Source organism: Sceloporus occidentalis, unplaced genomic scaffold (assembly GCF_023333645.1).
Source record: "Sceloporus occidentalis isolate IW3139 unplaced genomic scaffold, rSceOcc1.0.p SCAF_18, whole genome shotgun sequence".
Classification (NCBI taxonomy): Eukaryota; Metazoa; Chordata; class Lepidosauria; order Squamata; family Phrynosomatidae; genus Sceloporus; species Sceloporus occidentalis.
In genome coordinates, this window is record NW_028316998.1 from 123,022 (window position 1) to 411,379 (window position 288,358).

The 288,358-nt window shown below is 38.9% G+C and overlaps 5 protein-coding genes across 7 annotated transcripts; 2 read left to right on the forward strand and 3 right to left on the reverse strand.

The window, feature by feature from the left end:
- The first annotated feature begins 7,263 nt into the window (after positions 1 to 7,263).
- LOC149302513 (ankyrin repeat and SAM domain-containing protein 6-like) lies at positions 7,264 to 34,012 on the forward strand. Its single transcript, XM_089482338.1, has 16 exons — positions 7,264 to 7,661; positions 10,435 to 10,937; positions 12,953 to 12,997; positions 13,808 to 14,012; positions 15,731 to 15,837; positions 17,150 to 17,298; positions 17,512 to 17,722; positions 17,802 to 17,851; positions 24,164 to 24,367; positions 25,080 to 25,206; positions 25,845 to 26,014; positions 28,665 to 28,854; positions 29,920 to 29,987; positions 32,220 to 32,336; positions 33,665 to 33,761; positions 33,963 to 34,012. Exons 1-16 carry the CDS (start codon positions 7,264 to 7,266, stop codon positions 34,010 to 34,012), a joined length of 2,691 nt encoding a protein of 896 aa, XP_089338464.1.
- A 2,456-nt stretch (positions 34,013 to 36,468) lies between these two features.
- On the reverse strand, positions 36,469 to 59,620 carry PDCD6 (programmed cell death 6). Of its 3 annotated transcripts, none has more exons than XM_089482261.1 (6): positions 59,535 to 59,620; positions 43,843 to 43,904; positions 40,716 to 40,760; positions 39,253 to 39,405; positions 38,097 to 38,206; positions 36,469 to 36,567 (listed from the first exon to the last, which is right to left on the reverse strand). In XM_089482261.1, the coding sequence occupies exons 1-6, from the start codon at positions 59,618 to 59,620 to the stop codon at positions 36,469 to 36,471; spliced, it is 555 nt and encodes a 184-aa protein (XP_089338387.1). The 3 variants fall into 3 exon arrangements, with proteins under 3 accessions (XP_089338387.1, XP_089338386.1, XP_089338388.1); XM_089482260.1 differs by having other exon boundaries at positions 39,247 to 39,405; XM_089482262.1 differs by lacking the exons at positions 40,716 to 40,760; positions 59,535 to 59,620 and having other exon boundaries at positions 39,247 to 39,405; positions 43,843 to 43,900.
- Positions 59,621 to 60,809: 1,189 nt separating this feature from the next.
- On the forward strand, positions 60,810 to 65,219 carry LOC149302515 (GPI alpha-1,4-mannosyltransferase I, catalytic subunit-like). Its single transcript, XM_089482215.1, has 5 exons — positions 60,810 to 60,875; positions 62,684 to 63,237; positions 63,781 to 64,039; positions 64,459 to 64,560; positions 65,049 to 65,219. Exons 1-5 carry the CDS (start codon positions 60,810 to 60,812, stop codon positions 65,217 to 65,219), a joined length of 1,152 nt encoding a protein of 383 aa, XP_089338341.1.
- A 4,442-nt stretch (positions 65,220 to 69,661) lies between these two features.
- Positions 69,662 to 83,748, reverse strand: LOC149302516 (exocyst complex component 3-like). The gene is made up of 12 exons (XM_089482342.1): positions 83,605 to 83,748; positions 81,053 to 81,272; positions 80,186 to 80,867; positions 79,000 to 79,117; positions 78,501 to 78,626; positions 74,655 to 74,755; positions 73,953 to 74,063; positions 73,184 to 73,331; positions 71,780 to 71,902; positions 71,172 to 71,333; positions 70,222 to 70,349; positions 69,662 to 69,836 (listed from the first exon to the last, which is right to left on the reverse strand). The coding sequence occupies exons 1-12, from the start codon at positions 83,746 to 83,748 to the stop codon at positions 69,662 to 69,664; spliced, it is 2,238 nt and encodes a 745-aa protein (XP_089338468.1).
- Positions 83,749 to 94,216: 10,468 nt separating this feature from the next.
- AHRR (aryl hydrocarbon receptor repressor) lies at positions 94,217 to 216,112 on the reverse strand. The gene is made up of 10 exons (XM_089482269.1): positions 216,051 to 216,112; positions 199,219 to 199,400; positions 146,675 to 146,787; positions 136,138 to 136,227; positions 117,863 to 117,992; positions 106,230 to 106,363; positions 100,867 to 101,066; positions 99,771 to 99,877; positions 96,139 to 96,280; positions 94,217 to 95,342 (listed from the first exon to the last, which is right to left on the reverse strand). Exons 1-10 carry the CDS (start codon positions 216,110 to 216,112, stop codon positions 94,217 to 94,219), a joined length of 2,286 nt encoding a protein of 761 aa, XP_089338395.1.
- Between the last annotated feature and the right edge of the window lie 72,246 nt (positions 216,113 to 288,358).

The window sequence follows — 288,358 nt, forward strand, 5'->3', positions numbered from 1 at the left end:
ATGTGCTCGACAAGGTCATGTGACCCAGTCCTACAGCTATAGGCACTTCCAATGCACGGATTTAGTAATTCAAAAGGTTCCTACATAAATCAATTCAAGCATTCGAAGTGTAAATGATTGCGTAGATCTACATACAGTCCCCATTCTATAATGAGATTTGAAGGCACTGTGTCTTATTTTACATGGCCAGCTTTATATCTGAAACATATTCCTTTCTCTAGGAAAAATCATTATTCTGCACCTTAAGGCCAAAGGTAACCCCACAATATATAATCATTCATGTTTTAGCCACACATTTGATAAAAAAGAACAATGTAAGCTGAACTAGTACTTACAACTATCTTTAAATAAATTCACTGCTTGTTGTGTATTGATATCAACAGCAAAAAAACAGTAAAAGCAGATTTACCGCATTTTTACCTAGAATTAAAAAAAAAAATTACCTGAGATGCACGAGTATATTCACAATTCATTACATCTCTTTTCCTGAGATATCCACTAATATATATGTATGTATATATGTCCCCTTTATCTATATGTGCAATATCATAATTTATTTATCCTTCACATTTTTCCTCACACCTAGGCCTCGACACTATGATACCATGTAAGCTAGTAATGTGTAATAATTGGGTATTACAGGCTGGCGCCATTTCCATTAGTTTCTTTACTATTACTTATTGAGATTCATTGACCACGCATTGACGTTAATGCACGAACATAAGCCACGCCTGACATCTCGAGCAAACATTTCTCAGCTGCTCTCATGATCCTCAGTCATCCAGTTTCACCTCAGCAACAATGCGTGCTCTGCCTTTAATCATCCCTGCTTTACGTAGCAACATAACTGCGCCATGGCAACCAGCCGAGGGCCGTTTATAAGGCCGCGAACCGGGCACACGAAAGCTTTTGTGTTTGGTCGTTTGTTTTTTTCTCTCTCTCCATTGCACAAAAATCGACAACGAAAAGTCATACCTCAAACCGCAGGTTCCAGAATTATAATCCTCGGGGCGACGCATTTAGACGTCATTTCCAGTCACCGGTAGGAAGAGGGGGGGGGGGTCGCAGTTGAATAGCACCCATCATTGATGAGGGAAAATACCTCCCCTTTGCCATTACGGGATTGCACATCCGTCCACAGCATTCACTGGATGCTGGCAGAAGTTAGAATGGCGCTTGTGGTATTACAGAGGATTACAATTCACACAATCCTAGGCAGTACTTTATAAGAGCCGGGCCCCCCAAATTGCTAGGGCACCAATTCCCCTTCCTCCACCCCTCTTTCTTCCCCCTATGTCCCTCTTTATGTTGTCTCAAAATATCTGGTGGGTGTGAAAGTATTCCGTATATAGCTCGTGTATAGAATCAGCAGAGGTTTGTATGGCCAGTCCGGGTCTGAGTTTGTCATTTAGTATGAATAATATTAACCATTTGTGTTCAGCAACATCCCCTAAATAGAATATTAAAACACCTGCTCTCCCTTACATACTATGTATTGTTACTTTTGGGTTGAGGGGCAGGGAAGGTTTTTTTTAAAAAAATGTATGCTCCTAATGGTATGGGATACATGTGGGTTCCTATTTGTATATTTTTATTATTTTATATAGTTGTTTTTTTTATAAACTTTTTACACTTTGGGTGGAGTATGACGAGGCTAATTGCCGCTGTGGTTCCCTGGAGACATAAGCAGACCAGCAAAAGCCAATAGGAAGTATTTCCATGCATGCCATTGGTCAAGGAGCTAATCACATACATGTAACCAGGGGTCGGGTCAGTAAACATTGTAGGGCAATGGAGCCCATTAAAAAAAATAAAATAAAAAAAATATATATATATATTAAACATGTAAAAATAGATAACAAATAAAAATGTAATTACACTTAAAAATAATAGACTCCCCTGATGTCACCATGAAATGTTATCATAAGAAGCAGCAACTTTGTACGCTGTTAATTTTAGATGGTGTATTTTCGACTCATCGGAGGACCGTAGGTAGAGAATTTAGGTTTTTGTCTCTCAGTTTTCCTAATGATTGTTTAGAAGTGAGTCTTCTTTTATTTACTGTAACCAGGGGATATGTGGACTCTGCTTTTTGTCTTTATATACCGTATTTGCTCGATTATAAGACCCCCCAAAATCTTAATATTAACTTAGGAAAAAAAGAAAAAGCCTGAATATAAGATGACCCTAAAGGAAAAAAGTTTTACCAGTAAATGTTAATTCATGTAAACTATTTTTTTTAATAAAAGCTATGATTGAGAAAAATATTTTTTTTGTTTTTATTTCCTTGTATTTTCCAACCTGTCCCCCAGTTACGCACATCAGCCCCCAGGCTTGCCACACCAATATGGCACTGTGGCCCATGATATGCCTTTTAACCCTCTATATGCCACTGTACCCCATGGTATGCCTTTTGACCCCCTATGTGCCACTCTGCCTCCAGAAATGCCTTATACCCCTATATCCCATTCTGGCATATAGGGGGTTAAAATGCATTTTATGGGGCAGAGTGGCATATAGGGAGGTATAAGGCATTCCAGGAGGCAGAGTGGCATTAAGGGAGTTAAAAGGCATTGTATAGAGCACTCTGCCTCCAGAAATGCCTTATACCCCTATATGCCACTCTGGCATTTAGGGGGTTAAAAGGCATATTATGGGGCAGAGTGGCATATAGGGAGGTATAAGGCATTTCAGGATGCAGAGTGCTCTATTAAATGCCCCCTTAACGCCACTCTGCCTCCTGAAATGCCTTATACCTCCCTATTTGCCACTCTGCCCCATAATATGCCTTTTAACCCCCTAAGTGCCAGAGTGGCATATAGGGGTATAAGGCATTCCAGAAATGCCCTATGCCCCCATTTAACACACACACACACACCTACCGGTGCTTGCAATTTCCTGCTGTATTGCCGGGGCAGCGGGTTGACATCTCCTTCCGCTGCAGCCGGAAGGAGGTGGAGTTGGCAGTGGGGGTTTGTCTGCGTCCGTCGCGCATACCTTCCCCGGCTGTCAGAGATCAGAGTTCCCCGACAGTTCTCTGACAGTTGGGAAAGGTATGCGCGACGGATGCAGACAACCCCCGCTGCTAGCCACACCTCCTTCCGGCTGCAGCGGACGTTGTGTACGCGGATCGCGTAGACGTCAACCCGCTGCCCCGGCAATACAGCAGGAAGCACCGGTAAGTGTGTGGGGGGAGGGTGTTAAATGGGGGGGAGACAGGAGGATCCAGGTCCCCTGCAGCGGTGCGGGGGATCTGGATCTTAGTCTCATAATCAGACCTCTATTTGAGGTCTGATTAGAAGACGACCCCGATTAGAAGACGAGGGGTATTTTTCAGAGCATTTGCTCTGAAAAAAACCTCGTCTTATAATCGAGCAAATACAGTACTATCCAATCTTTCTTGGACTTTCTATTCTTGCCTTAGTATCTCTGTTTTTTAATGTTTGCATTTTTTTTTTCGTTAAAGCTTTTGTATCATTGCAGAATGCAATAAATGAATAAAGTTCTTCTTTATAAAGGCCTAATGAGATAACAGGTAGTTTTGATTGTTCAATAGTTTTTTCCTTAAAATACTTTTGAACATTAGCTGCAAATAGGTCTTTTGTAGTTAGTCTTGCTAGATCAAATTCATCCAGCCTCCTACTCTTTTACCTATAATTAATTTCTTTCATGTTTTTGGGTTGGTGTGTCATGAGAGGATTTTTCATGTTTATACATCTATTTAGGAGGGGAACTGTGTACTATTTTTACCCCCCCCCCAAACTCTTTAGAGTTTGATCACTACTACATTGCATGAAGCCTGCGATGTTGGATTTTGCTCACTAGAGAGATCAGGCTGTTGTCAAATAGCCTTCTCCAAATACAGTTCTTAGAAAGAAAGCATGCAATTCCCCACCCAACCACCTTCAAAGAAAGAGCTCTACAGAATGCAGCCATAGTCTTGAGCTGTCCACTTATTATTTACGAACCATAAACCACACAAAAGGGGATATAAAAGTTGGCGGGAGTTCCCGTGTAAACCCATACATCCAGACCATCATCCATCCTCCTCAGTGTTCACAAATAAAATAGACGATTGCTTACTAAGCAACAGTACAGATACTATATATATATATATATATATATATATATATATATATATATATATATATATATATACACATATACATCTATGCATGCATTTACACACAGATCAGTCATAACATTATGACCACCTGCCCAATATCGTGTAGGTCTCCCTTTTGCCGCCAAAATAGCCCTGACTTGTTGAGGCATGGACTCCACTACATCTCTGAAGACATTAGCAGCAGATCCCTTAAGAACTGTAAGTTGCGAGGTGGGGCCTCCATGGATGCATCCTGGTGCCATGTGTTATACAGGTAAGCGGTGCACACGGCCATCTACGTGATGTCAAAAGAACACGTGATTAATCAGACCAGGCCACCTTCTTCCATTACTCTGTGGTCCAATTCTTATGCTCACGTGCCCATTGTAGGTCTTTTCAGGAGTGGACAGAGGTCAGCAAGGGCATCCTGACAGGTCTGCGGCTACACAGCCCCATACACAACAAACTGCGATGCACTGTGTTCTGACCTCTATATCAGAACCAGAATTAACTTTTTTAAGCAATATGAGCTACAGCTCATCTGTTGGATTTGACCACGCAGGCCAGCCTTCACCCCCCTTGTGCATCAATGAGCCTTGGCCTCCCATGACCCTGTCGCCAGTTTATGGCTTTTGCTCCCTTGGACCACTTTGATAGGTACTGACCACTGTCGCTCAGATCCTTACTCTTGCTCGTTTTTTCCATCAACTTTGTGGATGAAATGTTCACTTGCTGCCTAATACCGTATTTGCTCGATTATAAGACGAGGTTTTTTTCAGAGCAAATGCTCTGAAAAATACCCCTCGTCTTCTAATCGGGGTCGTCTTCTAATCAGACCTCAAATAGAGTCTGATTAGGAGACTAAGATCCAGATCCCCCGCACCGCTGCAGGGGACCTGGATCCTCCTGTCTCACCCCCCCCCCCATCATACACACACTTACCGGTGCTTCCTGCTGTATTGCCGGGGCAGCGGGTTGACGTCTACGCGATCCGCGTAGACAACGTCCGCTGCAGCCGGAAGGAGGTGTGGCTAGCAGCGGGGGTTGTCTGCGTCCGTCGCGCAAACCTTCCCCGACTGTCAGAGATCAGAGTTCCCCGCACCGGTGCGGGGAACTCTGATCTCTGACAGCCGGGGAAAGTATACGCGACGGACGCAGACAAACCCCCGCTGCCAACTCCACCTCCTTCCGGCTGCAGCAGAAGGCGACGTCAACCCGCTGCCCCGGCTGGAAGCACCGGTAAGAGAGGGCTGAGAGGGGAGGGGAGGGGAGAGTGTGTGTGTGTGTGTGTGTTAGTTAAATGGGGGTATAGGGTGTGTGTGTGTGTGTGTGTGTGTGTTAAATGGGGGCATAGGGCATTTCTGGAGTGGCGTTAAGGGGGCATTTAATAGAGCACTCTGCCTCCTGAAATGCCTTATACACCTATATGCCACTCTGCCCCATAATATGCATTTTAACCCCCTAAATGCCAGAGTGGCATATAGGGGTATAAGGCATTTCTGGAGGCAGAGTGCTCTATACAATGCCTTTTAACTCCCTTAATGCCACTCTGCCTCCTGAAATGCCTTATACCTCCCTATATGCCACTCTGCCCCATAATATGCATTTTAACCCCCTAAATGCCAGAATGGGATATAGGGGTATAAGGCATTTCTGGAGGCAGAGTGGCATATAGGGGTATAAGGCATTTCTGGAGGCAGAGTGGCACATAGGGGGTCAAAAGGCATACCATGGGGCACAGTGGCATATAGAGGGTTAAAAGGCATATCATGGGCCACAGTGCCATATTGGAGTGGCAAGCCTGGGGGCAGATGTGCGTAACTGGGGGACAGGTTGGAAAATACAAGAAATAAAAACAAAAAAAATATTTTTCTCAATCATAGCTTTTATTAAAAAAAATAGTTTACATGAATTAACATTTACTGGTAAAACTTTTTTCCTTTAGGGTCGTCTTATATTCAGGCTTTTTCTTTTTTTCCTAAGTTAATATTCAGATTTTGGGGGGTCGTCTTATAATCAGGGTCGTCTTATAATCGAGCAAATACGGTATATCCCACCCACTGACAGGTGCCATGATAACAAGATTATCAGTGTTATTCACTTCACCTGTCATAATGTTAATGTTGATCGGTGTATATATATATATATATATATATATATATATATATATATATGTCGTGAGAACACACAATGCTTTTTTTTTGTCTCTCACTGTGCTTTTTTCCATCTGGCATATGTCAAATGGTTTTATGGCCCCTCTAACCAGGGAGTAAACTGACCAAGGATGCTTTGATTGAACCATATCTGTCCATTGGATCTCTGCTAGTTCAGCTAATTTACTGCTGAACAAATTCCCCAATTCCTCTGTGTTTATCTAAAGTCTTTGTTATTGTGTGAATTGTGCTTTTGTATTTAGAAAAGTCTGTGTTAGCTTCATTAATGCCTGAAGAAGAGACCTAACAACTTGGTCTCGAAAGCTCGCAATTAAACTCTCAATTAGCCAATAAATGGTATCATTTTAACTATAATTTTCTCCTGTTTTCTCAACGGCTAACACGGTACAAAAACTTTTTATCATTTTTTTTCTTTTGTTACACAAATAAGAATAGCCATTCTTTGGATTTACACCTACATTTCTACCCTGGCCAACGTGTCCACTACTCAAAGTTCAGTAGTCTGGTCCCCGGCTGAGCAGCACCACGAGCTGCGCTGATGTCAAAAGGTTCCCTGCGAGTCCCGTTTACGTCACGCACTTTACTGGAATGCCATGAAGCAGCTGACAATAACACCATCCAAACCAACTGCCCGGAATCCACGCACAGCTGGCTGACACATTCCACACTGGTGAAGAGAACTCTCGGGGGGCGGGGCTGGAAACACGAGCTCGCCAGTCCCCCAATCCCTTGCGTTTACCCGTACCGCGTCTGCTTAGTGCGCATGCCCCGGAGTAGCGGCACACTGACTGCAGCCAAAGTTCAGTATGTGGACTGTGGGGGTCTGTGCGGAATCGGTACAGGTCAGCGTGATCCCTGGGGACCGTTCCCTTATAGATTGGGCCCGTTCCCATCCGTGGAGATAACAAGGAATGTTTAGTGCGGACCTACTGCATAGTCATTCCGGCGGCGTTTGTCATCCCCTCCTGCATGCCTCCCGTCTCCATGGAGTGCACGATCCCTGCCCAGTGCCAGCTCCTGTTCCGAGCTTGCGAGGATGGCGATCACGAGAGCGCACGTCGGCTGCTGGAGCCGGGATCGGACGGCTCGGGGGTTTCAGGGTCGGTGTCCGGGGTCCGCAGCGGTGCCTCCTGTATTGGATCTCGCCAGGTGGACGTGTCTGGGCCATCAGACGCACTGCTCCCCGGAGCCTCGGGAGTGGGCTCTGCGCTACCCGAGTCGCCCCTTGTTCCTGTGGACTGTACTGATGAGGACGGCAATACAGCCCTACAGCTGGCGGCTGGTGGAGGCCACGAACCCCTTGTCAGGTTCCTGCTTAGGAAAGGGGCCTCGGTGGACAGCAGGAATCACTACGGCTGGACTCCCCTCATGCAGGCGGCCAGGTATACACACTGCGAATTATACCTTCCAAGGGCAGCAGGATCAGTGATGTGTAACACGGCTGTTGTGCAAAATACCACCCCCTGGAGAAAGAGATGCAAAACATAAAAGTGATCTCTATACATGTGTGTGTTTGGCATGTGTGCTTTGGGCTCTGTCCAAAAGAAAACTTGTGTACCCACGATCTTTCACAATTTACACAAATTATCTTTTTTCAAGAGGGTAACCCAACCAGCTGGTGCCTCCTGAAGCCCCCAAACAGCAGTGTTGGGTACCCCCCTTATGTACTTGCACGATTTCGTGTTCTAAAAGTGCATAATAATAATAATTATGATAAGAGAGGAATTAAGTTTTTCACGCTTACCTATACTGGCCAATTTGCTAGTGCAATGTATTGGTGAAACGTCCCCATCTACAGAGGGACATCTTGCCATTTTTCAGTGATAGGTGAACATTAGTAGGGTCTGTGTTGTGTTTTTATGTCATCAAACCTTAAGAGGAAATAAATGGCATCTTTGCTAAAGATAGTAGAGAGTGCAATGCGTGAAAGTGTAAGATTTATAGTTTTGAAACAATTCTTGGACGGAAGTCAGACCTTAATTACGCCACTGTGCTGATAGACCCCACTTTCTGCTATGTAATCTAACAGTGGTCCATAGTTTTCTCGTCTTGGACCATGTCTAACGCCAGTACCGTTTAGTCTAGAAACACATCTACTTGTGTGGTCCCACATGATATATAAACCAATGGTGATGGTCTGGAGACCAAGCCAAGGGCAGAGATGCTTTAATACATTAACTTATACCCTTCTGCAGTGTATGTTAGAGGTCGTTAAACTGACTTTTGGGAAATTAGAATAATCTGCCCCAGTTTTTGTCTAAGAGTGAAGAAACGTCTACTCTTGTGGATACCCCCATAAACACCTTCTTGTGTTGTATGTATAGTCTAATACCTTATGCCCACAAGAGCCGGGACCTTTTCGCCTTCTGTACCAGTATGTCTCGCTCATGCTGCTGTATATTGGCAGTTTTAATATTCTTGTTAATTTTGTATCCCTCTTAGATTATAAAATAGTGTAATATTACATCATGGCGCTAGCTGGATTGTTTATAAATGTAAAATTAAATGTATAAACAGTGCCATGCATTTTTTGAAAGCCACTAGCTCAGGATGTACGTTGCTATACGGTTTACTGCAACTACTTTATTTATTTGAACATTTGTTTTACCTCTACAATGATTATCGGCAGAATAAAACACTTTAGATACCCGCAGGCAACCATTTTCTTGTGCAATAGTAGGGGCTGAATACCTGATTTTCCGCATTTAAATTACCACACACTTGCATATTTGGTGTTTTTATGTGTAAAATTGATGCTACATTTACGGTTTTGGTTAAAAGGCTTCTGTATGTACTGATAATTTTAATATTTTTATTAAAAGGTTCTATAAGCCCTACTCTGTTCATCTCTAGTGTTTAGAACATAATCATGCACCTGAACGGCGACTCCTGGTTGGCTAATCATCTCCTCACTGTAAGAATGTGACTGCATCTTAGAAGTCGCTATTAGTAATGAAACTAAGATGGAATTAGAGATGCACATTTTTGGCTATTTACGTAATAACTTCTAGGTTTGGCTGAAATCCAAGTTAGAAAATATTTTGAAGTTACAGAGTAGATTCACAAATGAACACAAGACAGACACTTTTATATTTGATTTAATGTAAAAGTTGGTTTAAAGGGAGACGCTCATCATTATACACACTTCAATGCTGTGTACCCTTCTTAGATGAATTTTGTCCCCTTGCAAATGTTGGAGGGATTCGGTGTAATCACCCTGATTGAATTGGCCATCTTTAAACATATTAAGATTAAAGTATTTTGGCAAAGACGGATTAGCATGGTAACGATAGGCACTTAATTGTGTTTGTTACGGTCTCATGGTTCTAACAGGCAACTGTTAGATGTGTGTTAATTGGGCTGGTATTTCTCGAAGGCATTCAATGGCTTTTGTTTATTTGTTAATTATCAACTCTAATGTAGCAGCCGTTTTTTGGAGGGAAAATGCAGCTGTTCTCGTAAGGAGAGCTTAATGTTTTACAAGGTGATTGGAGGTAGTAGGCAAACTTTGGGTGAATTTCCATTAATGAAGTCCTATTACCTTTTGTTAAATATAAATACATTTTAGTAAAAATAACAAAACAAACTACTTTTAACCCTTCAAGTGTCAGGGGTCTGCACGCATTTTCCTTATGGGAGGCTAGGCAACTTTCTTAGTTTTACTATAGTTAGATATAAGGGGGAAAATTATAAACGGCTTACGTTTTTCTTTTTTTGAGGGAAAATTAAGCTATTCATCGATGCCTAGTCTGTCATAATATGATATAGTATGTGAGCAGGGCAGCTTGTAACTTATAAATTACACCTTTCTTTCTTAAAATATTGGGAGCGTGATAAAAATAACTGGCGAATTGAAACAAAAAACAACGTTATGTAAAAGAAATGTTTGTTTATGCCAGTGTCCCACAATACTATTGTTTCATCATTGGCAAAAGTGATGTCCACACTTGACTTCTTTGTTAGAAGAAACCTCCTAAGGTGCTTCCCAATTTTGGAGAAGTAAAGTAATATATTTTGGGATTCTTTTTTTTTTTTTTTTTAAATATCAGTAGTATACAATTTATTATCATACTAAATAGTGATTGTGTGTGCACCCTGAGAAAATAAGGGAGAAAATGAATAAGTAGTAACATCATTCTCTTCCTATACTTTCAGGTCAGGACAGCTAAATGTTGCTGCAATTCTACTGGAAAATGGAGCGGATGTCAATGCTCAGAATAGGCTGGGAGCCAGTGTTCTTACAGTGGCATCTAGAGGAGGCCATGTTAGTGTGGTCAAACTACTTCTGGAGAGTGGAGCGTTTGTGGATAATTACGATCACTTTGATTTCAATGTTGTGAGCAACAATAGTCAGAAGGAAGACATGCCAGACATAACGGCTTTAATGACAGCAGCCCAGCATGCGCACGAGGCAGTTGTGCGTCTCCTACTGGATTGGGGAGCTGACGTTAACTTTCGCGTGAAAACAGGCTGGAATCCTTTGATGCTGGCAGCTCTCCATGGGCGTGTGAGTGTAGCCCAGCAGCTAGTGGATAGGGGCGCTCACCCAGACCAAGTAAACATTTTGGAGAAGACCCCTTTTGAGATCGCACTCCACTTCAAGCATAAAGATATGAAGGATTATTTGGATTCCATAACAACAATTAGGCCTAAAACAGGTAGAAAATAATATATCTGCTTTTTATTATTTACCTCTACTTTTGTATAGTATAGGTAGTTATCGATCAATCTAAGTGTTTTCATCAGGCAATACAGGCAAATTTAACTAACATTTTGAAACAAAGATAAAAAAAACCCAGCAACAGTGAAATATGTAGGAGGTTCACATAGTGTTTCCTTTAAAGTGAACTTGCTCACTCGAAACGTTTTGCCTGCCATCTGGTCGAATGCAAACATGTGGGTTCAAATCGAAAATGTGGCACGTAAGTTTCCCTATTTAAAAAGAAATGATGATTGGGTATAAAATGATTTTTCCTAAAACTGTAATTGGTTAAGACAGGGCTTGACAAATTTGTTGTGAATCTAGGCGCCAGCTAAAAAAGTTAGGAGCCAGGATTTTTTTTTAAAACTAACAGTTGGTCAGGAGTGATCTGATCATCATCAGCCCACTTACTAAAATCACAGCATTTGAACTGGAAGCACCCTGGACTTTCAGGTCAGTGCTGTTTTTTTTTTTTTATTATTTTTTTGATTTTTTTTCTTTAACTCTTTCAATGCTGATGTTCCATTGGAGCACAGCATTGACTGATATTTAGTCCCCACAAGCTTGTGGGGACAAATGTTAACCCCTGCAATGCCACGAATGTGTCATACACAATTGTGGCATTGAAGGGGTTAACGCTGCACTGTCGCTCTCATGTGGAGACCAAAGAACCCTCTCCCCTGTCCCTGAAGCTGCCTCTGGCAGCTGGGACGCAATGGCTGGTCTATAGACCAGCCATTGCAGGGGGAGTCTCTTTGATGACTGCTGTAGGCTTCCAAGCCAACAGGAGTCATCAAAGGGCTTGTGGGGGCTCGTTTTTGCTGTTGCTGGTCTGCCTGGGCTTCCAAGCAGACCACCAGCAGCAGAGCCCCTTACAAAACGGGAATTAACCCCTTAATGCCGCGGCATTGAAGGGGTTAACGCTGCACTGTCGCTCTCATGGAGCGATCAGGCAGCAGGGGGGGTGTTGTGTCAGGTCCCCACACTTATGTGGGGACCCAATCAACACATCACCCCCTTCCCTGAAGCTCCCTGTGGCAGCTGAAAACGCGATTGCTGGTTTTCCCGCAACCGCGTTTTCAGCCTACAGGATCACTCTGTGGGAGTGATCTCAGGCTCGGAGTGGCTGTGCTGTTTGTCCCAGACTCCTGGGCAGACAGCAGCAGCGCCCCCGCGTGGTGACGCGGGGGCAATTTTTTTGTGGATGTAACAGGCTGACAAACACCTAGGCGCAGGGGAGGGCTGGCAGCCTAAGGCCTGGGGGGCAAGTCAAGTGAAGTGGCTCCGCCCCCTCGCACTCACCTTTCACCCCTCACGCTGCTCCCATCACTATGCGGCCATCAGACTGCTGGAAAACTTATCTAAACGGCTGCTGGGTGCTGATGCCACCGGCCGGAGCTACTTTTTTTTATTTATTTAATATGCCGGATCGGCTTGCCATATTAAAAATAAAGTATTAAAGTAGCGCCGGCCGGCAGCATCAGCACCCAGCGGCCGTTAAGATTCGATTTCCAACAATCTGATGGCCGCATAGTGATGGGAGCAGCGTGAGGGGTGAAAGGTGAGTGCGAGGTGGCGGAGCTTTCACCCCTCACGCTGCTCCCATCACTTGGCGGCCATCGCATACGGCCGCTGGGTGCTGATGCCGCCGGCCGGCGCTGCTTTAATACTATTTTTTTTTTCATTTAATAGCCGATCCGGCTTGCCATATTACATTTTAAAAAAAAAAGTATTAAAGTTGCGCCGGCCGGCGGCATCAGCACCCAGCGGCCGTTTAGATTATAGGCCTAGGCGCCAGGACAAAATTCTCTGTCGACCTGGCGCCTGGGATTTGTCGAGCCCTGGGTTAAGATGATTGAGGCCATACAGGCTGCGCACTGCCAGGTTATCCAGCACAATCCATGCATGGGACCTCAAAAATAAAGTTTAGGTATTCAGTTTCTAACAGTTATGCATACATGTCTTTTGCAGATGAAGAAAAGAGAAGACCTGATATATTTCATGCTGTGAAAATAGGTAAGTGCCTACCACGCATAGTTGCCGAGAGGATGGAAAATAGTATTATCTGTGTATTTAGATACGATGACAATATTTTGTTTTCAGACAATTCATTTTGTTTCCTTGCGGTTTGGACAAAATTGTGAGGGCTTTTTCCATTTTGAAATTAAACTCTGTCATGCTCTCTCTCAATGCCTCCTTTTTGGCCTACCACTTTGTCCTGTCTCATTTCCCACTTCTTCGCCTTTTTCACTTGCCTCTTCTTGTGAAGACAGTCCCTTGTAACCTTAGATTTATTTGGCCCATTTCAACTTCTGTAGAAATAAAAATGGAACTCTCTAGAAAAAATATCTTCAGTTTAAGGCAACGTGATGATTCAGCCACAAGTTAAAGCTGACATTTTAGTATTTCTCTACTGCAATGGCCAGTAAATATTGGCAATTCACCAAGTACAAATGGGGCGAAGGTTATGCTGTAGTACAACGTATAGTTGACGTATGGTCCCAGTAGTAACTGCACGCGTCCATGAATCTGTAATTTGGGGTTTGGGGATGCATTTATGTTTAAAAGTGATTGTAGTACAAAGTGGTCTAGCACTGTAGCAGCTATTTGAATGTTTCTGCTGACTGGGCCATTAAATTGGTTGCTTCACAAACGTCAGAATTACATTTTATATAAATTTGCCAGGTTTAATAGGTTCTCAGAGAGATTTACATTGAACATATGTTGCAAGTACCTGCTTCATCATAAACTGATCAATGTGACTGATAAACGCGTCTCTAATATAGAAATACATTTATGTAGACATTCGTTTTCATTTGTTCTTAGCGAATGTGCAGCTTGTTAAAGAGATTTTGGAAGAGGATCCAAATCAGGTGAATGCTGTCAATGCAGAAGGTGCATCTCCTCTGATGATAGCTGCAGTCACTGGAAAACTAGAATTGGTGCAACTATTGGTTGATAAGAATGCTGACATCAATAAACAAGACAGTGTCCATGCCTGGACGGCCTTAATGCAAGCCACCTACCACGGGTGAGTGGAAATGTGCATGTCTCGTTACCAACTGGAAACACACCGGAGAACCTGTACATGAACAAAAAAAAAATAGTAACGGGAAATAAGTTAAGGAAAGAGGTTAGGAAGTCCGCTCTAATTATAATATAAGGTTACGTGGTGGAGGAATGGGGGTTAATATAAGAAGACGAGGAAGGTCTACATATGGAAGTGGTCAAGGGAAGGGTAACGTTTTAGAGAAAAATGTTAAATGAAGACAAGATGGCTAACTTAGAATAAAATTACCAACTCTTGTCTGATCTCCCCCCAGATTATTGCCATGCTTTAAATCAATATATAACATTATTGTTTCTGGTTTTATATAGCATCGTCATATTTCATAACTTTGTACAATGGGAAGACAGGACAAAACAAGTAGTATATAACATAATTTGACTTAGGAGGGCCCTGCTCAAACGAGCTTACCATCTAGAGATAAAACATATACCGTATATTCCGGCGTATAAGACAACTTTTTAACCCCAGAAAATCTTCTTAAAAGTCGGGGGTCGTCTTATAGGCCGGGTACTAACCGGGTCCCGAATACTTACCCAGCCGGAGAGTCCCACGAAGCCACAAATCTCTAGGGGAGGGGCGAGTGGAGAAGCTGCCTCCCCTGGGCCGGTTTTCAGGGCCACGCCGGGGTAGGTGCAAGATCGTGATCTCCCCAACTAGCCCTGATCAGCAGGGCTGGTTGGGGAGATCACGACCTCCCTCTAACTAGCCCGACATTAGGGAGCTCGAGGTCTGGCACTTCAGACCTCGGCTTCCCTGCTCCCTAATCACTACACGCCGGCTATTGATGCCGAGCGCGGGGATGACGTCATGTCCCGACGCTCGGCATCAATTGCCGGTGCGTAGCGATGAGGGAGCAGTAAACAGAGGTCTGACATGGCAGACCTCGCGCTCCCACAACTGGATGGAAGAAAGAAGATAGAAGATGAGAAAGGTAAGAGATGGGGAGAAAGGGGTATGAGTGCAGTGTATGTATGTTGGTGTGAGATGGTCAGTGTGTTTGTGTGTTTGTAAGCTGGTGTGTATGTATGTGTATGTGTGTGTGTATATATATATATATATATATATATATATATATATATATATATATATATATATATATATATATACGTGTGTGTGTGTATATGTATATAATATATACGTGTGTGTGTGTGTAAAGGCAGGGGTGTGTGGTGAGGGCAGTGTATAAATGTGTATGTATTGACAGGCGTATGTTAGTATGTGTAGATATATATATATATGTGTGTGTGTGTGTGTAAGGGCAGTGTATGTATGTATATGTCTGTATAACAACCAGCCAATCACCGGTAAGGTACATCGCTTGCCGTGATTGGCTGGTTGTTGTACGCTGGGTAGAGGGGTAGTCTTATACGGCGAGTATAGTCCAAACTCTATATTTGAACTGGAAAAGTTGGGGGTCGTCTTATACGTCGGAATATACGTTATTTCTGAAGACTTTACAAAACGTTTTCTTTACTTCTCCAAGTTTGGTTTTACGTTCTGAAAAACAGTACCTGAAATGTCAGAATAGTTGAATCTGAAAATACTGTAGCTTAGTAGTAAAGTGTTTGAAGTGGAATAAAACGGTTCTCTGTTTTGGTGATGGTCACATGTTTATTTACCTACACACTCATGTTAAGGCCTCCACATTTTTAATGTGATTTAATTTTCTTTTGTAATAGAAACAAAGATATTGTCCTCTACCTTTTAAATCAAGGAGCTGATGTAAACCTCCGTGCCAAAAATGGCTACACTGCATTTGACCTTGTGATGCTTTTAAATGATCCAGGTTTGTATTTTTTAATACAAAAGCTTAAGTACTACTATTGTATTAAGAGATTATGTAGTTTATCCTGTACTGTGTACCGTGATTTGTAACATCCTAAGGACTCAGACTATTTGAAAGCACAACATTTCTTAATTGTTCTTTCTTGTATAGCACAAATTATATATATATATATATATATATATATATATATATATATATATTAATATATGTTTGTTTTTTTAAAGAGCTTTGTTTCAAAACCATACACACGTGTGTCATTAAAAATTATACATAGTGCGAATAATAAAACCCAGTATTGATTAGCCTACCGGTCCTGAGTTGGGAAATGCATCTTGCGTCGAGATTTTCCTGCTCTGTTTTCAGACAGATGTGTTTTTTTGCAAGCTGTGCCCCCCCCCCCCCCCAATCTGTAGTGCTGGAACTGTAGCCTTAACAGTCATCACACATTCTAAAATCACAAAAGCATATCTTTCTGAAAATCTGACAAGCCTAGGCCATTTCACAAGGGTCACTCTGGCGAACACCATCATTCTTTTCGCACCATCCTCAAAGCTGTTATTTTTTTGTGCACACTTTGGAGTTTCTTCTACAGGTTAAGAGCTGCTACTTAAATGAATGACTTTGAGCAACAGCCATGAGAACAATATCACCACGCATAGTCAGTTATGTTTTGCAATAGTTTACAAGGCCAAATTATATACTATACTATGAAGGAGTCGGTGGTGATTTCTGCTGACAGCAGAAATCAAGCTGTCATCCAACATCACTAAGGGACAGTGGGACATTTTTGGGGATGTGCACTTCCTTTGGTTCATTTCCACTTTACTCAATGAGGACAAACAGGGGAATTGTTCTCATGTTTGATTCCTATTTATGTTCTTTTGGCATGGAACTTACTGCAAACTGTGAGGGGCAAAAGTGAGGGGCAAAAGCACAAAATATTCTAATTTCACTTTGTCGTAAGAATAGATTGCTTAGATATATATAGATATAGATATTAAATAAGCACTACATACAGAGACCCTGGGGCCTTTTATAATCCTCATAGAGCTGGTCATACTGTTTGCACCTGATCATTGTGTGATTAACAGACAAGGTGGTCAAAACAAGACTGTAGAGCACTGTAGAGCACAACTTCACACTGTAGAGCACTACTTATCTCTCTTTGAATATACTTTATATAGTATGTCTGTAATCTATGTATTCCCATTGGTAGTCTGTCATCTACTCCATTTTGTATTGGAGTAGATGTATATTGTATATGATACATTTGCCATGCTTTCTTAAAGCGTCTCTTTTATTATCCTTGCAGACACCGAGCTCGTCCGGTTATTGGCATCTGTATGTTTGCAGGTGGACAAGGATAAGTCAAAACAGAAAAGCAAAAGCTCGTTGCTTAGTTCAAAAAGCAAACTATCTTTAAATATCCCAGTGCCACCTGATGATAAGGCAGGATTAAAGGTATAGTGCACCACTTACTCTCAAGACCTTTATCAAGTCAGTGTTTTGTATGTGTGTGTTTGCAGTTGGCCACAATTAAAGCTGTAAATCCTTCATTTCAACTCCCTTGATGGTTTTAAAACACAGGGAGAAAGGTGGCACATATAATCTAGAGCTCTCTAACAGTTCATGACTATTTCTGAATTTTCTTATTCTCCCACTGCTTTTTTCTAGTCGTGGTGGAACAGGATGTCTAACCGTTTCCGCAAGCTGAAATTGACTCAGACTCTGAGACACGGATTCTCCACCAACCGTCTAGTACCGTTCTCAGAAAATCCTAGTGTATCCCTTGATTCTGCGTTAAAATGTTCCTCGCATACAGAGACCCCCAGCCCACGCAGGCCAGACTCTATTACCGCCTGGACTACATCTAGCAAAGACAGCGGTAAACAGATCATGATGCAACTACTTAACAGCAGTGGCATTATGCGCATTTTTGCTCAATCGATTTGTCTTCCTTTCAGGAATAGGGACTACAAAGACTGAAAATGAGGATTTGCTTTTAACGACCATGGTAAGTTTTTATGAAATGCAAGATTCCCAAAATGGAAAGACGACAAGGAAACTAAACATTTTATGTAGTTTATTCTAGCATATTTTCTACTGTGTGTATGAATAATAGGTAATGTTTAACCCCTTAACGTCCATTGCCGGGTCAGGCACGTCATGCAAAACGGTCACTTAACGACCTATGACGTGCCTGACACGTCATCAGACTTTAACAAGCTTAGAAAGTGATCAACGATCACCTCCTAAACTTCAATGGTGTTGCTGGAATGCCTCGATCAGGAGGCATCCAGCAACACCAAATACTTACCCCAGGGTGGGCCGTGACCGCTCCGGAGAGCGGTCACAGCCGCAGCTGCACGCAGTCTTCACCATCCGCAAGATGGCGGCGGCCCGGGAAAAAAAATAATAAAGTTGAAAAAGTTCGCTAGACGGTCTCCAGACCCTCTAGAGAACTCTGGCTCCACTTGCAGGTTGAATACAGGTACTGCATTCAACCATACAAGTCAATGGAGCCCAGCTTTCTAATCACTGTGATTAAGCTTAAAAAAAACATGGTAACATTTAAAAATTATTATGCTTTAGAGGAACTATCCAGTTCCAGCAAAATGTAAAAAAAAAAAGTCCAAAAAGAGGAAAATAAATAAAAAAAAAAAATAAAGTTTATTATTATGAGCAAGTGCTAAAATTAGCGCTGTATCTTCCCAAAAATCCTGACGTGGAAAAATTTAAATAAAAGCATTTTCAAATACCCAAGGGGTGTCTAATTTAAAAAAATGAATGGTTTGATGGGGTAAATTGGAGTGGCCAGGCTCAAAGATAGGGCATAGGCACAGACTGACCGAAATGGGGGGAAAAAAAGCGCACTTCCAAAATGTGGCATTTTAACCCCAAACACCAGACAAACCCATACATGTGGGGTATGACTGAACTCGGGAGATGTTCCTGAACACATATTAGGGTGTTGTTTGATAGTGACGTATACCTGGAGCTATAAATTTATGCCCAAAGTACAATTTGTGTGAGAAAAAAAAAAAATACTACCACAAAGTGTGGCAAAGGCTGGTGGTAGAATCTCATGCATGGAAAGGGTTAAATACTACCATTTTAAGTACCTTGGGGTGTCTAGTTTTCAAAAATATATGGTTTTATGAGGTAAATTGTAGTGGCCAGGCTCAAAGATAGGGCATAGGCACAGACTGACCAAAATAGGGAAAAAAAAGCGCACTTCCCAAATGTGGCCTTTTAACCCCAAACAGCAGTCAAACCCATGCATGGGTGGTATCACTGTACTCGAGAGATGTTGTTGAACACATATTAGGGTGTTGTTTGATAGTGACGTATGCCTGGAGCTATAAATGTATACCCAAAGTACAATTTGTGTAAAAAAAAAAAATACCAAAAAAATACTAACACAAAGTGTGGCAAAGGCTGGTGGTAGAATCTCATGCATGGAAAGGGTTAAAATACTAGCATTTGAAATACCTTGGGGTGTCTAGTTTTCAAAAATATATGATTTGATGGGGTCAATTGCATTGGCCGGCTTCAAAGATACCCGAAATGGCACATGGGGGGAAGAATTACCAGATTTGGAAAAAATGGTTTTGAAATAGCAAAACGCTACTTGTACTTAACCCCTTAATGACAATTGCCGGTTCTGGCACGGCACTGAAGAACAAGTCGATTACGACAAATGACGTGTCCGAACCGGCACGTCTTTAAACGGGTGCAGAAAGCGATCTACGTTCGCTTTCTGCACCCAAACGGCGTTGCTGTAATGCCTCGACCTCCCCGGGGCGTCAACAACCGCCATACATTGTATAGCGGCGGACGCCCGTTTTAAAAGCGTTTAGGAGGCGATCAACGATCACCTCCTAAACTTAAATAGTGTCGCTGGAATGCCTCGATCAGGAGGCATCCAGCGACACCAAACACTTACCTCTGGATGGGCTGTGACCGCTCCGGAGAGACATCAGCAAGATGGCGGCGGCCCGGGAAAAAAAATAATAAAGATGAAAAAGTTCGCTAGACGGTCTCCAGACCCTCTAGAGAACTCTGGCTCCACTTGCAGGTTGAATACAGGTACTGCATTCAACCATGCAAGTCAATGGAGCCCAGCTTTCTAATCACAGTGTGATTAGTAAAAATAAATTAAAAAATTAAATAAATAATAATTAGAATTTTTTTTTAAAAAAAACAGTAAAATGTAAAAATAATTTCCCACTGATGTCACTATCAGGGGAACCGTCAAGTTGAAAAAAATTTGTAAATTTTTTTTTAAAAAAAGGCAAAAAAAATAAAATATATATATAAAAAATATATTTTTGTGAGCAAGTCCTAAAATTAGCGCATTAGCTTAAAACAATTCTTGCATGGAAAGAGTTAAAATACTGGCATATTAAATGCCCATGGGGTGTCTACTTTTAAAAAATGTATGATTTGGGGTAAATTGAATTGGCCGGGTTCAACAATGTCCCAATTAACATGGGGGGAAGGATGGCCACACATCTAATTTCCAATTAGAAAAATGCACACGTACCAAATGTGGCCTTTTAGTTCCCCCCAAAAATGACAAACCCATGCATGTGGGGTATCACTGTACTCAGGAGATGTTGGTGAACACATATTGGGGTGTCGTGTGACAACGGCATATACCAGGAGCTGTAAATTCATACATAACATAGGTGTGTGGGGGAAAAATACACACAAAAGAATACTACTGCAAACTTTGAAAAAATTCTGGTGGTAAAATGTGTGCATGCAAAGAGTTAAAATACCAGCATTTAAAATACCCTGGTGTGTCTAGTTTTCAAAAATATATGGTTTTGTTGGGCACATTGAAATGGCCCGGCTCAAAGATGTACCAAATAGGGCATGGGCAGTGGATCCCCAAATGCCAAAGTTCAACATTGAAAAATGCGCATGTCCCAAATGAGGCCCTTTTGCCCCCAAACAGCCGGGCAAAATCATTCATGTGAGGTATCGCTGTACTCAGATGTTGCCGAACACATATTGGGGTGTTTTGTGATAGTGACATATACCAGAACCTTTTAATTCATACCTGAAGTAAAGTGTGTGTGACAAAACAAATGCAAAAAAATGACTACCACAAAGTTTGACAAAGAATGGTGGTAGATATGGTGCATGGAAAGAGTTAAAATACTAGCATTTGAAATACCCTGGGGTGTCTAGTTTTCAAAAATATATGACTTGATGGGGTAAATTGCATTGCTCGGCTTCAAAGATACTCCGAAATGGCACATGGGGGGAAGAATTACCAGATTTGGAAAAAATGGCTTTGAAATAGCAAAACGCTACCTGTACTTATTGCCCCATAATGTGTAGAAAAAAGCAAAAAAACATAAAAACATTGGGTATTTCTAAACTCAGGACAAATAGTAGAATCTATTTAGCAGGTTTTTTCATTACCTTTTATAGATGAGTAAAAGATTTTTAAACTTAAAGTTAGAAAGTAATTTTTTTCTAAATTTTTTACCATATTTTATACTTTTTTTTAATAGTAAATAATATGATACAATCAAAACAATGTCATCTAAAGAAAGCCCTTCTTGTCCTGAAAAAAACAATATATAATGTGTAGGGCTGCAACTAACGATTATTTTAATAATCGATTAGTTGGCCGATTATTTTTTAGATTAATCGGATAAAAAAATTCTATTTTTTTTCAATTTAAAATAATGTAATAAAAAACGTACAATTTACACTTTCATCTCTTTATTTCAATGGCCTCTCTCTATTCACCTTCTTATTTTACTGACATAATAATAAAAGCTACAAGAACCCAAACAGTGTTTCTGAAACTAGGTTTTAATACAAAGTTATTAGTAAATATTAATTCATATGTTAACTATTTTTCATATTTAATAAAAACTATGAGAAAAAAGCCTTGTTTAAATTTTTTTTTATTTACCAAACTGCCCCCGGTTATGCACATCTGCCCCCCAGCTTGCCACTCTGCCCCCATATATGCCTTATACCTCTTATATACCAGTGATATGCCACTGAGCCCCCTGATATACCTTTTACCCCCAGATATGTTTTATGCCCCCCTGATATGCCTAATATCAATATGCCTTATACCCCCTATATTCCCTGGAATTCATAATACCCCCCATACACCACTCTGGCTCCTCCCCCCTCCCATACATCACTTTGCCTCCCCCCTCCCATACTCCACTCTGGCTCCTCCCCCTCCCATACACCACTCTGGCTCCTCCCCCTCCAATACATCACTTTGCCTCCTCCCCCTCCCATACATCACTTTGCCTCCTCCCCCTCCCACATACCACTTTGCCTCCTCCCCCATACCACTCTGCCTCCTCCCCCCTCCCATACTCCACTCTGCCTCCTGTCAGCAACGGAGGTTCACAAGACACCAGGGAGCCGGGCAGAGAGGCAGAGTGCCGTATGGGAGGGGGGAGGAGCCAGAGTTGTGTATGGGAGGGTGGCTCCCATACACCCCTCTGACTCCTCCCCCCTCCCATACACCGCTCTGCCTCTCTACCCGGCTCCGTTACTGACAGGCACTTTCACTGCAGCTTCATAGAAGGCTCAGCATAAGTGAAGGTGAGTAACGGAGGCTGTCTGTGCGATGCAGACCCCCACCGGCTGACAGAGAGGATGATCCTCTGTCAGCCGGTGGGGGTCTAAACGATGCGCACAGACAGCCTCCGATACTGCCCTTCACTTACGCTGAGGCTTCTATGAAGTCAGTAACGGAGCCGGGTAGAGATGCAGAGTGATGTATGGAAGGGGGGAGGAGTCAGAGGGGTGTATGGGAGGGGGGAGAGAGACAGAAGTGAGAGACCGGCCGACAGTGAGGGGAATCCAGGTCCCCTGCAGCATTGCGGCGATCAGGATTCTAGTGTTATAATCCGATCTCTGTTTGAGGTCGGATTATAATTTTTATAATCGATAAAAATCGATTCGATTAATCGATAATGAAAATCGTTGACAATGATTTTTATTATCGATTTTATCGATTAGTTGTTTCAGCCCTAATAATGTGTGTGGGTTCAGTAAACGGGAAAGAAGAAAATTACAGCTAAACACGAGCAGCGCAGAAATGTTAAAACGGCCATTGTCACGAAGGGTACAAAAAGTAAAATCAGCCTTTGTGACGTAGGGGTTAATGCTCCATAACGTGCAGAAAAAAGCAAAAAAACATAAAAACATTGGGTATTTCTAAACTCACGACAAATAGTAGAATATATTTAGTAGGTTTTTTCATTAGCTTTTTTGGATGAGTAAAAGATTTTTGGGGTAAAAGTCAGAAAATGTGGGTTTTTTTTACATTTTTCATCATATATATTTTTTTATTTTTTTTTTATGGGAAATTAGATATGATTAAAACAATGGTATCTGAAGAAAGCCCTTCTTGTCCTGAAAAAAACAACATATAATTTGTGTGGGTTCACTAAATGAGTGAAGAGAAAATTACATCTAAACACGAACACCGCAAAAGTATTAAAACAGCCTCGGTCCCAATGGTACAAAAGGTAAAACACAGCCTGGTCCTTAAGGGGTTAAATGAAGTGTGCTTCTAGCACCATCACAGTTTTTAAATGTTTCTGTCTTTGGTAAGTCTTTGTGAAATTCTGTGACATTCTTGACATCTTTGTGCTGGCTGTAGCTGGTGGCCCAGAGATAACAGGTGTAATTATGATCTCAGCTATTAAGTTTCTGGCAAAGATGCTAGCATGATGTATAAGGAAACCTTCCCCCTATAAAGTAGCTTCTGACTATTTGGTTACTATATTCAGGGCCGGCCCAAGGCAAAATGCCGCCTGGGGCGAATTTTAAAATGCCGCCCCTTCCTCTCCCTCCGTCCCTGCCCCCCCCATTATCTACCCTTCCTCTCTCTCCGTCCCCCCCCCCCCCTTTGTACTTACCTTTCAGCAGTCCTGCGGCGAGTCTCCCTGTTCGGTCTCGGTGCCGGCTTGTAATGCTGAGCGCCGGAAATCTTCCGGCACTCAGCATTACAAGCCGGCACCGAGACCGAACAGGGAGACTCACCGCAGAGGAGAGAGAAAGGTCGCCGAGCGGGTACTGACAGCTTGGTAAACGAAAACCACTCGGTGCCCCTTTCTCTCTCTTTCGCTTTTAAAAAAAAAAAAAAAAAAAAAAAAAAAGGTCAAAGTGCCGCCCCTTCAAAAGTGCCGCCTGGAGCGGTTGCCCCATTCGGCTCCATTGTCGGGCCGGCCCTGACTATATTAGTAAATCACTACAAGCTGTTTTTCACTGTTACAAGTGGGGGTAATACTTTTTTTTTTTTTTTTTTTTTTTTAAATCTCTGCAGTTAAGGAATGGTGCTCCGTGTACAAAACTTCCTAATGAAAAACTTAAAGCTGTGATCCCGCCATTCCTGCCTCCATCCAATTTTGAGCTTTGGAACTCTGATCGGTCCAGAATCAGCAGAGATGGAAAAATGGAACAGAGCAGAGTATCCATGCCGACGAGGCTATCAAAGCCAAGTTTTAACAGCAGTGGGAATTCTGATATTGTAAGTTCATGAGTAAATATATAGTTCCTTTAGGGAAAAAAAAAAACCGTTTGTGCATGTGGACCACTGCTGGTAAATCCACACTGTTGGTTTTACAAATGGTCCTTTTCAATACTTGCCTGTTTGGTCCAAAAGTGCTGGTTCCTAGATTGCAGTCGTGTAACATTAAAAATGGATGCATCCGCTTAGGCAATAACCTATCCTTTTGTCACATGACAAGCATCCCCTGAACGAAATATGTAGGATGCAATATTTTCCGTGATCATCCAGCAGTACCAGGAACAATGTTTCTAATGCTATGCTTAGTTATAAAAGGGCTTGGATTCAGCAAAACAGGTGGAACAGCAGCTTTAAGCCTGGGAGCATACCTTGCCAGGACATGCCATACACATGTATTTCATACAATTTTTGTTGTAATATTTATACATGTTCTTGCCTGTTCACAGGTTTGTTTGCTGCATTTGAAGACTTATACTAAACCTAATGAGAATCGATGCAGTTACATTTTGTATGTCCAGTCTGTTTTGTGAATATGTAGTGTTATTGGTGTTTTTCATGGTGCTTTGTATGTGGTTGGGGTGTAATGTTTTGTTTGTCTTTTTTTTTTTTTTTTCTTCTTCTGCTATTGGTTATGTATATTGTCTGTGAATCAAGGTTTTTGTTCTTAGGTCTGATATATCCTGTCATAATGATTTCTTTCTCAATATGTTAGACCTCTGTCAGTCGAGTACAGAGAACATCTAAGTTTCCAAGCTTGCCAAGAAGTCCAACATCGCCTTCGAATTCAGGAAACTTTAACCATTCGCCTCATTCCTCTGGTGGTGGAAACAGTATGGCAGGTACTCCTAAATATTTAAAGGGAATATTTTTCTCTAGAACTATGCATATTTCTAGTGGTAGTATGTATGTTTATCTTTTCATGCCAGATACCCTTAAAATGTGCTGGGTAAGACACTTATGGGTTTGTGACTTAGTGAAGGGAGACAGCCAGCAATTAGTCAATAAGACAAAGGATCAATGGGAATGAACAGCTGCATTACGAACCCTCAGTTACTTTAAAGGTTATTAACTATTTTCTGAAAGAAAAAACCTACGAGCTAGGATTAGTGTATTGAGCATCTTACTGCAAAAGAGAGATACAAACTGTTCAACCCAGTGAGATCTTATTTAGCAGGCAATGTGATAAGTGCCAGAACACCGGTAGCTGGTCCTAGGAAGAATAAAATATGGAATTGAGAGAACCTACATGTGCTTTTTTAGATTGAAACCTGAATAGAGATAAGGAAATCTTCTTTATCAACCAGTGGACATTATCTATGCAAGTACATTCTAGTTCTCTTAGTTAAAGATATAGCACCTTGATAGGTCTGTATTGCTTTCTGCTTAGAACTTTGGCAATTAAGTAAAGGCATAATAATATATTGTGATTGCTACCAATTGTCACTTTTTTCCCTCTCTTTTCTATCGCTTTTCATAGGTGGCAGTGCAGACAACGTCTTGTCTCAAATAGCAGCCCATAGGAAAAAAGCCGCCAGCTTGTCTGAGCAGAAAAAAACTCAGTCGCACAGCCCAAACAACACCACTTGTAAATCCGTCGTGTCAGAGCAGCAGAATGGCACTTCCACATGTAATTTGCATTTGCCAAAGGTAACGATTCTTTCCATGATCAAGTATTAATTGATTTTCAAATGGTTTAATTTTGCTGTAGATTCATTACAAGAGAATAAAATATGGGTCGTAGGCCATAGACTATTTAGCCTTATGCTTAGACTTGGCCAGCAAGAAACCTGAAAGTCTCTGTATCAGACAGAGCATCTACACTCAGGGAAAATCAATAACTAAAGAAGATGGACTTGTAACCTTTATTAATATGTATGATCTACAGCCGTCTAAATAGTTAGTGGCAGTTCCACCACACAAAGCTGATGAAACCAGCCACAGACTACTTGTTCATAGCTTTGAGTAAAGGTATATCTATAACAAAATGATGCCTAACTACAGATAACATTTGTACTTGGCATCTAATTAAATCACAGCGTCTGATGGCTCTTCTCGATGTATTGTGTATCTGGGTTTGCTAGGGACTAAGTGATAATAGATCAGAATCTAAACCCTTAGTCATTTTGATTTTCAGTCTACATCTTAGTATTAGGAAATGTATAATATTAAGGGTGTTCTGCTGGATAAGGGTATAATGCACAGAGGCAGTAGCACCACTAGATGGCGCACATGCTTGCAAATTAAATATAAATCCCAAAGTGATCAATGCAATATTAGATCACGCTAATTTAGTGGAATACACCACTATTCACAGCTAAGTCAACATCCAAAGTACATGAACAAAAATAACTTTAAAAACATACACTTTAGCAAGCTTGCTTTATTGTATATTCAAACCGCAAATTATTAGGTATGGTATATCCTCTTGTATACAAGACACCAAAAAAATCTAGAAAAGCAGGGCAAATGTGGTAAACCCATAACTACAGTTGTAAAACTATAGTTTTTACATATGTATTAATCTGTCTTTATTGATATATTGCTGCAAAAGAGCCATAAACTTAATTTCAAATGTATAGAAAAAAAGGGAATATATATAACGTATATATGTATATTTGTATGTATGTAGATGATCAGCCATAACATTATGACCACTGACAGGTGACGTGAATAACACTGATAATCTTGTTTTTATGGCACCTGTCACTGGGTGGGATATATTCGGCAGCAAGTGAACATTTCGTCCCCAGTTGATGGGTTAGAAGCAGGAAAAATGGGCAAGCGTAAGGTTCTGAGCGACTTAACAAGGGCCAAACTGTGATGACTAGACAACTGCCTACGAGCATCTCCAAAACTGCAGCTGTTGTGGGGTGTTCCCGCTCTGCAGTGGTCAGTACCTATCTAGAGTTGTCCAAAGAAGGAATATCGGTGAACTGGCGACAGGGTCATGGGCGGCCAAGGCTCATTGATGCACGTGGGGGTGAAGGCTGACCCATGTGGTCAAATCCAACAGATGAGCTGTAGCTCAAATTGCTGAATAAGTTAATGCTGGTTCGGATCAGAACACACAGTGCATCGCAGTTTGTTGCGTGTAGGGCTGCGTAGCTGCAGACCTGTCAGGGTGCACTTGCTGAAAAGCGCCAACAATGGGCATGTGAGCATAAGAACTGGACCGTGGAGCAATTGACAAATGTTGCCTAGTCTGATGAATTACGTTTTCATTTATATCACGTGGATTGCCAGGTACCTGTGCGTCGCGTGTACGTGGCACCAGGATGCACTACGGGAAGAAGGCAGAGGCAGTGTGATGCTTTGTGCAATGTTCTACTGGGAAATGTGGGTCCTGTCATTCATGTGGATGTTACTTTGACACATAATACCTACCTGAGCATTGTTGCAGACCATGTACATCCTTTCATGGACACAGTACTCTCTGATGGCATTGGCCCCTTTCAGCAGGATAATGGGCCCTGCCACAAAGCAAAAATGGTTCAGGAATGAACCAAGGTTTTGACTTGGCCTCCAAATCCCCCAGATCTCAATCCAATCCAGATACTGTGGGATGTGCTGGACAAACTAGTCCGATCCATGGAGGCCCCACCTCGCAACTCACAGGACTTAAAGGATCTGCTGCTAACGTCCAGATACCACAGCACACCTTCAGAGGTCTAACGGAGTCCCTGCCTCGACGGGTCAGACCTGTTTTGGCGGCAAAAGCGGGACTTTACACAATATTGTCATAATGTCGGTGTATACGTGTATGTGTAATATATATATATATATATATATATATATATATATATATATATATATATATATATATATATATATAATTACACACACATACAATATGGCGTGGACGTACACTAATAATATAAGTCTAACTAATATCCCAAAGAAGCGCAAATATGTAATTGGTCATTACAATTGTGACGGTGTTCCTGAAGGGAGACAACCATTTATTATATGTGATTTATCAACCCTGATTTTGTAAGTGGTGAAGTATTCTCCCCTAAATATAATGGCTTATGAAGAAAATGGGGCAAGACTGGTACTTTTTAGGGGCTGTTGCATTGTATGAAGAACAAATAAACATAGACAACATATTACAATGCAAGTAGACCTAATCAAACATCTGTTTTTTGGGGATTGTACTCACAAAGATGTTGGCTTATTCTCCTAAAAAGCCTTGAGGTTAACCATTGGTCTGTTAATACATTTCTGCTTCTTATTCTGAATGTTCACATCAGTATGACAAGACTAAATATAATATAACATTTCTTTCTCTTCTCAATAGAAAGTTGAAATTTTAAAACGACCTCCTTCTGGGACTTCTTCTAACTCTAAGAGTACCTCTCCTACACTGACACCGTCTCCCTCGCCCACACCAAAGGGGCGTCTTGCGGAGTCATCTGTATCCTCATCTTCGTCTCTCAAGCATTCCAAGAGCAGTGGTGGGTCTAGTAGTGGAACGATTACAGATGAAGGTAGGATGCACAAATAGGCAATAAAGTGTTCTCCTCTGCGCCATCACGGCATGGCGAACAGAGTTAAATTTGTCTTAAGTACATCAACAGGGCCTGAAATGTGCTCTCGTTTACAGGGAAGAACTCATACCTTTTGGGTTATAAATGGACAGTTCATTAAAGGCAGGCGGGGAAAGGTGGAGGGGTTTGTTGTAAGACTAACTCACAACAGCATCTGGAAATATCGCTTTCAAAATATGAAAATCAAAAATTCTGATCTGCTTGCAATTATGACCTTTTTAGATACATTAATATAACTGTTTTTAGTGCATCATCTCCTTGCACTATTAGAATTGCATGGTTGGTGCTGTTTTTGCTTGTCTTTCTTGATTAATCAGCTATGTTTAGAATGCCTCTTCTCAGAAATGTCACTAAAAAATTAATTCATCTCACACCAATCATACTCCTCCCAATGCGAAGAGCTGAGAAGTACATTTAACAATTTATATGTGCACAAATATATGTCTGAAGCTGGAACTGACTGTCACATAGAATAGAAATGTTACAGAGGCAGTGCCGTATGCACAGAGATAACATTATTAGCAGAGCTTTCCTGTACCTTTATATAAAAAGGTATCATTGAAGTAGAGTTGGCTTGTGCAAAGTATCTTACGGGAGGGTGGGGAGCGAAGGGGTAGCTGAATAATGTGTGATATTCCAAAAACTATTTCAAACACATCATTGGTCTCTGCAGAGCATTGGCAAACCACTGTTTTTGGTATTTTATTTTTAATGAACCCTTTCCTTGATCGAGCAAATGATATAAAAGCCCAAAGTACATTTTCTTTGGCACTTTTATAGTGAAACACCAGCCACCATAGGTTAACCTTTAGCTTGCGTAAGAAACGGAGGATGCTCTTTAATGGCTTGTATGGGTCTATTGGAATTGGTAGCTCAGAGTTGGTGAGCACAAATATACAAAAAAATGTATCTCAGTGCCGGGCAGGGATATATCCTAATGTGTTCTAGACTGTATTATCTTATGGGTAACACTGCAATTTTTGTTTTAATCTATGTGTCTTGTAGATGAGCTCTCTGCGATCCTCAAGAAATTGTCTTTAGAGAAATACCAGCCCATATTTGAGGAGCAAGAGGTAATGTGTACAATATTTTCCATTTCATTCTCTATGCTGATTTGGAGTAATGAATACATTTGGAGATGGAACATGTCATTCAATTAAATACAGATGTAGATGTAAAGGCATGAAGAAGAAAAAAAACACGTAGTTGTGAAAGGTAACTCACATGCTTAATTTACTTACAGCTAATTAATCCCCAAATAGACCAATGGTATCAAGGTGTTGTATAAAACCAGACTCTGGTCTCCATGTCTGGTCATTCTGTTTTTAACTGAACTATAAGGATAAAATAAAAGTTTTATGAAATTTTAAATGTAGGTAATAAGTAGCTGAAGGGGGTAGTACTTTATGGAGGTCTGACCAGTGTCTGTCTGACCCTTCTCATGATAGTTTTCTCTGGCCACAGGAAGCTTGCAATAGCTGCAAGCTACTATATGTATGCTTGTATACTTGTTCCTTGCCTCCTACAGCCCAGTTTTATTTACAGAGAAGGCAGAAGCTGTAACTAGAACGCTTAGTCACTGGGGCATAGTCTGTGGTCCTGCCGCACACTGACTTTACATCGACTCCTAGAAGTGGAAATGGGTACAGGGGCATAACCCCTCACCTTGCTGCCCCTCTTGCCCTGTAGAGGTTGTGACCCTACCAGAGGGACGCCCTGACTATAAAACGTTTATCAGGGAGCACACTTCATCGGCATTACCATAAAAGATCCACTCAATTACAAATGACTGACAACGATTACAGCCTGCAGGAATGTGGATTTTTGGAACCAAAGAAAATAAAACCAGGGTTTCTTTAATTGTTAAACTACAATAATGAATACTTTTGTATTTAATGTGCCGTTAAATTAATATGATCTTTATGGTCTCAGACTATTTTCCTCCTACCCATCTGTTGGTCAAAAGACAGAGATGCTGATGTTTCTGTAGAGGAACAATACAAGGGGAAACATAATTTGTGTATCCCCCATATGTTAATTAAACAACACATCTGATGCATGGAAATGTCTTGCTAATAGATCTATTCTATGCAGTAGCTGTCGGCGAACTCACACAAAGAGTAGTTTGTTTTTTTTACAGTCAGACGAATAGCAAAGCAGAATACTGTACAGAAATATTGATGTTATTGATTCCTAACACAGATAGTTTTGATTTAATATTTTGGCTATTTTCAGAGATGATGGCAGGGTTAGATAAGCTAAAAGGAGATACAAATGAAGACACAAGTAATATACACATTTCTCTTGACCTGCCGTGTCAGCTGGCATCCTTTAGAACCACTTAATCAAGCATGTCTCATTATACATTATCATGTATGTTACTGCTCATTAGCACAAGTATAGTGGATACCGCTGTATGAGCCAGGAACTCCATGTGTTGTACACAATTGTACATTTTTATGTTTTGAGTGCTCTAGCAGAATTATTACTTGTCCTATGTACTGCGTGTATAGTTCATTTCACACCTGGTAATGTCCATGCTGCCTGTAGTTGGGACCAAGCTGCTCAGCCGATCCCTGAGTACTATTAACTATTCACATATTGTCCCCACGACTTAATTTTTTTTTCTTTTTTAATAAAACAAATATTCCAAGCATTACTCCCAAGACATATCTATTGGCACTTAAGTATAATTCATGTTCTTATAATAGGAAAATAATTAGTCAGCAATGGTGTGATGGCCTTCCGCAGCAAATATAGGGTTAATGTGTGCAAAACATCTGTTTCTCTGTTACTACATTTTTCCTTTTCTTTTCCTGTTCTTTCTTGCCTTGGCTTGTATTTGCTGTCCTCCCTACAGTTCTGTCTCTGCCCTGTTCTACCTACTTTGGTCAAGACCCGGTAAGGATTTTCTTTACGTGGATAACCTTGTGTTAAAAGTGTGTTTCAAAAACTACATCAGACTTAAAATATGACCCTGGCTTCTAGGCAATACGCTCTTGAATAATAATTTTCTTTAAGTTACATAGGCAGTGAAATATATGCGCTTGGTGGTTCTCTCATATATTACTTTTGAGTTTGCAGGTTCTTACCTATTTCATATAAGCTGATGTATGAAAATGTCTGTTTGCTGGTAGGCATAATTAAAATGCTGGTAATGACACATCCAAACCATCGCATTAGAGCATAATGGCCATTTTATACTGCTAGGTCTCTTATTTGATTACCGTGGCACAACCATAGTCTGTGCGTCCAAAGAATATTGGGAACTGCACCTTTTAATAGGATGTTCTGCCTTCTTACAGGTTGACATGGAAGCCTTCCTCACGCTCACTGATGGTGATTTGAAGGAGTTGGGTATTAAGACAGATGGGTCTAGACAGCAGATCTTGGCTGCTATTTCTGAACTCAATGCTGGAAAGGTATGTCCTGAATAAACTGCAAGTCCAAATTCTCACTATAACTGAGTTGTGTGGATTTCCCTCAATCATCAATGTCCAGGTGAAAATGAATACTATGTCTATATTACAAATGGCACATTGTGTTTTTAAAATAAAATATCAAAAAAATTTCAAACTAAATTATTAAAAGGTAATACTGGTTTTAGTATGATAAAAATATTAAGAAAAAAAGAAATGCATTCCTTGCATCAGCATTCAACTCCTGTAACCTGGGAGCTCTGCATTTACACAGATGAAAGAGAATTAACTAACAAGGACACGGTTTTCTCCCCATTGGTCTCAGTCTCTTAACCATTAAGGTTACTGCCATATTTTAGGAGTAAAACACCATATGATCATGTGCCAGCTACAGGTACATGCTTAAGAGGTAATATCACAATGAGCTCAGTAGGATCAGTAATCAGGAAGTGGAAGCTGTTTTGCCCTCAAACCTCAGCAAAGGAGGCTTTTCAGAGTAGTAATAGCAGCTTTTCAGCTGAAAAATGACATATGGTCAAGGAGCCAGAGATAAAATTGTAATGCCAAAGTAAGGCTTAAACCTAAGCGCTGTGTAGATTGTTGGTGCTATATAAATAAGATAACACTGCCCATGCCATAATGGCAACATCGTGTTGTGGGGATGCTTTCCATTAGCAGCATCTGGACATTTTGAGAATCGTGGTCCACAACATCCAACCTGAATAATCTGATGAAAATCTACCAAGCAGAATTTGTCAAAATAACTCTGCCACTATATGCAGATATGGTACATATTTCCCCCCAAAGACTTTGGTTCTCCAAAATATTAATATGCAAACTTTTTTTTGCAAAAAGAAAACCAGTGTCACTATACTATCATACAGAATAACATTTCAGTGTTTTATGGATCAAGGTGCTGTGTGTGTGTGTGTGTGTGTGTGATATATATATATATTTATTTTTTTTTCCTCTTGAAATTATAAACTGTTCTACACAAAAGGCATAACTTGTCCTGAATATAGAACAATAGAGGAAAATTAGGGTTACACAAAGGCATAACCAAAATGCTTTTGTCCACAAAAAACCCGTTTTGTTAAAAGTAGGGTTGTTTGTGTGGGACTTGTAGGTGTACAGAGAATGTTAAGGGTGCGAAGCATGACTGATCTGGCTTAAGTATTATGTACTGTTAATGTATTACGACAGCAATATGTTCAGCACAGAACGAATTTATTGATCTGCTAACGAGACAAACACGAATTCTTAAGACACTGACAAAATGAGGGTAGTTTTGGGGGATTTGTTAAATCACCATTTTTCGCTTTATTCTGTAGGGCCGCGAGAGACAAATTTTACAGGAAACCATACACAACTTCCATTCCTCATTTGAGAGCAGTGCTAGCAACACCCAGCCTGCTGGAGCTCAGCAATGTAAGTATCACACCACAGGCTGTAAAGGGCTGAAGGAATCATTAACATAAAAATGCTTTCTGTCAAACCATTGGTGAAAAAGAGTTCACGTAAGTAAGAGCCATTAGCTCCGATTTCATTGAACATTAGATGTGCTGCGTTCTCAGGTACATTTGTCTCAATATAACTTCTGATTTTTTTTTATTTTTTATATACACATAGCCCCTTCTGTCTCCACCAAACCCAAAGTTCCGGTTTGTAACAAAAGGTAGTTCTGCAAAGAGGCGGTGAGTCAGACGTTACCAGAGACGGAACCCATAAAACTACAAGAGGGTTTCTTAACCGGCAGTGGACGCCAGAGTCTTGTTCCAAATGGCTGCTGTATAAAACATCTGTCACTGTTAGGCTGAGGTGGCTTAATTAGAGAGTCGTACGCAAGAGACGAAGAGGTATTACAAGAGAACCTGCGCTTTGGTAAGTCGCTTTGAGGTGACGCGCAGTAGAGTTGGTGGAGCCCTACAACGGACTTGTATTATACAACACAAAGCAAAGATATATAAGTGAACTTATGTATTATTGTAATTTAAGTAGATTGTCATGATATTTTTAGAATTTACAAAACGTGATTTAAGCACCTTTCAAGAATTTAAAGCCCAATAAAGGGAATATATTGGTTGGCTTTTAAAATTTTGTTTAGTGATTTACACAAAAAAACCAAAAAACTGTCTATATACATTTTCAAGCAGAAAATATTTCCTACAGTCAAAAACAGCATCAGCCTAGACGCTCTTACATTTAACACGTTTTTTAACAGGTTGCTTTTTTTTTTTTTTGTGAAACAGGAATATTTAAAGATCTGCAGACACTATAGGCTGCCTATAAAATTTTTATCCAAGACACTAATTGTCATGGGAAAAAAAAACCTTAACTCTACAGCAATAAATGCTGAAATACCGAGGGAATTTTGCCAATAACTGGCTTTAAAGTAGTTTCCTAGATATTCAGATAGCAAAGTAAACTCTAGTGACAGGAATGATGCAGGTGGTTGGTGAAGGTCAATTAAGGACCCAACACCTAACTAACAATTACATGTACATAAAGGGGCACACAACATATTGTAAAGCCTTCGTATATGAAGTAACACTAGCAAATGTCTCTTTATGTTCTTTGGTGTTTAGAGTTGACAAAGTCTTGTTTCATCTTCACTATACAATAGGAAGTGATCCCTTAATAATGAATAGTAAAGCGAGCAAGTTAAAAGTACAACTTCTACCAACTGCTTAGTGAAAAGCCCTTTCTTGGTTAAGTATTGGTGACTCTTAGCAATCAAGCAATAGGAACAAAGCTCCAGTTTTCAAACTCTACCAACAGGTCATACACAAAGTTTTAGTCACACCAAATACTCAAATGCACATTATTTAGTAAACTGGTTTTATTGAGCATGTATCTGATAATTTTTTTTACAATTTCCATGACATTTATAAAGTTTGGTTTACTCAGATCACGGCTTGCACACAGACAGAATTGTATACACAAAACATGCAACCATGCTGTTCTGTCCCTGAACAGTGACTGTAGTGTCGATCATTCCGTATAAAAAGCCATCTTAACACCATTTCACTTTTGTTGTGGGGTTGTTAAGACAATTTAAGAGAAGTGCCTTATAGCATTAAGGATGACATCCTGTAAACCAGGTTACTCCTCCGACACAGAGCAATGGCTATTCTTGAAGGCTGGAATGCATTGTTTGCCTGCTATGCAAGACAAGAATATTTTTTCCAGCAAGTCTTCATGGGCTTGTGTGCAGCTATGGGATGACTATCCAATTCCCTAACTAAAATAACCCCAATTAACAAGCCATATAATGGGGGAATGGGTCTCCACAGACAACTGACCAGGCTGCAATGTGATTTTTAAAGACAGGACATAGCGCATTTGGCTAGTAAATGCAACATTTAAAAGAGAAACATGCACCGCAAATGCCCCGTTGGCACTTAAGACCATGCAAAGTATGACTGATGTATCTGTGCTTTTCCTTATCAGGACAATTCTGTGCTAGTATTACCGTCCACAGAACACAGAGATTGTGTGGTGTTCCAGTGTGCATGGAATCCATCTATTTGCTTACGGCCATAACTTTATATTAAATACAGTTATGTCAGGAACCAAGAATGACTATGGCTTATATGTCATCAGAAAGTAAACCTCTATAGTGTGGAGAACACCAGACTAATGAAACAAGGAAATTATGTTGGCACTACTTAAACAGAATGATCACGAAGAACAACTTAAAGGTAGACATAACTAAATTTGAAGCAAGAGAGCGTGTTAGTACTAGCTTTTGGGTTATATTTAAATTATAAATGTATGAACAGCTATTATACCATGCATTAGATTTCCATTTGGAAAAGTGTATCAGCTGTCCTCTAGGGCAAAGAAAGCAAAATATTTATATTACATGGCACAGAGTACTTAAGTTAAACAAAAATGCCTATAAAAAACCTTTTCCTGGCACGTCTTAGCACTACTAATAAAAATATGGCTAGATATGTTATTAATATAAGGTAAAAAAGAAGTTCTTCCTAATATACAATAACAAAACTTGCTGGATAATGGATTCTTTAAAAAAGCCAGTTGGTACTATAACGGTAGTTTAATGGTATATTAACAAAAGGAGGGGATTTGGCAAGTCCATTCTCCACAGGCATTGGTCTGAATGCCTCTTGCATCATACTACACTGAAGACCATGGAAAGATACTGTTCATAAGAAATCTGAATCCAGCCATCATGGTCTGTATCATATCTTCGGAAAACATCTGTCAGCCTCTAAAATATGATGAATACAAGAAAAACTGTCAAAACAGAGGCAACAAAATAGTACATTATTAATGTCTAATCTACCTATGGGAAGCTTTAATACAATAGCTACATTAATGAAATATTGAGAAAATGTACAATGTGACCACGATGCACATGTTTACATACATGAAAGAAAAGGAGGGGGGGGACAAACAAACATGCACAACATGAAAATAACCTTACAAAAATAAAGGCACATGGCAACTAGTCTACCATATTTATTTCTTGTAAGGATGTTTTATATACGGCAGTCTTTCGCCATTAACCCCTTCAGGACCGGCATTCTTGTACCGTGTCTTCCCTTGGAAGACCGCAGTTTAAAAAAAAAAATAAATTTTTAATTCTGTGCTCGTGGTTCGCTTCAAAGCGATCACGTGCATGGAATTGAGGGGGAGTGGCTGCCACGGATCGCTGGGGACACCCAGCGGTCAGTAGCAGCCGCCCCTCGCAATCCCAGCGTTCATAGCGGCGCTGGATCGTGCATCATCGATGACATACCTGGTACGTCCCGGTCTGGCGGTAACCTTTGACCAGGAAGTACCAGGTACGTCCCAGTCTTGAGGGGGTTCAAAAGCAGAAACTAGGAGTGTCCGTGTGTAAACAGTATTCACTATCCCTGCCACACTTGTATCTTCCCTCAGGATAATAAGCTTGCGAGCAGGGCTCTCTCCCCCTAATGTATCGGTTTGTCTTAGTCTGTCAATTCTTGTCATATCCCTTGAATATATGTATTGTATTGTATTAAGCAATGCGTAAATTGTTGGTGTTCTATAAATAAAAGATGATAACAATAAGCCCTGATCAAAGCAAAAGTTTATAATTAAAAGGGTCGTACAAGTCTGGCTCTTTCAAACTATGAAAACAACTGTCAGTTGCTTATGGGAGGCATGAATCCTACCAATAGTTAAAAAACCAACAATGTACCTGGTGACAGGAGCGGTCAACCTATGGCAGACACCCTGCACTTCAATGCATGTGATCACTACTACAGCCAATCGCATACATGCCTGTAAGCACTGCCTTTGTCTATGTTCTCCATTTCTCTCTGTGATAGTGAGCTGGAGAGAGACAGAACAGTGATTTTCCCTGGGACTTTTTTAAATTTCCACCTGGCTTTTAGGGGTTAATTTTTTTTATATTTTTTTTTATTTATATTGAGTAGCTAGTGTGGAATTAGAAAGGGCTAGGAAGGGGTTAAAAAATATTTAAATAAATGAAAACTATATATGAACATAGGCTGGGTTTCAAATTGGAGAAAGTTACATAGATTTGGGGGATTCCTAATTTATAAAGCTGTGGATAATTGATATACTATAAATCTTCTTATGGGAGGAAAAAAAGTTAGAAAAGGGAAACTGTTGAAGACAGACACAGCGAAAACACAAAAATTGCGCTGATCCTATAGTGTAAGAAAAGGTCTGGTCCTTAAGAGGTTAAAGCCTTAATTGTGTTCTAATTGTGCACAGTTATTTGGAAATGTGGGTGATTTATGTTACCTGTAAGACAATGCAGCACTGAATGAAGTCATCAAAAGCAACTTGTCCTCTCCTTTGCCTGTCGAATTTACGGATGAGGATATCATAGAACTGATCAGTAAGACGGTAACCTTAAAAAGTGAAACAAGGAGAAATTGGCGCTTACTATGCGGATTGGCATGCTTTCGAAAGAAAAAAAACAAAACATATCGAGGACACCTAAAGCAGCGCAAAGTAGATTGTTCGCGTAGGCTGATGTCTGAAGTGATGGCGCAAGGTAGGATTCTGTGCTTAGCAATCTGACTTAACGTGGGCCTTCCCAGGGCCGGCCCAAGGCAAAATGCCGCCTGGGGCGAATTTTAAAATGCCGCCCCCACTTATCTACCCTTCCTCTCCCTCCGTCCCTGCCGCCCCCCCCCCTTATCTACCCTTCCTCTCCCTCCGTCCTTGCCCGCCCCCCCTTCTTGTACTTGCCTTTCAGCAGTCTTGCGGCGAGTCTCCATCTTCCGGCACTCAGCATTACAAGCCAGCACCGAGACCGAACAGGGAGACTCGCCGCAGAGGAGAGAGCGAGGGGCGCCGAGCGGGTACTGACAGCTTGGTAAACGAAAACCACTCGGAGCCCCTTTCTCGCTCTTTCGCTTTAAAAAAAAAAAAAAAAATAAAAAAAAAAAGGGCTTGGGGCGGCGAAGTGCCGCCCCTTCAAAAGTGCCGCCTGGAGCGGTTGCCCCACTCGGCTCCATTGTCGGGCCGGCCCTGGGCCTTCCATACCTTTAGAACGAGATGACTCATTTCTGAGCAACCAGGATGGCCCACAATGTGTTCGTCACCAGCCACAACTTGCTGTGCCCTTTAAAAAGCAGCCACATGACTGTGTTGATGCAGACGAGCATCATACAAAAAGGGCCAACTATACTAAATTACTATCACTACACAATGTAAGCAAGCATGTAGTGAAAGTCTTTGGTTAACCTTTTTTTACACCGTGATATATTTTGCAACACGCTGTGTGCAATTAACATAAGTATTATAGTATTTGCTTAAAGTGAAACCTGAACAGAACTTTCAACACAGAGTCTGTATAAAACTCCTCCTTTGGGTTCTTTCTGCAATCACCGATAACTTGCTCCTGGGGCTCAACTAAGGGCATACAGATAAGTAAACAAATTACCAAAACCTGTTAAAGCCTGCTTTAGTTCGTTCTTGTCGATCATCCCAGAATTGTCCCGGTCATAGGTTCGAAAGATGTTCTGCCAGTCTGTGATGTATTTCCATACTCCGGAAAACTCTTGGAAGTTCACCCCGCCTTTCTGCTCCCTGTCAAACATGGCTGAAAACAGGATACTTGCATTCAGGTTTCAGAAAATCTCACAGGTAATTCATTTGCAGCAATACATTCAGAGAAAATTACATAAAGGCTCATACTATGGAGGTTTATTTACTAAACCAGTGCGTATAGCCATCATTCTAGATTCACTTTAGTATATGATGCAATAATGCTTTAGGACAAAGTGGGTCGAAGTTCTAATGAATAGAGGTCACTCTTAACTGCCGTTAAACACAGGCTAAACCACCTGGTAAGAGCTTGAAAAACAAGACTGAAGCCTCACTGTCCCTGCGTATCCAGGGAGAACACCTCGGGCCGGCGGGAATTTCTTGGCTGTTTAAATATTACTGGTTTCCCAGCAACTGCAAAGTTCATGGCCCATTTCCTCATCGTAAGCCTACTTAATTTTATATGGAGATAGATCAATTGATCAACATTTTAAAGAAAGCAATAAGTAGTGTAAATTTCTTATTTACATGTAAATCAAGACTTCCACTTCCAACAACCCTGCTAGTCACTATGGGGCATGGAGTTTTGGGAAACTATCAAATATGTCAGAATTCAGACAATCATGTTTTATTGGTCAAAAAATATCCCTAATTAGGATTCCTCTAGTTACAGAGTAGTGATGTATCACATATATTAGATAGACTTGATGGCATATTTGGCAACCACTCCCCCGGCTATGATCTGTAAAGCAATTAGAACTCAATATAATCTGAATTCAGCATCTGGCATTTTTAAAAAAAAACTCTCCATCACATTAAAATTGTGTTTTCAAAAATAGCCCTATTTTCTTGTTTAATATAGAGTTCTAATTTTACATAATGCTCTGTCATCTTAGCCCAATTTACTAGACAAAACACCCTGACTCCTTATCTGTGGTAAATAATGGAATTGCTCTGTATTAACCACATGAAGTGACTGACGTATTAGTCTATGGAGAAAACCATTTCATTGACAAAGCAGGACTACGTTAGCATTGCCATAAAGAACGAGCTCGTGTGGTGTTTGAGAAGGCAAAGATTTAATTGCAAGAAAATAAACCCCGTTTTTCTTAACGCTAAACTAAGTTTCAGTATTAAATACCCCACTTCATGGTAAAGCAAAAAAAAAAACCCACTAGTTTTTCCCCTTCAATGATGTTCAGAATACAAACAGCCAAGATCAGCTAATGAAGAACATGATTTAGAGATCAGGTTGTGTGTCTATGTATTCTTCTCTGTTATACATGAAAAACATATCATTTCAGAGACCACACAACATGCTTCTCATCACAGCCACGAACACCATGAATGTTGCACAGAACGTACAGATTATCGCAGACACAGTCGCTGGGTTGAAAGGAGTCCATGTACCTGAAAGATAAGCCATTAGTTAGTAAACATCGTATAGAGAAAAACATACTACTGTATACAAAACAGTGAAAATCCTTAGTCAAAAAACATTGAAAAACAGTACATTTTTTTGCAGGCCTGAACATCATTCCAGCAAGAGCATACATGTAAACATGCCATATCACCAAATATTTGAAACGGCATCAGTGTTCTGCCATTTTGCTTTGGTTATTTTTTTATCAATATATGCAAAACTACAAAAATATTATTTACCAGAGAACAGACTTAATAGGCCAAGTGAAGCATGTCATGTCCGCTCAGAGCATCAAAGGAATCCTGAAGCTTAAGGGCCCAATCTAACTCCCTCGTTGTCTCCATTGGGCAATCTGTGTGAGGACTTGCACCCTTCCATAAGACTTGCACAATACATGAGAGGCTGATGGTCAATGGCGCGGCCCATTCTAGGTAGGTGGCAAGGGACCATAGTAATCAACCTCACTCTTTTCAGTGGTTGACATTTTTGGCTCTTGTACATCATTTTGGTCTACCATGACACAAGAAATTGTTTATAAAGATGTTGACCCCCATTGTACTGCTCCCCACACCCACTATACACTAAATGTGTCTGGGCACAATGCATGTTGGAGGTGCAGCAATGGCAGGGAAGCCATCTACTCAAATGGTAGACACAACCTGTAATAAGAATTCTGGCAATGACTTCACAATTACCAATATGTGTATAGGTACATGTATATGAAATATCCTGAAGTGAAACGCAGAGCAAGGACAAAATACTAGGTGCATTGAGAAGTCCTCGTTTTTCCAACTCAGAAGAGGGTGTAGTCTACAGACTTGTTTCCATCATTACCCAAGAGAGGCAACTGTGTGCTTACATAAGCAAGAAAGTTTCCAACAAGGTGTGTATAAAATGAAATGCTTTCAGTTTTGAATACAACTAAGATTTGTAAAATGACTTTACCTAAACCCATGCCAAATGCCTCTTCATGTTACATGTGAATGAACAAGTATAGTGTGCAAAATCAGGTTATGCTAATTGGCTGTGTCCTCACCAAAAGCCATTGTGAAACTGTATACAAAGTAAAAAAAATACTAGTTTTAGGGGTTCTGGGGAGAGAGATCCTGGCTCTTTACTGTTTAATAAAGCAGATTGTTTGATAGTATGAATATAAATGACCTTGTAGGAATCTGGAAGAGGGAGGGTGGGAGTAATGATACTTGTTATGTTATTGTATATTTAAAAAAAACAAAAACCCTGAAGAGATATATATATATATATATATATATATATATATATATATATATATATATATGATCCTATATATATTACATTAAAGGAAAATATTCAAGAGCCCTTATGCATGTCCCCATTCTATGAAATGAGCAGTGTGTCATTTGAAAACATACTGTATTACTGGAACGTATGTACTGTATCAGTAGCTACATCAATGCAATGGCACGCAGGCTACCATCCTCTCGAGCCTAAGTATGTGGGGCAAAGCAGCTCTGTTAGTTATATTAAGTAAAAGGGAGAGTTAAGTTTCACCCTCTTGACTTCACTATACGTTACAAAGTGCCAGATCCAGTAAGGTTCTGATACAGGAGGAGCTTGCCTGGCCCTATGTAATGAATTGTTAAATCAGAAAATTATCCATTAGACAAGGCCAGCACTTCCTGCTGGGAAAAAGAAATACTAGTCCTGGCCCTCTATAAATAGTAAAGTGAGCTCTCTCTTTGGTGAATAGACCCCTTGAGCGTGTGGATAGGTCATACCAAACTCCTGAGTCATTTCTTCGCATTCATAAAAAGGCATACACATTCAGATTCACAGGTTGCTGCTAAAATAATGATCATAATGTGCACTAAACAGAGCAAGAAATCAGTGAATAACATTCAAAAACACCACTAAGGCATAAATATTGGGGATTCTTGGAGACTTTTGTATACAAAAGTGAGATTACAGTATTTTGGGAAAAGAAGAGATCTGCTTTAAGTTTAGGAACTTTTTATTAGCTTGTATTCCTTTTATCTTTCATCTGTAAAATGGTTTAAAAAAACAAAACAAAAAAAAAACCCTACCCTTATGAGCAGTCCAGGGACCACCGCTATGTAATTTACTATAACGGGACAGAAATATTTGAGAAGCCAGAGTAACATTAGTTCTAAACAGGACAAGTCTAAAAATCTGCTGCTTTCAGCTTATTCTCACCAGCAGACTGGCAACAGCATGTCCCGGACAAGTGGCCACTGTTCAGCCATGTGGGTGGATTTGGGTTATCCGAGCCAGGGACCAGTTGTGGTTGAGAGGAGCTCTGGCAGTGTCTAAATAGGTGTTTACCTAAGTCGTGCCGTATTAAGCGCATACAGTGCTAAGATAAACCATGTGGGTGGTCGATCATTTTGAAATTAACCATTAATATGTTAAACATTTAAATTAGGCTTTCATTAATCAAAATACCTAAAGCCAGTGTAATTGTTTCCGGAGAATTTAGAGGAACATGCCATAGCTAGTACGTCTAACGAAGTATAACGCTCATTGTATTCTGCACATACCAGGTGTATGAGTTGAGCCAAGTCCCACCAAAAGATTTTACCACTAGAAAAAATACTTGCCATTTTAAAATAAATATAGTATTCAATGCTATGCTACATTACAGTACACATCGGTGTATTTAATGTTCAGAGGAAAAGGCTTTTCATGGAATACTTGCCCCTTAAGACCATTGGAACGTAATAGTTCACACCAAAGGGGAATGGTCATCACTTTAGCGTATTCCTACATTAAGACTACTGAGAGCTTGTGCTCCATTTGTCACATGTCCTGCAGGTTATTTATTTGTATTGTAAACCGGACAAAACAAATGTTTAAAGGGAAGACACAGCTCTCATATGCATTAAAGTGCATACAGTGGCTGGAGTGTGCCTTTAAATATAGCATCATACTTTAAATGTGTGTGCTTGTGAGGTGTCATTACATTAGTTCCACTGTCATGGAGACTCATCTTCACAAAGCTGAACACACTAACATACAGAATGGTGGATATTTGTTCAGCAAAAGAAGAAGTATAAAGTGTAGTTCTCTCACCGTTTGACAAGGCTTGCTGAAGTTCAGAGTCAGATATAACCCCACTTCTGTCCCTGTCCACTCTGTAGGAGGAGAGAAAAAAAAAAGAAATTAGAAAAACTGACAACTGCCTTCCATCAATCAACTTGACACAAACACCGACACTAGGCTACAACCTGTACAGTATAAATCAAGAGCTCTACCAGCCACTCCTGAAGTGTCAATGGGCCTAGGTGTCAACTGCTACCTCCCCCGTCCTCTACTAAAGCAGTCCACTTACTTATGTAAGAGCCGAGTTCCCGCCAAAATAATTCATTTTAATATGATCTTTGCTCAACTTTCACGTATGCCAGTTATCACGCATCACTGTGTATGTGGCATACTCAAGTATGCTTCTTGCTTCAATGGAAGGCACTGATTTGTATGTGGTAAAATACACATGCAACATGGACATAAAAACATTTTGTGCAAGGGAGCAGTCCCTGTGTAATTAAGCTCTTTACATATCATCAAGTGTATTTGTAAAGGCAGAGCCAATGTTCTATACAAAGAATGGCTCATTTGTTTTCTGCATAGTGAAGCTTTGCAAGGTAAAGAATTGGTTACATCAGGCTTGACAAATTTTTTTTTAAACTAACAGTTGGTTAGGAGTGATCTTATCATCAGCCCACTTACTAAACTCACAGCATTTGACCTGGAAGCACCCTGGACTCTCAGGTCATTTTTTTTTTTTTAATATATATATATATATATATATATTTTTTTTTTTAACGCTTTCAATGCTGATGTTCCATTGGAGCACAGCATTGACTGATATTTAGTCCCCACAAGCTTGTGGGGAACAAATGTTAACCCCTGCAATGCCACGAATGTGTTATATACAATTGTGGAATTCAAGGGGTTAACGCTGCACTGTCGCTCTCATGGAGCGATCAGGCAGCAGAAGGGTGTTGGGGCTGGTCTCCACACTCATGTGGAGACCAAAGAACCATAGACCAGTCATTGCAGGGGGGAGTCTCTGATGACTGCTGTAGGCTTCCATGCCTACAGGAGTCATCACAGGGCTTGTGGGGGCTCTTTTTGCTGTTGCTGGCAGAGCCCCGTCCAAAACGGGAACTAACCCCTAAAATGCCACGATCACGGCATTGAAGGGGTTAATGCTGCACTTTCGCTCTCATGGAGCGATCAGGCAGCAGGGGGGTGTTGTGTCAGGACCCAATCAACACTCAACCCCCTTTCCTGAAGCTGCCTGTGGCAGCTGAAAACGCGATTGCAGCTTTTCCTGCATTCGCGGTTTCAGCCTACAGAATCACTCCATGGGAGTGATCTCAGGCTCGAGGGCGGGCTCTGAGTGGCTGAGAGTCTGGGCAGATAGCAGCAGCGCCCCCGCGATTACAGGCTGACAAACACCTAGGCGCCAGGACAAAATGGCGACCTGGGATTTGTCGAGCCCTGAGTTACATGAATAGCATCCAAATGATTGCAATCTTTGTGCCATATAAAAAGAACTGAACAATGACCATTATAACCTGGGCAGCCATCATGGGGGGGGGGGGGTTACGGCTAGGAAGTGAGGCCCTCATGGTCTCCCGGATATACCGCATATGACATCACTTCCCAGCGCTCAGACATAGCATGCCAGGACCTTAAGGGAACATAACAGCTGGCGCCCGCGTACCCCCTCCTGAGCCAACAAAGGCTGTGTGTTTGTAAATGTAAATAAATGTTACTTTCAAAGCCCTTCACAGCGGTTCCCCTTCCTACCTCTCCTCGCTCACCTCTAAACGCACTGAACTAGTCTCTCCTCTTACCCAACGATCTCCATCTGTTCTAGTTGTCATACACGCTTGCAAGATTTCTCAAGGGCTGCCCCTATCCTCTGGAATGCCCTGTGATACAACTCATGCATGGGTTTTTCAGGTTATTTGAGGCCTGGGAGGCCACTTTTATGACGCATGCAATTCACTCTTTCAGCTTGTCACTTCTGTTCTCGTGTACTTGGAACATTTTTGAAGCTGGCCAGTTCAGTTAACCCCATATACGTTTAAAATACCCTGGTGTGTTTAGTTTTCAAACACTTTCCATTAGGGCTGCAACTAACGATTATTTTAATAATAGATTAGTTGGCCGATTATTTTTTCGATTAATCGGATAAACAAATTAAATTTTTTTTCAATTTAAAATAATGTAATAAAAAACTTACAATTTACACTTTCATCTCTTTATTGCAATGGCCTCTCTCTCTCTATTCACCTTCTTATTTTACTGACATAATAAAAGCTACAAGAACCCAAACACAGTGTTTCTCAAACTAGGTTTTAATACAAAGTTATTAGTAAATATTAATTCATATGTTAACTATTTTTCATATTTAAAATTGTTTACATTTTTTTTATTTACCAAACTGCCCCCGGTTATGCACATCTGACCCCCAGCTTGCCACTCTGCCCCCATATATGCCTTATACCTCTTATATGGCAGTCATATGCAACTGAGCCCCCTGATATACCTTTTACCCCCAGATATGTTTTATGCCACCCTGATATGCCTAATATCGATATGCCTTATACCCCCTATATGCCCTGAAATTCATAGTACCCCCCATACACCACTATAACTCACCCATACTCCACTCTGCCTCCTCCCCCCTCCCATACTCCACTCTGCCTCCTCCCCCCTCCCATACTCCACTCTGCCTCCTGTCAGCCACGGAGGTTCACAAGACACCAGGGAGCCGGGTAGAGAGCCAGAGTGCCGTATGGGAGGGGGAGGAGCCAGAGTGGTGCATGGGAGGGTGGCTCCCATACACCCCTCTGACTCCTCCCCCCTCCCATGCACCGCTCTGCCTCTCTACCCGGCTCCGTTACTGACAGGAACTTTCACTGCAGCTTCATAGAAGCCTCAGCGTAAGTGAAGGTGAGTAACGGAGGCTGTCTGTGCGATGCAGTCCCCCACCGGCTGACAGAGGATGATCCTCTGTCAGCCGGTGGGGGTCTGCACGATGCGCACAGACAGCCTCCGTTACTGCCCTTCACTTACGCTGAGGCTTCTATGAAGTCAGTAAGGGAGCCGGGGTAGCGAGGCAGAGGGGTGTATGGGAGGGGGAGAGAGACGGAAGTGAGAGACCGGCCGACAGTGAGGGGAATCCAGGTCCCCTGCAGCGTTGCGGCGATCAGGATTCTAGTGTTATAATCCGATCTCTGTTTGAGGTCGGATTATAATTTTTATAATCGATAAAAATCTATTCGATTAATCGATAATGAAAATCGTTGACAACGATTTTCATTATCGATTAGTTGTTTCAGCCCTACTTTCCATGCACAAATTATTTGCCAAAGTATTTTTTTTTTTCCCTCTTTCAGGTATACATTTACAGCTTCTGGTATGTGTCACTGCCCCAATATGTGTTAAGAAACATGCATGGGTTTGCCAGGTTGTGTGGGGACTAAAAGGCCACATTTGGGAGGTGTGCTTTAGAGCCCTGCGCGGGACTGCTTTTTCAATCCTGCTGATTTTTTGTCCGCTCCCGCCACATGTGTTCTGCTCCCATCCCGCAAGTTTTTTGGCGGGTCCCGCAGGACCCACCTCCCAATGTAGTCCTCAAGTGTGATTTTCTTTTTTTTCCCCATTTTGACATCTGGTCAGACTGCGTCCATGTCCCATTTGGGACATCTTTGCGCCCAGCCAATTCAATTTACACCATCAAACCATGGGGGTTTTTTTTAAGCTAGACACCTCATTTTAAAATGTTGCACTTGTGATGTTTAAGCAGAAACACAAGCTTAGAAAGTGTATGTACCTGGCGTATATAGTGCACTTGGGAAGGTTACATAGTGTTTGTACACAGGGGAGTAAGTGTAGATGATTACGTTGTGGTATGGGCTCAAGCCACAGATCCTGAATAAGCCTAGCAACACAACACTCACTGTGTGGTAATATTTTTAAAATGGTCCAGTAAAATTTGCTATTAAAAAAACAAAACCCAAAGATAGCTCCTCTAACATCTGAGGTCTACTAGCATACAAGAGCAGGGAGCAACTTAGAACGAATGCCAGTGTCACTCAGCACAACTGCATCTACTTGATTACATATCAGCATAATCTCATCTGCTCTCACACCAGAAATCCAGTCCCCATTACTACCAAAAGACAATATCACAAATCTATGTAGTGTTTTCCCACATTACAGAGATCATGTGAAGAATTGTTTCACACATCATTACTATGCAATGTAACCAGCAGGACCGTATACTACGTCTGCAAAGGCAGTCAAAGCATTTATTAACACTGGGGTCTGTGCTTTCTGGCCTGGCTGGACGTACTGAAAAGAGCATCGAACATGATGCAGTCAGCAGAAATGGATATAGATTCTGTGGCAGAATGCCTGACAGCCTTGCTCCAACATCACTGAGGAGCATATCACTTGTGGTTTAGTTTCATGTTAACTATTTGTTTCCCCCAGCTGTTCGCCCTTACACCGTGATGATCAGCTGATCAGACTCTTTACAGGTCCCGGCGAGCACGGCAAAAGACAATAAAGGTTAAGCCTGGCTGGTTGGCCCCTCTCCCGGTACCAGACAGCAGCAGGTAGGCGCACCGCCTATTGGTCGCTCCTCGTGCCGGCACGGGTGTCCTTACATGGTGCGGCTCGTCAGCATTTCTCTCATTGGCTGCTGAGTTAAAGGGATTAGTGTCCGCACGCTTGTGAGCTGGCCAGCCGGGATTGGTCGCTTGTTTAAAGGGACGTCAGGGATTGGTTGGCAGGCCCCCTGGCACCAGACTCAAACTAGTTGAAGAGCCCAGTAAAGGGATTAAAGAACTAATCCTTCTCATGCCCCATTGTTCCCCTGTTTATCTTCTGTTAAAAGATGTGATAATATGTATAAATATGGTAACTTCTGTACAATAAAGTGTTCTTCTTGCCTAATCTAACGTTTGAGGGGATATTAGCACAAAAGTGTTTTTTTTGTTTGCCCTACATATGGTCCTTAAGGCATAATCCAGGACTCAACAACCCTCCATGGTCGACTAGAAACAACTTCCTGGTTCCCAGGATTTTGCATGACAAGGAGGTGAAAGCTTTCCAGGACTGACATCATGAATGCAGCACCTTATGCTTTCCTGTGGGGTGCCGCGAGGCGCCCAGCTGGGTCACGTAATACACGTTACGCGACAATGCTGGGCGCCGCACCGCATCTCCTGCAGAAAGGTATAGGGTTCACACACCCCACTCCTGCCAACATCCACAGGCCCCCACCCCTGCTCACAACCACTGGCTACCAGAGAGGGGGATCCTGGCCCCCTGCAGCACTGCGGGGCATCTGGATCTTAGTCTTATAGTCAGAAGTTTTCAGCTAATCGATAGGTTTTAGTTTATTTTATTCCATGTATACCACTGTGCTTAAAATATAGGATGACTGCAGATAAGCCATGAGCACGTGAAGCCAATATCTCTGGGGACTAGCAGCGGTAATGTTTGTTACCACAGCTATCTTCAACAACTTCCCACAAGGCCACTCTTACTCCAATGTTGTCATTGGCCTAACAAGCAACCCGGAGTCAACACTTATTTCATGTTTAAATTGCTAACAGACCTCTGGAAAGATAGCGACAACAGCAATAAGACAGAACCACACATTTGGTAAGGTCAAGTTATTATATTATCTTATATTGCAGCGCAACTTAACAGTGACTTTGTAGAGCATATTCTACACATTGGAAACAGGCTAATACAACCACATGTGCACAAAGATCTTAGCAAACCTGCATACAGAGAGCAGATGTGAGATTGCATTCTGCCTCCGTACCAAGCGCAGTATGGCAACAAGGACTGTACACAGCCCACGCAATGCCATGACGTGAAACCTTAAGTATAGTTTTATCTATGGTTTTTATTCATTAAAGGTGATGGACGGCTGGAGGCTCGGACGTGACATCACCTTGGAGGCGAGGTTTCTGATTGGCACCGGCTTTAAAAAGCCGGAAATCCGTTTCTCCTGCACCCTGTTGTGGTCCTTTACTTCGTTTGCGGCTGTGTTCCTGATCTTCGTTACTATTGACTCTTTGCCTGCCTGACTACTCTTTGGATTTTGATTCTGTACCTCTCCCCAGTGATCCGTGTACCAGTTTGGCTTGTCTGACTACCTGCTCCGTGTCTCGACCCTCATATTTGTACTTCTACCTGTTCTGTGTTTACCTTCGGCACCATTCTACCTGTGGGGTCCGTCTGGAGATTCCTTCACCTTATCTACTCAGTACCTATATCTACCTGCCTGCACTTGGCCTCCTTACTGTTGGGATCCTCTAAGTCCTGGTCCTCTGTTGTTAAGGGCCCCTCTCTTGGTATCAGGGGATCGGGCAGAATAACTCCTGCGGTGAGTGCCATTGTGTGGGTGGTCGTGACAGTTATCAAAAAGAGTCCTCGTAATCAACACTTTTGGGACAGTCCCTCATTAGTTAATTCTAGTTTTTTGGTTTTTTTTTTACATAATTCCACGGCTACAAAACTGAAAGCAATGCCCCAGTCCAACAAACACATCTAATTCACAGGACCATATTAACTTAGCACTGTCCTATACGCATATATATATTTTTGAAAGGACTAAGAATGAAAACCCATTATTTCAATTAAACATAGTGCAAGAACACCGATAAATAAACCGCACTTTATATATACTTACATATATAGCTTACAAACAAAAAGCCTTGAGAAGGAAACAATTGCCCGATTGCACTATTAGCTATGTAAGGTTTGGTGGAATTACCCCGTGACTAATGAAATAAAATGTAATTCATGCTACTCTGTTTCATCAATTTGTGACCCTTCTTCAAAGTCCAGGGTGAAATGTCCTCAAAACAGACAATTACCAAAGTTCTGATTATGATGGGCCATACGAGTATTTGCTTCCTACACTATTAGTGTGAAATCCACCAAGTTGATTTGGGGAGGAAAATAAAAGGTACATAAGGGAAATATTTTTGGATGTCTGCATTTTTATTGTTTTTAACCACACAAAATAATGAAGGGGAAACAACATGGTCCATTTCCATGTAGCTAAGTGCTACAGCATACCTTGTTGGGAGGGGCAGTGAAAAGCATTCACAAATCATATAGGGCGAGAGAACATGGCAAAACGTGGAGACTCCGCTCCACTTACAGAATAGGCGTTTCATTTGTGCATTAATTATTATTATTTATTGAAGCCCAAGCAAACCTGCATACTTTGCTACAAGGTATACAGAGTGGACCAAGAGATCTCCTTTATTATCTGTTATTGTTTTCTGTATTGTTATTATCATTTTCCTGTTTCTGTGCCTGAATTGTCTATTACCCTTTTCTCTGTCTATCTATGCTTTATGGCCTAGGAATGCCCTTACTGGGAGTTGCAGCATTTTTCCACTGATTGTTTCATTTGTTTTTATTTGGTAAAATTTGTCATGCCTGTCACTACTTAGGTGTGTTATATTTTACTTTCTATCTTTCTGCTCCACTAACCCCTTATCTCCTATATCTGCCCTCTTACTGCCCCCGTCCACTTTAACACTATTTAACACTCTCTATTACAGCCCTCACAACCTGCAATACCCACCTTCATGTTCCCCACAATCAACTGGGGTTATTCGCCCGCCCTCCCTGCCCCTCTCCCACCCGCCCCAGTGGTGTTCTAATATATAGACAGTTAAGTACCAGCTCTATTGGAACACGCCAGTAGAGGGCACCAAACTGTAGATCCCTTTACTACCCACTACTCCCCATTAAAGCATTCCAGATCCTATCCCTCCCCATCTCTCTGCCGTCAAAGCTATCCCAGTACCTCTACACTGTCAGATATTTTATCGCGGAGAACATGTATTTCTATATTCTGTGATTTTACACAAAATGGAATTAGAGCCATTTTATTTTATTTAATCATATAGTGATTATTTCTTTTTGTCCTTGTTCCCTCTATAATTGAGAACAAAGGAGTATTCATGTATAATGATGTTTCAGCGTATATATGATACAATTAATGTTATCTTCCATGAGAAAGTTAAGGAGTAGACGCTGCATATCTTTAGAAATGTAACTTGGAATGGGGGATACATGGTAAGACTACCAAGGCCTGAGTTACTATCTAGGAGGTAACACCTGGCGATTAGGGTGACCAAGGATAAATTCCAAACACATATGTAATGGTTTTAAGTTAATTCTTAGACCAGAGCGTCTCTCACAGGTAAATTAAGAAATTACAACGGTGTAAATATGAGTAGAAATCCTAATTTTAATGGGTAAAACCCACCGTTATGATTGGAGAATTCCAATCAAGAGGTGGAGGCTATGATAATAAGCTCTGTTTTTAAGCTTATGTCTTGGATAATTAAAAAAAAAAAAAAAAAAAAAAAAAAAAGGAAAAGGACGGACTGATTCACCAAATTTACCGCAGAGAATTGGAATCTAAAGATCCTGGCACCATATTTCACTCTTAGAGTTACTTGGAGTTCTAACCAATATAACTTTTAGAAAGTTATATTCTTTCCCACTTAATTTCTTGCCACTGAACCTGGATTAATTTCTACAAGGACCAGTTGGACAACAGCAAAAAAGTGGTGGTAAATATAATTGTTTTATTATTCTGAATAGAGGTGAATTTTGTCTTCTTCGTATAGAATTCCCTGTTTCTGGGAAATAATATATTGCATTATTGTATATGGCGGCTTGTGAGACTGCAGCTTATAACCCGTGATAATAACAATAATGAAAAGGTATTTTTACCTGTAGATGAAGTTTGACATCATTTGCATCTATTAGGAATTTCACTAATACTCGTAGACATTATTAAATTACTTTTTAATTTGTCATATTAGTTAAACTAATATGAGAGATAGTGATATCTTTATTACTGCCCTGATTATTATCAATTTTTGGTTGCTGAGTGGACTGGAAATTGTGTGTTAGACTCATAAAGTACTAATTCATATTGATAACTATCGATAATATATTGTATTTGAATTGATTCAATTTTGACATGTTTTAAGAATTTTGTGTTTTATATTATGTGACTCATATATAGATTTTATAAATTGTATTCACAATAAATAAATATTTTTGACTGACTATCGTGGCGATATCTATCTAATTTGAGGCGATCTGAAAGAATTTAGGATCGGAGATAATATATAGGGTATCTCCTTAAATTAATATTGTGGATGTGGTACTACAATATTTGGTAGCGTCGTTATTTTGTGTGTGTGACGAAATATTGGTTTTGCCTATTTTGTCTCATTAATATCCCTAACAACACTAAACCTTTATATGTGAAACCTACCTATACTTGCTCTACTACTCCTGTCCCCCACATAGTCTTCCCTATTCCTATCACTCTAAACCAGCCAACTCAATCAACATGCGCAACCTAACCAATCTTATTCCTATCATCTCCAACCTTAAGCTACCTCCCGTCTTTAACTGTGCCCTATGGAATGCCCGCTCGGCATGCAACAAACTTGCTTGTATACATGACCTTTTTCTATCCCATGCTTTTAACCTCCTAGCTCTTACTGAAACCTGGATCCCCTCCCATGACACTACTGCTTCTGCTGCACTCTCCTTCGGAGGACTACACTTCAGCCACACTCCTAGGCCTGATGGCAGAAAGGGTGGTGGTGTAGGCATCCTTCTCTCACCTCACTGCACCTTCCAGAATATACCAAGCCCTCCCTCCCTCTCATTCTGTTCCTTTGAAGCTCACGCAATCCGTCTTTTCTCTCCACTCTCTCTTCAAATTGCTGTCATATATCGCCCTCCAGGTCCTACCTCGCAGTTCTTTGACCACCTTTCTGCCTGGCTCCCTTTCTTCCTCTCTCCTAATATCCCCAGTCTTATTCTGGGTGACTTAAACATTCCTTTAGATATATCTAACAACTCTGCTAGCTCCAAACTCCTCTCCCTGACATCCTCCTCTGGTCTCTCTCAATGGACTAATTCCCCTACGCACACCGAGGGACACTCACTTGACCTGGTTTTCTCCAGATCATGCTCCCTTTCAGACTTCTCCATCTACCCGTTCCCTCTGTCTGACCACCACCTTCTATCCTTTTCTCCAGTGCTAACCCCTAACAAGACATACTTACAGCACTCACCTCATACTTGTAGGCCATTACCAGACAATACCATTACCCAACTGTCAGCCTCACTTGAACCTCTCTTACCTTCCATGTTAACCCTTTCCTGCCCAGACACTGCAGCCTCTTTTTATAACAACACACTTGCTTCATCCCTCGACACCATAGCTCCAATTACTACAAGTTACCCCCGACAATTTAAACGCCAACCATGGCATACCAAAACCACACGGTTTCTTCAGAAGTGCTGCCGCACGGCTGAGCGTTACTTCAGAAAATCCAAATCCAGCGAAGACTTTAATCACTATAAATTCATGCTCCACACCTACAACTCTGCCCTCTCTCTCACCAAACAGCTCTACTTCTCCACTCTCATATCCTCTCTTTCTTCCAACCCACGACGCCTTTTTTCTACTTTCAACTCCCTTCTCTGTCCCTCCACACCCACACCACAAACCTCTCTCATTGCCCAAGATCTTGCTACCCACTTCAAAGAGAAGATCGAGACTATTAGAAAAGACCTCTCTTCCTTACAACTCCCTCCTACACCACTCAACACCACTCTCTCCACTCCTACTATACTAACTGCCTTTTCCCCTACAACCGAAGAAGAGATAGCCACTCTTCTTTCTTCCTCTCACCCAACAACCTGTCCCCTCGACCCCATCCCTTCACACCTCACAAAGTCTCTATATCCATCCCTTGGTCCATCACTTACCCACCTATTTAATCTTTCTCTATCATCTGGAACTGTACCATCTGCCTTCCAGCATGCGCTAATCACACCAATTCTAAAGAATCCTTCCTCAGATCCCATCTGTTTGACTAACTACCGCCCTATCTCTCTGCTTCCTTTTATCTCTAAGCTGCTTGAACGGATTGTGTACAACCGCCTCATTAACTTCCTCTCCTCTAACTCCCTCCTTGACCCTCTACAGTCTGGTTTCAAACCCCTTCACTCTACTGAAACAGCTCTAACAAAAGTCTCCAATGACTTGCTCTCTGCTGGATCTACTGGATCTCTCCGCTGCTTTCGATACTGTTGATCACCACCTTCTTCTAGACTTGCTTGCTTCTATAGGCATTCGAGATACAGCTCTCTCCTGGATCTCCTCATATCTGTCTAACCGTTCCTTCTCTGTCAACTTCTCTGGAAAGACATCATCACCCCTTCCACTTTCGGTTGGTGTCCCCCAAGGTTCAGTCCTTGGCCCTCTGCTGTTCTCTCTTTATACTTCCTCTCTTGGCAAACTAATCAACTCATTTGGCCTCCAGTATCACCTATATGCAGATGATACCCAAATCTACCTGTCTTCTCCTGATCTCTCTCCATCTCTCCTGTCCCGTATTACCAATTGCTTGTCTGCTATTTCTTCATGGATGTCACAACACTACCTGAAACTTAATCTTTCTAAAACTGAACTCATTATCTTCCCTCCCTCCATCTCCACTCCACTACCTGAATTCTCTATCACCATTAACAACACGACTATCTCTCCTACTAACCAGGCCCGATGCCTTGGGGTCATCCTTGACTCAAACCTCTCCTTCATCCCTCACATTCAGTCCCTCGCCAAATCCTGCCGCTTGCACCTAAAAAACATCTCTCGTATCCGCCCATTCCTCACCCAAGAATCCACAAAAACCCTGGTTTATTCCCTTATCATTTCCCGTCTTGACTACTGCAACATTCTTCTGGTTGGCACTCCACTGTCTCAACTCTCTCCTCTACAGTCTATCCTAAATGCCGCTGCTAGGCTCATCTTCCTTGCACGTCGCTCCTCTTCTGCTTCCCCCCCCTCTGTGAAACCCTCCACTGGCTCCCAATTACCTTTAGAATTAAATTTAAGATCCTGGTACTGACATATAAGGCCATCCATAATACTGCTCCTCCGTACATTTCTGACCTCATTAGAAAATACTCTCCTACTCGATCCCTACGTTCCTCCCATGGGCTAAGGCTCTCCTCCTCACTCATCACCTCTTCCTTTTCCCGTCTACAAGATTTCACTCGAGCTGCCCCATATCTCTGGAATCTACTCCCAAGGAACCTTCAGCATTCTCCCTCCCTCCCAACTTTCAAGAAACATCTAAAAACCCACTTCTTCAGAGAAGCATACCATCTTAGCTGCTAGAACTTCCTTGTCATCGATACAACCCCCACAATACCTCTCACCCTTCTCTATGCCTTATGTTTGTCACCCTATTTCCCTCTAGATTGTAAGCTTGCGAGCAGGGCTCTCTCCACCAAATGTATCGGTTTGTCTTTGTCTGTCAATTCTTGTCTTGTCATTTCCCTTGAATTTATGTATTGTATTAAGCGCTCGGTAAACTGTTGGTGCTATATAAATAAAGGATAATAATAATAATAATAATATTGTTTTTTATAGCGCCTTCATATTGGGCAGTGCTGTACAATGCGTCAATGTATCCGTTCAGCAGATGACAGACATTTATGTATACGTACAGCTACAACCGCAAACAAACCTAGGCTTTCCGTTAGGTAACCATTTCAACGAACACCACATAGCATTCTTCTTAGATCACAGCTACAGTACATGTAACATGTTACTCATCGGAAAGTATTGTGAAAGTAATGATGGCACGTTAAGCCTTGTGATTAGCTAAACACTGGAGATTCTTATACCCTGTATCTGATGACCTCATTCTTACAACTTCCGGTTATCACATGATATCTGTGAGCTATGACCTGCTACAGCTTCTTATCGCAGCAATGCACAGCAATTCCTTGTTAAATCATTTACCTGCGGACTTCACGAAAAGATAAGTATCAAGGTATAACCGCTCACAATTTTACCCCTTTTAAAGTCCAGACCTTTTCATTAATACCCACGCATCCCATCATGGATGAAATGGAAATCAAGCATTTCCTTATCAAAGCAAAACCAAGCAATAAAACAAAGAAACGGCTTACCATGTGGGTGGTCTTAGTTTATTCAACAACTCACAGGGGTTTCAAGTATAAAAAGTACATATTTGAGCAGGTACGATATCTGTGTATGCACGCTTGGCCTATCTAATCTTCGCAAGAGAAGCCTCCTCTCCAGTGAGATGGGCTCCTAGTTTACTCTAAGACTTAAAAGTACTCCCTAATTTGATATACAGAATATCGTGTAACTTAAAACAAAAGCCGTACCGGAATTCAAACAACCCAACGTATCCTCACGCCATGTGCTCCCTTAGCTCATCATGTTTTGGGAAATGGGTCTAATAATGAAATAATTTAATCTTATTAAACACATGTAGCTGATATATAATGTATTTTATTAATATTCTGGGGGTATTAGTGGAAGCCTCCATCACTCAAATGACTGCATTCAGTAGTCCACGATAGGAGGAGCAGCTCTCCTTTCCACACGGGGCATTAATATATAAGGTTAGATTAAGTGCTCCTGCCCCTCATTACCAAAGGATTTTGCCTTCCAAAATACTTTCCTAGGTAAAAATATATCTGTTAGGTAAAAGTGTGAATATCACTCATAACTAAAACCAAACAACCCATGTAACAAAGATCCTTAAAAGTAATATGGTTCCAGGACAATGTCCCCAATTACTAGCAGATGATTTTGGAATCTAAAAGTGCCCCTGCTAGTGAAGTCACATGTAGTGCTGTCTGTACAATTTGGCATCCCAGATTACAGCATGAATGGGTTAATCATTCAGAACCGTTAACATTAGTATCAGCTCTGGAAAAGACTGCAGAGGTTGGAAATATAAAGAGTCCATCCCATGCAGATCACAGATTATACATATTTCATGTAAATTCCATATTCTAGGAGTAAACGCATAAAAAGACTACCTTTATTAAACACATATAGTGCAGAATAAAGCATTTGTACACTGACTTAACCCTTAAGTGACAGTGTAAAGTGGGGAAACAGAAATTTCGTTTTCTATGCTACTTTAAGTTGAGCTGATGAATAAGTACTTTTTCGGTTGCTAAAACAGTTTGGGTTTTTTTGCTACATATTGTGCACACGCACGGTAATAGTGTATTAAGTGACGTGGGCATTCCTCATAATTGTCAAAGAACACTGGCAGAAGTACATTAAACTGTCATTACTACAAACTGAATGACTAATCAGCGAGTCACACTGATAGCCATGATCGTTGATCGATAACCAAGCGCAGGAGGCCAGTTTGGTTTGTATAAGGAAGCAAGAAAGAAAACACCTGTGTGAGAAGATTCTAAAAGCACCCCACACCTGGTAACCAGACACGCGTTTCAGGAATTTCCCCGCTACGCCTGCTAGCCTCTTCTTTGCTTCACTACGCTGGCATTGACAGGTAAACAAACAGGTAAAAGCAGCTCTGTTATGACGCTCCAGCCATGATATACACCCCGAATAGAGAGTAATGTTCCTGACAACCCCCGGTAACAAAGTACTCAACCCCCCCGAATCAAAGTACTCTGAGCACATTAATATACGTTCTTCCAAATCAAACAAAGTAAAATCTCTTAGCCGACACATTAGAGGCTGCCCTGCTGCAGCAGCTGGCATCTTCCTCCATGGTCCAATTATTCTTGTCACCGATAGGCTGCTTGCCTCACTGAAGCCAACGGCAGCCCTTTCCATGCATGTGCACTGGGGTCTTCAGAGACCCTCGTCGCCAGCTTTCCCGGAGCTGACTGGATGTAAGTATATCATGCAAAGAGAAGTGTTTGATCAAACAGATCTCCTGCATGGCATTTAGTTGAAGGTTGTAGAAAGGGGCAAAAGCATACAGGGGATTCTGCAGAGTCCCCAACGCACATTATGGCTGGAGTGACCTTTTCATGTGTATGATAAATAGGTGTCCTATATAAATGACCAGTTTCTTCCCCTTGGAAATGCATGAGGGATGCCCCCTATACATCGGCCACTTTCCCCACCCCAGATCCTAGCCTTCCAGTGGATGTGTTTAGCCGGACTCACGTCCTACTTTTCTAGATTTATTGGCGTCACGTCTCACTGATTTCTTCCTTTATTACAGGACAACTGATTTGGCTTCTCAGAGTACATGATGAAGCTTGTGAGCTAAAGCTATAGCAAATGTTTAATATCTTGCCTACCAAGGAATTTCTCGGCCTCGCTGACACCTATGCTACACTCCAACAACCCACGTACACTTATAAACCCATTCTCTTGGGATTGACAGCGGAGTCTTGCCTTTCCGTATGTCAATGAACCGCCAGCGCAGCGGGTGATCCGTTAAACCTATTGGGAATCAGCTTTTACTGTAGTTTTATTTGGCTGAAATCTGGGCTGTCGATTAAGTAACACAACAACTAAACCAATGAACCGCTATGGGGCACAATGTATATCCATGCCATTCCATCTTACTTAAAGGAGAGTCTATAGCGCTGCTATAATAGGACATGAAGGAAGTGTGGGACCTGTTCTAATGAGCTTACAATCTATGGAGACGGGGGGGGGCTGTGTGCGAGCCTGCCCGCATTGGGGCCCTTATGGCCGGGTTGTAGCGGGGCGGGTGGGAATACAGAGGCGCGTGGTGATGCTTACGGGGTAGATATGAGTGCAGCGCAGGGTATTAATAGGCACGGGACACGAGGGAGGTAAAAGCACCCCCACCCAGGCTGTTAACTCTCACCTCTGGAAGACGTTCCACAGGAACGACTGGTCCTGCATGTTGTTACCCGGCGGCCGGTTGTGGGTCTGCTGCTGGTAGTAAGCCATATCACTGGGCAGGATAACAGTAAATAGTCCAGGAAGCCTTCTCGCCGTCCGCCTCTTCGCTCGCAGCCTCCCTTGTGACACACGCAGGCAGAGTCGACCCGGTTGCAACTAGTCCTCTCAACCCGGAAGGTGTCACCGTCCCGCCCATGCAAACCCTGTGAGCAGTACGTACCTGCCCGACTGCACCCCGTGACTACCCTGTTACCCCACTCCCCCCGTGACGCCGCCTTCACCAATCGCTCGGCCTCGGCTCGTCGTTTCTTGGCACTCGCTTCCCGTATATGTTGGTTCATTTTTTATTTCTTCTTCTCCTCCGCTCGTGAGGTCAGAGGCCGCTTTGGCTCCTTAGGGCCGGCTCGGTTTCTAAGCCTGGAATGGGAGCCGGATAGGCTCTGTGCTCGTGTCTGGTAATGTCTGGAATCTTACAGCACGTTTAATTAAAGGTTCATTTCGGGCCATTTCTCCCACGTCCCCCTTCTTCAAAATGAACAGCATAAATGTGTTAATAAAGTTGCGCGCGCAGAATCTCCCAAACTCATTTACAGAAATTGCCCCTAAACATTGGGGAGTATGCTGATGCCATTGCTACTGCTTAGGTTATATATAGGGGTCGCCTCCTTTTCTGGGACAAAGTGCTGGCAGACCGCCTAAAACTGTGTTCACTAGGGGGGAGGGTGTTTTAATTCTCTCAATTTACTTTTAATTATGAAGGGCTGAGCTGGCCTGTATAATGCCTAATTTAATGGTGAGAAGACCTGTCACTGATCTAACCACACATAGTAGTGGTCAGCCAAACTCTTCCCTTCGGAATTATCAGTCATTACAAATCTCCTGTCAGGCTATTTAATTTATTTAGTTATTTGTCTTGAGGGAAGTAAATTAGCCATTTTTTTTTTTACTTCGCCATACCACCGTATGTACCCCAGAAATGCTCTAACCTCATGTATGTTCTGCCTTTCAGAATCCGTGTTTGCTCCAGGCACCGCGTCGGGTCCGATAGAACTATGACAGGTTTGCGTGAAATCACTCGTGGATACCCGACATGACACATAAGGAGACGAAGATGCAGGGAACCGTCGTATTTGGGGTCGGCCCTCACAAGGTTTTAATGAACGCTCGGACTATATTTGCCGCTGCATTCCTTATGAGAGTTGTCCTTTTGCTGTATGGAGCCTACCAAGACCAGACGATGTTGGTAAAATATACAGACATCGATTATCATGTGTTTACAGATGCTGCTCGATACATCACTCAGGTACCCGCTGATCTATTATTACAAGCTATTATCCATCCCTGCAATAGTATATCGGTCTCAGTTCTAACCGCCACATTCTACCTCACTTCAAATTGTAATTATCATATACTTTTTCTACATATAATTACGGTTTCCACTAGACTTGTGCAAATGGACTAAAAAACTATTCTGCAGTTTCGTTTTTGGTCCTTTAGTTTTCAGACAACAAATGTTGTTTCCTGCCGTTTTGGTTTCAGACGAAATTTGTTTCGTCTTACTCATCCTCACTCAAGCTCTCTCATACTCTTGTTCTCTCTGTCACAATGTCTCCCTATCCTCTACACCGGCCTCTTTTGTATCCCTGTCTCCTTTTCCACAGCTCCACTTCTTGTCTTTGTCTGCTTCTTCCCAGTGTAATCTCTGTTAACTATACTTCCCAGAGCGCTTCCACAAAAGTATGGAGCCTCTACGCACAACGTCTCTCCCAATTGGAAGAACGGGGAAGAGGCTCTACCTGCGGTGGGTGCCGTGGCAGTGCCCTTTTGATGAAGTGTTCCAAGAGGCCAGAATAATGCAGATGGGTCTGTGGAGAAAGAGAAGCATTTCTGCACCAGCCGTTCTCAGCGAATCTGTCTGTATTATTCTGCCCTCTCAGAGTACTTCCAATCGGGAGAAGGGGTTGCGTGCCGAGGCTCTGCCATTTTGTGGAAGCGCTCCAGGAGGCATAGTTAACAGAGCTGTTACCGGGGCCAAGCAGGCAAAGAGAGGAGACAGGTATGCAGAATGGGTAGGGAGACAGAAAAGAGAGCACAGGTAAAAGTGAGAGAGAGTGAGAGGGTGAGTAAGAGTGAAAACGCAACAAAATGCAAAAGATAATTCAGAGCTCTGTGCTTTATTTTCGTTCGTTTTGTTGGGGTCCCTCCTTGTTTTCAGACATTCGTACAAATTAACAAAACTGGTAAATTTTATTAAAATTACAATTGGTACAGATCGTAATAGGTTTCCACTTCATACTAATATGAAAACTGCATCTATTATGTTTATCTTTTACCATGTGTGAGACCGGCAATGTTGCTGTCACGTCTTATTTTAAATTTCTACTTTATCCTGTGACATCTGTGAATATCTCTACAAAGGACTGCCTGGCTGGAAAGAATTCTAGACTTGTCTAGACTAGGCTACTCCAGTCATCACGCCTTTTGTTATCCCAGCTTGAGCCCGGGCATCTCAAAAATACATTAGTCTACTTGTTTTGAGGCAAGGAACCAGAATTCTTGGCCCCAGTGGACTGGAGTTGTGCAGCCCTGCTTTCAAATAATGCAGGTATTTCGTGCACAAAAGGCCCTTTGGTGGAGGTAGATATGATGTCAGAGTAGGTTACAGAGTAACTTACCATTGGTGCATTGAAAATGCAAATGATAGATGGGTTTCAGGGCTTGATTCATTTATAGTCCCATTAATGGCACCAGCGATCAAAGTTTACAAGGTTTTAAAGCAGGCAGCTTTGTAGGTATAATACAAGTCTTGATGTCTGCAGAGGTGTAGTACACAGCATACAAATGCTCATATTTACTATGCTTAGTTGGGTTTGGGACCACACTCTCACATGGATGGTCTATCCTCAGATGACATCTAAAAAAAACCCAATGTACATAGTTCAAACAATTAAGAACAATGATTTCTTTTTACTACTGTGTTTTACAGTTTTGGAGGAAATATACCGGTACTAGTTATAAGAGGACATTATATTTGTATAATTGCACAACCCTTTAAGGAAATAAAGACCAGTGCTGGTACTACACACTTTTTTCGCAATCTTTCTCATCTAGGGCTTTTCTCCGTACCAAAGAGCTACGTACCGTTACACTCCATTACTGGCGTGGATTCTCACACCAAACATCTACCTCACTGAGCTTTTTGGCAAGCTGCTGTTTGTGTGCTGTGATCTGATAGCTGCGTACCTCATCCGCGCCATCCTAATCCAAAGGGGGCTAGAAGCATCCTCTGCCACCATGTACTGCCTCTTCTGGCTCTTCAACCCACTGCCTATGGCTGTGTCCACCCGGGGGAACGCAGAGTCCGTTTTAGCTGTGCTGGTCCTCTCCTCATTATACTATGTGCAGGAACGCTGCCTTGTCAAAGCGGCTGTGATCTACGGCCTCTCTGTGCATATGAAGATTTATCCAGTCACTTACCTACTCCCAATGGTGTTGTCTCTACAAAAAAGGAACCAGGACGAGGGAAAGGCCAGAGACACATCAAAGCTGAAATACATCAAACATGCCTGGAAGATGCTTCTTCGGCTGCTGAACTTTGATCTTCTAATTTTCGGCAGCGTCACTGTCCTGACTGTTATTGCATTGAGCCTGGCCTTTTATTTCAGGTAAATATGTTAGTATGTGATTTGGTTGGGACATGCCCTGTGAACAACCAGCGTGTCTTTTCAAAGCCTCTCTTATGTACATACATACATTGACATATATTGGCAAAAAAAGCTGCCTTTACTGAGAAAGCTTATACCTGCCTTTTCTTTTTGTGCGTTCCCCGTGAATTCTCTGCTAGTGCCAGGGGTCGGTATCGTACAGCGCGGCCACCTATCTGTGCCGCAGTTAACAGGCTAACATGGCATCAATGTGAAATGGGCAGAGCTGAGCTGCAGTGTGAAACCCTCTGCAGAGGTGGGGGTGGCATATACATTTTAGTTAAAGAACAGACCTTTTTTTATGTGAACGTATCCTTAAAAAGACTAACTGATTTGTATACTGGTAAATGAGCTATGGCCAGAAAACAATGTGTATATAAATAGCGAGAAGCATATATCTAGTATAATAGTTCAACAATCCCCAATTATTTTATTCACCAAACATTTTAATTCTTGTGTATTTTCTGGAATTGGTGTTGATCTGTGTGTTTCCGTCTTGTGCAGCTATGGTTGGGATTTTCTCGAGCACACCTACTTGTATCATTTGACCAGGAGAGATATCCATCACAATTTCTCGCCGTACTTCTACATGCTCTACCTGACTGCCGAGAGCGACTGGAGCTTTATCTTGGGGATGGCTGCTTTCCTACCTCAGCTGCTGCTGCTAACAGTTGTGTCTTTTGCTTACTATGAAGACCTGGCCTTCTGCTGCTTCCTCCACACTGCTATTTTTGTAAGCTTCAACAAAGTGTGTACCTCACAGGTAAGCCAATATGTTACTTTCCTGTTTATTTATTTCATTACAGGTTAGCCTGTAACAGGCTGCTCTTTAATGATAGATATATCTTATTAAATCAAAGGTTGGAAACTTACGCTGTATGCAGCCCTAAGATCTCAGCCCTATGACAGCAAGGAAAAGGGCTCTGAAAGAAAGCATTGTTTGCTGGCCGTAACTAGGAAAGTTGCTCACTACAGTGTTGCCATAACACTATACTGTTTTGTAGAGCAAAATGTAAAGAGCCGACTTTAAGGGTGTTCCGTAAAACTTCTGTGAATTGGGATCTGTAAGAAATCATACCTGTTTGTGCCAAATAATTTTTGCCATTGTGATGATGCACAGGCCTGGATGTTGCACCCAAGGCATATTGCCAATGTTCTGACTACTTTTGTTTTATCCTAAAGTATTTTCTGTGGTACCTGTGTCTTTTGCCACTTGTCATGCCTGGTCTAAAGATGTCGTGGCGCCAGGGAATATTTCTTCTTGCCTTATGGTTCTTTGGCCAGGTAAGTCATTACAATGAACTAATATCCTTGACGCACGAAGGGCTGATTTTCCTTCAGGTGAAGCACGTCGGTTTCTTTCCCAGTGCCACATATTACAGTTGAATAGTAGGAAGCTTTAGTACTATTATACTACATTTACATAAAGACTATGCTAACGGACAAGAAAGTTCTCGCTCATTAAAGGCACCTGGAAATGTAGCTAACTGTGATCACTTGTACTGGATAAAAAAATGTAAAAAAAAAAAAAAAAATCAGTTTTGGCCACACATATCTTGATTGAAAGTCCATCAGGTAAAAAAAAAAAACAAAACCTGAGAAGACAAAAAGGAACATCGCATGCACCAGGCACAACATGTGTAAGATGTAAAGAGTAGAGAGGGGTTTAAGTTACGGCTTTGCCATTGCCATTCAATGCATGTTCCTCATTTTTACTATTATTAACTATAAACACAATGGGCTTCAATTCTTTTTTTTTTTTCTTCTTTCAGGCTATGTGGCTTGCCCCTGCATACTTTCTGGAATTTGAGGGACGAAATACATTTCTACTAGTCTGGATAGCTGGCTTACTGTTTCTAATTATTAATAGTTGGATTCTTGTTCAGATTATAATGAAGTACCATTTACAGGACAAAACTGCACCAAAATTAAAGCTCCACTAGATGTTCCAGGGCACTCAGACAACCTCTCGACGAAACACCGAGTTATATGGCTTGCCAGTGACTAATGTAAAAAAATGTTTATTTTGTATAAATAAACTTGTTTTATGGGTTTTGTTACATATATTTGTAAATTCCCTCACTGTATTAACTTCTACCATTATATGCACTTATCTACAACCCTCTCAAAGAACTAAAACTTCTGTACGTATAAGGCGGTTACATCTTTACAAACATTCTCCTCTACTTCCATCTTAGACTTTGCTGAATGCTTTTATGTATTTAAATGTTTCACATCCCCTCTTTTCTCTTTGTTGTACATTTTAACAGCCCTTCTGTCAACACTCTCCTTGTCTGTATCCTTCAGGAGATGGAGTCTCAATATTAAAATAGTAAAGTCTGAGCAGAAATCTGTAAAGTGATGTAACATCGCTGTTACTCACCTAGAATACTGAGCTTACAACATATGCAGGCAGGGAAAGACAGTTATAATAAAATACAGCTACCAGTATCTCTATTCTGTCTCTCTTTCTTTATACTTTCAGGGCCTAATTGAATAGGCTTGATTACAAAAACATCTCTGCTATATTAGATACCTATTGGTAATAAATATTGTCTAATATATGTACAGTTACACGCAATCTTGTAGGAAAATGTACCTATGTATAACACGCACCCTGGATTTAAAAATAAATTTTTTTTCTCTTTCTCTCCTAGTAAATGCAAACAACCACTTTACTAAATAATTTAAAATACCGTATTTGCTCGATTATAAGACAAGGTTTTTTTTTCAGAGCAAATGCTCAAATAGGTCTGACTATGAGACGACTAAGATCCAGATCCCCCGCAGCTGCAGGGGACCTGGATCCTCCTGCTCCCCACCCCACTTACCGGTACCTCTGAGCAGGGCCGGCCTTAGGGGTGTGCGACCGCACAGGGCGCCATGGTAGCAGGGGCGCCTGCCCGGGACTCCGTCGCGGTGCCGGCATCTCATGTTGAGCGCCGGACTATTCCGGCGCTCAACATGAAATGCCGGCACCCCGTCAGAGCGAGAAGACAGATGCCTCCTGCTCTCACCGCAGGACTCCAGCAACAAGGTAAGTGTGGGGGGGGGGTGTAGTTTGAAGGGGCAGAGGGGGGGGTGTAGTTTGAAGGGGCAGGGGGGGGGGTGTAGTTTGAAGGGGCAGAGGGGGGGGCGCCACAACTCCTAAGGCCGGCTCTGCCTCTGAGTCCCCGGTGCGTAGCTGGGGCAGCGTGTAGATGTCTACGCGATTCGCGTAGACAACTTCCGCTGCAGCAGGAAGGAGGTGTGGCTAGCAGCGGGGGTTGTCTGCGTCCATCGCGCAGACCTTCCCCGGCTGTCAGAGATCAGAGTTCCCCGCCCCGCTGCTAGCCACGCCTCCTTCCGGCTGCAGCGCAAGTGCGTGGGATCTACACGCTGCCCCGGCTATATGACAGGGAAGTCAGAAGCACCGGTAAGTTTGGGGGGGGTGTTAAATGGGGGGCATAAGGCATTTCTGGAGGCAGAGTGCTCTGTGAAATGCCTTTTAACGCCCTTAATGCCACTCTGCCTCCAGAAATGCCTTTTTAACCCTCTATACGCCACTCTGCCTCCTGAATGCCTTAAACCTCCCTATATGCCACTCTTCCCCATAATATGCCTTTTAACCCTCTAAATGCCAGTGGCATATAGGGGTATAAGGCATATCATGGGGCACAGTGGCATTTAGAGGGTTAAAAGGCATATCATGGGGCACAGTGGCATTTAGAGGGTTAAAAGGCATATCATGGGGCACAGTGGCATTTAGAGGGTTAAAAGGCATATCATGGGGCACAGTGGCATATAGGGGGTATAAGGCATTTCTGGGGCAGATATGCATAACTGGGGGGGGGGGGCAGGTTGGAAAATGGAAGGAAATAAAACCAAAATATTTTTCTCAATCATAGCTTTTATTAAAAAATAGTTTACATGAATTAACATTTACTGGTAAAACTTTTTTCCTATAGGGTCGTCTTATATTCAGGCTTTTTTTTTCCTAAATTAATATTCAGATTTGGGGGATCGTCTTATAATCGAGCAAATATGGTACATATTTTAATAAAAGATTGACAAATTATAGGTTTAGGAGGTCTAGATGAGTCTATTGGAGGGCCTTCAGCTGATGAAAGTAGCAAGACAAAAAAAAATAAAAAATGATATGTGTCCTCTTGCACAAACACAGACTGCAGTTATCAGGAAGGGAGATATTTATATTCCTAGGCAAAGAATGTCCAAAAATTAAAAGGTATAAATTTACTCCACTTATGCGATTCATTTTCTTTGTTAATTCTACTGGCCAATATGCTACCATATTCTATTTAGAAGAATCCAAATTTAAGATAACCAAGCTTTAATGCAGTGTAAGTACGACAACTAAATCTACAACGGGGAACTATTACGCTATTCTAATATATCAATCACTAGATTTTGAGATGATAGGTGACCTGAAGCAAATGTATTTTTTTTCGTCTGGTTTGCACGCACTTTGCAGTGGGCACCATAAACAATATTTTTTTTTTTATTTGTTGCTTACGTTTTCTTCTTCAGATCAGGTTACATTGTTCTCTTATTTTAGCTGCTTTGTCGGGGTAGTTGCAGTACTATCTTTGTGGTACATTAATACATAATCCCCACACATGAGTTGTCCCGTTACCCCAATCTTTGGGAGGGAACCTGCCAACTTCCAGCACAGGAGAAGTCAGTAAGAGAAGATGGGGCTGGATAAGGCACACTCTTTTATGGAACTCTCAAGGCAAGCAGAAGAGAGGCCACCCAAGAAATACCAAGCGATAAGACCACAAGGCCGCCACCAAAGGATGGGCTACCTCTGGAACCAGCTAGAGAGAGACTGGCTCAGGACAGAGGTCTCTGGAGGTCTCTAGTGGGCAGCCCATACCCTGGCAGGGGCAACAGGCATAATTCAAGTAAGCTCCTGAACCTGGTTTCACCGTTGGAGCAAACAGAATTCTGGTACTAGCAACTATTTCCAATAATATTACAGGTCATTACATATAGTTTTAACATTAACTTCTTAAGTGTACCTTGTGATGTAGACCTTGGTGGATGGATTTCAAAAAGGAGATTGCCAGGCTTTGGTGAATCCCATCCAATGATATATACAGTAACCGAGCAATTGTTATGTTGGAAGCTCAGGACATTTTTCCTCAATTAAGGTATCTTAGAAGGAGGCTTCATAATAAAAAAGGATAATCATGATTCATGCCCTACACCAAGTAAATATACATTTTAGAAAGAAATACCCGTGTCCCCCAGCAGCACTTAGAAACACATTATTGGGCTATTAAAGGAAAGGCTTGCTTATTTCATCTGCCTTTCTTACCTGAACTGATTTAATGCACAAGAAACGCAGTAAATAAATGTACTGTTAGGTGACATTTACAATGCTTTAAAAGATACAACAGATATATTCTCCTTACACAAAAAGCTACAATGCAATGCATTCCGAAAAAAATACATACAACCAAGAATACATAGATACACAGACGGCCACACTTTCATGCTCTTCTGTATGTGAGGAGAGTGGCTGTCAGTCAGGTGTACTGAGCGTCATTCAGCCATTTTACAACTTTATGTTTGATTAACCAGTTCTCCTCAGTACTCCCCAGTGCTTCCAGTCATTTAGAAGGGTTCCACATTAAAATGGCAGCTAATTAAAACAGCTATTCTAAATCTTTTTGGTTCTGGAAAGAAAAGCAACAGCTGGTTTTATAATTACTTGTATTTTTATTTTATTTTTTTTATTCACTAATTATTTTATTTTTTAATATTCACTAACTATTAAATAATTTTAAGAGAATGTGCCTTCTAAGTAAAAAAAAAAACAAACTACCCCTGGAAGCGCCAATTCTTAAACAGAAGTTTTGCCCAAAATATAATGGGTGTTTAATGCTGTAAAATGCCTAGACCCTCGCCCCCAGCCCGTTGGGTTTATTAGTACTTTTCGTAGGTACAGAGGTAATATCACTTACCTTGTTTTTTCAGCGGCTACAATGCTGTCAATTTCTGCTAAAATGGGTAATTTGCAGTTGATAACCAGTTACTAGGGATGCACAGATATATCGGTGTCCCGGAAAAAGAAAAACGCAGAAAAGTCCACAAATCGTTTTAAGTCCCACATGTTGACAAAACCCCTGTAATACAGCATCTGATATTAAACTCTGATATATCATTATTGTAACAAGAGAAAACAAAATCTGTGTTAGTACCCACTTACTGCCCCAATGAAAGTCTGTAAAGTGCCCACTGCATAAACTAAATGGCCCAAACCGCATATAATTATAGCTACAAATTGCACCCTCAGAGTCCGAAACAGAGAAATCGTCATCCTGGTTCGACACTAAATGACCTAAGCATCCCGAGTACAGGATGACGTACACACTGGTAATCACTTGAGGAGTTTTGGCACGCTTAGTGCAGCGCTCGGGACAATGTCTTTGAATATTGGTGTGTAGTTTGGGCCTTGCTGCCTCTGACTCTGTTCCACAGTTTCTATGATGGTTTGCTTCATCTCCCTGCTGGCATCCCCTCTAACAGCAAGAAGAGTGGCTATGTGGTCATCTCTAAAACAAACAAAAAATAGTGAAATGTAAACAATTATACATAACATTGCAAACAACCTTACTTTAGCAGCCCACTTATAGTAACAGCGTTTGTGGATCAGATGGCCACAACCGCTATCTTATGGAAAGGATGACCTCACCAGAGGGTTCTGCTTACTCTAGTCACGTCAAACAGCAGAAGGTTTACCTCTCCCAGTGTACGGGAAGAGTTGATTAATTAAGACTTACTTATGGCTTAACCTAAGGGGTATTTGACATAAGAAGTGCTGGTGTGCTCTTTTAATAGCCATTTTTCCTCAGAACATATACAAACAATGATAGGCTGTATGCTACGAGTCCTCAGAAAAGAGGGGAAGGAGTCCCAGAATACAGAAAGGACCCTTACCTGAGATCGGGATATCTGGAGACCAGAGTGGAGACTTCCAGGTAGAGGAGTGAGGGGTCTGTGAGCTTTATTACTTCAGCAATGTCTATAATGGTATTACAGAGTCCATCCGTCTCCTCACCAAAACCCTGGGTGAGGTAACAAAAACACAGAAAGGGAAGGAATGAAAACACTTGAAATATGTTGTAATAAAATATATTCTTTATTACGCTGCATAACAGCCATCCGTATGCCAGCCTAAGGGATCTTTTCCCGCCTCTTACCATTTCCATATTATCTTGGCATATCTCTTTCTCACTCTCCCAGTTAACTTTTACCCCTACTCTGAGGATGCGACCTATATATAGAGGCCGTAAGAACTCTCCAATCACATTCACTAAATGGATGGTGAAACTTGTAGTGCTTTCAAGCAGACCTTTTCAACTTCTGTTGCCAACAGTTGCAAAGCAGTCCATCGATTAGCACACATGTGAGAGACACTTATTGGTTTATCCACCTGTGCTTAACAGAGAAGATTCTGGAAACATGCAGCCTGCCACAAGTTAACAAATGCTGAGAAACTTCAGCAATCAAAATGGTTAGGTCTCAACAGAAGGGAAGCCAGAGAGAGTTAATCAGCGTGTAGGAGAAGCAGGAGTATTGGAAACCTCTTCTGCAGAGGGATAGAGACATTCTGTTTACAGGGTTCGGAAGGCTACTAAAACATTACAATTATCAGGAAGGACTAAGGGATTTGACAGAAGGGAAGTATATGTCAGTACAAGAGGTTATAGTCTGAATTTTCAGGGTCAGCGGCTTAGATGCAATATAAGAAAGTATTAATTTATGGATTCACACAAGCCTGTCTATGGTGTCAAGAAGGGTGGGAAAATCCACTAACCAAGCAGGAACAAATCACCGTGCTTTTTCATTACGGTTCTACAATGTACTTTAAAGGCCTGTAGACTTACAGAAGCAAGGCGCTTAAACAGAAATTTGAACTGATCTGCTTCCTTGATCATCTTTTCAGCTCCTTCCTTGCGCTCTTCAGCATTTCTGAAGGCAATGCGTTTCTGCATTATTGCTTTAATGTACTCCGTCACCACCTTTCGGTGGGCTTTGACTGTCATTTCCTATAAAGATGAAAACTGTATTTTTAATACCAGAAGTGGCACACATTATTTGACTTTAAAGGGTTCAGCATTTGAAAAACAAAAGCCATCAAATAATATGCAATAGCATACAGTAATTCGTAATAAGTAGTCAACAGAATGGAAACAAATGGCACAAAATTGTGAGTTTGGCTGAGAGTTAAGGAAGTTCTAGTCCAAAATGCAGCTAAAGAAGCAAACAGGATGGTTTTTTTTTTAGGGTTTTTAACCCTAAGTTATATGGTTTTATCCTAAGCTTGTGTTATCCTTGCCAATTGCAGTCAAAGTATTCGGTTACAATGGCATGTAAGGCTAAATAAAGCGATCCATCTCACATTCTTTTCTATAGTAAACATATACAGCGTCTATAGAATTGAAGGAAGTGTACTACTTGATATTAAGCTCCATAAAAACGCCACTTTTTGTACCTGTTTGTAATGGGTTTTAATTCTGGCAAAGTCGTTAAAATAATCTTCTATGGTGACGCAGATGGTATCCACGGAATTTGATCCTCCTAGCCACTTCCTGGTCATTAAATCATACAGATGTTGCTAAGAAGGAAATACAATTATGAAAAAGCAGAACCTTTTTCTATTACCATTCAACCTGCGTGCAAAACAATGGGGGTTATGTTTACATATGTATATATGTGATTCTGGTGGAAAGTTTGAATAATGGCTTTATCACCATAGCAACTAATGGAATGGTACAATACAATTAGCAAGAACACTCAAATGGCTGCTATGGTGATAAGACCAGTTTAATTTTTTTTTTTTCACAGAGATCCTTTATTACACTTATAAATGTTAGGGTCACAAGTGTTCTCCAAATGCAGGCTTCTACCCAACACGGCTCCAATCGATAGACCAAAGGTTCTTCAAACGTGTAGCCAATCTCTTACCCGGGTGGGCCACACTCTGTGAGACCTCAAGCGGGGGCAGCCGCTCTGATTCTCCATCAGAGAGCAGAGTACACAGTGCACTCTGAATAGAATTACGTAAAGATGCCAACACGTCCCTTAAAATCATAAAGATTTTATGTACACATCCATAGGAACAGAGACAGAGAATCCTCTTCTAACACGTTTCACCCATATAGGCTTAATCGGCGTCTTTACGTAATTCTATTCGGGGCGAGCTGCGTAATCTGCTCTAATGTTTCTTTGATTCTACCCTACACCGGACATAAATTAGTTCATACTGCTCATCCAAAAGACCTGATAAACAAACCTACATATGATACGTACGGCTCAGCAAATGTCAGCAAGATCATCATATATAAAGTATATATAAAGAACTAGTACTTTTCACTCCTCTAATACCTGTGTCAGGTAGACGGACAAAAAAACTAAACCAGCATATCTGAAAATGATTTTGTTTTGTATGTGAATGCCAACTTCTTCTTCATGACACTTTTGCTGTACAATGAAATCTCTAACTCGGATATGCATATAGTTCCACTGACAAATTCTAAGTATCATAGGTTTGTGTTCTGCAAGATGTGACAGGGCGATACATGTCCGGTGGCTGGTCAGATGCTTTCTAGAACTATATGCTTAGCTAACATTTGTAACATGGCAATTGATGTGAGGCTGCCCAAACTAGGAAGTTCTGAAGTGCTTTCCACTACTGGTAAAATAGTATGAACCACCACACGTTTAGCCATCAGGTAACTGGAAAACAGATTGGAATGTCTCTTAAACATACACGTTGATGATGTACTCAACCATACTGTATGACATTTATAGATATTTTCACACTGTATAGAACAAGTAAATAGAAGATATCTGAGGCATTGAGGTCTTCCTGAAAATTAAGTCATCATGTCCTCACCTCCAAGTCCATGAAAACTTCATCTAACAGGCTATTGCATCCATCGTTGGCAATGTTGTCTAGGATGGTGTCCATAGACAAGGAACTTGTCATCGTCATATCCTCATCGTGACGTAAGTATTTCCTTTTCAGGCTGACAATTGACTCCCTAAGAAACAGCAAAGAACATGTAGGTAGGGTTGGTGCAAGTGATACGCTGATATCGTGTCCTGCATGCTTACAGTATCAAGATTTATAGTTTTAGAACTGTTCACTTCTGAAATAATGAATCACATTATTGAAAAGTGATCAGTTTATTTGTGCCAGGTTGCTGATGGATAATATATGTAGTATAAGACTCACCTTTTCCTAACATGGCCTAGTTTATCTAGATGATCCACCAACTTAACACACTCACCACGCATCCAGGGACCGAAACATTAATAAGCAAGCTGTTTTATCCTTCCTATTTTCCAAGTATTTTATTCTGCTGTATGTGTGTATTTTTTCTTGTGAGTATACACTAGTTACAATTGCACAGTTTCTCTACACTAGAAATTGAATACACAAGTGAAGATTTTAAGAGTTTACAAAAAAAAAAACCTTGTTCATGGTGTAATTATCCACGCTGACAAAGTCCTTTGTGATTTATAGGGATCTCATGGACTGCAGCTCACCTTCTATGACACTTTTATGCGTACATAGTTGTAAAAATTGTCAAGATGTTGGGGCACACATGCCCATTATCTCAGCTAGAGTACTGTTAAATAAACCAGCTTGTGCTTCTTACTTAAAGGTCTGACAGTTGTTGATGATGGCGATCATATACTGGACATAACATGCAGGAAGCTGGCGGTTTCTCAGATGCTCCTCTTTATATAGCTGTGCTTCCTCTGCGTACCTGGTTAAAAAAAAAAAAAAAAAAAAAAGGAGAGATAGCTTAAAAACTTATAATAAATATATAACAAGCTACCAAATGGATAAACCTGTGGAAGCTTGCAAAACAATTGTAATTCCTCCAGCAAGTCCTTCATGGATGCCCATGTGAATGGTAGTGGAAGAGTCACAGAAGTTACAAATCTTACAGTAAACAAACTCCCAAAAGGGAGGGAGAGAGATCAGGAGAGGATAGGTAGATCTGGGTGTCATTGGCATAAAGGTGGTATTGAAAGCCAAAGGTTGGGATTCGTTTGCCAAGTGAGGTAGTGCAAAGGGAGAGCAAACCAAGCCCTTGGGTACCTCAACTGAAGCCGAAGGGAGGTACCATCATCCCATTTTGTTAACATTCAAACATACAAGTACTCATACATTTGTGATACATCATCAGTTTGTAGATTTTTTTTATCAATGCAGAAGTGCATCAAATAAATGCGGTAATTGATTCAAAAATATTACCATAGAGATTCAGGGATGTTTGTCTTGTAATATCGTATACCTAACATGCAAAATGAAACAAATCTGAGCTGAAGAATGAGGGGGAATAACTATGTACCTGTTCAGAAAAGTATTCATCTGTTGGAGGCACAAATGAAGAACCTTTTTTTTCAAGTCTTCACTAATCTGCGCAGCCACCTGAAGATTTTGCTCAAACATCTAGAATCAAGGTAGGAACAAAGCACAACTTTACACAGAAGCATGCCATATTGCAACCGTCACTCAACAACCTTTGCTTAAGGCATGCAGTTCTTACATTCAAGACGAACATGGCTAGGTTTCTGCACCATTTTTAGCTGCCTGAAGCAGCCAATCACAGATAGGAAAGTGATCCCATTGAAGCCAATGGGAATGTTTTCTGCACAGATAGTTAAGGAAAAATATGAATATTGTATTTTAGCCTATTATACTCACATAGAAACAAAATGGAGCCAGAGACATTTCCTTAAATCACAAAGGTGGTAGTAGAAGCATTATTAAACATTCATCTACAGACACCAGACAAGCCAGAAGGCTTGTTTTTCCCTCAGAATCTCATGGTGCTGCCACAACCACAAGGGATTCTGGGTAGGCACATGCAAATAAGGTCAACAATAACCACCACTCATGGACATCTGGCTACTGCACCTCTTACCAGAGTTTTGTCTAAAGGCTGTTTTGTACAGCAGACAATTACCGTATTTGCTCGATTATAAGACAAGGTTTTTTTCCCGAGCAAATGCTCTGAAAAATACCCCTCGTCTTATAATCGAGGTCGTCTTCTAATCAGACCTCAAAATGTCCGCTGGGGCCAGGCTGCTTACCGGGCTTTGGTCGCGAGCAGCAGGAGAACAGGAAGCTAGCAGAGTGTCACATAACTCTGCCTCCCCCCTCCTTCCTCTGGGGGCGGGGCCAGAGAAGTTGCTCGCACAGCCGGGCCCCTGCAGAAGTCTTCGAGTGAGAGATCTGCAGTTCAGGTAAGGCGGTGAGGTAGGGTTTTTTGTGATTAATGTGTGAAGTATGTGTGATTAATGGAATGAATGAGTATTTAAATGTTTGTGAATGAGTGTGTGTTAGTATGGATGTGTAAGGGGGGTGGTGGTGGTAGCATGGCATAGGGAGGCTGTACTCAGACTCCTATCATCCCCAGGTTCCAGCATGTACTGGCTGCCTTGGCTTGATAGGAGTGTGATTGCTGTTAGCAGTTATATATATATATATATATATATATACCTCCAGAAATGCCTTTTAACCCCCTATATGCCACTCTGCTCCATGATATGCCTTTTTACCCCCTATATGCCACTCTGGCATATAGGGGATTAAAAGGCATATCATGGGGCAGAGTGGCATATAGGAGGGTATAAGACATTTCTGGAGGCAGAGTGGCATATAGAGGGTTAAAAGGCACATCATGGGGCAGAGTGGCAAATAGGGGGTATAAGGCATTTCTGGGGCAGAGTGGCAACCCTGGGGGCAGATGTGCATAACTGGGGGGGCAGGTTGGCAAATAAAAAAAAAATATATTTTTCTCAATCATAGCTTTTATTAAATATGAAAATATTGTTTACATGAATTCATATTTACTAGTAAAACTTACTAGGGTTCCATGTATAAAGAGGATATAGAGGGGAAAAGGTGATCATTGTTGACCTTATTTGCATTTGCCTACCCAGAATCCCTTGTGGTTGTGGCAGCACCATGAGATTTCTGAGGGAAAAAACAAGCCTTCTGACTTGTCTGTAGATGAGTGTTTAATAATACTTCTACTACCCCCTTAATTTTAAGTGGAAGAGTTTTCCATCACCTTTACCAACCGTAATATATGTAATGGTATTAAGCCACGTAGAAACTAATTTTGTCCTCACTACATCAAGAACAAAGAAATGGCAAAGAAAATCTAAGCAAGTATGCCATAATCACAATTTGTGAAACAACTAAAAAATAAGATGGTTATGAGCAAATTTAGGGAGAATGAGTGAATTTGAAACTAATTAGTAACTAATAAGTCGGTATCACGTTTTAAGTAAGTTATAATTTAGCTTTTTCATACTATTCATTTTTAGTAAGATATTATACACCTAGAATTTTCTTTTATATATATTTTATATAGGAAAATACTATATTGTATCGTGTGTGTTATTTAATATTATATATACATACACACAAACAATGGTATTTTTAAGGGAGAGAAAATTCCACACGTGTGAAGGCCAACAAACTGTTTCTTATCTATTGGACTTTAAAACAAACAATTAGTACATTCCTGGCACCAGTGTGTTCTATTATTCTATTAATTAATTCCTTAGACAAGACCGCCCCTTAGTGGTATAAAATGGAAACAAAACTGTTGAAAGGGTTTTTATGGGGGTGATGATGGGGCACCACAGAGGTGGCCCGCACAGGGTGCCTAAACACCTAAAGCCGGCCATGATCCCAACTTGCACGTTCACCGGCTTCAGTGATGCTGCCGGCACTTCTCCGTCATAGAAGCCCCCGTGGAAGTGCTACCAATGGAGGTTGCCTGCGTGCATCGTGCAGACGTCCACTGGCCAGCCCAATAGACACCAGGGAGTCTGGGGGTGCATTGGTAAGTCGGGGGGGGGGACAGAGAGGAATATCTATAAGTAAGGAATGAATCAAGGGGGGACCTTAAAATGGCTATTGGTTTTCCAAATTTCTGTTTATACATATGCTCAACTAACTGCATAATAGATACCAAAAATGATAAAATACATGTATGACAGTTTTACCATTCCATTTATGTGTATTTTTTCTTTAAAAATATTTTTTTTCTTTAAAATAGCACCAAACATTTAGAGTGTGGCCTATAATCAGGTGCGGCCTATAATCGAGCCAATACAGTATTATGCAACCAGTTGGTCACCAATCCCTGGCAAAGGGAGCCATAATGTTAGTTTTTGTTGCTTTTTTCACCGGACTTTCCATGTTTTGTTTAAGGACTGTTTGCACAGATTACACGTAACTGCAGAGAAACCCAGCAACATGTATTCGGCCGCATCACCAAAAGTACAGAAATACCCCACAGGCATAGGTTTTTGTATATTTTTAGAAACCTACAGGGCACACTACATGACACGGTCATTTCACTTCATAACACACACAGTATAGGGTAGGCACACAGAAAATTACGGGTTAAATGACAATACAGTATACAAACAGTATACATTTTCACAAGTATATCAGCCTTTCTTTTTCTGCGCACATGCTTTTGTGGACACAACTCTCATTGCAAGGATCAGACAGTTTTTTTTTTTTCAAACTATAGATCAGCAGGCATCCTGCTTGTTTTTTTATTTTTGTTTATTATTTATTTTTATTTTTTTTTGCTTTGCTGAGGCTCACTTTACATGAATGGTTCAATGAGAACGTGATGCAGCCATTCATAAAGGAAGTTTGATGCGATTGCGCAAGATTTCCGGCACATGGAGGGTTAATGACGTTTCCCTGGCGATCCTGCCTAACGCTGGATAACTTTTCTTTTATTATTTTCTTTTTTGCTTAACTGAGGCTGCTGGTTGCTCAGCGGCACTCAATTTACATGAATAGAGCATAATGTTCATTCAGAACACAATGCCTCCATTCATAATGGAAGTCTCACAAGATCTTTAAAAAATATAAAAGTTTTTAGTTTTTCATATAACCTGTTAACTAGCACCTACTTATTTAGTCATTTTTTTCCCAACTAATTTTTGTTTTTTCCACACCAATTTTAAATAAAGGGAGAAACTTTTTTTGCCCTCTTCTCTATGTTTTGATCACAAAGGAAGCAGAACTCTGTATCCATGTTTTATTGATCACACCGTTCAATGTTACCAGTGAATGGGCAGAATTTCAGGTATCAGTGAAAAGGCACAGACGGGGCTCTCAGTGAGAGACAGACCGGACTGTCATGAGACATTACCTGGAAAACAATAGCTGGTAGCGTGGTCTGATAATATCCATCCTGGTCAGCTTCTGGCTCTGTAGCACCGTCCCAATCCTTTTTGTCCGTCTCCAGGGCCTTTCTCAACCAGCCAATAATGTTGGACTGAAAGTTAAACAGACCACAATAAAATTAATATGCCAACGTTGCTGAATGTGTAAATGAAATAAGTAACAGCGTCATAGTTTGGTATTCTAATAAACAGTCATTACTAAAGCATACAATGGGAACAGTGACTAGATCATACAGTGCAACAAGATTTGGTGACTCAGGAATGCCAATAAGTCTGAGGTCACGGACCTCTTACCCTTGGTTATAAATATGTAAGATGAAAGGGAACACAAAGCAATACTCACCTTTTCATTAGTGAATTACATAGACAAATACACAAGAAAATAACACACTCTCCTTTAAACATTACCAAGATACCCCGTTTCACCAGGCGGCCTGAAATTGTACTCCAATAAACGTGACTTACTCTTAGAGTTGCCATGTACATGTGAAGGAGCTGGTCCACTACCTCTTGGGAAAGAAGAGGCTTCATTGTCTTCACATCTACCTCTGGCATCAGCTCTATATTCCCCATCATTTCTGAGCTGTGATGAAGTAAGAATGCAGCAGATTATACACCAATCTAGCTTTATTGCAATTATTGGACACAGCATAATATAAATTAGATTAACACAGGCTCTGCTGTTCATTATGCCGATACTGGGTTCTTGTGTTAACAAAGCAAGCATTATAATGACAGAGCTTCAAAAATATTAAGGAGATTACTTTCAAATTAAAAGAGAGGATTAAGTATGCCCTGTCTGTAGGTGTTTTGTCTGTCTGTGCATCTCTTCTACATACAGTGTCATGAGAAATGTGGGATGCTTAAACTCTTTACAATGAGGTATGAGTCGATTTGGGACCTTGTGCATAACCGCAATGTCTTATTAAAGCATTATGTACTCTGCATGGTGAGTGTTTTGAATTACTGTATTTGCTTGATTATAAGACGACCCCCCAAAACTTGAATATTAATTTAGGAAACAAAAAAAGTCTGAATATAAGACTACTCTATAGGAAAAAACTTTTACTAGTAAATATTAATTCACATGTTTTTTCATATTTAATAAGAACTATGATTTTTGTTTTTATTTCCTTTAATTTGCCAACCTGCCCCCCATTATGCACATCTTCCCCATGGCTTGCTACTCTACCCCCCCCAGATATGCCTTATATGCCACTCTGCCCCCCCCAGATATGCCTTATATCCCCTATATGCCACTCGCCCCCCCCAGATATGCCTTATACCTGCTTCTATACAAGTACCTTGCAATCTATTTTTTTCCCAATTTTTTTCTGCTTGGCTATTATCTGAGTGACCTCCGTTTATTCTATTAAGTATACCGTAATAAACAAAACTACACAACCACACAAATCAAAAATTAATTCTGCAAAATATATTACGTTTTAATGCAGCTTCCGATAGTGTTATAAAGAGGCAGGCACATGTTTAAATCACACCTGGTAATCCACTTTGTGTGTGAATTCAGTACTTTCACTCACACACACGTACAGGCATACAACATCCGACTGAGTACATCAGCATCTACAGGCTAGTGACATTTTTCCATGTGTGAAAATCATACCCATGAAAGAAAAATGGTCTTCCTCACCTTTGATATGTGTTTAAAACCCAAGTAAGGAGACTAACAATTTCATTAGCTTCCAACTCTTCTGAGGCCAGTTCCTGGATTCGAGATGATAGGGCTTGATGATACAAATCCAACACCTTGTTGAAAATGTTGTAATGAGGCGGGAAACACTGCACCATTAAGTTCTTCACTATTATGAGGTCATCGAGCAGGTAGCGGCGGATAATTTCTAAATGGCGCACTAACCACATCTTATCAGATTCCCTTGTGTCAGCCTGACTTCCTTCGATTCTGCTCACAATTGTTTTCTCTAGAACATCAAACATTTTCTCCTTCCACATCTTGGGTCTTCCAGGTGGAATGAAACCAGTCTGCTTTTTGCGATCCATCATCCGGCGGTCAATCTTTTCCTCCCTCTCAATAATTCGGACTACCGACACAAGCAGGGTGGGATCTTTACGGACAGTGGTTATTGCCCTTTGTATTACCAGCCACAGCTGTTTGGCCAACTCTTCCGACAGGTGCTGCACTTTCCCAAAGTAGTTCTTGATTAGGTTCATGTCGTGTATGTTCTTGCTGTCCATGCGGTACTGTTCATACATGAGGTCATCACGAGAGCACTCCAGGTCCATTAGTTTTTTGTGAGCATCCAAAAGCTCTCCTTGCTCAATTAAATCCTGCGTCTCCTTCACAATTTCCGGTACTAAAAATAAAGATATGGGGAGATAGATTACTCATGCACAAGCAGGTTATAAAACTGGAGAAAATTTAATATTGGTCCAAAAAGAAAAAGAAAAAAAAATTAGCTTTATCTGGAATTACAGGATATTTAACACAATATGTGATTTCGAATAGGGACTGCAGAACCCCAGAAAGCCGCATAATTACCTGAGAATATGTTCTTCAGATTCTCTACAGCAGCTGCCAGCTGACTGTGCTGGACCACGGCATCCTTCACGTCCTTCAGACTCTCAATGGTATTAATGCTCTGCCTCCAGTCTTTGCTCACATCTGCAAGGGACCGCTGGATGTCTTTTACATCATTTAGTGCATTGTGAAGTTGGTTTAAGCCGGTCCTCACCCCATCAAGCTGTGACTGGATAGCTGCCTAAATTCCAAAGAACACATTTGAAAACATGAGTGCCAAGCAATGGGCAGGCTTATTGTGCTCTGAAGGTATACATTCACGTGTAGGGTGGTAATAGAGAGACAGCTTGTGACATTTTGCCCAAATTAATAAAAATTAATAAGTGTAATAACCATAGTACATAATAACTCTTACATCTGTAGTGGGGAAATTAATGGAAACAATGTTAAAGGAAAGAATGTTGAACATCTGAAGTCACATGGGTTTCAAGATCAAAAACATGGGTTCCTCAGGAAGATCATGCCAAACAAATCTTATTGATTGTTTTCATTGGGTGACTAAAGTAATTGATCAAGGTGCTGCAGTAGACATTGCGTATCTGGATTTCAGTAAGGCCTTTGACACTGTCCCACATAGAAGACTTATACATAAACTGCAATCTCTGGGTTTAGATCCCAATGTTGTTGAATGGATTAAGGAGTGGCTGAGTGACAGACAACAGAGGGTTGTAGTCAATGACGTATATTCAGAACAAGGTCTTGTTACCAGTGGGATACCTCAGGGGTCTGTACTTGGACCCATTCTCTTTAATATTTTTAGTAGTGATATTGCAGATGGCCTTGATGGAAAGGTATGTTTATTTGCTGACGATACAAAAATTTGCAACAGGGTTGATGTTCCTGGAGGAAGAAGCCAAATGGCAAACGATCTAGGTAAACTGGAAAAATGGTCAGAGCTGTGGCAATTGGCATTTAATGTGGATAAATGCAAAGTAATGCACCTGGGGCATAAAAACCCAAGGGCAGAGTATAGAATATTTGATAGTGTCCTAACCTCAACGTGTGAGGAAAGGGATTTAGGGGTAATTGTTTCTGAGGATTTAAAGGTAGGCAGACAATGCAGTAGAGCAGCAGGTAATGCTAGCAGAATGCTTGGTTGTATAGCGAGAGGTATTAGCAGTAGAAAGAGGGAAGAGCTCATGCCGTTGTACAGAGCACTGGTGAGACCTCACTTGGAGTATTGTGTACAGTACTGGAGACCGTATCTCCAGAAGGATATAGAAATGTTGGAGAAGTTGGTTGTGCAGAGAAGGGCTACTAAAATGGTTTATGGATTACAAGATAAACCTTACCAGGACAGGTTAAAGGATCTTAACCTATATAACCTGGAAAAAAGATGGGACAGGGGGGATATGATAGAAACATTTAAATACTTAAAGGGAATCAACAAGGTAAAGGAAGATAGTTTATTTAAAAGGAGAAATACTACCACAACAAGAGGACACAACCATAAACTAGAGGGGCAAAGGTTTAATGGTAACATCAGAAAATATTACTTTACGGAAAGGGTAGTGGACGCATGGAATAGCCTTCCAGCGGAAGTGGTAGATGTTAATACAGTAAAGTCGTTTAAGCAAGCATGGGATAGGCATAAGGCCAAGCTAGATATAGGATAAGGGCAAGTACTAAAGGAAAGTACTCAGAGGTTGGGCAGACTGGATGGGCCTACTGGTTCTTATCTGCCGTCGCTTTCTATGTTTCTATGTTAGTATATGCCTCTCCCTCTCTATGTTCCACAAATGTCAAACATAAGCATGAATGGTGATGCACAAAAGAGACTGCAGAGAAATACTTAAGTGATCTTTAAATCTGTCACAAATGAAGGCTGCACTCCATTGTCAGATATTTTAGGCTAAAAACCACGTATTGTTATATCTTGGCTTAGACTCACACAACTAGATGAAGTCAGAGCCAACTTGTTTTCTTTAAATCATATAAAGATTTTTTTTCTCTTTACATGGAGAATAAAGAAATAGCTATCTAATCAAGTATGCTGAATATGCTATGAATTGCTGATCAGTAAATGTACCACAGAATAGCTATAATTGCTAATATATGAAACCAGGAGCGTAACTAGAAAATTGCTCCAGGGGCCCCCAACTTCACCAAGCAACATCTCTCACAGTGCCACCTTTGACCCTAAACAGCTTGTGAGTGCTGCCTTTTCCCCAAACAACTTGTGAGTGCACAATAAATTATATCTTAAATAACTATACATTTTTGTGATCTGAAAGAATTAAGGGTCAGAGATAAAATCTCTTTGTATTAATATTGTTGGTGCAGTCTTCCGATAATTAATAGTGACAGGATTTGCATATGTGAGACACATATCTATCATAACACTATCTATGGCAAATTGTAACAAAAAAATCACTTGCATTCTATTTCTAAACATACATAAATGTAAATAACTAACCTTTAACCACTATAGTACATGTGCTTTATTTACTGATATGAATACAAAGTACGTATCGCCACAGAACACGCAGAGGTGCATGCTTTCGCCAACTTACCTTTAACCTAGCCTCTACAGATGCTTTCTTGCGGGCCTCCCTTCTGCGGTACTGCTCTACCTTATCCAACTGATCTGGTCTCTGCAGCATCCCAGCTACTCGTTGAACTGCAGTGGCCATGGCTTCCCTGTCTGGGTCCTCCATTCTGAGCTTGGATAAAGCAGAAAATAATTGTGGGAATAATTAAGAAAAATATAACAGTTTACCAACTAGGTAGCCACTTACACCATCTACACACACACACATTACACATATACACACACTATCAATAACTAGGTAGCCACTTATACCATCTATACACACACACACACACACACACAACCCTTACACCATCTATATACACACACACACACACACACACACACACTATCACTAACAAGGAAGCCACTTACACCATCTATATACACACACACACTATCACTAACTAGGAAGCCACTTACACCATCCATACACACACACATACACACTATCAGCAACTAGGTAGCCACTAACACCATCTATACACACACACACACACACTATACATATATATACACACACTATCACCGACTAGGTAGCCACTTACACCATCTATACACACACATTATACATATATACACACACACACACTATCACCGACTAGGTAGCCACTTATACCATCTATACACACACAATATACATAAACACTCACACTATTGATTACATAACACCATCATATGAAGTATGAGAGTAAAATGATATCTAACCAAAAGTGCATTATCGCCTAAATGTGACGTATGACAAAGTATGTGTACATAATAAACTCCATTATCTAAATAAGCAGAGGCAACATCGCGTTTATATATATATACACAAGACATTGCTCATCTTCTGTATATTCTGCTCAATAAGGCAAATGAATGTTTTAGAACAACCCGAAAAGTCTAATAGTCATACACGTGTCTCTATGAAACCTTTGAAATGGACTACTGGTGCAGTCTAGTGTTCAAAACATTCATCCACATAACCATTACTCAGAAAACATTACGAGCCAGATCTAAAAAAAATTAAAAAAAAAAATCTAGGTGCCATGACCACTGGTCCCTTGGGATTTTACTAGCCTTGAATTAAAGAGTAATATATTGAATGCGGGACTTAAAAACAATGTTTTCAAAATAAAGTAATAATGATTTTTTTACAAAAAAATTTCCCAAGATGCATTTCTCATAAATGAAGAAAAACAGCATACAGCGTGTGATTTAACACCAGTGATGTACGATACAAACAAACAAGCAGGGCCCTCAACACTTTCGGGTTGTTGAATAAGATCCATTCGGCCCATCTAGTCTGGCAATTTTTCTTATTAATCAGTCCTTGGTCTTGTCTTAGATTCAGGATAGCTTTATTTCTATCCCATGTATGTTTAAATCCACTCAATGTATTAGCCTCTACCACCTCTCCTGGGAGACTGCTCCACTTATCTAGTACAATATGTTTATATATATATATATATATGTTATCGATACAATAATTTGATAAAAATATGCTCATTAAAAACATAATAAAAGATGGGCAACCATAACTGCTCAAGTTTCTTAACAGCTAAACTAACAGTCACCAATAACACCAACCTCTAGGATCTACATGTCATCATTTAACTCAAAAGTTCCCAGACACTTAACTTTACAACCCCAGACATAAAGGCCGCCCTATCTGATCTTCTTACTTCTGCCCATTTCGTTAAATGCACTAAAAGAAAATGGCATATGGGGTGCAGCAAATGCCCAATAAATAAGATCAATAAACAGCACAGCAAGACGCAGAAGGCCCTAGCTAACGAAAACAGCATAGGAGAACACACCTTGGATGGAAAAATCACACAATAACGCTCCCCAAACTGTCAACATACACCTCCCTCTATAAATGACCCTCCTAAACCACTAGTTATTACTCGCCCATACAATATGATGTCCTAATGAACATATTATACCACTCCGCCTTCATTTTTGGGTAAAAATAAGCGATAAATATTTACACTGAGTTCAGCCACTATTCGGTTTCGTCTCTCTTTTGCTTATGACACTCTCCGTCACAAGGACTGTTGGTGTATGGATCGCCGTGACGGTCAAACAACCTTACATAGCGAAGTTCTCGCAGCGGCCATCTTTGATAAGGTTTGGATTCCGTTAATGCTTGCTTCCTGCTCTGTGTGGGTGTTTGCGGGCGCCAAATGTTTTCGTGTCATTTCCTCTTAGATTGTGCGAAAATAATGCAGTTTGTATGGGAAACTGTAGCAGCTGTTATGAGAGTTGCTATTTAGCAAGGGTTGAGACGCTTTTTGAGATTTTTGTATGCGGCTCATTTTTAGATGGGTTTTTAAAGCTTTTCACCTCCCTTCTATTGTCCCTCGGGATACGCTATTAAATGTATTATTGTATGACTTTAGTAAGAATGTTTTTTCTGGCTGTTATACAGTAGGCACTAAGTACTAATAAACTGGGAAAAGGATGCGACCCAAGGCGTCTGCCTTCTCTGTGTGCTGAGTGGTGGGATGGAATGTCACTCACTTTCTGCTTCAGAAACCAGGATGTTGTATGAGGGAAATTTTATTAAGACCTGCCAGAATGCATTGTTCTCCAGGACCGGCACGCTGTGGCACGCATTCACCAGAACTGATGCTCCAGCGACTGCAGTGTGCGGCCAGTGGCTGGATACACCCAGCCGCACAGTACACAGGCATTAAAACCATGCGTATCCCGCCATCAACCATATTTGTGTTGTAAAAGTGCCAGGGCCACCTTGTCATTGCCAGTCCACAAAGTTGTGTGGATTTCCCCATAATGTTGTGTTGCCAGCCACACAACATGAGTAAGGGGTGGCTTGACATCACAAACCACCCACGTTTTGTGGGCAGAGCTGCTCATGATATGGACACCGGAAAATTAGCAGTTACAGGAATGCCGAAACAGACCAAAATCAACCCAAAAAAACTTTGGGAGAAATATCTGTACACCAGAGAATATAACGACCGCGCTAATGACAATAGTGCCAAGCATGGCATACAATTAGCACCAGGAGACCACCCGAGGACGTCCGTAGCTGTTTATCCCCTACATGACCGGACTGTTTTGAAACTTTGGAATCTTGGGGAAGACGGCTCTTTTTACATTTCCGCATTGTTTGTGTTTAGCTGTAATTTTTCTCATTTTGTGTACCAGCATTTTGTGTACATATTCTTCAGAACAAGAAGAGCTTTCATTAGATACCATTATTTTGATCATATTATCTAATTTAATATAAAAAAAAATAATAAATAAAGTATGTTGAAAAACACCTTTGCTCTCTATTGCTCATATTGCTATTTCAAAAAAATTTCCACACATTTCAAAATTAGCGATATTATAACACTATCTGTCTTAAATCCCTGGAGACATATATAGAAAAGTAGACAACCCAAAATATTCAACTTGAGGTATTTTGACACTTTTAATGCAGCCATTTTACCACAAATCTTTGTTATAAAGGTAAATTTATTTTGGCAATTTTGTCACATAGGCACACATTTACTGAGAATTTAAAGGGTTACTGTGAAGCAACATTTCAATATGTGTTCAGCAACATCTTATGCCCATCGCAGCTCACTCCCATAACACCCTGCCACCCCATCTCATGCACTTCACACTAACCCATCACACATGTCCAACCAACAAAACCATCGCACCTAGCCATCACTCATCATGCCCATCGCACCTCACACACATCACACCCAGCCACTTATCACAACTTATGCCCATCATACCTCACACCCAGGCATAACCCTCATGTCGATCACACCCAGCCGTTACACATCAAAACTCACACCTATCCCACTTAGGGATCATCTCTATCACACCCAGTCATCACACCCATTACCCACTGATTGCTTCTGAAGCTCTCTATGCTGTAGATGGGCAGCACCACATTTGTAAGGCATGCTGCCTTTCTATAAGGCAAATGTGATCACACAGTGCCCCTGATTATTTTTTGTTGTTGATGAATGTCTCGATAACGAGGCATTGCAGCAACACCAGTTGAGTGGTATTTCTGCGATCATTGACCAGTTTCTTAGGCCACATTTAGTGCCAGGTATGTCAATTGTCTTTACCTGTATGTTTTTTTTTTATGTGCCTGGCACATCAATTGTTATGAAGGAGATGAAATCTGACAAAACTTATGTTGTGTCTCATCAGTCCTTGTGGAACTGGGGGTTAACTTGAATATGTGTTTATAGGACGTATATGTAGGAATGATCACACAATTCAAAGTAAACATCTTTCTGGTTTTATTACACTTTGACAGATCAGAACCACATGGTGTATGCTATGGGAAGAGGAAAAGTGCATCAGTGGTAATTTTCTAAATAGTTGTGTGGTTAAACAATTGCTTCATTTATACACTAACCAAGGAGCTTTAGCTTGAACTCTGATCTTCTGAAGAGCAGTGTCTGACCCATACAGTTACCCCCAAAAACAATCAGGACCAAAGACTCAGGAGTATAATGTTACCTTTGCTGGAATGGCAATCATTAACAACGATAAACATCACACATATCCACTTAGACCAGAAATCACAGGTATTTACTGAAATATTTCAAGAAAAAACATGCTAAGCACATTATGCCAAAGCTGCAAATGAAATGGCGACTTAAAGATAAAGTCCCCTGTTAAGCTAAATAATCATTATTTAAAATCTATTAAATAAAAATGTGGTGGGTTTGAAGAAAAAAAATGTTGCCTAATCGCTATTTATCTGGGGCAGCAAAACTGCCAGTGACCACCAGGAATTAGGTACACGGAGCGTGAAATGTAAATGGGAACGGCTACAGTGAGTTTCCAGCTGTATGGGAAACTGATATGTGATATTTTGACGCACTAATATTAAAGAATGGTGCCATGTAAACCAGTAGACCAGACAGGAATCAAGGCGTTTTTATAATGGCTGAGGCGATAGTATTCCTGAATTTCATGACATTCAGTACCCCTCTTCAGGTTTTAATTGACCTTGAAAAAGTAACCTCAGTGTCCTGAAAGATTAGTTTTAAAAATTCACACTACCATTAGGCTAGGTTTCCACTTGGGTTTTTGTCCGGCGTTTTTTTTCTTGATGAAAAACGCCAAGAAAACTGCCACTGCATTTTCCTGCGTTTTGGCGTTTTTTTCTGGAGTTTTTTCCGGCGTTTTAGCCTTTCTGTGGAAATTGCTTTTTTTGACCTTAGGCAGTTTTTCCAGCCTTTACAAGTTAGAAGTTTCACCCAGCTAAAAGGGATTAGGATAAATGGCAAGTATCTGCCCTCTCCTGATGTCATTTACTTGGTAGACCCTTTTGTCACTTTTCTGTGGTTTGTAAGGCATGCTTTATTCCGAATGTCTGCTCCTCTGGGAAGATTGGCCCCAAATGATGGTGCAAATTGTTTGCTGTTGCTTTTGGCACGCAGGATCCGGTCGCGTATGTTTGTTTGTAATGGCATGTTTGTTCCAAATGGTGTAAAATTCAATATGAACCAGTCCAGGACTTTGTTTTGTGTGAAACAGTTTGTTTTCAGCCTATTTCTCGTAGGACACACAGATACTGGGTCCATCCTCTGCATTGTAACTGTGGAAAAAACGCCATAAAAAACGCCAAGGCAATAAACCCACATGGCTTTTTCATGGCGTTTTTTCTCTCCCATAGACTTCTATTGGAGAAAAAAAGCCAAGATTTCTTGCAAAAAACGCCAGAGTGTGAACATGCTGCAGTTTTGAAAAACTGCCACAGAGCCCAAAAAAGCAGAAAAACGCCAAAGAGGACTGAAAAAACGCCAAACAGAAAAACGCCAAGTGGAAATGGCATTTTGCGATTTCCTATTGAATTACAGCTAACATCTGGCTGCAGCCGTTTTTCACAAAAAAAACGCCAGGTGGCGCTATTGGCGTTTTTATAGGCGTTTTTAGCAAAAAAAACCAAATGGAAACCTAGCCTTAAAAGCATAATTTTTACTCCACTTTTTTTTTTTTAACAAAAGTAAAACTACCCCTGTCACACCAAAAATGTCTACATTAACCATTAAAAATACAGAGGCCATGAAACAAAATCTAGTTTAGCTGTTCTCTTAAAAAATAGATAAAATGCAGAGCATTTTAGTCACTAATATAAGGTCGTATATTTTAATATGTTCTAAAACAATAGATTTTAGATAAATCCAACTGATAGTTGTGTCATACGGAAGTGAGAAGTTTTATTATACAACATTAAAGGGAATCCAGTTTAGGAACACTCCTTAGCCTTCTTTGATTTCAGTATCACCCTACCTGATGGCTTACTAGGTCAGTCTGCCTGGAGCTCTCCCTCTCCTGCTGCTTGTAGTAGGCAGAAAGACCACAACAAGGGAGTTGGCGAGTAGACTTGACTGAAGGGATTGGAAGTGGAAGGTGACCAGTTCACATGATTCTGGTTAAATTGGGCAAATGGATCACTTTTTTTCATCATCGGGTTGTACTTAACAAAGTTTAATATGGTTAATATAGTTCCTTTGTTTGGGGTACAAGCAAAATAAGGAAAATGAAAACTACATTTAATTGCGTAATGTCTAGCGTGATAAGATCACCAGGGCATGATATAATAGTAAGATAATGTAACAACATTTAAATGTTTCAGATCATCCAATTAATTTTAAAATAAGGCAAATGCAAGGAAAGTAAACACAAAATGCAGCCTTTAAATGATAATTTATTGAAGATAAAGAGTTAATCAAAACCTATATAACCCATGTGGAGAAGTGATTGCCCCCTAATCCTAATAACTGGTTGTGCAACAACTGAAATCAAACATCTGTGATAACTGACAATGAGTTTTTTATATTGCTGTGGATTAATTTTTGGCCAATTCTTCTTGGTAGAATTGTTTTAATTCAGCCACATTGGATCATTGTCCTTCAGAACCCAACTGTGCTTAAGCTTTAGGTCACAAACTGAGGGCTGGACATTCTCTGTCAGGATTTTCTGATTGACATCATGCAGATCACCACACTACCACTACTGTGTTTGACTGTTGGTTTGATGTACTTACTGTAGAATGCTTTGTTAGCTTTACACCAGATGTAATGGGACCCAATGTCTTCCAAAAAGTTCTACCTTTCACTTATCAGTCCACAGAATATTATCCCAATAATCTTGGGTGTCATCAGGATGTTTTTGGCAAATGTGAGACAAGCCTTTTCTTATTGTACAATCATGAACACTAACCTTAAAGCTGTATTTTGTGTTTACTCTGGTTATCTTTGTCTAACTTTAAAATTAGTTTGATGATCTAAAAGTGTGACAGATATACCAAAATTGATGAAATGGAGAAGATGCAAATACTATATACTGTGTACCAAGTTTGCTTTACTCATTTTCAGAGAGTTATCTGAGTTTGCACCTACAGTGACTTTTTTCATCTAGGGGCAGAAGGCAAGAATTAAAGCCTGGCTATTTACATAGCAAAAAAGTAGGACTTTTGCATATTTCAAAGTCTTAATTGTCCAGAATCCAATGGCATCTCTCCGGGGCCTTAAGATTTCTTCACTGAACTGTATTTAGCCTTTAACATTTAAACTTGCTGACTGGGTAAAGTGAGATTATCCAACAAGAAGGGTTCATTTGCTCCAGGGAGAGCTCTTAAGTTACTTTTAGTAAGTTTTAAGTGTAATGCTCAGCTCTTCTGATAGAATGTTACTCCTGGTTTACTAACTGGACCACTCAAGACATTTGTTAAGCAGGTATGGACTTTATTATCATACTTTACAAGTTTTGAATAATGCTGAAAAGACATTTTGTCTTTGTGTATTTGTGAATCTTGTATGTGATTTCATAAGGAAGGGACAGGCATTTTCATTATACCTGGGACCTTAAGGGTTCTTAAGAAAGTGTATGGTCTCGGTAAATGGACAGTTACTCTGGGTATTCCAGTTGATGCTTTCCCTACCGGTATATCACAACTGAAATCCCTGCAGTTGACTTAATTCAGGATACATTACCTCCTGAAAGGTAATCATTTTCATGAGGACCTTTATTAGAACCATCTGGTTGGCACTGTTAGCGAGTCACAATATTAGAATGTGATTGACTATTAAAGGGTTAATATTTGAAGAGTCCCATTTACAAAGTTCCTATGTATATTCCCAAGTAGCACTATCCTTTAAAGCAGACGATGGTGCAGTAACCGAGGAACCTGGACATTTTCAAGTCAGAATGTCTTGAGCAAGGATCTTCAGTCTAAGGTCTCCTGCTAGAAGTTCAGTTTGCAAAAAACATACATAACAAACTTTTGTTGACAAAACATTTCAAGAGAGACCCAATGTATTATAACACTGTATGAGCTTACTGGATTATTTTCCAGCAGTGAGTCTCATAAAATAATGTATTGATTCCAGAGCAAAGCACCTTATACTTTAAATAATAAATTGTTGCTGTGCAGTAATATCTTTCTTAATATCAACAAATGTAAAAAAATAGAGATATTAATATTTTTTTTTATACAGTAAATACAAAGTCTGCTAGGCAGCATAGAGCTATGCAAAGGATTAATATCTCTGAAAAATCTTCCATTGGAATTACCCTTGGCTGCCAAACTTTAGGTAGCTAATTAATTAATACGCTTTAAACCTATAACTGTATTTAAATACTATCAGGGTAATTAAAAAAAAACAAAAAACATTAGGCCTAATTAACAGTAATGGTAGCATTTTGATTATCTAAAATTTGATCTGATATATTTAGATTCACTCAGCAATTGAAATGTAAAGCTACTTCATCCGAAGTAGAGCAGCTGACCAAATAAGCAAGGTGCCACGTTTATAAATCTATATTATGCCCTACGCTAGCATTGTCCCTATTTACATACCTGGGTCGGGGTGTGTCGGTCTCATTCTCTGCCACTGAAATGCAGACGGTCTGTGAGGGAGCAAGAAAGAGACTTTTGCCATAGAGGCAAGACACTTAAGCTAGACACCAGGAACAGGTGCTCCAGCCAATGGTGTCTGAAGACTCTCACATGATCAGGGGCTTGGACCCATTTCAGCCCCAGTATGATGGCTTTGCCATATATACACATTGGAGTTTATTCATTAAAACAATAGTTGATAGTAAAGTTGGCAGAAAAGTTGTGATTTTAACTCCTTGACTTAAATGAACATTATGAAGGCCTAACCCAAGTGAGATTCCGCTGCAGGAGGAGCTGGGCATTATACATGCAGTATGCTTTATACATGATCCGCTCAGATCTTCTTGGTACAGAAAACTGCACGTGTTGGCCCTATATAATAATAAGTAAGGGAGTTAAAATCACAAGCATCCAGCCAACTCTGCCTTAAGAGAATAAATCCACAACTCTATATGCGCCACAAACACTACACAATATCATGACATTAAAAAGCAAGTACAAAACTGGTACAAAATGATCGAGAATGCAACAATTACTCCATTTTTTGCCCCAAAAAGTCCAAATATCCTTGTTAATCTTCCACATAGTGGTGATATTGCATCAGCAACAGTATGTATAAAGGCTGGTTATACATAGAATTATTCGCTATGTAATATGTATACAATGAAAAACACACATTATTCATTCTATGCGTATATTGTAATATTTCCTTTCTTCCTAATGTGCTCTCTCTTATTCTTGGTCACCAAGACAGCACAAAACATTTGTAGCTTCAACCACCTTAGCCACCCCCTAGTAACACATCTGGCTTTTAGGGATGTAGAATCATTGGGTTCCCATCGGACCTGGTGCCTAGTTACAACTGCACCACATGACCTCAGTCATAAAGTGTGAATATAGTCTTTTAACTAGGGTTGCAACGCTGGCCTTTTTTTTTTCAGGCCCCTTTTTTGTTTGTACAGCTCCATAATATAGGGATCGACTTTATAGGAGGTGGTCAACAACATGAATTAATTAGATGTGGTCTGGGAAAAAATAGCTAATTTGGTGACATTCTGGGGTATATTTAGTACAAGGCAAGTTGACTTGGCTGGCCCTGTATAACGTATAGTAAAATCAGCCAGATTGCTTTTAGGTCACCTTGTACATTGGATTATGCATTGCACAGGGCCAGCTGAGCCCTTTATCCTGGAGAAACGTGCGCGAGAGAGCCGCCACTGTCCTGCAAATTTTCCTATTAGTGAATAAACATTAGATAGTATAAAAGCAAAAAGTATCAAGGTTTAAAACTATGACATCATACATCATGTAGCAGTTAGTTTAAATATATATTTTAGAAATGTTCTAACGTATCCAAGTTTGTATCTTCATCCAGTTCAAATGTTACGGAAGCAAATTTTAGTGAAGGGTTTTCAATTCTGCTGCGGGAGCCTTTACAGAAATGCTACTTGCTATGGAAACAAAGGCATACAAAATGGAAATGTGAGCACATCTTCCAAAATAAATTCATTTCTGTTCAAGCAAAAGCATATTTTTATTATTGGTACAACCTGGAAGATAAAAAAATTGCATCTGTCAAAAAAAGGCAGCTCCAAAAATTCTGCCTATCACCTGAAGGCTTTTCACACTTTTACCACAGTGTAAGCTATACATATAAAAGAATCTTATTGAAATAGTGCAATATAAATCTTCATTTTCGAGGATACAAATGCAAAACTTATTGAATATAAGCAAACTCAGACGCATTGCGCTGCATTTGGCTGGGCAAGAAACCCATCAGTGTATTTTTTTGGTATATTGCTGGCACCGCTTGCTGCTCGCTGTCAGGCCACGGGGGTGAATCAAGAGGCTCACGCTTGATGTTCTGAACAAGGCTGTGAGCTTTGAACTCACACTGTAGCTTATATGAGCCGTCACCCTGAATTTTGTCGTCCACGGACGCAGCTCCATAGAATGGGCTGTTGAAACATTCTGCTCCTTGGAGGCTCAGCATACTTTCTAGATAGGCACACTTTTGAGGGCAGAACTGGGCTGCCTCTTTGTTATAAACCCCTTTCAAAGGTCTGTTTACATTGATATGGTTGATGTGATTTGCTGGCATAAAGCAATGTCCTCTGTGAGGGGAAAGGATGTGGTGCTTTGGTTTCAAACAGGACATTTGTTCACTAATGTCTGTTTCGGTCTTAAGATGTAGCCCTTCAGGAAAGTCTAACATTGTTTTTTTCAGTGTGTTCCCCTCTCCAAGCCAGCAATGAGCATAAGGCTCTGAGTAAAAATCCGGCCTGCCTTCAGAATCTGAGTCATTTTCAATTTTGATGGGGACATTCAAAGGGATCCCTGAATCGTACATAATCTCTGGAGACATATATGAACTTTCCAGCTTGATATTATCTGCAAGATACGAGTCTATAGGATGTTGCTGCAGACCATATGACTGGAAGTGTTCTGAGTTGGTGCGGGCTGGCCGCCCAACCACATGCGTTCCAGAATGGCTTTGGTCTGTGCTGTAAAACGACCTGTTTGTCCTATTTGAGGATGAGCCAATAAGTTGATGGCTTGATCTAAAATTGGTAGGGTTTTTCACAGCCCATCCATTATTTATATTACAGTGATTTTGTACATTGGAAAAATTCTTAGAGAAAATGTTGGTTTCATCTGCTAAATAAGGTTCACTCTTAGCAGGCTGAAACTTGACTTTAATATCTTCCTTTTCTTGTTTTCCCCAAGCAAGATGATGCTTCAGATGCGCAACAGCTTCATTAACACCGTGATCCTGAACAGTATCTCTGCTGTTCTTCATTGCATTCATGTTTGTATGCTTCTTCATCAGCTGCTCTTCGTCCCTAAATGAGAGTAGGAGAAACAGGACATCTTAATAAGCTTTAAACATGTCGACTATCTTTGTATTATTGTATTAAGTGTTTTAATGCTATATACATTTACGTCTTTCCCTGGAGTCTCTGCTTAATGGGATGGTTATGATTAAAACTAAATTGGTGGGGAATCATCTGCCTTTATCTTAGATGATTAAAAATTGTATGCTGTTTTTTAACTTACTTGGGAAACATATATGTTTTAGAGTGCTTTCTGGTTAGTCTTTGAGCAGGAGCCAGTTGTAAATCTGCTTTAGTTTAATCAGGATATTACATTTTTGTGCATAGGAAATACTAATATTTAAAAATGTAATTTACATTATTCATAACCATGGATGCACAAGAAGCACAAGCCATACATTTAGAAACTGGAACTTCTAAGAAAATAACTTCACAGAAGAAGAGAGCTGTTGTTGGGCAGTTTTCAGTTCTGGTTCCTGGAGAGCTTCCTCTCTTGCTCTTAATGGGCCAGGTTCTGGAGGCAGAACTAGCTCCACGGAGTAGGACTAGTATTATAGGGAATGGACAGAACCAGATGATTTGATGTAACCAAATGGCTTACTGGGACTGGACACTGCCCTGGGGGCCTGGTCCTATGCTCCAATTCCCAGAGCCTCTGGGCCAAACTAGGTATGTCTATAACAATAAGTCTATATGCATTTACATAAAGATCTGTGAATAGATAGATCATACAGAGAAAGATGGATGGATAGATCGCTAGACAGACAGACAGACTGATCGATCAATCTGCTTGACAGATTCTTACCTCTGGGATTGTGGTGTGACCACTAAGTAATCCGAGGATCTGTTTCTGTATAACAGAGGAGCATTTGCTTCAACCCATAGCCACTGATCTTCATTTGCTCTGACTTTCACCAAGGACATCCCGTTGTCACCTGCATTCATTACTATAGGGAGCAAAAATGCAGGTAATATTCAATTAAAGCATTTAATTATTTTCTGCTTAAATATTTTAAGTTCCATTTAAGAATTACATGAGTGATTAACTTCTTTTTTCAAACGTAAATTCCAAGCTTCATATACAGTATGCCTAATACATTGTGTTGAAGCAACTTCAGACCTCTTAAAGCTGAAAAGGCATGATTAGCCTTTCGTTCACACAGACTACACAATTTGAGTGCCAAAAGGTTGGAATTCAAGCAATTTACTGGTTAACCAAAACACGAGTTGCTCGCTTTCTTTAATTCTCATGCACTTATGAGTATGATTGATGAAAGTGATTTTTTGCAAGTGCAAATGTGAGTTTTGGAAAATATTATCTATACCGAGTGCTACACCAGGGAGGAAAGAAACATTTGCGGTTAAATACAGCCGCAATGATGAGGGGGTTTCTGTATCGGGGAGAAGATGATTGGTGGAGATTTCAAGCTAGTGAGTGGGGGGGTAGCTAGTGTAAGTACAGGGCTTAGCTTTGGGAAGTTGTGAAAGAAATGATGGGATCAGCATCAATATAGAACTAGCTATACCACAACATGTGGGGACACATATGTTGAAAAATAGTAGCTTGGTTAATCTTATACAAGGTAAGGAGGAGAATCATTTGGATAACTTTAGAACCTCGTAATAAAGTCGTTGTGCGCATTGGTGTGAGCTATAGACCCCCTGGGCATGCAGAGGAGCTCAACCATCTGCTAGTTGAAAAAATAAATAAGATGTCAATGGAAGATGAGGTAAAAAATTTGGGAGACTTTAATCTACCTGGAAAAACCAAACAGATGGGTCAGTCAGGAGTAGATACATACAAAATTCCTGTGTCTGGTAAAGACGGTAGAGGAGCCAACTGGAAGAGGAGCCAACAAAGAAGGAGGCTATGCTGGATTTAGCATGTACTAATGTAGACTTGATTTTGGATGTCACTGTAGGAGAGTGGTTAGGCTCCAGTGATCATCAATTAGTGTAGTTTAATATAAGGAGACAGGTTGCACTGAACCACATTAAAAATAAGGTTTAAGATTTTAGAAAGGTAGATTTTTCTAAAATGGAGAGATTTGTAGGTGAGTCTATGATGGACTGGACATTTTTAAATGGAGTCCAGGAGAAGTGGACCTATTTAAGAAATGTACTGTAGTACTCTGTAGATGTGGCAAATATATTAAAGGATAAGAAGCTAGCTTTTAGGAACGATAGATAGATTGATTGTTAGATATATAGATAGAGATATGGAGAGATAGATAGATAGATAGATAGATAGATAGATAGATAGATAGATAGATAGATAGATAGGAGGAGCTGTTGATATAGCCTATATAGATTTCAGAAAGGCATTTGACTTATAAACTTATAAATAAATTGCAGTCTTTTGAGTTTGGATGTCAAAACAATTGATTGGATAAGGCAATGCATGAATGACAGGGGGCAGAAGGTTGTAGTTAATGATGTATATATGTATGAGGAATAACTTGTGGGGTACCTCAGGTATCTTACAGAAGATTTTAATGGTAAGATATGGCTTTTTGCAGATGATACTAAGGTCTGCAATAGGATGGAACAAGTGAAAGGACACATTATTTAAGAAGAATGGTTAAGAGTGTGGCAGAGGTAAGTTTATGCTTAAAAAACTTAAATAATACACCTGGGACTTAAAAATCCCATGGCAGAATATAGCATTGGTGGCATTGTAATGTCAGTAACAACAGAAGAAAGGGAATTTAGGAGTAATAATTCCTGATGACTTAAAGTTAAGCAGGCAATGCAATGAAGCATCTCAAAAAACAAGCAGGATGCTGGGTTGCATAGAGAGAGGCATTAGTAGCAGAACGAGGGAAGTGATTGTGCCTCTTTACAGATCTCTGGTTTGACCTCACCTAGAGTATTGAGTACAGTTCTAGAGACCCCATCTCTAGAAAGATATTGACATATTGGAGAGAGTTCAGAGGAGAGCTAGAAAAACAGTAGGTGGTTTGCAGAATAACAATGATCAGGAAAGACTAAAGGAACTAAATGTGTATAGCATGTAGGAAAAAGGAGAGGAAACATTTAAATACATAACGTACAGGAGGAAAGTTTATTTGAAAAGAGGAGAAATGTTAGAACAAGAGACCATAGTCTTAAACTAGAGGGTCAGAGGCGTAGATGTCATGTAAGGAAGTCCTATTTTACAAAGAGGGTGGTAGATAAGGGTTTGTGACCCTACATCATGAAGTGGGCAGACTAGATGGGCCTAATGGTTCTTATGTGCCCTTTCTATGAATTGGTCTTGGTGAATTTGCCCGTTGGATTTTTGTCCTAAATGTGTCTATATTTAGCAATTTGCTTCATAATTGTAATTTAAAAATACGATGCAACCTGCCAAACCATGGATTTCTTCACATACTGAATGATTTATAGAAAGAAGACCTGGAAACCTTAATTGCCTGAAGGCTTTTTGGTTGACTTAGCTGTCTTTTGGCATGTGTAGAAGTATATATATTAAATAAACATATAACAGGAACAGAAACAATTACCCAGTGTGTGTCAACATTAAGACTGTTTATATTATTCCTAAACTAACCTTGTGTGTCCTCTAAGGTGATCTGATCAAAATGAAATGTGATCTAATTATTTAGGTTGTAAGAAAATACATCCGGGAAAAGAAACCAAGATTTAATTGCTACAAAGCTTGTCGTCCACAGTCTTATGACATCAAGCAACACAATATAATTGGAAGTATTTTAATATAAGTATCAGTCTCAATCCTAAATATGTTTTACCTTGCATATTTTTCAATCTGTATGTCTTAAGGGTGATAAGCTGCAGATGTACAAATATAAGACATAGTTCAGGATCCGTGGATCAGAACATTTCATAACGGGCTTTGTGTTTGTGTGCTTACATTATAGTTTCTTTTGCATATTCTTCATTTGAATATTATTGTTATTTTGTATTCTCTCTTTTTTTGTAATGGAATCGCCTGACAATTTAAAGTAATAATAACATTAGTTTCTAGATTCATGGACACTGTAACTACCCATATTAGAAACCTGCCCTTTTTACAACTGTCCCCTGCGATGCTGTCATCTGAGTCTTGCCACCAGAGAATGATTTCAACCCCCCACCCTTACGAATGTAGAGGTTATACCCTCATTGGCTAGTTATTGCCCAGCAATGACCTCCAAACACAAGTGGTATTAACAAAAATATTTGACAACCCTTTTTATGGGTGGTGGAACTTGCTGGAGTACTTTCAGATTATAACAAACAAATGTCTACTGTTGACTTTTTAGGGTACTCAGCTCAGGGAGGTCATGTACTCCAACTTTTCCCGAGATGAACCCCTCTTAAAATCAGAGAGCTGTTCTCAGAAATGTTTGGTGAATAATGATTCACAGCCATAGAATGCTGACACATCCAATGCTTACTAACAAATCAGCACCAAATAGGAGAATCCAGAATACTTACATTTAATCTGGTTTTCTGCATTGTGCAACATATTAGGGAAACATGCCCCTTGATGGCCATTCCTTCCAACGTGTTCTCCTTCACACATAACAGGTAAAGGTTTTGCTCTGCAGAAAAAAAGTAAATAAAATGTGACAAAACTTTGTAGTTTTATTTTTAAAAAAGGTTACTGACAGAGGCTGTTATGGGACATCAAGTGAACTTCAGTGGGCCTCTGTAAAGGCGTATGGATCATTCGGCTATCAACGAAAAAGGAGAGGAGGAGGCACAAGGGACACAAGTCACCAAGGGTGCTAGAAACCCTACGACCAGGATTCACAACAAGCTTGTCATACAGCAGTTCAAAGCACTGCATTTTATGGTGACCAGTCCTCAATGACCACGATCTAAGTTAAAGTTTTGCATCATAAAAAGATGTGGTACTTATGTTATTTACTACTTGTTATGTCCTGTCTACTCATTGTACAGCGCTACGGAATATGATGGCACTATATAAAACAATAATTAACAATAATACTAATACAGCACCTTCATAGAGATAAGCATGCAAACTGTAGAGAAATGAATATGAAGCTGTTTTTATTCTTTTACGTGAAGGCTAAGTAACTGGTAGGTGACAAAGCTCTCCATTTCATTTCACGGTTCTAGGTTAAGCATCATGGGATTTTGGGAGGAATTTGTTGACTGCAGCTAATTTCTATAGTACCATAGACTACCAAACTTAAAAAAATACCAAATGAGTTTTAATAACTAGGGGTGGGCTATACATTCTTAGGTTCCCAGCTCCAGCTACATTTTCTGTCATATAAAACTATATATCATTGATATGTGTCATGTGCAAATTTGGAGGGATAACTAGTAATGCCAGTTTCTCCAGCCCAGTGGTGTATTAAATAGTATATTGCCAGAAGAATCTGCAGAACATTGTTGACTGTACAGATAAACGTAAAAAATATTTGAATCTTTATTCATTAACTTGAAATTGATTGGGCAGTTTTATTTTTCACAAGGAAAACTTTAGACTATGCTTCTTCGTGGATGATTACCAAGACAGAGGAACCCAACCAAATAAATATTAGATAGAAATGTGATTTACGTGTTATCTGTGTTCGAAGTCGCACCAGGTTTTTTCTGTGTCCTCACAAGCACGCTCTTCATTTTTAAATCGGTGACAGAAGGAAGCAGAAGTGGCACAGCTATGCAGAACAAGGCCATCTGTGGTGGGTGAACTGTTCCAGATGATGCCTTCTTCTTCTGCCCAAAGAGGAACTTCAGCTTGCCCTCAAACTGCATAGTCTGCACCACCAAGAAGAAATAAAATATCATACCAGTGTGACACTAAATGACAACTTCCCCACCACACTGGCATTTGAGGATTTCACTTTTTTCTGCTTTTACATCAATGGCTACTGATTATGAACTAAATGGGCTGTAAAATAATGAAGCTATGGCAAAATAATAGATAAATCTTTATGCAGCAGACCTAAATGTCCATATCTTTCTTCTTCATTCAATCTTATTACAAAATACAAAGTATAATTGCAAATAAAAAGTATCTATTTGTAGGCAATCTTGTATTATGTAATATGTGACACTGGATACATATGTAAAGTGCACAGGTTCAGAAAACAAGATCAGAGAACAAGAAATCAGGGTGTTACAGCTTGCATTAGACAAAAAAATAGGAATAGATAGTGTCTTCAAGGGACACTTGGCGGGGGTTCTGTTGAGAGGGTCTTATGACTGTTAACGATGGAAACACTTTCTAGTGTCCATTTAAGGATTATGCACTTTACACATTTGTGAATACACTTTTCTTTAACATTCCTTGTCATACTAGGTGTCACCAGCAGATGACGCTGTTGCATTACTATAAATTATTTCCAGACCCGTAAAGCAGATTTACTGTCCTCCAATCTATGTAATGCTGTATAAGGTTTATCAGAATTATAGTATCACAATGATTATGAACAACCATGCTAGCTGAGACAAAATATTTGTTTACAGTAAAGTATTTAGATTGAATAGATTGCCATTAACCCATAAATCTGAATGTTTGTTTTGGACAGTGAAGAACAGAAAATATGAAATAATTAGCATTATACGGCCAGGCACATAGCTCATTCAAATGCCTTCTTGTCAAACACCACTTCACAATTCCCTTCACATTTTGTTTTCACTAACAAATACACACAGCTTATAATGATTTATCTGTATGCTGGTGTGTGGGTAGTCCTAGGTGAGACTAAATTCTTAAGGGTCTAAATTACTGTACTGTACTATGTTCTATGAATATGTACTATAACTTAAAATGAAGGTATGATCAAGGTATAAATAATGCATAAAATAATTAATATTGAAAAGTAAATTGCTGGGAAAAAAATCCAAAGTAAGCCTAAAAATGTCACAGTGGGCACAAAGGTTTTTTTTATTTTTTTTTTTAAACCAAAGCATTATGTACTATATAAATACGTATTTCACAATTATAGAAGGATAGAATTTGATGGCACAAAAGAACCATTCAGCTCTCCTAAAATGCCTGTTTTTCCTTTATGGCTATGCCATGTATATTTAAACTCCCCTGCTATATTAGCCTCTAGGGGATGTTCAGAGTTTGTTTAAGAAGATGGCTCTCTCTGGAAATCTGGTTAAGGTTAACTTTTCTCATCTTGATTTCAATCATAGTGCAAACATAAATTATTTTTAAATTATTTAAGCATTTTGTAAAATATGTCCATCCTCCCAACATTATGGTCTACATCTAGTTAACCACCTTCCTGAGTTTTTCTTCAACACCAAAAACTGATTTATTTTTCATGAATGTCTATTAAATTACTCGGAGAATATAAGGGCATTTGTGTTTTTTTTAGAAAGTGTTTTAACTTATTTATATTTATCGACAAGTATGTTCTAGTAATGTGTAAATATGCCGAGTATCAAGCATTTGGAATCAGAGATGATTTATTTTGCAATTACTATACTTTTCTAATTTTTAAGGTGAATTTATGGAATGCTAGTCACGTTTTTCAGGTATACATTAATTATAATTCACAAACTTTTTTTCTGCTGGAGTTTTCCCTCTTTTTTTCCCAATACCATTTTTTAAAAGTTAATTCATCTTTATTACTTAATCATATTATTTTCTATATGCTCAAAATACAATGGCAATGATATCATATTGCCCCCCCTCAGCCTCATACCAATTTACTGCGCTGGACAAATCAGACTGCAGCTATATAGCCTACATTTATTTAGTGCCCGTAATGCCCCAGACTTTGCTTAATGCTATTGCATTGCATCTGATGGGGAACAGTGAGATGAATGGCACTTACAGAGATACAACTGATACATTAACTAAACCATAAAAACTAAAAAGCAAGCTTTATACAAACTGATAATCCACACAAAACACTACCACAGTAACATAATTGTGTATAAATGTAGATACCCAGATCCACCTGGAAAAGTAAAAACCTGTTTTTATTTAAATTTTTTATTAAATTAGATTAATAGTGCCACATTCACTTACAAGCTATCCTTGGAAAAAAGTGTGTATATATATATATATATATATAATACACTTTTTTCCAAAGATAGCTTGTAAGTTTATACTAACAAATTATTAGCCCACAAACATCATTTTTACTTTTCTGCATTGTTAAAATAATATAAAAAAAAATTGGTTTGCACTATGACCAAAATTGTTAAATATGTTAGCAATTCACCTTTCAACACAAGAAAGCTTATTTCTTTTAATTTTGACAATTATATTAAAAGTGTTTATTTAACAGAAGCAATTTGGGGTCATTATGTGCTAAGCTCATTATTTTGCATTATACCTTATTACCTTTCCTATGCCAGCTTTCTATATGTAACCAGGGGAAGTGCTTCTGCCAATTTGTGTTATAATTCCAAGGTTATTACTGAAAGCAAAATGTTCAGTTAGGTAGCTTTATTTTTCAGTAAAGCTCCTTTAGTTTAAGGTAATATTGTCAACTCAAATGATATAAATGCAGCCATTGTAGTACCCAGGCCCGGACTGGGACAAAAAATAGGCCCGGGCATTTAAGCCCGAGCAGCCCATTTATATTTATTTATTTATTTATTGTTAAAGCCCACCCTTCATGTACCATCTTTGCATTTACTCATTCACACAAATCATTAACACGTTCATTAATGCAGTCTCACAAATCATTCAAGCAATTCATCCACACATGAATTCATTCATTCTCATACGCATTCACACTACCCCCTCTCCCCATCTTATCTGCCCCTTCTCACTATGTTCCTCCTTTTCACTATGTACCCCTTTTCACTATGTACCCCCTCTCACTATCTATCCCCTCTCCCCATTTCTCACTATCTAACCCCCTTCTGCCTCTTCTCACTGCACCCCCCCTCCCTCACCTTACTTACCTTGTTGCCGGAACAAGCAGCAACTGCGGCCGGCCCCCGGCAGGACCGGACTGACTGGGCACCTGCCCCTTAAGCCCGCCACAACTGCGACCGGGTCCGCCACTCTAAGGGGCCGGGAAGCCCCCACCAGGGCTGGCCTTAGGGGTCTGCGGCCGCACAGGGCTTACATTAAAACATGGAGGATGTTAAATAAAGTAAAAAAAAAACCCCTATGTTTTAATTTAAACCCTGTGCGGCCGCACACCCGTAAGGCCGGCCCTGGTGGGGGCTTCCCGTCCCCCTAGAGTGGCGGACCCGGTCGCAGTTGCGGCGGGCTTAAGGGGCAGGTGCCCCTTATGCTCTGCGTTAATGCGGCCGTAGAGGCCCAGTCAGTTCGGTCCGATGGCCAGTCCGGGCCTGGTAGTACCATTCTGTTTCATGAACGTTTTAATATAAAGCTCTTTGTTAAGAAAGTTTTACATATAGAATGAAGTGCCTATAGTGCCTAATTTGCAGGTATTATTACACAAAATACTTGGAAAAAAATGGCTGCTTATTTGCTTTATTATACATAAAATAAGTAATGTATAATTAGCAAAAAAAAAAGACTTAACCGTACTGAAAATACACGTTTGCAACTCTGCATATACTGTACATAAATTTTACACCTGTTTTTACATCTGATCAACATAGATATAATTAGCAGCCTGATACTGGTAAGATTGCTATGGATTTTTCCAGTGTCACAATGTGGCCTGTACATTTAATTAAGGAATGGTCGCACCTCTATGTTAAAAATAGAGGTAACATTAGCTCCTCAATACAAGGATTCCAGATCTTAGATGTCTTCTAAACAGTGAATCATAAAACCCTACCATAAGTCTAAATGTTTAATGTGTTTACGTGATAAATCTGATTAGTACACTTTTATGATGCTTATAAAAAATAAAATTAAATTATTCACCCCATGGATATATTTATGTATACAATGGAGAATATGTGCACAATTGTGTATGATGTCATCAGGCATACAAGTTATAATCAGGGCCAGCGCCACCTATAGGCAAAGTAGGCCCGCCGGTGGTCATTCATTAGAAGCGCGGCCGCGAGTCGTGGTCATTCATTAGAAGCGCGGCCGCTAGTCGCGGTCACTTGATGGGAGGCAGGCAGCCGCGCAGGCAGTGCAGGCTGACTATGGGGAGGAGCAGGTGTGGCAAAAGGGGAGGGGTTTGTGGGGGTGGAGCCAGGGGCGGCAAAATTGTGTTTTGCCTAGGGTGGCAAAAATCCTTGCACCAGCCTTGGTTATGATGTATGCATTTGTTTTGCTAATACAGATTGAAATCTGCCCTTCTTATATTCTGGCTATACTGTGCAGAATGGACTTTTTTTTAACTCCTTCACTCTTACTTACATTTTTATTTTTCTTGATATGTGCCCATTTCAGTATCTGTTTGCATATCTGTAAGTCCTTAAGATTCAGTTTAATGCGAACACTGCCTATCTACACATTAAATGGCAAATAATACAAATCATGAACTCGCTACAATAGTATTGTTCTCAATAAACCTGGACATTTCTAGGTCACCAAGAATTCTGTGAATAAAGGTGAGGCAGGGCTGAGTTACATTTCAGCTACATGATAATTAGGAGCTAATAATTAGAATTTGTGATTGTTGGTAAAGCTTTACAAGTGGTTGCTTAATTTAAGCTCTCAATAACCCACAAAATCAGGCCTTAAAATACATGTCCGCACAACCAATGAATTGTTAGGGAAGGGATACCTTGTTCATTTATACAGTAGGGTCTAAGGAAGTGCTGTCCACACACTTCCTGGAAGCCACATTAAACAGATGATTGGAAGTGTGTAAAGAGTTAACACAAGCAATTATCAGCCATCTTTCCTCATTACATATTTCTTTTGCAATTGTCTGCGCCTACAGGCTTGCACCATGATCAAGAAGCATGAGGACTAAATTGAATACAATTCAATGTAAAACTCTTTGCTCCAAGTATAGTTTGTCCTTTATAAGCTCTGCAGGGCCAAACATTTACATAAATCCTTACCAGAAATCCAGAGGTGCTGTCCAAGAGGCAGCGGACACGGCAGATGAAGTACCGGTTTAAGAATGATGAATATTCTGAAGGGCCGGTGTTTGATTCTTGTGCCTTGAATAGCTTGTTGAGGAAAAAGTCTTCACCTGTATGAGGATAAAAACAGCAGCTATTTAAAGGCAAAGGTAATAGTCCAAAAGGTGAGCTTTATATTACAGAAAGTTATACTTACTAACAGTATATTTAAAAGTAGAGACCCTTTGACGTTCATAAATATTTCAGTACAAGATGCATTTTTAGCAAGCAATTGATATTCTTTAAAGCATCCAAATAATTTCAACTACTGAATTCTATAATTTGGCAGTAAACTAAAACAAATTAATGATATTGATTTCCTGTTACTGTTTATTTTCTGCATGGACTTGGGTCTCCGGCCAGTTCTGATGATGTCAGTATTTCTAAACGTGGTTATGATCAGCCTATATGCCTTTCTTATGAAAAGGTATTGGAACTCACCCAAAGTTAACCTATATGACTTCACAACTTCACAATATTAGCTCTTACAGTGTATCAGGGCAGATCTAGCAGATCAGAAATTTGACAAACTGACTCGTGGCAAAGGTGACATCCAATGACAGTGTCACTGAGCTACTGCCAATGTTTGACCATTACACCAACAGGGACTTTTATGACATTGCATTATAAATTAATAGACATTAATATGTAGTTGGTCCCCCCTTTTGCAGCAATAATAGCTTCCACTCTGAGGGATTTTTTGCCATTTATCCAGTAGAGCATTTGTGAGATCAAGCATTGATGTTGGACAAAAAGGCCTGGCTCACAATCTGCATTCCAGTTCTTCCCAAGGGTGTTCAATAGGGTTAAGGTCAGGGCTCTGTGAGGCCAGTCAAGTTTTTCCAAACCAAACTCATCCAACCATGTCTTTATGGACCTTGCTTTGCGCACTGGGGCACAGTCATGCTGGAATAGAAAAAGGCCTTCCCGAAACTGTTCGAACAAAGTTGGAAGCATAGCATTGTCTTGGTATGCTGAGGGGGACATACCAAGACATTTTGGACAATGCTTAAGGCCTTATAAAAGGCTCAGTGCTCACATGTAGCGTCCCAGTTCATCTGACTAATTTGCTTAATTTACAAGATCCATGCCATTTGGGTGAAGCCTTTTTTAAGAAATGTTGGTTAGCAATTAGCAGGGTATTATAAATATCCACCTATGATGCATGCCCAGATAATAGTGCTGTGGTATCTAAACATCACATGTTCTATTTGTTCAGTTTTCAAAATACATGTAGCACTGAACTGTACTAAACTTTTATAGAAGGAATGTGCCTGTGCTAGATCATTAAGCTTAATTATCTTGATATTGGCACCAGTATTGTACAGACAATTGTTATTTTCTTTTGCCATCAATGATCAAATCAAATGCTTTACAATGCTTGGCAAGTCCATGACTCCCTCTGAAGTTAAAGACCACTGGCAATGTTCTCCCAATAAAACCAATAATAAACAGCAGTACGCTATACATCATGGAAACTGACCACAATCGCATCCCACCTTCTTGGTATTATAAAAAAACAGTCAGTTTTAACATGGTCTTTTATTCTACGTAATGTGATATTTGAATTAAGGTCTCTGTGAGACCAATAAATCTCTATATTTAACATCACTATTTTAATGGTCCTTTACTCTTAAATTATTTTCTGTTTAAATTCTTGTGAGGTTTGCATGCAGCGTTATATTCTTTCCAATATGGTATTGTTGATTATAATTAAAATCAACTTTTTATTCTGGCATCTATTCTAAAAGTGGCAGGATTTCACTAAATAACTGTGAAACAAAAAAATATTTGCCATATTGGCTGAAGCATTGCCTGTGCTATAAATGATAATTAGTTGTCCCCAATAGTATCTTACTCTTCCTTTAATGCAAGCTTTGGCGTGAGTTGTCCCTAGTATATTTCTCAGTGCACTGTCAACCCCAATACTTTGAGGCATTTCGGGTGATAACAGAAGGCACTTCCAAACACAGTCATACTCATTTACTAAGCAAAATAATTAGTTTGTGAATTGTCCTAACATAATATCTCTGTTTTTAATACAGTTCTAAAAAATGCATCTAAAAAATAGGGTGACCGCATCGGCCATGTTTTCTAGGACACATACATTTTACATATTGCTAACCAGATTTTGCAAAGTGCTGCCCTGCAGAGAGAAACCAAGTACCGGGTAGCACTTTTTGGTCAGCAACATATGTGAAAATGATACCGTATTTGTTGTGAAAATGTGATCACCCTGCTGACAACTATTACAGTGTAATTCTAGCCATTTTGAAAAATCCTATGTTTTTCTATATCCAGATGCAGAAGAATACTACTTGTTTCTGTCTGCCGTTTGGAAAACCTCAATAATACAATATGAGCAAAGTTCCTTGAAGAATCAGTACTAAAGCTTTTTTCCAGCTATAATAATGTAGTACGTCCGACTGCAACACTCAGGTGTTTATAAACTACATTTCCCACAATCCTCAACAAGCCTCTGGCTGCAGAGAGACAGGCTTCTAATAAATGTCTAGTGAGTGTTCCCATCTGTAGTTTCCAACACTCTTAAGTTTATCTAGGAGGAGCTCTAAGGACATAAGAAAAGAACACATATTAATGGAGAGTTTCCTGGCATTTAAAAGTGTTATGAAAGCAATTCCAGTGTAAAATTATTCAAGCATATTATTAATCCCCCATCTCCTAAAAATAACAATGGCCACGTAAAGAAAATCAGAAAAATGTGGTTAAAATAAACACTACAATTACACTATTCACAAACAAATCACCCAATAATATGTCTGTTTCACATTAAATTCTATTTTCTCTTGTAATAAGCACTAGGAGACATATCTTGCCTTTGTTATCAGAGTATTTGTATTTCAACAAAAAATACCAGAGTTTTATTCTGTGGCACTCAAATATTAAATATATCACAGTATGGATTTTTATTTTCTATGAATATTTATCACTTGCTTATGATATTAACCGTAACATTAGGGTAAAACATGTTGAAAACCTTTTTTTATTTGTGAGCTTTCGATTAAAACTGCTCCTTTATAATTATTGTGTTCCAATGCTGGAGAGAGTGTAACCGACAGTGCTATATAGGGTTAAAGCATTAGAACGATCATTCCTTGCACTGTTGAATTACCAAAACGTCCCTGAAATCATTCCTTAATCATGTAAAATTGGCAGGGAACACTAACATTTTCAGGTGAAACAAAACCAGAGAATGGTAGGTTGCTCCTATAGAAACTGCAAAAACTTTTGAAAAAGTTTGTGTTGTTTTTATGTGATTGCACCTTTAGAGGAAAGAATAAAACAACAGCTATTCCCCAGGTTATTTACTTAATGTTATGTCTAAGCTGTACAGTGTGTTCAAGTACATTAATACATTTTTACATATGCACATTTAAATATATGTAAGAACAACATATTTTGATAATTGTGTGAATGAGTGAGAGAATGAATTAATGTGTGGATGAATTGTGTGAATGAGTGAGAGTATGAATTAATGTGTGGATGAATTGTGTGAATAAGTGAGATAATTAAAGAATTAATGTGTGTATGAATTGTGTGAATGAGTGAGAGAATTAATTAATTTGTGACAATGCATTAATGAATATGTGTAAATGATTTGTGTGAATGAGTGGGAGAATAAATGATTGTGTGAATGAACTGTGCGAATGAAAGTGTGAATTAGTGAGTCACTGTAAAAGTGTTTGTGTGTATCATAGAAGTAATTGATTTGTTTAAAGATCAAAGATGGCACAAGCAGGTTATTTGAGCCTTGGAGACCAAGATGGCACAGACAGGGTGTTTATGGCACAGGCCGGGCTGTTTGGGGCCAAAGTTGACTCATGCTGGACTGTTTGGGGACAAAGTCCTATGTGTGTTATCTGGGTGCTGGTCTGTTCTATGTGGGCAGTGTGGATGCCAGTGCTGGCTTTGCGCTGTGCAACCTTTGATCTATGCATGTAATTTAGGGGGTTTTATCTATACCTTTAATGCTGAGTTTTTATGTGAATTCCAATTGATCTATACCTGCAAATACTGGGTTTGTATGTCTTATTCAGTTGATCAATACCTGCAATGCTGTTTCCATGTGTTGTTTATTTGATCTATACCCTCAGTGCTGAGTCTACATGTGATTTCCAGTTGATCTATACCTGCAATGCTGGGTTTGTGTGTTCTGTTGATCTATACCTGCAATGCTATGTTTCCATACATTATTATTGCATACCTGCAAATACAGGATTTGTATGTCTGATTCTGTTTATTTGATCTATGCCTTCAGTGCTGAGTTCACATGATTGAGTTCACAATTGATATATACATGCAAAGCTGGGTTTGTTTTATTGGCAGCAGAGTCTAATACTGTATTGGCTCGATTATAGGCTGCATCCGATTATAGGCCGCATCCTTAAAGCTCGGTGCTATTTTAAAGAAAACTGTTTTTTAAAGAAAAAATACACGAGTGACATGAATATGTGTATTTTAAAAATTTTTGGTATCTATTATGCATTTAGTCAGCATAGGTTATATACAAACAGAAATTTGGAAACCAATAGCCATTTTAAGGTCCCCCCTTAATTTATAATGCACCTTACTTATAGATGTGCCCCTCTGCCCCCCTGATATTTGTTTTGGAGTGGTGCCCTAGTGGACCATGCTTAGAATCCATATAAGTGATTGAACAGACACAACTAAAAGACCAAAAAACAGCAAGATAACTGGCCTTGTTACTGAAAGCCAATTATTTTATATATTTTTAATATTAATTTTATACATTTTAGTCCAGAGGTCACATTTATAGTAAACTATTCTATTAAATTCCCTTTCCAGCAAATGTCCCATAGTTTACATTTGAAGGCTAATACTGTACAATAATAGTCTTAGAGCAAACTTCAGTTCCTCATCCAGGAAGTCTCATGGTTTCACAAACACACTTGAGATTTTTCTAGTGTTGTGAGCTCTTTTTACTGTGTGCTGTGGGCAGTTCTTTGTAACTCCACTTTGCTCTGGCTACCAAGTGCGTTGCCGTGTTCCTGATTTTCCTGTGTATGACTTGGCTTTGTGTGACTATCGTTCCAGCTCCTGATTTCTGGCTACTGTACCCTGACACCGCTGACTTCCGTATTCCTGACTCTGGCTCGTCAGACTACACGTTCTGGTTCCTGACCCCAGCTTGTTTATAGGACTATGATTTTGCATTATGTTTTTGCTACTTTGTTTATTCAATAAAGGATTTTTTAATTTTATATTTTTGCATCAGTCTGGTTCCTGGTCCCTAACAGGAAGCAGCTACTAACTATAACATACAGTAACAATGGCCAAATTAAGTCACACAAACAATCTCTGCTGACACATAAAATACCTAGCAATGTAATTTCCAAACAGAATTCACTTCCCATCTTAGGTGACTTGCCACCACTGCTTAGCAAGATTCTGTGGTTTTCCCAGAATGTAAACCCAACAATGTCACACCAGTGTCTCTTTAGATGCCCTTCAATTAAATAATTGATAGTAATAACCAAAAGTGTGTGGGACTATACTGTATTTTTATGTTTAAAAAAAATATTTATTGTTTCCCAGGGTTAAACAAACATTATATGACAAATATCCAAGCTGCATGTTCCTTTAAATGGACAATTAACAACAAACATGTTGAAGGGAAAAGAGACAGTAGCCACTTTCATTAGAAATCTACTGTATTTTTAATCAACTATATTTTCTTAAAGTCCAAGCTTCTAATAGAACTCCCTTACACAATGTTCGGACCAGGTCTGGTGTTCCCTTTGGCTTTTGTCATGTCAACCCAATCCATGAAGTGAAAAAGTCTGCTCTCAAAAAGGTCAAGTGGTGGAGGGATTTGGTCTAGCCAACAGGGCATTGAGTGTGACAAGTAGAATAATTTGTGTACTCTTGTTAAGAGTCTTCGCTCAATCAGTCACACAAAAAAAAAACCCTACAGATTTCGATTCCACATGGTGTGTTACTGTTTGCAAAATGTTTTGGATGATGTAATAGGCCCAGATCCAGTGCCACAGATTTGCTTCCTTCACGTTTTAATGTTTACACTATTAAAGTAAACATCGACATTTGGGGCATTGCCCATCAGTTCTGAGACCTGATGTGAGAGCAAAATGCAGCCAGAAGCAAGAGTACTGTCATTTAGTTTTAATTTTAGTAGGTCCTCAGTGGTCATCAGGGGCAGTTTCTGTGTCCATTAGGGAGTACCTGAGACAAAGTATGTATGTAATGTTAAAGTAGGTGCTCATAGAATGGGAGTTGTCCTGGCTTCTGAGTGGGTGCATGTGTGTATATATATATATATATATATATATATATATCTACTTGTCCAGTTTAGCAGGCAAAAGTGGAGCTGAGATTTTTCCCTCAGCTGCAGTTAAAAGAAGCAGCATATCGGAAGGTGCAGTTTTTTCCAAACACAGGCACAAAGTCAAGCTTTGCTGCGAATGTCTGTCTAAACTGTTCTGAGTGTTGAGCCTTCTTTACACAATTGTCGAAAGGATGTATGGAATGTCAGTGCAACATTCATTATCTCATACACTGTCATGAAAAACATATGCTGTATGACTCCTCCTTAACATTTACTTTAATAGTGTCTCAGATAAAACACATGATCTATCATGACCAGGGGGTAAATTGATTGAAACCATTTTTAAATATCTTAATGCAAACGGCTTGAAAGATCAAAATCAGCTTGGGTTTATTGCAGGGAGATCCTATCAAATTGACCTAATTGATTTTATTTTGACTGGAAAACTAAAATAGATTAGGAGGAGACTTTAATAAGGCATTTAACGCTGTCTCTCACAGAAGACTCGTAAATAAATTACAGTGTTTGGATGGTTAGAGAATGTTAGCTCGTTTCCACAAGGCCCTCCTTACCTCTTGTTTCTCTAAGTTGATTTGTTATGTTATGTACTATTTGTTATGTCCTGTTTATCCATCCTACCACACTGTGGAATATGATGGCATGATATAAAACAATAAATGATAATGTTAACTATTTAAATAGATAAGGCTATGGTTGAGTGACAAGAGGCAGAAGGTCGTAGTTAATTGCTCTAGCTACTAGCAAGCAAATGTTCAGTGTTGTCAAGTATAAAATAATGTGCTTGAGATATAAAGAAACAAACGCAAACTATAGCATTAGAGGTAGTGTCTGTCAATGACAACAAAAGAGGTACACAAATGGTATAAGCACCCGTGAAAATAAATAACAAAACAATCTATATCTCCCCAATGCACAAAAAAGTGTTTTCTTTTTTTTCCTCTGCATAAGCACCCAATGATGTAGTGATAATAAAAGACAAGGATTTGAGTGTAAGTAGGCAATTTAACAAAGCAGTGAGAAAAGCAAGCATTGTTCTGGTTTACACATCCCTGGTAAGACATCACATACAGTATTGCATATAGTTATGGAGACCCCATCTCCAGGAGGATATTGATACACTGGATGGTGTTCAGAGGTGGGCTACTAAAGTGCTAAATTTTTTTACAGGATAAAAAATACCAGCAAAGATTAAGATATCTCAATACACATAGACTGGAGGAGAGAATAGAGGGGATGAGATAAAAAAAACAAAAACCTTTAAATTCGTAAAGAGATTTAAGAAAGAACAAGAGTGAAAAAAGGTGGAGAAAATAATAAGCCATAACCTTAAACTAGAGGGTCAGAGTCTTAGATGTAAGTTTCAGCAGAAGAGGTACAAGTTAATATAATGAGGGAGTTAAACATGTATGGGATAGGCATATATCATGGCATATGTAAGACAAGACCAAGGACCAACTAAAGTTTGTTTTATTACAGATGGAAAATATGTGAAAACTAGATGGGCTGAATGGCTCTTATCTGATGTCAAATTATATGTTTTTATGAGCTTACAATGAGCAACAATAGGAAAATTACATAGAAGACTGTAGTTACGTCATAATCAGCTTCTTTATAAAGGAAAATATCCTTTTTTTTGCCTTTCTGTTAGTACTGTGTATTTTTGCCATGTAAATGACTTTTTTTTGTCTGTTAGATGTTTTGGGTGAAATGTGTCAACCAGTAGAATTCATTGTTTAATTGGCAGACGTAATCAAGCTTTAAGTAATGGTTTCCGTGACTAAAAAAATTAAGTAGGCTGCAATATGCCATCCCGTGCCAGTTGTAAATGATCTTAATCGGCTTTGAGTTTCGGTACATTTTTCTTTTAGGGCTTTGATTTTGCGGTTAGCCATTATATACCACAAACAATTAACAGTGGTTCACAGCAAGAGGATGCTCAACCTTAGCCAGCACTACTGATGGTTTCACAACATGCTGGCCATGTGCCAGGTGTGCTTTGAGTTAAAGGTGTATTTCTGATTTCTTGTTTTTTATGCTATTTTATGTGCTTGAGCAGCAACCACAAAACATGCTAATCTTCGAACATCACAGCCATCTGTGTATCTGCTTCTTCTTTTCAATGAGCCAGGTATTTAAAACAGGGTGCATTTATAAAATCAATGATAGAATGACTGGATAGAAAGTTTTTGACCTTGCATAAGGGGGAATCTTGTACAAACAGCCAGTTCATAGTGCATAGCGAAGGTAATGTTTTTATATGTTTCATCTCATCTGGACACAATGTATCACTGAGCATTATCTGAGCAAGAGGACGTTCCATAAGTTTGCAACTGCACAGAATGTTGGGTCAAAAACTCACCAGTGCACCCAGTGCAGATGACCTATCGGCAGAGGGAAGATATTAGATAAATGCCCAGTCATGTAATTGCTGCTCTGGATGTCTTCCCCACAATGGGCATTAAGCAGATGGATGTGTTCAAAAACGTATCAGTTTTGCTTAACCCTTTATCATTGTTTTTTGTAATGATCAGCAGGGTTAGTGCACTTTGCTGTACTTGACTTTTTAACCCTACATTTTTAAAGGTTTTATTCTTGGGAAATTGAGAGATAGAGAAAAGGTATTTTATTCTGTTATGGGCTTTTGGGGTGGCTTGGAGTTATTTATGGGGGGGGGGTTCTAGGTATTGTTTAGTAGGTTTAGCACCAGGTAGGCTGAAATGAAAAATTAAAAAATTTTTTTTACATTTTTAATGAAATTTAGTGGAGGGATTGGAAATTGAAGTAGTATTAGGGCTGAAACAACTAATGGATTAAATCGATAATAATCGATAATGAAAATCGTTGTCAACGATTTTCATTATCGATTAATCGAATCGATTTTTATCGATTATAAAAAGAGGTTTTTTTCAGAGCAAATGCTCTGAAAAACTCCTCCTTATATAATCCGACCTCAAACAGAGATCGGATTATAACACTAGAATCCAGATCCCCTGCAACGCTGCAGGGGACCTGGATTTCCCTCGCTGTCGGCCGGTCTCTCACTTCCGTCTCTCTCCCCCTCCCATACACCCCTCTGACTCCTCCCCCCTTCCATACACCGCTCTGCCTCTCTACCCGGCTCCGTTACTGACAGGCACTTTCACTGCAGCTTCATAGAAGCCTCAGCGTAAGTGAAGGTGAGAAATGGAGGCTGTCTGTGCGATGCACGATGCGCACAGACAGCCTCCGTTACTGCCCTTCACTTACGCTGAGGCTTCTATGAAGCTGCAGTGAAAATGCCTGTCAGTAACGGAGCCGGGTAGAGAGGCAGAGCGGTGTATGGGAGGGGGGAGGAGTCAGAGGGGTGTATGGGAGCCACCCTCCCATACACCACTCTGGCTCCTCCCCCTTCCCATACGCCACTCTGCCTCTCTCCCTGGTGTCTTGTGAACCTCCGTTGCTGACAGGAGGCAGAGTGGAGTATGGGAGGGGGAGGAGGCAGAGTGGCGTATGGTAGGGGGGAGGAGGCAGAGTGGAGTAAGAGAGGGGGGAGGAGGCAGAGTGGAGTATGAGAGGGGGGAGGAGGCAGAGTGGAGTATGGGAGGGGGAGGAGCCAAAGTGGTGTATGGGAGGGGAGGAGCCAAAATGATGTATGGGAGGGGGAGGAGCCAAAGTGGGGTATGGGAGGGGGAGGAGCCAGAGTGGTGTATGGGAGGGGGAAGAGCTAGAGCGGTGTATGGGAGGGGGGAGGAGGCAGAGTGGTGTATGGGAGGGGGAGGAGCCAGAGTGGAGTATGGGAGGGGGAGGAGGCAGAGTGGAGTATGGGAGGGGGAGGAGCCAGAGTGGTGTATGGGAGGGGGAGGAGCCAGAGTGGTGTATGGGAGGTATTATGAATTTCAGGGCATATAGGCGGAATAAGGCATATCGATATTGGGCATATCAGGGGGGCATAAAACATATCTGGGGGTAAAAGGTATATCAGGGGGCTCAGTTGCATATCACTGGCATATAAGGAGTATAAGGCATATCGGGGGCACAGTGGAATCTCTGGCATATAAGAGGTATAAGGCATATATGGGGTCAGATGTGCATAACCGGGGGCAGTTTGGTAAATAAAAAAATTTAAACAAGGCTTTTTTCTCATAGTTTTTATTAAATATGAAAAAATAGTTAACATATGAATTAATATTTACTAATAACTTTGTATTAAAACCTAGTTTGAGAAACACTGTGTTTGGGTTCCTGTAGCTTTTATTATTATGTCAGTAAAATAAGAAGGTGAATAGAGAGAGGCCATTGCAATAAAGAGATGAAAGTGTAAATTGTACGTTTTTTATTACATTATTTTAAATTGAAAAAAAATTATATTTTTTTATCCGATTAATCGATTAATCGAAAAAATAATCGGCCAACTAATCCATTATTAAAATAATCGTTAGTTGCAGCCCTAAGTAGTATGTTAGCCTAATTGCATAAATGAACAGGCACACTTATGTGAAAATAAATGTATTGTGACATAAATTGGTCCATATTACCAGTTCAGTGCACCACGGCAAAAAAACAATTAGAGTGTTCTGACGTTCCTACCTATCTTTTTTTTTTCTTGTTCACGCTCTTCTGTTCCTGATGCTGTTCACTCTAAGCTCTATCGCTGGAGGACCGTCTAGTGTATCTCCACCACGCACGTTCAACATGACGGGATGGAAGGAGGTGATCTTTACACATACTTGATACATATATATATATTTTTTTTTCTCTCATGTTGATTTTGTGTGCCAGGGATAACTTGTGAAGCGATTGTTTGGTGTATCCATCTAATCTATCGATCGATCTATCTATCCCCTAAAGCAACAAACACAGCTAGTTGAAAGAAATAGTCAAAACTTGGAAATATTTTTGTTCATGAAGAAGTTAAATACATGTAAGCCTCTTTCGTATATTGACAATATTTAAATTCATGGACCATGATGTTGTCTGAGAAATTCCACTGCCCTCACAAATTTTTGCCTTTAAGTTGCCAGCCTGCTAGGATGAATGATTTCATATTAAAGCAAGTTACATTTTTATCAGTTAGTCTTATTTTATGTTTTCTTGTTAGTTTTAACAATGTCTTCATAGTACATTATTGCTGGATATTTATACTGTAGCATAAGATATTTGTTTCTTCTTTTGAATGGGTTTGATAGATAAGCACCTTGCATATGTTTTCTATTTTCTCACTTACAAAGCGTGCCAAAAAACCAACCTGTTTCTGTCTGTGATTCCTGTGAAGGCACCATCTGTTGAGGATTCATAGCCCAGTGAAGCTGCCTGCAGAATTCCTGACGATCATCCACGTGGATATAATCATATACATTTTGATGCATAACATCAGTCTGAAATATGAGAAAATAAAGTATTAAATTAGCCAAATAAGCAAGTGGGAGAAAACACAAGTGAATCAATCATTTAAAAGAATTACCCTATTTATATTACAGTTCTTATAAAAATCGAATTCACTTACATAACCCCATTTGTAAACTTATTCTATAATATCCTACATATATAAACTTTTGTTCCTGTTCGTCATGACAAAATAACCCAAAATTGAAGTTGAAGAGAGTAGGGCATTTGAGGAACGAGATGGGTTACAACAAACTTTCCCCAACTATTAGTGGGAGTCTTCATTTGGGTAGAAAGCGGGCGTATACAAGATAAAACCTGCAGGGCAAATTTGGAAAGGTATAAGAGAGAACAAAGCTAAGTTTGGCATGCACATGGTATAAAAAGCTTAAATGACTAGAACAATCCAACACGGCAATGAGTTGGAGTGCACTGCAAGATATCAAGGCACCAATAAAAGACCTAACTGAGTTGTCTTGAGCTGAGTAACCAATGAGATTTCCATGTGAGGAAATCACATAGAAAATGTGACAACGGAATTTATTTATTTGGCACTTACTACTTCAAAATTCAACTTGTTTCCTCCATAAGAAAAGCTTAGTTGGTCATTTAAACTCTTTTGTGAAAACATCAAGATGAAAATTATCATCTCTGTTTGTTCTTGGATCAATCTGGCACATAGAGAATATATGTAATGCTCTCTACTTGTTAGTCTACACTAATATATACTGACATGGATTTAAGGAACAGTCAAACATATTTTTATATAAAAAATAAAATTTGCATAAAATCTTGTCTTCCGCCCATTTTCTGGTAGCCCACAGCAGAATCAAAATGTGTTTTATGCTCTTTATGCTCTTCTATTAAGTTCTTAAGTTTTGATTTATTTATCCAGTGCCCTAAGGCTCCAAAAGAAATCATCAACTAAACCTACGAATGGCTTATTATTACATTAAAGTCACCAGAGGGATAGACTCTAGTTAAATGGGGTTATACAAAAGTGTGGGAAACAATTTAGATGCAAGTCTGTAGATTCCACATCACTGCTCTATGATATCACTCATATTAATAAGGTTAGTACTAACTTCCAAACATTTGGGAATCATTACTTATATTTCCATAGCAGTTACTCTATATCATTGATGCAGCATGGAGTTATTGTTTATGGCAAATATCCACTGCCTGGAATTTGAAATATATCCCCTGCTCTGGATTGGAACTTACTGTTGCGGAAATTGAAATGCTGCAATCACCCTCTTTACATTATAAAGCTAAGAAATTGCTATTATGTGACAAGTAAAAGTAGCAGAACCATCTCTACAACATGGAAAAGCATCAGTGAAGTGATACAACATATTTATATAGTGATGGCAAACAATGTGAAAATAGAAAGTGAAAATGTACACAGAACAAAAATACAAAGTAATAAAAAAAAAAGACTAAGACACTGTAAATGTATGTGTTGTCCCACTTGCAGATGCATGGGAGGATTCTGCTCATATGTATTTGTCACTTTCCCTACCCTCCAGCTATCTTCTGACATGTGATATCCTTTCCACCAGTTAGCTCCAGCGCTCACTTGGCAAGCATCATTGATTGGCACTGATTGGCTGCAGTACTATTTGTTATGTTGTTTTTGTCTTTTTTTGTTTTTAAATAAAATACATTTAAAAGATATTGTAAAATCTGCTAAAAATACTTCCTAATCTGAGGACTTGATGAAAACAGACCGCCTGCTTTTCTGGTAAAGATGAATAAATTGAATAAGCTTGATATCATCTGAAAAACAGAATCATTTCCGTATATGTTGTATAGCAAAAGATACATTTGTTTCTGTTGTGATGTGGGTATGATTTGCAAAGAAGATTCAGCAGCCTTCTTATTTTATAAAGTTACAAAAAGTCCAGTTTATTTAGGAATTCAGAAGAAAAGAAAAACACCAATATGTCTGCAACACATAGAATATTCAGGCTTACAAGCATTACAAAAAGACTATTCATTGCCATATTTTCCCATATTTATGATAAAACATAAGTGTAGGACTGTGTCTAGCTGGTACAGCCTCCAAAACATGCTGTTATAAGCAGAGCACCAGCATATGACATCATATCCCTGCAATCAGCAATAAAGGTGGCAGCTACTAAAGGCCCTTCCCTGAGTAAGGCGTAAGGGAGCCCCCATTGGTAAAATAGTAAAATTGTGATGAATTCTTCACCCTAGAAAAATTTTATCTATCTAGAGGATCTAGAGGACTGACAGCTCCACAAAGAGGGGAGTTAACATTCTGACTATATTGCAGTAACACGGAGTGCCATGGTTTCTTTAAACCCCTTCAGGACCAGGATTATATTTGGATTGTTTGCAGTACAGGACTAGAGTTACCAGGAGCAGGGTTATTTTGCGATGTTTGCTGCACAGGACCAGAGCAATGTTTGTGTTTTTGCTATGTCTTTTTTTCAACTGTGATTTCCCACTATGAAAAATAGACTTCTATGCTTGGTCTTTCATCGATTTTGGTTGTTACAATGCTACATATAAAAGATGTGCATCACAAAACAAGATTTTCTTATAAAATGTGATATGTTGGGAGTTGGGCCCAAATGCAGCCAGAAAAATCAAAACTGCTGAACATATTTTTGAAAGTTGACATCCCAGGTATTTTACTTGGGGCATTTTAACTTATTTATATTCAGCAACATCCCCCAAGTACATCAATATCCCACATCAATGGGTATGGCATATTTTTTGTACATTGCAAGGGACATGCACAGTTGTCAAAGTTGGAGCTTTGACAGATCACTTTGCTAGGTCCGTGTCTCATTTGAGGCACTGCACAGGTCCCATATTTTACCCCATAAAGCTGTTTATTCCATAACAGCACAATCTTTGAAGATTTCATGGACACCTGGAACAAGAAAGAATAAAAGCAAAAAATGAATCTCACATATCTCCTGAGCTCATAGATAGCGCATGCGTGGTATGTCAGCATTACATGTTCACATGACCAGAGTGCAAAACAGTTTTACTTTTTTATAGTTAAATAAAGAAGGTGAAGTTTATGCTATTAGGGGTAAACCTACCCCTAAATACCAAAATAATCCAAACAAACTAAAATTCACCGGACTAAGCTCTTTAGGTGTCCCACTACAAACACAAATCTAACAGAAAAACAGAATTGGGGGGGTCTATACTTTTTCACGTCAGGCACATTTTTGGGATGGGTGCTGCATGCTGAGATACCTGAGACAGGAAGAACACTTCTCCTGAGCACATAGAAACCACATATGTGTGGTATGTCAAAGTTACATAGGCACAAGAAACCCCCAAATCAAGACACTGCAAAGAGGTTTTAACTTTCTTGGGTGATTTTTAACCCTAATTATCAGAATAACCATATATTTGAGAGCACAAAAAGGACCTCAAAGATACCCGTTTACCTTTTCTAAATGGACCACCACAATCACAAGTCTAACAGAAACAGGGGATATTGAGGGTTTTTTCTTTTACCTTTTCACAATCCTTAGGTGTATCAGGATGAGTATCTGGATTTCTCAAAACCAACTAGCACTCAAATAACTAATTTAACAGCATAATCAATATACCTAGCTGTTATTTTAGGGGTTAGGGGATAGCATAATGGAAAGTGCTGGGGTTCTGTTAGTGGATAGTGATACTGTTAGGTATGGTTACATGTTAGGGTTGGGTTATACTTACTTTATAATAGATGATGAGACTGTCACTGGCTATTGATTGGTGAGACTGGTTAATGATCAGTGACCTAAATGGTCATTAATCAGTGGCCACGTAGCATTTTATTAGGTTAAAAAATTTTAAAAATCAAATATATATTGTAAAATTTTACATTGTAATAACTTGTAATTGACAAGTTTTGGTCACTGACATTGATCTTTATGAGTACTCTTATTATTATTATTTTAAAAGAATGCGTATTAAACAATCTCTTACATTAGCTGCAGCTCCCATTTAGTGCGTGGTCTGACGATCCTCACCACTGATTTGCAGCTTATCATTATAAGTTTCTTAGTGCTTATTGCTTAGCATTTTCTTGTTTTTAGAACCCTAATTCTGCTCAGAAAACATTTAAGTTTTACTGTAAACGATTTAATGCATGAGTCTAAAAAGAGACATATGACCTCACAGAAAGCCGATAGACATTATAGTATTATGCATATCTTAATAAATGAGTCTAGTAATGAGTTTACTACGGTTCCACGATAAAATGATAAAAAAAATTATTCCTGGGAAGCATTCCGCAGTGCTAGGAAGTATATTCTGAATGCTGAATTTAGTTCCAAAAGTGTTAAAATAAGTAAGTTCCAAGGTTTACCACTTTCATTTGTTCAAACAATAAACTTTTTCTTGTGATAATATTCCTTTTATAGAGCAAGGCTGTCTCATCAGTTCACCAGAGCACTGATGCACACTCTATATCAGTAACACGCACAGGCAGAAGACTTCTCTTGTATCCAAGTCAATAAATTCCCTGGTTGCAATTTGTCATTCTAAGAAAAAAAAAAATCAGCGGGATTTCTGCCTTAATGTAGTGTTACCACCCACTGGGCCTCTTACCACATTTAAGAAGCAGACCCCTTGCAATATTGACAGATCCTTCATTCAAAACAACTATATTATTTATAACAAGCTAAATATTGAAAAATCTCAACACTTGAAAAGATTCTGTAGCTCTAAGTTTTACATATGTTTTATTCATGGTTCCATGAATGATGATCATTTGGAAAGAAGAAAACGACTCTACCAAAATAATCCACAGCTTTAACTCTTCAATCATTAACTGAAATTACAGAATAAGCATATAGGATCACTATCACAATGGGTAAGACTAAGGAATATAGGTATAATATGGATATAAGAAAATAGCCCATTTTCAGGTCAATAATTAAGAAGTTCCAATCAACTGAAAACTTTATGAATTAACGTAAAGGGAATGTGTGTCTATATTGTCTCAATGAACTGTGAAAAGGGTGGTTCCAATGGCCAAAAAATCTCCAAAGATCACAGCTGGAGAATTGCAGAAGTTAGTTGCGTCTTGGGGTCAGAAAGTCTCCAAAACTACAATCTGACATCCCCCACATCAACACAAGTTGTTTGGAAGGGTTTCAAGAAAAAAGCCTCTACTTTCATCCGAAAACAAACGTAACCATTTTCAGTTTGCCAGACATTACTGGAACGTCAAATGCGATCGGGTTCTATGGTTAGATGAAACCAAAATAGAGATTTTTGGCAATAAACACCAGAGGCGGTTTGGCTCACACAGCCATATGGAAAAGTACCTCATGCCCACAGTTAAGTATTGTGGTGGCTATTTAGTGTTTTGTGGATATTTTTCTGCCAGAGGACCTAGAAATTTTGTTAGGATACATGGCATCACATATCAACATATATTAAATTAACATCTGACTTGACTGCCTCAGTCAGAAACCTTAAAATGGGCCCTGTTTGGATCTTCCAGCAGGGCAATGATCCAAAACTTACCAAAAATGGTTTACTGACCATAAAATCAAGATCCTACCATAGCCATCCCAGTCCCCTGACTTGAACCCAATAGAAAACCTGTGGGATGAACTGAAGAGGAACGCTGACCTTGCAAATTTGAAGTATTGACTAAAAGGGTGCCAATATTTGCGCAACACATATTTTTTTAATTTTTGTTTAAAATAAACCTGTGTTGTGTTTGCAATTGTTTGATATCCATGAGAGCAAAGTATTTTGTGTATTTTGTGAAGACATTTTCCACAGCCTTCTTTGCTTGTGGAGGACACTGTATATGTATCGTTATCTCATGTGTGCACAGAATGTATTAATGATTGCACCACAGTATTGAGGCTCATCATAGTGTGTGATTAATCATCTGAGAACCTGAAACCTTTAAACTAAATACTTTGATGTTCCTCTAAATACGTACAGGCATATATGGGACTTTTTATACATTTTGGTAATTGTAATTACTAATGAAATAATAATAATTATAATATGTGAAATTGTCTTAAGGAAAATTAAAGTAAACTTAGTTATATATTTATATGTTAAACACATTTTAATTTGTTAAAATGGTATTTAAGAGAAAGCATATTATTACTTCATTATTCATAAACTATTTAAAATAATACAAAATCATACTATTAGAAAAAAAATAATATAATACGCTTTTTACCTGTTTTAAGAGGCTTAGAAAGTGGTTGTCAATTATACACATGTACGGAACCTCTATGTAATATTTTCCTAAACATTTAAGTTTAAATTAAGCATGTATATTAAGCACAAGTACACATTAAACCTAGGATTTTATGGCAGCTAATATTGATATTTCCGTTTTCTAGATGTAAATGGCAAGATGCATATTAATATATTTTCACAACAGCCAAACAATTTTTATGCATGTATTCCGCTATCATCAAGCAATTACTCTTCTATTACCGTAATTCATTTTCTAATCAAAATAATTTGTCTCATGAGGGTATTAACTTGTGTCTCTTGTTTAATGTATATCTACAGTAAGAAGTTTGGAACAGAATTTATTAAAATCTTTACATATTTAAGCTCTGTATAGTTTCGACTCTATTATTCATTGTTTACCAGATAACCACATTTTTTCAAAAGATTTAAGCAATGGCTTTAATCATGTGTCCTGTAAAATACCACCTAGAAAAATACTGATTATCGGATTACATTATTTGCATTGGATTTGCTATTTTACGGTTAACTTCAGCTGTTTTCACTTCATCACTAAGGCATGTTTCTCAGTGTGTCTAAGCTTAACTATCTTCGATTAATCTTTCAGTTTGTGTTAACATTTGGACCTAACAAATTCTAATCTAGCTTTATTCTTGATACTGTCAAATTTGTGTACAGCAAATGATTTTTGTAGAGGAGAATGACTGTTCAATGTATCTGATAGACAAAATATCAGATGGACAGTAAGCAAGGAATTCTTTTTTATATTATTTTATATTTTATTAACTTGCCTTTTTTATTTTATAGAAAATATTGAAATACTTTATTGATACATGCAGAATTTATTTAAATTAGCATTTCTATGACAATGCTGGAATTCAAGAGTGAATTGCCCTGTTCTCCTAACTTAATAGGCCTGGCGCATCAGTGAATGAGGCTTTTTTCCATTCCACAGCATGTAAACTTACAGAAAACAACACACTGTTTGTTGCGTGAGAGAAACAAAAAAGCATTGCTGGCCCAAATCTAAATACAAAATCCCCAATTTAGCCATTACATTTTTCCAGGCCAAGCCTATGCTTTCTGTCATGAATGACAGATGCCTTTTCAAATATTTAACCTCCCCATATTTTCCAGATCGCAGGCACGCAAAGGGGCTGAACACATGCCCTTATAAAACGAATGCAAGAACAAAACACATGGCATAGCCAGTACTATTTAAAACAGCTCCGTTTAACTTTACCAGATGTATCGGGTGACAGTTGTGTAAAACTGCAGTACTTGAAGAAGACAAAGAAAAGTGGCAGGCAGACAAAAAAAATGAAGGGTGCAGTTATGTCTTCATTTCAGGCACCAATTGTAAAACATTTTTTTCGGAATTCTCTTTTTGCCTAACAGTAAAAAGTCCTAGATTGTAGCACTAATACAATCGTTTTATAATCAGGATCGTCTTATAACCAGACCTCAAATAGGTCTGATTATGAGACTAATATCCAGATCCCCCGCAGCGATGCAGGGGACCTGGATCCTCCTGTGTTATGCCCCCCCCACTTACTGGTGCTTCTGAGTCCCCGGTGCTTAGTCCGGGCTGCGTGTAGAGCTTTACGCGATATAATCGCGTAGAGCTCTACACGATACAATCGCGTAGAGCTCTACACGATACAATCACGTAGAGCTCTACACGATACAATCGCGTAGAGCTCTACACAATACAATCCTAGCATATAGGGGTATACGGCATTTCTGGAGGCAGAGTGGCACATAGGAGGTCAAAAGTCATATCATGGGGCACAGTGGCATATAGAGGGTTAAAAGGCGTATCATGGGGAACAGTGGCATTTAGAGGGTTAAAAGACATATCATGGGGCACAGTGGCATATATGGGGTATAAGGCATTTCTGGGGCAGAGTGGCAAGCCTGGGGGCAGATGTACATAACTGGGGGGGCAGGTTGAAAAAAAAAAGGAAATAAAAACAAAATATTTTTCTCAATCATAGCTTTTATTAACAAACAATTGTTCACATAGTTTACATGAATTAACATTTACTGGTAAAACTTTTTTCCTATAGGGTCGTCTTATATTCAGGCTTTTTCTTTTTTTCATAAGTTAATATTCAGATTTTGGGGGGTCGTCTTATAATCAGGGTCGTCTTATAATCGAGCAAATACGGTATATTGTGAAAGTACATCAGCTATGCTCTTTCCCTATAAATGACCTATATATACATTTATATACCAAAACAGGTTTTCACAAAAAAACTCAAGTTTGAGAAAAGGAAGAGTTAATTGAAACACACAAAAAATATTCCATGGTACATGTTACTAGTCCAGGGCACCATGACAAGATAACAATGTCATTTTATAAGTTTACTCACATCTTCTAAATAGATTTTTGAGGAAACAAACAATCCTTTAAAAATACGCCTAGTAAACCATCTAGTGTCAAACTACATAAAGTCTCTTTCCTACTTAAGAAGAAGATAATTTATAGCTGCTTACAACATGATTGTTTTTTTATATTTATATAAAATCTCCATGAAATTGGGTGGGAGAAAAATAATACAGAACCAGGTTCTTACAACCTGTTTGGCAGAAGGTTTTCCACATTCTTAACCTCTGAGTGCTGAAGGGTTAAAGGAATATTCTTCTGAAGGAAAATACAGTTTACTTTGTGCACTGAGAATCAAGTATTCCTATGCAAAGCAATGTGTTTTGTTATAGAAGCCATTCTTAACCGTTTTATTGCTGGACTGTAGTTCCACTAGACATTACTGTGATGAGAGATTTGTTCAGGAAGTGAAGAACTGCTGTATAGAGGCTACGGCAACAGTTTTTTGGCAGAACAATACAACATCCCAGCTAATCGGCTTGTAAATGCTGTTTAACTTATCTGGTAACCCTTACAGGACAAATTCATATTGCAAAGGATCAGAAGTAGTGAAGATCAATAACGCTCATTGTTTATATTTTTAAGGCCACAGAACTTTAAATACCCAATTGTGGGCATATCATAGTGCCAAAGAGCATGCTTAGGGGCAGGGACATTTGGCTTTGAAGCCATGTTTGACTCACTGAATCCTACAATGTGCGTATTTGTATTAAGCTTGGTCATCTAGCTTCATAAACAAATGACACTGCTCAAAACAATCAGATGAACTGAAAGGAATGCACTTACACACAGATCTGTTTTTCTTATACTTTATATGTTACCAGAAATATATGTCGCCACTTTTTCTGAAAATCGCATCCATTAAATTACTTATCTGAAATACAAATGTAAGGTCTAAATTAAAGCAGACCAAATAGTTCTTGAAGCAGGAATTTGGTGGATAGGTATTCCTTAACCGCTATTTTTAGCATATATTTGTTCACCCATGATTCCCCATTTCAATGCCTAATGTACCCAAAAATATCCACATGGATATTTTTCTTAAATTTTTATATACTATGGATTGGGGACAAATTTATTTTTTTAAGCTATATTGGAGATGGAGATTCATGAGGTGGTTGGGGACCTATTTTTATATTTTTTTTAAAAAACGTTTAAAGTTTCCTTATTTGTTTTCATTATCTATTATTATTTATGTTACCTTTTTATTTTTATTATTTATTTTACCTTTTGCAATTTTTTTTTACATGCAATATTGTTTCTGGTGGTGCCAGGAGTGAAACAGCAGGCAGAGAATGCCCAAACAGAAGTTCAGGCATTCTCCATTATACTGGTGTTACCAGGGTCACACCGAGCTCCATTACACTAACCCGGGAGACCCCGGGCAGCCGAGCTATCTCCTGTGTAATCTGTCATCAAGGGTATGTTTTAGAGGACCTAATAGTACATCCTTTGTCGGCCTAGGCCAGAATACATTGTTGCTGAAGGGTCTTAATCAGGCACCACTATGAACAAAATTGATAATAGGGTATGGGTGGTGGTATTCAGTAAAATACAGCTAAATTCCATTTATGGAAATAGCATAGTTAAATGGCAGTGTGTATAATGCATAATATAAAAATATAACATGCGGTACTGACCCTTCAAGGGGAATTAAGGTCACTACACATTGTACATGCTGTCTTAGGTGAATATGAAAGACAAGTTGGCAAATGTGGAAAACATTGTGCTAATGAGCAGACTTGAGTTTTCTCCGTGAATGCCACTACAAATGAATAGCATTTGATGGACTGGGAGAGGATTAGAGACGTTATACCCCACTAGTATTTTTGGAAAATCGTGGAAAGTTCCAATTATGTGAAACAACTAAACCAGTGGAAATGTCTGAATAATTATATAATGCCTCAATAAGGATGCCTTTTGAACTTTTTAAAAAGAACAATGTCTGCTGACACGCACGACAATGCAGCAAGTTTGGGGATGTGTGGATGGGTGAGAGGAAGAGTCTGTGTGTGTGCGGAGCAAAGCAGGGTGAAGTGGAAGGAAACCTGTGCTCAAATATTAATATCAAAGCAAATTGTTAGAAGGCATGAAAGGACAGGAAAAAAGCACATTAGCCTTTGGCCCTTGTCTTAGAAAGAACATGGTTACTTTAATGATTATAATGGTCAACAGATGTAGAAATATTTAGCGATTTCAACGAAATGGAACTTTCTATCAAGAGGGTGAAAAAAATCCTAAAACCATAAAACAAATAAACTGTAGTATTTCCAAATAGCTTGATTAAATTTAAGATCTGTGTTTTAGAAATAAAAGACATTTCTAATGTTAAATCATTGCTGGGTTGTGGATTTATTCCAGGAATAGAACAAATTGACCATACATAATCAAAAGGCATTCATAGCTGTCATATCTTTTTTCCCTTCTGCTAAACTGTATGTTTCTAGCATGCCAACCACCCCCATATGTAACTAAAGCACCCAAGAAAATTTCTTAATCAGTTATTTTTTTAATGATCAGTTATCTATCCATTGTCTTTTCTATCATCATTCAAACCTCTAAGTCACTTTGCCTGGTTAATTTAGGTATTGGTATCCCCTGACTCAGCGCTGGAACTGACTATTCATTTCACTGGAACTTCATACTTTACAAGCTGACTCACAAATCTCAAGATGTTTTAGGCTAAGAATGTTCCTGCCACATGTCAAAGTCAGTTTCTGGATGTTGAGAAAGAGACCCAAAATAAATAAAACAAATGTTGTGGATCACAAGTTGTACAGGGAAAGGTTTATAAGCTTCGACTGACATGGCCCTCATATTAACCAGGGTACTCAACAGATCTTGACTAGCCATCAGGCACCCTGGTGCACCACTCAAGCAGCTGATCGAAGGCTTTGGAAAGCATGCTGGATACATAGGCCTGTACCCTGCAATAGTCTAGCCACATTTGAGTATATTACTGTGTGTGTAAGAATGCGAGTGTGTGTGTTTAAGTAAGTATGTTACCATGAGTGTAAATATGTTACTGTGTGTAAGTTAATGTATGTGTCGGTATGTTAGTATATAACCGTATATGTCTTTGTAAATATGTTACTGTGTGCATGTAAGTATGTTACTATGTTTGTGTAGGGGGAGCTTTTACTTGTTAATAAAGTAAATGGGATACGCCAGTAAGTAACATGTTCTTGATGGGCTTACCCCATAGGGTTTTAACTAGCAAACTCTGTTTGCCCCCCCTTCCGAGCAGTTGCAGACACAGTCTGCCCTATTATGCCATTAAGGCGCATTATTTTGGTGCTGTCCTGTGCAATCCACCCAGTGACCAAAGTCACCCTAAACCAGAGAAGAATATTAATTTTGAAGTTTTCCTTTTTTACATCCCTAGTAAGCAATACATGTCTTACACACCTGGGCTTTGCAGGGTACAGCAGAATTATTAATAATTTAGCCTTCATAAGTTCTTTCCACTGTCCCTGAAAAGTAAGACGTCTGAAGTTCACATAGCACCCCATTTAAAGTTAAGCAGAAAAAACAGAATCCATGAATATTCATGTGAAAAAGCAGATGGTTAAATGCATCCAGTTAGATTTTCCATTCCACTGGGTAAAACACAATATTAAATATCTAAATGTTAACACCACTGACCAGCAATGAAGGAAATTACACCGATCAAACACATAATTATGGTGCAGATGGCATAATTAGCATACTGATGGATTGGCCATGCAATAAGTCAGACCATGTAGAATACATTTGCATACTGAATGAGTTTGCATAGCACATATATTAGTGGTTATTACTGTTGATTGAAAAATTGGACTATATTTAACTATGGGGCTAGGACCCGAAAAGGTGTCAACTGTCCCATCAACCTCAACTTTACATTGCGTTGTTGAAGTGGCAAAAGTAGGCACATCCTAATAATGGGAGATGCATTTATTTTTTTCCAAAAAAATAGAGGCTAATACTCACAATAGCAGTAATAATTGTCACTTCTCCTGCAATAATTATTAACCTCAGTGAGTGCAAACGGCAAACAATCTGCCTTCAATAGTTTATTTATAAGATATTATTTATAAGCCAATAATCAAGAAGGAGAATGTCAGCTGCATTCTGACATATCATCTTCTTAAATTAATTAAATACACATTTGTATTACATCCACCTTTAAAACGTGCTATAACATTTATCATGTAGGCATTTTTCACTCAGCTGATAAATGCATAGTTTGGCAACAAAGCCAAGTTAAGATATTAAAATTTGCATATGTTGTACAGAAGGCTGGGGGAATTAACTATTAAAGGCTTATTTCATTAGGATCTTGCATAATTGATGCTTCTCGTTCCAAATCTAAGAACTTTCACTCAATGTTCATGTGTTGTAAACTAAAATGGTAAAAAAAAAATAACATTAAGTTGGCCAAATATTAAGCAGCGCCATCAAGCTGCCAACAACCCTTCATCACTATGGCTAGCAAGACCTTCCAAATCCCTTGAAATGTAATTCAAGTGAATGCTTTCCTGCTGAGCAGAAACATTCATTTGTTAGTTCTTGTACCCACATTGTGCCAATTATAAAAAAATCTGTGTTTTTTGACAAATACAAATTTTCAATTTGGCAGGAAAGCCGAAAAATTTAAAATGGCTTTCAAGTGTTTTATTTGCTTGACAAGTATTGCATGTCTACAGGTTGATAAGTTGCACATGGAGGTTTTCAACACTTTCTCGAAGCACAGCTTGTTGCCACTTCTGGATTCTGGACATTAAAGGTCAAGGAATACATTTTTATAGTCAAACCTTAATGCGGTTATCTCACATAGATTGCCCACAAAACACCACAGTTCAATTTAGCGCCTCGAATAATAAAATAATAACATTACACAAAACTGGGAGTTGAGGCTGAAGGAGTCGAGGCTGAGGGAGGTCAACTTGCATTCTTCATGCCATCGTGGCACTTTCACTTCTATTGCTAAAAAGACGACTGGGGTGGTGGAAGTCATCATTTACAGATAAATTCCAAGTATTGCTAGGTTCTACTTACTAAAGGGTGAGCAAATGCAATTCGGCAGTTTGGAACCGTTTGTAGTCGTTGGACAAAAAATTGTAGCCATTGTTTTATTTTGGTTGGATTGCTTCATCCTTCCTGAAAGGGTTAATGCACATTTTTAACCCCCCTTTCTAGAGAGAGAGAGATGTTGGGATATTTTTAAATATATGATACCCGTATCCCTCAGGATACAGGATGAGAGTGGAAGAGGGTGTGGGTATTATGGTATACCATAATAGCAACATTTCAGCTCCGAAAATTGAAATACATATTATCTCTAATTTGCTTGACCACTGCATCCAAATATTGCATAATCTATAGCCAATGATAATCCTTCAATTATTTTTTACTGAACATTTAATCTGCTTTTTGCAAATGCTCTTGTGAGTTGTTTTAATAAGCTCACATAATCACCAGTGGTTAAGCACAGACAGTCTATATACTGTATATACAATATATGGACAAAAGTAGTGGGACACATGACCATTACACCAACAGGGAATTTTTTGGCTATAACAGCTTCCACTCTTCTAGGAAGGCTTTCCACAAGATGTTAAAGTGTTTGCGTGGGAACTTTTGCTCATTCATCCAGTAGAGCATTTGTGAGGTCAGGCAACGATGTTGGAAGAGAAGGCCTGACTCGTAATCTCTGTTCCAGTTCATCTGAAAGGTGTTAGATGGGGTTGAGGTGAGGACACTGTGTAGCCAGTCAAGTTCTTCCACTCCAAACCCATCCAAGCATGTCTTTATGGACCTTGCTTTGTGCACTGGGGCACAGTCTTCCTGGAATAGAAAAGAGCCTTCTACAAACAGTTCCCAGAACGTTAGAAGCATAGCATTTCCCAATATATATTGGTATGCTAAAGGATAAATATTTCCTTTCACTGAAAGTAAGGGGCCCAACCACTGAAAAACAGCCCCATACCATTATCCCTCCTCCAACAAACTTTTGAGTTGGCACAATGCAGTCGGGCAGTTAACGTTCTACTGGCATCCACCAAACCCAGACTCGTCCATTAGACTGTCAAACATAGAAGCGTGACCCCGCTCTGCGACTTTATGTGGCCATTCTGCTGTTCCTAAAGGTTTCCACTTTTCAGTAATACCACATACTGACAGTGGAATATCTAGCAATGATGAAATTTCATGAACTGACTTATTACAAATGTGGTGTCCTATAACAGTACCACACGTAAATTCACTGAGCTCACAAAACAAATGTTTGTAAATGCAGACTGCATGGCTAGGTGCTTCATATTATAAATCTGTGGCAATGTGTCTGATTGTAACACCTAAATTGAATAATTTGTCCCAATACTTTTGTCCATAGAGTGTGTAGGGTTTAGGTCTGGAGACATGCTTAGCCAGTCCATCACCTTTACCCTCAGCTTCTTTAGCAAGGCAGTGGTCGTCTTGGAGGTGTGTTTGGGGTTGATATCCCCTCCGAAGGGAGGGGATAATGTTCTGCTTCAGTATCCCTCAATGAACTGTAGCTCTCCAGTGCCGGCAGCACTCATGCAGGCCCAGACCATGACACTCCCACCACCATGCTTGACTGTAGGCAAGACACACTTGTCTTTGTACTCCTCACCTGGTTGCCGCCACATACACCATCTGAACCAAATACGTTTATCTTGGTCTCATCGGACCACAGGACATGGTTCCAGTCAGGGCCGGCCTTTGGGGTGTGCGACCTGTGCGACCGCACAGGGCGCCACACTCCAGGGGGCGCCGCCGCGGGGTCCGCCGCTGCCGCGCGGTCCGACGCCGCTGCCGCGGGGTCCGCAGCCGCCGTGGGGTCCGACGCCACCATGGCGTTCCGCTCCCGCCAGCAGCGTGCCGCTCATCAGGGGGGCACCCGGCACCCCTCCAGAGACGGACAGTAATGTCCGCCGCTGGAGGAGCAGGCTCGCAAGGGAGCGGTATCGGAGGTCTTTAACAGACCTCCGGCTCCCTTGAGTGATTTTAATCCGGTTCAAGGATCTCCCTTGAACCCGGCTTAAACTCACTCAAGGGAGCCGGAGGTCTGTTAAAGACCTCCGATACCGCTCCCTTGTGATCCGCGCGGCAACAGCTGCTGTGCGCCGGGGTTTGTTGTCAGATCCCGGCGCACAACACTGAAGCCGCGCCCACCGCTGTCCGTGCCCTCTGACCCGGAAGAAGACAGAAGAACGAAGAGGAGGAAAAGGAGCTGTAAGGAGAAAAGAGGAAAGGTAGGAAAGCATTCAGTGAGAGTGGATTGGTATATGTGTGGATTGGTATATATGTGTGGATTGGTATATATGTGTGGATTAGTGTATATGTGTGGATTGGTATATATATGTGTGTGGATTGGTATATATATGTGTGTGGATTGGTATATATGTGTGGATTGGTATATATGTGTGGATTGGTATATATGTGTGGATTAGTGTATGTGTGTGGATTGGTATATATATGTGTGTGGATTGGTATATATATGTGTGTGGATTGGTATATATATGTGTGTGGATTGGTATATATGTGTGGATTGGTATATATGTGTGTGGATTGGTATATATATGTGTGTGGATTGGTATATATATGTGTGTGGATTGGTATATATATGTGTGTGGATTGGTATATATGTGTGGATTGGTATATATGTGTGGATTAGTGTATATGTGTGGATTGGTATATATATGTGTGGATTAGTGTATATGTGTGGATTGGTATATATGTGTGGATTAGTGTATAAGTGTGGATTGGTAAATGTGGATTGGTATATATGTGTGGATTGGTATATATGTGTGGATTGGTATACGTGTGGATTGGTATACGTGTGGATTGGTAAAAATGTGTGGATTGGTATGTGTGTGGATTGGTATATATGTGATGATTAGTGTATATGTGTGGATTAGTGTATATGTGTGGATTAGTGTATATGTGTGGATTGGTATACGTGTGGATTGGTATATGTGTGGATTGGTAAGTGTGTGAGAGTGATGGGTGTTATGCTGTACCATTTCCAATGTCTTTTTCATGATCTTATTATGCTCTAAAAGTACATCATAACTCCCATCACTCTATACTGTTCCATACAGAGCTGGGAGGCAGAGGCCTTGCACCCCCACCGCAGGACTCCTGAAAGGTAAGTGAACTTCAAAGAGGGAAAGGGTAGATAGTTAGGAGGGGGTAGATAGGGAGAAGGGAGTGAGACAGGAGAAAGGGGGTAGATAGGGAGAAGGGAGTGAGAAGGGGTAGATAGGGCAGAAGAGAGTGAGAAGGGGTAGATAGGGCAATCATACTCCTATCATGCCAAGTCTGCGAGTAAATCCTGGAATCTGGGTATGCCTGGGCATGAAAGGAATGTGATTGCTGTTAATCATATATATATATATATATATATATATAATATTATTTAATTGTTTTGTCCTATTTCCAGTAATCCATGTTCTTAGTCTGCTTGTCTTCAGCAAACTGCGGGTTTTCTTGTGCATCATCTTTAGACAGCCATGCAGACCAATTTGATGCATTGTGCAGCGTATGGTCTGAGCACTGACAGGCTGACCCCCCCATCCCTTCAACCTCTGCAGTAATGCTGGTAGTACTCATATGTCTATTTCCCAAAGACAAGCTCTGGATATGACGCTGAGCACGTGCACTCAATTTCTTTGGTCGACCATGACGAGGCCTGTTCTAAGTGGAACCTGTCCTGTGGAACCGCTGTATGGTCTTGCCCACTGTGCTGCAGCTCACTCAGTTTCAGGGTTTTAGCAATCTTCTTATAGCTTAGGCCATCTTTATGTAGAGCAACAATTCTTTTTTTCAGATCCTCAGAGAGTTCTTTGCCATGAGGTGCCATGTTGAACTTCCAATAACCAGTCACATAACACCTGGGAGGGGAAATGGCTAATTGGGCCCAATTTGGGCATTTCCACTTGGGGTGTACTCACTTTTGTTGCCATGGTTTAGACATTAATGGTTGTGTGTTGAGTTATTTTGAGGGGACAGCAAATGTACACTGTTATACAGGCCGTACACTCACTACTTTACATTGTAGCAGAGTGTCATTTCTTCAGTGTTGTCACATGAAAATATGTAATAAAATATTTACAAACATGTGAGGGGTGTACTCACTTTTGTAAGATACTGTATATAATTATATATAATATCACACATTTCAGTCCATGTGTAATAATTTTCCTTGTCATTTTATATAACCAATACAATCCTATTATGTGTCAGCAGGAGAATAAAAATGTTTGCTGGCAACAGTCCATGTAGTTCTCTGGGTTTGCTTTACAGTGGTGAGAAGTGATAGAGATTATCACAGCACATGGATTAGCTCCAACAGCATCCTTCCTCTGGCCAGAAGATGAGAAACAATTTGAGATTTAAATAGGAGGATTAGAATTTTCTGATTTTCTCCCACATAATTTATCATAAAACAATGCAAATTATTATTTTAAATGTTTTTTTAGACAATAATAGGTGATTACATTGACTGTGCAGATAACTAAAGAACTTACCTGATGAAAGCCCAAATAGTCTAATATTGTAGATGAAGCATAGAATATCATGCCTTCTGTACTCACAACCAGAGCGAATCCATTTAGGGACTATGGAAGAACAAAACAGGATACGCAAGAGTTAATTTCAATTACTAGTAAAGGAAGAAAATGTGTAATATCCTCACTTTTAATTGACAACATTCAGGTTGCTAATGGTTATTTTAGTCCTGGAATTTATTGCTTTTGGAAGATCAAGAAAAGACCTTTTTAAGTAGAGTATCATGGACTGACAAAACACTTTTAATAAGCTGCATCTGGAAAACATTAAAACTCAAAGAAAACAGACAAGTGGGAAAATTGTGTCCATGACTATACAGTAACGAGTGTGAAGCTGAAATAGCAGGGAATTGTATAGGAAAGTGAACACAGTTATTGCATCCTTCCACATATAATGTGTCCTTGTCATAGGAGGCTCACAAGGATGTTTGGTGCCCAGGTAGGCCCTCATGACATTGTATACCAATTAATTCTATAATTAGTTATTAACAGTCATGTAAAAGGTGGTTATCGCATCACTGAATTATTTTGTGCACATTTTAGATATTGTGTATAACCACAAATAAGTTCTACTTTCACCCTATGCAGTAGCATCTTCTGATACACTACTTCACTTGGATCCAAAAGAAGATACACACAACAGGGCATTTTATACCAGTCATGTATGTGCCAGTTGGTCATATGGCAATATGGAATGGGTAGGATGGGAGACATTCAACTGGAAAGACTTACAGTAATGTCTGCTAGATTTAAAAAAAAATCTTTTTGTATCTCTCTTGTACATGGGTTATTGGAACACTCAAATATCAAATTTATATTTCCTTTGATACATCAAGTTGCACAACTGGTTCTCCTCTTTTTTGTGAACATATTAACTTCCAGATCTCAAAATAGAGGCATCTATGTAATACTGTAATTTCAGTATCTCAGTATTTACAAACACAAAAGTATGCTCCCCTTTGTGATAAAGTGACCAACCCTAAAAATAACTACAGATGATAATCTGGTACCATTTTTTAAGAGCATATTTAATGTCTGGTCCTTAAATGTTTTGCACTGGGGCACAGTCATGCTGGAATACAAAAGGGCCTTCCCCAAACTGTTCCCACACAGATGGAAGCATAGCATTGTCCAAAGTGTCTTGGTAAGTCCCCTTTAGCATTCCAACTTTGTGGGAACAGTTTGGGGAAGGCCATTTTCTATTCTAGCATGGCTGTGCCCCAGTGCACAAAACAAGGTCCATAAAGCCATAGTTGGATGGTTTAGTGTGGAAGAACTTGACTGGCCGCACACAACCCTGGCCTCAACACCATCAAACCATCACCTTTGGGATGAACTGCAACGGAGATTGCGAGCCAGGCCTTCTCATCCAACATCAGTGCCTGATCTCACAAATGCTCTGCTGGATAAATAGGCAAATCTTGTGGAAAGCATTGTTATAGCGGCCAGGGGAGGGGGGCAACTACATATTAATGTCTATGTATTTAGAATGTGATGTATTGCTCCTTTGGATGTCACACTGGCATTTAACCTCATGAAATCACATTTAGAATGTACTAATAATACTTATTTCCATCTACTGTATTAATCTCAACATCATAAGCACAAAATCTTCAAATCACATTTCTTAAATGAATAAAGAAAAGGTTTTATTGCCAAAAATCTGATAATTCTATAAGAAATCATAGCTTTTGGTAAATATGATACATCCATTTTTATGCATCATCCTCTAACTCATATTGTCACTTGCCAAATTAAATGCTAGCAATAAAGAAGAAAACAGTACAGAGGAAAAGATGTGCAAATGGTCCCTGATGCAATTATTTAATTACCCCCCACACTGGCACTCAGCATGCGTAATCCACTTGATATAATCTAATGACAGACCAATCTCCCCTCTATTGGCAGTAGCTACCATCACCTTACACTTACTACATTACATTTACTGTGTCTGAATGCCAGAACAAAAGTTTGGCATTTGCTTCCTGCAATGTTACTGTCAACATCATGGGAAACACTGATCCTCAGAATAGAGACCCTAAAGGGTCCGGCTCTGATCAGAAATGCAGGGCTGCAAAGCCTTGTATCCTAATCACTATGCATTCAGCAGACAGGGAGATCAGAATGAGAAATTCTTCCTTAAAAAAACTGAAAGAAAAATAATGAATAAAATGCCAACTTAAAAAGAGGAGCGCCATTGCATACTGGGAGCTAAAATGATCTATGCACGAAAGCAACGGGATGTTAATATATCTTTAAAACAGCTGAAAATGTTACACTCGTCACTTGTGTTGATAGGTTATACATATCGTTCATGTCCTTCCATGTACAATCTGTCAGGCTTAAAAGTAAGCATGATATATGTTGCATGAAATGTCCATCCAGAGATTTCACGGCCAGAGGGCTGATTGAAGGGCTTTAAAAATATTTTAGACATGCAAAGTGTCTTGCAACTTTATGTAAATTTGCTTCTATTTGACTCTTTGTTACACTATCTCATAAATAGCAATAAGACTCATAGCAAAAGAACTCTCATATATTTCACCCATAAACATTCTAATGTCTTTCAAACTATGATTCTTACATCTCATCACATCAAAGGTGCCATTGACATCCATGTGAACTCTGTTTTTTTGCCCGAAGACTCCGGGTGAAGCGCTGCGTCTCTGGGTCTCTGAGGTCCCCTTCTACAATGTTACAATTTTTCCAATTTGGGTAAGTTAGCAGACCATTCACTGATGTCAGCAGATCTGCCTACTGATGTCAGTAGACTGGTCCACCTACTACCACAAGAGGGATTGCTCCAGGTAGCCAGAGGCTGGGTGTGCCCAGTAAGGTCATGAACTTTGATGGAGTTTAATATCCATTAAGCATACTCGAGTCAAGGTACGCTCATATAGGTTTGAATATCAGATTAAAGCTAAAGTCTCAAGGAGAGTGCAGAGGTGCAGACGTAGATAATGTGCTAGATTATGCAGTCTATGCCTGGAGCTAAACCACCAGAAACACCATGTTGAAAATGATTGGGGAGAACCAAGCTTTGAAATGTTCTGTTCTGTTCAAAGAACTGAAATGTAATGCAAAAAGGTATAGGTAGATTTGCCAACATTTGTAGATCTAATCAGTATTAAGTCACATGTAGTGTGGTTGGAGGCTTGGCATGAGGGCAGGGCTTTACCAAAGTGACTTTGTGAATTTGGATGTAGCTACTGTATCTATGTAAGGGAGTAAGGTATTTAGAAGAAAATGTTTATGTATTTTTTTTGCATAATTTATATTATAAATACATTTTCCAATGTTTCTTTAAAAGTTGTACTTTTGTGACTTCTAGGTCCATAGAGCACTGGATACACATGTAGCCCTGGAAACATTATGAGCTGCTTTAAAAGAGGTTCATCAGAGAATCCTAATATGAAGCACTTGGGAGGTAATGTGTAAGCACAACAGCCCATCGAAACCAGAGGCAAAAAACCTATTGGTTGATCAAGATTCCCATTGCACTTCTGCTTAATGGGGCAGTTACTGGAGAGATCCGGAATGAGGAGTCTGAGTGAAGGAGGTCTCAGCCAATCAGGAGAGACTTCTCAACTCTCCTGATTGCCTGAGAATTCAGAAGCCCCTCCTGATAGGCTGAGTTATATATGTAATATCGTATTTGCGCGATTAGAGGATGATCCCCCCCAAATTTTAATATTAATTTAGGAAAAAAAGAAAAAGCCTAAATATAAGACTACTCTATAGGAAAAAAGTTTTTCTAGTAAATATTGATTCACATGTAAAAAAAAATTCATATTTAATAAAATTATGACGTTTTATTTCCTTTTATTTGCCAATCTGCCCCAGTTATGCACATCTGCTCCCCAGATATGCCTTATATGCCACTCTGCCCCCCCAGATATGCCTTTTCCCCCTTATTTGCATCACATGACCTTCTGGTGCGCCACCATAGAAGCCCCGGTGAAAGTACGGACAGCAGCGGAGGTTGTCTTTGCGCATTGAACAGACCTCCTCCGGCTGCCGGAGAGGAGGATCCCCTGCAGCGCTGCAGGGGATCTGGATCTTAGTCTTATAGTCAGACCTCTATTTGAGGTCTGATTAGATGATGACCTTGAATATAAGACGATGGTTATTTTTAAGAGCATTTCCACTTAGGGGTGTACTCACTTTTGTTGCTAAGGTTTAGACATTAATGGCTGTGTGTTGAGTTATTTTGAGGGGACAGCAAATTTACACTGTTATACAGGCTGTACACTCACTACTTTACATTGTAGCAGAGTGTCATTTCTTCAGTGTTTAACATGAAAAGATATAATAAAATATTTACAAAAATGTGAGGGGTGTACTCACTTTTGTGAGATACTGTATATACACCCACAAATGTCTAGAATGTGTCTGGAATATGGAATAATTGTCAGTCAATCCAGATCACATCAAGCACCAATCCTGTAGACAAAATAGTATTAGGCTTTGTATAATGAATGAAGAATGTCACTGGAATATTTCCATTTGGCATGCTTTATGACAACGAAAATAAATACGAAATGTATTACAATAACTGCACTAATAAAGAATGAAGGATTTAATATGACAGAGAACCCTGGTTATTAGTTGATGGATCCAAATATGTCAAAACACAGTTATCAACTACTTCTCCACAGTAAAAACAATTGTATACAATATACTGTAATACACATGTAAAGTATATATACATATATATATATATCTATATATATATACTCGTATATATAGTTTCTAAAGGGAGAAAGGGGAATTGGTTTCTCTCATCATGTTTCTCATTGTACAATACAAAACCACAAACACACAAATTCATTTCTCTGAATTATGTTGTCCAATGCATTTTGATCAATGCATGTCCCTATTGCTGGAAGAAACTTGGAATGCAAACGCCCAGATTTTTTGACACATATTATCACTGTAAACCTGTTTTCAAATAGGTATTAACTACTGCCATTAACGTTTTTCCCTGTAATTAAAGTCAATCCTATATTTGGAATGGATATCACATACCTGCTGTCGACTTTGAATATTCCAATATCTATACATCTGCCAACAATTTGGTTGGCGCTACATAAGCATAAAAATGCATCAATGATATATTTAACAGTCAAAAGTTTACATATGCATTCTTTCATATTTTGATGCGTGGGTGCATATTATATACAGGTGCAAAGCATATGTCTTTCAGTTCTTCCTACTTTAAGTCTAAGCCAGTGTTTCTCAATCTTTTCCAATCAAGTACTCCAAGGAGTACTGATAGTCGAAGTTACCATACTATATACAACAGAACAAGAGATCTATTTTATGAAAATGCAACCATTGTTTTCAAATAAATAAGAAATATCAGATATTGTTTTAAAATAAGTAAAACAGATATATAAAACAAACGGACTGGGAATGTAGACTGCAACTTTTTTCTATGCTTAGTAAAAGGTGTCTCTGACAAATCTAGGTATTCCTTCTACATTCTTAGGCTATGCCATAGCATTTGTTATTTCAGATTCACGTTTTATCAGGAAGCTGACTGTAACACTGTGTGACAGCGTTTATTGATATAATTATAATGGATAACTATTCCATAATTCCAACCGCTAAATGGCTTTGATCACACTACAGAAATGTCTCTTGACATGTGATCCGGGGGGAACTCGCTCCAGACAGCACTTGAAATACGATGAGGGGGAATTAGTCAAATATGCCTAGAATGTTTGTTTGTTTTTCTTTCTTTCAAATTCTCCATAAAGTTTTTAATTTCTCGTATTAAAAGATACTCCTTTTTCTTCTGATTTTACAGACTTGGCTTTTAAATATTGGATTACATTCTTGTTTAATATGTATATCCAATTATGTAAAGTCACGAAAGCTGCACCTGCTACTTACACTCAACACAATTAAGCCTGCAATGGTAAAAGCTTCTACTGTACTCCTTTACCAACTAGTTTGTGAATGATACACAAGGAATAAATAAAGACATTATTATGGTTCATAAATGTCAATCTAACTTTTCTTACAAGGCATGGAATCTTGATTTTCAAGCCATATCACATGATCTGTACCTAAAGTTAACATATCCAATAGTTCTGAACATTGGCAAGACAATTTATTTATTCCAAGGCTTGATGCCTACAAAACCTTCAATGTTTCACCCAAAGGGTAGACACATGAGAAAATGGTATAACGGGCTCTAAGGGAAGGACTACAATATTTTGGAAATGTACAAGCAAATATTATATACCGTATTTTTCGCTCCATAAGACGCAGTTTTTTTCCTCCCAAAGTAGGATGAAAAATCAGCCGCGTCTTATGGAGCGAAGATGCAGGCAGGGAGGGGGGGGGGGGAGGGGGGGGGGCAACGATATACCGTATTTATCGGCGTATAACACGCACTTTTTTAACTAAAATCCGGAGCTTAAACCCTACCTGCGTGTTATACGCCGATAAATCCGGGGTCGCAACTGAGGCAGGCGGCGGCGGCCGCCAGCAGAGGAGTCCTGGATTTCTGCCAGTCAGGGGGGCCCAAGGGGTGCCGAGCGGTTGCTGAAGACAACCGCTCGGCAACTCTCGGGCCCCCCTGCCTGACAGATATACAGGAATCCTTTGCTGGCGGCGGCCGCCGCCACTGCCGCCTGCCTCAGCGCTTCAACTCCTGTGTTGGAAGCGTTTGTCTCGGGTGCCGGCGCTTTACGCTGGGCGCCGGCATATGACGTCAGACGCCGGCGCTCAGCAGTGAAGCGCCGGCACCCGAGACAAACGCCTCACGCTTCCAACACAGGAGTTTAAGGTAAGTGACCGGGGCGGGGGGGGGAGATCCTGAGAAGGGGGGGTTAGGGAGTTAGAGGGGAGATCCTGAGAAGGGGGGGTTAGAGAGTTAGCGGGGAGATACTGAGAAGGGGGGTTAGGGAGGGAGGTCTTACTGTGTGTGTCTTACTGTGTGTGTGTGTGTGTCTTACTGTGTGTGTGTGTGTGTGTCTCACTGTGTCTGTGTGTGTCTTACTGTGTCTGTGTGTGTCTTACTGTGTCTGTGTGTGTCTTACTGTGTGTGTCTTACTGTGTTCATAGCTTATTCAGTTATTGTAATAAATATTTTAGCCCATTTTTTAGCTCAAAATATTTTTTCCTTTTTTTTCTCCTCTAAAATCTAGGTGCGTCTTATCAGCAGGTGCGTCTTATAGAGCGAAAAATACGGTAATTAATGGGTGGTAAATACAACATATTGTTTGTAGTACATAAAATACTGTTCTCTAATTATTTTTAAAAGGGAATATTTTCTACCATAATACTTTATACTATAGTATTTTAAAAAAATATCATATGCTACAAAAGAGGATTATTCCACTGCATTTCCCATGAATTTTACAGTAGGAAGACAAGGCATAATAAATTAGTGACATATTTAAGCACACAGTAGCAGATGTGCAACAAGCCTGGATTTGTTGGAACGTATTGTTAATTGCTGCAGAAACTGTATGTAAATGCTTCATAGAACAGTATTGTTCAGCCAATGACACTCTATTGATTAAAATGTGGCAGGTGTTTAGGACTCTGGTGGGATCATTTTAAATCCTTTGTAATTTGTATAGCCAAATTAAAAATATATATATATATTATGAAAAAATATTTTCATTATCCATTTGTTCCCCCTTTTTAACCCTATCATTTCTATAAATTACCTTTATTTTTTGCTGTAAATGGGAGCATCCATCGTTTTAAATTGCTGCCTACAATACATTTAGGAATTGCTCCTTCGGTAACTCCCTTGAATCATGCTTTATCTTAAAGTAAGGGGCATCTGCATGAATTATCCTGCCTATTTTTCCACATTATATACCGTATTGGCTCAGATATAGGCCGCCCCCGTATATAGGCCGCACCCTAAAAGTTTGGTGCCTTTTTAAAGAAAAAGTTTTTTTCTTTAAAAAAGCACCAAAAAAAACATGCTGCCACTCTGTCTCCCCCCCCGAGATATGCTGCCACTGTCCTCCCCCCCGAGATATGCTGCCACTGTCCCCCCCCGAGATATGCTGCCACTGTCCTCCTCCTCCCCCCCGAGATATGCTGCCACTGTCCCCCTCCCCCCCTCCGAGATATGCTGCCACTGTCCCCCCCCGAGATATGCTGCAACTCTGCCCCCCCCGACTTACCAGAGCAGACTCCCGGGTAAACTATAAAATTTAATTGGCTTGTGGCTAGAATACAGAAGATGAATGCGTTTTATTTGTAGAACTCAATTTGTAATCTATTTTTATGTTAGTTAGATAAACATTGTGAGTTTTAGAGCTTCTTAGAGTTTAACCCCTTGTTACCCTCCAAATATTTCCACTCTTCCTCAAAAAGGATGTCAGGATTTCATAATGTAATATTTTCAGACAGTCACATATTATTCATATCATATATCTTAGCCCAAACTACTAAACAAACACCCTGAAAACTTTATTGTTGTAAACAATAGAATGGTTCACTCTTAATCACGCAGACCCTGCAGATTTGATCACTAAAGTCTATGGAGCAAAGGATTTCATCAGACAATCAGGACTTCATTACCATTGCCATAAGCAGTCAGCTCCACGAACTTTACGCAGGGAAAGTCACCCAAAATATCACATGATGGACAACAATGGCAGCACAAGGAGAATGGGTACAGGCATTGTGTGTTTAAGACTATAATAATGTGGTGTTTTGTTATGTTACTCTCCTCATTGTGTCCTCTTCACAGTACATCTTTATATTTTGTACTATTAAATATTTCCTTTCTGGGATAACCAGCAGTCAAGACAAGCTGCTACAACTAAATTCAATACTTTTATATATATTTGTCTAGGCCTAGGAACTATATAAATCCAGAATTTAGATGTTATGTAAAAGCCTTAATTGGCAAATAAAAACTGATCCCCTTGTGCATTTATTCTTAGGTGGCTCTGCCTCAAGACTATGAAGATGGCACTTCAGTTTCCCTGGAACACACCTTTCATGATGTACAACCTGACAAAAATCCTGTAAAATTATTTTTTTAGCTATTTCTGAATCCAAAAATGATTTTCAGAAAAACTATTTTAGGCAATCAAACAGTGAACTAAACAGCCTTCTTAATCATAGGTCATCAGAAAAAAAAGATGCCAAAATTCTTCAGAAATATTCAACCACTCCACCAAGTCTGGCAGCTCATAAATCTCTTTATGAGACACTATTCAGTTATCTAGTATGATAGTAATCAATTCCATCCTTTGTATGCCGAGCTCTAGTTAGTTTTTAAGTCTCAAGTGGTACAAAGTAACGTGCACCTCCCTTGGCACACCTTCGAAATCAGGATGTGGTATATAAAACACATATGCGTTCAGACTTTTTTTTTGCCTAATCTGATAAAATACTTATTTGTCCCAGATGGACAAAAGTAACCCTGCAGTTGATGTCCTAGGTAATAATCACCCTCTGCTCTCAACTGCAAATGTGAAACGGTTATAGTTATGGAAAGGTTATGAAGAAGACTTTATCTTAGTTCTGTATATGTGTCTGTTAAATGAGCCACATCATTTACATCATCGGCCACTATAGGAGGAACAATTAAACTTGCAATTTTCTTTTATTTAACTTTTTTACCAACCTGCTTTGTTCTCTGATTTCTAGCTTCTAGACAACCTATAATTTCATCCATTCATACTAGTTGTCCCAGTTGTAACCATACCTCCCCTTTGAGGTGTGGTGGTTGTAAGATATAATTCTACATGGAATACATTGATTTGAAGAAATTGTACCACTATTTGAAAGCTTAGTGTTAATTTTTTATATATAGCCACCTGGGTGTCCAGATTAGCAAAACAACTAGACAGTATTTACACAACGGCATCTTTGTGTAACTTTTTATTTGCTATTTTATCATTTACTATGAATGTGGGATAGTGTGTAGGAGTACGTTGGCTGCAATATTACAGGGTCACTTGGCTAGACTTGGTCCCCCCTACACCCTGCATCAAGTTGTGTGGTGCCAACCTTCTTTTTGAAAGGTCATGAACAAGGTGTCTAAACAAACGAATTACCTCAATAACCATTATAACAATAATTTCAGTTATTAAAGCTCTACATTGTTAAAGTAGACCCTAGGCCTCATACCTGGCACTTAGTTCTTTTTTGCACCAAATTAAACTTGTCATCTGGATATTCCTATTAAATAGCCTTTTTCCTAAACTTCGTGCTGAGTTCCAAGCAGTCACTTTCATTGTTTGTGCCTTTTTTTCATGCAATGTTTATAATGACAATGCTGCCTTTAGATCTTTTGTTCTCTTTCCACCTCTGAAGAACAACAAGCCCAGTGTTGGAAAACATTGCATGTCATATCTTCCTAAACAGCAACAGACGTACACTTTCAGTGGCACGAGCGATTTGCTAAGTGAAGTGTATTAGCAGCGAGAAACCTACTGTACACAAAGAAAAGCTTTGAATTATTAATAGGCCGTAGTTAAGGAAATGATAGCATTCTACCACTCACTTCTAGTAGGAGCTCTCCTTCTGGCATGGCAGTCCCACTGGAGCGGTTGTCTTCTTTTATTGCGTGACCGACCGGCTGGCACGGCTGCTTCTTGGAGTGCTGTTCCTCAATTGCTGTTAAACAAGGTGAGCGAGAGAACGATAAGTAACAGAACTGATCGGCATGATAGGTTCAGTGAAGTGTTACACTTGGAGGTCACCGAAAGAGCAGCATGCAATTTTCATATCTCACAGCCTGAGGCGTCACTTTGTTTTTGTATCATTTGGCAAGTGTTTAAAGGCATCACTTAGATGTGTATTTGCATGAGATATCCCATAATCCTTTGTAACGGACCACAACTATTCTCCTATTTATTTACCCTGTGGTTTTACATTGTATTTAATTCAGCAATGCAATTCTCGCCCTTATTCCTAAAACTCACTTATGTCATTTTTATAGTGACTGTTATCCATAATACTAATGAAGAATGTAACAAGATATATTCCAATAAGTTCTAAATCCATTACTGATTATTATCTAAAAAGAGAAAAAATATTGTTTCTTTAACACGTCCACTATAATAACAGAAAAACAAAATTCATATCATTATTTAAAAAAACCAACATATAAATCTGCCAGATTCTGTCAATTTTTCAAAAATGTAAAAAGTAGGCTTATTTGGGGATATTAAACATTTTAGAACTATTATATTATATTATGTCAGACACTTAATATTAAAGAGAACAAAAATTACTTATCACTATTATCTGCAATAAAAGTGTACATCATATGAAATATTTGATCCTAAAATAATTTGGTAACATTTAGAGACCTGCGTTCCATTATTTACACCAGGATTTGAGGCCCAAAACGCATGATGTGAGGCATCCAGTCGCTTGCCATGTGCAAAGCACTGTGTGCAACTCATAAATCCAAGATTCACAGGGGTATGTGTTACATGTCAATGAAGTCTGAGTCCACACACAGGTTACCTACCAAAGACCTTTGGTTTTATTATAGGTATGTGCAGAGTAGACACTTTTAGCAAAAGAATTTAAGTCCCCAAGTCCAAGGTAAATTGCTCAATATTAAAGTTTATTCTTTATGAAGTGCCAGTGAATCAAATGGGAGAAAAACAGCTTAACGCGTTTCACGCTTAACTCAGAGCTTACTCATAAGCTTGTAACCATAAGTATATTTAATAGCTGGTCTATAATATGCTAAATCTCTGAATCCTTCCTCATAAATCTTGCTCCAAACCCATTTTACTGCAATCTCATCTAAGGCTGTCCCATCTACAGATCCCTATAGCCTTTTAGCCTCTAAATGCTAATCAGAGCTAGGTCTTACCTTCTTCGGCAGTTGGAAGCTAAACATTAACTTTGTATTCTCTCCAAAATCTGAACCTGCTGAAGGTTTGCAGAATAAAGTATATAGGTTCTAACTGTGACAAGATTTTCTTCCTCGCATCCTCAAACAGGGCTAGTCCAATTTGCGAGACAGGAGATTAGTGGGGTCATTTTACGTTATGCTATAGAAGTGGCTCGACACCTTGCACCGTGTAAGAGCAGGGGTCATGTTAGGTTCCAGGTAAGAGTGTGGATGTGTGCCCATGGGCACATATATTGTGTGGGGGTCCACTTGACTTTAAATGGAGTACTGGCTGAATGGCAGAACTAATTACTGAAAACTGAATATGATACAGTTATATTGAATCTGATTTCTTTCCAGTTTACTCAACTAAGAATCTATGCTGTCTACCCCTAAATCTGACTATGCTTCTGGTTTATCCTTCTGTACCGATCTGGTTTATCCTTCTGTGAGATCCTGACGGATACCTTGTTCTACCATAATTTTGAAGTATGCCAATAGATTGCCAATTGGTAGATGCTTTTTTGGCATTTATTTGTTCCAATCCATGATTGCCAGTAAGGATATGGTTATTTTAATAATCCTGTCAGTGTTTCCTATTCAAATCTAAATTATTGAATAGGGTGCTACCACTGGTGATTCCTTTCCTGACTTCAATGATGCAGTGCAAGGCATAGATCCCATACATTTGAAAAGCACCATGGAAATAAGTATTTGTACCAGAAATATATGGTGTGTCCAAGTAGTGGTTTACTATGTAACTAACAGACTGTGCCAGCCTGAGGAAGTGTCTGTACATTTCTGCTAGCGTGGTATAGTGGTTTACACGTTAGCTGTAAAACAAACTTGTGGGTTTTACTTAGGCTTTTAGATCATTATGTGGTAAATGTGTCATCCTCCTCTTTTCCAAAACACATAAAAAACATTATATTTTATATATATATATATATATGTGACAGAATGACCTGTCATACAGGGCCCCAGGGTAGACAGAGATGGCTCCGGCCTGGCTGCATAACAAACATGGCTCAAGCAGGAACTCCATTGTGTTAACAAATCCCATTAACAGGATTACTGCCAGGAGGATATTCAGTAGCCAAAGGGGATTAAAGGTTGGATCGTCTACATGTACCTGTTTATTAATGTTAATTCAATTATGTGGATGTTTTACAACAATAAAATGTTCCATTTGTTCTTCACAATCATGGTGGTCGTGACTACTTTTGTGATCTAAGACAAAGATCCATCTATTAGCCTTTTGAGGCTGGAGACTATCCTGGAGGGACAGACGAAGGATTCATAGGGTATCTATAACCCTAACTAAGCAACCCATTACAATATATATATATAACAAATAGCCCTGCACTCCTACCTAAACATAAATAAGGTGACAAATACTAGATTGCTAGTTCAAAAAAAGTGCCCGGTGCTTGGCTAATTACATAAATCAAATCTAACAAAATATGCCAGTTGGCAACACCTGTCAGATTTATTTGCAAGTAAGTGCAATGCAGCTTAATTTGTCTTTATCTTGTGCTCCAGCAATAGGTAAAAGTCACTGGACTTGATTATAAAATTGGGTACATATATATTTTAGCTCTTGCTGTAAAAAATGAAACCTTAAATTAACACGACAGCCATTATATGCGGTTTAACAAATCTCCTGACATGTTGTATACTGACCTACAATCCCAAGGGAAAATTGAGTCTTTGGCCCACGTTGATACTGTATATTAGCACAATACAGAAAAAGACATTAACTTACAGAAGCGTTCAGGATCTCAAAGGTCTCTACATCAAATAGATGGAATTGCAGTATATTAAAGATGAAGAAAACTTGTATCCACAAGAAGAAAAAGGTCGAAGATAATGAGGGCATTGATACTTGGACCACAGTATAATGGCATAGTGGAGGACTGGTGACAGCAAATCAACAGACATGCCATTACAGTCAATCTGCACAATCAAAAGAAACAGACACTGCATTTTCGAAAGTTAGCCAGAATTTTATTTGGCATGAGGTTCTTCTGGATGGGGACATCTTTGGATGATTGTGGTTGATAGACATAGTGGTTTGGACTGTGAGCCAGATTATAATATATGACAAGTGGGAGTATTGTTGTGCAGTTATAGTGGTCTTTTTGTCATATGCCACAATGTAGAGTTACGTTAGTTTGGTGACCTTTCTTAAGGTCATGCTGCCATTAACCTGGATTCAATAGACTCAGCGTTTGAACTCATGGAATACACAAAGAAAGATCTTCACACCACACAGTGGAAACATTAAACTGTGTGTAGTAGTTGGTGGAAATCCCTGCCGGACTTTATTCTGTATTTAACAATCAGCGTCAATGCTAAGAGACGAAGACTATTCTATTCTGCTGTCTGCACTTCTCAAGGGGCTCACGGTCAGCTAATTTAGAAAGTCCACAGGCATGAACATATTAGACGAAGGGGAATCAGGTAAGAGTCAATTTGCACTTTGTAGTTTTTAAATTGTATTATTTGGCGCTGATTCCTTTGTTTGTTGTGTGAATCTCTCTCTCTCTATATATATATATTTACATACACATACACACACATACATATTTAAAGTCATCCAACATATCCCATGACTGACAGCAATGGCACCTCCAGGTCTGAAGATAAAGGAAGTTTTTGCCAATGCTATTGTACATTATTGTATACAGCTTTGTATTTTATTTTCCAGTTTATTTTTTCCCCCTTTAAGAATTCCTATATGGTACCTGTGTTTTAGCCAGAAATATATTTTTGGACTATTTACTCCCAAGTATTGTTAAAAAATGTGACTTTGCGATAGACTTATACTGCAAGTATTATGTACAACATGGAAAAACTGCCCATAAACCAGGTAATATTTCACTCTATGTCACTGTTTTATTACAATAAGACAAACTAAACAATGTGCCCAAAATATTTTATAGTATTTGTGTTTTTTTTGTTAAAAAAAAACTGCATGATTTTACAATGGGAGGCCTGCCACTGCTAAACGGAACTTCTGTACATATTGCTGACGCATATCTAGAAATACTTTTGTAGATGTCCATTGTAATCTGGTTATATAAATATATATATATATATACACACACACACACATATATATTAAAAATGTGCCCAATAACTTATGGCTGACAAAGTCATGTGTCAGAGACTTGGGAAAGTGTTTTATTGATGTATTAAAAATGTGGGGGTAAAATGCATTAACAGATACACCATCTGTGGCTATGATTCAAATTAACATTTTTGTTCCTCAGATCATTTTCTCCTGCGTCAGGCATCAATACGTCCACAGTGGAGTATCTTCTCAACTACCTCTATATCATTACCCTGAAGGGAATGGCTGTGCCATACTGTCTTTCCACATATGTTTAACAAGGTGACCTGAGATACCTCAAAATGTCTGACATGTATGCCATGGTATTAAAGTGTATAACTAGATTGGCAGATACTAGTTGGAAGATTGTATAACTGTCATGGAACCTGAGAACCAGTGTGATCTATAGATACAGGGAGAGAACCCATAACATCAAGGGAATGCAAACGTAAAGGAGTTGCTGTTTAAGCATGTTTAGAGCACCATTTGAGACCTACAGGTGTTGTCAGCTAGAGACTCCAGCAATGTTCTCTTGTAGAGGTCAAAGCAATCTGAGGAGCAGCAGAAGACATTCTGTACGGCTATTTGATCAATAAGAAGTTATGTTATTGGTTATATATGAAAATAAAGCTTGTCAGTGTTTAGTGCCAAGTTGGAAGCCTGTAAGTGCAAATATACTTTTGTATGTAATATATAGGTGTATAGCGTCTTATCAAGACTCAATAAGGGTTGGAAAACTCAGAACGTAACAGGGGGGACAAGATGAATCCCTTGGTGATGCCATTTTGAAAGACTAGTTCTGGTTGGATGCTGTAGTCCTAAACTTTTTATTTTTGTTTTTTACAAATAATTTTGCTGGAGTAAAATATAGTAGAATACCACATAATTGCCTGTTTTTAACTAGAGACTGTTCCTCTGTTCTGTATGTAGCTGTAATATCATACATGTTCTGTTTCACACCAGGGAACAAGATGTCATTGTCTTTTACACATAAATTGTGATACCATTTTTGGGGGCTACTTATTTGTAGCTTGTTTTTACTGAAAAGATAGATGCCCATTTTATTACTTTCTCGTTGGCATTAGAGAACAAGTATAATACAATGCATGGAATTCAAATGAGAAAAATGAAAGCATTTACACGTTTATAAACATTCATGTTCTTGATTAAATGAAATCTGCATGAACTCTACGGCCAAATAAAGTTTACATTCTTTTGAGTGTTATTTAAATCAGTGCTTGACAACACATCTGGAGGGTCACATGGTATTCAGAAATTTTGCCCCAATAGAGGCAACTTTCAAAATATTTTTGAAACCCTGAAGGTTCTCTGGTTAAAAAGATTCCATCAAATTTGCTGTGGAACAGGTGATCACGCAGATTTTGTGACTGCCCTGCATGACAACTTTAATACCTTGGGTGTATGTGGGAAAACCTGTCCTATCATGAAAATTATGAAATTATGCTTCTAAGGATTTAAAAGAGGGCAAGTGTAGTCTCCCAGCCATTCTTTGGTTTCAATTCCCTCTTTCTTTACAGATAGCCTTCATCACTTGCAGAGAATTATGGAAGCTATCAGCAGCTGGATGGCCATACTGATAAAGTCCTTTCCCAAAAAAGCACATTACACATTCTCCAAAACACCATCACTGCCAGCCAATAATAAATTACTAGAAAAAATGATATTTGTAATAAAATGGCAGAACTGCCTCATTTGCTTCTATTATACAGCACTTCTTTATTTTCATCATATGCCTAACAACGTATTTCAATCTGTGGCATCAAGTAAATTCTAGGTCACCACAGAAAATGAAATCTAATTATTTTTCCCCTTCATGTGACAGAATACTTGAAGCTCCAGTTATTGCAATATGATACAGTGGCTTTTGTGTGAATGAATCCATTTCACAGTTTGAAAACATACCGCTAGTCATTTTCCACACCATCCACCCATCTTATTAACAAGTTTATTTCACTTACAGTATACTTTCCTATTGCATTTCTGTTTTAACATAACTTATATGGCACAAAAGTAAAAAAGCATTGTAATAAGTTGTATAGCGGTTTTCAATTAAAATTGTACCCCCCTGTCCGTCCTCTTTTTAGAAGAAACAATTTCACACAACCGGTAAATACGGTTTTGTAGCTCTAATCCACCAATGAGTGACAGCTAGGAAATGTTAGGGGTACTGTCACCTTCATAGCTTTTGGCAAGGCTTTGAAACTACATATTCATTTTTTTGTGATTAGTTTAAAGATGTTTGGACTATGGTCCTTCAGGGAAGACGAAGTCTGTGTCAAAACCAGAATAATAACTAGAAGCTATGTGTAATACTGTCCCATACTCAATCCAACAACACCTAGAGTGGCTGCCAGAACCTTCTACCACCAAAGAGGAAGAATATATTCATGTTGAGAAATGATAATGCAGAAGCAGAAAAAAATGGCTGCTCTTGATGTATGTAAATAATATGAGTGTATACATACAGTATATTGCTGATTTTAATATATAAACACCATTTATTTAGTGTACTGAACTGTGAACTGTCAGGTCAACTTTAAGCCTATGCTAATACCAGATGTTGAAGACTAAATCAAGAGTCACCACACAAGCAATTTAAAAAAAATGCTTTTAATAAACAAAACCTAGTTTAGTTTAGACAGAGTTTAGTTTACCATTACGGCAATATGTTCATAAACCTGATTAGCACTGGTGATTTAAATGGTCTTTGCTTACTTACACAATCACACAAATATTTAGGCTTACCTGTCTCAAGTTTACTGTATGTTTCAACTGCAAATGGTTCAAATGTAAGATGCCCTAATCCCAATAGCATCAATGAGCACACTGACAAATTTCTTTACCACAATTTAGACGTGAACATTGAGTGTGACAGAAACCACAATTTCCAAAGACAGATAGTTCTCGGTAAACAGATATTTGTACCATGTTCAAATATCCAAGACAGCATAAACTTCTTAAAGTGGACCTGTCATCCACAAGTGTACTTTACACAATTCCACCTATACTTATATATTTTTAAACTTCCCTTTTCTTCCATAAATGCTGTTAGGATATAGATAAAAACCAGAACTAGACTGTAACATTTCTGCTTAATTATATAACACAAGTCTAATTTTTATACTACACACTATCTCAATAACCCGGAGCTATGCCTCCTTCTAGAAATCCCATGTTCTGTCTTGCTAGTTAGATCCCCAGGAATATATTAATTTATGGGACTCATTTTTAATCGTAATTCCTGCATGGCCAATCTTAGATTAACTACAATTTAAAGCATTAATAAATAAAGTATATATATATATATATTTATATATATATTTGAGAACATCTTACTGGAAAGTGTCTAGTAAGGATAAAAGCAGGATTTTGCTTCCATGTGTATATACCTATTTTAATGCTATAAACCAGTATCATTTTTGCACTATATATGGGAGGGCTGGCACCTTCTGGCCCAGAGGGAAAGTAAGGCCAAGTGGCCTCATTGGCCCTTTGCCCCCAACACACACATATGTACATGCACTTACACAAACTTACACACCCAGGATAACACACATACTTACACTAAAACATACTCACTAACTCATACCACTTACATTCCTGCTCACACTTGTACACATTCATGCTAACACACAGACACATACATTGCATTGTACAGGTCCTATTTTAATGTGGAAGCATATTAAGCTTATTCAAAAGTGATATTATATTTGTATCATAACACTAAAAAGTACATTCATCGCACCTATAAAGCAAAATGCTAGTTTGCCACTTTAATGGTTAATAAGGTTTCGCAAGGCTCAGTTGGAAACACAAAAAGGAAAATCCTGCTGTCAGAAAGTTTACTTAATGAGTTTCCCCATATATAAAAGAACATCACAGAGGGTTGCCAGGCTCATACAGATAAACATACTGTTGCATTTATTCACCAGGCAATTTACAGTACATCTTCCTTCCCTCTCTTACTCCCTTTCTCCCTCTTTAATCACCTCCTCCTCTTTCTCTCCCTCTCCCCCTCCTTCCTGACATCTTTGCGTGATTAGAGAACAGCTATCTTCTCTACATGTAGGCGGGAGCTGGCACTGAGCCATGTAAGCTCTGCAAAAATCCAACCCCATTTTTTCCCTTTTTTTTTTTTACAGTGCCCTTTTTCCAAACAGTGGAATCCCATTTAGAGAGAAACACCAGAGGGAGAACAAACCGCTGGCTGACCAAGCCCTTGCTGTCACGCAAACCCAGCCCTCTGTCAATCTCCTCTTCTGCCTGACAGAGCCCTGGCATTGGTTCAAACCATTGCGTGCAAGCAGTGAAGCCACATTACCCAACGAGGAATTTCATAATAACAACAGCTGTTAAATATTGATGACTCCTGGCAAGCTGTGAATGCACTTGGTGAAGGTTAAGTCAGTGTGTAATGGAATCTAATTCCTCGTTATACATTGTATCAGCTATCCGGAACTTGCTTTTTTTTTTAGGTATCAAAGTATAAAATGCAAAAATAAATAACAAATTAAAAAAAAATATATATATATATACATATATATCATAAACAAAAGGGCCATCAAAGGGTTAAGGGCGTGGTAAGCCAAAGATGCATTTGAAATGATATATGTTGTTATAAAATTTTGTTTGAAAAGTTAAAAGCGAAGGCAATCAAAATAACCAGTTTGCCTGCATTCCAACTGCCTTAACGTCTAAATTTAACAAGCACAGCTTTCTAGTAGTATTTTTCCAGCTGCTGGGCGCTTTGATGAGGTTTTGCGTACTTCTCATTTAAGACTGATTAGATCTCTCTGCAGTCTGCCAAGGGGCCGTATCCCTTGTTCTAGAGAGGACATGGTTTGGGTTAGGTGATATACATGAGAAAAGCGATCAGACTTTAAAACAACATTTTTACTGCCTAAAAGATACTTCTGGTAAACAAATGGTGCAGGCTTAAATAGTAATTTTAAATTGTTATAATTTAGTATCAATTGTTATACATATACCATTGTATATGTATCTACGTTCCTGGAGATCAGTGAGTTGACACTTAGATTTAACATGCATAATTAGTCTACATTACCTTGAACATCCATTTAGCACTGGCAACCTATTGGAAGCACATGGAGCCTAATATTTGGCTTTAAGAACCATGTTAATTAATTTTAATCATTCATTCTAGTTTGGAACGGATATATTTATAGACTACATCTGAGGCTATATGTCTGAATTAATTGAACAAAATAAGTTTTGGCCCATACAGAATAATCCACACTCAACAAAGAGTAATCAATAGTTCCCCTTTGGGCATTGGTTATGTGTCCCCTTATCAGACGTACCTATTGTTTTGCATGATTACATAAGGTTGGTAAAATTATTCTACTGGTAGATGCACACAGTAGTCCTAATTTTGTGATCAGGTAAATACCAGGATTAAAATGAAGATGTTCATAGGGACATGTATGTACGTGCAATGGAAAGTTACACCCGTCAAAAATTGATCATACATAGTTTGTTTTGGGCACACGTAATCGTGTGTCATCTTAATGACTTTATAGCACATTCAATACGGAACATGCTTACGCAACTCATTACTAGCAAAGTCCTTCATTTAACAAGAGTTAAACAGGTTAAATAAAATGAATCTTAACCAATTCATTTTGATTAATGAAGGATTAAAATGGAAGCCTGGTTCTTTTATACCAAGTTCCAAAGTTCTTCTCGAAGTGTATTATCTAGTATTGCTATAACAATGTGGTGAGCATACTCTTTTTTTTTTTAATAAATATGTTCTTTATGTGCTTACCTCCTGTATGCACCTGATGATGCTTAATAACACATGGTAACTGTCACGCAATAGACAACTATTAATCTTATTTTGCTTTAATGTAGAATTTAGCGGTTACAGCTCAGTAATACATAGCAGGAAGCAATACTTAACCCTGCATTGTAGAAAACCATCATCACAGCATTTAGTAATTAAAAAAAGTGAGAAAGATAGACAGATAAGATTAGGCAGAAAGTGGCAAAGCAAGTTTTAAGAGCTTCCAAAGCACACGCAGAAGAGAAAATTGACCAGTCCGTAAAAAATGGAGATAAACGTGTTTTAGATACAAAAAATGAGAAAAGGAAAGTAAACACGGATTAGTTTGATTAAAAACAAAGAAAGGCAGGCATGTAGAGGAGGATAAAGGTCTTAGCTGACTGCCTCAATGAATATTTCTGTTCAGTTGTTACAGATGAAAATGAAGGAAAGGGACCTCAGTAAGGAAGAGTCATTTGATACATGAGAGGTTCTATTTCAACTGTCTAAAGTAAAGACAAATAAGTCAATGGGGCCTGATGGGATACACCCCAAGTTATTAATAGAGCTTGGGGCTGTACTAGCAAAACCATTAACTGATTTATTTAACAAATCATTGGTAACGGGAGTAAGGAGGAGTTGGGAAACTACAGGCCAGTAAGTAGGAAAATGAATGGAAACTATGGGTTGTTGAACATCTAAAAGTACTTGGATTTCAAGATCAGAAACAACATGCATTGCCGGCCTTACCATGGAGCAGAGTACAGTAGGGGAGTTTAAGCATGAATGTGTGAATTAAAGGCTATCCCAGATATAAGATTAGGCCAAGGACTAAGGAAAGTATTCAGACATTGGGCAGACTGGATGGGACAAATGGTTCTTATATACTGACATATTCTATGTTTCTAAGTTTGTCAATATGCTTATAAAGGCCATGGCTTACATCGAAACAATGCAGTCTTCTGTTTCTCTGCTATAGAAAATGATTCAGCTCCTTATTCAACATAAACGTTTGTCTGTGTACATATTACCCCTACATCTGTTCCAGAAACAATATTCAGTAAAGTCAGGAAGTTGTTCTTCTATAAAAGGCCCTGAGTATTAGGCCACGACGCAGCTAACTGGCACTGTGGCCCATGAGTCCCTGTACTGTATCTGGCTGTTGCTGAATTGTGAGGACCAGCAGTTCCCACCCTTTTCTTTTAGTCTTTTTGTTTCGATGTTCTTTATTGCCACTACTACACAGGCTGTTGGGAAACCATGCGTCTGATAGTAGCTAGGGGCATCCTTTTGAATCTTGATAGAGACAACCATGAGTTTTACATTGGCTGTAATGATTAAAAAGCTGTAGGCAATGCCATGCCTTACAGTAGACAGCAGAACCTTTTGAAGGATTTATAAAAAGGTGGACTGCAGTTATGTTCCAACCTTCTAGGAATATGTAGGCTCTGACCAAACCCATTGATATTGGACAGAGACACAACTATTGCTATTTATGTATTTTATTTATGTTACATTATTTTATTTAGGTAATGGGAGTAAGAAGATGCACTTTGCCTAGGGAATGTACCAATATGTAGACTAATAAAAATCTTTAGTCTGTATTGATATTTTTTATTTATGTTAAGCATTCCTAAATATATGTATGATATCAGTAAAATGTTACATTAGGTCAAAGAAAAGTACACAGTTCCTTTAAAATCAAATGTGTTCTCAAAGTTATAATTAACCTCAGGCAGCCACAAACTGTTTCTATGGTATCTGGCAAAGTCCAGAAATATTCTAGACTTGCTCATTCAGATAAATTTGTGATGATTTAAATATCAGAAAAAAATGAAAATTCATAAAATGAATTTGTAATCTTAATTTTAAAACTGTTTACTACCGAATTTTAACCTGTCTATGACAATAGGGTAATATTAAACCCATATTTTATATTGACCATCTCATTCCAATTCGTCATCATCAGCATCATCATCTTACAATTTCTATAAACTGTGCCTTCTGCTTGTGAAAATCACCAGATGGCAGTATATTCCTTAAAGAAATACATACTAAATTGACACTTAAGTGCATGTAACCAGCATTATAAATATTCAGAATTGCACTAGAAAATTATAATGAATATGTGTTATGTATTTCATAGCAGAATTTGTAACATTCGCAAGCACACACACATTTTTCCTCACAGGGCGTATTTTGACTTACAAAAACATACATTTCCAGTATACCATTTTGGAGCATTCTTCTCCTGCTCTAAAAAGCAGGAAGAGGATGTCCCTGTCACTGCCCAGCACACAAAATATCCATGCTCCTTTTTTTCTCCCATTGACTCCCAGAATCCATAAGCGCTGTTCTACGTACTCAGCCAAAGTTAACAAATTTATAACTAAATGTAGAATTCTCAACACAATCCCTTTGCCTGTTAATTTCCCAAATGATTATTATTATTTATTGTTTTATATAGCGCCATCAAATTCCGTAGTGCTGTACAATGGGTAGACAGGACATAACAAGTAATATGTAACATAACAAATTGAATTACAGAGACAACAGGTGAGGAGGGCCCTGCTCAAACAGTCCAAAAATAATTCCTGAATCAATAAAAATATTTGCTAGAGGGTACAATTAATGTTATGGAAAAGCAGATTTAGATATAAGAAATATAGCACATTCTTCCCTATGGTATACTATTTTTTTTATATGGAACAATTATTTAACAAAATTGTTACACAGTCATTGGTATACAAACAGCAGAATGTGTTTACATATTAAAAATCAAATTGTGTAAATAAAATGGCATTATCTATATGTACTTTAATATGCATTCTTTGTTACAGGAGGTGTTTGAGACATTACGCTATCCCTTTAAACAATTCTCTTTTAATGCAAGGAAGATTTCTCATAAAGTTTTCTTTTAACTATAATATTTATTTTGGTATTTTCTGAGCTTCTAGTTTATCTTCTTCCTACACATCATTTTAATCTAGATTAATGGTACCCTCACTTCTCCACTACTTGGCAGCAGCAATGTGCTTATAGACTGAATGCAGTCCTGGTTACAGTCCATTAGCCACCTAAGAGGTACGGGATATATCTTGGGTACTTTTACACCTTTTAAGCTAAATGTTGGCCATCACAGATCGGTGGTTTCTATAAATATCGTTGGGGTTCGGTCAAATTTGGATACATTTGAAAGGTCAATGGAAAATCTGAAGATTAAGAATCGTGCAGCTGTAGATGCCTTTCACTCAAATGGCTTCTTCATTGAAGTCATTCTAGTTGTTCTGTAATTCCCTCTAAAATACAGATCTAAACACACTCATCAATGAGTATATTACAGCTGAAGGCACTGAAATACATGTTGGGAGATATATGTGTAGCAGTTTGGGATATTTAATTTGTGGGGCCTTACATGTGCTATACAACGTAAAGCATAGGCATTTCAGTTCAGTGGTATGTGAAACAAACCCTTAATCAGTACTGCCTTGAACCTACAGAAAGTCTGTGACAGCAATTAGGAAAACCTTTGGCAAATAATTAAAGGGGAAGTGTCATGGAAAATGTATAGTTTTCTTTCTGTATTAAATGCAGTGTTGTATACACTGATGTAGCTTAGTATTAAAGAAACCATTCTTTACCTGCAGACCTGTAGTTCACCATTGAATACAGTCATGTTATATTTATAGTTGACTTTCTCTCCTCCTACACCTCGCCAAGCTTATTCTTTATGGTGATGCTAATGAACCCCTGCTTATTTAATGACGTCCTTTCCTCCATAGACTTTCATCAGTGAGATTTGTGCGATTAAGACAGAGGTATTCTGTTTATTATCACAAGACAGTATGAGTCACTGTGTTTGTCCAGTAGATTCAACCAAGATAGCAGAGCTGTAACACATACATATGACAAATATGCAGTTGACTAAAACATATTATGTAAGAACTAGAATTGTTTTAAATCAGAAAACAATCTAATATTTTCAAAAGAGAACGGTAGGATTTCTCTTTTAAGATGGCTTTTCACACCAGCAAATATAGAATGGGCTTTCTGATATACTCATAATAAATAATCTGGAAGTATACTAAACTATAGTATTTTAGAAATTGACAGGTCCAGTTTATAACTTTCATGTATAGTGACAATGTCCTCCAAAGTAATATTGTAGACAGGACTCACCAAATGTTTACTTTATATGTGAGATTATAAGGAAAAGACAAAGCGTAAATGTAGCACATCTGAAGCGCAATTTTGACATCACTTGGTTAGGTATTCGAAAAGAATGTTGAATCCCAAACAGAACATTCTTGGATGTTTCCCAATCACATAAAGAAGTGCATGTGTTCTCTAGTAATACAGCAGTATGCCAGACCTGACAGTTAATAAGCCAGCGCGTCTTATATGTGTTTAATGGTCACCCATTAAATATCAAGGAAGTGTGTTAGAAGCCAAACTGTGCTAACCAGAGACACTGAAATAATATAAAACAAATATTCTCACAAGACAGACAGCTGGGCAGTTCACAAGTCTGCCATAGAACAAACCGTTTCTTATTCTACTGGACAAGTTCTGTTCATCCTATGCTGCTCATGTTTTGGCATTTACCACCCCATATGATAACATAAAGACTCTAGGACCAAATTATTTTTTTATTACCTTAAATGCAATTAAAATAATTTCATCTTTCGACATTGTACTAGGTTTTGTTAATTAAATGCATCCAGGTGTTACATATCACTTAGGAAGATCATACTAATCCCTCTTATAACCTCTTTTTTGAAGAAGAAAAAACAATGGCATGCAATAAAAAAATCACACAGATTTTTGGTCTCATTATATAAGGTCTGTAAAATGTTAACTTAAGTTTGATGGTTCCATTTATGCTTATCTATTATACACAAAAATACAATAAAAAAAACTAGGTTGTATTTATTAAATTCAGCTTCATGGAGTAAATGCAAGCATCACACAGTCACATCAGTGGGATGACCAGACCATATTTCTCTAGCTATTATCTTCAATATCTGTTGGGAGTTGTACTTCAAGGATCATTGAAATTCTGGTTGCAGTGTTTTACAGTGACAATAATGTGTATATAAAATGTTTAAAATGTGTTAATAAAATTAAACAACATAAATAAAAGACATTATTTATTGTCAAAATACCTTACTTAGTTAAATAAATAGTTATCAATAGGTCATGTATTCAACTAAAAGATCTTGACAAAGCCCTAACCCAACATGCCCCACCACACCCACCGGAACAAAAGTGTCCCTCTTTACTTATTCCCTATTTAAACAACATAATATGTGCTGTTTTCTAAATGTAAACAACTGCTTCTACCATATATCTCAAGCGTGGGATTTCTTTCTATGTAAAGAAACCAGAAATTCTGTACGCTTGCCTTAAGTAGAATTAATTTTTAACTGGGATTGTGGCCTGTTTGTGGCTTTCTAGAAGTGTAGTTGTGCACATCTAGCCCTGGTGGATGTTCACGTTCAACCACTAATTCTTGCACTTTCTCTTATACTATGGGAGAGAGAGGTTTACACTTCAACTTACCGTATTTGCTTGATTATAACCCCTCGTCTTATAATTGGGGTCGTCTTATAATCAGACCTCAAATATGTCTGACTATGTGACTAAGATCCAGATTCCCCGCAGCGCTGCAGGGGACCTGGATCCTCCTGTCTTACGCCCCCCCCCCAAACTTACAGGTGCTTCTGACTCCCCGGTGTGTAGCCGGGGCAGCGTGTAGACGTCTACGTCTATACCTCCCAATATGCCTTTTAACCCCCTAAATGCCTGAGTGGCATATAGGGGTATAAGGCATTTCTGGAGGCAGAGTGGCACATAGGGGGTCAAAAGGCATATCATAGGGCACAGTGGTATTTAGAGGGTTAAAAGGCATATCATGGGGCACAGTGGCATATAGGGGGTATAAGGCATTTCTGGGGAAGAGTGGCAAGCCTGGGAGCAGATGTGCATAACTGGGGGGGCAGGTTGGAAAATAAAACCTGCCCCCCCATGTAAAAAATAGTTTACATGAATTAACATGGTAAAACGGTTTTCCTATAGGTCATCTTATAATCAGGCTTTTTCTTTTTTTCCTAAATTAATATTCAGATTTTGGGGGGTCGTTTTATAATCAGGGTCGTCTTATAATCTAGCAAATATGGTAATATAAAGTCAAGTTCACTTTATTATACAGTATTGGGCCCCCAACAGCCCTGGTTTTCTCTGGACCCCAATGGACAGTGGGTGCATGGGCCATTAAGGGGATCTCCCCCGACTGGCCCTGAGAGATAAAAAATTAATGGAGGTCTGTGCTTTTGCAGCCATTGCAGCTAACATTTTGCCTCCTTGCGACACTAACATCGTGAGGTGGCTATTCAGATAAGGTGTCGTAGCCATGCTTCCTATTTACTTATGGGGCAAACTCCATTGTCTTCATGGCCAGCCCCTCACAACCTCTTGCCACCTCCCAGCACAGGTACCCCATTTTGGACACCTGAAATGTTGGGGGTATGCATTATGAAGGGCTAAACCTCGACAGTCTTTTGTCTGTAAAAAAGGGTGAGTTGACCCTGTAGAATGCAGTTACATTAGTGACTTCCCTTCAAAAATTCAACTATGCATTATGCAGAGCTAAAGCACAGTTAAATTGATGCATTGTGAAATGTTTAGAGTTTCATTTATATATATTGTGACAAACCCTATAGCATGAGGGCCATACATGTCACTTTTAGGGGTCCTAAGCACAGTCCTCTAGGGCAATCAGAGTCGGGAACACCAGCTTTGAACAAAACAGCACTTTATTTTAACCGCTTAAACCCCAAAAACCAAATCATAAAAAGAAAACCTAGCTCCCAATTGGAGCCCTCTCTAACTGAACTATGCTGGTCCGGACTGACCAGCCTAATCACCCACTGACTCAACCTCCCAGCCAGACCCAGCTACGCCAGGCCCTGGAAAACCTCCCCCAGACAGCACACAAAATGTCCAGGCAGGTATTGCCTCACTTGGCTCAGGGATGGTCTTCTTGTTCAGGGTCTCTCCTTGCCTCCTGGAAAACCCGGCATGGAATTTCCACAGAATGGGGGAATGGAGCATTGGCCCACCCTGCTCTCCAATTGCTCCACCCCAGGGACCCATATGTATAATCTGCATAGCAGCTGTACCCAGATGCCATGCCAATCAACCCCCTGGGGGTTCACAGTCCCACAATATATAGTATTAGTGCACACATACTGTATATGAAAGCAAATTAAATGAAATCATACCGTTTTCAAAGATTTTAATGTCTGATTCATAGTTTCCGATTTGATAATTTTTTGTAACCGAGACCCAACCTGTCATGCAACATTAAGTAGATTTAAAAAAAAATCTAAAAAACTTTCCACTGCTTCTCATATAGATTACATTTTAATTAAGATACAGCTAAATGTCAGACTAAAATTAGCAAGAGTGATGCATTTTTATTTTATTTTCCCCAGAAATTTTACTAACCAGACATCACGTCACTTATATATTTTTTTATATTAGGAATGGCTGAAGAATTCTAATGCAAAGAATGTTAACAAAGAAGGGTGGAGCATGATCTGGTCAAAAATAAATGCAATTATGTGTTTTTTGGTTTTTTACACTAATACCCATGAAACATTCTGAGATCCTCATTCAGTAGAGGAATGAAGGACAGATACATTTTGGGCCCAAAGGAGACTTGAGAGGAATGATCTTACAAAGCTAACACAAGTTACTCAACAGAACCAAACGTTCACAGTACTTCAACAGTTATTTATGACTTCTGTCACATTAAGGCCTATATCACAAGGACCTGTATACAAAAATATCTGTGGTCTCTCAGTATATGATTCTAGAGTGGGGCGTGTTCCATCATGACACATCCAGGGAGGGATATTATATTAGTGGTTAAATACCATGTGGACCATTTCACTATTCAAACAGTAGCTTGTAAGATTAATTTGAACCCATATGTTTCAGTGTGATCACATTCAATGTAATGTTGGGTTTCTGTACACCTGTGCCTTGCAATCAACTGTGCAAATACACTGATGAAACCCCTTCACATTTATGCTGAGTCATAGCAATAGCATGAGTACTTTTCAATTTTTATATGTATTATATGAGTGTGTCAAGATATCATTGATTCATTTGAATTATAGTTTATGGAATTGGGGTCCAACTTAAAACTCCTCTCCTTTTTATTTACTGTAGTTTTACCCATTTCATCTTTCTTCCTTTTCTTGACTTTTTTCCTTTTTCCCTCTTCCTATATCTCCTGTAGTTTTTTATCCTATATCATTTTTTTCCTCCTAAATTGTCTTTGTTGTTCACCTCTTTCCATGATCTCTTTTAGAACCCTGTTTTCCCTTTGTTTCATTCCACTGACCCTCACTCCTTAGTCTTTTAAATACCATTTCCCTTGCCTTAATAACCTTTATCCTCCTGACAATTCTTGAGTCTTACATTTCTTTTAAGCCCTAGTTTACTTCACAGAAGCACCAGGTTAAATTATATGCTGTTTAAGGAAATAAGGCATTTTGATTATGTAATACATCAATAGCCTTGTCACCATGGGAATTGTCGGTCATGCTGGGTGGGGCTTAAAGTGAGAGTCCAATCAGAGAGCAGATTCTGCAGTCGGATTGGACCTTCACATTAGGCCCAGCACAACCAGCTGGGTTCTGATACTTGTGTATTTTTTATTACACTAACCTGCATTCAAGAGTAATATACTGGTAGCAAAAGCACAAATGAGTGTCTTAGAGATGAATGTTATGGTCGATTTAAAAAAAACCCGCTGTTATCGCCACAGCAACTTATGGCATGAGTCTGCAGGTGAGGGCCTTGGCTCTCTGGGCCAGTCTTTTCTTTCTCGACGCAAGGGGGTGGGGTTTTTTTGCCATATCCATTTCCTGCCAGTTCCCCTTTAACCAATCACACAGCTTCCCCAACCTCTACACACAGCTAGGCCTGCCCCATCACAAAGCAACTCCCCCAGAAGTGGGACAACTTTGGGTAGCCTAATGTGGGAAGCTCTGAGTAATGCTAGTTGCTATGGTGATAAAGTCACTTTTAAAGCCCCAGATAGGCTCTTCCTAAATTATCCTGTTTCCCTCTATACCCACGCCTTTTTTCATAGTACAGTGTAAAATAGCAGCACATGAAATAAATAAATAAAAGTCTTCTTGTGCAGCAAAGGTCCCAATCCTGAACTACCGTATTTGCTCGAATATAAGACGACATCCCCAAAATCTGAATACTAATTTAGGAAAAAAAGAAAAAGCCTGAATATAAGACTACCCTATAAGAAAAAACGTTTTACCAGTAAATGTTATTTCATGTAAACCAAACTGCCCCCCAGTTATGCACATCTGCCCCCAGGCTTGCCACTCTGCCCCCAGAAAAGCCTTATACCCTCCTATATGCCACTCTGCCCAATGATATGCCTTTTAACCCCCCCATATGCCCCCTGCCTCCAGAAATGCCCTATACCCTCCTATATGCCACTGTACCCCATGATATGCCTTTTAACCCCCTAAATGGCCCTAGTTGACATTCTGATTATTTGGCAGGGAAGGGAAGAGAGATTGAGAAATTTAATTTCTGATAATAATGATAATTCATATGGTCTGACAAAAATTAAAAACTCTAACATAGATTTTCTTGATTTAACACTTGAAGGTAAAGACATTTTTTTAAATAATCATAATAGTTACATTCACTTATCTAGCTGTCACATTACAGTAATTGGCTTTGCAATATTTCTAAGGGACAAATCACCCGAATTAAAAGCGGTAATCTAAAACAAGTCGTTGCTCCCAGTGCGCTCCCTAAACTTAAAGAGGAAGGAAATAAATAAATAAATAAAGAAAGAAACATTTTTAGATCTGGATCTTAAGGGGTTTTATAAATGTGGAAAAGGTACCATGTGCCTATTATGACCGAATACATTTTAATGACAATGTGTTTACATTTTTTTATTTTATTAGTTGTGGTACTATTAATGTAATCTATCTACTGTCATGCCCATGTGGGGCACAATAAGTTGGGAGAACTTTGAGACCCCTAAAAGAAAGGATCCTTGATCACCTAGGGAGGATTACAAATAAAGATATTACAGTTTTCCCATGGATTGTATATTTGTAACGGCCTATTATTTTCCCCTGATAAATTTCTGTGTATAGCCATTCATATGTTTTATCCATACTGGAGAAGCGACAATATTTGCCACGCAATATCTAAAAGAAAAACTATGGGGATATACCGGTATATACTTGGCACTTTAAAAGGCAAAGGGTTAAATATGGATATTGATGTTTTTGCTTTTTTGGAATAATAAGTAACAAAGCATGAGGGGAAAGAAAGAGAAAGAGGAGGAAAAAACAAACAAAAAAATTCTGTCTCATGTAATAATAAATCAAGATGAATATTGACAATAATTCCATTCTATAGATAATATATTTTATAATATATATAAGATCTTCCCCTGCTTATAGATTGAAGTGAATATTTATACTATTTGGCATTTATTTATTTTACCCTTTGCCTTCTGATGTGTTTATAACCCTCTGCCTTTATCATTATTTGTGATTTGTGTTATCTTTTAGTTCCTAATTTTGACTCTGTATTTATCTTTTCATTTTTGTGCCCTGTGTCTTATGGATATTTAGTAAAGAATTATATTAATATCTGATGTTTTCTTATTCATTATGTAGGTGGTTCCTTGGATGGCTATGTTTTTCTAATGTGTTTTTTGTGTAAATGTGTTTCCGTTCTCTTGTCTGGGTGTGAGTGCATTATTACACCTCTCATTTGTTTGGTATATGAGACTATTTAATTTATTTTTTTATCCTTTCCTATATTCCACCCATCTCCAATTTGGCTTTTTGTTTTTCACCATAATATACACATCACAAAAGTGGAGACAAAAGCACAGAAGCTCCTGCCTTGACTGGCAATGTGAGTGTTTATAGAGCTACTGCTTTAATATTTATATTCAAAACAAAAGGATACACAACCATATTTAATGGCCCCTTCCTGCTCATATTTTATTTTCATAGCTTTTTGCCTTTATACTCAGATCATTTTTTTTTACTAGAATTCCCTTCAAGGTAAAGCAGCCTAACCATGCACCACTGCTTATGAAATGTTTCAATTAGCCTCTCTGTTTCCTCCTGTCGAGACATGGTGCATTAATTGACATAAATTAAACCCAGAGCCTGCTAAAAAAGCCAAACCATCATATTTCATTTACAACTTCAGTTAATAACAAGGTATACATGTCAAAATAAAGCCAAAGCATACATGTTATTAGACAGAACTCATTTTAACAAGGATTACAAGGCTACTGAAACAATGCTCAGAAGCTGCCAGATTTTACATAACCATGTACTATAAGATCAGGACGTCGAATGCACACTATTCATGCAAATATGTAAAAGATAGTGACTTTAAATAAAATCTGGCAACGTTTTAAGCTTCAATGAAGCCGTGGTAGAGAATAAGTAGTTATGACTCCTACAAAAATAGGAATTGTGTTTAAATCTTTTAATCTAATCAGGAAAGCTAAGCATAAGCATATTGAGATACAAGAAAACAAGTACCTATTTGTACAGTTTATATGAAAATTTCCATTAGTGTCACAGACTACAAAATTGTCTCTAATGTTCTAAAAATTATAATAACTGTTTTGTTTTTTGTAAAAACCCAGTTTCGGTAATTTTCCTAAAATGGGGTTCCAGCACCCGTTCCAGCCTGGTGTAGAAACAAAAAGATGAACCTTCTGTATTAATCTGTAGATGCTCCTAAGTCATAAAAAGCCAAAAATGGCTTGTTAGCAACCATTCCAACTACCGCAGAACTTGGGGAGGATAAGAAACAGCCAGCACAGTTTACTAGCCAGATGGAAGATGGAGATGTGATGGACTGAAAATAAATAAATAACATTTAATTTAAAAAAAGAGAAACAAAAGAATGCCATGAGAAAAATTACATGACGGGGGTATAAGGAGCACATATCTACACAATCAGCAACCAAGTACGTTTTCCTATATATTTCATCCTTTGTACTTCAGATCTGATCGGATCTGTTCATAACATTGTGATTTTACTAACACTTCACAACATTTCCAAATCTACTGCAGATGATTTGGACTGAACAAGTAGTTATTGAGCAGGCCTTTTACAAGGTATGTAAAATGAGAAAATATAAATAAGAAAAATGTACTGATTGACATTAAAGTTACTGGAGGGTAGGTAATAAAAGCTTACAGATGTACACAATTATTTACCCCCCCCCAGTGCATTCTGGTAGTATATATTACAACATTAGATTCAGAAGCGATCCCCCAGATAATTTCTCCTAATGCAAAGTATCATGTGCGACACAAAAAACCTCAGGCTAAATCTATAATAATATACTTGGAAGTCAGTTGCTGATTTTCCATATGATGTTTGTGCGACATAAACGATTCTTTAAATTGTATGTTTTTTTCTGATTTCCCACTACGGGGTAGATTGCAGGCTCAGCACTTGCTGTAGAAGCAGAATGCTATAGGGAGTTGTCCCTTTAATGGGCTTTCTATCAGACAATATAATGCAGCTCTGATCAAGAGATCGTTTTCAGAACTATTCTTCTCCGTCTCCCAGCTGAGCCTCTGCAGTCACGCAATCCTTCGCTTACCAGGGTTACTAGGGTTTTCCTGAGACAGAGTGACAGGGGAATGTAAATGTTCTTAAAGAAACAGTACTTACATTCAACTGAAATATCTTGCATAAAACATTATATTATTCACCCTGAAGAAAGAAACATAAGCCTCTGGCAAAACAAGGCGGCTGAATGAACTTCTAGAGTTGCATGCATTGTTTCTTGATATTTGATATAAGCATATAACTTTGTCTAAAACCTGACAGTACTCTTTCCGTAAGTGGAAACACTTCTAGCACTCCAACTATCGTAGACTCCAACTCCTATGATGTTCAGCCAATCAAATCTATTGGAGCTGTAAATATATATATATATATATATATATATATATATATATATAGCAATTGCTATATTGTAGCTGTAAATGCTAGCACAATTGTATCGTTTTTTCCCATTAAAAGTTAAAATGGTTATTTTTTTCATGGATGTGGTATTAAATACGTGCAATTAGCCTCTCTAAATACCAATTTAATTTTTTTTTGTTAAAAGAGTACATACACTTCTAACACGTAATATAATTAAATTAAAGGCAAGTTGGAGTTATACGTACAATATTTTTCTATGCTTTTAAGAAATAACCTTGTGTTTTGAGTAAAGAATCAAAATTTTCTGTAGCTTATACAATATCTTGTTTTTATAGATATGTTTAAGGCTAAATCTTTTCTTTGGGACGCTGACCATGAAGTGATGTCACAATATTTCCAGACTTGACGTTGTGTAAAACTATTTAACGTCGTGGCCTTGGCTGTAGGAGTCATAGGCTTTAGATTTGGTTATCCAGTTATCTCTGGAGGGGGAAGCATCCCCTCCTCTTTATATCTTGTTTACTATACTCTTCTACCTTGTAGTATAGATGCTTTCAAATATATGTTTAGCATCATGATGTTTATTTCATATTTAAATGTTATATATGTATGCTTTACATACAGCATACCTAGGAACTCCTCGGGTTTGCCCAGAGATTGCCAGGTGAAGCACCGCTTCTCAAGACCCGAATTCTCCGGGTCGCGGGGTCTTGACACGCCCCTACTCCCCGCCCATTTTCCCTTTAAATGGGGGTGTTCCCATCAGCGGGACCTCCCACTGACGTCGGGTCTTTCCTGAGAAGCACTTTAATTAATGCAGAATTTTATTGAAACATCATTCCAAGGAGAAGCACTTTAGAAGGATCCCTGGAAATATTTCCACCTTTAAGCACGCCTACTCTCTATTGTGTTTTTTGCACATTTAATCTTACGTGTAATATACTCATGTAAGTGTTCTGGGATTTAATCTTTGATTTGGCTGATTTGGGCTGTACTGTGCCATTGTGACCTGCTTCTTCTGTTTTTAGAGATCGTGAAAGTAAAGATTTGAAGAGTCTGATTTCGTTTATCCTCTTGTGGGTACATATAATACACAGGTTTACATTTATAAGTTACACATACAGTCTACACAATTTTTTTGTCAATCCCCCATTGTGCAAGTGCCCCTTAATGGATCTATATATAGGCGTTATGCCAGTTAATATACCGTTTTTGGTTTTAGTGTGAAATTAAGATATTTTCTTTGACAGGGATGTAATCTCTTCCCCATATCCTAATAGAAGGGATTAATTGGATACATATTTGTTTATGGTAGTGGATTTATTTATCCTATGATTAAACGGTCAAAGAGACACTTTTCTGGGTGCGTGGTAAGAGGGATGGTTAAGGTGTGGGGATTTACGTACACCTTTTATGGGTGGTGTCCTATTGGTGTCCATTTATATAAAACAGTGAGGCATTGCAATGAAAAATTATTAATGTTATTTGTACAATGTTTAAACACATTTACTATTGTTCCTATGCTTATGGTTTTGACTTTTAGGTCTAAAGAAGACTGTTACACACTCATATCCAGAAAATGACTTAACTAATTCACTTAGATTAAATGGGTTCCACATCTCAGATGGAAAACATAGGTCAACCAAATATTGCATCTATACAAAGGTAGTGCTATCCATTTATACACACATACACGCACAAGAAACCATTGTTCTTCAAATGTGATTTGATTTCAGTACTCCATTGCATGATGAAAGCATTTCCCAAAATCTCCAGGTTCTCCAGATAACACACAAAGACATCTTCAATTTGAAAAGGAGGCACCATAACCATACCCGAGAACTTCCTGGCTCTGGGTACCCCTTTTGGATGACATATATACATATAAATTGCAGATCAGCAGGCAGGGTGGTTTAAATGTAAGGTTAAAATAACATGTGGCCTAAGGCCCAATTAGATCTTAATTATCAACAGATATCATGAAAAAGCATCATGAAACTAAATGCATATTAAATTATATAACAACATTTATATACGTGATATGTAAATGAGTAGTAAAATAATGTAATATGTATATCTTAAACTTAGATAAGCCAGTCTTAAACAGAGTGAGTACACACTGCTTTGGGGCTTAGTAAAACATTCTATAGTTGTCATTACAAGTGTTAAACATATCTTAAGATCAAAAGAGTAATAAAAGACTATTTAATAATATCATTTCCTGGGTACAAATTTAACAGGTCTCAATCACCGGTACATGCTATGGAATAAAAACAAATAGAACATCCCTTAACAATAAAAAAAATAAAAAAATCAAAGTTATTCAAAGATCAAAACTGAATGAGTCATTGAATGATGGCTCAGATTCTGTAAAGAATAAAAGGTCATAAAGGATGCATTCATTTCTGCTCTTTTTTTCCACTAAACAGACCACAAAAGCCCACTCCCTCTGAAAAGCACTCACACATGTAAAGTATTAAGGCATTCTAACTGTAACTGTTTACAAAGACATATTTTTGTGGTTCCTCAGGATGTGATGTTTCTAAATTTGGAAACTGCAATAGAAAGACCAACTTTAAATGCATCCTTGACACACCCCTCATACTGCTTTATTCATTTATATTAAATTATGAATTTCTACACATATCACGACTACACTTAAATGTTGCTAAATAAACAGTATAAAAAATACCATATTTGCTCGATTATAAGATGAGGGTTTTTTTCAGAGCAAAATGCTCTGAAACATACACCTCGTCTTATATTTGAGGTGGTCTTATAATCAGACCTCAAATAGAGGTCTGACTATAAGACTAAGATCCAGATCCCCTGCAGCGCTGCAGGGGACCTGGATCCTCAACCTCCGCTGCTGCTGGGGCTTCTATGACGGAGCGCTGGCATCACATGACCTTTCGGTGCTCCATCATAGAAGCTCCGGCGGAAGTACCGGCCGGCAGCAGCGGAGGTTGTCAGTGCGCATTGCGCTGGCATTCCCTGGCTGCCAGAGTAGTAAATAGGGGGTATAAGGCATATGAGGATGGCAGAGTGGCATATAAAGGGGGTAAAAGGCATATCTGGGGGGCAGAGTAGCAAGCCTTGGGGCAGATGTGCATAACTGGGGGACAGGTTGGCAACTAAAAGGAAATAAAAACAAAAAATGCATTTTTCTCAAACAGTTTTTATTAAATATGAAAAAATTGTTTACATGTGTATTAATATTTACTAGTAAAACTTTTTGCTTATAGGATAGTCTTATATTCAGGCTTCTTCTTTTTTTTCTAAATTAATATTAAAATTTTGGGGGTCGTCTTATAATCAGGGTCGTCTTATAATTAAACAAATATGGTATAAGCCAAAAAGAATAAAAAGTTCACACATATATTTATAGAATTCGCCTTGATAATGAGCTCAAGTCTAAGGTGACCAGAAGGCCTCTTGAACAAGGCAAACTGATAAAAAAAACTGCATAATGCTGGGCACCACAAGTAATAAGACGTAGCAGTATATATTTTCGACAGCCCCTCTCTGTTAAGGTAAAAATGGTTACCCTACATAAGCCAGGAGGCCTACACAGTCGAAATCTGCTCTATAGTTGAGGAACTGAGAAATAAATGCCAAATCTCTACAATAGCTGAGGCCATATTCATAAATAAATATAATGTATCAGCTGGAACAATATTTAGCACTAGGACCCAATGGAACATTTAAAGGGACTTTCTAGCCACTCCATGCACTTTACTTTATATAATAGCAGGTTCACAGGCATCCAAACCAGGCGTCTCTTACACATGTGCAAAAAAAGAGCTCCTACTGATTCCAATGGGATCACTTTTCAAGCAGTCAATAAGTGGTGCAAAAATGAGACCTCAGATGAGGCATTGTGCCGCAGCTCTGGGGCTACAGTTTCTCCTAAAACGTTATTTATTATTATTAATATTTTGGAGAATCCACAAAGAACTGCATTGTGAGGCTGGAGTGTCACTTTAACTTAAAGGGGACATTTAGCTATCATATGCTTTAAAGTGCATGTGATGGCTGAGGTGTCCCTTTAAGCTTTTGAGAGAAAATAAAAACCAGGGGATAAGAGGAAGTCTTTAGCTCAATCAGCATTTTATATTGGTACAGGTCATTGACACTGAGATCCTCTCATAGTGGAGGAGTAAAAAGTCAGGAGAACCACATTTTCTAGAACAAGCTTAGGACATAGGCCAGGACCATTGCATCTTTTCCATCTCAGTCTCCGGAGTGTTTTTGTATTATGTATTTATTCATTTTTATAACATTATTTTATTTTAACTAACTAGATGGAACAGTACCTTTTGGGGGTCGAGACAAAAAATTAATTCAGCTCTCTAGAACGGGTTGGAGGGGCCCCATGAATGAAGTGCAGGACAAGGTACCCCGCTTGAATGCCAGGTTAAAGGGTTACAGGGATGACTAAGCAAAATTTTGGCCAGTTAAAGGGTTAATACATTGTGTGGCACGTGCAAGGCCGGATGGGATGGGGTAATTGTTCCTCACTGAGGGGTGTCGCGGTGCTGTGGCAATACGTGGACCGCATCGCAGACAAATAAAATCCATAGCTGACATTTAATAAAGTTTTAAAATAAAGGGGGGGCGCAATCTGGACGCTACTTCATTCAAGAGTGTGTCAAATTGAGGGGATTATTTATAAAATAAATAATATAGCGGGTACAGTCAATAACTTACTACTAATGTAATGACCACACTAAACATTGTGTAAATCGGCTTATATCTATATAACCACTTGTTTTGCTGCATGGTTGTTTGAACTCCAGAAGTACCTGCGCTTCAGTGGGATTTCAGAGGTATATGTTTACGTTTCAAGAGAACGTGACAACTCGGAACTTCTAACATTCTCTGCATGTAATCTTCAGGCTAACAATGAAATAAGGTGCATTTCTTCTACATTATGTCTGAGTAACATATATAAAGACTGATTTTAAATGATTCTGGGAATAAATAAGTCCGTTGAAGCAAGGTTTTTAAACCTACCCTAAACCACAAGTTATTTTTTAAAGGGGAAGTCCCATGAAATAAAAGGGTTTTCTCCTTGAGCATAAATACAATTTCCCACTGTTAATATTTGAAGAATCTGGTTAGCTGGCGTTGAGTTAATTTGTTGTGATTTATTCACTTATATTTGGTCATATAAATATGTGTATTTAAATGCTATTTCGCAGAAGGAATACACAGCATAGGTATCTATAAACAGCTTACCTGGTCCTGAAAAAATACAGGTTTCCCTGTGTAATGTGTAAACCGTTTATGATGCTGTCACCTAAACCTAACTATAGCAATCCTATGAAAACTGACCCTGTCTTCATGACTCCTGGCACTCAAAAAGGTTAAAAGCCGTTCATATAGAAGTTTTATTTTTCACAAAACGCAATAGTATGGTTTTTTTCTAATTATATGATAGGTTATGACTGTTACCTGGTTAAGTAACTAAACAATATTTTTTTTTATTTAAACCAGGTGTATCTCTGTCTAGCTGAACAATTACAAGGTGAACTACCGCTAGACCAGTCTATCTAGTGGAGTTTACGTATCCCAATAAAACAGATGAGGTGAATATGGATGTCAACATTTAGTTATTTTGTAATTCTTAAAAGTCTTGTAAAACTCCTATTCACTTAGTTCTTCAGGTGCCTGAAATACGAATGAATGTTTAAAACAGCCATCATCTCACCCACTCTAACCTCACTTACGTTACTCCCACTGTTTACACTATGCACTCAGTCCATCCAGAACGTGTCCACAAATCAAGATAATTCACCCTGAGCTCACCTGCTGTTAAAATTTGATGTCATCAGGGATGATTAGGTGCCACTGTGATTTTCTACATACAGTCCACCTCCTCTACAGCATTTTTGGCACATATGAAATGCATCTGTTGTCTGTCGCTATAGAAATACCTAACATGCATGAAGTAAAGGTGCAGCATGGATAATAGGTCCCTATGGAAGACACAGTAATCACTTGAATATGGAAAGTGCTTGGAAAGCAGAGGTCTGCTGCGTTGTCTCATAGACACCTTTGGAAATGTACATGCTACGAGGTTCCAGGAACATTCACCAAAACTCATAGTTTTTATTTTCTTCGTGATCTAAACTTTCCCCAACATAAAATCTTTCTGATCACACAAACTAAAGGCCTGGATTTAGTCATATATAATTTCAGTATACTACATGTGTTAATTACGCTATTCCCAAGGTCATGGCCTTTAACAATGTTTAGCTTGGCAATTTCTGAATATGAGGACAGGCTTAGGTAAAATGTAACCCTCTATGGCAGATTGATCAGAATATACACGTTTAGTAAAATCTAAAACCTGTACGATGTGCATGTTGCAAGACGAAAAATCATCTTGGGCGCTTAACCACATACATTGTGTTCAATTAGGATTTAATATTCTACATATTTTGTTTAGGAATCCGTTTTATAATATGACAAACAACTATTTGAAATGCATTAGCACTGAAGAGAAAATGTGTTCATATACACTCGCTTAAATGTTGGTTATCATTTAATATGATTCTCATACATAGCCTGAAACTTAGATTGGTTTTCTAAACCTGACAATTCATTTTGGAAACTGAAATACAGTGGGCCTAACGGTGTGAAACATTCACGTTTTTCAAGTATACTGTACATTAATCAGATTCATAATCCCCAGTCTGATAATGTCCGGCCTTACTAAAACCCTTTGTTTCAGGTGCTTATTACCCACATAAGAATACCTACCAAATTACAAATAAAACCCAATCCTGCAAGTGAGTGGCATTTTCCTTTCTATGTTTCTCCTGCCAGGGCCAGTCGCACTGCTTCAGCTTCTATGTGTGGGATGAGTTAACTGCCCCGTCAGATTGGGCAGGGTAAATCAGGCTTATGCTCAGCTGTGCCGGGGTCGATGTACCGTTGATTGAGTGATGAGAGCCAGGGGACGCGTAGGGGATAGATTTGCTATTAAGATGGGATTGTCACTAACTAGGCAATAGTATGATTCATTTTTGGGAAGGGGGAGCATAGAGCGATAGTGAAGACTGTGCTGCATTCAATTAACCCCTTTTAAGCACCACCATCCTGGATGCGACAATGATTTTAACCTCAACATATAGTACATTTTTGCTGTTTTTGGATGAGCGCTGTCTAAATGGCATATCCATCCCTTTCTAGAGACCTAAAATGCATTGGTTTAAAATGGGCGCATACTGGGTTATGTAAAATCTTATTCCACCCCTTTCCACTGGTTAAACAAAAAAATAGTGATTACGATGCACTGGCACTCAAAGCTGTTTACTTCATTTTGTGTAGGTATTGATTTGCTGCTCCAAATTTGCTTGGCAGATAATCAAGGCTGCCAGTATTTATAATATCCCAGTTGATGAAGTCAGTGCTAAGATCATATTCATTGAAAGAATGGAATCTCCATGCATTAGTTACCCAGCCTACTTGACCCTGTGCATTTACTGATGGAATGTTTTTCATTGCTATTACTTAATATTGCTATTTATGATAATAAACATGTGGCTGCAATGGAATTTATCTTCCTTTCTTCTGCATTACAAATGAAGCCCCAAGGGCCCTTTTTCTCCCCCTAAATTAGACTTTTAAACAAAGAGTCACGCAAACCAGCTATTGCGATGGCGTTTATTGTGGTATTTATAAATATTTTTGTCTGTCCTTCCTACGTCTTTGTAATCCAATTATTCCCTTATGCTCATTAACCCATTAAGTGTAGGGTAAAAATACATTTTGGAGTTCCTCCTTGCAAGTTAAACTTGCCATATATGATCCCAAAACTTTATTTTAATGCTATGATTCTGACATAAGGATGCAATCTTTTTTAATGACAAGTTTCATTCTCAGTATATTAGACAATGAAATCTTTAAAAGGCTCCATGTTGTATGTGGTTAAAAACCTTTTATTGGAGCAACTGTGCAACCTAATTATTTCCCTGTTCCAGCCTTAAAAACGGAGTACTCTCTTACATAAGAGGACTGGTTCAGCTGCAAATTACCTATATAATTCTGTTACATGTAGGAATGAGGCTTGCATAAACCGCATCTCCTTTCTAAAGATAGCACACATTTTAGGGTTTTGATGCAGAGCACAAATGTTTCATATTTTGAAGCCATGCTCTCTGGTATAATTAATTAGTGTATTACTGAAAAACAATAAACAACTGAGAGGAGGGCCCTTAGACTTTAACTAAGAGAAGACTGTCATATGATTGTGTCCACAGAAAATGTGCAACCTGACAGCTGCCACTTGCCATGGCAAGTATGTGTTTGAAGGTGAGGCCAACGTGAACTAACCACTGGATTATAAAGCTGAAGCCATGGTTTTCCAAGACACATATCATTTTCACATGCTGCCGACCAACATATGCAGATGCATAAACCTTTGGACGGGAATCACTCAGTTATATATCCCACATGCTGCAGGATAGTAAATTACCTATGCTGGTCAGCAATGTGTTAAGAAAATATACGTGCCCTGGAAAAATGGCTCATATGATCAACCTACTTCCAAAAAGTATTCTAGTATATAAGCAAGCGCTAAGTATTACTCATCTAAAAAATACCCTTGGTGCATATAGTATCGCAATGTAATAGCCAAGAAAAAGCACAGTCTCAATGTCCAATGAAACATAAGTATTATTAAAATATGAGAAAGTGGTGAAAATACAAAAACATGGGGTACAGGAAGGGTGCTACAACTTCCTACAGCGGTCAACAATAAGATCCCAGTACAGTCTTAACTGAGGGATCAAGGGAAATGACAATGTGCGTAAGGGACTTAGCACCATTGGTGCAGGTAGATGCAAAACCAGAGCTGGAAAATACAAATCAGAATAAATGAAAACCGAAACAACAAACAAAATCTCACATGCAACGTCCCTCTTAAAAATTCCAGAAAGTTGCACATCCTACTATTCACAAATGTTTAAATATATCACTGCATGATCCCAGTCTTTAACCTGTTGGTTGCCAGCAGGATATCATTCAACCTGCTGGAACTAAACTAGTTTTGAACACTTTTACAATGGAACACTAATGTCTTTTGGCACAAGAAAAGTCAACCAGATCTACATGTGAAATGATAAACACGACTGGAAAGTTTACAAAAACGCTATGTGCTGATTCCAGAAAAGAAACATTTTTTGCTACAGTTTGTTTCTCACCCTTTATGTCACATCCTACCCAGGCTGCAGAGCTGCATATCTCGCTCTTGCTTCAGTTTCCCTGTTTTGCTTCGATCCATTCCTGGATTTCGTTTTGCTCTGTTCTGATCTTCCATTCCTTGCTTCTGCTTCAGCTCTTTGCTTCAGCTCTGTTTCCTTTATAAGGTGTGCCCCTCCTGTGTGTTCTGTTTGTCTCAGTCTGCAGTCTAAAGGTATGTCTCAGTGCTATGTGTTTGGATTACATGTTTGGTTTGTTTCGTACCACTGTCAGCAGGGATTAGCGTTAGGACCCACCGTCATTGGAGTACTTTGGCATAGTGGTGGGCTAAGCATACTATGGCCATATGATGTGACGGAAACTCCAATTGTTATCACATAGTTCTAGGCTAGTTCCTGTATTCATGTTTGTCTGTCTCTTATGTACCTTTGCCCTTCTTCCTTGAATCATCTGAGGATTTCGGTTCCTCTCTCCTCTCCCCATGTCCCAGTTAAGACGTCCTATCCTTGCTTAAAGGAGAAGTGTCCGAGGATCCTGGCTCCTCACTCCTTCCCCTGTGTTCCTTGCCTTGTTCCCTGTCCTTTGTTGTGCCCTGTATCATGTATGTCTTGTCTGGGTATGTTTCGTGCCTGGTCTCCCTGTCCCTTGATTGTTATGTTTCTGCTATATCCTTTGCTTAGCTTCCATACTTGCAGCATCCTGCACTTGATTATGTTTGTGTGATATGTTTAGGGCTAAAACAACGAATCGATAAAATCGATAATAATCGATAACGGAAATCGTTGTCGACGATTTCCGTTATCGATTAATCGAGTGATCGATTCGTTGTTGGAGCACTCGGCTCCTTTTACTTACCTCCGCGAGCGTTCCCCGCTTCTGCTACATGCTCTGCAGTCTCCGCCTTCTTTTAGCTACATGACGGATGTGACGCGCTTCAATCAAGAGTTCAATAAAGTTTTAAACTTGAAGGTTGGAAGTGGAACGAGTCCGTAGCGGAGGTAAGTATTCTTTATGTCTATGTGCGAATCGCTCTGTGCGAATGTCTATGTGCGAATCGCTCTGTGCGAATGTGTGGGTGCACGGCAGAGTGGAGGTGGGGGTCCACGGCAGAGTGGAGGGGGGTCCACGGCAGAGTGGAGGGGGGTCCACGGCAGAGTGGGGGTCCACGGCGGGGTGGGGGTGGGGTTTCAGGGGATGCAGGGCAGGGTGTGAGTGTGGGTGCAGGCCAGAGTGGGGGTGGGGGGGCAGGCCAGGGTAGGAGACTGGGTGCAGGGCTGGGTGGGGGGGCAGAGTGGGGGTGGGGGGGCAGGGCAGGAGACTGGGTGCAGGGCAGAGTGGGGGTGGGGATGCAGGGTGTGAGTGTGGGTGGGGGGTGCAGGGCAGGGTGTGAGTGTGGGTGCAGGGCTGGGTGCAGGGCAGAGTTGGAGACTGGGTGCAGGGGCACAGTGCAAAGTGCTGGGGCATAGTGCAAAGTGCTGGGTCCAAAGTGCTGGGTGCTGGGTGCAAGGTGCAAAGTGCTGGGTGCAAAGTGTTGGGTGCAGGGTGCAAAGTGAGTGGTTTAGGTATTAAAACTAGTTTGATAAATATTGTGTTTGGGTTCTCGTAACAAAATAAGAATGTTAATGTAAATTTTAAGTTGTTATTTTAATATCCAGTTCATTAAATTTTAAATAAACGAAAAGTTTGCATATTGTTTTTTTTTTTATCCGATTAATCGAAAAAATAATCGGCCAACTAATCGATTATTAAAATAATCGTTAGTTGCAGCCCTAGATATGTTTCATGCCTGCTCCAGGGTGCCTGCAGGATATCACTGTTTCCTTTTGGACAACATCTGCTGCTATGTCAGGGTGCTGGTGTTTGGCTGCACAACCCTAGGTGCTCAACACCTGGGTGAGTGTGGTTGCCCTGCAACCAGGCCCTGTCCAACTCCACTACTGCACTGTGACTCCTGCACACAATCTTTGGGCACGCTGGGTCTATGCAGTCATCTGTTTGGACCCAGTCCGTGACACTTTAAACATATCAATCAAGTATTGGACAACATATTGTTGTAACATTCATATACAAGCAGATGTATCATAGTAAAAGTAAATGTTACAGGTCTTTACATTTAGTCATCAGGGGAATTCCTTGTCCACGCATGTGACACCTTACTTGTATCCATCGATCTTTGAAAGGGATCCATGGAGTTGACCAAAGACTGAGAAGACTGGCTTCTTCTTCTTGGTCAATATTGCATATTTTTTTGTAGATGCATGTTGACATGTATCGTATCAGCGACTATATTACTAGCCAAATCAAGTCAAAATAATTGGCAACAACAGACATTGTTAGCAAGGTCTACAGTGTTTAGAAAAAGCAGGGTTGCCGGATATCGAGCTATATTGGACCGCTTCTCATTTGAGACGTATAATTGAATGGTCTCATCGCCCCACCTGGCCCATTGAGCAGCAGAACACCAGGCACTTTGATCGTCAAATAGCATAGTCCAGAATACTGAGCGGGGTAGAACAACACATATCGACTAGAATATGGTCTAGTTCAATCTCAAAGAGTAAAGTGCAGCCTATGCCCCTAAATCCACAGCACACCTTTATGTAATTATACCATTTTGCTTAGATTAACCTCACTTTTTATAAAAGTCACTGAATTAGTTTACATCATAGGTTACATTACCATCACACAGCACATCTACTGTATATTCATTCTTTTCTCAAATGTTCTGTTAAATATGAAATTGAGAAAAGATAAATGACTGTATATCAGGATCCGGTCTGCTTGGTATTATAAAATATTGAGTGAGGAAGGCTCATAAGATATAAAAGAAAAAAGTGACTAGAGCACCCTGCTGTAATTGATTTGAAAGACAAAAGCAAGAACACGTGTAGCAGGTCATTTAGCAACGGTTTACAGAGATCGGAATATAACTTAAATACAACTATCGCTATACTAGTTGTGATCATTATTTATACAGTCAGTGGGAAGACGAGAGCAATTCCATTCAGCATTTTATAAATACACAGAGGTAGAAGTCTACATGTATTTCATGAGAAACAGGAAGCAGCGCGTCCTATTTTTCCACAAAAGTGTTAAACAATTTTATCTTTAAGCATAACAAATGCTCAAGAGCAGGTTCAGCTATGACAGGAAAATTATTTCTGCAAATCAGTGTTTTAAATCATTACAAGACAACCATACCTTGAATAAATAGTGATACAACACAAGTGCTTGAATTATCAGATACATTATAAAGCAATATAGAAAAATAACTTGAAATAAACAGAAAAAAGGAGATTTAACCCCTTCAATCCCAGGGGTTTTTGGTACCTCAAAGCCCAGAGCAATTTTGCCATTTTTGGGGTATGTCGGTTTAGCGATGATTCTCTTTTCCTGTGAATAATGTACCCATGTAAACTATATATTGTTTTTTCAAGGACAGATAGAGCTTTCGTTTGATACCATAGTTGGATGATTAGCTGAAAATTTAGAATGAGAAATTTAGTAAAAACTAGCGAAGATTAGAAAAATAAACTAATTTTTTTTTACATTTTCCCTCTGAATCCTCACAAAATTAGGTAAAGTGATGGAAAATCCCCTCCAAGTTTATCAATTCAGGTGTCCTGATTTCAGAAATACCTAATTTATATAGATTTTCCAGACTTTCCCAGCACCAGGGAGCATACTATTAGGTGTACAATTTTGTATAATTTTTATGCCTATGGCTTAACGGGTTTGGGGGTTGTGAACGGGGGCAGGAGGGTTAAACTGGCTAGATGTTATGCTAGGGCAACGGGATGTAAGGTTTTTTTAAGAATTTTTTTTATTATCTTTTTTTATATATTTTTTTTTAAAAAAAATTTATTTAAATTTTTTTTACATTTTTTGTATTTTTTACATTTTTTTTTTACACAGTAATGGTTAGAGGTCCTCCTAGGGACCTCCTGAACATACCAGTGATGTCACAGTGACATCACAGCTCATATTATAATTTTTTTTAGTATTATTTATATTATTATTTTAATGATTTTTTTAATATTATTTTTAAATGACTAACCGGTTTTTTTTTTCCAGCTTTTCTGTTACAGGCCGGGAGGGGGGGTGAGAGAGATGGTTTCTCACTCCCCTCCCCGCGATCCCCCTGCACCGATCACACTGTGATCTCTATGCAGGTCAAACGACAGCCTGGTCTCCCGTGCAGCGGCAGGGATGTGTCCCTGACGCTGCACGAAGGGCTGGACGTACCGGGACGTCCATAGGGGTTTCTTTGTGGGCGTTTTTTGGACGTCCCGGTACGTCTATAGGGGATTGAAGGGGTTAAAAGAAAAAATGGGCGTAGTCACATCACAGTCACAGTATAAATATAAACTAAACCTAAACTAAACCTAAGTCTTCGCTACCTGCCAACCCAAGTTTTTTTGTAAAAATATACAAATTGTGTAGCGTGAAGGGGAGCGTTTCGGCTATCATTCGCTCTAAAATCCCACCGTAGCAAAATATTACCCGGATGAAGTTGCTGAATACTAATTATCTTTTTCATAATGCTGTTAAATAAACCTTTAAATAAAGTTTTTTTTTCATTTGCACTGACTGTTAAAATTTTAAAAGAAAGCCCTACTTCTCCTTAAAAAAAGAGTTTTTATATCAAATGGGAGTAAAATTAATGCTAAAAATAGACAAAATGAAAATGATCTTTTCATCACATGTAAAAAATTGGGTTAAGCAATGTTTACATTTAGTCAGGTATTCTATTTCGGTCCCTTCTGACAGAGGAGCCTGAGCTGTCAGTCAAACATTGCACTGACATCTAATATTTATATAGGTAGGTGTGTGTGTGTGTGCGTGTATATATATATGTATATATATGTATGTATATATATATATATAATCCGCACTTTTGAGACCACCAGGGAAAGAGGGTAAAATTAACCTCACACTCTCACAAATAAATACATTATTTAATTACAACAATCTGTAATTTGTGTTTTTTTTTAGTTAGTATAATGTTTTAAAAATATTCAGTTTTACCTCAGCAGAGCTAAGCTCAGTGGAGCGTTGGTTGTAGTTAAATCACTACTTTCCCGCTGTGATATCACCTTGTCTTACTAAGGCTGTTGAAAAGTTTCTCCCATATTAAAAGAATGATTGGAAGGGATAGTTTACCCTGCAGCTCTGTGATTCCCGAGAGTTGGGACTGATTGGTAAGTACACTAAATCTGGTGCAAGGAGATGCAACGGGACAAATGGGCAAATGCGGATAAGGGATTCTGCAAAATCCTCCATACATTAGCAAAAGACGTAAAGGAAATTTAAAGGGCTGATGGCTGGAGTGTCCCTTTAATAAGAATTCTGCCAGAAGTAAATAAAAATGTTCTCAATGTCATGTTGACAAATTATTTTTCCGAATGGTTATTTTAATCTGTATTTATCATTACATGGGAAAATGACATGGTCACTTTAAAAACAAACGCTGTATAATCGCAGTTGATTCTGTAGATTCAATTGCACCATATATTTCATGCAAATACCCTGCTATCTTTAACATTTATATAGTGCTATATAGTTGGAAGGGAACCTTTGATCTTTGGGAGGTTGCATGGCAATGAATCAGCTACATATGTACTGTTATATGCTGAAATTAGAAGTTATTAAAGTGCAAAGGATTTCCTACTTCACCTACTTGCCGTTGAGTGGAAAGGAGTACGGAAAAGTGTAACTGATAAACAGTGTTGTTAAAAATGGTTATTGCTGAGGAGTTCTGACCCAGTACATAAACAAGCCTCAACACTATCTGCCTCCGACAAGACACACACATACACACAATTCCCTGCTCAGACACCACACTGAGCTGATTCTTTGTGGCAATCCTAATAAAGTCCTGCTTGTCCAATGAAACGTTACTTTATTTAGTCTGAGCATCAGCAAGGCAGTATGTTAAGGAGTGTGAGTGTTTGTCTAGTACAAATGGCTAATATGCAAAATTGTAACTGTTTTAAAAAAAACCCACTAAGGCCCTCTGGTAAATAAAACCCCTTTCAATAAGGAGTTCGAAAGACTGGGCCCATCAAATTTTTTCCCACTACATATACATGTCATGATACCCTTCACATTTATCACAAATTGTACCAGATTTTTGGTATTTTTAGTATACTGTGGATATACTGAACAATCTACTCTAATTACCGGCATATGCTTATTTAAAACAAAGGTATCCAGCCATGTGCAACAAACTATGTGTTCCTATAGTTACCACAAAATACTACCATCGGAAAAGGGAAACTAGCACTTGAGTAGAGCCGAAAATGTGTTTCAGAAGAATCCTTTTGGGAAAAAAATACATTTTGGAAACCCACTTTATCAGTATCTTAAAATAGAGGACATCATGAATAAATGTTGTCCATATGTAAGACCAAACTTTAAGATTAATACATATAAGGGTAGATCTATGTAGTCACTTGTTGGGTTAAAGCTTAGTATTGTTACAACATATTATTGTCATTCTTCAATGTTTTATGAATAATATATACCGTATTTGCTCGATTATAAGACAAGGCTTTTTTCAGAGGAAATGCTCTGAAAAATACCCCTCGTCTTATAATCAAAGGTCGTCTTCTAATCAGACCTCAAATAGGGCCAGGCTGCTTACCGGTGCTTTGGTCGGACTGTCTCTTGTACCGGCCAGGAGAACAGGAATCCACAGAGTCACATGATTGCACGTCACGTCTGGGGGCGGGACAAGAGAAGTTGCAGAGGGAAGAAGCCGGGCCCCTGCAGAAGTCTGTGAGTGAGAGATCTGCAGTTCAGGTAAGGGGTGGGGGAGGGTTTATGAGCAAGTATGCGTGATTAAGGGAATGAATGAGTATTTAAATGTTTGTGAATGAGTGTGTGTGTGATAGCATAGAGGTGTAAGGGGGGGTAGCATGGCATAGGGAGGCTGTAATCACAATCCTATCATGCCCAGGTTCCAGCATGTACTGGCTGCCTGGGCATGATAGGAGTGTGATTGCTGTTAGCAATCATATATATATGTATATATGCCTCCAAAAATGCCTTTTAACCCCCTGTATGCCACTCTGCCCCATGATATGCCTTTTAACCCCCTATATGCCAGATTTTGGGGAGTTGTCTTATCAGACAGGGTCGTTTTATAATCAAGCAAATACGGTAGCACCAAATATTTATTTCAGGTTAGATAAAATACATAGTGTGTTGCCTATAACATCACTACAAGGAAACATCATCCTCCTAGTAAGGTTCTTGGAAAGCAGTATTATACAAAAAATACTCAGAAATTACTTGGATTAGTTAATTTATATTAAGTGTGTTATTATCCATCTTGTAACAGAAATACCCCTAACAGGGTCTTACCAGATCCATACTTTATTTTTTAGCAAAAGAAAATGAAATAGATTTTCTAATTGTTAACTATTTCACATTGTATATAAAGATGGATTTAATTGTATGATTAAAATTTGCTACCATGAATGTATCAGATCAAGCTCCTCATCACCTCATGACCCCAAATAATCATCAACTGAAAATTCCCATAATTCCCCAAAAAAGGGTGTAATCCAGATGTTTTGGGTTGGATAATGGGTTGGATAAAGGGAGAAGTATCTATGTCGATCTAAACTCCAAAGCCAACACTGCGTTGTTAAGTTTTTATTGTTCTGTATAGCTGGGAGTATCCTTGTATTGCTCATCTTTAAAAAACAAAATTAAACAAACTGGTCATAGCGCATCACTGTAATTTAATGAAATACAGCAAACATTAACATGGGAAAAACAAAACACTAGCATGGTGTAGATATTGGGGACCAATGAAGCTACTGCAGCAATTCCAAACACCTTACAGAAAATTCTTCCAACAAGAAATTTAGATTAATAATATAACTGGAAACTGGAAACGCTGCAGTAAACATTGTGGCAGGTACCACACTAGGTCGTAACCTATACTTTGCACTTTAAATATTATTATGGTTGTTACATACTTGTGCATGTATGCTCCTTGGGTACAGGGTACAGGAAAACCCATCAGCTCAATGGCAGTCATGCCTGACTGCCTTCCTGGGGGGCGCAGTTCTATTGACTGCTATTAATTGCATTGCCAAGTAAAGCCTTTAAAAAAGCACCAAATGAAAAAATGAAACTATCCGCTCAGGAGTCGCTTGTTCATGTTTTGATCTTTCTTAGACTAGTGCTTTGACCTATGGCTTAAACATTGCCCTCTGGCTATCTGCACCCCAGTTCTGTGAATAACTTCATACTCTCTGCTAACTAACTCAGCAGTGTCCCGAAGGGAGGTTCAACTTCTGGGAGAAAGGGGCTCTCGAGGTTAGGTGCTCTGATTTAATCTGCTGGTGAACCAAATATTTAGAATGGAATTGACAAAACTTTCTTGATCAGTTATCAGTCTAACTGCAGGCCATCAGTCTTTACACTAAGCACGCCTTGAGAACCCCTAAAAATCACTAACTTTTCATGGCAAGCATGACTCTCTAGTTTACAATATTAAATCAATGTTGTAAACAATATTGTATAGAGATTTTACACTAAATTTTTACAAGAGTTGTGTACGCATTATGAACACTGAATACAAATAAAATAAAATAAAAAATTAAAAAAAGAAAATATAGATGGGGTATAAGTGGATTTTGTTGGGGTGAATATGGATCTCATTTGATGTTGAAAGTAGAGTAGAAAAGGCAGCTGGAAGAGAATTAGATAATAGTAGATATCATATTGGGAGCATCTCTGGTCTCTTTCCAATATCATCTATTCAGTCTGTGTTGACTGATGCACTATGGATTCTAACAAAATCTGGTTTGTATTGTATATAATATCCTGCGATACAGGAATGATAAGAGAAAGGCTCCACATCAGTCTGTTGCCAATGTGCTCCATGTACTTCTCCTCCCCTAAAACACCACTTATTTCCCGTGCATGTTGAGGAAGGGCATAGTGCACATGGAAATATTTGAATGTACTGCAACTGTTCAAGAAAGCTTGGGCTTGCAGCCAGTGTTCCCTCTAAGCTATGCGCTTGTGCTCCCTTGCGATGCGCGTGGCAACTGATGCCGTGCGTCGGGATTTGATGTCAGATCCCGGCGCACACAACTGAAGCAACGCCCACCAGGGCCGGCCTTAGGGGTGTGCGACCGCCCGGGACTTAAAACATCGGGGTTTTTTTTGTTTGTTGTTTTTTTTAAACTTTATTTAACATCATTCATGTTAAATAAAGTTAAAAAAAAAACAATAAAAAAACGATGCTTTAATCTAAGTCCCGGGCAGGGGCGCCGAGCGGTTGCTCGTGAAGCTCTCAGCAACTGCTCGGCGCCCCTTACTCTCCGTGACTCCGGCAACAAGGTAGGTGGGGGGGTGTAGTTTGAAGGGGCAGAGGGGGGGGTGTAGTTTGAAGGGGCAGAGGGGGGGTGTAGTTTGAAGGGGCAGAGGGGGGGTGTAGTTTGAAGGGGCAGAGGGGGGTGTAGTTTGAAGGGGCATGGGGGGGTGTAGTTTGAAGGGGCATAGGGGGGTGTAGTTTGAAGGGGCATAGGGGGGGTGTAGTTTGAAGGGGCATAGGGGGGGTGTAGTTTGAAGGGGCAGAGGGGAGGGGTAGTTTGAGAGGGGTTAGTTTGAGGGGGGTTAGTTTGAAGGGGCAGAGAGGGGGGTTAGTTTGAAGGGGAAGAGAGGGGGGGTAGTGAGGGGGGAGGCGCCAGAGGAGTAGTCCGCACAGGGCGCCACAATGCCTAAGGCCAGCTCTGACGCCCACCGTCTTTACTGCACCGGAAGGAGAGGACATAGAAGAGGAAGAAGGAAGAGGAGGTGACAGAGACAGAGAAAAGGTAGGAAAACATTCTGTGAGAGTGAATTAGTAAGTGTGTGAGAGTGATGGGTGTTATGCTGTAGTGTGTGTGTGTGTGTGATAGCATAGATGTGTAAGTGTGTATGGGGGGGATAGCATGGCATAGGGGGGCTGTAATCATATTCCTATCATGCTCAGGTTCCAGCATGTACTGGCTGCCTGGGCATGATAGGAGTGAGATTTCTGGTAGCAATTATATATTTTTTTATTCAATTTTGGTGTGTTAACCACACCTTTATTAAAAGTAAGTAAAGTCCAAAATTGGACAGAAAAATTCGATAACAATATTAATTTATATATATATTATATATATATATTATTGCTAACAGCAATCCCACTCCTATCATGCCCAAGCAACCAGTGTGATTGCTGTTAATTGTATATATATAGATACTAGGCCAGACACTAAAGTGGTAGGCCTACACCACATCAATGTTTGGCTTAGTATATAGTGATTGGGGTTATGCTGCATTATTGTCAATGTCTGGCTTGTACCACGGTCAATGTGTGCCTCTCTATATAGTGATAGATGTTCTGCTGTACCACTGTCAGTGTTTGCCTCAGTATATAATGATAGCAGTTATGCTGTACCACCGTCAATATGTGCCTCTCTATATAGTGATAGATGTTCTGCTGTACCACCGTCAATGTTTGCCTCAGTATATAATGATAGCAGTTATGCTGTAACACCGTCAATGTCTGCCTCAGTATATAGTGATAGGTGTTATGTTGTACCACCGTCAATGTCTGCCTTAGTAAATAATGATAACAGTTATGCTGTACCCCTGTCAATGTTTGCCTAACGATAGAAGCTATGCAGTTTTAAAGTGTGTGTGGGTCCCACGTACAGGATCCGCCCCAGGTGCCAAATACTCTAGGTATGCCCCCTGCGCACAACAGTTTTTCCCAATTTTTTTTTTATCCTTTATGCGGCCTGGAGCCTCCGCTCGTGATTCGCTCATAATTTACTTATGCAGTGAGAATTTCACCTTTAAAAAACATTACAATAAGTAATACTGTTGTGTAACTAATACTACATTATCACACTATAATGTAGTGTTATTAACCATGAGCGAGCTGTACCAAAAATATAGAATAACAATGTAAATGTAATGTTTGCAGAAGCATATTGTGCGCACAAAATTTTGGCTCTGGGAAAATTTTTGCACAAGAGAAATTTTCTACGCACACCACCTAAGAAAAATTAAAGGGAACATTGCTTGCAGCAGTACTTTAACAGGGAGACTGGAAGCTTGCAAATTGCATTGTCCAAGAGGTAGGAGAGATTAATGTAGAATGCCAGGTTATGATGTCACATCTGAGTGATTGGCTCACAAGCAAGCAAATCCGAGACCTGTGCTGGACTGGTATACTCACACTACCGCAAAAATGTCCCCATGAGTGATATCTGAGCCTTTGTCACAGGTATATCATAGATGAAACAATGCTTAAATACAGGTATCATAATTCAGATCATCTTTACGTCCTGGAAAGTTCTGTTTTTCATAAGAGCCTTTTGGTTATGATCATTAACAAGTCACTATAATACAATTTACATGATGGACTTGAATATCAATGATATTTAGAAAGTTCTCTGGCCTGGATACTACTGTATATGAAATATTCAATGATTATATTGGATAACTGGTGACTGTGTTCTAGAAACTGCAACAATAAACTGAGAATTAGATAAAAAAAATTATGCCTAAAAAATGCTCATACTGAGAAAACTCCCCAGTAACTGTCAAACTGTTATAGTTATTCTCCTAACAGACCATTAGACCAGTGTTATTTTTACAAACAGAAAAAAAATCTGGATTCTAAAGTTGTATAAATATGTTTACCATTGAGACATTATAGCCTTATGTTAAAGCCTTATCTGCGTAAAGAACCAATTTAACAAACTAGTAGTTTTTTTGTCTATCTTGACAAAGGTCAAGATGTATTATATACACTCAATCCTCACTGTTTGCAGGGGTTAGGTTCCTTGAAAACACCATGAATACGGAAGTTGTGAATGTGCAACCACTGGTCATAAGGGTTTCCTGTAGGACCCTGCTCACCGTATATTTTTGCTACTGATCACCATAACCTCATCATTTCATGTACCCTTCATAAACAGATGTACCAAAAATCACTTACACACACTACCCATTTACTCATCCGCTTGTAACCACACACATTATTACCAAATCTTTGGAGAACATTGAAAACATTTATCTAACACATACTTTACCACTGGGCTCATCACAGCCTTCTCACCAACACATGTGTACTACATTTTGCCTAGTAAACAACTATAGCATGAAACTAGATTTTTGTTAATAAAAAACCTAGCCACATGCATTTAGATGACATATAAAGCCTAAAATGGTTGTTCAGTTTTTTGTTGACAACAATGAATTAGAGGTTTTAATCCATTAAAAATAAATGTCAGGCTTAATTAGCCAAAAATCCACGGATCTTAATAAAGAGAAAATATTTCTTTGTGTCACATAAGTCAACATTTTTTCTGTGTAGCTTATGCAGTGCATTTAATAAAACAGTATAGCTAGTGTAGTATAACATGAAGTGAATGTTGCATTTAGTGCAATATGGAATGAGCAAATAAATAATTATGTGCACACTATTTTATAATTAAGGAATGAACGTCTAAAATGAAAAACCAATAAAAAAATTACCGTTATTGCAATATTTTAGTCTGTTTCTTTGTGAAGTTGCTAGCTTGACATGAAAGCAGATCTGCTGCTATAGCAACCAGACAGGTTTTTCCAAACATTTCATGCTACTCATGCTACTATCTTTCCTGAGCTCTTTTTGAAGGGATATGAGTCATGGGGGGACTGTACAGGAAATATGTTTCTATATATTTATTTTTTTAATTTTTTATTTGGTTATTACTTTAATTTAAAATGAAATCAAAGTGGTGGCTTCACTAAAAAAAGTGCTATATATACCACTAAAACATTAAAAATGCTTTACAATTACCAATTAAGAGTAACAGTTAACTGTTGTGAAGATAGGCCTACAAAAAAGCCATATTAACGTCTGGGTAGTACAGGATCTAATCTAATGATCGCATTTCCTTCTAATGTTTCTTGAAAATTCCAACTTTGCAAAAGCATGTATATTTAGGTTTTATTTTCAGAGCCAGGTTTGTATTGCACAATCACTTATGGTTTACATATGGTTTTTGTTTTTTAGTGAGAGAAGACCAGTTGACTTCAGTAACCTAAGCATCCAAAGAGACAATTTGAAAACTACGTGATTCTAAACAATTTACTGACTTTCCACCCACAAAATGGATAGTTGGCATCCCAACTACAGTAACAAGAATAGCTCTTGCGACGTGTGGAGTAAGCAGAGCCTTTTCAGTCCTGTATATGCCTTCATTCCAGCAGCTAGCCACTCAATATTCACTTGCGTTATGCAGCCTCCGAGCAGCTGACACCTTTCCGATGCTTTACATCAAAGCTGAGTATTTTCTTATTATGATCATTTATGACTCAATCATTCTCTAACTGTTCTGGTACTAGCAATCAAATCCCTTCTAATGAAGGAGTTGTGCAAAATCTAATTAGGATTACAGTGCACCAAGGGTGGACGGTGATTCTTAGGGGCACAACATGTGACATCTAATGTGATGCAAGAGAAGACAGAGTCACTGCGGTAGTATTAACACAACCAATACAGTAGATTACTAACACACAAAGGGAAAATATGTTCTTGCAACACTGATTCACACATAATTAACCTGCGTACTTTCTCTACAGGAATGATAATGGAGGAATGAGGTGAAAGTATTCATCGAATGTTCAGTGAAGGTGTGGATTGAACTGGCAACCTTAGATTAATTGTATCGTCATTAGCAAGGTGTACAAATGTCCATACCTTGCGTAATATATTTAGCTTTTCATAGTATAAATCATTGTGCTACTTTGTGTATAATTTTCCCCTTATTTTTTTATGAAAATGATTTACAATTCCTAAAATGAGCAGCAAGCTATACAGAATGGGTCTGTTGGCTGATAAATAATATGGCAGGGAAAGCATTCATCTCCAAGTGATGTAATTGTCAATGTTTTATCTATTACTAGAACTATATTAAATATTAGATTTTCTTTTTATTTATATTTATTTATCTTTCAAGTCAATTATTTAAGTAAGAGGACAGTAGCACAAACCCAGTGGGTGCTAAGACATGAAGACAATTAGGCAATATCATCAAGAAACAGAGTAGGGTAGAAAAAAGGAATTGATAAGCAAAAAAGAAAATGAAAAAGAATAGTATGAAACCGGAGAGGGGTAGTAAGCGACAATCTGACAATACAACACCTGGCACAAACACAATAGGTAATCAACATTACTTCACTGGGAGGGTTGCAGATACGTGTAAAAGCCAGCATAAGTGGTAGATGTTAATACAATGAGGGAATTTAAACATGCATTGTATTGACATATGGATATCCTCGATATGTATGGTTTGTGGTTTTTACATCAGGAAAAATGGAAGGCTAGATGGGCAGAATGGCTCTTACCAGAAATCAAACTCTATATTTCTATGCATAATGTGTTGCAGCCTTACTATTGTTGAATGTCTATTTAGATAGTGTGCCACTAATATTTTCACATGAGCCAGGATACTTTATCTCACCCTGGATTTGTGTCTATATCTATAATGAATCAGCAGTGGGCTTCTATAATTTTTTTTCTTATTTTCTCTTTATCCCAGATCTGTAAAAGATTACCCTGTAGCATATTGCTAACTGACTCTCCATGGGTTGGGTTAATGTAAAATCTTTCTAAGATGGGAACTCCAAATGCCAGAGGGTTAAACACAGTCACATTTGGAGTCCAGCACTTTGCCAGAACTTTTCTTTTGGCCTGGAAATGTTTTTCCCCTCTCTCGTGCAAGTATGATTCAGTGTAGTAACTTTGAGCAAATATTTAGTTTTGATTGCATTTTTAAATTGCTTTTTTTGCAGAGTCATTTCATAACATTCAACATTTTGTTTGTACAGTGTGCTCATGTATTTGTTGGAAAATAGAACAAAATGCTTAATTATATACAGTTTATGATTACGGGAGACATTGTGTATCACTCAAGGGTAAGTGACCTAGTGGTTCTACAAAGACAAATTCTTGGAATCTTGAAGGATGGTTAACTGTGTTAATAGTACAACGTTATTGTTGTGTACCTTTAAAAGATAGAATGGCTGATTTGGTGTGTATATCACAATGGCTCACATGAATAAAACACAATATTTAGAGATGGATGAGCAGGCAAAAGGGTAAAATGGATACAATCAAGGTTGGTTTCCATGCTGAAGTACCAAAGACAACTATAGAAATGAGCCCACCAGCTGGCTAAAACTACAGATGATTATATTATTTGTTGGTGGTTCAGAAAAGCAGATCATTTTTAATTTTTATTTTACTCCAACAATCACATTTTGCTGACTTTTGCCCTCTGTCAGTTTCTTTATTTATTCTAAAACTTTACCAGTTATGGTATATACTTATCTTTTACAAATAGCTAATGTTTGCAAAGCAACTGCTGCAAGTTATTAATCATGGGTTCTACAGCACTTACAATAAACGTTTTGTTTGGCTAAAAGGGACATTCCTGTGCCCCATGCAGCCCCACCAACAAAAAATACATATTAAAGTACTTTGTGTATTTATTACAATGTGCTTCTTCTTTCTGGAAGAGGGAGAAAAACTATCTGGCCTACTGAAAATTAAGTGTACATGTTTCTTTACGTCCATTTGACCTCTTTTTTTCATTTGGGTTGTGATGTGAACTTTATTGTGTTATGCTATTGTGTTATATATTTTTTTTTTTTTTAATTGTTATGTAAAAGTTATCTGAACCCTAACCCAAATAAGAAAGTTAAAGAATGACAAAGCAATGGGGCAAGGGAGACTGTACAAATTACCATCACAGACTACATGCAAAAAAAGTCTACTGGTTCCTCTGCCTGACAAGATTGGATCGGAAGAGACATATCTTTCAAAGTGAGGGCTATCAATTAGCCATTTGACTTTCACACTACCTCTGAAAAGGTTCAGTTGCATTACCCTCACAGATTGTCTGATTAAGTCATTTGAAGAAATTAATTTGCATAGTAATAAGAAAAAGGCTACATTCACAATATATCAATAAATATATTTTACTTAAATTCTCCACTCAAAAAAAATCTCACAGGCAAACCGAAAGACAGATAAAAAAATAAAACCAGCAAATTAATATGACCTTTTAATAAAATGCACACATAAGGTTGCCACCTTTTAGTCATCATAAAAGTGTTCTTGTAAAGCTTTTTTATTATGCATATAACTGTAGAATATTATCCGACAACCTTTTTTGATATTTGGACATAAAATAAATAAAATGGTATTTTGGAAACTTGAGTGTAGGCAAAGAAGGTAACATGCCATCCATCTCACAGTATATGAACAGACATAAAAATGTTTAATAAAAATAATATTAGAAACAGGTGAACTAAGTCAACTTTATTTTAAGATTTTAAAGCAGGAGTATTCAACCCTTCCTTCAAGGTCATATGCATAAAATGCTCTACAGAACATCTGAAACACATTGCTCAGTAATGCACCAAGTTTGTTGTGGCAACCCTACCCCCTGCTGAAGATTAAAAAGGAGTTGCCTGACAAAAAGCACAGATTATATAGCATCGTTTGGCCCCAACTCTTAGGAGAGACTTTCCACATTTGGTACTGCCAAAGCAGGCCATGATGATCAACTTTGTAACTTACTGAGGCAGATTTCTGGGATATGACATCAGTGGAGGTTGTGATTGATCAATTCTACACCTCATCGGACTGGTCAGGAGAGATATATGATCACCCCTATCCATAAAGCAGGTCAGTCAGGTGACTCAGTTACTGCGCAAAACAGAATGATTCAAAGGTATTCTGAAGTAACCTTTGTCATAAATAGCATCTCCATAAGACGCACCTGTCATGTATGTGGGTAGTGTATACCGTGCATCACAAACCAACTACCACCTAAACCCTACCAATTAACGACATGGAGACTAAATTGGATAAAACAGGCCACAGCATATTTTATTAACAATAACCACAAACACTGTGTTGGCCTAAACACCATAAACCAATAAACATAAATACACAATAAACCACACAATAAATACGAAATACAAATATACATAACACATAATACATTCAAACATAGCCAACACAGGAATCGAATTAACCCCGTCCTTGCCGGCCGCTCACCACTGTACAATCCAGACCACAGGTACTCACCTCCCCCCTCGTCCAAACAAAAATGACAGCTAACTTCCGCTGTCCCACAACTAATGCTAACCACCAGCCGGCCATAAGCTCGGTGGGCACGTCCAATAACATCGACAGCTAACTTCCGCTGTCCCAGAACTAATGCTAACCACCAGCCGACCATAAGCTTGGTGGGCACGTCCAATAAAAAACACCAGAGGGTAGGGGAGGAGATTGAGCCTTCCTTCACACCAGCATCCAAACTCCATCACTTACCAAAACCAGACCGGCAAGGACACACAAACCGCCATCTGTGACAAAAGAAAGTTAGTACATAAAATTAGGGAGGGTGGGAAGCAGGTAAGTCTGTTGGCCGTCTCTGGAAAAGTGACAGTGACCGGGGTCACCCAGAGGGCACCCTTTATCCCCTATTGACTCCTGCCCCTACATTTACATACCCCAATCAAAAACACACATGCCCTAAGCATGCACTCACCCACACACATACATGCTCCCTGTCCATTTAGCTATGCTGATTCCTAGGGGCCTTTCTAGTCTCCTATTAATGCATCAATTCTGCTTGGTTCTTGCTACTAAGAAATTCAGTTTTGTGTCCCAAACTAATAATTTTGTTTTCTGGGACGTTAATACACATACATAACACGATGACCAAAGGACCGTTGCCTATTAGTTCTCTACATGAGATAAGTAGTTTGAATATGAAGATGGTACACATGAAATATAAACTCTGATTTCCACATAGCTCATATTACAAACATACCATGGTTATTATACTCAACTGAAGAAGACTGGATTGAAAATTATATGTAGAACGTATGAAGTTTCACAAATCAAAGGGCTCAGTGATTTCTGTACATTCTTTTATATTAAAGTTGCGTCACAAGAAAATATAGTAATATTACTATAATCTGCAAGGTTTATAGTTCAAATGCATTTTTTAGACTAAGGTTCAGCAAATGCATTTTCTCAAGGTTTCTGCGTGATCATTTTAATGAGGCAGAACTACGAAAAAATATATTTTCAAAACGCCCTAGATTGAAATCTGATGAGTCTGAATGTGGCACTTTACACAGTGATAATCTACTCTAGTCAAAGAGCACTTTGATTTATGTTCCTGCAGCTTGGCATCGCCATTTGCAGTTTTATTTCTGGCTCAGGGTCTTGAACAGCTTTCAATGACTTACCTGCACACAGAAAATCACTTAGAAACCTAGATTGTGTTAAATTCTGTGTTTTAGGTCTCCAAGAATGTAACCCAAAGCACAGGCCCTGAAGACTAAAACCTTAGACATCACTAAAATGAGATTAATAAAAAGTATTTGTACCACAACGTTTTAAATGTGGTCTTATCACTACAATAATCAACGAGATGTTCCTAGTGATGAGCTTGCTATAACCATGTTATCACGCTCAAAGTGTTCATTTACAAATTGAATCAAAACATTGGCCCAGGAGCTAATATTATAATACTGCAGAACAGCTATTGACATAGGATAAAAAAAGAATCATTAAAACCAAAATGATGTTATAGCCCTTGTGGGCTATAAACAGCAAGGAGTAGGATAAATCACATACATACCTGCTTATATATATCACATATAAAGTAGATGCCATCCATTTACTGTTGGTTGAGAAAAGCTTAGCATGGAGGGCCGCCATTTTAACCAGAGGGGGCTTCCTAATACTAAGCAACTTTTAAAGGATGAATAATTGGATCAGAGGCAAATAGACTAGTTATGTTCCTAAATACCTTCACAGTATGGTTGCGAATAATGCACACATTTGGAACAAGGGCCAGTCTTAGCCTTCAGATGTAATTGCATCTGAAGAAGAGACATTTGAATCTACGTCTTTCTTTAAAGAAGTCATAGATATAATAGCAGCAATAATTTACAATAAAATTTCACTATTTATACAACGCCCAACAAGCAATAAAAGCTTTACATTTGTTATATATACAAACACCACCCTTGATACAAGGGGATCAATTCAGGGACATTCCTAAACCTTAACCTGTTACTTATGGTAGAAAAGGCATGGTTTTGCGATTCTACTCCCTGACTTAACTGAAATATGTGGTTTTGGATTCTATTCTGCAACCACAAAAATAAATGCATTTTAATTAATAGAAAAAACTCATACTAAGAAGTTCAATGCAGTCACATTAGCATTTGTGTAACACAGGGGGTGAAGAGATACAAAAATACTCACACTTTTGGCTGTATCACAATGGCAGCTACCAGTGCATTAGAAGCATTTAGGCAGTTAACAATGCTTGGTTTTGAATGTGTGCCATTGGAGTTAAATAGCTGGCTTATAAGTATTATTTTGGGCCGCAATCTTAATTTCCAGCCAATGTCTCAATTATAGGTGGGTCGCTGTATACAGCCCAGGGAATAAAAAATCAAGATAACTAAAACTGTGCACTTTGAAAAAGGTTGGACATGAAAACCCCACATATTTTACAAAGTTAATTGTATACCATGTTTATTGTGAAATTTAAGATCACTAAACCCAGTGATATTCCAACATACCCTCACTGTAAATAATAATAAATACAATTACAACATTAAAACGTGGAGTACGTAGTAAATAAGGACATAATGCTTAGACAAAGCAAGTAACTTATTTAAAATAATGATAGCTCTAAAACAGGGGTGTCAATCTCCAGGCCTCAAGGGCCACAAACAGGTTTTTTGGGGATATCCCAGGTTGAGTAGCTTAAAATCACCTGTGTTCAAATCAATGATTTTCTTAATTCAAGAGCAGAGTTTGACACCCCTGCTTAAAAAGCTTTTTTTTCCCTACTTACGATAATGTAATGTAAAACCTAAAATTGGCAAAGGTTATTATTACACCATGACATAACTACATGATCCTACCTTGGAAGAAGTTCTTTACCCGTAGATAACTCACACTAAGTCTCAGAATGGAAAGTTTATCCAGTTTTGTGATAATTTCAGGAGGAAATGGGAGGAGGCTAGCCAGTCGATCAAGCTCAGCATTAAGACGGTCTCTATGTCTTTTTGAAGGGTTTGACTTTTCTGACCCAGATGATGGCCTTCTAGGAGCAAAAAAAAAAAAAGTTCAGTTACAATTTCAAGAATTTATTGAAATGACATAATATATTCTATACAACCCGCCACTCTAGGGGGCCCAGGCGAATCCTGTGACGCCCCTTTAAAAGCCGCTAGCTGCAGTTAGTGGTAGGAAGAGTGTAGAGATCATATAATTGGATGATTTCTCACACTCTCCCTGCACGCTGTCTAATCCAGCATGCAGGAAGTGACATTACAGGGGGTTGTGGTGGAATATTTGCACCAGGGCCCCTGCGGTTTCTAGTTACGCTCCTCATTTGTACAGTATGTTGACAATGAACTCAGCTGCAAACGATCACACGCAGCACCCAGTAAATTATTGAGATACTTCAAGAGTTCCTAGTGGCTACTTACTTCTGGTAACATGTCCTCAACATTTCAGGTGTCCACAGGTTGTGAGACAAGAGGCAAGAAGTGCTAGGGCTGGGCCCCCAAAGAGTGCATGGTGATAGGCATGGCCACTGCCCATGTTACCCCAATAGCTATGTTGTGACTCTAGAAACAGCACACAAGCCTCCATTGATTTTTGAAGCTCTCTGGGCAGTTCAAAGGTTATCACAGGATCTCTTCAACAGCCCTGTGCTTCCTGCTGCGACAATGTGGCAGCTAACCGGGACAACAGGTCAGTGCCCAAAAATTGGTAACATTTAGCCTAAAAAGAGCCTCATCTCATGTGCTTTTTGGATGGTAATTATTTAGTTTGTTCATGGTTTGATTACAAAGGCCATTGCTATTATTTAATAGGTCAACTAGCGGATGTAACTTGGAGCTGCTTACTGATCCTAAAGTCCATTTCAAGGGTTTACCTTTTTAATATTTAATTTGCTTATATAAAAATAACACAAACTAAACTTTTTAAATGTGGGAAACAAGTTTTGTATAAGTTAATGATATTTTTGTTTCCACTGCACTGTGTGTAAGTACAGTAGTGGTTAAGATATCTCTTAAAAGTGCAGGCCAACATTCATGTCAGGGTGCACCTGTTGCTAGTGAGAACCAGGGCAAACTGGGAAGATAAAACCTTCACTATTAAATGTCTACATTTCAGGACTGCAGACACTTAGCAGTTGGCCAATGCATGCCACTTAAAAAAAGAGCTGTGTTAACTCGTTAATGCCAGTATATTGCTTAGAAACATATTTTGCAAGTAGCTAAGAGTAGGTGGCAACAAAGGTATAACATGCTGTTCTACATACTCTTCTGAATTTAGTTACACTTTTGTAACTAAATGCACCATCTAAATGAGGAACTAGTTCAGCTGCACTCTGCTCTTTTGTATCTTAGCATTGGTTCTTTTTCTGTGTTCTAACATGATTTGCAAGGTTTCTACTGATCTACTATTTGGCCAAGTAAAGTTTGTAAAATATATTGAGGCACATTAAAGAGAAAGAAATGACAAACTCAAATGCACAGTTTGTGCAGTTGAGTAAAGTGTCATTGTTTTCCAAAAAGGCTTAAAGCAAATTTAAAGCATTAAGCAGAGCAGCCTTCTTTCGATCTCTTAGTATTCACTGCTACATCTAAAGCTGCCATTTTTCCAGGACACATAGATTCACACGTGGTTGAGATTTGTAATGTGGTGCACTTTAGTAATATTACTATTATATTTTATTTATATAGCACCAACAATTTATACAGCGCTTCTTATAATACATATATTAAAGGGGTATGGAAAAACAAAAATTGACACACAAAAGTCCCCATTAGGAAAAGAGGGCCCTGCTTGCAAGCTTAAACTTAGAAATGGGGTTATGAGAAACATAAGGTATGGGACAAGGGAAAAGATGGTGTGGGGTTGTATAAGTGGCTGATAAGTCGTAGCTGCAAAGATTGTATGCTACTTTGAAAAAAAAGGATTTTGAGATTTTTCTTGAATATTGAGAGGGATGCTGTACCCACAATGAACGTTGTAAAGAAGAGTGGGCCAAAATTCCTCCACAATGACAGAGACTGATAAATTCATACAGAAAATTATTACTTTAAGTTATTCCTGCTAAAGGTGGTTCTACAAGCTATTGGATCGTAAGGTATACTTAGTTTTTCACACATGGCTTCTCCATTTTGGCTTTATTTTTGTTGGAATAAATCATGACACGGTGTAATATGTCATGTGTTGTTGTTCGTCTGAGGTTGTAGCTACCTAATTTTTAGACCTATTAAGGTGATTGGGTATTATGCCCTTATATGTCAACCATTATAATTCAAAGAGGGTGCACTTTTTTACACACAACCTTTTGGTGCGGTAGTTAGTCAGACAGGTGGGATTTTTTAGCGCAAGTGTGATTAGATTTTTTAGAGCAAGTGTGATTGGTGGGAGACTTTGCAAGATAGAATGTGGTCAAAAGAGTGGGTGATGTTGATGAGGTTACACCAAAAGAAAGTCTCGTCTGATATTTTCGATGGTTTGTTTAGCAAGAGAGAGGGCAGAGTTGTAGCATCGTATCATAAATTTGTAACGAATAAAGTCTTTGCTGGATTTGGACCTATGTTTTCTGGGTAGTGTAGGGTAACAGGGGCAATGCTCTCCAGAAATGAGGAAACTGCATTCTTATAAAAAGAGGAAAGGTTAATATTGAGGGTAGGGCAGGTTCCAGTGAGGCTAAGAGGCCTATGAATATGAGGTGAGCACTGCAATGTTGTGTTGTTATGGATTACTATTGGAGAAAGGGTTAGAGGCAGAAAAGTAGTTAAAGATGTGGGGTAGAACCTGGTGGGCAACATATAACTGTAATGTGAAAAGAAAGTGGAGAGAAGAGGCGGATTGTATGACCCTCAAAAGAACAGAATGAGACGGGCCAATTTGGAATTCGACTATTGTTGAAAGGCGCAATTAGGGGAGACAAGGATGCCTACACATGGCCGAAGTTTAGGCCCTCGAAGGAGAGTGCAACAGAGAGGTGGCGTAAAGGGGGGATCCAGGCTTCAGTAAGAGCTAGGAAGTTAAAGGCATGGGAAAGAAATAGGTCATGTATAGTAGTGACTTTGTTGCATACAGGGTGGGCATTCGATATGGCACAGTTGTAGAAACAGTTGTAAAATATTTGACTATAACTCTATAACTTTCATAAATGTCAGTATGTACCATGTGTTTATGTAGCCATAGGATCTATTGCACCTAAATGATTCATAGGTTTTTAAGGGAAGGAAGTACATACAGATCAATGGCTACTGGTCCTCTGGATTTGGTCAATGCTAATGACAAAACAGACTACGTCTGAAAATAGACACTATAAAAACTTTAAATTCCGTGTGACATGTTACTGTATACAGAATTTTCCAGGGAGGTTATTTTAACCAAACTTGTGGTTTCAGAAAAAGTTTGTGAAAACTGATTGTATAATTTTAGGAAGAAAATGATTACTATGCTACCGTAACCCTAGTGATTTTAAAATAAATTCTAGATAATGAACTGGAAAAATAATTCCAGAAAGGTACTGCTTTAGGAAAAATAATTTTAAATGCCTGAAGGAGTCTGTGTTTCATAAATAAAAAAATAAATAACATAAAAGACATAGGAATTCTGCAGACTACTCAATTAAGTTGTGCCTTTACATCTAATTCCATCCCCGTAGAACTACTGGGATAAGAAATACTCCACAAGAGGCATCTTTATGTCTCTGAAGTCAATCACTGATCTTAGTATCAGCTTGAATCACAAACAGACTGTCCAAGCAATTGTAATTTGTAAAACAAAAGTGGGGATGATTATGGGAAAAAATTGTATCAGGGATTGTAATGAAGCAGGATATTTATAAAATATGATAAAACTATATACAAGACACTTTTTGATGACCAGGTGTAAACAGTGATTTGCTCCAATGGTTGGGGTGTCCATAAGTAACTATTTTGTACATTTCTACATTTTAACAGCTAACTCTGATATTCATAATAAGGATACAATTGGCAAATAACAAAAGAGCAACTTTAAGAAATGTTCCAGACAAGGTTATTTATCAAAGCTAAAAATTTACAGAAGTTATGTAGTGCATCTTTATCTTCTCTTCGTGTAAACAGGTTAAGCCAACATGCGTGCAAAACCCAACCCTTTACAAATTGTGAACAGGTTATGATTAAAGCAGTAATTTAACCAGATTATGTGAACAGCCTCTGCTTTGCAGTAAACCCCTTTGATGGGTAACCACAAAGTAGGAAGAATATGAAAATCTCATTGTATCAAAAACATTGAAATGAAGTTAAAAAAAGTTATTCATATTGGCTGTAAGTATGGTATTGTGGTTTTAATTCCTTGCAAATGGAGGCTTTAAAGCAGACAAGACACTGCTTGTAAGTGAACATAACACCCAAAAATACATACATATATATACACACTATATTGGGACGCCTGACCATTACGCCAACAGGGACTTTAATGACATTGCATTCTAAACACATAGACATTACTATTTAGTTGGCCCCCCCTTTGCAGCTATAACAACTTCCACTCTTCTGGGAAGGCTTTCCACTAGATTTTGGTCTGTTTCGGTGGGAATTGTTGCCCATTCATCCAGTAGATGAGGCCTGGCTCTCAATCTCCGTTCCAGTTCATCTCAAAGGTGTTCTATGGGGTTGAGGTCAGGGATTTGTGTGGGCCAGTGAAGTATTTCCACACCAAACTCATTAAACCATGTATTGATGGACCTTGTTTTGTGTCTTGGTATGCTGAAGCATTAAGATTTCCCTTTACTGGAAGTAAGGGTCCCAACCCCTGCTAAACATTATCCCTCCTCCACTAAACTTTACAGTTGCCACAATGCAGTCAGGCAGGTAATGTTCTCCTGGCATCCACCAAACCCAGACTTGCCCATAAGACTGCTAAACAGAGAAGCGTGATTTGTCCATTCACAGAACGTTTCCACTGCTCAAGAGACCTGTGGCGGCGTGCTTTACACCACTCAATCCGATGCTTGTACTTAGTGATGTGGTATTAATGCTGATATAAATTTAAAAAATGCAGAATGTAGCAAACATATATCTCTGTTCAACTAATCTACAATTTTGCTAATTTAAAAAAATAAATCAGGTGTGAAAAAAGTACTACATTTCAACCATTCAGCACCCAGTGCTTCTTCTTAAAGCTTGAGTTGTAAAACATATGCTTTCATAATTTGCAAAATGTGTGTTGAATGTTGAAAGTGATGTGAGCCCATGAAGTCCTTTCTTTTAGATTTCTATTCAGGGATGGCATATTGCCCCGTACAAAGCCAGAGTAACAGTACATTACTTTAGAAACATACCAGTAAATGCCCCCCAATACAACTACTTTACTTACAGTAAAATATATCCCTGCCACACAAGACCCCAGCTTTTAAGCTTTTGCTCCCAGACTGGGCAGGAGTCTGCAGTGGCTGCAGATCACATACACACAGAACCTGCTTGAGAAGGTGCTTATATTTACAATAGCAGTGTTGGTTCCCAAGCACCTACTAAACAAATATATGTGAAGGTTCCCCTCCATCACCTAGTGCCCTAGGCAGGTGGGCAATTGCCCGGCTGGACCAGGGGGAGGGGACAATTAGCCCCCTGGCCGGTCTATCATTGTTTAAATAAGGCTGGTCCGAATTGGTCAGCATGCGAGCAGCTATAGGGAAAGGCTCCATGCAAGGAAAGGGAGAGATGTGTGTGACAGAGCATGTTTAAATGTGTGTGAGTGTAAGTGTGTGTTAAAGTAAGAGTGCGTGTGTGTTAGTTACTGGAGGGGGCAAGATTGCTGTGTGGCCAACTCAGATGTACCTGTCCCAAGACCAAAAGGTGCACCCCTCCTCGAGTCTCTAATCAATGTAGAAAACTAAATAGGATTTTTTTACTCCTTCAAGAGTACAATCAAGAAAAATGGTATATGTGAATGGATAGACTTGATGGACATATCTTCTCTTCAACTTTAAGAAGCAATCAGCCTTCAAGAGCATTCATTTATAGGGTGTGTATGTTAGGTAATTATTCCGGAGGTTCTCAAAATATAGTTCCAAGCTGTAATCTTCTATGATTAAAATGTAAAATAATATATTAGAAATATGACATGGAACATTTTTATTGTACCTTTGGTAGTGTTTGTTGTGATATTGTTTTTAATAAACCAAGATATAAATGACATCCTGTGCATTTTCATTGTATTAAAGGTGTTGTTTCAGTGAGACAAAAGGTTGACTGAGCTGTCCGGTATGTTAAGCAAATAAACTTTTCTTACGCCCCCTGAAGACGTAATCGCATAAAAAAATAAAAATTTTAGAAGCTTTTTCAGTAGTTTTATGCAACAACCAATCAGAGACTGCATTTGTGTCAAAATTATTATTATCGTATATAATATTAATTATTATTATCGTTTAAAGTGATTAGAGAATTATTTCAGGGGAGGATTTGGACATTAAGAAAAACAAACGGTGCTTCTAATGGTGCATATAGTTCTGCATGGTAGGTAGAACAGTACTTTTAAAATAACATATTTCTTTCAACATTTACATTATGCCTTACACAATACATTTACTCATCTTGCAAAAATAGGATGCCTCATAGTTTATACTTTATACATTATATCTGAGTACAATTGGTGGCAAACTACAATATGCAGCTTAAGAACTTTGAGAAAAATGTTGCTTTAAAAAAAAAATCAAGACTTCTGAAAAAAATACTACGGTTCCTTTAACAATTATGAACCGGAACCGATTCTTGTTATAAGTATTCTGCCAGCTACTACTACAAATAATTTGCAGCCCTTATGGTTTTATTTAAGAACATGCATCACTAAACCCCTGCTTACAGTAGCCAATAGTTTTTTTTTAGCTCAAATGACTAGACAAAAGTTGATAATCTTATTATGTTGACTTTAATCACCTAAACATTGCACCTACTGAAACATGCTAGCTTTTGAATATCCGTAATTGTTAATGATCCTCAGGCATTTAAGATGTATTTGCAGTCAATTTCTGCTTTGACTCTCACTTTGTTCTCACAGTTTGACCTAAAAATATAATGTTAACTATGCCCATATGTAAAGGATAAGTCCCAACAAAAGAAACCAGATTGCAACAGAAAAACTGGTAACCTTAGTTTAAAATTATCATAAATACTGTTTTCCATAATAAACCTCCAGATAACTCACAAATGCACTGACACACATATTTACACAAACATTTACACAAACTTACACACTTACGCTTATACATACTAACACACCCTTAGGGATACACATACTTACATACTCACGCTAACACATAGTGCCTCTCACACTTAAATATTAATGCTCACAAACACTTACATACACATACATGCTAACATACAAACACACATACACATTCACGCTAACACATACCTACACATACACATTAATACTCACACATACTTAAGTTTACACATCATGCTAACACACACACATCCATTCTAACACACATTTATACATACACCCTCACTCTAATACATACATTCATACATACACACTCCCTCCCCCTCACCTCACACACAGCTTTCTTGCTGGCTTCTTGCGTTCTGTGAGCAAGCAGGCTCACTTTGGATTACGTGACCCTGCTGAATTCCTTCCTCCCTTAGTCCAAAATCGTTCCAGGTCAAATTAGGCCTTTGTAAACAATTGCCCCCCTGACCCAACCCAGCCTGCCTCTGCTGTCCATGTTTACAAGAAATACAGTTCCCTATTGGGTGATAAGGCTCTTTGGTGGGCTGTAGCTGAATCAGCCCATTTACACTAAGAGGTCTGTGCTTAGCCTCTGTAGTCCCCCCTGCAGTCTGAAACATTTTGCAGTGGAGTGCTGATATATGACATCATACCCCAGCACTCTACACAAAGACACAGAGTGTAAAAAGTACTACTTGACAAATAGGTGGGTGTTTTGCACTGCCCATGATCAGGCCTAGGGAAACACCTCACATTACTAGTCTAATGTCCCTGTATAGGGTGTAACATATTGCCCCTGTTATGCTACTAATAACTTCAGTGCCACGTACATGTTACTTGTCCCTAGTAAAATTAATTAGCTAGTACTAGATTTGTCCTTGTCCCTTCCAGTCATTGGCTGCTGCAAATCTTAAAAAAGGAAAATACTTAAATATGTTTAAAATAATAGAAAGAGTAAAGCTCACGTTATGACATAGGAACGAAGGTTTGCAGTTTTTCCTGCATTTCCATTTACCAGATTAATTCTCTGGTTTTATTTATTTCCACTAATGAGCTCTCAAAGTTTATAGTGGTTTTAGCTCGAAAAAAACTTCTTACAAGGCAAAGTGAACATATTTTTGGTCAGTTTTCAAGTGTGTTTTCAAGTGAAAAGTTGCCTTGGAAGCAAAAAAAAATTGCCTTGTATGTATCTCTAAAACGTATAGATTACATCACGGCATATGGACTCATTTTCTACATAGACAATTTGTTAACCAGATGTTAACTGGGACTTTTGCACCTGCCAGCTGCCAGGCTCAAGGGATCCCTAGGAAAGAGGTGTCGGATGAGTTCTTATAACTACCAGCCTTACTCATACTATGATGCATTTTTGGCACAGGTGTCAAGCGCCAGTCCGCAAGGGCAACATACACACTTGGTCAGTGTAGTATTAGGGATGACAGCACAAAGCTTGTCAGACAGAGAATGAGCTTAAAAAGATCATTTGTACTCACTTTTTACCTCTGTGTGCTGCTAATTTTTAATAGGAAGTGCTACTGTAGATCAGCCTATACATTTGTCCTATGTCGAAGGTGGGGAACTGCTGGGCACCACTGTTGATGCACATTACCTTATATGCAACTGCAGAATGTCTAAAGTTGATCTGTTTCACTTTCAAAGTGCATTGTCCATCCTTGTCCTATGTACATTCACCAAAGGGGCTGCATACAAAGTCCATGAAAGTACCCAATCACTGTGTAAATGTAGCCCAGGAACAATTGCCCTATACCTCCTTTGCCAGCCCTTCCCCTTACGCTCCAGGCTTGAAATTGGTACTGTTGAGTTCACCGCTTCACACACATAATACATGGTCACCAGCCTTGGTATACATTCAGTACACATGTAATGTCAGAAGGAAGCCAGAAATAAGTGTTGTTTTAAGGACATTGCCTAAAAAATAGAATGATTATTATTATATCATAATTTGCCTACTCATCTGTATACATATAAAGGCTTGCCACTGTACAAATTGTCAGCCAAGTTTGGCAGGGCTAAAGTTCAAGGTCCAATTGGATGTTTGCATTAAGTGGAGGATTTAGATAATGGAAGACCTGGTACCTGCTGTACTCTGCTAAAAATACTAAGCGGCTGCTCACAACAGGCTTGTGGTGCTGACTGATTGCAAATGTAACAGCTTGCATCGAGAAGAGTGGTAGTTAAAGAAAAGATATAAAAACATTTTGTAAAGGAAATATAGAAGAATATTTTGACAACAACTTGCCTGTGTAGCATTATAGTTTAGGAAAGTAGCTGCACATTAGAAATTTCCGACGTCACCACCCTGTCCTAGCCCATTATGTTAATCGCCAAGTTGCCCTCAATGTTAAAAAAAACCATATGACTCAAGGTAGAAATATTGGGGTTCACATCAGTGTGGGACTGTTGAGAACTCAAGGAACATCTGGAGGCTGGGATTCATATAAATGTATTGGCTGTTGAACTTTGATGGCAGCACTGTATTTCCATTTTGATTTTTATGACATAGGTCATGTTGTTTTATGTAGGTGGACCCTAATTATTCAGTTGGTCGTGGTCAGTGGAGGCGGTACAACAACACGTCATCTAATGTTTCTATAAAAGGTCATTTTTGTATTATCTTAACCTTAGACAATTTTTGCTATAACATGTTTTGTAGGAACTATATAGAAAATATCAGTCCTCTTTGATATCAACTTTTTCCTCATCAGAAGCACATGCTATGAAAGGGGTTAAAGGGACACTCAGCACAAGAATACAATGAAGAATTCCCTGAAAGGAGCATCCAATAGAGACTATAGATAAAAATGATCTGAACCATATTATTTTAAATGCTTAAGACCGAGGCTAACAAGTTTCTATTAAAATGAGGCTATTATATATAGATATAATACAAATAAAACAGGAACATGCACTACCGTTCAAAAACTTGTGGTCACTTATCTTTTTTCATGGAAAACAAGGAAATACCTAGCTGTGCAAACATAATTGCAAAAGGGTTTTCTAATTATCAGTCTTTTAAAAATTATAAAGTTGGAATAACTGACACAATGTGCCATTGGAACACAGAAGTGATGGTTGCTGATAAATGGCCTCTGTACACCTATAAAGATATTCCATAAATAATCAGTCGTTTCCAGTTACAATAGTCATTTACAACATTAACAACATCGGCACTGTATTTCTGATACGTTTCATGTTATTTTCATGGAAGAAACTTTGCTTTTCTTTTATAAACAAGGACATTTCTAAGTGACGTTTGTGCGGTAGTCTATATATGTGTAATAAAACACATACAAGAGATATACAAATATATATAAAATGTCAATGGACTCATTATTCCCTGTTCTACTTGCAGATGTTTTCTTTCACAATATTTCAGTATTCCCTGTGAAGTCAGACTGCACTTAAGAAGAGATCAATTATGAAAAACAGTTGGGTTGTAAAAATGTTCAGCTGCTGTCACCGATGAAAGCTCAAAATGCTGACAGAAACCCACAATTGTTAGTCAGAATGAAATCTTAGGGAAAAAAAACATAATTCCCCAGCTTCCTTTATCTAAGTAGGTTGAATTAATTAATTTATTTCATTACAAAACTCAATAGTTTTGAATACATATCTTGTTAATCTAATGTCAAAATGTTTGACATTTTGGGTACTAGAAAGGAGGAGAGATATTTCAATTGTAAAGCACAATCTGTGAGTTTTCTACTTGCATAGTGAGTCATAAAAAAAAAGATCCTTGCTACTGAAATTCAAACATATTTAAAAAGTAGTTTGCATGGATATCTACATTCCTTCTAGCAACCAGTCAGTTCAAGTAAACCGAACATTTTTTCCACAAATCTTTAGGCAGCTTTTGAAATAAAATCATTAATTAGAATATTGACAAAGAAACCTACAAATATATTACATTGCAATATATCCAGTACCAATAACATATTTCTTTATATACTCAGATTTTGGGTTTTTTTATGTGCTATTCCACCTACTTTGCTCATTTGACACTTTTTTTTAACTTACTTTAGCTTTATAAACATCATTCCTAGCACTGTTAAATGCGTAAAACTACCCCGAGATAAATTTGCCTCATTCGTATTTTTTGCCAGGAACACATGTTTGTCACATGACAGAAAAGTAGCCATTGATAATTATTTTAAAAATTCCTTGTAAAGGATGTTGTTATTTTTTTAAAACTAAAATCCCCAGAAGATGTAATTTAAAATACTAGAAAGATCAATTAATATTTTGAATAAGTGGAACAGCACTTTTAAAAGCAGAATAAAAAATAACAGATATTAGAAAATATATATATCTTTTAAGTAAAATGGGTGATTTAAAAATATTTATATACTATAAGTATAATAAAAAAACAATATATATATATATATATTCATAAACATATTATTAACCAACTATTTTTTTTTAGTGTGTAAAGAAAAACAGCAGTTTTGAGTAAATATGAACACACCAGCGTCCGTGACAAGACTTGTGAAGTCATATATACTACAAAGCCTATTGCTCCATGCCCCTGGCATTGTGTATGCATATACATACTTTCTAAATGTATTATTCTTTCTGCATACAAACCAATATTCATTCCACTAAAACATTTCCAGATTGCAAATATAGTCTGTTTCTGGTTCCACACACCCGCTATTCTGCTGTTTTAGGGTGCAGGAAACATTTTACAACAGGCATTTATAATTTTACATCCTGGCCAGAATTTTCATTAATGGGTTAACTGACACCCATTACAACATACATATATTAACATGGTTAATAAAGTTACACTTTCATACTCTTTATGCGTTATTTTGTTGTGGGACAGCTTTATTTTAAGTAATGGCAATTCTCATTCTGTTTTTGTTACTCAAAGTTTACTAACATTTATGTTATGTAATATATTGTACATAATTCTGTATTCTACAGAAAGTATCACATGAACACACGAATTTATAGAAAAAAAAAAAATCATGTTTCCTTATAAATCAATTTTCACTAAAGAACGAAACCAAAAAGAAAAATCACATTGGTTTGGTAGTTTATCATGGTTTTTGTCAGTTTGGAGGCCACAGTATCCTTGAAATATAAAAAATGTCTACCTATGTTCAATAATGCAGGGCAAGATGGATGAACCTAAGACATATACAGTTAAAACATGGTTTCATAGAAAGTGCTGAATAGATTTACTATGGCACCTAATTCTATGTTGCCTGAAACTGCTTTAGGCGCTTGAATCAAAACGGTTGACATAAGAAAGTGGAGTAGAAATGTAATTCTATTAGAAGGCACGTCTCATAAAATATCACCTAAGATCTCAAATATTTGTAGTTTCTGATATCTACAAATTGCCATCATCATAAGGCTTACTGAAACGGAATCATTTTTTTCAGCCCAGATTTGGTCTTCCCTTGTTTTTGTGTATGCCATGCAAACCAGCCACTGCTAGATCTGTTTAAACAAAAAAAGTACCGGTATCTAGCTAAATTCATAGACTTTAAATATTGCAAATAAAGAAAAAATATTAGAAAACACGCCAGTTAATTACCGATATGTGCCATTTCTTGATGCACTGATGACTCTCTACCATGTCCCACTTTACCAGAAAAACCAAATTAATATATGTCCCAACCTCATTGTTATTAGCAAGCAATCCACCAATTCAATCCGTACAATTATCCAACAGATGAAAAGCTATTTTCTCATAATGCTGAATACCGACTCTAACGCTTGAAACAAATTCTACTCAAAGTTCAAAGTGATGATGATATGATTTCCTCTCTTCAAAATCAGCTATAGTAAACGGCTTTCCTCGCTTTTATTTTACTGTCAGTATCACTTTAATCTCTACATGCATGCACAAGAAGAATTTTACACTTTTAGCAAAATGCCCTAACACACAATTTGACATACAAAATGAATATATGTTGGGCACATGTTAAAACAAAAAACAATCCATGTGTTGGAGCTTTTCTTTTTGTTAACCATTTCATGCTGTTAATGCACAAGGAACATACATAAGCATCACACTAAAATGTGTAAAAAAAAAGCATAGAATAAGAGATTCATTTTTTTTTAAATCACTGACATCTGTTACTTTCCCCCCAAAATAATTAACCTCTTCAAGGCCGACGAGGTTAGCGATCATATTTCTATTATTCGAGCATATTTAAAGATGAAAAGCTAATAAATTTTAATATTAAAAAGTGAAAACAGCTAGTTAACCCTTTGGTCTTGGGGCACAGAGCAATGACATCTAAAGGGATTAATCTTCTACATTCCATAGATCATAGTTGCATCTGTAAACCATTATGACAAAGTATGCAACTGTTGCTTTAGATTGTCATGTCGATTTTGCACCCCTGCAGAAGGAAATGGAAATCATTTGTTCTTTCCATCAGCAGAGTTTTAGTAGCTGTATCTGACATGAAAAATAAATCGGTCCTGTGTATGTTGTTGGATGAATACAAATTCTGCACAGATGTTTCACATTGTCATATGAAACCATATAGGTATAGAATCTTTAAGATCCAATAAGGAATTCAAAGCTACCAAAAGCCTAGAAATAGGATACCACCAATATCAAATCTGTTGGAAATCGCTCAAGCTGCAACTGAAAGTCACCCTATTGCATCTTCCACTGGAATTATGGGTAAATAACCACAAATCTTTGCAAATCATTAAGGACTATTATTCAATAGTCGCTGGATAAAGATTGCCTAAACACAGAAGATCACCAAGAAATCAAGCTTGCCACAAACTACTTTAAGACTTTTATGGGGCTTCCTGTATTTAACAAAAACTACTGTTACTAGTGTGAAATCCTTACAGTGATCATAATGTGAATTTTCATGGTCCAAAAATGTGAGGGTTTTTTTGTTACTATAAATTTCTTTTAAATATTAATTTGTGCAGTCAAGTATATATATATATATATATATATATATATATATATATATATATGTGATATATGGTTATGTGATTATTACTATTGATGCACAATAAGATATTGAAAAAATATATTGGGCCATTTGCCGGCAGGCACTATTTTGAAAGCTGTTCACTGTCAATTAAATAATATATATTTGTGTGCAAGAAAAATTAAAAAGGAGAAACAGTGAAAATGCTTTGGGCACTAAACAAACTCAGTAAAGGACCAATTCAGTCCTGGGGGGTTTTATAACCAAAGGACCAAAATATTTTTTGTAATTTTTACCATGTGAACCCACACAAATTATACATAAATTTGTTTAGGGCAAGTAAGGCCTTCTTTTAAAAAAAAAATAAATACATTAAACATACTAATTATGAATTTTTGCAATTTTACATACATTAAACTTTAATATGCATTCTTCATGTATGTGTGTGTGTGGGGGGGGTAAAAGCCACTTAACTATATGCCATTCATACCAGTTTTTGCTGCTGGAAGGAAAGTGCTGCCGCTGAAATCAATGGGAATACTTTCTGTACAGAACTCTCAAATGAGCTGGTGAGCAAACATTGTCCTCTTGCAATATCATTAAATAAATAACACCCCCCCCCCCTGGGAGCAGTGGGGAAGGAATTACTAAAAGCAATCTGGGTGGGTCTGGTTGCCAAGTAAGATATAGGGGGTAGTGTCATCCCAAAAATAAATTGCCCAATTCCCTCCTCCCTTCAAGTTCCCTTAGCGATGACTATTTGACCTTGTCTGTTACACTGATGTGCATGTGCTCTTCCCTTCCTCTTTCAGTGGGTACTCACAGCCCCACAGGCCTTTCTGTATATATATAGCTCAACATTAAGCCAACAAGTCCCTAGTTACTTGCTTGTTAAGACCTACACTACAACATGGCCTGAAGTTTCCCAAGTTTAAATAACATTTCTGACCTTGAAGGCCCATCAGATTTAAAAACTAAAATAAAAAATAATAATTTAAATAAAAGCATTTCTCTTGAAAAGAGGGCATCTGGAACCTATTCTTCACTGTAGTGGTAATGATGACTGGAATATGGAGCACTTGTATTACTTATTACTTACCAGACAACTTACACAAAATACCATAAGAAAGCTTTAAAATAAATTTTTAAAACCACTACAGTGGGTTATATTAGTTAAAATCTAGGTTATTTGCCAACCAGATGATATTGCAAGGTCTTCAAGCAAACTACTAAAAAATATAGATTATGATTGAATTTAGAGCTAAAAAGCCCATCTACCTTACCCACTGAACATTTAATGGGATTTTACTAGCATCTACCACATCTGCTGAAAGACTGTTTATGTGACCTACCAACCCGCGTGTAAAATAAAAAAGTAACACAAATGGCAGATGACTGGGTGTGGAATAAAGCCTCCACTGGCATTTTAAATCTAGCGGCCGATAAAGGACATATTTGTGCTGGCAGTCACACATTAAGGGAGCAGATCTCTTGTGTGAGTAACAGTAAATTTGAGTAATCCGTGCAGATTTCCAGATGGCCAATCCGGCCCAGCAGATGACTTTCAGTGCTGAATTCAGTTATGGTTTGATGTTGTAACATTTCCTACTAAAACTACTTAGCGAATTATGTAAATTCACCACGGTGATGTAAAGAGCTCTTATCATGGCTGTTTATGGAATTGGGTTTGATTTCATACAATTCAGTAAGTGTATTCATTGCAATAAATAAGATTTTCTCTAATGGAAAATGGACTGAAAAATGGAATCTCTTGTGGACTGCCCTAGCCGAACCATTTCAGTTCCAGAGATTAAAGCATCCTTGGCGACCGTGTGTGTGGTGTTCCATGGGGGTTACGTATTAAAAAGGACTATATTGCAAGGCTTTAAAAGTGGCCTTAAAACAACCACAGCAGCCAATGGAATACAGCAATAAACAGAACCATTTAATTGGCTGATATGGAAACTTTTTCAAACATTATCACTTTTTGAACATAACCCCAATGTACCTAATTTCGGTTTAAACTTTGAGTAACACGGGATGCCTGTTAGCCTCCATATAAAATCAATTTATCATCAAAATAATGTTAAAACATTAATTTCTAAATGTAATAATTTTTTTTCTATAACATAGCATGCAATACTTAATTTAGGTGATAAAGTGACAATATACTGTGTTATAATTGTCTGCAATAACATCTTCATTGTCAAAGATGTTATGTATGTTGCAAATATGAATACATAGTAATACATTAATTACAATGTAGAATCATACAGTGCAGTTGAATTTACCTATAATGGGAAAATCAGCCACCCAATCACATAATGACATTCCACTCAGATCCAAAAAAATTGAACACTAGAACTTAATTTATTATAGCCCTATTCTGCATGATACAGCATATGTAAATGCATTATAGTATATAATAAAACTATTATTTTTGCTATAAAATGCTTTTGTTTATTCTATTGTAAAGTACAGTACTTTGGAAAAGACACAGGACAATACTTATGTCTGCATGCACCCAAAACATTTTAAGGATTAATATGCTTAACTGTTTCTGTATAGGTTTTCTTCTTTTCCTTCCTGCGTACATACATTCTCCTGGTGGAATCATTGTGGTTCGTCCTGCGACAATACAAAACAAATAAAAGAGAAAGAGAGAAAGACAGGTGTATTTAAAGACATGTCTTGGCTGTCCTTCCACTCTTCTTAAAGGAGCTGGTACAAGTGTAACTTTATGACACTATATCATTAAAGTTAAATTGTGATTGCAGAATAAACTGTGAATATATGTGCAATGATCACAACTGATTAGCTGTACCGCTGTACTGTCTAGGACATAATTTACAGAGAAATGTAGAACATTAAGTGTGTCAAAATATATAGTGCTGGCAGCAGCACTTAAAGATTAGGTTTGCATTTTATTTTAAAAAACAAATACATTTGCATACTCATCATACCCGCGGATACATTTGTGTAGTATGTGCAGTGTATAGATACAGTATATATATATATATATATATATATATATATATATATATATAATAAATGTGTGCTTGTGTGTGATTTTGTTTTATGAAAAATGCACATATTTAACCATTTTAGTATAAATGCAATGCACAAATATTTGTACACCAGTGTTTTGTTTGAGTATTATGTAACACATTTAAGCCGTAAGTAATTACATCGCTATTTTGTCACAAATAGATTTACGACAGAAGTAAGTGTTTAAAAAATGGAAATGGTAGGTGTGATAATAAATAAATTCCACATTTTAATTATAACATCTCTAATATTCGTCAGACAACGTACATCATGGCAACTCCAAACAAGTGAACAAAAAAAGTTCTGCACAACTACCTCAGTGTCTTTACACTGAAGTTTTACACTTAAAATTGTTTGAAAACACTTTTAGCAAGACAAAAGTATTCAATATTTACATCATATTGATGATAGCTAGAGTTTCAATGTTAATCAATAAAAGGGTTAAATTAAAAGTTACCAAGTAATAACCGTGTAGGGTTTAAGTGACAGTTGAGGAATAGAGGTACAATTAGTTTAACACTTTCTTCCCCGGGAAATCCTGTGTTGCAATCCATAATAAGAGTGCACCTGTAGCATCTAAGGCCAGCACTCATAGTGTTAAGTGTACCTAAATTACATAATCTATGCAATATTGCACTAGCAAAAAGTACATATCAGAAGCTGAAAAAAGTTAAGTTTACATGAAGAAAAAGTGGTGCGCTGAAAAGGCACAATATTCGCCCAACACTAGCCTGAAGACGAGGTTTAGGTGCCAAACTAAGCTGCACGTGGGCACACAAAGCTCTGACATATGACAGGTACACAACTCACCCTTTGCCACTGACTCAACTTTCACAGTCTGATTAAGAGATGAGTAGATACATCCAGGGATGACGGGCTGATCGCTCCTTCCTTTGATGCGAGGTCCAGCTTTGGTAGAGTTGTAGATACTGGGTGAGGACTGAGCTCACACTCCGCTCCTATTTACTAGATGGTGACAATGCCTGTACCATCTGTCAGTGAAGTGGTGCGCCTCTGAGCTGCCTCCCCCCACCACACTTATGTTGTAAAGAGTTTCTCTCACTTCCTTATGATTCATTCAGGTGCTGGGTATGAAAGTGAATGACATGAACAGGCTCTTCTTCTAACATCAGGATTAGAACTCATGGTAGAGGGTGCCACCTAGTGGACGATAATACTCAGTACCTCTCCCTGCAAACCAATGTTGTAGACAGTATGTATTTATGGATGTCTATGTATGTGTGTATTTATACATACGTATATGAAACAAATAACACACACACACACACACACACACATATATATATATATATATATATATATATATATATATATGTGTGTGTGTTATATTATGTGTGTGTGTTCAGGTGAACATGTTGACATCTTTTGCTTTTCTTTTACTGACATTGTTGTATGTTTTAATAAACAAGGATCACATTTTGAAAAGCAAAGCACCAATACCCTTGGCTACATAAAGAAAGGATGGAAAATAAAAATAACTTTTAAGATCAATTTAAGTACTTTGACATCCTCCATCTGGAAGCACCTCACTAGTTGTCTGTTGGTACAGCTTGCATGCACTATGCTGGAGCTAATAAGCACACTAAAATAACCTTTTGGATGGCAGATGATGGAACAATCTTTATACTGCCAGCAATTGGCTGGGCCATATGGCACCTTTTATTTTTTTTCACACATTGCAGGTTTTTAGTTTTTGTGCACCTGTAAAACACTTTTTCTACTTAACATGTTTATTTTGGAAACAGTCTCAAATACACTGTACTTTTGGGTGCAAGGTGGGTTTGCCCTTTTACTGTTATATTTTCAAGAAAAAGACTTGGCTCTCCAGCTTGGGAAAGGAATGGAAGAGGGCACATGATCACCTCATTTTCACAGATGACAGGAATGACACCTTGGGTATCAGTAGGTCACAGAGTCACATAAAAATTGTAGCAAAGCCCCACCTAGTAATCACACCCCTAACAGAATATTGTTTCAATAATGCTTCATTCTGTCATTGTATACAGGGTCGCAATTTGAAACTTCTGTAGAAAGAGTACTTTAGTGGAATGGTGCCTAAAAGGAAGCATTTAAACCTTTGTACAATTCAAGGCACTGTCCACCCTGTTAGAAGAAAGCAGATATTTTGTCAACATGTCAGCCCTGGCAGGGGAGGCTGGGGGCAATTGCTCCTCAGTCCTGTCCAAGATTCTTCCAGGCTGGCCCGCAACAGTGTGCAAGCAGCAATAAGAGAAGGCTCTGGACAAGGTAAGGTTGGGAAGGTGTGGAAATGTGATGGTGTGAGGTGTGATGGAGTGAGGGATAAAACTGGGTGAGGAACAGCCAAGCTCACTAACAAGGTGAGGTTGCTAGAGACAGTTCAATATCAAAACTCACACACCATGGCAAGACTGAGCACAGCAACAAGACACAGGGTAGCTATACTACATCAGCAAGTTCTCTCCCAGACAGATATTTCAAAGCAGACAGGGATTTCCAGATGTTCTGTCCAAACTCTTTTGAAGAACCACAATGTTGAGGTAAAAGGGCCACCATTCTAAATCTTGGGGCCCAGTTCATTTTTTTGCACAACATAACAAAAATGGAAGCACACGCTAAAAAGCATACATATTCAGATTCAGTGGTTCTGCTGAAATTACCAACATATACACACAACCTTATTATATATTCTAGTTACCTCTCTCTTTCATTCTGCTCTCTCCATCTTTTCCTTCCTTCCTCATCCCACAACACTGTCCAGCAGCCACTTTATCCCCAAGGCACAGCGCTATCCAACTGCCCCCTCTATCCTGTACACTAAACTAATAGAGCCTTTTTGGTATGAATTATTTGTTGCATGGCATAGGATTTGTGGACAGTGAAGTTCTAATCATAGTACATTTAGCATTATGTATTGATAAGAGCCAAACCCTGCATTTTTTTGTCAGTTGAGTTGACATTGCATAAGGCATAGAAAAAATTTAAGGATTTTCCCTAATCTTCTTTTGTAATAATCTGCATGATTGTACTTGCCTCATGAAATAAGTTCCCATCTATTGTTAAGTTGTTTCATGCTTAAGGTCAGGGGCCGGCTGGGCCATCCGGCAGCCCCCTCCCAGGCCGGTCCAAAATTCTTCAAACAGGCCCAATCTGACTTAGAAGCTTCACAAGCCGAGGCATTTTGTGACCCCGCTGTAAAAGCACAGCTGCTTGCACAGTGTATGTGTGCGATCGGCTATTAAAAAAGGCTCTGAACAAGGGTAGGGAGTAAGGGTATGTGACAGAAGGAGTGAGTATGTATATACTGTACATTCACTGACCACTTTATTAGGTACACCTGTTCAATTGCTTGTTAACACAAATAGCTAATCAGCCAATACAATGGCAGCAACTCAATGCATTTAGGCATGTGGACGTGGTCAAGACAACTTCCTGAAGTTCAAACTGAGCATCAGAGGAGAATGGACAGAGTGGTTGAGATGACAGAAAGGAAACAGTAACTCAAATAACCACTTGTTACCACCAAGGTATGCAGAATACCATCTCTGAACGCACAAGACGCTGAACCTTGAAGCAGATGGACTACAGCAGCAGAAGACCACACCAAGTGCCACTCCTTTCAGCTGAGGCTACAATTTGCAAAGGCTCATCAAAATTGGGCAATGAAAGACTGGAAGAATGTTGCCTGGTCTAATGAGTCTCAATTCCAGCTGCAACATTCAGATGGCAGGGTGAGACTTTGGTTTAAACAACATGAAAAATTCATCCATCCTGTCTTGTATCAACGGGTCAGGCTGGTGGTGGTGGTGTGGGGGACATTTTCTCGGCACACGTTGGGCCCCTTACTATCAAGAATGCTAAAGTGGGTGTTTAAGTGTGTAATGGCATAAGTGTGTATTTGTAAGTGGGTATGTGTAAGCATGAATGTGTAAGTATGTATTATAGTGGTAATGTGTGTGTTGAGATGAGAGTGTTTTAAGGTGAGTGTGTAAGTGTGTGTTAGTGTGGGTTTCTCTTTGACTATGCATTATGCAATTTCTTGATGCATGATCTTTTTCTTCAGTAGTTAAAAGTGAAATGAAATGCTTAGGTTTACCTAAATTTACATACAGTATAACCCATGGTTTGGTGAATAAACCCCTAAGCATAACAATTTAAGGGACAGGGACATTCCCAAAGCACTATGTTGTTGAACTGGAATTAGGTCATGGTAGTGATTATGGGTTATGGGTTTTCCCCATTGTGTTAGTTGTGTTTTGCAGAAGTAAAAATTAGCAGCAGTTTCCTTGGGCTGGTAAAATTCCTTAAAAAAATAAAAACTTTACTAGTTTAATAATCATACATATTTTGCTACAGATTTAAGCACAGCTTTAGAAACACAATAATACAGTATGTGAGGTATTCTGGTGACACCTACTGACACTCTTAGTAGCTGCAACCAAAAAGGTTGTAATTATAAATGTTATAATTATTAATTAACGCTGTCCTAACTAATTATCTTACGTATATATTAATTTCTTAATTAAATATTATGTATCTTTATTATTTGTTTGTTCATTAAGTAAATTATAATAGTTTTTCGTTTTGCAGATATTACACTTTCCTCCTCCGCCAGATTGTATTGATTGAACATCTATATGAACATGACTATAAACTCCAAATGTTGTGGGAGCATTTTCACATCCATACAACTAACTGTTAATTTATAAGCCATCATTGATTTAGTAGATTGTGTAGATATAACAAAGGCTGGATATTGTAAATGTATGAGGGGCCTTTAGCAATGGTGAAAGGTTACTATCAGGATTGCAAGGGGTCTCAGGGCAAAGTTACATCTACATATTGCCTGGCTGTCTATAAAATGATGGTTGCCTGAGAGGGACATAATTTTTTGGCTAGTCCCATCAATGGTCCTGTCACAATTCAGAGTGGCAAATGTTGCACCACACAAGTGTACACTTGAGGCTGTGCTACAGCAGTGTCATCTAGCTGCATAAATCTTGGTACTCATGTTGTACTGCTTTCTGGAATACCCTGCCCTGTTCTGTCAGACTTTCTCATTTCAAAAGCTCATTGAGGTTGTCCTTTCACAATGTACATACTTGGGAACTCTCCAGGTTTGGCCCGGAGAACTTTGGGAGAGGCGCTGCTTCTCCGGTTCTCCGGGTCAACACCAAAATCCTCCGGGCCACGGGAGCGAGGTCCTGACACCTTCCACTTCAGCGGGAACACCCATAAGGTCACATGCACACACACTTACATGCTCACCCAGAGGCTCACACTAGCACAACCACTCACAGCAACACAATCAGGAACTCAACACTAACATGCACACGATAATGAATGTAGAGGAGGATCCCGTAATGCCAGAACATCGTCAACGCACTCTGAAGGCAGGAGAGCGTAGGAGACGTAGTCGAACAAGCCAGGTCAAAACCAGAGGACCAAATCAGAGCCGAATCAGAATCCAGAAGCCACGTCAAACAAGCCGGGTCAATAGGAACAGGAACAGAGCCAAATCATGCACTAATAAGCAGAATCAAGGGAAAGCCGGGTCACAATGGGTTAAACGCATCAAACTCAAGCAGGAACAACGGTACACACTTACACCAACCAAGGGTAGTGAGAAGATGCAGCATTTAAATAGGCAGGCAGGAGCGAGAACGAGCCAATTCAGGTCACCTGAAGTCATATATATGCGTCACCGCGCAAGGCGGAGTCGGGATCACGTGACCGTGGGTGCATCCAGGGAGACGCGTCGTCTGCCTCGCGGTGTGCAAGGTAGCTGGTAAGGAACTGATGCCCGCAACCTCAGAAGATTGGAGACAGCAAGAGGAGGTCCTCGGAGTGAGTCCTGCTGCTGTAGACATTGGAGGGCAGCGGGACCGGAGTGTCGTGGGACGACTGCGCTGTGAAGTCCTGACACACACTATCATACCCAGACACACAAAGTAATATACACAGACACTCACGCTAACGCATACCTACCCAGACACTGACAACATAAACAGGCACACACTGACATTAACACATATGGTCACACACTCAGAGAACATTCACAGTAACATACCCAAACACACAAACACCCATACAAACACACTCTAACTTACCCAGACTAGACTTGTGCATTCATATTCGGGCGAGCATGAAAAAGAACACAAAGGGTGCATTTTCGTTGTGCAGCCCAAATACCGAAGAAACAAACATGGTAGCAGCAAAACGTACACAAAGACTAAGAAACACAACACGGGGAATCTTCATGTTCGTTAAAATCTCCAACTAATCTCCCTAGTTAAGGGGAGTGTAAATCCATAGGATCGATCAAGGAGTTAAAAGTCCATGTGAGCTACTCTATTGGTCGCCTGCAGGGACCTCCTCTGGCATCAACCAAAAGGTCATGTTCCGCTGTCAGGAGTTAAAGGTCTGTACGAGCGACTCTATTGGTCGTGGCAGGGAGCTCCTTTATAGGTTGATGCAAGTTCCTTTAACTCCTGGAACCTCCGAAGGCCAAGTTCCGCCGTCAGGAGTTAAAGGTCTGTACGAGCAACTCTATTGGTCGCCAGCAGGGGGCTCATCTGACATTAACCAATGAATAGCAGCTGCACTTCATTGGTTGATGGCAGAGGAGGCCCCTACCGGCGACCAATAGAGTTGCTTGTACGGACCTTTAACTCCTGACGGCGGAACTTGGCTTTTGGAGGTTCTCTTTTCGGGCGGGGGGGGGCGTGGCTTGCCTTCCTCGAAGATGGCTGCTTAGGACCGTAGCTCCGCAGCTTGCCTGTTATAATCTGCTACCATCCGACTCTAGCATACCCCATGGGCTGTCTGAAACGACCCTCACAGCACTGGGATACTCCGGAGTCACAGCCCAGATCATTGGGTCACTCCACTCCACAACTACTTCCAGAACCCTACGGTGCTGAACACTCAACCCCCCTCACCCGACATGGCATCTTCTCCTGCCAGCTCATTATTATTGGGGGATGCTCCTCACTCACCTCCTAGTGGTGAAGCTCTGCGAGCTGACATTACCGGGATTGAATGTTGTACAACCAATCTCAAATCCTCACACACTACACCACAACACACCTAAGCAATCTGGCTGCTGATCTTTTTCGCTCAGTGGAAGACCTAGAAAACAAAGGTAGGTGCCATAATGTGAGGGTTAGAGGCCTGAGAGAGTCGGAAGGCCCTGAGGGCTGATTTAGTTAAATATGAGATCTTTCATCATAAGTCCATACTGACATCATAGGAAAGGAATGTCAGGAATGCCTGAACTGTCAATTCAGTAATTCAATAGTTTTCATTTAGCTAGGTGTTCATTGCAGCACTTTTACAATGTTTCAATCATCTAACAGATATCCAAGCTGTTTGCAGAGAAAGGTATTGAGGCTTGATATTTTAGGCTGGAAAACATGTTTATTATATTTTAGTATATTAAAAATAAAATAGAGCTAGAACCATCTTGTTTTCTTTACAGCCCAAAAATATTTTTTCTTCCTTTTTCTCATATACTTAGTTTTGATTAAACTAGCTGCTTTTAAGTATTTCCCTATTAAATGTATGGCTCAGCTGTAATAGCGAATAAAAAAGGGGCAAAAAATACTTTAAGGAGTATGAACTGTTTATCTCAACAGTTGGCAGAATGTAGAATGTGAATCCCACAGGTTGCTGCATTAACGATTGAAACTAATAATTGCATCTTAGACAGTGGCGTCGCTACAGGGGGGCAAGGGGGGGCAATTGCCCCCCCCAGGTTAATCCTTGCCCCCCCCTGTTGCCCCCCTGCCGAATTCAGAAAAAAGTCGCACTGCGTCTTTAAATCCCGTCTTTTTTTAAAAAAAATTTTTAATGCGGAGGAGAGAGAGGGGCGCCTAGCAACCGCTCGGCGCCCCCCATTCTCCTCCACGAGGCCTCTACCCCCGTCGTGGTGCCGGCATTTCATCCTGAGCGCCGAAATATGACGTCATATTTCGGCGCTCAGCAGTGAAGCAGCGGCCACCGCAGCAGAGAACGAAGACAGAAGCCTCGTGCTCCCGTCGCTGGACCTAAAGGTGAGAGAACTACAAAGGGGGAGGGTAGATAGTGAGTAGGGAGAGGGGTTAGAAAGTGATAAGGGAGGGAGAGGGGGTTAGAAAGTGATAAGGCAGGGGCGTCCAACATGTGGCCTGCGGGCCTCGAGCATGTACTGGCTGACTTGGCATGATAGGAGTGTGATTGCTAACAGCAATCAAAGTCCCATCATGCCTAGGTTCCAGCACTTACACATCCGACCAGTAAATGCTGGAACCTAGGCATGATGGGACTGTGATTGCTGTTAGCAATCACACTCCTATCATGCCAAGTCAGCCAGTACATGCTGAAACCTAGCTAGCTGCCCCCCTTGTGTATTGATGCTGCCAGCAGTATGGGCTCTACACATCACTTACAGCCACCCTGTACCAGCATGTACTGGCTGACTTGGCATGATAGGAGTGTGACTGCTAACAGCAAGCACAGTCCCATCATGCCTAGGTACCAGCATTTACTGGTTGCCTGGGTATGATAGGAGTGTGATTGCAGTGTGGACGCCAGGGCTGGCTTTGGGGTATGCAACCTGTGATCTATGCGTGTAATTTAGGGGGTTTTAAATATACCTTTTAATTACGTGTTTTTTTTGTGAATTCCAATTGATCTATACCTGCAAAGCTGGGGTTGTGTGTTATTCTGTAGATCCATATCTGCTATGCTATGTTTCCATACATTATTTATGTATACCTGCAAATACAGGGTTAATATGTCTTATTCAGTTGATTAATACCTGCAATGCTGTTTCCATGTATTTATTTGATCTATACCTGCAATGCTACGTTTCATATACTATTGTATACCTGCAAATACAGGATTTGTATGTCTGATTCTGTTTATTTGAGATCACAAGTGAATTTCAGTTGATCTATACATGCAAAGCTTGGTTTGTGTGTTAATGTGTTGATCTATACCTGCTATTGGCAACTGGGGCTAATGTTAATATATATGGGCAGCAGGGGCATCAATACACAAGGGGCAAAAACACTAAGGGGGGTATAAACGACAATGCAGTGTGAAAAATCCATCCTGATGTAGACATCTGTGACGTAGATTGTGTCCTGCTGTTTGTGTGTTTTTGACAGAGCCTGTCCTGGTGTGTGTGTCTGGGTGTTGGTGTGACAGAGCCTGTCCTGGTGTGTGTGTCTGTGTCAGAGAGCCTGTCCTGGTGTGTGTGTCTGGGTGTCGGTGTGACAGAGCCTGTCCTGGTGTGTGTGTTCAGTTGTCAGTGTGGCAGAGCCTGTCCTGGTGTGGGTGTCTGTGTGACAGAGCCTGTCCTGTTGTGTGTGTGTCTGTGTGGCAGAGCCTGTCCTGGTGTGTGTGTGTGTGTTTGGTTGTCGGTGTGGCAGAGCCTGTCCTGGTGTGTGTGTCTGTGTCACAGAGCCTGTCCTGGTGTGTGTGTCTGGGTGTCGGTGTGACAGATATATCAAAATACCGGGGCGCAAAGACATGTGGGGAAAAATAAAAATAATATAGTGTAATAAAATCTCAAATTTAAAAAATATAAAGTGAAATAATTGCACTCACAAACGTGCTCAGGTTAAGCGCTCATCAATGTGATGGAGTCTGTATATCCTTAGAAATTCTGTGATAGGGAACAGAGACCAAAAATAGTGCAAATAAACGTTGATATATTTATTATAAAATAAAGGTAAAAAACTCACAAGAGTATATGCATAACCAAGGTGTCATGCATAAAAGCAATGGAAGGATGTCCTTTTCGGTAGTGTAAAATGACATGGGTTACTGTTGATGTCTCTTCCCTATATACGATGATTCCACATCAACAGGGAGTGGAAGCTATAAAAAATGTATTAAATAATGACACTAAAATTGAGCCATTACAAAATCTTTTCATCATACAATGTATTCAATTTATTCTCACTCATAATTACTTTCTGTTTAACAATCAATTCTACCTTCAGAAGTGCGGTACAGCCATGGGGACCAGATTTGCGCCAAGTTACGCTAACTTCTATGTAGCCGACTGGGAATACCATCAGATCTGGTCTAATAATCAGTTTGGTGCAAATCTGGTCCTATGGAAACGATATATAGATGACGTGCTCATAATCTGGCAGGGATCTTCTGAGGAACTCACACAATTCATAAACTTCATTAATCAAAATACATATAATTTAAAATTCACTTCTTGTATTAATAGAGAAAAAATAGATTTTCTGGATCTCACATTAATAGGTAAAGATAACGAAAAAATCATCACTAAGACTTTCTTTAAACCAACCGATGGGAATAGCTTTATAGACTAGGGCTGCAACAACTAATCGATAAAATCGATAATAATCGATAATGAAAATCGTTGCCAACGAATTTCATTATCGATTAGTTGAATCGATTTTTATCGATTATAAAATGAGGGTTTTTTCAGAGCAAACGCTCTGAAAAATACCCCTCATTATATAAACTGTTTCAGTGACTCACAGCAGCAGCTCCTACTTACCAGTCCCTCCCTGTAATCACTGTGACAACTGGCCCCGCCCCCTTCCTTCTCCCAGAAGGCCAGAACCACATGGCTGTGACACTCATCTAACTGTAAGTATAAAATTAATATTTGGGTTCCTGAAAGTTAGGGGAGGTGGGGTTTAATTTAGGGGCAGTTATGGTTAATGGGGTGTTTAGGGTTAATTTAGGGGAAGTTATGGTTAATGAGGTGTTTAGGGGCAGCTATGGTTAATGGGGTGTTTAGGGGCAGCTATGGTTAATGGGGTGTTTAGGGTTAATTTAGGGGCAGCTATGGTTAATGGGGTGTTTAGGGTTAATTTAGGGGCAGTTATGGTTAATGGGGTGTTTAGGGTTAATATAGGAGCAGCTGTGGTTAATGGGGTGTTTGGGGTTAATTTGAGGCAGTTGTGGTTAATGGGGTGTTTAGGGTTAATTTAGGGGCTGTTGTGGTTGATGGGGGTCTTTAGGGTTAATTTAGGGGATGCTGTGGTTAATGGGGTGTTTAGGGTTAATTTAGGGTAGTTGTGTTTGATGGGGTATTTAGAGTTAATTTAGGGGTAGCTATGGTTAATGGGGTGTTTAGTGTTAATTTAATGATGAGGACTGAGGGTTAATTTATTAAAGTTAACTTAAGGCGCAGTTAGAGGTAAAGGGGGGGAAGACTAAGGGGAATCTAAATCCTGGGGGCAGTGAAGATTAACCCAGTACTTATTTATAAAAGTATGGTGTCAGTGTGATGCGAACAGGTCTGTGACTCTGAGGGGACTATGAGATATCTGGGGGTATAAGGCATATCTGGGGAGGATGGAGTGACATGTCTGGGGGTATAAGGCATATACAGTATATAAGGCATATGTGGGGAGGGCAGCGTGGCATGTCTGGGAGGCAGTATGGCATGTCTGGGGAGGATGGAGTGGTGTATCAGGGGGTATAAGGCGTATCAGGCACAGTGGCATATGTGGGGGTAGAGTGGAGTGGAATATGTGGGAGGCAGCGTGGAGTGGAATATGTGGGAGGCAGCGTGGCATATGTGGGAGGCAGTGTGGTATATGTGGGAGGCAGCGTGGAGTGGTATATGTGGGAGGCAGCGTGGCATATGTGGGAGGCAGCGTGGCATATGTGGGAGGCAGCGTGGCATATGTGGGAGGCAGCGTGGCATATGTGGGAGGCAGCGTGGAGTAGTATATGTGGGAGGCAGCGTGGCATATGTGGGAGGCAGCGTGGCATGTCTGGGAGGCAGCGTGGCATGTCTGGGAGGCAGCGTGGCAAGCCTGGGAGGCAACATGGGATGTCTGGGAGGCAGCGTGGCAAGCCTGGGCTCAAATGTGCATGTGGGAGGCAGCGTGGCATATGTGGGAGGCAGCGTGGCATATGTGGGAGGCAGGGTGGAGCGGTATATGTGGGAGGCAGCGTGGAGTGGTATATGTGGGAGGCAGCGTGGAGTGGTATATGTGGGAGGCAGCGTGGAGTGGTATACGTGGGAGGCAGCGTGGAGTGGTATACGTGGGAGGCAGCGTGGAGTGGCATATGTGGGAGGCAGCGTGGAGTGGTATATGTGGGAGGCAGCGTGGAGTGGTATATGTGGGAGGCAGCGTGGAGTGGTATACGTGGGAGGCAGAGTGGTATATGTGGGAGGCAGAGTGGCATATGTGGGAGGCAGCGTGGAGTGGCATATGTGGGAGGCAGCGTGGAGTGGTATATGTGGGAGGCAGCGTGGAGTGGTATATGTGGGAGGCAGTGTGGAGTGGCATATGTGGGAGGCAGAGTGGTATATGTGGGAGGCAGAGTGGCATATGTGGGAGGCAGCGTGGAGTGGCATATGTGGGAGGCAGCGTGGAGTGGCATATGTGGGAGGCAGCGTGGAGTGGTATATGTGGGAGGCAGCGTGGAGTGGCATGTCTGGGAGGCAGCGTGGCAAGCCTGGGCTCAAATGTGCATAAATTGGGGGGGCTGGTTGGGAAATAAAGACAAGAAATGCATTTTATCAGTTGTTTTTTTTTTAATTCTGCGTTTGTATTTAACATCATTTGTTTATTAAATTATTTTAAATAAATGAAAAATGTACATTCATTTTTTTATCCGATTAATCGAAAAAATAATCGGCCAACTAATCGATTATGAAAATAATCGTTAGTTGCAGCCCTATTATAGACTATTCTAGCCGACATCACCCTCAATGGTTAAAAAATATTCCAAAGAGCCAATTAGCCAGAATACGCCGTAATTGTACCCAGGAAACAGATTTCACGAATTTAAAAAATATAATAGCCCCCAGCGCCCTCCCAAAAGAAAAAATAAATAAAGATCATTTTTTAACCCATAAACCGGTAGGTACCATAACGAAAAAAGAATATAATATTCGTCATTTTATACACTGTACTTCAAAAAATGCAGTGTACCTATTAGAGTGCAAATGTGGAATCCAATATATAGGACGAACATCCAGGGAATTAAAAGTAAGAGGCCTTGAACATTTAGGAGGAATAAGAAATAATAACACTAAACATAGACACTGTTTAAAATGCAGCGAGTTTTTGTTACCTGATTTTAAGGTAATAGGTATTGATTTAGTATCCCCTCACTGGACGGGTGGAGATGTAAAAGAAATTTTAACAAAAAAAGAAACTGAATGGATATACAAGTTTCAGACTTTTAAGAAAGATGGCCTGAATGTAGAACTAGATATTGCCACTTTTTTATACTAATTTTTCCATATATATTGTTTTACTTTTTTATTTGTTTTAAATAATACACGAATTCATAGTAATATATTAATTTTTATTTATTTTTTATTAAGTTTTTATTAAGTTTTATTTTTCATACTAGGTCATGTTTGTCACTCGCTACACATAATAAACACTTTTTTACATACATCATTCATAGATTTTCATTACATCGTCAGGGTTAATCGTTTCTACAAATGCCAGATGCACATTATTAACATTGTTGCGGTATGGTTATATCTATCAATTAACATAGTTACTACAATTATAATCTATCCTTTTGCCTTCCACGTCTGTTCTTCATGTGGATTTCCAGTTCATCATATTGCATTTCTAAAAAGAAGAGAAATTAAATATATTTAATCTATCAGATACACCATCTAATCTTTTAATTAGTTTTACCACACACCGAATTGATACTAATTAACAATGTAACCACATTTACATCAGTGTCTAATTATTCACTCAAGTCCTTTACCTTGATCTTCTTTTCTGCCTAATTTCTTCTATGGGCTCCCCGCTGGTCGGATGGTACTCCTGCGAACAAAAACAACCAAGCAATTAACATATTTTATATACTATGTTTTTTCGATTTTAAAACATTTTGTTTGATTTACTTTATATACTTACCGACCATGACAAGACGAAATGAGGAGCTCCATTTAGACATCTAAAAAGACAATAAACAGTTAAATAAAGTAAAGAGAAAAAGAAAAAAAGAGAAAAAAAGAGGATGCGTGATGACGCAAATAGAAGAAGACGGCAAAAAAAACGGGAATTTACGGACAGAACACACATTGACTTTTCATAATTCTCCTGAGGACGCCGACGCCATAGCCGGCGAAACGCGTTGAGAGACTTTGAGAAACTTTTATACTTACCATCGACCTTTCGGATTTTCTTGACACGGACATATTCGTCATTTTACACTACCGAAAAGGACATCCTTCCATTGCTTTTATGCATGACACCTTGGTTATGCATATACTCTTGTGAGTTTTTTACCTTTATTTTATAATAAATATATCAACGTTTATTTGCACTATTTTTGGTCTCTGTTCCCTATCACAGAATTTCTAAGGATATACAGACTCCATCACATTGATGAGCGCTTAACCTGAGCACGTTTGTGAGTGCAATTATTTCACTTTATATTTTTTAAATTTGAGGTTTTATTACACTATATTATTTTTATTTTTCCCCACATGTCTTTGCGCCCCGGTATTTTGATATATCGTTCCTGTTAACACTTATGAGGAGTGTTATTCTCGGGCAGCAGCAGGACCTGTAGGGTATTTATAATAATTTTTATAATCTTTAGTATTCACCAGTTTGTGGAGGTGTCTCTTTCTTGTTTTCTATGTCGGTGTGACAGAGCCTGTCCTGGTGTGTGTGTTCAGTTGTCAGTGTGGCAGAGCCTGTCCTGGTATGTGTGTCTGGGTGTCGGTGTGACAGAGCCTGTCCTGGTGTGTGTGTCTGTGTGGTAGAGTCTGTCCTGGTGTGTGTGTTCAGTTGCCAGTGTGTCAGAGCCTGTCCTGGTGTGTGTGTTTGGGTGTCAGTGTGTCAGAGCCTGTCCTGGTGTGTGTGTTTGGTTGTCGGTGTTGCAGAGCCTGTCCTGGTGTGTGTGTTTGGTTGTCGGTGTGGCAGAGCCTGTCCTGGTGTGTGTGTCTGGGTGTCGGTGTGACAGAGCCTGTGTTGGTGTGTGTTTGGTCATCTGTTTCCTGGCACTTAACTTACAGTAGGAATTATTTAATTTATATTTATCCAGAGATAAAATGCCCTCCTGAAGTTGTAGTGACTTCAGGGGACAAAACGTTACAAGGCCCTGAAATCATTTAGTGGAAAAGTTATTTATTGTGTTATAATATTTATTTCAAAGATTAGTCGCACTCAATTGTGGCTTCAGGCTTCCCATGTTGAATGATCAAGTATTATTTTAGCCCAATAACAAAAGTATAATTCCATAGCACATTACTTTTGGAAATTATTAATGCCCCCCCAGTTTGACTGTGGTATCTTGTGTGCCCCCCTATATATTGTTTCTAGATCGCCACTGATCTTAGAGATAAATTGTTTTTCTCGAGAATAGATGCCATATAGTCGTGAATTAAGTTTAAGAAAATTATTCATTAGACCAGGGCACCTTTAAAGGGGTAAATAACCCATAAATATGTGAAAATTAGTTATTCAGTTCTAATTATAATAACCAAAATTGTCGTTGATTAGAGGATTTCAATCATTTGGAGTGGATTATGGTAATTAGCATTGTCTTTAACTGTTTAAAACAGAATCTGAGAATTATTTTTTCTTCATTTTACTATCTTCTCCTGGCTAAGTTGAATTTTATGGCAGTTGCCTAATTTTAATAAAATTATTTTCCACTTATTGAACCTTGATTTATAATTTTGATATCCACGGGGATTAGTTGGAAATCAGCAACAAGAGGTGGTAAATATTTTAATGATTCTAAATAGAGGTTAACTATGTCTTCTTCAACATTTATCATATTTGATCTCTTGTTAGGGTAAATAGTATATTCCATTGCTACATATGACAGTTTATGAGACTGCTTGGACCCAAAGATATCGATTTATAAAGAGTACAACGTCTCATCGATGCAGCTCCCTGAACTCAAGGCATGAAAGCATTTGTTTCAAGTTTCATTACAATGAGCAATCAAGCCAAATGATTCCTTGTTGCATTTATCCTTGACTTAGCATGTACAATCATAGGTGCATTCGTTGCAACCGGCGTGTCTGTCACAAACTCTGTTTCTGTTGTAATGCCTGTGTGACGGATGAAGCACAAATACAAGTGTATAGAAAAATGTATTTTGAAATGGAATTAGGTCACTGCTGCAGGTTATAAAACATATAACATATATAAAACAGTTTACTAATAATACAAAACAAAAGGAATACTTAAGCATTAAAATGATGATGCAGTTCTTTCAATTTCTCCATCGTGCTTGGGAAGCCTTTCTCAGGATTCTTGCTGACATCTTGCACAGCTTCATTCTGAGTCTCCAGACCCAGAACACTTCTCCTTTCTTAGACTGATTTACAGCCTCTAACCAGTTATCCCAGAATCCCTTGAACTTCTCAGAAAGTGGTTTACTCGCCCTCTGTGACGGGACACCCTGTATCCACACTGGGTACTCCTGCCAAGCTACGCTTCATCCTGCCGGGACACCAGCAATTAACCCTTTCAGAGTTGGACTAGTCTAGCGCTGGTCAAGGTGAGACAGGACCGCAATCCAGTTGAGCCGCGCTGACACTATCATAGCAGTCAGGGCCGGCCATAGGTATTCAGGCGCCCTGTGTGGACAACTCCTCTGGCTCTCTCCCACACAACTAGTTTTAATTAGAGATTATTTATGTGCACGTGCAAACAAGTACAATAATATGTAACCGGAAACACTAATGTATATTAAATACATTACATACAGGGAAAAAAGCTGTTTTGTAACAAAAACTTTTTTTTTAAATATTGAAAGAAATTGAACCCTATGCAACCATTCCCTTGGGCCCTGCTCCACGCTTCCTAGCATGCAATGACTCCCTCCGCTCCCACAAAAAAAACAACAAATTGCCACACTGACTGCAGATTAGGGGAAGACTTCCATCCTTCTGACCCTAACATATTTATATTAAGAATATATATAACAGTCATTTTAGGTGTTAAAGGAGTTAAACTGATCTGACTTAACTAAACAACATTTGGCCAGTTGATTTCACATGCTCACAGAAAAGACAGACGGAGACTTTTATTTAAATACAAATGCAGTCTCCTGAAGCCCACATCAAAAGGCAAATCTACAGCAGTAAATAGTGTATTGCATTGTCTGTGAAAGCAGTAGTGCCTGTTTGTAAATAATATGTGATAAGATCTGTAAAAAGAAACCTGAAGTTTTTGCTTAGTGTGAGGCTTTTGATGTCTGTAAACATGATGTCATTGTCCCTATATTGAATTTTGTGTCTCCCCCAATACCTTGTTACAATCTTGTACATTCTTGTTGCAGTTAGTTACATCCTTGTTATCATATATCTTCATTCCCAATGTAACCCTGGGTGTGTTGACCTCTACTCTTTGTTATCTGTATGACCCTCTCCTTGATCGTCAAAGAAGTAATCTTTGAACACTCATGCACTGCGCTGTTTGGTTGTTTTTTACTGTTTAAGCAATGGATTTGGGTAATTGTACTTTATTTGCCAGGGACTGGGTCACAGTTTTTTCCGGGAAATTCAATTTTTGTAGTTTTTCTATAGTTATGTGTAAGCTTAAAAACAGCTCTCTTGCTAGTTATTTTCTTTCCCTTATAACTGTATACACAAAATAGTTTTAAAATCCCATAATGTGGGTGTTTATTTGCAAGGATCAAATCTCGGTGAGTTAACTCAGTCAGGAATTGTTGGTAGCTGCAGTTCCTATTTAAACCTCAGGGCGGCAGGTTCAAATCCTGGCAGGCAACTCAGCCCTTTATCCTTCCGAGGTTGATAAATAAGCTTCATTGATTGGGTAATAATAACATCTATTATTCAGCTGCCAATTCGGTTAATTTCAAGAGCGTGTGCTACAAAAGTGCTTTGAGTCCCATTGGGAGAAAGGTGCTAAATAAATACTAGATGTATGTTTTCATTTTATTCTGTTGGTTTAGGTAGGCTTGGGAGCTGGACTTCCATGGATTATACAAATATAGCCAAAAGAAAAATTCCAAAGGAAATCAAATCTGTGGAGCTGCATCTCACGTTCTTTTTTTCAAATTTGTGCCACCTTCAGAAATGGAAGTCCTAGAAATTACATTTACACATGAAAAATAAGTTTTTAACATATTGCGCTTTTTTTTTTTTTAAACAGTTCTATTTCTTCCACAACATTATGTTTCCAGGCAGCTGCCTATTTGTTATGTGTATGTATACCAGCTCTGTCATTTTAGCCCAGTCTAGACAAATACCCTGACTACTTATTATACTGTATTGTATTAAACAATAGAACGGCCCAATCTTAATCACCCAGCCAGACACTCTGATTAAGAGTGCCACTTGAGCAGGGAAAGTCAGATCACATGATAACGTAAATCTGGGGTTAACGAACCCATATTATAAACAAAAAATAAACACAATATATGTTCTAGAAACATAGAATTTGAGAGCAGATAAGAACCACTACGCTCATCTAGTCTGCTAACCTTTTCAGCTGTAAAGACTCAGACCTTAATATGTCCTTGGTCTTGTCTTAAACCCTGTCTTTGTTTCAAAATAAAATTCAGCGCATACCAAGCGAATACGATGCATAAAAACCCCACCCGTCTTAGGGATTCCATCACACTATATGGCCATATATTGCTAAACCCGTCACTACGTCAAAGTACCCCAAGTTTGGCGAGTCCTATATAACTTTATATGGCGATGCTTATCAAGGAGCTGAATCAGTGGGACTGCATTGTATTTAATAGTCTTCATAAGGACTTCTGCAGCTTTATTTCTCTAATTGTTGCTCCATTATAATTTCAAATGCAATGTGGAATCCCAAGACAAATTCAATTGGTTACTATGGTGATAAGGACACTTAACATTTTCTACATATAAATAACTCTCAAAGTTGACCCTTTTTCTGTTGCCTTTAGGAGAACAGTTTTTTTTTTTAACGCTTTCCATTAATGAATTGCCTAAAAGTTCCCCATCGTACTGTCCTGCAGAGTGTTTCCTCTCTTCTGAGCCGTTTGTCCCCTCTCCCTTTGAAGAAGTGGCAAGTTACTCTGTGTCGCAGGCTAGCTTTCAACAGCATGATGAGTACAGAGCCAAGTTCATTATCATGTATTACAGCGCGTATGTGTATTCTGTGTGCCAGAATTACACAAATAACCGCCGTATATTTTATACCCAAGCTTCCCTTTAGTTTCCTCCTCTGATCTCTTCTAGGAGAGGGCAGTAGATAAATGGAACGCTCTCCAAGCATAAGTGGTAGGGGTTAATACAGCGAAGTAATAGGCATAAAACTATCCCGACTCTAAGACAAGACCAAAGACTGATTATGGCAGACTAGATGGGGGGAAAGGTTCTTATCTGCCATCAAATTCTAAGTTTCTATGGCCCTAAATGTCAAAATAATAAACAAGTGGCAAAAATGTGTTTATAAATTATATTGTGTAAACAAATATTCGTTAATAGCTCCTCCCCCCAGCCATGCCTCTAAACTAGCCCTTTAAAAAAAATAAAAACTTGCCCCATTTCTCCATTGTTTCTGAAATCATTTTTACGAGTAGTCATAGCGAAGAGGGGTAAGTATGTGATGTCATATTGTGGCGCGGATACTGTCTCGGTACTCTTATAACATACTTGGATTAAAGAAGGAGCTCTAGATTGGCGATGATAGCTCAGTGATATGACTCGCGTGGGAGGCGTTCCCCAGAGCTGAATCCACCGAGGTTTCAGTGTACACGAGTGAGCACATGATCAGTACAATGCTCCACATACCCCCTTGACTCTCCGATCCTGCAGAGGCAGTGTCACCGTGCAGGCGGATTACACAGCTCGCCCTGGGTGTACTTCGCTCTCTACCTTTCCACTTCCCTGCTTATTTACAATCTCAGCTGGGAGCCTCCACGGACGTTGTCTGGCGCTATCACCCGTTTTCCGCACATCTGGTGCCGCGATGACCGAGGAATTGCCTGGCCGCTGCAGGACGTGATCCACGGGAACAAAAGAGGACAATGTGGGGGCACAGTCTGTGTGCTTGTTACATGTGAACAAAAAAGCTGGTCGCACCGAGGACTTGGAATACATGTTAGAAAAAGACAGATTACTAATCCCCAGTAAGTATGAGCGTGTGTGTGTGTGTGTGTGACACTGTGTGTGTGTGTGACACTGTGTGTGTGTGTGTGACACTGTGTGTGTGTGTGACACTGTGTGTGTGTGTGTGACACTGTGTGTGTGTGTGACACTGTGTGTGTGTGTGTGTGACACTATGTGTGTGTGTTGGCTGTGATCACAATCCAGGCTTGTTTGACACAGCCTGCCTTTTGTTGTGCTGCATGCACTTACTCTGATCCTCTCTGTGAATCTGTTTAGCTGGGATTAATGGCAGTTGGAACTACCGAGCTATCATTATTATTATTATCACTGATAATGCTTGGAACGATATGTAATCGCGATTAGAACTATTCTATTTTAGTAATCACAGGGTAAGAGGTCTCTTTAGTCTGTTCTACATTGGTCACTACCAGCCTGTACACTAATGGTTAATGATATACCGATCCTGATACAATAATAAAAAACATAAATCGGTTTATTGTCGTTTAGGATGTCATGCACCCTGACTGTACTGTATTCGATCGGTTGTTCTGGCTTAGTTTATTATAGATGAGGTTTTGGGGGCTGGAATCGCCAGGCAGTGCTCAGATTGCTTTGTCACACAATGTAGGCTGCTGTGATGAATTACTCATTCTAAGTGTTACGTGGGCATTATTGTGCTGTGTGTGTGTGACGAATGTGACAGGGCGTGCACGGAAATTACACGATCACATGGAAAATACAAAAGATATTTACAGGCTGTGGGTGTTTCCTACGTAGTGGGAGCGAGCGATACTCTGTTCCATGGATGAGTTCTAAGAGGTTAATCCTGCCATTTCTTATATTACCCTTAAATCTGCCCCCATGTCACTCTGTAGTTATGGGATTTTACATCAATATCAAGGTTAATGGTAGATTTCAGCAGGGCCCTCCTCACCTGTTGTTTCTGTAAATCGTATTGTTATCTACTACTTATGTCCTGTTCGCCCGTTGTACATCGCCGCAGAATACGATGGCGCTATATAACACTAAGCAATAATAATCATGCTGCCGTCATAAATGAGGTTTATTTGGGTAGGTATGGTCTATCAAGGAACAGAACCTGAAAAGCGGTACAGGTTAATACTGTAAGGGAATTTAAACACGCATGGGATAGATTAAGGACTGAGTCAGGAAAAGTTGGCAGACCAGATAGGCCGAATGGTCCTGATCTGCAATCAGTTTCTATGTTTCTAGGACCTATATTGTGTTTATTTTTTGTTTGTTAGCCCCAGATTTTCTATTATGTTCTAGACGTTGTATCTATGTAAGTGTTCCAGGGTTCCTTTGCAGTCAGTTTTGTACAGCAATTTCAGCCACCCTACTACCATTCCATTTAAAGGCAGCTAATCTGAGTCTTTCTAGCCGTTCCTGAACCTTAACGCTGCTAAATTCTAAATGTCCTGTGTACACCTCATGTGCACCGTATATAGTCCTTAACACATAGTACACACAAAATAAACACACCTAAAGTACACCTTTATTATCAAGTCCCGTTATATCCCATTGCATAGCTTTACTTTGTATTGCATTTTACACAGAAAACATATATTCTCACATAGTGAAAACAATCTAATTGCTATATTGATGCATTTTTTTAATTATAAAAAATGCTAATCTCTTGCACACTGGTGGAGATACTTTGCATTTTTTGTGATTTTAAGTTAGGAAATGTCGCTGGTTATCAGAAATCTCCAAGTGGAGATTAAATTAAGATAAAACCGCATGCTGATATCTATCATATCAAAAGGGTCTCTGAGAGGCTACCTTAACAATATGTATAACCGATGAAATTATGGGGATTATACTCAATACTGTTTGTTTCCATCTGTAAACAAGTAGTTTTTAATGTGTTTTATTGTAGAGAGGAGTGCAGGATAAAATATGGAGAGGACTGATCCTACCCACTAGGCCTCAACTGGCTATGGATGGATACAAGGCCAATGACTATTGGGTTGTGGGGCCTAGACTTATGTTCAGTCACTAAAATTGTATTGGGTTGTAGCTACCTGGGACCTTTTCTGGTCTCACTCCGACCAACTTTACCCTGATGTGAAGAATTAACCTTGTCATGGATTAGTGCAGAGTTTTGGAAATACTAATCATACACTATCAGTAACTGATAACATATCGATTCTCTTCCCAAAAGATTCAGTGATTTACATCAATAATTTAGCTAGTGAGTTGATAAAGGACAATGGCCAGAAAGGGTAGCTGAGAAACGTGACCATTGTTGTCCACTGAAGTACCCTTAATTGAGCATGACCAGGAATACAATATTATTAAGTGTGATCTTTGCTGATGTGGTCTGGTTGTATTGGGAGCACTTGACGCAGGCGTCAGATGTGTGGGGAGTGATAGAATGTCGGGCCATGCAGAAATTATATATGGAGTTACTATAGAAAAAAAGAAACAAATATTAAAAGGAAACTTACTAAAGCCTAACTGAATGGTAATTGGAAAGCCATCAAAGTCTTATGTTGCAACACAGCTAAAACAAATAACTAACATAGTAACCTATTGTCTTATGATGAGGATGAGTTGCTGTGAATAGTTCCCATTGTTCAATCAACAAAAGTTTGGAGAAGCGATGGTGAAATACCCAACTAAAACGACAACAAAAGTTACAAGGTGCACTATGGTCTCACCATAAAAAGATCATTACCATTTGTTTTGAAGCTTAGACCAAAAAGCATTGTATCAGAAAACCATTGGCCCAAAACAGGCAGTCCTGGTATTTTGCTGTTTGCCAGCTGCCCCTTTAGAAAGTATAATTTGAAAGTAAAAAAAGAAATAAATTACATTAGGTCATGTACCGTTTGATGAGTGGGCATCTGAATATTGTGGTGTGGTTCAACCTGTACCTGAACTAGATCCCACATTCAGGTTCTTGGGTTGCTGCTAAAATAATAATGACCAATAACTACACAAAATAGAGCAAGAATTCAATGAATACCATTCAAAAACACCTGAAGCATAACTATTGGAGATTCTGAAATGCTTTATGGCCATTTATTGCTCAGCCCGCCACCATGACATAGTACCCCAATTTTGTGAGTCCTATCTATTTTTACATGATTTTAAGGAGCTAAATCAGTGGGACGGCGCTGCTCTCAAGACTCTCAAGCAATTTAAAGCCTTCTCTGGACACCATTGTTGAGGCACCTGTGTGGCAAGTGGGGGTGCTTAACCCTAAGGTTTGGTCAGAACTTGCAAAAATGCACAACTACAAAAAATATACAGAAAGGGGAGCAAATAGCATAAAAGGCATACACATTCAGATTCCCAGGATTTGAACACCCCATCTGCCATACAGTTGCCTCATTAATGGTATGCATAAGATGTGCTTGGACTCAACTGGCTATGGGGGCGTGATGGCCTCTCTTGGCATGTGATGTACTTACCTCTAGTCAACTCAAGAGTTGGCTTGGCGCTGAGGGTGGAGTTCTATTCAGCAGCAAATCAGTGACAAGAAATAGACCGGGAAGGAGGACAGCAGCTGCAACAACAGAGCTGCAGCTTCTAGGTTAGGTTTTAGTTTTGTTTTTAAGAATGCATATTTTTATTATCTTTTATTTATATAGCGCCAACAATTTACGCAGCGCTTAATACAATACATAAGTTCAAGGGGTATGACAAGACGAGAATTGACAGACTAAGACAAACCGATACATTAGGTGGAGAGAGCCCTGCTCGCAAGCTTATTTCAATGTTTGTCAGGCACACTAATAAAAGATGAACTATTCAAAATTCTAAATATGTTATTTAATGGATATTGGTTTCAAGCTCCACAACCTCCACAGTAGCAATATACTCTTTGTCAAGAAACAACCCCCAAAAACTACCAGGGTGCTCCATAATAAAAATACACTTAAACATTCATGTATAAAAAAGAAAATACGAATGTGGATCTGGTGAACATTTCACATTCTTCAATAATTTTTTTTCTTTCTCTTAATTGTAGGACTCATTAGCCATTACTGTTTTCTTCCCAGAAACCCTTTCTGTGTTGTAAACAAAAAGAATCTCTCGTTAGAATCAACCAGCGACTATAAACAAAGCAAACAGCTACAGTGCATTTTGTGTAAAATATTGCTTGTCGTGAGCTGCTACGTGAAAGTAACCAGATTTCCAGATGCCTTTCCAAGTCATCGAGTTACAATTCACTAAATTTTTATTGCTTTTCTTGCTGTACTATTGTGTTATATTCTTGACATGTATTTCTGCAATATGCCAACATATGGATGCTGAGCTTTACCCTTGTCAAGCACATACAATATGTAAACAAAAGCTACTATACTCAAGCAGTCCATGTAGTCCAGCTAGAACACCAATCTTGTGTGTGATGCTGAGTCTGCTTTCTCTTTAAGCTCTGATCTCTGTTAGAAACCATAACATTTCAGCTGTATCTAGGTCAATGGAAAAGCATTTTTTTGCATGTCTGCCTAGAAATCATGGGCTGATTGGAAAAGTAAATGTGAATAAAGAAGAAATAAGTCTTCTAGCTCAGAGCGGAGGTGCTTGTAAATAAGGTAACATAAGCTTCCAGCTAAAAATAGTCTTAGTTTTTTCAGGGGCTGTGGGTTTACAGTGACATCATCTAAGCTTCCACACGTTTAACTACAGTCTCCAATTCATGTGTATTGATTACACTGCTATAATCACGCGGAAGCCAAATGAAATGCGCAACGCACCCTTTTAAATCTTTGGCTGACATTAAAGAATGCTTCAAACATGCTTAGTATATACACTTTATGGTACAAGAACTATAAGCAAATATATTTCAGGCCAAATAAAAAATGTTTCCGTTAACCCTGCCTATTTAGTAATCTGAATTAATGTTTTGTTTTTTTTTCCCTCCTTCAAAGAAGTGACTTTGGAAGGTCCTGCATACTGCATGTGTCAGAGGCAAATTATTTTTTTATTGAAATATATGCTTATATACCTAGTTGTACCGTATACACAATGCATTAGTTTAAAAAAAAAAAATCAATGCACGTGGATCAAGTATACATAGTATGGAAATTCTATGTATTTTTATGTGCCGCATAATACATTCTCCCGATACTACATTAAGGAATGGCCACCACTTTGTGTCCTCTACCTTGCTAAATCATGGACATGGGAGGCTTTGCAGAATGTTTCACACCAAAAAAATCCACGTGACATGGGGGAACTTTTTTCCCCATTAATAAATAAATGTTGAGATATCTGTTCCTTAAGCATATTTTGCACTGTGAGGGTCTGTTAACTATGACATGGCTAGCTTGAAGCAGATGGCAGGAATGTTGCTATGCACATATGGTACTTGAGCAAACTGTGAGAACGTTGACAAAGACACGTTCTTACAAATTACTGGGTCATTTATCAGTCCTCCCCGAAACATTGAAAACTTTTTAATAAACCCTCATTGGTTGGTTGCTTGGTCTCTGTGTGTAAATTGAATGTAATATAATCTAAGAAGTTGTAGTTGGAGTTAATTCTGAATTTTAAAAGCAGAAAATGAGCCAAAACCTGGGACAAATCCACAGAATCCACTATACTGGCAGGGACTGTGTTTTTCCAATAGACACAACTGGATCGTAGTATAGTCGAAAACGCCAGTGATAATAACAGATGTTTCTCTGCCAAATATACTGTGCATGAAGTATATAAAATGTATTTTGAATAAAAATCTAAATATGATTTGACATTTAAAATGAAATATTAGTGATCTTTATTTTGTTCACTAAATTAACTTGTTAATTTAATCCTGATTTTATTCTGTGTTCTGGTTAAACTTTTTTTTTAAATTATTCTCATATTTTAATGCCCTCAAATTTTAAGGAAGTAGAGGGGGTTGGAGAGGAAGTTTTTTTAAGTTCTCCCCGAGAAAAGTTTCTGAATGACAAAATGAAAAGCCCCTACTCAAGGTTATTAGCACAACCATGATATCTATGTATTTTTGTAAATTTAAAACTGATGGCTCAGCTAAGCTCAGGGAGTTTTTTTTTGTTTTTCTAAATTTTAATTTTTTCTTTGTGACAAGTGCTCAATTTAGCAAATCACCATGGGGTTAAAATAGTTTTACTTTATTTTTTTAATTTAAAATTTTATTTTTTCATCTGTGTGTAGCTATATGGTTGATTGTTTCTTTATTGATTGTAGCCTACAGCTCTCCTGCTCTTTTGCTGGTCTATGCACAAGAACACAAACATGGAACCACGTTATGAGGTCATATAATTGATTAAGCAGAATAAGAGAGATTTGTGGTGTTGGTGTCCCTTTCAGAAGTTGGGAAAGGCTGGTTGCCATTTCTTTTGTGATGATATATCATATGTTATTATATCATAACTTGTTCTTGTTCCCAAGATGGTTATCGTATAAATGAACCCCTGGAGGGGATATGTAAATACTCTACAAAGCCTTGCTGAAAACTTTGTGCCTAAAATATGCACTCCTGTCCCTGTGGGATTCCTGTAGCATTTTCTGCTTTCAGCACCATATACTTTTCCTTTTTTTTTGTGAATTAGAATGTTTGGGGGACTATGGTAAACATTTCAGTTCCTTAGTACACAATGTGAAGTTATGGGTTACAGAGCCATTTAATGAGCGGTACATAATGAGCAGATCAGGGCTCTCAGACTTTTACAATGCTATCTGTTAATTGTAAGAAATACACATCCCCATCTGAGCGGTCAGTGAAGACAGATTCCTGGTGCAACCCAGGGAAAGCATCTCTCTTTTACAACACTGGGTCCTGATCCCAAGTTTGAAGAACTCTGATTTTGACAAATAAAAAGATAAGATTCATACCTGGGTGCACCTTTAAACCAAGGTCCATATACAAGAAAGTAAAAGAGCACACCAAAGATTTTTGCTGAGGTTCAGGAATGTTTATTAACTTTTTATTGGGTATCATAACAGAAACTCCATGTTTCAACCCCTGTCTGGAGCGTTTATCAAGAGAGCATGTATTCTGGCCTAGGCCAACTAGTCCCCCTTCTGCAAAACTGGTGGCATATAGCCCCACGATCTACCCAACCATTAGGACACAGATAAGATGTGACATATGGGCATACCTGGGAACTCTCTGGGCATACCCCACTCCCTGCCCACTTCACCTAATTGGGGTTAATGATGATAATTCGGTTACTTTCATTAATATTAACTACAAGAGGTTAAAAAAAATATTTCCAGCGTATTTAAAACTGAGCTCCCCTATTTTTTGTTACTAACAGAAAGCCATTGTCTCCTAATCTCCCTGATTAGTCTTCAATCAACAAGTTTTAAGTTTCCAGATGTGCATTTGCTTTTCTTAAAAATAGGAAGGAAGTTTGTTGATCCCTATTTCAAAGAGAATTTCAGTGATGTTTTCCTAACCGGTCAATTTTCAGCCGATGTCTGGTACTTAAAATACACAATCTGAACCTGCTTCCTTCCCTGTAACAAGGCCCTTGCATAGTTAACTCTGTCTTTCTCTTACCAGTGATGTATTTATGGAGGGGGCATTGCCCTATGCCTGATTAAGGATGGTGTACCCAGATAACCCTCAAGATACCTTGCCGACGGGGTTGCTCTTCCTTGTACTGAGTAGCTTCTTTGTTCAGAGCATCATCATGTGATGTGCAGATATCACCCAGTGCATGGAAAGATATTAGGGAGATCTATACTGGATAAGCACAGGGCTAGATATAAGGCCCTGCTGAGCTGCGGACTGCAGGGGGTAGACCCGATTGCTCAGTAAGGTGATCTGGTAAATGGGGGCTGCCAGTCCCCTGGATCTGCCGCCCTAGGTCTAGTTGGCCCCAGACAGAATAGGGCTTATACATTGGAAAAGATAAGTACTATAGTTTTGTTATGTTAGTGTTTTAGTTTTCTTTTCAATTTGCAAGTATTACAGTTGTGTCTCAGGGAGAATGGAGCCTTGCATCCTGCAGGATCACTATATCTTTGGCCCAGTTGTGTAACGTTGTGAAGCTTTTTGGAACTTGATCTCACAGAACATTTTCTGTTAGGCAACCTTTATAAAAAGTCAAGGGACAGGAGAGCTAGGAGGAAACTATTACATTTTTATTAAGAAATAAACTGGATGTTAACTTATAATGCAGTGGAAAAATGGAATAGCCATACAGCTGAAGAGTAGAGATTAATACTTTAAGAGTTAAGATATGTATGGATTAGATATATGGCTATTTAGAAGATAAGGCCAATGACAAGTTAAGTTTTGAGTTTTCACAGCAAATAGGAAAAAAAATCAAATGCATATATACAAAAATATACTTTAACCACGCGCCAATAGGTTTTATATAGGAAGAGAAAATATTTAATAGCAGTAATTTCATAATAACAAAAACTCAATGCATATTAAAATGTTGGCAAAACTAAATTGGCTACAGTGGAAAGCAATAAAATATAATTAAACATTCACGGCTTCCTATAAAAAATTAGTCACAAGGTTTAGCTGCCCTATGGTATTTTTAAGGTTTTACGGTTCCTTGAAACTCATAAAGAATAAAGTGGTCCTTTAAAGCAGCCCTTTGAGAAGTGATGAGGGTAGTAAGTGGTCTTTCTCACTTGACTTTCATGCCTTCTTGGATGATGGCCATTTCCCTCAGTACCCATCTTGCTCAACCTTGTGTTGTGAATGGGTGTAGATAACAACACTGTGTACACTCACACAACTGAATGAACTTACAATGTGTTTAGTATGAAAAAAAAATGGCAAGTGTATCCCTGGAAAGGTCTACTATAGCAGATCAGTCAACTTATGAAAAGTAGCCTCTATCCCAGTATGTACGGAAGATTCCATTACACAGACTTAATCCACAAGCTAAACTAAAACAAATAATGTCACCTAGCCTTTGTCTTAACTGTCACACCTACTAGATTTTTTATTTCAAATTAGGGTTGTCAAACCTTCCCCTGACAACACTACAATTTTTGGGTTAATAGAAAAAAGCATTTATTTAATAACACAAATAATGTTTCACAGGACAGTCCTTCTATACTTTATGGCTTTATACTTAGTATGGCTTTAGTAAGAAATGTTTTTTGTGACTGTCTTCCTTTACAAAGTTTCTTGTAAGTCTCCTTAGTGCATCAAGAAATGAAACTTGAATTACAGGATCTGGGATATGCTGTATCTAGTTTTCTAACACAGCTTCCTTTTGTTTGTTAGTGTCCTCCTTGTGTCAAGATTTTTTTTTTTATCAGTGTAAATCCAAGATAAGCACAGGCCACATATTAATGTTGATCCTGAGAAGTGTGCTAATCAGGATTGTGGTTTGTGAATACTCTACTCCGTAAACTCTTGTTGCTCATGCTTTCCAATAATGCAGCTTTAAGCTGGTGGAATGCTCTTCATCCTCAATACATATTCAGGAACTCTAACTCATTTAACCTGAGACGTGAAGTGTTTACTTCATTGAGATCTTGGGGGTCACACAGTTTCCACACGACTTTCATATTCTGCTCTGCTTTAATGATACTTGACCACCCTGCTTAGTGCTTTCATTGCTAGTACATCACAGTTTAAATCCTTCCATAGAGGAGACTTCATTTTATTATTTATTTTATTTTCAATATCTGCAACTACTAACGTGTAGTAGTTTTCAAAATGACCTCTATTAGAACAAAGGGGTTCCTACCATTAGCAAGCTACTACATATAATTATAAATTACTAATACTTGAAGAGTCTCAAGGTCATCTCGTATAGGTATGCCCAATTGGGGAAGACCCACCGGGTTGAGGTGTCTGTTACTGGCAAAGAGGTTAGATAATCAACAGGCAATAGAACAGGGATGTCCAAGTTGTTTCTGCAATGGGCCACTTCATCAGAATTGTATACGTGCGCACGCAGCACTCATTTTTTACTGAGAGAAAATATGGCCTTTAATAAGATATGCAAATTGAAATGAATTAAACGACACAAAAACTTTTACTTTTCCCCTCACTGATTTCTGGGCCTAGAAAGTTTTATCCTCTGAAGTCACTACAGATTCTGGATAAGTAAAAATTAAATAGTTCTATTTATTCTAGGGATGCACCGAAATGAAAGTTCTGGACCGAAACCGAAAATTCAGGGTCCACTTAGCCGAAACCAAAAATGACCCCCCCACCTTTAAAAATAAAACAAATAACTTTTAATAAAAGTAAGTAACACACCAAAATTGTACAAAAAATTAAATAATGTTAATATATATATGGCATACCCAGATTCCAGCATGTACTGGTAGGCAACCATGGGCATGTGATTGCTGTTAACAATCGTATATAAATTAATATTGTTGTATTTTTTTTTTGTACAATTTTGGTGTGTTACTTTTAATAAAAATGTGGTTAACACACCAAAATTGGAGAAAAATCCAATAAAAAAAATAATCATGCATAGGCAACCAGTACATGTTAGCAATCACACTCCTATCATGCCAAGTCAGCCAGTACATGCTGAAACCTGGCTAGCTGCTCCCCTTGTGTATTGATGCTGCCAGCAGTATGGGGTCTGCACATCACTTACAGACACCCTGTGCCATGCCCCCCCACTTAAGCGGATGCTATCACACAAACTCGGATTCATATACTCGTTAATTCCCTCAATCACGCATACTCATTCATACACCCTCCCCCCTGCAGCTCTCTAGGTGCCGCTCACAGACTTCCACAGGGGCCGCGGCCTCCCTCTGGGTTGTTCAAATAGGAATGGAGCGGAGTCGTGATGTGACGTAAATTCACGTGACTCTGCTGGGTTCTGCTTCCCCAGTTCAGTGCAAAAGACCCTCCCACAGGTAAGCAGCAGGGCGTTGCGATCCCTGTTGCCCTGGTTGCAGATCTCACACGGGCCGCATGTTGGACGCCCCTGCAATAGAACAAAGTTCACAAAGCAAACCACCACAAGCCAAGGTCTCTGGTACAAGTAGAATGTGCACTCTACATTGGCATCAACATAATAAAAGATTGCTGCCATCTTGTTAGAGGTAAAATATTAGATATCCTTTATAGTAAGCCGACTGGTTTGAGACAAATTAGTGCTACTTCCAACTTGTAGGCTTTCTTGGATTTTTATAGGAGACAAGAAGGGGTTGTGTTTAGATTGAGGAGAAAGGGCTAGCTCCAAAATAAGTGAATCAGCTCTAAGTTCTGGAGCCTTCAGGTAAAACCAAGAGTGCTCCCAGGTATGGTGGAAACTACAAAATACCAGCCTGTGTCATCCAATCTCTCTGGGTACAGAAAAGACAAAGTGCATAGCAGCTCAGCCTCCCTAAGATAGCATCTGGTGTCTACATTCCTGTGTGATGTCAAAGTATATTCTTATATTAAAAGTCTCTGTGTTATATGTACAGTCTGTAACATATGGTTACCTTATTGCTGTCAATGGTAGTTAAGCCTTTGCCATGTGGGAGTATGGACATGTTTGGAAACATCCAGCATTTGTAGAACAAGTCCGGATTGGTTTGCACAAATCGCAAAGGGTATGGCTAGAACCAGCTTTAGCTGAGATACCTGATAGCTTACCCAGCTCTACTAGTCTGTTTTCTAGACAATTGTGTTTGCTCCACAAAGCTAAAGTTGTTAAACAAACAACAAAATGTTGGATGAGGATTATTTTGTAAACTCAGCATAGTTTACAATGTTGTGGAAAATAGCAAGACCCTTTAGACCTAGTAAATCCATCTAATTCTGTTATCTTCAGAACCACCTGCGAGATTTTACTGATTTACATGCAGTAAAATGCAAAATTGGACTAAAATTAAAGATATACTAAAAGCTTCTTTCTGGATTAGACTGTTCATTGATAATGAGGCCCTGGGCAGTCCTTACCTAGTGCCCCTCCATTGAGCAGCCCCAAAAGGGTGACCTGTTCCCCAGTTTTGCTTACAGGAGAATATGTTGTTGCTCTTTGGTGATTGCCTGATTCACCTATAAGGTGGCAGGGATAGCTGCTGCAGACCCCTAAAGTAAGCTTGGGTCCAAGGCAGCTGCCACATTTTCCCCATGTAATAGAGGATTCTACTCCCATCTAGCAACAGAAAATAGCAGTTTATTATACAACAGCAGTAAAACCTTATCAATCCATCTTTGAGGGAGGATGTGCATGAAACCACAGCTAACAAACTTTTCAATTGGCAAAGGTGGGACACTTTTGCTTTAGGGTGCGGACAGAGGTGTCGGGCTTTAAGATAATAATAATAATAGCTTTCCTGGTGGTACAGTGTGATCCTTTGGGTCTGTCTGAGTACTTTAATCTGCATTCTTTGAAATATTTACCTTATGGAGAAGATGAAACATGTGCATAAGAGGTTTTCTCCCCAGAATGCTCACTTTCCAGTGTTGGACCTGACTGGGGTAAGCATGATACAAGATATGTTCCTGCCTGCCAAAAGCAGGAGATTCTGATGGATGAATGAATGCATGCGTTTTCAAGAGCAACACAATGTAAAGTGACCAGTTATCTGTATTTAAAATAGCCTTAAACCATGTGATTTTTTTTCTAAGTGAGAACAAACCTTTTCATCTCGGTTGGACCAATCATTGACCATGGCAAACATTATAATGGTTAAAACATATTTACTATGTAACATATTAACTGGGGCATTTAATATTGAACAATGAATACTATTAGGAAACAAGCAACATGGATTGTGAAATAATTTGAAATCTACACAGACACCCATGTAGAAACCCAATAGTTTTCATGTGAATTAGTTTGAAGACAGACAATTTAGGAAGCCCTGACTATCAATTATTTAACTGGGATTTATGTAAATGAATCCAAACCACCATTAGCTGCTGTCCTGGAATATACACGCATAAACATAGATGGCAGTGGTATTATTGATAATCCCTGGGTTGTTAGAGGTCTAATGTTTTGAGTGACACTGAGATAAGGCAAAGTCCTACAACACCTAGCTATTGCACTGCTAGGATGCAAAAGTGTATCCTACAGTGTGTTGGTCCGGGGTTATGAATAGTAAGCTGGCAAGAAACATATGGCCAGTGGTATTAATGATACTGTTCTACTTTTGATACAAAAAAAAATTGCGCTTTCTAGCATGTTAAAGGGACACTCCAGCCATGCATGGTCCCTTTACATTTTCCTAGTGTCCCCCTAAGCATTTGCACATTTGTCCACCTAACATCTATTCTCCATTCTAGTCTCCCAGCACCTATGAAATACTTTTCTCTGCGAAGCTCCAGCACTGGCTTGGCAGACACTGCTGGCAGGGGTTTATTCAGACCTATGCGCATGCACGGAAAGTGCTTGATTTTAATGGAGTACATTCTGGACACAGCGCTGCAACTTCTACTTAAGCTATTTCATTTTTTTTCCCTGTTTGAAAGAATGCACATGAAAGTACTCGTACTTTAACATGCATTCTTCTTTTGTGGGCTGTCAGGGGCAATAAACTGTCCCTTTAATGAACATACTTTTTATTTATTTTCTTCCAGTAGTCATACTGATCCCAGGGAGAAAATTCTAACAATAATTCATGGCTTTAGTTTTTGCCCCCATTCTTTTGCTTTGTGAATGGTTGTATGAAAATTGGTGTAATGCTTCCTCTGAAATACTCTGTTGTCTGCTTTCCAGAAATGTGTTTTTGTATGAGTCTTGTATGATTGTTTTTGTTAGAATCTTTGTGCGCTATCCTAGATATATATGAGGTGTTTCCAAACCCAGTACAAATATATGAATATATTTTGAGGTTTTTTTTTAGTTCTCTACACAATCTCTATGCAATTGATATTGGGTAAATCTGTGAATATTTTTTTCCTAAAATTTTTCCACAACTAATATTTGATAATATTTATGATTTTGTTATATATGGACTATTTATTATTTATTAAAAAGCAATATAAGAAGAATCGAAAAACACTTTTGCCACCCTTTGGCTATGGTGGTAGTGGTGGGATACATGTTCCATCAGAAGCTAAAGCTAAGGTTAAGTATACCTGTCTTTTTTTTTTTTTTTATAAGCATACTACATTATGGCTCCTTTTGTTTGTACAATCGCCAAACTCACAAATGGCCAGGCTTAACACTGCAAAGGTGAAGCTCTCTGGCTGTGGACCAGTCAACTAAAGATAATTATTGATTATCATTAACAACACAAAAATACCAGCATGGATGACATTCTCATTATAAACAAAGGCTCTCACCTTCCCCACTTTAGACAATTATGTTTGGTTTGGAATAGTCTAAGAAAAGGGACATTGTTACCTTTTCTTTTAAAGAATTATTGGTTTGCATATGTTCATGTTAAGTAGCTGAACACATCTGCTGAAATACCTCTGTAACTTTGTTACCACAAAGAAAATATAGAATTGAGTGTACTGTGCTGTCAGCAGCAATAGACCATGGAGATAATTATTATCCCCAACGGCTTGAGGGTGTCAGGTTTTATAGCTAGAGTACAGTCAGGGCCGGCCCAAGACAAAATGCCGCCTGGGGCGAAGTTTAAAATGCCGCCCCCCCGTACTTACCTTTCAGCAGTCCTGCGGTGAGTCTCCCTGCTCGGTCTCGGTGCCGGATTGTAATGCTGAGCGCCGGAAATGGCGTCATCTTCCGGCGCTCAACATTACAAGCCGGCACCGAGACCGAGCTAGAGGGCTCACAGAGGAGAGAAAGAGGGGCGCCGAGCGGGTACTGACAACTTGGTAAGATAAAACCACTCGGCGCCCTCGCTCTCTCTTCTCGGCTTTAAAAAAAAAAAAGGGCTTGGGGCGGCTTGCCCCACTTGGCTCCATTGTCGGGCCGGCCCTGAGTACAGTTTTGGAAACTCCATCTTCAGTGAGATATTGACAGGAGGCAAACCATTCACCATATTAAAATGGTGAATGGTTTGCAGGATAAATAATATCAGGAATGGTTAAGGGATCTCAATATGTATAGCTTGGAGAAGAGAAGGGGTAGAGAAGATGTGATAGAAACATTTAAATTCATGGTGGAACAAGGGGTCATAACCTAAAAGTAAAGGTTCAAAGGTTTAGATGTGTAAACATTTTACCTTGCCAAGACGGTGGTAGATATTTTGAAGCAATAGAGGTTAACTTTGCAGGGACATTTAAACATGCATGGGATAGCAATATGGCTATCCTGAATCTGAGACAAGACCAAGGACTGATTTGAAGTTTGAGTCTGTACATCTGGAAAAACAGGCAGACTAGGTAGGCCGAATGGTTCTTATCTGCTGTCTAGTTCTATGTTTTCTATGTAAAACATCACTGAATATGTCAAGGTTAATGTTATCGGGCTACTAGGGGATCTCGCATAACTGGTCGATCATGGTGAGCCACAGCACAAGGTTCCCATAGAGTTTTATTCAGCCTTGGCTCTATAGCTGTCAGACCCACCGGAGAATTAGCCTTAATTTAACATGACATTTAGAGTTTTGTTGGAACCGAACGCTCTTTCCATGGTTCACGCTGTTCTTTCCTGAGTCATGCTTTTGGATCAATCAGAGCTACTCCTCCTCATTTTACCGCTACCCTATTATCACTATACTGTAACCCAGAGAAACCTGAAGTTTGATAGTTCTTGGCTACTTTTGCTGCTCTTACACAGCTTGCATGCCTGTCATTCTGTGCTGCACTACTCATTTTTATGAACATGGAATAAAAAAATATATTCCCCCTCTTTTATCTTCTTTAATACGCAAATATATACAAGACTCCAATTATTAATTTACTGCATGTTTCTGTATTATGCTTTCCCCCACTAAGTAAGGTAGTAGCTAGGACTTTTTCTAGTCTAAAAATATTAGAAGTGACTCAAGAGACTCTTAAATGCTCAATATAACCCTCCTGCATAAAATTATGTTTGAATATTTTGAAATATTCCAGCATCACAGGATGTTTAGATACACTTAAAAACTGCCTCAAATATTGTAACTTAAAGAAGAGTAATGCTGTACATATCTGAGTATGATCACCATGTATCTCAAACGGAACAGCATCCCACTCTGCTCCACTTAAGTGATTGTCTTGTCAGACTCTTTATTCTAGCGGTGGTCTGAAGCCTTTTTAATAATGTTCAGAGGAGACTTGCAAGACAACAGATGTTTCATGTTTTAACTTTTTTTATGTCTTGTTTTTGCCATTTTTCTGGTTACCATGGTGCAGCCACTAAATATTTCCTGAAAAGAACACGCTGCGGAATGGGAACAACTCTCTGGGGCATTTTAGAAAGCTGTGAGCTGGGGAAGGGTTTACAACCTACTGTAGAACACCTTTTAATTGCTGTATTTGATGCAGAGTAAGTTGGTATTATATCTAAGTATACAATCATACAATATACAATATGATCATACACATAGAGCTACGCAGAGCACCGTTTTGCAATTTAGTTTTACAGTACTTTTAGTATCGCTATTTTTTCCTTTTAATCAGACATATTCAGGTCTGAACAGGCAATTTGTACCAATGTTAAATTGCATAAATCACTTTCCAGTAAACAGGAGCTAGAATTTCAGGTTCCAATTGAGACTTGGAATTAATACAATCATACATTTAATCTTCCATTTTTACCTTTTATTTTTTCAATTAAGATTCACCATTTTCTGCTTTGGTTTGCCTACACAAATTATAGATTGATTTTTCAGGGACAGTTATTACCTTCTTTGATACTTTTTTATATATAGTCTATCATTTAGTATGAGTAATAAAAAAAAAAAAAGACATAAAATTTAAAGAAAAAAAACCTCTTAGCAGTTTTTGGACGTTTTATTGGCTAGAAACCATGGGAACTCTTGATTTCGGGGATGCTGGCTTCTGCCCACAGGGTAGACTTCGTACTGTCCGTAAAATGCCCCCACCAGTCAGAAGACTTGGTGAGCACTATTACATCTCATGGGTCATTTGGGCCACTTAGGACCTAGTAGTACTTCCTAATGACTTATTATTGCTCTGGGTGGAATGTGATACAGCTTACTGTGTTAAAATGTCTCTAGTCATATCCATACAATAAAAGTTGCATTTTTGTTTCTGATTTTGGTTCTGCTTAATTTTTTTTCTCAATGACTCTTTCAACCTTGAAATATATTATATGACATAACAACCCAACCCTCAAAAATACAACAATTAAAGTAAAGGGGCATAAATTACTAATTTAAACTCAAGAAAGGGGAAAGGCAACAGAATCAAAAACTTATGAACCTAAATCAGGTAGAAAAGAAGCTAGTTCAAAACCTTAGAGCCCTATCTCTCTTTTTTATCAGACAGTTGTCAGGGCTCAATCCAGAACTGCGCTGATCAAGAATGCATTGGGAGTGTGCCTAAACCACCATATTAGCAATCAACGAAGCATGGAGTGCATATACATAAGGGAGAAACAAAAACAATAATGGTGTAGTATAATAAAACCGGTGTAGTGTTTTATATGGTGTAAAATCCACTTACAAATGGGCTTGATAAATCGGACCCATCAGAGGATGCAATAAAAAGTTATTTTTAATGGCTTCTTAAAATCTGTAAGATAAATAGACTACAATAATGCAGTATCTTGGGTAAAATGATCTGAAAGATCTGGATGCACTTACAGTTGAGTATCTTTTCCTCCGACTACTATTAATTATTTTCCTGAGAAAGCCAAGTAGGATTTACGAAACGTGTTGAGAGAGAGAGAGAGAGAGAGAGAGACACCAGATCAGATATTTTACAGTCTCTAACAGACTGCCTTCAAACTTTGATGCACAGCATTTTTCATGTTGTGCTACTTTCAACTGTAAGTGCATCCAGATCTTTCAAATTATTTTACCCAAGATTTTGCCATCCCAAGCACTTTTTTATTTTTTTATTTTTTTATTTTTTTAAGTGGAGGAGAGAGAGGGGCGCCGAGTGGTTTTCGCTTACCAAGCCCGGTCTCGGTGCCGGCTTGTAATGCTGAGCGCTGGAATATGACATCATTTCCGGCGCTCCGCAGTAAAGCAGCGCGCACCATGGCAGAGCAGGGAGCTTCACCGCAGGACTGCTGAAAGGTAAGTGAAGTACAAAGGAGGGGATAGGGTAGATAATAGGGATGGAGGGGGGAAGATAATGAGAAGGTAGGGAGAGGAAGGGTAGATAATGAGCGGGCGGTGGCGGGAATTCAAACTTCGCCCCAGGCGGCATTATGTCTTGGACCGGCAGCAGACATTTGGGGAGTATTCTTTACATTTATTTCACCACGTGAAATGTAGGTTTTTTTCTGTTTTATTCACCAGCATATTAGCAGCAGGAAAGCACTCCCATTGATATCTTGGAGCATGACACCAAGACTCCTGTTGCTTCCCAGTAAACCATTGTCATGCTGTTGACGCAAGAAGCAGGATATGTGATCAGCCAAACACATGTCCTGCAAACCAAGTAGCTGAGGGGATGGAAAAATGGCAGATCTATATGGGGGATTCTGCAGACCACTCAACTATTGTATACATTAAATTGCATGTGATTGACTGGAGCGTCCCTGTAGGGTAAGCACACAGAAGGGGTTGATCCCTGGTGGGTTGACCATTAGAGGTGAAAAACTTAATACAAATAGAGAGCTTTAATATTCCCAATAACTCGGTATGGTATGAGAAAGCAGCGAACAAACATCCTGTTATTTTTTGCAAACGACACTTAGTAACACTTGCAAAATTGATATAACATCTACATTTACAGGAATTTGAAAACGTGTTTGCAATGTCTTTTTAGGATTAGTTGAGATGGGTGAGTTCTATAAAAGAACAAGGTTGTATGTGTTTACATTAAGTCCCTTACCATATGAGAATCAGAGACTGCCTTGTACATGCTTGGCAAGCAAACAGTTGCCACTGTCTATGATGTAGCTGAAAGAAGGTTTTAATGGCTCAAGATTTGGGAGGATTACTTAAATCAAAGAGAAAATTCTAGAACTCGGAGATGACATTAATGTGTTATATACTTGTGTCGTATAAAGATTCATTTTGCAGTCTCGGGCGTTAAGTCTTCTTAAGAGTTGAAGTAAACAGAATGTCCCTGGAATTTCCTGATATTAATATTGTATTATAATTAGAGAAGAATATGTTCTCAACTGAGAAATGTGTCTAATTCAGATGTGAGCCTTTCCTTTTGTTCTAGTTGTACTTTGTTGATAAAGTGGTAACCCGATCGGTGCTCAAACTGTCCCTAGGGACGAGTACAATAGACACGTCTGACTCATATGTGAGTGGTGTATCCGTGTATTTTTATCATTGTAAAATGGCTTTATCAGTCTCTATCTCCTATATTAGTATATAGTCCAATGTTTTGAAACAAATTTCAGACACATTTAGTATGCAGCTTTTATGGAACTGCATAAAAAGTGGACGTGATCTATGCTAAGACGTTTTAAGAAGTCATCGAGCCTAAATGCAAGTGTAGTGAGTATGGATCCTTAGTTTGTGTTAGACTGCAGTTCCATCTACTAACTATTAGCTGTGTTTGTAATTTTGTTATGGAGGTTTATGTATGACTACAACTGCCTTGGTACATCTCATTCTGTTTTGGGCTTTGAATGGTTTCATGGTGACATGCAGAGAGGCAGTTATATTAAAAATGTACCTTCACCCATCCCCAGGGGTCTTTCTGGGGCTGACAAGAGTTCCAGAGGTCATTAATTACAATGCCAACGAATGGCCCCTTGAAGCTTGTGCTTTAGATAGCAGAGCAGGCGGTATGTTGCAGCTCCTTCTAAAGAGAAATTTAAGTTTATTTTTCCCTCTTCCAGGTAAAGAACGCATATTAAAATACTTAAATATGAATTCTTCATTGGTGAGGCTGCATGGGACATTAAACCGTCCCTTTAAATTATGTCATCGTTGTTACTCTACAGTGCTTAGGCCTGAAGTATATCTAGTACCAAGTCACTTGTCACATAGATATTGAGTTTATCTTCCAATAGTGTAAATAAGAAATATTATGTAATGTTGTACAGGGCTCTTTATAGAATTTTGATGATAATTTGATTTGACAATTGTATGGACTTCATTATTCATTCTGTTTTATCCCTAGACACGCTGATGTGGACATGAGTTGTTTATGAAAGAAAAAGAGCTAACAAGGGACAATGGAACTGTACTGGTATATGTAAGTATTATTTCAGATTAATATTCACACACAACAACCCACAAATGTTCCACGGTATGGTACTTAAGACATTTCCGGCACTTAACAGATTAATTACAGTTTCACTCTGCGACTAGCTAAGTGTTTTTAATTAACATTTTGCTGGCACTCGCTGAATAAGATCAAGGAATGTATTATTAAGTGGCATGTTTCAAGCAAAGCCATAAAGCCATTTTTTAACCACATGGTTTCAATCTGTGAAAACCATAAATGCTTTTCTAGACCCATGATCTGGTTGAGGATACTGTCTAGAGTGCATGATTTACTGGGGCTAAGGTCGAACAATTATTTGCCAGAACCAGAATTAAGTACCAGATACACACTTTTTACTACTTTGAGGTAAGTCATAAAAATATAAAAATGTAAAAAAGGCAAAAATATGCAGATATCAACAGAAGGTTGTTGGGAATACTCTTGTTTCTAGATGAATTTAGGGAAATGTCCACATACCTACTAAATGTCTTTCTGTAGAACAGTCACTCTTTTGGAATACAGTCTGACCCTTTTAATCACCCAATTTCCCTCTTTTTGTAAGGGTTTAGAAAAATTAAATTATTAAAATATATTAACAATAAAAATTACAGAAAGTAAAATTGCTAAAAAAAAAAAAAAGTGTCACTTTTAGGTCTTGTTTCATTTACCATTTTAAGTTCCAATTGTTATGTTATGCACTACTTGTTTTTATCTGTTTTTCCATTGTATTGCGCTGTGGATATATAAACCACTTAATAATTATAGCAATATACACTTTGCTCACTTTTTTAAATATTAGGGCTAGTAAAGATTGTCTTTTAGAAATGAAATACATGAAGTCACATAGCTGTCAATAGCGTTCAAAAAGTTTTGGTAAAACCCTGCACTCCTAATACACTCCTAAAACAGAACTCTCATCTTCCATTGTGCCATAGAACTGATGCCTTAACATAAGATATTTATGGTAATACCTTTACAGATGAATTGCAATACTTAGAGACAGATTTTCGCTCTTTAGGCTCATGTCTGCTATACAATTCAGGCAGAGGTCCATGTTAGAACTTTCTGCTTGGGATGGAAGTATGATTCCAATGCATTGTTTACTAAGGAATTGTGGGAAATTAAAGAAATTCTGTAGGATGTGTTTTGGCTTAATAACCTAAACCTTTAAATAATAGTATTAGTAATAGATGTTTTGCAGTGCTAAATTATGTATGATTATATCTCAGATTTCACAATTGTAAGTCTACTGGGTTTGGCTTGCTCTCCCCGATTCCACTGATCAAGAGGAAGGTAAACAAAATACCTCTTGTTTGCCTTTGCTAAAAATGTCTATTGATGCATGCCCTTTATTAACAAAAATTAAATCAGTTATTAATGCATGACAAATGACAGGACCCAGACAGTAGCAAATTGAAATAAAGTCTTCAAGCGTTGAGGGAGGAGAAAGAGGTACAATAGCCAGATCACCACTCATGGACAGCTGTATGAGTGGTGATCTGGCTATTGTACCTCTTCCTGAGTTTTGTCTAAAGGCTGTCTTGTACAGCGGGCAATTACTTTCAAGGAATCCATGTATAAAGTGGATATAGAGGCAAAGGTGATAATTGTTAACCTTATTTGCATGTGCCTACCCAGAATCCCTTGTGGTTGTGAAAGCACCATGAGATTTCTGAGGGAAAAGCAAGCCTTCTGGCTTGTCTGGTGTCTGTAGATGAGTGTTTAATAATACTTCTACTACCCCTTAAATTTTAGTGGAAGGGTTTCCATCACCTTTTACCCACCATAACTTATGTAAATATATAAATTTCTAAAAATATAAAACATTTGAAAAATCATTTACTGATGAAAAAACCTGCAAAATAGATTCTAATATTTGTCCTGAGTTTAGAAATACACAATATTTTTGTTTTTTGTGTGCAAGTTATAGGGAAATAAGTACAAGTAGCGTATTGTCTTTTTAAAACCATTTTGAACCATCTGGTCATACTGCCCCCATGTCCTATATGGGACATCTTTGAATCCGGTCAGTTCAATTTACCCTACTCAGACCATATATGTTTGAAGGCTTGACACTCCAGGGTATTTCAAATGCTAGTATTTTAACTCTTTCCATGCACTACTGCCAGCCTTTGTCAGACTTTTCCCCACACACATTTTACACTTTGTTGTAACTGGATGGTTCTCCTGGTGGCATTAATCAATTAGTTTATATTAATTCGACACTGTCTCTCTGAAATGTACCCATATCACAGATCACAATCTTGTAATCTATTTCTTTAACATGTTTTTGTCCTTTAACATAGTTAAAAATAAATAAAATACAAAGGTTAAGAATGGGGTAAAAGGCAACGAAAAATGGATAATTGAATGTGAGGTGTATCTAGTGTTGGTTAAATGAGAAGATAATTTAGTATTCTTGTTGCCTCATGTCTCATCCAACAATTTCTGTTGTATTATATAATTAATTTTATAGGGACCACAATTAAGCCTATGCTTCTGAATGTAAGAAGGCTGTTTTCACTAGAAGTTGGACAACATTGATTTATGAGTATGTAATGAGGTTGTGATGAAACAGGCAACAGAGGACTCATCTGTTGAAATCTTATGTTACAGTAACAATATTAGATACTTTGCATACATGCTTGAGGAAACTCTGCTTAGATGTAAAAAAATAAAAATAAATTATGATTCGCTTAAAAGCTTTTTCTCCCTTTTTCTAGAAACTTGGAGGCTGCCACTGTTGTCAGTCATGACATATTTTGGGAGAATTTCCTGCTCAAACACCACTGAGTTTATTCTTTGTGGCAGAGCGAAAGAAGTCTATGCCTCTATAGACATTAGCCAGAGTGAGAAATCTATGAAGTCTACATTGCAGGGATTGGACCAAGAAAACAGATCTAGAACACATATAAATGACTAATATGTAGCTATCTGGAAACCTTATTTAATGCAAAAACGAGAACAGTTTAAAAAAACAAAAACAATTTACATTTGGTGGGAGTTTCCTTTAAAGGGTTTCTAGAGAATGTCAATGTCTAAACATTTAAAATATTAAACTATTTCAAGAAGCTTAATCTAGATACCAGAAGGTGGATTGCTTTAGGTAAGGCGTATAAAAGTACTTGTGGTTGTAACTTTTTTAGACTTTTCTTTTTAATTTTTAACCTGCTTTGGTGTTTTTGTTCCACCAAGAGGTTTATATTTTATAAAGCAACATGCAGAGACATAAAAACTATAAATATCCCAAACTCTACTTTCCTGGCCAGATTGCAAGTAAATGTCTTGCCAATAGACGTGAGAGTTCAGTTTTAATAACCTTTTATCCGATGGGGAAATAATGGGGTTTTTTTTGGATTTAAGGGCACAGACAGAATCGTTTTGTTATAAAGCCTGTATTAAATGTGTGTGGATTGTTTCATTCTGCCTTTATTGTAGGCAACATAGACCATGTATCAATTTCTGGTAATTTTACATTTACCCTTGCCTAATCATAATCCCCATGTATGGGAAATGTCATCAAAGGCATTTTATTACTAAGTATAAAACAGACTGTTCTGCAGTTACTGAGATTTGGTTATAAAACATAAAGGCACAAGTCATTTTATGCAGTTTTTGCTCCTTCAAGGGTACTACCCAAACTTATAACATGCGATTAAGGTTTATACTGTATCTAAAATTCCCACCCCTCAGCTATTTTCCATGCAGGCCTAATACATCTCCTCCCATGTTATATGCCAAATACAAGTCACCTCCAGCACTGGCTCGGCAAGACCACCGCAGGGGTTAACAAGGTTTATGTCACCGCAATTTGTTCTGAATCGCACTCCGCCAGAGAAGCAGGGCCGTTGGAAGATTTACTAACCTGCCCAAAATATAGTAAGCACAAGTTCTGATCATACATACCTGAGTCTCAGTGCTCCCAGTGATGGCTATTGATGCTGAGCACCGGGATATGATGATAGGATTGACGCCGTGCGCGTTGCAAGTGAGCACTGAAACAGAGGTACCTAAGAGCAGACCTTGTACTTCCACCAGAGGATCTCAGAGTTGGAAAAATGCAGGGAAAGAGATAGTGAGAAAGAGAGGGGGAAAGGGAAGAGAAAATGAAGAAAGATAGGAAAATGGAAAGAGATAGAAGCCCATGGGAAGAGATGATAGGGGGAATAGGAAAGATAGGGAAGACATAAAGAAAAAGAAAAGAGAAATGAAAAGAGAGAGAGTAAGGGAAGAGTGTGTTAGTCCTTCACTAACTTAAAATGTTAACCATGAACCTGTGCTTATTCCTGTACCCCTGTGTGCATGCACAGAAAGTGCTTCAATTGATTTCAGAGGGGTTGGGAAGCTGCATAGGAAAAATATTGTTTAGGGTTAATCTCCCGTCAAGTCTGGGAAAGTCTGGTAGAGAACTATAAAGTGCACAAAAAAAGTTAAATACTCCTTTTACCAATTCTGAAAGCATAGAAATATAATTTGGCTGTTAAACTATATTGTCTTTGTTAATGTATAGTATAAATATTTACTTCATAATAATAACTTGTGTGTTATCTGTTAATTTACAATCTCTACCTCTGATTGCAATGCATTAATCTTATGGTTCATACTTTTTTTTTTCTTTCTGTTAACAGAATAGTGATAATATTTATCATCATAAAAATATTCTTCTACGTGTGCTGGTATCGTTCCCGGCAGAGGCAGCTCGATGCATACCTTAGTAACCCTCGCAATGCACAGATAGTCATCGTGGGCGGAAGGGCTTACCTGCACCAACTCTGTGAACAGCGTCAAAACGTAAGGACACACCATGTGTACACTCCAGAGATCATTTATAATGTAGGAATATTTTATATGCCGGATAATCATTTTAGATCATGTTTACCCATTTTATAGTGTTGTGGAATATGATGGTGCTATATACATCAATAATAAATAATAATAACTTACATAATCATGTATACGGATACAAAATAATTGAACCTTTTTTTTGTAATATGTTACACATTCTAGTAAACCTGCATTCCCCAATTCCCTATATAATGGCCACCACCGTCCACAATGTCAGATGTACATTTTGGGAGGCCAAGGGTACAAGGACAGTACTCTACTTTCTTAAAAACAAAACAAAACCAAAAATGTGTGATCATATGCAAAAAATATTGTCAGGATTAGGTTAAAATGGATCATGAGAAAAATAGTATATTAAAGCATCTAAAGCAGGGGTCTCCCATACTCCTCTGCCAGCCTCTCAGCTGATTGGGAGATGTAGTCCAGCACCTGCTTGGAGACCCCTGATCGATGAAATATATCTTATTCTTTAACAGGCTCTGGGCGACACAAAATCCCTGTTGAAAAACAAGGCTTTAGAGTTTAATAAAACAGTAAACCTTACTGTATTACTGTGGCGCAAATTTTATGAACATTCTGTGCCTGCTATAAACCATATTACGCCCCATCTCGGATACTGGCCTGTCTCAACTAATGCATTCTGAGCCAAATTTAAAATGTGTTCTGGGTTATGTAAGCAAAGATGAGTGTTTTTTGCCACATAGATCCAGGTGCATGAAAAGATAAAAACAAGCATGGAAATGAGGTCATATGCCATAAGCAGCTGTAAAATAACTCATTCAGTATTTGAATAGCCAGTGCCCCACTTCCTGTACCGTTTGTTACCGTTCTACTAAGACATTGTTAACATATGGCAACAGTGGTTCTAGTGACGTCATTGCAGTGGTTCGCTACATAGTAACCATCTGATTTTTTTTTCTTTTCTTATTTGAGCCAAGACTCAGCTGTATTGTTAAGTCTCAGTTTTCTCTTGTGTATGTCTTGTTTAGTATTTAATGGCAGTGCTATTTCTGCAAAAAGGATATTGGGGAAAAATACAAAAATATTAGCCAATAATCGGTTTAAATTAATTTAAAACTTTCTGTTGTACAGTAATATATGGATATTTTTAGTCTAAATGTTACTAATCCCTTCCTTGGTTTAGTAAAAGTCATTTAATTTCTATTGGTAATATTGGCCCTAAATATGATTTCTTTTAAAAGGAAATGCTTAATAATAGAAGCATCTCCCTTATACCGTTTCCCTTCTTAGATACTTACGGAACAGTTCAGTACACTCTGTTTAGAGGGAAATCAGTCCACTTTGCAGCATGAGGGGTACACCTGAACATTCCTGAATCCACTGAGACCCTTCCTTGCGCTTTTTGTTTTTTCCGTCATTGGCCCAGCCTATGGCTGGTGATGGTTACAGTTTTAGAAAGCAGCCATTGACTTGGGGCTGTAATGGTACACTTTTTTCTGTAGTCCATGCTTTTTTGTTTGTGCATGTGCGGTACCTCTTTATTAAGTGTATTTACTGATTGCATGCACTGGGAAAGCCACAGGTCCCGGAAGCTTTTTGGTCGGGGCTTTGAATTGACGTTTTGGCTTCCCAGTCCCATTGAAGACTTCAGCGATCCTCTTTGGATGGGGACCAAGAAGATTCGACCCTCTCTTGGTTTTGCCAGGGAAGGAAGGGGCTATATATCCCTTTGGGGAGTGTGTCCCCAGAGGAAGCAGATTTAGGACATGGTGTTCCTCTGTTACCTTACAACAACACAGTCACACTAGCCCATTTTTTCACTGACTATGTAAAGCATGGTACTTTGGGCTTCTAAATGAAATCACATCATCAGCCCACTTGGCAGATATGAATATGAAGCCATAGAGAACATAACTCCTCTGCTGAAGGCATATGCAATGCTGGACAAGTCTGTCTGTTAGTCATTGATGTCTCAACACAAAGTATGGAGGGAATTATATGGGATGCCACTGTCAGGTGCAATTCATATTACATTGTGCTGTAATTCAGTAATTGGTTCTTTGACATTTACACAGAGTAACTCAAAAAATCCAAATTCCGGTTTTGTTTATAAAGAACTCTAAAGCTCCATTAAGAGCTGTAGCAAAGTTTGACTAAGAGAACAGTATAAATAGTTTAGTAATGGGTTCTAAAATGTTTTACTGATTTACAATGTAGATAAGAGCTTACTCCAGACATTTCCCTATTTGGAACCTGATGATTTTATCTACAAAGAATTTAGTAGAGTTTAGTCAGAGTTATTCTAGATGGGTTTTGAGATGCAGCTTTAGCTGCTTTAAAGTGATTAATTACAAAACCTTTTTTATGATACCATTTTCCTGGCACCCTACATTAAGATGCACTGAAAATATATCATATACATCTGTAGAGACCTCTGGTATATAAATGGGCTCACAGGGTACTACAGTACAGTGATGATGGTGGAGGGAGGCACCTAATGGGCTGCCGTAGGCCTAGGAAAAAAATGAAAGTGATGATATTGCCACATCACCGTTATACAGCATATATATATTTTTTTTGCTTATAACATTGAGAAATATATAAAGTATGTGTGTGTGTGTATATATATATATATATATAAGTATTCCACAGATTTTAATTTAAAACCTGTCAGCTCAATGTGCAGTGCTCCCACTAAATAACCCCAGGCATCCTTGTGTGCTGAATTCCTCTAAAACTGGGTCAGGTTTTACATATTTGCTTTTAGATATATATTACTAAAAACTCAGGAAATGGATTAGATTAGATTAGATTTTTTTTATATAATGAGCCAAACATTTTATTCACTTCCAATAACTTAATCTTGGGCTTTCATGTCTAATTCCCCTGTGCAGAATTGCATTTAAAACTCCCTCAAAAGAATGTATTCTCGTTATCTAGGGAGAAAGTTAGTTATTTTTAGAGTTTCTACACTAAAGGAAATAGATTGGGAGTTTACTGGGCAAAGATTCCAGAAATGTTTTCTTAGTCTGCCAATCAAGACAAATACTAAATACTCTCTGCATGTAAAATCACATGAATAACATGTAGATCAATACATAATATATGGTATACCAAGCTCTTATGCTCGGGATTTGATATAAAGCATAATGATCTTGGGAAACTTAAACTGCAGCTCTCCTGCAAAAACTACCACCCGCATTTTTCAAAGTTTGTGGTAGTATTTTTTTTTCCTACACACATTTTTATTCAGGTGATAACGCCCATGCATATGCTTGTTGGGTTGTTTGTGGGCTAAAAGGCCACATTTGGGAGTTGTTCATTTTTCAACTTCTGACATCTGGTCAGCCTGTTCCCATGTCCTATTTGAACCTGGCCAAACGAGTTACCCCATCAAATGATACATTTATAAAAAAACTGGACAACCCATGGGTATTTCAAATGCCATTAGTTTAACTTTTTTTCCATTTGAGCAACAAGACACAATGTAGTTATACTGCATCAGCAAGATCTCTGCCGGGTAGAAATTTTAAGGTTTTTTGAAAAATCACACGTAACGGGCAACGCTGAGGACTGTAGACACAGTGGCCAGCCAAGTAAATGTAATGCAGTTCATGAAAGACACCTCATGCTTGCTTCGTTTTTTGAACTGGAAGTTGTCCCGCAGTGCCATCAGTTTAACATTGGCAGTGGAACTCTGATACACCCATATGGGTGAAGTGGAAACAAATGGAAGCGACTCAAGCAAGCGATTAAAAAAAAAAAAAAAATGGCAGCAGGGGCTCTGGACTAATAAGTTTCAAATATTTGGCTGTAGCAGAAGGCATGTTGTCTGCCAAAAGAGGTAGAGAGGACTACAAGAATGTTTGTGGGCAATAGTAAAGCATTGTGGAGGTTCCTTGCAGGTTTGGGGCTAAATTTATGCAAATGGTTTTGGGGATTTGGACAGAATTAATGGTCTCCTTAACGCTCAGCAGACAGATACTTATCCCTAATGAAATACCATCTGGGAGGCATCTGGCCACTAATTTATTCGGCAGCATGACAACAACCCCAAACATGCAACCAAAGTCATTTGTCTTCAGTGTAAAGAACAACAAAGGGTCATGGAAGTGATGGTATGGCTCCCACAAGGGCCTGATCTCAACACAGTTGAGTATGTCTGCTTATATGAGGAGAGAAGCAACTGATGCTGCCTAAATTCACAGAACTGTGGTTAGTTCTCCACGATCTTTGGAACAACTTACCTGCCATGTTCCGACAAAAACTGTATACAAGTATACCTAGAAGAATTGATGCTGTTTTTAAAGGCAAATGTTTCATTTAGGTTTTTCTTCTGTTCATTCAGTTTTGTTAAATGATATAAATAAACGTGTGTGTGTGTATATATATATATATAGATATATATATATATATATATATATATAGATATATATATATATATAGATATCTATAGCTATATTAAGCATTCATTCTGCTCCTTGCTGCCTGGGTGCTGTGCACCCTGTGTACCTGCCTTGGTGATAGGATGGCCATCTGGCACCTCTGCTGCTATGGCACAGCTTCCACACCCCAAAGGCCAGCCCTGGCTGTAGCAATAATTTCATGTGCTCTTTTTCCACCAAAAGTTGTGTTGCTTAGGATTTTTTGCACAGGTTATGTGTTATGGCAGAGAAATCCAGCCAAACTTGTACAGCTGCATCTTCAGATTACACATGCTTAGCTTTTTTTTGGTTATGTGGAAGTTGCCGGGCACAAAGTTTTTGACAGTTGCTTAGGATGTTTGTGTGGGTTAGGTGTCGATTCAAAATACCCCCAGATTTCCCACCTGTTTTACTAGCCCCATGACTTGGCTGCTACAAGCCTTTAGATAAAAGAAAGAACAGAACATTTAAAAACATATTAGTTAACGTTTGTGTAGTATTCCATTGGAGAGTAGAAAGGGACAAAAAGGGCAATGGTATCTTCATCATCCTGTTTCTTAAGCACCTTTTCTGTGGCCTTTGTTTGGCACCAGTTGAGGTGAGGATTATGGAAGGAAAATGCCTGCCAGTTAACCGAATGACGTTTCCATCTTCCGTATTTTGTGCATTTGGGGGCTACTCAAAGATGGTATTTTTCAACACACGGATCTGTTTCCGGTGTCAAATTTTCATCAGGTATAGTTTACATGACAAACAGATCCTTGTTTGTGCCTTTTTTTGTGCCTTTCTATTGCTTGGGACGCACCAGTTGCTGGGAGAACCTCTTTCTATTTTTTCCTTATTGTGCCACAGGTAAGGGTGTCAAATAAAAATCAGAGGTGGTAGCCTTTATTTATAACAGGCAAAAGTGGGTCCCATACAATTTTGTTGCTGTACCAAAATTGTCTGGGCAATCAGGAAGCGTTCAAATTTCCCCAAACAATACTATCCCTCAAATTACCCCAACACCCACCAACTAAACAAGCCTAAGGCTAGGTTTCCACTTGGTTTTTTTTAGCCAAAAACGCCCATAAAAACGCCAATAGCGCCACCTGGCGTTTTTTTTGTGAAAAAACGCAGCAGCCAGATGTTAGCTGTTCTTCAATAGGAAATCGCAGATTGCCATATCCACTTGGCGTTTTTTTGTTTGGCGTTTTTTCAGTCCTCTTTGGCGTTTTTCTGCTTTTTTGGGCTCTGTGGCAGTTTTTCAAAATCGCAGCATGTTGACACTCTGGCGTTTTTTGCAAGGGAATCTTGGCGTTTTTCTCCAATAGAAGTCATGTGGGTTTATTGCCTTGGTGTTTTTTATGGCATTTTTTCCACAGTTACAATGCAGAGGATGGACCCAGTATCTGTGTGTCCTACGAGAAATAGGCTGGAAACAAACAGTTTCACACAAAACAAAGCTCATATTGAATTCTACACCATTTGGAACAAACATTCCATTACAAACAAACATACGCGACGCATCAACTGGATCCTGCGTGCCAAAAGCAACAGCAAACAATTTGCACCATCATTTGGGGCCAATCTTCCTAGAGGAGCAGACATTCGGAATAAAGCAGGCCTTACAAACCACAGAAAAGTGACAAAAGGGTCCGCCGGGGCGTTTAAGTAGAACTCTACCAAGTAAATGACATCAGGGGGCAGATACTTGCCATTTATCCTAATCCCTTTTAGCTGGGTGAAACTTCTAACTTGTAAAGGCTGGAAAAACTGCCTAAGGTCAAAAAAAGCAATTTCCACAGAAAGGCTAAAACGCCAGAAAAAACTCCAGAAAAAAACGCCAAAACGCAGGAAAATGCAGTGGCAGTTTTCTTGGCGTTTTTCATCAAGAAAAAAACGCAGGACAAAAACCCAAGTGGAAACCTAGCCTAATTCAGTTCAAATAAATATAAATGAGGTAAAACAAGTAATTTGTGGAGCAAATATCTCCTCTCCTCCATCTCTCCTTCCCTATATGCTTTTCATTTTCTATATCGCCTGGTGTTTGAGTGAATGAATTAATCTTGCAGTTCAAAATTAACAGTGAGTTGAGGTTTGTCCCAGTGCCTTCTACTTCTCACAAAAATTATATGTAACCTAATTTTTGTTCCCCTACAGGCTGCTGTGTGGGCAAATTGGTATGGTGTTCAAGATGACAGCTCAGTTGGTGAACCTTCTGCCTCTCTGCCTCCTGCACCCTCCTATAGCCAGCTGGAAGTGCCACCTCCATATGAAGCCATTTCTGCAGGTATGAGCCTCCTTTTCCCTATATAACCAAAAAAAATATAGTAAGTCTTCCATCAATCCTTCCCCTACTCTGTTTATAAATGTGACATAAAACTGGAAACTGACCCACTCAAAGGGTTAAACAAAACATGTGATAGAGAATCCTGCCTTCTGTGATCAATGTGCCAATTTATACCTATATATCTTAATAATAGTCTACTGCCACATTGCACATTTTAACATGCTGTTGACCAGAATACATAACTTGCTACCATGCAGTATTTCACATGTATAATCCAACGGAGTGCAATAATGAATTGCATAATGAGTTTATACATGCTGCGTACCATGGGGTAGCATGTTATATTTTCTGAAGGTAGTGTATGAAAAATATATGTTCTGGAAAAATGGCTTACGTGGCAACCCTAGATCAAACTGATTTACTGTACATGTCTACTTTTTACGTTTGTATGTAACAACAAAAATGTTGTTTCATTTATATAAACAACGGTACAGTTTTATGTAGACTCATTGTTATACTAAGTTAGTACTGGTCTATATACACCCTTTTAAAAAAAAAAAATGTTCAAAACAAGGTTATGTTTAATCAGTAATGTGCAGGAATTTATTTCATTAAGACCAATTATGTATTTGTTCAGATACTTTAGGGATACCTTTACAATCTAACAATAAGGATAAGACAAATCAGACCTGAAATGCTATACCTTTGTAAGGATGCAATTATGCCCAAAATTATTTCATAGATCAATGAGTCTGGTGCTCTGTCCATGTCTTCTCACTGAAATGTAGCTCAGTTACTCACTTGGTTGCAGGCTACTAACATCTTTCTGTTATGATCACCGGGTATCTGCGTTAGGTCAAGTTGTTGATATTGGTATAGACACAGAAAATGTACTATGAAGAAACTCAGTATGCCGTATTAATTAAAGGAGACATCATGAATAAAAGTTACACGTGTTCTATTGTAATCCAGGCTGTCAATTGGCAATGGAGACAGAATCCGAAATGTGAGCTCTAGCCAAAAATAGTCATGTATATTGTAAATACAAAATCATTTTTAATGTATGGTCATGACAAGAAATCCATAAGATATTAGAATGGTCAACAGTAAGCAAAGGATAAGGTTACTTAAGTAAACAAAATCCAAAGCCAGGTGTCAGTTTCCAGAGTTTAGCAAGATCCAAATCCAAAGGTCAAGGGTTCCAGAGATCATCAAAGTCCAAAGCCAAAGGGTCCATTCCAAAAAAAGTAGATAGTGTAAAGAACTAGTATCCAATTGTGAACAGGACAACTAACAACTACTTAATGAACAAATTCAGTATATATAGATCCTTGATTAGAAATGCATAATAGAAAAGAGCTAAAATAATTAAATGGAACACAAGCAAAACAGAGTTAAACACACACGCATGCATACTTTTTACATTAACTGATATGTTAATAACAAAGAGTTGTTCACAGTCAATGGGAGCATTCATTCATGTAAGGAGATGGCCCCTTTGTCCTCCACTGTATTTATCATAGAAATACAATGCAGGCCATAGGGATGCCAGAAATAGTATATGTTAATACAAAATATGTCTTCATAAAATAGTAAATGAACACAAGGAACACACAAGACATTTAACATTTTATCCTAGTACCCTACTATGTGATTACACAACCAGTCCACCCTCAAGATTGTAAGCTTGTGAGCAGGGCCTTCTTTACTTAATGTATCCGTTTGTCTTAGTCAGTGTTAATTGTTAGATTACCTGCTTAAAATGATGATTACAGCCTTTGAAGGTCATTTTTGTCACACCCCTTAAATATATGTATTGTAAGAAGCACTGTGTAAATTGTTGGTGCTATATAAATTAAAGATAATAATAAATACTTTTTCATCTAATTTCCTCTGTTTCCCTCTACAGCAGACGATCTTAAGCCTCCACCTTACAGCGAACTGGCTCCTGACATCTCTGACCCCGACTCAAACGTCTTGAATATCCCAGAGAATTATGACGCCTGCAGTTTAAGTGAAGCTCCTCCTCCTTATACACCCACCATAGTGATAGAGGAGACCCCAGCACCCCTGTACTCACAGGCTGGAGTACAGACATCATCAACTGACTCGCAGAATCCCAATTCCTAGCTCTCCTAACTTGCTTTCCCTAAATCACCCTGTTCTTATTTCAATATAGAAATGATGTTGTTATCGTATAGGATTAGACTGCAGGTCAAACATAGTGCCAGGGCAATTTAAAAAGCCCCATCTTTTAAGTCCTTACCAGTTACTTCCTGTGGATTCTTACTGTTGTGTTTTACTATGCACTCAGATTGTTTATAGTGATGCCGCCCAAGATAACATGTCTTCTCTATCAACGCTGCTGTTTTAGGCATCTCACCGTGGAAACACCATGTCGCAAAACAAGCTAGCAAACATCTTTAATTGGAAAAATAAATGCATATATGTTTGTTTTGCATAAAACAAAAATCATGTGAGAAAAGAACAGCACTTGTGGAAAACAGCGCATATATATATAAAATAGTATACCATCTGTGTGATAAATACTTAATGTATGATATGATTTTATGTGATTGATCTGCATTGAAACTTACAGCACCTGTATTTTCCATGTTGCAGCGTGTGGAACATGTTAACTTTTATCAATGGCTCCTACAGTGAATAGGAGCAAAGGGATTTATATTTATTGTGATGGTTTTACCTTCTACAAATGCAGGAAAGAACTTTCTAATGTCCTCACCAAGGCCTTCTTACCTTCTTTTGGCCTTTATAACCTGTTACAGATGAACCTACACAGTGCGCAGAAGATTATGCATGCGATGCTTTGCTTCCATTCTTCCGGGCTTACCTCAAAGTCGTAGCATATACATATATATATTTCTAATAGGAAGTAAAGAGCCAACAACCCATTCAGGAATATCACTTTGAGACACTTTCGTGTAGCTTTTTTCCCCCCATAACAACAACAAAATTAAAACTGGAGCACTATTTGCACTGGAGGACAACTGGAGCAAAACTTTGATAACTTTCGTGGAACGAGTTTGCTACTCTTACACATTTGATTGTGTATTGACAGGAATTGTTGCCGAAGGGGTTTCTGCACTAGCTCCTACTCACTTTCTGGGTATCTAACCACTGCCAAACTAGGCATTGTTGTGGTTTTGAAAACCATTCACAGAAGACTTGTACATTTAACATAATTTCACTGTTTGTGGAAGAGACTGTTTTTTGTTCTAAAGTAGATAGTATTTTTGTTCCATTCCTCTTTAATGTTGTTCTCCTTTCATTAAGTATGCCACTATTAAAAATGAGTCCCTATGTATTTCATGACTGTTTAAGAAGACTGACAAACATTTTGTTCTGGCATAATCAAGGACACCGATCACTACATTTTGACAATAGGCTTCCTTCATTGAATAAATGATACCATGTTGAAAGGACTGAAATACCCTCAGCAATTCACTAATCCCACAGATAATTATAATAGATTATTATTTTCAGTGTCCAAGAGTTGTCAGAACTTTAGTCCAATTGGTGACTCTACAGCAACATGCACATAGAAGTTGCATTGCTTGACTTGCGAGATTTGAAAAGCTGTGCAATTTGCAGAAGACCAAATGGTTGTCAGTCGGACACTGGTGTAACAAGAGACACATCTCTGTGACAGTTCATATTTGTCACATTGTTAATCAATTTGATTACCTGCTTAAAATTCTGATTGCAGTCTTTTAAGGCCAAGCTTAACGTGAATCTTAAGTGTCGAGCATAGGTATAATCTACACACCATACTTCTATAATAATGTACATGAGGATGACATTGTTTCGCCTATGAAGTGAATGATGATCACTCTTTTCATATCCATGTACAATGTATTTGCTATAAAACACTTAATGGAATTTGTTTTATTTCCCCCCCATAAAGGGCTATCTACGCTTACATGTTATTGTTACGTTCAGCTTCAAAGTTGATGTGTGTTAATCAGAAATGTAAAAATTTCAAGTGAACGGTAATTATTTCAATAGAAAATTACAGCACTTTATAAGATTTTTTTTACTAGTTTGACAACTTTGGTTACCTTTCTTGAAAATTGTTTTTGGTGTGCCAAGCAGTGAGTATAGTTACACTACTTTATTAACAGGGGATAGAAACATTCAAAACATACATTTAACCAGGTTAAAGTTAGTAATAAGTTAGTTTACATAGTAGAGTGTCAAGGGTAGTTGGTCTGCTTTATTGTTATAGTTACTTTATAGTGCTCATTTTATAACAACAATGAACCTAAGGCCTATAATAATTACAAATAGTGTTAACATGCCATCATATTATAAACAATTCCAATTTCAGAGCTCCTTTACCACATGTTACAGTTCAAAGGCAATATGTTTTTAATATTTTCACTTCTAATGTTTAACTCAGCAGTTAATAGGGTATATTTTTTTGAAAGGGCTCAGAAGCAGTATATTTTTCTACCACAGAGAGCAGGGCTGTTATGGAGGCTACAGTGTTATCTATTGACTGAGATATTCCATTCAAGGGACAATGTAGTCTTCAAAATTTTATTTTTAAATACATGTTATAGTCTATGCAAAATGATAATACAATGCATTTTACTACATGCATAGCGGTGCTTGCATTAATCAGTTGTTAGCTTTAGAAAATGAGATTGCTGGCTCATCCCCTATTACACCTATTGAAAACAGGAAGTGTCAGTAGGATGCAGGATGCATACTTCCTGCACATGCTCAGCAGTGCTCCAATTAAAATCAGTGGTTGTAGAGACAGCCTGTGCAAGCAAAATACATATGATTGGCTAATCTTACTCCAGTTTATGTGAATGGGAATGCTACTGAGCAAGTGTACATAGGAATGATTCCTGCTTTCAGTAAAGTCATCTGGGGGAGGAGTTAAATGAAAGTAATGTAATTTTCTAAAACTAATAACTAAAGAATCCATGCACCGATTTGTACGCAGTAAATTGTATTGGACTCCATTATGCATTTGACATTTTAAAATAGGGAGTGGACTTTTAGTCACAGTTACATGCTTTCAATAACATCAATGTGTGGTATGTGCACTATTGCTATTTTTTGGCTGGTTGAATCATTTGTTAAATAATTAGGAAATGGTGCTTTAACTCTATAGGTATCTGTTTTTTTTTTGTTTTTAAAATACTGTACCGTTATTTTATATTTTCATTCATAAACTCTTTTCTAAGCCCTTTTCTACCTGACTGTTTGAACCAGTGTCCAAAAGTTAACTAATTATTAACCATTGTTCTCTGTTGGGTTCTTGTTTTCTTGTATATGATGTTGCTAATTTTCAAACTTTCTATTGATGAATTTTGCTGTGTGTTCTTTCCTCTTGTTGGTTATTTGGACATAATCGATGTATTCAACAGGTGTTGTAGTCAAATGTATTGTTGACTTTGGAATAACTAGTTGCTTCTCTAGGAAGCCTTATTAAGGAAAACCTAGTGTGCCAAGAGTTATTAGTAGGCTGTGAAAGAGTCCCAGATAGCTACACAATGGCCCTTTTTCATGGTCCGATGTAGTAGCTCTAATCATTCTGAAGAGGACTGGTAAAGACTGACAGGCTGGCATAATCCTAGGGTGACAATATTGGCCATTCTTTTCTGGACACATACAAATTTAATTTTTAAACTACTGCACTGCAGTATGAGGTATATCGCTGAGTAACTGCCCTCAGGTAAGTCTGCCCATCCCAAATATCGTTGGGTCACTCTAGTCAGCAATATATGAAACATTTATGTGTCCTGGAAGAGATGCCTGAAACAGGCACGCTACATAAATCCCACATGGGCATAAGCCCCTGTCCATGTAGACCCTTATTGTCCCTTATAAACCTACATTAGGCCAAACAGTATTGATGCTTTAAGCCTAGTGGCTTAGAAACCTATTTTAGGAATAGCTAAAATGTAAGTTTTCTTTGCCAAAAAAGTGGAGGACAATACAATTTTATATATACATATATTTGAAATATGTACTGGTAAGGGGTCATGTTTGCCTGATTATGCACTAAATAGGTCACTCCTCTAATAATCTAAACATGTGAATTTGATTATGTAATATACTGGATCAAGGTATCCTCACACATTTCACATATCATATTCTGCAAGAAGCCTTACGCATTAGCACTAGTTATAGTGGGACTGAGAAACCTTTGTTGGACTATCACCCCATCATTAAGTCAGCCCTCATTGTAATACAGGTTTCCCACCCAGATCTATAAGTATCATACCCAAGAAGGTATTTCATGGGGCCACAAAATGTTATTCTGCTAAAAACCCAATACATGCTAACGTATAAATTACTCTGACGTGTCTTAAAATAGTTTGTAAAAACTTATCTATAACAATGGTAATGGACATCATTACTGTAAGTCTTAATTTTTTTTATGAGATTCTGTATTTCCTTATAAAAAGCACACTAGCCTTTTTTATTGTGTACAGTATTTCTATCTAATGTTATGTTGTCACTTTGCATATTTCTCAATAAAATGTGGAAAACCAGTGATTGGTTTTGATATGGAATGTGCCGTCCTAGCGACCAGAGAGCCATGATTAATGTCATATTCTAATGCCACTAGAGTACGCTCTAACCTGCTTAGCAGATCTGCCATTTTATGATTTTCATAAACAATGCAGTAACGTTTAATATTTTTTCTCAATTTTATGGCATCAGTGCATGCTTTTGTGCAACATGAAATTGTTAAATAATTACGAATGACACAACATTTTACAGAATAAAAAAATATTTCCAGAAGTGACTGGCATTCAGTTATCAAATTGAGTCACAAGAGCACCTTAAAGTAATAGGCTTACAATAGGCCTACAAATCAATATAGGAAAAGCTGGTAATAATGAGATCCATTGGTGCAGCAGTGTTCCATTTTAGAATGCCATTTAGTTCCATTTTAGTTTGCAATGCGCCAAACTTACTCGTACAATTTATACATACGATATAAAAACATATTCGTTAAAGCTTCAGCCATCTGTCTACAATATGATTCAGTTGACGTTAGTTGTAAGAAGGGGTCCAAGAAAGGCATGTGACATCACAACTAGGATCCTCTTTGGCCCTGTAAGCTCTATCACTTTAACTACTAATAAGTAGACTGATAAGTCTACTGATAATTTATTAAAACAAATTATTTGGGTATACCTAACATTGAAATTGTTCATAAGTAGCTTCAACGGCTTTCATGTTTCTTAAAATTATCATCCGTGACACATGCAATATAAACAAGCTGTACTGTGGCGACTCCCTCTTGTGGTGGTTGAGAAGACTTGCACATACACATGGTAAGATTACTGCAGTCACAAAATCTGGTATAATGTGCCATCTTAAACTTTGACATGTATATGAGGGGACTGAGCAAAGCACTGCAAATGTTCAACAGCCTTCCGATTTCATGGATTAAGTTAATATAATTGGTCCATGCACATTCATCTTGACATGCTGGCAATGTCACATACAAAAGGCATGTCAGCATCAGAGCATAATTTGTTGGCAAGCAGAGTGCCAGAAAAGAAGATATGTAGACAGTATCCAGTTTGACTGCTGCTCCCATATCTGATGGCAGCCGGATTTGCTGGCAAAAAAAATAAATCACAATTCTTAAATAACAAGGCACCAAAAATAAGGTTGGAATTAGGATATTAGGACACCCAAATAGAATAAATGACCTTACTGATTTAAGATCAGCTAAGTTACTTACATACATGGAACCACAAAAATGCTTAGCTTTTCCATAAACATTAAACGTTGTGTATATGTAACTTAGGGTACCTATGACAATGTTAAATGTCCATGATGCAATAACTACGGTTTTACCAAATTTTACATTTTTATATTGGATGGATGTCATAGGGTAATAAATAGTGACCATTCTGTCAACACCAATAACACATACAAACAAGATGCTTCCACAATGTCCCACAGCATTGATGAAGTTCATAACCGAACATGCCTGTATCCCAAGTTTCCAGTCATACTGCTGGCTCAGGTACACACCCCATGCAAAACTAGGGATTAGGAAAATAATATGGGCAATTGCAAGGTTTATGAGGTACATCTGAGTCATGGTCCAGCTACGGGTAGCTCTGCTCATGCAGGTTATTTTTATTGCATTGCCAGCAATAGCTATGAAACTCAAGATGTAGGACAAGTCCGAAAAAACCTGTGCAGTTGTAATATTGATGACTTCACAGTCCCCGTGTATAATTTGCGGGATCCTGAAGACCTTTAAACCTTTTGTACAGTTGTAATCTGTGGAGTTCCTTTCTATCAAAGACATATCCATTTCAAATGAATATATATTAAACAGTGGGTAAGTAAACGATAATCTCCTCCAATATTTTTATTCATTTAATTGTATGTTTAATAGACTTTGCTTGCTGCTATTCCGAAATCTTGGTCTAAACTGAAAAGACAAACGTAAAACAATCAATGACAGCTCGAATATATCAAGTCTACAAGGTGTCACCACTAACCCAGGAGTTTGCACATTTCAGACCAATGACTAATCTCTAATCACTATTAAGGGTCAATATTAGTAAGAACCGTTGGGTTACCCCACCATAAATGCAAAGATACATTTGTGAGGCAACCAACAAAAAAACTCGATATGCATGATGCAGGTCTTCAGGGGTTTGGACTTTATAACTCAATAAAGTCAAGGAACAGAAAACTTCCAGGTTAGAAAATAAAATCATAAGATTTTACTAAAAGTTAAGCATGTTAAAGAAATGTAATTGTTATATTTGATCTAATGGGAATAAGAACTTTCTGAACACATGCTCCTTGTGGTTTACACAAATAAATATAGTAGTAAGAACCTTTCATTAAACGTCTTCTCCAATATCCTCCCAATCTTTTCAGATTAAACTGAGGTTCTTTTCTTATATGTATATATATATATATATATATATATATATATATATATATATATATATATAAAGAGAGAGAGAGACATAGAATGTAAGTATTTAACAATGCACGATGAATATGGCTTATCTGTTTGGGGTCCTTCAAAGAACCAATCTCATAAGTAGTAAGGAAGGTCATAACTATTGTCTGATTCTTTGAGCCTTTGAAACAAAACTATAAATTTCATCTGCATCTAAAGTAATGTTGAAGTACTCTAAAGGAGTTCAATTAACCGTTATCTTATTATACTATGGGCACTTGTAGTCACATGTTACAGTGTTTGATTGCTAACTTCAAGAAGGTACTTAAGCATTTCCTTAATTTAGCAGATTACAGGGGCTACAAATTGTGTCTTTCAAATTCCCAAATGTCTTTGAAAATTCACATAGTGATCCTTTTTTTAATAATCTGTAATGTATATACCGGTATATGTTGGTGGAAAGGTTCCTGGCACATTATTGTGTACTCATTAAAGTAGTGTAAACACAAAAACCCACATAAAAAAGTACTTGAAGCGGTGCACCCAGTGAATCCTAAGTGATCATTTTTCATAAATCTAGAAACAGAAGGTTAGGTGCTTACTGGCAAATATACCTTTGCAATCCTCTACAAAACAAATGCCTTAATAAACAATATTAAATGGCATGATGAAGCTGTTTTATAAATCTTTATAAAATGTGAACACAGCTTTAGTCGCTTGTGCTTTTGTTGTTCTATTTAGGTAACTGGTTAATGTAAAAGTTGTTTTTTCTGTGGACAATCAACGATTTTAAAACCAGACATTGATAATGTGGGAGTCATCTTAAAAAAAAAGGTTTTATTCATTGAAATGGCACAGCCAAATATATGATACAGATATATTTTATATGTGATGCAAATATATTTGAAACAGCAAAAAAATTGCCAGTGGGACATTACAGAGAAAATGTTCTCCTCCTAATCACAGAAGTAATGATCACACAGAAATTCACTAAAATAACACTTTATATTACTTGGTTAAATGATGGAAGGTTACTCAGGGAAGAGTTGCAGATGGATAGGAAATAACATCTTGCCACACAAATCATAGTATAGAGTATAAAGATTCAATATTGCCCTTCTCAGATGTGAAACTTACCCAGTCTCTTATATATTCCGACCTAAATGCATCAATAGCTCTGAGAATGATCATGAGTCCCTCAGCTCTGCGTGCTTAACTTATATTTATACCATTCTATGGTTCATACAATATTTTTTTTATGTGACTACCAATCAACCCTTAGTGAATTCACCCCGTATTATAGTTAACTGATCCATACACTGATATGGATTGTTAAAACTACCTTTTAAACTATGAAGATGGTTCAAATCATCTCCAAAATATATTCGGTCACTAAAATTTAAGGATGACACATTTTAGACTGTGTTAAAGCGATATAACATGCAAATAATTACCTCCATGAATGCATCTTGAATTCAGATTCATTGTAGATTTAGGCATATTTGAAGTGTGTGTGTGTGTTTAATTCTGGTTTCCTCTTATTATATAGCAGTGCTAACAGGCAAACAGAATTCCCCAGAGCACTGTATCTAATCCCCCGAATCAGAAAATCCCTCTAACTAGAGGCTCATTAGGGAGTGACGACAATTATAATTTGTATCATATATGTAAGTCACAAATTATTTAACTATTTGGTTAGAAATTGGAACTCATCTTTATGTAATTTTTTTTTTTTGATAGCCAGAGGATTGTGCTCTTTGTCATCTACTACTGTGCCAGTAAGAAAACAGGGCGGTCAGTGCTCCAAAGATTGGTAGGGCCACAGTGGAACTGAGTTCTCAGTCTTCGTCTTCTGGGGCTGCACTACCCCTAAGGGATATGCAGCTCCTTCCTTCTCACACAGACATAAGCCATGGGTGGGCCGGATCTTCTAGGATCTCCCCTAGAGGAGACCCATTGAAGTCTTCAAGTCCATAAACAGAAGTCTACAAGGGGGAGTGGGGGCCAGAAGGCACAATCCACTCCTTCCACCAAAACTGGACACAGTCTTTGGGGACTCAGTTCCACTATGACTTTAGGCGACCCAATGGTTCTTAACAAATTTGAAACAAAATACACATGCACTGAAACCAAAAAAACTCAAATGTGCAGGTGCAATACGTGCCAGTGAAAAATTCCACAGGCCCCAACCAGATGGCTGGTAAGCTAAAAATCTCCCCCTTCACCACCAGCCATATGCCGGGGCAATTTAAGGGTGGGTAAATAAAAAGTGCATCAACAAGGGACCCAGGTGAATATAGTGAGAATAATAATGTGCCCCCGCACACCACTCAAAGTGCCAAGTGCCCCAGCGGATCCATGCCAGGAACACTATAACAACACTGGGCTCTCTGATGCAACTCCCAGGCTAAAGGCCAGAGGACCTAGCTTTCCCTCTCTAACAGGTACTCACTTGATCTTAGCCAAAAGGCAGAGAGTGGAGAGAAAACTGGTCAGTTTATCCTGTATCAAGGGTTAAGTTGGTCTCCATGATTATTTTTAATGTGGAAAAACTTAGGTTTTCATCTAGGAACAATTAGTCTATTTAAATCATATTGTGCCTGCCAAATGATGAGAACTGCATGAGTAAATACTGGCATTGGTGGCAGTAAATACGTTGTGGAGACATGTAACCAAGACACGGCACCCCATTTTACTGAGTAGGCTACCTGGAACTCTCTTTCATCTAGGGGAGTAGCTTTGGGAAGAGGTGGGGCTAGTTATGTATAGTGTGGGACTAGCTCCAAAATGGGTGGAGAATAGAAGGAGAGTAGGTAGGAAATGGGTGTGCTCAAGCACCACTTCCTGCCCTTCAGCTGGAGAATCCAGGTCAAGCCCAGAAAGTTCCCAGGTGTGCAGCTTTAGCCTGTCCCAGCAAATGTTCTGTGTAATGGGACTACCATTTTGGTCAGAGCTGCAGCTGACATCACATGCACTCATGTTACAGGGTGGGACTGTCACGTCCACCGTAACTGAATGAGCAGTCAACGTAGAAGTTCTTGAGCCTTGAATCACCTAGCAAGAGGTTGAGCCCCAAGCTAAGGGGACAGGGACTGCAGGCTGGATTCACAGACAGGTAACACAGGATGCCAGGGGCTAATGCAGAATGGATGATCAGATACACCTGGGTTCGGTACACTAAACAGGTAGTTATACAAGCCAGAGATTGGTTCACAGAGCAGGTAGTACCAGCATGACAACAGATTATCTGTTCTGAGCAGTTCTGGATTTTTAAATCCGGCGCCCAACTTGCTCTTTCTAGAGCCTCGCAACACCAGCACGCCTACAGTATTTCTCTGCAAGTGTGTACACACGGACGACTAGGATCGCGCAGCTGGTTGGGACAGAGTAAGTACACGCTGCTCAGAACCTCCACGCCGGCTGGCAACAGCCTGTCAGCCAGCAGGGGGTCTGGCATACCCAATAACATCTCAGGTATCCAAATCGGAACACCTTTGTTGGGAGTGTAGTAAGAGGCAAGGAAGGGTAGGACCAACTCTGGGAGTGGGCATACCTGATTAGCCACCTGGTCATGCTAGCATATAGGAACTCCAGAGGAGGTCTTTGCTGCTTCAGCACTGATCTCCATTGCATTTTTAGATCATTGGGCAAGTCAAGGGAGCCCACTTTTGCAGATACACAGGACAGTAGGACAGAGCGCAAAAATCTTACCCTCAGTGATTGTCTTACTGTTTAAGGATGGGAGTTATGCTGGGCCATCATCTTTCTCTGACTTGGTATATAATGATAGGAGTTATATTGTATCACCATCTGTGTGATTAAGGCAGTTGTAGTATACCACTATCAGGCTCAGTATATATATATTGATAGGAGTCATATTGTACCACATTCAGGCTTAGTAAATAATGATGGAAGTTATGCTGTACCACCCTCAGTGACTGACGTATTATTTAATAGGAGTTATGCTGTAGCAATATCATTCTCTGGCTCATTATATAATGATGGGAGTTGCATAGTATAACCATCAGTGTTTGGATCACTATATAATGATATGAGTGAAGCTTTACCACTGCCTGTGTCTGGATCACTATGTAATGTTGGGAGTTGTGGTGTACCACTATTAGGCTTAGTATATATTGATGGGAGTTATACTGTACCACCTTCAGGCTCAGGATACAGTTATGGGAGAAAAGCTATGCCAACCTCAGTATCTCAGTTGCTATATAATGAAGGGAGTTATGTAGTACAACCATCAGTGTCTGGCTCAATATATTGTAATAGGATTTATGTTGTACCACATATGTCAGGCTCACCATGTGCTTATGCTCACTATGAACTGCACTGTATCATATTGATGTCTGGCTAACTGTATATTGATGAAGGCTATGCTAACACACCTGCACATGCATATACACTCACTGGCCACTTTATTAGGTACACCTTGCTAGTACCGGGTTGGACTCCCTTTTGCTTGCAACAAATCTGCAGGAACTGCGTGATGCTGAAATCTCTGAGGAATGTTTCCAGCACCTTGTAGAAAGTATGCCTTGAAGAATGAAGGCAGTTCTGAAGGCACATCCATGATGTTTGGGGGGGGGTATGCTAGTGTAAGTGAGTGTGTCCGGGTATGTTAATGTGTATTTGTGTGCATGTGTGTTAGTCTGAATGTCTGGTTGTGTTAATGTGAGTGTGTGTGGTTACTTTAGTGTCTGTATGTGTGTGTGCTAATGTGAGTGTCTGTATGTGTGTTAGTGTTGAATGTCTAGTTGTGTTGGTGTGAGTATGTTAGTGTGTGTGTTAGTGTTAAATGTCTGAGTGCTTATGGGTCTGAGTATGTGTGTTAGTGTGAATGTCCCTTCTGAGGTAAGGTTCTGGATCCGCCAGTGGTTCAGAAGCAACATTCCTAGCAAGTCGAATTTTACTTTCCATTGTAACTTTTATTTCACAGACTTTGGTTATTTAACAATATATCCCTAAGTGACAAGTTACTGTGCCTTTTTGGTGATATCTGACTTAGGTTTGGAAAGGAGACTGGAGAAAAGGGGAAGTCTCATAGAAAAAATGTTTTTTTTAGCCCAGGGAGCTGTATTAGCAGCATACATCTCCATTGCAGTCCCCATCTGGACTCTGCACAAAGCTGTGAAGCTGACCTCTTCCTGTAGGGCAGGTGGATGACCATGCCCTGGGTCGACTCTGCCCCTAACCCCAACGCTACACCCCCAACACAAGTCTTCTAGTCTTATATAATATAAAACTAGAACTATTTAAAAAAGGAAAACCTAAATATCGTTTGCGTTCCTGGTTCATATAGTCCATATTTTAAACTATTTAAAAATGTCTTTAAACAATAAGATAAGTTGACAAACAAAATGCAAAATCTATAGATAGCTTTAATAAATTAATTTTCTTACGATAAAAGCTACAAAGGCAGCAGTTCCACTTGAAGGTCTAAAACAATGTAATTTTCTAAAATACATTTTCAGGGAATAAAAAGTCTTGTGCCAGTCATGACTTCATTGTAGTAATTTCCCTACCTTGAAAATCTCCTTAACTTCATTAAGGTAGATCTATGTTGGATTACTGTTGGTTTATTATCCTCTTAGAATTGTCATTATATTTAACAAGCAGCTCATTTCTGGAGTTCACTGCAACTAATAATAATAAAAAAAAGATTTCCCAGCTAATAACAAGAGCAGGAACTTATCAATCTGGAATGTACAATTATAATATTTGCTTTGAATAAGCGTCAGGCAGGTTGCCTGAAGGAGAACATGTACCACTTTTAACAGCAGGCACCATCGTAAAGTATATATACGGCAGAGCAGTTTTTATAGTGGGCCAAGCTGTGCAGGAGCTTAGCCTTAACTTAGCTTGCCGAGCCATGCATTAGCTGAAATGGCTTGTCCCCTGGAGATGCGCACAAGGACACAGTGACTGAAGCAGAGGAGGTCATCTGCTCCTGACAAGCCAGGGCAAGCTAAACATGGGTTCAAGCTGATCAGTTGTCAGCATTATTTACGCCTACAGTGCCTTGCAAAAGTATTCACCCCTTTGGCATTTTTCCTATTTTGTTGCATTACAACATGGAATCAAAATTGATTTTTTGGGGATTTCATGTAATGGATATACACAAAATAGTGAAGTGAACTGAATTAAATAACTTAAAAAAAGTGCATATGTGTGCATATGTATTAACTCCTTTTGCTATAAAGCCCCTAAGTAAGATGTGGTGCAACCAATTACCTTCAGATGTCACATAATTAGTTAAATAAAGTCCACCTGTGTGTCACAAGATCTTTCACATGATCTTAGTATATTAATGCCTGTTCTGAAAGACCCCAACACCACTGAGCAAGGGGCATCACAAATCAAGCGGCAACATGAAGACCAAGGAGCTCTCCAAACAGGTCAAGGTCAAAGTTGTGAAGAAGTACAGATTATGGTTGGGTTATAAAAAATATCCAAAACTGTGAACATCCCACAGAGCACCATTAAATCCTAGAGGGATTGCCAAAGAGCAAATGATTTAGGTAAAGTGGAAAGATGGTCTGAGCTGTGGCAACTGACATTTAATGTGAATAAATGCAAAATAATGCACCTACGGCATAAAAACCCAAAGGGCAGAGTATAGAATATTTGATACTGTCCTAACCTCAACATGTGAGGAAAGTAGGGTGAAAACACTACCCAGATTGCCCGAGAACGAGAGCTCTGCGTAGAGGCGGATGATTTTCATTGGTGGAGTCTGCGCCAGTGTGGCAGCAGGAACCCATCAAGGTGTCAGGTCATGTGGAGGACTGGGGGGATCAAGCAAAGTCTTAATTTGGGTAAGTTGGCAAACTGGTGACGTGTTACGTCGGGACCTAGACAACACAGGTAATGGACCTACTATGCAGAGACTATTGCACGGCACAGAGCGCACAGGCAGAGAAAAACGATACAGGGCCAGAGGCAGTAAACCGTGGTCAGGAGATATCGAGGTCGGGTCAGGCAGCACAGGAGCGAGATCCAGAAACAATCCGAGGTCGGGGCAGGCAGCACAGGAGCGAAATCAAGAAACAATCCGAGGTAGGGGCAGGCAGCACGGGAGCGAGGTCAAGAAACAATCCAAAGTCTGGTACACAATGAAGGCAAATGAGTAGTATTGCATAGAGCACAAACACCCAGAGTAACATACAGTGACTCTTTGAACGGGCACTGTGTGAACCAAGGAGTGAGTTTAAATAGGGGACAAGGGCAGGAAAACAGACAGGGGACCAATGGGAGAGGACCTGACGTCATTGCGACCGGCGCCATAGAATAGCGTCGGCCCAATAAACAAAAAACGTAAACGAGTGCTAAACTAGTGCGTAAACGAGTGCTAGCACCCATCAATAGAGTTAGAGCGTCGCGAGCGTGCCGCAGCACCTCACTTATGGTTGGAAATAGGAAACTGGCGACAAAGACTATGAGAGGCTGTTTAGTGACAAAGATGGCTATGGGAACTGGGGACAAAGATGACTATGGGAAGGTATTTAATGACAAAGATGGCTGTGGGAAACTGGGGACAAGGATGACTATGGGAAGCTGTTTAGTGACAAATATGGCTATGGGGAAACTGGGGACAAAGATGACTATGGAAAGATGTTTAGTGACAAAGATGTCTATAGGTAACTAGGGACAAAGATGACTATGGAAAGATGTTTATTGACAAAGATGGAACTGGGGACAAAGCTGACAATGGGAAGCTGCTTAGTGACAAAGATGGCTATGGGAAACTGGGGACAAAGATGACTCCTTCACAGGAGGAGGATATCATCTTGCCTCTTTACAGGTCAATGGTAAGACCTCACCTTGAGTATGCGGTACAATTCTGGGCACCAGTCCTTAAAAAGGACATTACGGAACTAGAAAAAGTGCAAAGGAGAGCTACAAAATTAATAAGGGGATTGGGAGATACTAGTTATGAAGAGAGACTAAAAAAGTTAAAATTATATACACTGGAAAAATGGCGTCTTAGAGGGGATATAATAACATTATATAAATATATGCAGGGCCAATATAAAGAGCTCTTCAGTGACCTGTTCATTAACAGAAATGTACCCCTCTGAGACTGGAAGAGCAGAGATTTCATAGACGACAAAGGAAGAGATTCTTTACATTAAGGACAATAAAGGTATGGAATTCACTGCCTAGGGTGGTGGTGTTATCAAATACATTAGATGCCTTCAAAGGGGGTCTGGATATTTTCTTCGAAAGGCATGACATACACGGCTATAAATAGAATTCATATTTTAGAGCTTCTTGATCCAAGGACAAATCCGATTGCCTTTTGGAGTCAAGAAGAATTGTTTTCCCCCTGATGGCAGAATTCGAAGTAGCTTAATTAGGGTTTTTTTCCTTCTTTTGGATCAAGAGTAGGAAGGTTAGGTAGAACTATGGGAAGCTGTTTAGTGACAAGGATGGCTATGGGAAACTGGGGACAAAGCTGACTATGGAGGCTGGTTATTGACAAAGATGGCTATGGGAAAGTGGGGACAAAGATGACTATGGGAAGCTGTTTAGTGACAAAGATGGCTATGGGAAACTGGGGACAAAGACTATGGGAAGATGTTTAGTGACAAAGATGGAACTGGGAACAAAGATGACTATGGGAAGCTGGTTAGTGACAAAGTCTGTGTGTGTAATCTCATCCGCTTCATAGTGTGTCCCTAAATGTCAAAAATAAAATGTGATCACCTTGGAGGAAAGGAATTTAGGGGTCATTATTTCAGAGGACCTAACGGCAGGTAGACAATGCAATAGAGCAGCAGAATGCCTAGTTGTATAGGGAGAGGCATAAGCAGTAGTAAGATGGAAGTGCTCATGCCGTTGTAGAGATCACTGGTGAGACCTCATAGAGCTTACACTTGAGCTAAATACAGAGATAGATCAACTCTTCTTGGAAATAAGGGGGCATATTCAAATAATTGTAAAAATAAAAATAACAGACATAAAAACATGTATGGTGATCAGGATCCGAAGGAATGGGAGTCCAGTGTTACTAAAGGAATACAGAAAATTCTGCCTACATTGAAGGCGGACATAAAGTTACGTGATATCTTTGATCAAGATACGGAAATTAAATATATCACAGGAAGGGCATGCGCCTTTTGTAATATACTGTCTCACAGTTATCTACCAGACAGTTCAACAGTGAAGGAGCGGTGTGTTTGGCTCAGGACCAGGGAATGTACCCATATGGTTCCAAGAAATGTGTGTGTTGTACGTTTGTCAATGTTTCTAAAATATTTTATTCTTCAGTAAAAAACCTGGAGATAATTATAGATAGTTAGCATGAAATGTACATGCAAGAAAAGTTGTTTCCAGTACATTGTCCTTACTAATAGACAGTTATGGGAATGTATTAAATATCAAAAATTAGATGTGATGCGATGATCAAAAATATCCCATTAGTTGGCATTTGCAAATTAGGAGTCAGAAGAGGCAATTTAACAGTATTAAATAAGTGTTCATTTTTTGGATATTTAAATTAGACACTAGATCCCACTTGGGATAATTCAGGAGTGGGAAATTAACTGCTATGTGGAGTAGCAATCACTTTTAGAATTAAGAAACATGCATTTTCAAAAAGAAATACTTAAGTTCTTCACTACCAGGTTTTTGTTGCCATTTTTACCATACATGGATTTTATTTCCTTTTTTTCGTGTTTGATGTACCCATACAAATTATACATACTTTTTTCAGAACAAATAGGGTTATCATTTGACACAATTGAAACATGCAAAAAACAATAATTCCAAATGCTAGTAAAAAAAACAAAATAAAAAATCATTTGTTGCAATATTCTTCTTCTTCTACACTTTAGATGCCCCTCTTGAACAGTGGCCAATAAACCATTGTTTATGGTTGGCAACATCCACTTATTACAGGCATAACCCATGTCACGGTAACCCCCTGAGACTGAGGACACATGGGGGTAGGTTTGAGTTTGGGAGGGGGCACTGATGGATTCCTAGGGAAACTCCTTGCCTGCCTGCTCAGTCTTCTCTTATGTCTAAGTCACCCTGTGCTCAATGGGGGGCACATAGTGACTGGAAAACCCCATCTGGTCTGGTCGCTACGGTTATCCTTTGTCCCACCAAGTTGCTCTATTGGGGTTCCACTATGCTCGTGGAGGGCAACACTCAGAGGAGGTACGGAAGAGGGCTCATTTGGGAACCCTGGTTTTATTACTTTAGGACCGGGGTTTACCCAGCCACCACAATGGAACTCTGGCACGGCTACTGCATGGATTATACCCCAGGACATTTTGGACACTGTCACTCAGATCAAGTAATTTTTTGGAACATAACATCCTCCGACTCTGAGATCTTCATTGGTACCCCAGGACTGACGCCGCTCCCTCATGATCACCGCGAAATAGTGACTCTTTGTCGAGTGGGCATTTCTGGCCATAGAACTGCATGGAGGCGCCGGGCTGTCTGGAAGTTGATGGGAATATACTTCTGATCAAATTATGTTGTGTGTATAAATATCTGTGCTGTTCCTAATAAAGTCAGTTCATATTTTACCTCAATCAGTTCTGTCTTGTTATTGGGGTAAGTCTCTGTGCTGTCCTTGTCAGAAAAGTAAAGCGCTGTATTACTATGCTAAGGTATATTACAGTGCCACCGAGGTTCCTGAGGAGTGGTGTTACCTGCTGTCTTCTACGCTAGTTCCACCTGACCATTGAAGTCTTGTTTTCCTGCTGGAGAAGGAAGCAACGTCTGGTGGGTCTACACAGTCGGATCCCATCACACCCCACACACATATTTTGTTATGTTCTGGGGAGCCACATCCAGCCCTTAAATAGTACCCTATATGATACTATTTTTAATATGGCTTAATGAGTTTGGGGGTAGGGAATGAGGGTGTGAGGGTTATACTTTTTACATGTAATTTTAAGGCAATGTGATGTCAAGTTCTTTGCTAATTCATGGCACCATAATGTTTTGACATACATGGACAATATATTGTTATATTTTTCAACATAGTAACCAAATTTGAGAGGTTTGGATTTATGTTGCACTTAATATATCCACATTTCTCGTTTTAAGTATCTCCTGTTGGCCTGCAACAACCTTGCAATCCTTTCTGTTGGTGCAGCTCACACACCAAATATTTGGGGCCTTTGATAAACAAAGAGATTTACAGCATCTATTATTTACATTTCTACCTGTTGTGATACGTCTAGGTGGGTCATGCATCGTTTTTCTGGTTTGG

Excerpts from the sequence above, each read along its gene's own strand:
- PDCD6 (XM_089482260.1), bottom strand. The coding sequence starts at position 59,620 with ATGGCTTACTACCAGCAGCAGACCCACAACCGGCCGCCGGGTAACAAC. Across the intron at positions 39,406-40,715 it reads GACTGTGTCTGCGATAATCT|CCATGTTTGACAGGGAGCAG; the intron begins GTACGTTCTGTG and ends TCCTGTTTTCAG. Across the intron at positions 38,207-39,246 it reads GCAGGCTTTAACAGGTTTTG|GTTACCGTCTTACTGATCAG; the intron begins GTAATTTGTTTA and ends TCACTTTTTAAG.
- AHRR (XM_089482269.1), bottom strand. The coding sequence starts at position 216,112 with ATGATTCCACCAGGAGAATGTATGTACGCAGGAAGGAAAAGAAGAAAA. Across the intron at positions 136,228-146,674 it reads AAGGAGAGCTCCTACTAGAA|TCCCTAAATGGATTCGCTCT; the intron begins GTGAGTGGTAGA and ends GTTCTTCCATAG. Across the intron at positions 96,281-99,770 it reads TGCAGAAAACCAGATTAAAT|TAATGAATGCAGGTGACAAC; the intron begins GTAAGTATTCTG and ends TGCTCCCTATAG.
- LOC149302513 (XM_089482338.1), top strand. The coding sequence starts at position 7,264 with ATGGAGTGCACGATCCCTGCCCAGTGCCAGCTCCTGTTCCGAGCTTGC. Across the intron at positions 7,662-10,434 it reads CCCCTCATGCAGGCGGCCAG|GTCAGGACAGCTAAATGTTG; the intron begins GTATACACACTG and ends CTATACTTTCAG. Across the intron at positions 15,838-17,149 it reads GATGCTTTTAAATGATCCAG|ACACCGAGCTCGTCCGGTTA; the intron begins GTTTGTATTTTT and ends TTATCCTTGCAG.
- LOC149302516 (XM_089482342.1), bottom strand. The coding sequence starts at position 83,748 with ATGGAGGACCCAGACAGGGAAGCCATGGCCACTGCAGTTCAACGAGTA. Across the intron at positions 80,868-81,052 it reads TCTGAAGAACATATTCTCAG|TACCGGAAATTGTGAAGGAG; the intron begins GTAATTATGCGG and ends CTTTATTTTTAG. Across the intron at positions 74,064-74,654 it reads ATGAATACTTTTCTGAACAG|GTACGCAGAGGAAGCACAGC; the intron begins GTACATAGTTAT and ends TTTTTTAACCAG.
- LOC149302515 (XM_089482215.1), top strand. The coding sequence starts at position 60,810 with ATGTTGGTAAAATATACAGACATCGATTATCATGTGTTTACAGATGCT. Across the intron at positions 60,876-62,683 it reads CTGCTCGATACATCACTCAG|GGCTTTTCTCCGTACCAAAG; the intron begins GTACCCGCTGAT and ends TTTCTCATCTAG. Across the intron at positions 64,561-65,048 it reads CCTTATGGTTCTTTGGCCAG|GCTATGTGGCTTGCCCCTGC; the intron begins GTAAGTCATTAC and ends TTCTTCTTTCAG.